A 258,539-nucleotide genomic window follows, 5' to 3' on the forward strand; every position below is an offset into this window, starting at 1 on the left:
AAATGTATAAAAGAAAAGCAGTAAACCTGAGACATACAGTAAATGGAATTTGATGAAGTGATGTAAGAGATGTGTAAATGCCAAAGCAGGTGGTGGCACAGTCACCAATGTATCACTTCAATAGAAAAGTCAACATATACAGTAAGTTGAGGAAGCATTGTTTCACCCAGTAGACAAATATGTTAGTATAGCATTTTATTTTGTTAACTACTGTGCTAAGTGAAATGACATATTTATCATAAATAAAAAAGTGTTCTAATTTTGACAAATAACATTTTTACTAGTTGGGGTCTGATAAAGAACACAACAGCAAAATGGATGCAATTCAAGAGCAGTTAGCTGTCTGACTTTACCCACTTTGAAGACAGAAAGATCATGGATGGACTTCCAATCTGCTAGGATTTCAGCTGTTTTGAATAAGTAGGCCAGTGTATCAGATACATGACTGAGCAGGACATTTTAGAAAAAATGGTTCAATACCATTGTGCCCACCAGACTTATTAAAGTTAGTTTTACAAATCTCATTTAGTACTTCAGATTCAGTAATGGACTGCATAGTAAGACTTAAGGGATTCTGGAGGAATAAGGAACTAACTCTAGGTGAATCAGCATTATTAGGTATCGACTTGTCAAACATGTCTGACATTACTGAAATATTCATTGAATGAATGAATTTTTTTTTTAATCTGTTACAACAGTATTTTCATAAATAATTGAAACCGTTAATTTAGAGGACAAATGATTTGTTGTCCATAAAAGTCAGATTTTTTAATAGGGTAAAGAATTGATGAGCTGTTAATGGTTTGTATGTATTTATCATTAATTTGTCCAAGCGAAAGCCAATAAGAAACAAATGTAGAGAATAATTACATATCCTCAATAACATAAAACAATCCATTGTTAGAACATAAACAACAGTTGCAACAGTACTTCAATATTACCATTAATAATGATATGACTGCTTGTACTATTACCAACAATAATTTCTTCAGCTCTTTTCAGCTTTTAATGTGGAATAAAACAGAAACTGCCTGTATCTAGTTAAATCACTCTAAATTCAAGAGTGTTTCCAAACAACTGATTTTGACATTCATTTTCAATATTCCCATTTTAGGCATCTTACTTAGCCTTCCATTAAGGCCAGTGAATCCATTATATAGTCTTTCTACATGAACTCTTAACATACTGTAGTGCTTAAATAGCTTTCAATAAATAATTGAAAGTTCCAATTTAAAACTTATATTTGACTTACTTTCTTGAAGAAAGGCAGAAAAGATGTATAAGATTTGAAATATTGCCATTTAATGGAATATTTTTTTAAAGAGGTACCATAATTAATATACAATGATAGTTTAGAGAATGAATACCATTAACTACAGTATCAATGACTTCTGCTTTATATGCAGGATGAGTAATGTGGAAAAAATGTTATAGAAATTAGTGCTCCATCAGAAGATGAGAACAATAAGAGATTCATAATCAATTAAGGATTTGGAATAAAAGGTTGAGTTCTGTTCAACTGAAAAAGAGGTTTGTGGCTGTGAAACTACTGTACGCTAGCTCACTGAAATACATGGTCCTCTGCAATTTTGAGCAAAGAATAATTTTTTCCTTCTTTTGTCCATAACTGCAGCATTTCTTAACCTTTTCAAACAAAATAATAAAAAAATCCGTCTTCTTCCATGACTAATGTTTTAATTTAAAGAAAATGTCCTCATTCCAATCAAAACAAATAAAAACTGGCAAATTATATAAATGCAGCTACTGTACAATGGAGTCCCATTCCATCTTTAAAGCTGAATCTCAGGAGGCTTCTGTAATTCCAGGCTGTGGAGGTAGGCTGCCATACTCCTCCACACCCAAAAAGAGCCTGGGCACTTAAGGGGTCATTTCTACACCCCACAAATCCAGTTCTACTTCATGGACAATCACGGCACCGAGACAAGACCAGTGTGACAGACAAGTGTGAGACAAGACAGGTTAGACAGGTTTAACTCAAAGTACTAGGGGGGGTTGTCTTCACCATTCTGAATCAAAGGTCCCTCTCATTTTCAGCATCTGTGGGTCCCTGCTCTTCCCTGAGGTGGTATAAGTTACTGCATTTTCCCTCCTGAAACTGAAAGATGTGTAAGATGTTGATTACAAAGAGTATGATTGAATGGGCTCAGATGCAGATTGATATGGGAGTGCACTATTTACATTACATTACTATTTATACTACATTTAAAACACCTAGATTTCGATTTATTTCTTCAAGGAAAAGAGTATGCGTCCTTATGTTTCCACCTCACAGTATACCAAAGAAAATAATTGACATTTCCATTTTCAAAAACTATTGGAAAATAGAGTATTGACGATACAGTACAAATAAGAAAAATGCCATTTACTGTAGTTCAAGGGCCTCTGTCTAGATCCCAGTTAATGATTTTAGGATTTTAGCTTAGAGTTCAGAAAAAAAATCAATGGTTGCAGTAAGGTTTTGTATCTTGCTTAATCTAATCACTTTTAGCCACAAGTTTCTCCTACCTGCTGTCCTGAATTTTTGTTTTCTGAACAGCTCACCATACAGTATGTCCTCCATCCTTGGGCACATGCAGGGCACATGCAGGACAGGATTTTTATGGACTGTAGTTATTATGGTTGACCCCCTTCAGGATTTAAAACTTTATTTTTGGAAAAAAACTTTTATTCTGACCCTCCGACAACCAAAGCTTCTCCTGTCATGCATTTTTTTTATACAGGCTCTTTTTAACTTTTTAGTCAGTAGTTAGCAGCAATGATGGATTTATGATATGGATTGGATCTGATATGGATGGATGGATTTCACTGTGTCATCTGCTGACAGTTGGTCTTTGAAAATTTGTGAAAAACTGAAAGGTACTTATGCCAGTGCGCTGGCTGATGGCATTTACAGAATGCAAAATGATCTGAAAAAAGTAAGGAATTTGTATAAGATAAGTCAGCATTTTGCATAATACAACAAAACTTTAGAAAACTGTCTTTTAAATATGTATTTAAAAAAATGCCTTTTAGCAGTTCAGTGCACTTTCTGTAATTGCTTTGTGATCAGTGATCGGTTTAAGTCAACTTACTTAAACTGATCACTGATGTGTCCTTAAGTATCAGCTTCTGTTGAGAACTTTAAGTAACCTTTAGGCTCATCTAGCTTATTTGGTTATTACTAGCTACCGTAATTGACCTCAGGATCTAATCTCTCCATCTCATTAAGGCAGCCAGGATAGCAGCTTCAACAACATTGCTGTGTACCTTGTTCTAGATTCCTACAGTATAAACCCCTAAATAAAAAGTGCCTCCTGTTCTGTAGTTTAAATGAGCATCCCCTTAGTTTCCATTTGTGTTCCGTGGCCCATGTTTCATTATTGATTCTGAAAAGGTTCACTGGTTTTAGCATTTTGTTTTAACAATTTTGACTACCCAAATCATAGTCTGACCTGTTAAAGATTCAGCTACTTTAACCTGCGATAGCAAGGCAATCCTTTTAGTCTGTGAATGTATCTGGTTCCTCTTATCTGGACTCATTCCAGAGCAGCAAAATATAATTTGTAATGTGATGACTTAAACTGTACACCATATTCTAAATGAGGTCTTATGAAAACATTGTACAATTTTCAAATAGCACCATTTAATTTACATTCTCATCTATTGCTTTTTCTTGAAGATGAAAATGAAGTGTCAAATCAACAACTAAGTGTCAGTGTTAATCGTTTTGTTTTTTTAGATACCCCATGTAGTACTTGTCTACATTAAATGTCATCTTTCAGGTATTTGCCTGGTATTTACCTGGTATTTGAGCAGTCTTGAATTTCGTGTGTGTCTCTTTGAATTTTTTCAGTTTCTAGAGTGTTTGCTAATCTTTATAGTGTGGTATCATCTGTGAACTTGACTAGTTTGCTAACTATATCAGAATCTAGATCATTGATATAAAATAAGCCAATCTGCTTAAAAAGTCTTAAAGCTACTCTTCTAAAAAATAGATATGGTTCTTTGAGTCTCAGTTTCCATTCTTGTACTCACATCCCATGGTGGCTTTGCACAACGTTATATTCTGAAGTAAAAGTTTACTCAGTCCATAAATATGCAAATGTATATCTGAAGAAGTTGCATTTCATTCATATACTGTACTTCCAGTTCTAGGTTAAGCGACCTAGATTACATATCACACAAGAGTAATATGATTCTGAATTAAAACTCTTTCATTTGATTTGCCATTCACAGAAAATGCATCTGGTTGATCATGTGGGGTATCTTTAATCAATCCCTTTGAAGGGATCCTAGGGCCTACTGTAACATCAATTCCTTTTCCCAGCTTGCAGGCCATGGGCTGCAGTCCTGCAAAATAAATATGTTGATTTCATCCACACCGCACGCATGCTGTGGAAAAAAAGAACAAAGATGAAACCTCAAAGTAATGGGATATGTTATATTTTTCCAGTGCTGTGTATGACTCCATGATCATATTGTAACTTAAAACATTTTCAGTTATTGATATGATGGCTAAATGATTGTGAAAGCCTATGTTAGAAGTTTGCAATCAAAGAAATACATTTTGCATTAGGCTTTCTTTGTAATTCAAAGAGGGAAGATACAAACATTCAACATCTAGTCCCAGACAGATTTCATTTTGTGACTATAGATAAGCAAACACTGGCCCCAAGAGAGCTCGTTTATCAGTCTTATAACATGAAAGAATTACAGCCTCTATTAAACTTATCATGACTCGACTTATCAGCAGTTTACTTCTTCACTTTCATTGACAAAAACTATTATTAGGTGTAATGTGCTGACTTTTCAAAACCTTTAGGCAATGTTTTATCTCAGTACACTGACATTCTGACGTCTTCAAGAAAATCTGGATATGTACTGTATGTTGTACATATACTGCATGCTTTTTAACATTCATTGTTGTGTCGGATAGCCAATGTCTCCATTATGAAATTTTACCTTGGAGAGTTTACTATAGGAATTGACATTAATGCCATTTTTGTTTAATTGAGATTTGACCACGGAGCTTCTGTGGGCATTATTAATCATTCCTTCATAATGCTTTACTACAATGGCAAGAATAGGAACACCATGAAGACATAACTTCCCTGTCCCATTGCAGTCAGGCCAAAAGACTTTTACCAGGGTGTTATAATCCTTTTTCTATCCCTACCACCTGTGCTGTGTACAGCACAGAGTTAATGTGAAAATAAAATACTAACTCAAATATATTTTTCAGTGTATTAGAAAAACTGTAACTGGTATTGTCTTTCACACAGAAATAATGTAAACCACCCCTTAGCCTCAAGTTATGTAAGCAATGGTTTAATTAAATTTTCAGAAAATACTGCTATAGCAATCCAAAGTAAAAACTGCAGTCATCAAATCTTTAATTCTATTACTAACACACACTGCACGTGTATCTTTTACTGATTGAAAAGTTGTTGTTTTTTGAATGTATGTAATGGCTATTGTAGAGCATCACAATCTTAATACTTTATTTCTGAAATTCTCATGTTTATGCTAAATTCATTAATGAAGTATGCATGTCATGTCTTAATACCCTGTTCCTTTTGTGTTTGTTGTACAGAAAGGCAGCTGTGAACAGAAGTATGGAGTGGAGGTTATAGCTTTGGACTGAAAACTGGCAACTCAAAGGCAACTCATAACAGGTTGTGAATTCAAATTTTTTGTAGGGTACTACTGCTATACCATTGAACAAAGTACTTCACTCGTTTTTACTCAGCCATATAACTGAGTACAGATGTAAGTTATGGTCAAGATGGCTCTTGGGTCTTGTGTTCAAGATTAATTAACCTCTGTTGTGATCATTCATTAAAAATGCCTTTTGTTTTATGAAGTAACCTTACATCATCTACCAGCAACATGTAGGTCTTCTATTTGTTCTCGAACAATAACTCAGAGAAATGGAAAAAAACACCACCTTTATACTGACGTTTATATACTACAGTAACTGGTCTTGTCAAAATGCTTGTGAGGTAATGAAATGGGGCTTTGAGAAAGCCACCTATTAAGGTAAAATGAGACACACATAGGAGGATTAAACCATTGACATCCAGGGGGAGTGAGATTACACATGAGGGAATGGGGCACATAGGATAGGCTACATGTGTAATTGACCACTCCCCTAGTTTAATTGAGAGGTGTAGAAGAATAGCCAGGAGGAAATCGCTTTCAGTCTGTGTCTTTGTTTCAGCCTGGGAGAAACTGAGAGCTTCATCAATAGCAATAGCAATGGGTTGAACTGGGTTGAACTTACAGGCCTGTGGGATGCAGTGATTGAGAGTACGTCTCAGTCTGCATAGGCATTTTTTTTGCTAAGCTCAGTGGGGTTGCAGTATGCAGCTGAGGAAAAGCGTTGAAGAAGGTTAGATGAAAGGGTTAGTCTGCTAAAGTAAGGCTGAATGGAGGCATTAGCACCTGGAGGACTAGAGAGTAGGGCATACCCTGGCAACATAACTGTATGTAGTCTCCCCACAGATGAGAGAGGAAGTCTGGGTAGCACAGTTAGCGTTCTGAGTACACTGTATGTTACCTACAGCAGACATGAACCGGTTTTAAAGAAAACAATGTCTGGTACTGTGTCAGGAGAGCTAATGTGGTTGGTTGTGCAGCATCCTGGCCAAACAGGATCAGCTGGCATAGTTAGGAATGGAAAAGGGTATTTGTAAAAGATCAACAGTATGCTTGGTTTGAAAAGTTAGAACTAAACATTTCTATGAGGAGTTAGGAGTTAGGTGTTGCAGAGCAAATACAACTGCTCCAAAGACTTGTAACTTATAAGAATAACGATAGAAAGAGCTGAAGGAGAAAGAACAAGAGTTAATAATTGGGTGACATGGGTAGAGTACTCCAGTACCTCATTATATTAGTGAATAGTGATTAGTGAAGTAAGAAGTACGACTGCTTGACATGAAGTGAATCTGGTTGGATATTCCTCGGCCTGGTTGTGTGTTAGTAACTAATGAGAATAAGCAAGATCAGTGCAGTGGAACATATCAGAAGAGCAACCTAAACCTGGGACAATCATGCACACTTCCCCAAGAGGGTACCATCTAGGATCTTGTATTCCAGAGGGGGTCAGGGAAGATCAATGACAGTCCACTTAAAATGGAAGAAAAAAATGTTACACGCTGGCAGGGTGGCAATTATGCTGGCATTGCTACTGTGCTAAAATAGAGGAAAACATAATTTTAAGATAGTTATGTGTCAGACCGAGATAAAGATTTGTGTGCAAAGAATAAGATGACAAGTTCTGTTTTGTTTTCCAAGAAAATTCTTTTTTTCTTCTTTAGGCATCATATTGATATATACTCTACCTGCAATGAACTTTTTGTTGTTTGTATTCTTTTAGTAAACAGACTGAAATTCATTTCAATGGTGAGAGAGCTCATACATGCAGTGGTTAAATACGGTATTACTAAAAGTAGAATCTCACAGCTGTGGTTGTCAAACTCACACGATCAGTAGGATAATCACTTATGGTGATTGACGATATGGATATGTATGCATTAAAAGAAAAACGTATCACTTAGAACTGGAATAAATCAGTAAAGTGATCAACTATTCTTGTAGCAGTTCAGGTGGGTAGCTCGTCAGCATGCATAGGCTGCAAAGGAACAAGTAATAGGTTTATTAAATGCTGAAAAGAGAAGAAAGAAAACACAATGTTTCGGCTGTGGAGCCTTCTTCAGGTGTGAGAAAGACAGGGCAGTAAGCAAAGTATCCTCTCTTCACCTATCCTGACTTCACACTTCCTGATTAGCCACTCTGTCTGTCCCCTGCTCCTGCCTCTGGCTCCTCCTTTCTCCCAGCTTTTGTTCTCCCGCTACATTACCTTTGCTTACTGCCCTGTCTTTCTCACACCCGAAGAAGACTCCATGGCTGAAATGTTGTGTTTTCTTTCTTCTCTTTTCAGCATGGAATAAACCTATTACTTGTTCCTTTGCAATTATTGTGTACACTAACATTTTATTGAACAGAGATAGAAATAGATAAATTCAATATGCTGATGAACATTTGTCATCAATAGGGTTGACAAACTGGGGGTCTACAGTGAAAGTTACAGGCTAATGGTATGTGATGCTAACATCTGTGATTCATGCTTTGCACCAAGATGCTGATGCTGTCTTATGGAAATCTTTCCCTTTCCTCTCTTAAACCCTGCCACTCTCTAATGAGGCCCTTGATGCCGCATGTCCTTCCAACTCATTGCACAAATATTCAACGGAGCTAATATTCCGGTGAGTTGGACATCTATGGCATAAATCTCAAACTCCTATCTTTTTACATAATCAGCATGAGAAACATTCCGAAAAGGGGAAAAGTGTATGTATGAGCATCATAAAACACAGTAGAAATCAAAAGGTTTACCTTTCCATGCCATTTGTCCTAAGACAAAAAAAGCTATGCATTGGCTATAAGGACTGAAAACTAAAGCCCTTTTCTTAGTAGAGATTGACTTTAATTTCAGTTTACCTGTCTTTTATCTTTTGATCATACACATCATATCTATATCTTATCTTGAAGCATAGCCTTTCTCCATATCTTGAAACAGAAAAATTATTTGATATATTATAAATTAATATTTTGGATCATTAAGTTTAATATTAACTATTTTCACCATCCCGTCATGGCACTCCAATTTTGTTACTTCAAATGGGATAAAACAAAAGAGTTTTTAATTATAGAGAAATCTGAGAGCAGATATCCTTGCTATTTGCTTCCCTTTTGGTCTATGGAATTTAGCATTGCTTTTGACCACAGACCTTTTGGCTTTTGGCCTATTGCTTGTTTGGACCTTGTATTTGGATTCCCCTGTTTTTCCAGCTGTTGAGTTCCCTGGATCTGCATACTGTAGAGTCCATCCATTGCTATCTTCATAACAAAAACCTTAATATAGACAATCCTCAAGGACCAGGATAGGAATCCACAGATCTAGAGGATCTAAGGACATTAACAGTGAAAAAGTTTGATTCATAAAAATAATTGACATTTCATCAATGTTATTATAACAATCAAAACAGGTTAACGTTAGTACCATGCAAATTGGGGGTAAACACAAGAATGCACACACCATAGAATAAACAGTTAAAACCCGTAACACCAAAGACTTCTCCAGCAGCAAACAGAAGAAGGTTCTAAGTGTACAGCATCATCTATAGACCATGGATCCAACAGCAGTAAGATGTGCCTTGTGTTGTGGTGTATGCGCAGGACTGCATAAAACTGCATAAATAACTTACCCTCTTAAGCTTCGTGGCCAAATTAGGAGGATTAGCAAAATACAAGACTGGTCAAAGTTCTAGAAGATGACTTTTAATGTGGACAAGAGTGGGGTTTTGCATGCAAGTATTAAAAAAGCAAACAGTAAATACAAAATCGCAAATGCTGAGCTACAGTAGAATAAGCTACTTAGAGTATGAAAAGACAGGTGTTTATGGTAACACTTTGATTAAATCTTCTAAACAATTTGGGGAAGCAATTAAAAAGGCAAATAAAATATTAGTGTAGTAAAAAGCATAGAATTTAAATCAAAGAATGTTATGTTAAATTGTATAACACACTAGTAAGGCCTCATTTAGAATATTGTTTACAATTTTGGTTAGCACATTGTAGAAAAGATATTGCTGGTCTGGAATCAGTCAATAGAAAAGCAAACAGATACATTCTAGGTTTAAGGGAATGTCATGTGCTGACAAACTGAAGGAACTGAACTTTTAAGTCTTTAACAGAGAATACTATTAGGAGACCTGATAAAAGTGTTCAGAATCTTCAGGCATTGATTAAAGTCAGCCCGGAATGATTTAGACACAATGAACAAGTGGAAACTATGACAGTGTATTTACAGTACAACTGATCATAAGAGGTACTTTTTATACAAATGATTGCAAGAGTCGGCAACAAGCTAGACAGCTGTGCTGTTGAAGTCGATACACTGGCCGTCATCAAGATACAGTATATAGGATGAGATTCTCAGATTAATTACCTACTAAGTACTTAACAGCCTAGACGGGGTGACAGGCCTCCTCTCGTTTATAAGTTTTCTTATATTCCTAAGCTACAGTTTGACAGCCACGGTATTTTATAAAATGCACATTCTTGAAATACAAATTACTGATAGAAGAAAGGTTTATCGAGACATCGCCAAACGGAATTACCAGCTTTCACCATAATAATTTCTTTTATTATAATAAATAATGAAACACTTATGTTTGTATTGCTATAGCAGTAACAGTTCCATTAGAAATTATCAGAAAGTCTATTTGAAATAGACGAATTGCGTTCTGGGTCTAAAGGTAATTTTGTAATTTGAAATCCTCTGTTTTCCAATCCCCTTTTAATTGTATGTGTTCCCTCACTACTGCTGGGTTTTGGGGGTGTTCTGCGCCTTTAAAAGTGCATCTGGTTGAGTATTCCAGCAGAATAGCTGCGCTGAACTGTGTAGGTTGACGTCATTAAACTTTTCGAGCAGCTGTGGAGAGATAAGGGGGAATGCTGGAGTGCTGGGAAGCGAGAGCTAACAGAAGTGAAGCGGTTTACAAGACTGAGCTAGGCAACTGTGTTTTTGTCTGGGTAAGTACGCCGTGGTTTCTTCCAGTCGTCTGTTTACAAAAGAATAGCGAAGTGTCCGTCTCAGGCATTTCACTTGTAGGAGTCTGTAGATTAGCGATATTTACAAACTAAAATCTTGCTACTGTACTGTTTTGGCATGAAAGAAACAGGGATACTGTAATAAAAGTATATTTTAATCATTAATCAAACTACTGGGAAGTAATTTTATTCTTAGTTTTACATCGATGTTAAATCCATGCCTTTTATGATACATTCGTTTCACATTCTCAAGTAAGCAAAATATCTGAGTCTTTTTTTTTTCCACTGTTGTTTGGATGCCTTCCGGTAATATTTACTTAAGTCACTAATGATTAAAAAGGGGAGAAAAGTTTTTTGTTGTAATGGAAGTATAAGCGAGATTTTGTTTTCATTAGCACCATTTACAAGCTCGGCAGCAAGTGTTTAGTGAAGTTATGCATCTTGTGCGGTCATTCCCGTTAATTAGAAATGTGCTTACTTTTAGTGATGCAGCATTTCATCAGTCAGAGACTGGATGTTTGGCTACAAACATATATACAGTATAATGCTTTTTTTTAACCTAATTCGTGGGTTTACTTCCCACGGAATACTGCACGGTTCCGAAGTGCAGTAAAATGTCTTTCTATGAGTGGATAATTAAGAGGTGCAATCATGCACTGATTTTATACTGCAGTTTTTATGCATTAAGTTAATCTTTTAATATGTATAATTATCAGGTAGGCAGATGTTGGGGGAGAGGTGTCCCTGATCAAACAAAATAACTAAATGTCGTCATTATTGGAAAATAAGAGAAGGAATGTTCACTGAGTTACATGATTGTTTTACGTAGTTAACCTTTTAAACTGATATTTAAACAGAGCTGCTAAAAGTAAGAGGGAAGTTGTCATTTGAAGACCTTTTCTTACAGGTGCATTAATTTGGACTTAATTATGTATTTAGCATAATTTATTGTCAGCCTGTCGTTTGATCGTAGGCGGACACAATTGTCCATGAATTTATTTTATGTGGAACAAAGAGTATTTGTTTTTTTATATGATTTTTAATGTTGAGTACTGCTTAAAACTAACAGCTGACACCTTTTCCAGCGAATGCCACATGATGGTGTTTGTTTGCATTTAAGTGTAATTTCTCACGCTGTCATATTTTCAAAGTTAAGCTTCTAGTGCTCTTTGTAACGTAAAACAGGCGTGCTTTCCCGTTTTCATATACGGTAACACTATTGTTTTGGATTCATTCACGTTTTATTTTTGAAGGGGAACGCAGTTATAGGGCAATTGAATCGATTTATGCTTTTCTTGTTTGTATAGGCATTTTAATTGATTCTCAAGGTTGGAGCTTTGGTTATGGAAATACTTTTAAAGGGAAGTACAACCCGGAAAAATAAATACATGTAAAACTAAAACGTGCAATTTACATCTCGCAAGTCATTTTCTCTACTTTTTTTCCCTTTAAATAAAATGGCTATGAGTGCTTCAGATACAGTTTCTAATACTGGTTTTTCACGTCCTTTTTGCTAATACAACAGTTTAAAATGCAGCAAGTGTGAGCATTTTTGCATGCTGTTTTCTCTTGCTGGTTTATTGCATCAATGAATACATACAAAGATTACTTCTGAAGGACTTGAATGTACATATTTCTTTGCTTTGAAAAAGGGAGTAACATGAGTTGCATCGGGGGGAGGGAGAGTAATAACTATTAAATCCTATGCAGGTGCTGTATGCTTGTGCAGTCTTACTGAAGAAACATTGATTGGGATGTAAAATATGTTTTGTAGTTTAATCTGATTTCATTACAAGGAATGTGTGGATTTTTCCAAAATACTGCATAGAACAGTGATCACCTTTTTAAGTATTAGCTGAAGTAATTCGATCGGTTTTATTACCTGGCAAATCTTGCTAAACATTTTAATTGAAAAATACTGTTTTACTTCATTGGAGTGTCACTTCTAGATATTGATGCTAACACAAAAATGCAGATAAGCATGTTTTCATGGTCTGTGTTGAACACTAATTTGCTGCTGTGCAGGCTGCGGTTATGGCTCCATATGTGAGGCATACATGAGTTACAAATAAATCATGAAATTGCAAAAAGCTTAAAGTATTCATCTTTATACTGTACTGTATATAGGTTAATATGATGAGTTAAAATACAGTTGATTTTTAATGTTTAGTTCAGTTCACCAGCAGTAAGGGCATATGGAATCTACTGTTTGTGAAGACTTACATAATTACATTGGAGCCTATGTATATTGTCAATCATTAATAACCACTGTCCTCCAGGTCTTCCTGTTTCCTCCCACAGTCCAAAGACATACTCAAAGGTTAATTGGGAAAATTAGCCCTGGTATAAGTGTGTATGTGTTTGTATCTGTGTGTGCCCAACAATGGACTGGTGTCTTGTCCTGGGTATATCCTGCCTTGTGCCCACTGCTTGTTGGATTATGCTTTGGCTCCCTTGCGACCCTGTATTGGATAAAACAGTAAGAAAACAGTATGATAGATAGAGGAAACTGGCCTCTTTCAGTTTGGTTTAAAGTTTGGTGCTCTTCTGTTTTATTCTAAACAACTTCTAATTGGTTATCAAATAATGATGTACAGAAAAGGGAGGGAATGACACTTCATAAAACTTTCTAACTCATGTTGCGATTTATTGGTTAAATTCTGAGTGGTCTTTTAAACTCTCCTAAGTGAGATATATTCTGAAACTCAGCATGTGGCATATGGTTCATGCTAATTTCCAAACTTACCCTTCTATTTAAGAACCAAACTTATTGAAAAATAGCTTGACTAAGTATTGAATATGCCAAATTAAAAAAGAGCTGTGTTGGAATGAAAACCATAAGATAAAAAGTACTCCAGAACAAGTGTAGGGAAACTCTGGTTTTGCTCATCATCTTTTACAATCTGGCACAAGCTTCATGCTTATTTCTAACCTTGCCCTTGTATTTAGGAACTGAAACTATTGGAAAAATAGCTCACTTAAGAATTGAATGATTTAAATTAAATCTGCTAAATTGAAATCCATAAGGCAAAAAAGAATATGGGGAAGCAGTACTAGAACTAGTATGGGGAAACTCAGGTTTTGCTCATCCTTCGCAAACTTGATAATGGGGAAAAAAAATGTCTGACCAACACACATTTGTCTCAGTGGGCATGGAGCTGTTTAAAAAACCTTTGCTGATCCTTCTTCTTTTTTCTCCACAGCAAAGGTTTCCAATCAGATACCGTACATACTGTACCTACTGAGACCATTTTGTGTTGTGCTGTATCTTATAACTTAAACATCTTGTAAGCTTTTTCTCACAATTTCTAGTTGATTGTCGCCTATCATGATAAGAGCTTACTCTGCAGAACTTTCCATTCTTTTTGGAAGATAGGTCTCATTTCCTTTTTTTCTCAACAGTATCCGTTTCATGAACCCACATCGCACTTGCAAGCAGTCCATGAAACAAGAAGTTGGATTGCAATCTGTACAGTAAATAGGAAAACAGTCCATTAGCTAAAGGTTTCTACTATACTCATGATGAGATTTACTTTGCAGGGGCCAAACTGTTTGACCTATATTTTAAACTACAGTATACAGTTTGATCTTTCCCTGTGCTTCCTTATACCTTGTGCATTTTATTAGCGATCAATCACATTGTTTTGTGTCAGTATAATATTGTATTAGGTAACACTTGACGCATAACTGTTAAGTACATACCCATTTATTCTTCTGTTATTTCCAGTTTTGTTTATAGCAGAAATATGACCAGTAAACTTAGTGACGACTGAGCTACTTTTTGTGATTTTACATCTCTACTATGATAAAATACTTAACATAGTGGCAATTAAGATTCAGCAGTATCCATCATAAACATTGTTGTTCACTAATTTATTCTTTTGCTCTTAGTTTTTTTTTTTTTTTAGATCAAAAATCCTTGTCTTATTGATCATGGAGTGATGACATTTCTAGGTGTTGAAAACAAAAGGTATGAATACTTATTGTAATGTCAAGATCAGGTCTCGCAGTTACAGTATGTATGTACTGTACAGTATCTCCCAATCCTGAAGAACTATTAAAGTAGGCAAATAATGTAACATTTTCCTGCATAACTGCAAGCCATCACAGAATACTCTCACGCACTTTGGCTCATGTGAGAACTTTCCACATAATAGGGTGACTGTGGTCTGTGATGTTGTTTTCACTCGTCTAACCGTGCAAGTGTGTTTCATGATTAGTGGCTCTCGTATGTGGAGCATGCATGCTCCATGGATTGTTTTTACCCAAGGACTCTGTGGTCTCTTACAGTTGTTGATGTAGTGGGTTTGTACATCTGCGACAATGTTAACCACTGATGGGTCCATTGAAATTAGGAGCAAACAGCATTTCTTTCCAATGGTTAGGGTTTATACTATGCATCTTTCCACTGTGGAGCATTGTAGTGGATTTTTTTAAAATTTATATTTCACAATTGTGCCAGTGTACAATTGAATGAATGTCCTATACATAATCATATCCAAAGATTTTTTTTCAATTTTTTTTCCACTCAAGCTACCAAAAACTAAGGATTTAGTGTCCATACATTTTGTTAGATAACACATAGGATTTGCATTAGTCTATATCATGAACAACACTTACTGCCTGTCATTGGGTGATATTACTAATCATTCTGCTAATGTAATTTTAACACTGTTTTGAAAGAGAATATTTAGAGTATTTAATGTGAGGTAACTATAATGCACAGCAATACTTTGTCTTCATATAGTTCTAGGTGCACCTAGAATAGCTTGGTCCAGCATATGAAAATACACATTGTGCATTCAGTTGTTGTGAGTAAAAATACATATCCAGACCAAAAGGGAATACTACAAGAATCAATTTCTCGTACTTTTAAGAAGTTAAACAATATTCCGTGTTCATGAAACAAATAAGTATTGCAATAAATACTGTGAAAATTTGAAAATGTAAGTGGGCCAAAAATCTTGCATATGTTTTGAACAAAGAACTATAATTGGTATAATTTCAATACTTTTATAACTGTTATACTCAGCATGTGATGCAGATGTATCTATCTGAACAACTTTTTCCTATTATATATTATTATAGGTTCCTATTTCATCCACCTCTGAAGTTGCTGGTCTGATCCGGGTGACACGTGGTAGCCATTATACACCAGCAGCCCTACTATACAGCAAATCAGCAGAAGGGTAGCCTGGGGTGACATATTTTTTAAGCCAAAAGTGGAATTTAACCAGGACACTGGGCTTAATACACCTTCTCTTAACAAATGGTGCCATGGGATCTTTAATGACCGAACAGTCATACAGTATGTCTATAAACTATAGTAAAAACATAAGTTTTTGAAGTACCAGTGTTCCTGAAAATTTAGTTTGGCCTTAGGAAGTTTTGAAACTGGGTCATACAGGGTACTTGGTCTATCAGTGTTATAAGTGGAAACATTGTGGGTGTATAGCCTGTGGCTCATAACTGGTTCCATGATCACTTCATATCATTGCTGTTTCTTCTTTTTCATGATTAGGTCTAATGTTAGGTGCACCTAGAACAGCTTGGTCCAGCATATGAAAATACACATTGTGCATTCAGTTGTTGTGAGAGTAAAAATACATATCCAGACCAAAAGGGAATACTACAAGAATCATTTTCTGGTACTTTTAAGAAGTTAAACAATATTCTGTGTTCATGAAACAAATTAAGTATTGCAATAAATACTGTGAAAATTTGAAAATGTAAGTGGGCCAAAAATCTTGCATATGTTTTGAACAAATAACTATAATTGGTATAATTTCAATACTTTTATAACTCTTATACTCGGCATGTGATGCAGATGTATCCATCTGAACAACTGTTAATTCTTTAGACACTTATTTGTATAAACCCTTAAGATGAATCATTTGTATTTTTCATACTCTGTATTTCCAAGTGAGGATAGGCTTTCATGTGTTGTAATTAAGAAATCTGTTAAATTGTGGTGGCAGTGCAAGGAAATATGCCTCTGACTGCTCAGTTTAAGTATGGGAAGTCAGGTGCTGATTAGACTGCATTCCAGCATTAATACAAATCTATCTTCTCTGCAGGTTAAAAGAACCTAAATATTGCCTTCTAATTCCATAAGTATGAATTGTAAATTATTCATGTGCTTGATTTGCCAATTTGTATTGTTAAATATTAATTTGTTGTGCATGGTATTTCTTTTTACCACTGACTTTAACATAATTTTTCTTTTGCATGTTATTTCCAGTTTCACCTTGCCCTTGCATTAAGCCTTTTAATTGGGTGTACATTTTGTAGTACACTATGAACATAAGATAAAGTTTTTGTTTCTCCATTTTATCTTTACCAGCCTACCAAATAACCTGGAGCAATCTGAATTGTAGCAGACGGTAACAGATCTCTGTACAGTACTTCTCTAAAACTCTGCAGATGAAACGGGAATCTTGAGTTATGATGGAAATTGTTACTCAGTATTGCTACTGCTTAGATATTGCACTTGTTTGATACTGTAAGTACACTAACCAAACTGTTCTGTTATACATTTTGATGTTGTGAATATTTTTTTAATGAATGCAGAATTCTGGAGTTCCGTAGTATGGTTTTATGAAACATTTCTCATTAATTAGTCTGGTATGTACTGACAAATGAGGTCTGTGATTATGAAAGGTATCCTGTTTTGCCATGAGAATATTTCAAAGTAGAAAACAAAGGAGATGGGGGGGGAAAAAAGTTATTCACTGCTGCATTCCAGAAAAGCGATCTGAATAAATTGAGTATGAAATTATATTTGAATGGCAATGAGGCAGCTGGTTATGTAACTGTGACCTCATTTAAACTAGTACAAAACAGGATTGTTTAAAAAATCAAAGGTGGGCAGTATGTTCTGGCCAACCAACCATTAAATATTTAAGCTATTACTTTACCTCTTAGTCCTTTACATGGTGAAACTGCATTTAAAACAATTAAGACAGTTTTTATTAGTTTATTTGATACTTCTGGTGTGAGTGGAGATGACTTAGTCATGAATTAAGTACCATCTGGGAAAAGATATCGCAGTGTACGGGCTAGCTCCACCAGACTCTGTAACGGCTTCTTCCCGCTGGCTGTCAGGCTCCTCAACACCTTGGAATCTACTTGTACCCACTCAAATTCCAGAAACGGGGTTTAAATCCCTGAGTGTGTTGTGTGTATTGTCTTGTAATTTGCACTATGTGTATTCTGTCTACAATATCTATGTCAGTGTCCTGTTTGTATTTGCACCGTGGACCAGGAGGAACGATATTTCGTTCCACTGTATACTTGCATATGGCTGGAATGACAAATAAACGTGAACTCGAAAATATAAATTAGCTGAAAGGTACTAGATTTCATCCATTGCAGTACACTACTGTAATAAACAGCAACCCCACCGTATGTCAGGTATAGACACATGGAATGAATAGTAATTTAATAACTGAATATATTGCACACTTTTTATTCAATATATTCACAATTTATTGAATCCACGTTTCTGCGTCAAATGTTACTTCATTAGGATCTAAAAATATCCAGCACAACAGGCTTTTTTCAGATTATCATTGAATGTATTTTAAAATGTTGAATTTATACTTTTTTTGAGTACATGCCTTTGATATGCATGTTTGAGAAAGACGTATTTTTATTAAATGTGTCATGACACTTTTTCCATAATAAACCTAGAGAGTAAGCAGAGTTCATTGGAGAATGTAGCCCAGATATGTGCCAAGAAAAACATTTGCAGTATCTGGGCATAGTGACTGAGACTGTATCAGAGACCAAGTCAGATATCAAAGAGGTACGACAAATGAAGTATACACAGTAGCTGCTAAAGTACAAAAATTCTGAATGCACAAAATACAATAAATGTCTTTTAAAGACCAAAAACAGTATTGGAATAACTTCATATGAATTATGTGTCATTTTGAATGAAGCAATGCAGAAAATATTAATAACTGAGATCTTAGTTCTGAATAAGGATTATCTGTCGTACAGAAACAATAATGAATTGATATTTCCCTGTGAAACTAGTCCTAATAAAATACCAGTACCTGTTTGTTGAATTACAAGAGATAAAATCTGCAAAGAACATTATCCTTGAGAAGGGTAATGAGTTGTATTAGGTAAAACAGGACAATCTGAACTCCAGCTTCTCAAAGTGATTGCCTAGCTCCCGCAAAGGCTCATCTCTGTTAGTATAATCCCAATTAAAATGCAGCACTGTTCCTTTAGATGAATGAATAGGACTTGGTTATCTGTTTTGTTTCTTAAAAGCAATAGTCTATCACTGTATTAGAGATATTTGAAAATCAATAGTTTGGGCTTATTGTGGCCTCCAGAAGAGTGGTCTCTATCTTTAAGACGCATAGGGACCGCTTGTTTTTCAAAATTCCAAGCGGGCTATTGTGGAATGTTTCCATTACAGGCCCACAATGCAGATAGTGTTGAATTGGCCATCTTCCTTATGACTGGAAATTATTTATATTATTTTTGTTTCCTTTTTTTTACCCTAGACTAATTGCTGACTAGCTGAGAACTGAACGTTAATGCTCACACCAGTTGCAGCAAACCATGAGTTCATCATGGATGCAATATCAGTTCTTAGAAGCTCTCATGTATTTCATTGATTGCTTCAGCAGTTTGGCCATTGTGGCTAGTTCAATTGGGCTTTTTCAGTTTTTTCTTGATTGGTGAAACAGCTGGTGAAGGATCAGCCTCTTTCATGCCTTTGCCATCTCTGATGCTTCACCAATCCAAATGTAAAAAAAGGACTAAGGGGATGAGAACAAGTGAACAAATAAGGTAACTGGTGGTAGGAGCTCTTGGTCTGGGTAACCATTCCTGCATAGTAGTCATGTGGTATGTGGTATCTTAAATTTGTCTTCTCTTTGATTCTAGGAATTAACGCAGATTTATTCAGTTTAATTTTTTTTTCTGATTACTGCATGCGTATGAAACGTGCTTTTTCAGTCCTAGCTGCTGGGTTTATTCTGTCCAATTTCAGTCTTTACCGTCAGTATTACAGAAGAAAAACACTTCTTGAAGGACCAGATATTCCCAATTCCTCTACATCCTGTATCTACATACAGGGGGCAGAGCGGTGGCACTGTGTGAAATTTGCTGGTTCAAATCCCGTGGCCGGCAGAGGAATTCTACTCCATTGGGCCTCTGAGCAAGGCCCTTAACCCCGTCTGTGTGTCTCATGGAGAGCAAGCTGGGGTATGCAAAAAGCCAAATTCCCAATGCAAGAAATTGTATATGGCTAATAAAGTGATCTTATCTTATCTCAATAAGTAGATAGGTTTAGACAACATCTGTAAACCTTCATATCCACGGCATAGTTTACATTTTTGTTTTCTTTGTTGATTACAGAAAAACATCAACAAAACCAAACTGTTTAAATTAGAGCAACGATTAACATTAGATGCTGAAGAGGACGTGTATTTAGTCAAAAAAGGCACAATCTCGCCATGCTTTCAAAATAACATTTGAGATTCACTTCATGTAGAAAAGACTTAATAATTCTCTTCCTTCACAGTGCTCTTCTCTGTTCAAATAAGACTGCTCTGAAGTACTGATGTTTTTCATAGATCAAGATTTTGTTGGCAAATTAAAGTTGTAATGTACTTCCATTCAGCTCACACTTCAGGGGTCACAGTACCTCATGCTTTCTCTGCAGTTTACTTCCCATAATTGATCCATCGTTTGTGATATAAAAAAATTGGAGAATGTAAGAATTTATTGACTAATTTGAAGGCCTAACATACCAACTATCACCTCAATTTAAGTTATAGGATTCATGTTAATTTGGGTGCTAGGAAAAGGTTTTCATCTCTTTTGGTAGTACTGAAGTAATAACATACTGTATGGAGAATAAAATATGACCGTCATGCACCTGATAGGTGGTCAGCATAAAACCTCTTGCCTGATGTCACTGTCGGCAGATTTATCTTGTTGCCCATTGTTTTAGTTCATTACCAAAGCACCCAGAAAGAAATTTGATGTAACGGCTTAAATCATTTTGGCACAGTATATGGTTTCTGACTTTTAAACACAAATTGAAGGACATAAGACATGCCTCATAGTAGAACATAAATCTCATTATATTAGTGGCCTTTAGGTGCAGCCATTATTTAGGGTAAATGTGAATTTATAACTCCTGGAGATCATCTGGTTCCTGGAGCCATTCCTTTCATCAGTTTTAATGGCCTATTGAAACCACATAAGGAGAGTGTGCTATCATTATATTTATGAATACCAAAATCGTTTTCTGAAAGTCTTTTTAGGAGTAAGCTTTGAGTTCTCCACATGCTTAAATAGTTGGTGTGACATTTGTCACAATACTCAATACTCAATGACAAAGTAAATGTAATTTTAATTTAATTTAACCTATCTGTTTTCTTCGCAATAAAAAGTAATCCAAATAAATTTATAATTGATTCAATAAGGTTTCAGATGAATTTGTAATAACCATACATTGTAGTACTTTATAAAAGATTGTGGTGTTTTGGAAAAACTAATTCTCATTATGTTAATCTATTACTATTGAAATGCTAAAACCAAAGGCCAAGCACCATTTGAAATTCTGAAATCTTGCACGAAAATAGATCTCAGCAGTATAGCTTTTGACTGTATTTACCAGACATTGACTCCAGACTTTGCCATCCTTATAGAATTCATACAGTAAATGGCAATATATGTATTGGGAATCCTAAACATTTCTAGGTTTTTATCAGAAACAAATTCTGGCCAAAACTGAAAATTGTCTCAAAAGGTCAACCCCCTTGTATTTGTTGGTCAACTAATTTGTTTCAAGGAAAAAATCTGGCTTGAGAGACAACAGAGCAGCTGTATATTGATGGTGGTTCTTTTTTATTATATTAAATAACCCATGTCTTGTTATGATCCAGTAGTATACAGACAACAGGTAACTGATCTGTTGAAAATTACTTCATTGTTCAGTGGTTGTTTTGGAATACTATCCTCATGTCATCTTCCTGATGGGATCCTGTCTTATTATTTGCCTAAAAACAAAGCTGAGTAAACAACAAATTGCTACTCCATTTTAATTGACAACTATACTGCAAAGTATGCAATATTTCTTTTATCTGTACTACTCCCCATCAAACCATGAACGATTTGTTATGTATTCTAGACACACTGCACTAAAAGTGAAGGTGTTAATACAAATTCATGGTCATGCCTTTGGAGAACCTCTTACCACTCACTGGCATTTCTGTATATCACTGCCTGCTGTCAAACCCATTGATCAGTTTCATGGGTTACAACTCATCACTTATGTATAACTTATCAGGGAGGTGCGGGGAGCAATTAAGGCTAAAGGAACCAAATGGTGAAATATGGTGTACTGATCAATAGGGTTCTTAAGCTTGCAAAACAGTGTCAGACAATTATGATCAATTCCTCTAACGTAAAGTCCATGGTGAATAAGAACATTGTTCTTAGTGTATAGATTAACATTAGTACTTGGTGTTACAATCTGATTATACAGTATTTCCAAAAAATATATTTTTTGGAATGGTTTTATGTTTTTAATTACTGACAGTGGAGAAAGTCTTCCACTTTAATGTGATGTTCTCAAACTATCATAGTGTAACATATTACAGTGTTATCTGTCATTTTTTTTAACCTAAATCCTTCATTATCTAATAGAACTCAATATTTGTGTATGGGGCACATTGAAACTTTGCTTTGTTAATATGAAGCTGGAGATTTAAAGAGACCTTAAAAGTAGCCCATTGAGGACTGGATTTGAGCACCTGTGTTGTATAAACTATTCAAATCAAGGAATAGTGATGTAATGAAAAATATTTTAATTTGTAGTACATAATTAATAATTTACTTTAAAAAACGTATCACTGCATACACAAAAGTATTCATACACTGAACATTCATTTTCTGCATTCTTTGATTCAAGTGCATTTGACTGTGTTCATATTTTTGAGCTACCTGGAAGCTGCAGCTCCTTCCAAAGAGAATCTTCTGTATTTTGTTAGTACGTCTCAAGATAGTAGTTCTCATTTGATTTAAATAGCATCCTTATGCTTTCAGCCTTCTTCTTCCAAGCATCATTTGTTATGTTTGTTTATTAAATTGGTAAAGCAATTTTTCATAATACTGTACATAGCAGATCAGGTAGAAAAATGGGGCTTCTATTGCAAAATGGTTATTGCTTGATATCTGGAAAGGATGCTGCACTGCCGTGGTAGATGAAGTGGGTCCCATCCTGTATGAAAAGTGCTATATAAAATGCAATTATTTTACTGCATTTATAGAAACCTTTTATTCAGTTTTACAAAAAGTTTATCATCGCTGAAGAGGCAAAGAAAACCCTATCCATAGTATAAATATCACCAGGCGTATATAGAAATATTGTAGATTTGTAATACCTGCTTTTTAAACCTTGTGTCCTTGAACTGATTCTCTGGAATGAATTAAGGGAAAATTTCTTGTGAATGAAATGTATTTGTATTAGTCCTTAGTTTATCCTTAGTTTCATGTTCTGTCAGATAGTGTTGATGCATTGCGTGACCTCTGTAAATAAGGGTTTTATCTGTAAGTGGTGAATTGTCTTTAAGATAATCCAAACTAACTGCTTTTTTTCTTACTTCTGCTGAGCACCTACTGTATGTAAATGTAGCTATAATTATGTATTGATTGTGAATATGTATTTGATTATGCTTAACCGTAATTCTGCAATCATTGAGATACTTTTCTCTGTTCAGGCTCTTGTATTTTGGGGGGGGGGGGGAGCTTTGTTTTGTGGTTTTTATTGGTTAAACAAATAAACATTTTTAATCAAATTGTAGTCTGACTGGAAATACTAATCTCTTCAGATTCATTTTTTCATCATAGGAACTAGCAGTGATTGATAGTCTCAAGGTGCTGTTTATTAGCTTGTGGATCTTTGTAATGAATCTTTGGTGTGGAATGATGCACCTACTACAACATTCACTACAGAAGCTAGAGTAAGATATGTGCCCTTGAGTGATCTTTTGATTTTCTATCTAACACATTTGGCATTACTTTTATAAGGAATGCCTGCCAGCAAAAGACAAAAATCAAGATAACTATTATATTAAGCTGTGTTGCTTTGCCACTATTTTGACAACCTTTTATGTCACTTTCTAGAACCTTAAAAAACCTTTTACAAGTTTTAAGTCCAAGTCCAAAAATGGAATTATATGCATTGTCCTAAAAACTTGATGTGGTGTGCATGATTAATCTTTTTTTTTCTGCTTCATTAAGTGTAAGTGTCCCAAATGCAGTAAGTTGTAGAATGTTCCTTAAGGCCTTATGTTACGTCTCTCTGTTACGTCTTATGTTATGTGTTCTCTGTGTTTTTTTTTTCTGTCCACACAGCTGACCCTTGATTGTTCTCCCTTCCCCATTGGCCCACCATTACACCACACTTTCCATATAATGTCATCATCAATTAGCTCTCAGCCATTCAGAACTCATTTCATATTCACTATGTAACACGGAGGCTTTCAGGAAGAAAAGGCCTTTCGTTTGACTTCGGTCCCGTTTGGTTTTGGTTATCGCTTCGCTTCTGGTTATTGCTTCGGCTTCATTTGTTGGTTTGTTTTGCTTTGTGTGTGTGTGTATTTTCGTATAGCTTTGTTGTTTTGTTGGTTTTTTGTTAGTTTCTTTGTACTTTCGTTTGTTTGTGTGTTCATCCTTGTTTTGCCATTACCTTGCCCCAGTGTTACATGCTCAACTTTTGTGTTCTTTTGTACCCTGCTCCTGTGGATTACTCTTGTGTTCCTGGTTCACTTGTGTTTTTGTGTGAACTTTTGTATATAAGGTTAGTTTAGCTTGTTGGGTACACTTTACACACTTAGTTGACTTTGTATTAGTACACTAGTTTAGTACAGGTGAGTGCCATTTGTCTTGTATGGTTTTGGGTAGTCAGTGCAGGTTAGCTAGGGTGTTGAAGACGCCGAAGACCGTGTGTTTCGGGTTTTCTTTTGTAGTCAGATTAGCTTTCCCTCACTGTCCTAGCCAGCTCCATTTTGTTTATTTTCTTTTCTTTGGCACCACTCTAGTTTCTTACCCTTATCACGCTTCCTAGTCCCTCACCAAAACCCATCTGCTTCCAAAAGAATTATCCTAAATGTTACACCCCTATACCCCTAGACACTTGGGGTCGTAACAACTTACGATAATAAAAATCAGTCAAAAAGCTACAATTTTCCATGTGAAAGTTGAATCATCATTGTTTGGTCTTGCTTTGCAGCATGTAGTCCCTGCACCTTTGCAAAAGGCAGTTCAACTGGGAAGTAGTTCCTTGCTCACTAGTGTATTAATATACAGTATGTGTCAGTCGAGACATTTCAGTTTTGGTATTTGCCAAGCTAAAATTCCAATACTATTCCCATTGCTGCTGCCAGTGTAGCAACCCTTCCTTGTCCACATGGCCAGGTTATCATCTTGTAAACCAAGATGATTAAAACTGCACCTATCAATAAATATTCTGTTTTTATCACCAAGCACAGTATTCCTACTGTTTGTACTTACTAAATCAGAAACTAATTGATTGAATAGGTACTTTTACTTTCAGTACTTTTTGTAGAGCTAAAAGAACTACATCATTCACACAGTTTAACTGTGTTTTGTGTGACAAGGAGTCAAATATTCAAAAATGGATCCAAAGCTATAGATTAACAGTATTGTTTTGGGGAGAAAAGTCATTTTTGAAAAATGTGTAATCTGATTGACTTAAAGAAACCCACACAATAAATTTGGTACATACATTTGTCCATCTTATAAAGGTATTGACTGAGTATTTTACTTGACAGTGTGTTCTGGCTGTAGAAGATGTACTAGAACAACTTTGATTCTGGTGAGATTTGCTTTCTGGATATAATCAGTCTTTACAGTGATTTATATGAAATGATAAATCTTTAAAACTCAGAACCGTTGAGCATTAAATATTTAATTGGGATATTGTGTGTTAGTACTTGTTCTAAAACGTTGGTAGTTTAATAAAGGAAAAGGATGCAGTTTTTCTGAAGGAGGCTCTATCAATTTCCACTATAATTCATTATATTAGTATACATTCTGAAAATAAGATACTTTAATAGGTTTTTATAGTATTCTTTTTATTAAAATATGAAGTTGTTTTCCTTGATGCATGTAAGAAAAAAAATCCTTGTATGTAAGAAAGAGATTTAAACCTTTACATTATTCCTCCTAAATCCCTAGGGATTTTTTTTCTCCAGATAAAATAACTGATAAAAATACACAATGTCTTAAAATTGTGTGATGAAGAGTGTGACTATAACTTAGCTTTCAGTCCAGGAAGCAATGAAGGCACCTAAATGGTATGCTTAGCCCACCTGCTTAGTGCCTTGAGTATATCTCAAGAGTTTTCCTTGTTGCTGAGCCCTAGATCAGGTTAAGAAAGTCGGAATATCCTATGCAGTGGTCTACCAGTAGGAAGTCTGTCAGTAAGGTTTACCTGGACAATGGAATGGCCAAACTGTCTTTGGGAAAAGTATGGAAAGTTGGTATCCGTTATATACTGTAAGCTAAACCTCTTTCTTTGGAGGGGGAGGTACAATTAGATGGATATTTCTGTAGAAGATGCACAAATAAGGTACCAGGAAGACCAGTTTATTCTTTAGAGCAGATTAGACTTAAACACTACTCTGGCCTTTTCATGCTCAAGACTCAAAGAAGCAAGACCCCGTGAGTGGGTTCCACCAAACTATAGCTATATTGTCTTAAATCTGGCTTATTTTGAGGGCTGAAACATAATGGGCATTCCTGAGAACTGAAGAGATCGTAAGCAAATGTATTTTAATAAAAACATGACTTCTCAAAGTGCTTTACAGATGACAAGAACAATAAAAAATACACAAGATATGAACACTGAAATTAAACAATGAGAGGAGATAGTAGATGGGGGGGGGGGGGGGTAAATACAGTAGGAGCAGAGGGTAAATAACAGTACTAGTTAGGCCCTTCTGAAGAAGAAGGTTTTGAGTTTAGATTTGAAGGAGTTTAGGGAGGGTGACTCTCTGATCACTTGCATTAGACCTGGTCAGGATTCTGGCAGCTGCATTTTGGACATACCAGAGTTTGTTCAATGAGGATTTAAAAACTCCTGCGAGTAGAGCATTACAGTAGTCAATTTTGGAGGACACATTTGTGTCAATCAGCTTTTCACCAACAATTAGGGATAACATAGGACATAGTATGGTGATATTTCTGAGGTGAGCGAATGATGTTTTGACAATATGTTGCACATGTGGGTTGAATGTCAAGCCTGAATCAAATATCACCCCCAAGTTTTTCAATTTAGACTGAAGTTCAAGTTGCAGCGTTGGCTTTACTACTGTGAGAATTACTGGTCAGCAGTCACTTAGCCCCCCTACAATGGTGCAGGAGAACCAGACCACTCTCATTTGATAGTGCTGCATTTGTGCCAGTTTCACAGTGCTGTGAAAAGCGAATGTTTTCACTAACATCTAATGCACCACATATGCCACCTATTAATCATCTTTGGCTAGTGAAGATGCTTTGGGAAGTGTAAAAAATCACTCTACAGCACTGTGAAGTCATTTTGTCACGTCCATGAGTTTCGTATCATCAGTATCTGGTGTAGCCAGCAGCCATATCGCTCTGCAACTCACAACTGGCAACCCACTGAAGCTAAGCAAGCGTAAGCCTGATCAGTATGTGGATGGGAGACCTCCTGAACCTCCTTCAGCTTGGAATAAACCTTTACTTGTTCTTATTTACTGTACTTATAAGATCACTTTATTAGCCATATACAATTTCTTGCATTAGGAATTCGTCTTTTGGCATACCCCAGCTTGCTCTCAATGAGACACACAGACGGGGAGAGAAGCTTGGGGTCAGAGCACAGGGTCAGCCATTGTACAGTGCTCCTGGAGCAGCTGGGGTTAAGGGCCTTGCTCAGGAGCCCAACGGAGTAGGATTCCTCTGCCGGTCGCAGGATTTGAACCAGCAACCTTCCAGAAATAGGCGCAGATCCTTAGCCACAGAGCCTCCGCTCCACCCCCCCCCCCTTTTTTAAAGATAAGAAGTATTGACAAGTGTATTACAGTTCTGTTGTGATGCTGCAGTGGGCAGATCATATGTGGGCACTTGAATTAAGTGGGTCCCAACCAACAGATACACCCCCTAACACAGACTGTACTCTCCTCTGAGAGTATTGTTGTTACATCTCCCCTCCTCGGAGAAGAATCTAGGACTTGGAAAACAGTCTAGGACTCGAGGTGATCAGTGTCCTACCAGGGAAGCCTCTGTATTTTCTCTTGCTCTTGCCAGTTTTTCTCAGGACATTGACACCTCAACTTTCTGCAATTTCTAGCATCTGGAAGAACTTTTAAAAAATTGCACAATCTGTGTTGCAGTTTGAAGTGTACGTGAACTTCAGAAGTACATCAGAACTTGGTCACATTTTAGGATTTCTAATGTTTTGAACCTGTGTTTTCTTTTCTGATTACATCAGACAGCTTTGTGACTAGTGACATGGATTTTTCAGTGTGTAAGTGGATGGGTACTGAGCCTTTGAAATGCAGCCAATTGAATTGCTGTGCTCGGATTTATGGAACTCAGTTGTGGGATCTGGTAAACAGGTATGACACAGGAAGTTTAGTTCTTTGTTCCTCCCATATCTAGTTAACAACTGAGCACTCTTTGTGAGGCTTAGTGTCTAGCTATGAGCCTGAGATTGGAGAACTCGGCAAGAGAATGCAAAGGCAAGGATCACACTAAATAGTAAGATGTGTTTATTACTTTAATAAAAGTTTAATCTTAAAATATAATAACATCTAAAATATATAATCAAAATGAGAAGGATTGTTATTGATACTTTTTTAATGTCAACAGAATGCAAATTCGTCAAAATAAGTGCACAAGTTTACTCTTGGCATGCAGCTTTTGAAGGTTACTGACCCCTGTTTTAAGCCATTGAACCTCTGGATGCTTTGACTAGTCTCATACTGCTCCAAACGTGCCTGTATTTTTCCGCATGTCTGTCAGTGAATTTCAAAATGTGCATAACGTATTCCCATAGCAATTTTCCATTGTGCTGTTTGGATATCCTCTTTTCTGTTTGTAGTACAGAAATAGAAAGGAGTTTTCTTGGGTTTTTTTCTAATCAAAGCAGTCCATCCCTTCTTTTTTCAAGTCATGCATGATGGGCTATCAATTGTTACCAAACAGTTTTTTTTTTCAGGTTGATTCTTTGACCAGTCAGTTGGAGAAAATGTCACATTTTCCTCCATTGGAAGGAATGCACCCGAATTATGAACTGATCTGTGTCTGAAGAAGTCTGGAATGTGCCTGTTGCCAGAATGAAATATTTCACATTTTCATGCTTATTTCTGCAATTCACAAATTAATAATTGTGATGTTCTAGTTGGCAGTTGTTGTTTCTACTTATCTGGCAGCAATAATAAGGCACTGTGCAGGAAGAGTTCTACTATTATTTTAACTGAATAAAAGGGGAGGGATTCTATGGATTGGATAGTTTACTTACCCTGGAAAAGGCTCAAGATGAAAACAAAAGCAACATGTAAGCACTCATCATACATAATGTAAGAAGGATAACAAGAGAAGGCTATTTGGCACATCTAATTTTTTTGCTAGTAGCTAATTGATATGAGGATTTCATCCAGTCATTTTTTGAAAGAAGTCAGAGTGTGAAATTTGACAACATGGCTGAGTAGTTTGTTCCAGACTGTCACTGATTTGATTAATTGCTCAATTAACTGTTTTGTACTTATTTTATTTTTCTCTTTGGAGCTAGTTTATACAATTTTCTGAAACATTCAATAAAGGTGGTTATGTTTTGAGTGGCTTACATGGAAAGAAAAATTAGTGTTTCTTCCTCAGCTCACAGAACACAGCATGTTCAATTAAATTGTATTGCCTCAGATCTGTATATATTCTGTTCTATGATCCTTTTTTAGGATATATTTGGATAACTAATTATTTTAGAAGGAGTTTTTAAGTTTGCAATTTGTTCAATAGTAATTAGTTAGATTAGTACAGTAGCATGGATACTTATTCCATGAACTCTGATATGGTTGATTATTAAGCATTATGCTCAGAAGGGCTTATGATCATTTAAATTACCTTGTACTCTCATGTTGACATGATTTTTTTAATGAAAAATAATAGCAACACTTGCGTAAACAGGATGCTCATTTAATTGATAACCCTGTCAGGACAGTTTTGCAGCATATTACAGTACTTATTTAATCTTTTTTTCTCTTTAGTTTAGTCTAATTAGGACTGTCATTTCACACTGAATGAGTTACTGTGCTCAAAAAGAAATCTAAACATCCAGAGTTGGACAGAAGCTTCTCATGTTGGGCATAATGATCTGGGATCTCAATGCATTAAGTCCTTGTATGATTCCTGTGAATTTGTGATACTGCTACTGCTGACAATAGAAGAAAACACAAAAGTATCATATATTGATATTCCAAAAGATATGCAAAGTTCCTGAGGTTCTTTGAGTGATAGGTAAGAATCCAGTTGAGAGATTTTCAGTTCCCTTATTGCAAAAATGTTCAAAGTTTCAGTGTAACTGAGGTAATGGAACAAACAAAAAAAGGTTAAGCAAAGATATCTTAAGTAGTGTGTGTTTTCAACTACTGTCAGTACTGCTCCCAGGATGATGATATGGACTAATAATGTGTAGCCTCTGTTTTTTGTCATTATTGGTGCACACAATAGTCCTGTGGAAAAAGGAAGCTTCCTAATGAAGACACTTTTGACAATGTTGTAAACCAGCCTTTCACAACTGGCTCATGACTGTGCAGCGGCAGGCCTTCAGATATTCATGAGAGTGCCATGGAAGTTGTAAAAAAATAAATAAAAGGTGAATAAAATAAATAGTTGATTAGTAATTTTGTGAAATAACCAAAGCTATCATCTTGCAACACGGGTATAGTCACATCAGACAGAAGACTGTTCATTAGGAAATTGTGTGTGCGTTGAGGAACGTAAACCAAGAAGAGAGAACACCTGAAAGTGGCTGTGCAACAGCTCCCTGTTTCACTCTTATCAATTTCTGCCTTTATAAATTGACTAATCACTTTGTGCTAAACTTGGATTTAAAACTAAAGTATTGAGTTTTAATGTGGGTGTGTGTGTGGGGAGGAGAGCGGTGTGCTTCAGTATATTCAATATTTTTGTTTATGTAGGCCTGTCTTGGGATGACATAGGTTGAGAAATACTGCTGTAGATGTTCAACAGTGTTTAGTGCAGCTCGTCTCAGTTGCTCTTTTCAAGGGACCCCTGAAGTCTCTTTGCATACTTCTTTTTGCAAAATGTTACATAGGATTTAGCCTTGAGCTAAATGCTGGTCAGCCTTCTGTTTGAGAAATGTTCTGTGCCAGAAATAGATGGATATACATTTCATTGTGTTCTTTGGCCTTGACAGGATTTAAAATAAGGTGACATAACAGGCAATAATGGTACATCTTTAAGTTGCGGCACAAGGTAAATCTTGATGTTGGGATACCTCTGCCTTGTCCAGTTTCTCCGTTTCTACAACATGGGCATCTTTAAACCACTTCCTTTATTGTCGCCATTCTATCACCTGACCTTTGGAAGGCAATGATGGTGCATTTTAATGTGTGCAAAATAGGGACAATGGCTGACATTGGAAGAGAACCTAATAACTATGTAAATGGAAGGGCAAGGTTACGAAAGCTGTTACATCACACATAGATGACCATGTCTGGAGTGCTAATCAATGGATTATTGTAAGAGGTGAATAAACTATAGAGTGATGAACCAGAAGCTTTGACTACCTGCCGGGGGTTAGTGTTTTTCTTTTGTACAGTTCTTTGAAAACAAATCTTGAAGAACAAACTAAACATGATGTGTATGCCTTGAAAGTTGGCTTTGCAATGATTTTGTAACAAAAATGTAGTATGTGCATAACATTAATCCACAATGTGTAATGGCGTGTAATCTGAAAAGGATATGTCTGAAATGTTTTTTTAATTTATTTTAGTTATGATTTATAGAGAAGTTGTTGATAACATGGCATTGAATACAACATACATGTAACTGATTATATGTTCTTTAAGTGGGTATACATTATACATTTAAATGTGATTATTTAAATATTTAGGATTTTGATAATGCTTATTTACTGGTGATTAAACACCTCAGTGTAATAAGATTTTTCTGATTAGTACATTAAAATATTTTCGCATATGATAAAAAAAGTTGTTGACTAGTTTTAACTGTGCGTTCCATTTGACCATGCCTCAGTAGTCCTAAGACTAAGTTTTAATACATTCTGTCAAGGCCTGTAGCCTCCATGCATCTTGTACACTGAAATAAGTTCTTTATGCTGGCTTTAATCTGCCCATGTCAGTTTACCTTTTAGCAAAAGTCAAAAAGTTAATTCCCACGAAAGCGCATTAAAATGATCTTTTCCTCATATGGTGCTGTCTCTACAAACTCACATTTCCTTGCCATGACCTCTTTATAAACCCTCATTCTGGATTGAGGGGATTGCTCTATATGTACACCATTAAAATCCTCAACCCTGGTTTATAAGACCATTAACATCATTCCAATTTTCTGTGTGCATGTGACAATACTGAATAATGTCTGTGGCAGGTCCATCTGACAGTACTTCATTTCTCTGATCTTCAATCAGAAAAAAATAACTTGTATAATATGAAATGCTGCATTGTTAATTCCCTCTTGAGTGACACAGAAAATGAAACAGAACATCTTCAAGATAAAGAACATCTAAAAATGGCTTAGATAATGCTTGTTTTAGGACCAATAGAGTGACCTGTGCAGTTATAAATATTATTTGATAAGGTTTCTTGATTGTTAAATAATTACCCCCTTTTTCTGATTGGCTGGGCAGAATGTAATTGTCTACTTGAACTTAAAAGATAAAGTAACTTTTTTTTCCCCTCTTAGAAAACATAAAAAATAATTAGAGTGATCATTAATTAACCTTTTTTATATGTCTGACATTAAGTTGCCATGGTCTGCTATTGTAAAGCATTTCTATTTATTATATTATTGAAAATGTTAAGGACTGGCATTCTGTCCGGGTTATATCCCGTGTTCCGACCATTGCTTACCGGGATAGGGTCCAGCTCCCATTTGGCCCTGGATTCGATGGATATAATGGAAATTACACCTTTAAACCATGGCATGAATCAGATTAATAAAAACTCCATATGCAGCCATTTAAAATGTGTAAGGTGTCTGCAAGAACTGTAGCATGATGAATGGCACAATGTCACAGCACTTTTAATTTTTTTGAATAAACTGATGCAGGAGTGCACTACTCTGTGGGGGGGAAAAGATCTCAAATAGCAATATTTTAAATATAAGCAGTTTGAAAGAAAAAAAAAAACAGGAACATTGATAAAGAGATGCCCACACACTCAGAAACTAATTTTATACCAAACTGTAAGTTGCATTGTGGCTAATACAAGTATGCACTATATTTACACCAGTATATTTAAATTGTTAATTTTTTAATGTGCCTTTGAGGTATTTTACAGTATTCTATGCTTGAAAAAATGAATGCAGAGTAATTTTAGTGATTGCTTGCCAAACAGTGGTATGTAATGGCACCTAGATAAAAGCTGTCTATAAGAACGATGCTAATCATTACTATATTGTAGTTAACATACTGTTTGGATATCTTATGGCTTATGACAATCATGACTTATGTTTCTTTAACTTGTGTGGCACATTGGGAAATGTAGTCTTTTTATTCAGATATTCTATCTGGTGAGGATATTTTGCATTTGAATACCAGTATTTTTTGTGCATTTGTGTGAATAGTAAAAATCAGTCTGTCTTCAATATCTTAATTAGAAAGTCTTATTTATCCCCAAGGAGCAGTTTGTTAAAAAGAGGACAACTTGCACATTATCTGAGAATCATACCCGGGACTCCCATGTGGCAGGCAAGTTTCTTACTTCTTGTTTACCATCATCACAACTCATCGTGAGATAATGGTTATTCCATTGAGAGGTTTAATTAAAAGTGCAAATACTGTAGGTTAAAAATTAGCAATTGATTACTAGTTTTTTTGTTCTTGTTTATGTACCCAATAAACGAGCAATACAGGTCTATGTCTTACTTTATCATATTTTTACTCTATACTGTACTTCTTTTATCTCTACAGTCATCTTCTGCTGCCTCATTGGGTACCATCTAACAAACCCCAAACTGACATAATTACAGGGACTCAGGGACTATGTAGTGTACATTTGCCATTAACTGCAAAATAAAAGTCTGCTAATAGAGCAGTTCACAGAGTAGGGGAAGTGAGAAGTGTTTCAAAAACTCATCTACAGTAAACACTGTTGTGTCTGCTGTAACTTAATGCAATGGGAAATACAATTACAACTCTACTGGTTATTGGCTAATATTGCAAGTCATACTGTACATGTGTTGTACCACTGATGTGGTTGGGTGTACAGTATTACAGGTTCAATATGCAGCAGTTGTAGGTTATGTTTCATTACTGTACATTTGTTTCACTGCAAACCCACACTGGAAGATATTTGTAATGCATTTGTTGACTCTTTTTTTTTTTAATTGGAAGTTCTTGATTTTTTTTATTCTATATCAGAGTCTTCCAACAACTGAGATTATTTCTTAAAACTCAAAGAATAAAATAGTTTGTCAATTTACTCAATAAAGATAACGTTTTGAGTGTGGGGGGTGATGGTGGTGGTGATAAAACCCATGAACGTTTAGTCTTTTATGCAAATTAGATTTATCCATGTAATGATTTCTTAAATATTTTTAACTTGCACTGTTAGACTACATAATATCCAACTGCGAAAGATCCCTCTTTGATGACAAGCTTTGGTTTAGGGTTTTCATAGACCCCCTGCAACACTATCTTTATTTTTGTAGCAGTGGTAATAAAGTCACGCAGTCGATATCATTTGGCCAGGTACACTCATCAACCACTTTCATTTTGTCAACATCCATACACAAAAAGCAACCAGGCTGCTACCAATGTTATCCTGTCGTTACCTTGTATGTAAGGTTATAAGTAACTCTCCCCAAACATTTTATCTTTCTCAGATTCTTAGTGCTCATTGTTCTTGATAACCAGCAGGTCTTGTGAGACAACATCCACCTGCTCAAGCACTGCTTTTATAAGGATTTGGTGATTCCAGGTATAACCAATTCATTGATTTCCTCGTGAAAATGTGATGAATGCAATGACAGCACCCCCTGGCAAGTCAATACTGTCTCTCTAGCCATATACTTTGCTACACCAATAAAGTATTTGGAGCACTATTAGATAGGATCATACCCAGTAGATCTAATTTTTTTGGAGTAAAATATGCTTATATATTGGGGGATTTTTGTTTCAGTAACAAGTTTGACAGTGATTTTAGGGACCGTTTTAAACATCTGATTTAAATGCTGAAAGTGTGTTAAACCAGTGGTTCTCAAACCTTTTCATGATGGAACCCTTTTCTGTCGAAGCTAATGTCACGGATGCCCAGCAACCTTTTTTCTAACTTTTCAGGATTAGTTGTGCCAAAACGTATTCTAAGACTACTAGGAGGCAATTTAGCCAATTATTAAGCAATAAACTATCCCTTTTCATGCTTTTGTTTTAATTGTAAGAATTGCATGCACCCATTGTGTAATTTATTAATCACATTATACTGTAACTTGTCTACAAATACCACCCCTAAGGTTCAGTAAAGCTTAATCACTGAAATACTCTTTGAAAATAAAATAACTGATGTTCTAACTGCAGGTTTGACCAAGTTAGGGTTTTCTTCTGGTTTGAAAACTTATTTTTTTACATTGCTAGCAAAGGGGAAAAAAACTCATAGATTTATAGAACCAGGCGACACTTTTCATGCTCTAACCGGGGGCAAATAAGAAAAGAATTGGTACCAAAATGAGTAAGTAAAATGCAGTGAGACAACAATACATGGGGTTTTTAAAAAAGAGTACTGATATTTTTTTATCTACATTGACTTCAAACTAGTAAAAACATTACAATTTCAGTGTGATGAGTGAGTTTGCCTCTTACTCCTAAATTTTTTTATATTTGGAGTTATGGATGTGAGTTGCAGTCTCATGTTCAACTCTGCATCCATTCTGTTGCAGTACTTTTTGTTTTGTTTGGAAACTTATGACCAAAATCTGGTTTCACACAGATCGGTGGTCACAAATGGGAGAAGAACAGAAAGCGCTTTCTCTGATAATACTGGATATTTGTTTTTGGTGCTGCACCAAAACTCTGCCAACTGCAGTTCATTAAAAGCTGTTTGTAAGGAAGAGTCTGTAATCAGGTCAATTAACGTCTCATATTCTTGTGAAATGAAGTCTCGACGTTTCCCTGAAACTTTGAATGGATTTTTAATTCAGGAGTAATTCTGCAGTTTTTCATCCTACTTGTTTGGGAAGTACTGCATGACAGACTCATGTAGGTCGTTTAAATGTTAGATGATTTTTTAAGTGAGTTCATCTAGCTCTTCACAAAAACATGTTGTGAAACAATCAAGCTCATGCCGTTGTACACTGCTGACCCAAAATTCTAGCTTATTCTTGAAGGCACAAATTTTGTCACTGGCTTTGAATACAGTCGTGTGCTTCCCTTGCAATGCCAGATTACCTTAATTAATTTTTGTTAATATGTTCACTAGGTAAACCAATCTGAGCAACCAATCCCTGTCATTCATTCACTCCTTCAAATCAAAGTTGGGGTCTATTAAGGAAAGCACACACTTTAGCCCCCAGTTCAAACAATCATACTAGTACCCTTCTGTGAAACAGCCATTGAACCTCTATGTGCAGTAGCAAGGATATGTGTATGCTTCCCATGTCATCACAGAGGATTTTGAACAGCCTCGTATTCAGTGGTTTGGATTTTATGAATGTTATAATTTTATGGCTTTTACGAGGACATTTTTAGGAGCAAGTGGCATTTTCTATGTAGTAAGTGCATGCCTATGAAGAATGCAATGGCTACTGCTGCAGTTTTTTGCAATGGTTTTGATTCTAGCTACGGCTTAGGTGAAGCTTAATGCTTATGTATAAATTTCATTCCAAAAAAGAACAAACTGTCTTCTTTTCTCAAGAAATATTATATATACACCATTAATTAAAATAATTGGTTGTAATTGCTTGTGAGGAAGAGAAACCAAACGAAAAATAAAAATGCTCAATGAAAACATATACAAAATTAGTGAGAAACACACTTAAAACAGCATATTATAAATGAAAAAAGTTTACGTTTTTAAGTACTTATACTGTACTTGAACAAACAAGTTATATACAGGTATTCTTGTTTTAACTTTCAACCTTGCAAATATTCATGGGCAATGAAGTTAAAACAAGCATGTCAAAACTTTTCCAAAATAACAACAGCAAGTAAGCAAGTTAAATAATCTGATTACAGAAAATATTAAGGAATAAGGTGCAATACTGTTTTGGTCCTTGTTTTTAATCTTATCTACCACTGCAAGCTGTATAAATATATATTTAATGTAAGATGACCAGGGGAAGGGTCATTCATAACTGGTATTTCCGGAACGAGACGCTTAATATACTTGATATAGACCATTGCGAAACAATGAGACACTGGTGAGCCACATCAGGAAACAAAATATAAATGACCCAGAAGCGGTGAGCCAGCGTGGAAGCCGATTTAAGGTGAATGCGTTTTGGAGGAAGAGGAGGAAGTAGGATTGCGTTTAAGGGATTAAGGCATAACGGACTAACAAAAGGACTACGGTTTATGGATTGTGGCTTGGATACGGTGTGGATTTGTGTGGATATACGGACTTTGGAATTTGGATTGTTTAAGGACAGAGAAAATTGATTACGGACTGGGATCGGAAAATAAACGGACAAAAGTAACGGAGAAGAACAGTGTGGTGTGAGTAACATCTCTTTTACACCACCTTTTTCCCCAGCGACACCACAATTGGTGGAGGATGCGGGCAACTGCTGCTCGGGACTGAGAATTGTGGAAATTTTTAGCATTTTTTTTTGTGGGTTTCAAAACGCAAAAAGCTATCTAAGAGTAGCGCATTATTTAATTGGAGAAGCCCAAAAGGCGTATTATGATTTAGAAGAATAGGATGCAGAGAAAAGTGGTAGAATGGGTGGTGTTGGATCACTTTGTGAGGAGTCTGCCTGTTCGCTTGAAAAGGAAAGTGAGTGATGGGGATCCCCAGACACTGGATCAGGCAATTGACTTAGTGGACAGACAGCATGCCACGGAGGTCTTGATTAGGGAAGAAAAAGGGGAATTTTGAAAAGAGGAGAGAAGAAATCCCAAGAATTTTGAAACTGAATGAAATTTCCGGTGTTAAAGTACAGTGATTATCAAGGTCCTCCACATTTTAAGAAATCCCTTCAAGAAAGGTGGATCAGAGGCCCCGACCATGGAAAGAAACCTGTCGATGCTATAATTGTCATGAAGAGGGGCATTTAGCCATCCATTGTCCCAGCCTGTCTGAACCCATGCAAGTGGACACCAGAGATGAAGCAAGGTACCTCACGGCAAGTGTCCCAACCTGTGAGGATCCCCACATTACTAAAATCAAGATAGGGGGAGAACCTGTCAAGGCCTTGTTGGACTCTGGAAGTATGGTGACCCTGATGACCCCTATAATACTACCCGAAGAAACGGAGATCAGAGGAATGAAGGGGATCCCTATTAGTTGCATTCACAGGGACACAAAGGTATATCCGTTGGCTGAAATTAACATTTCTACAAAAAGGGGAACATATTAATCAACGGTAGGAGTGGTTGAGCACTTGCCTTACCCTGTGGTGTTGGGATGAGACTGTCCCCACTTTCTCCATATTTAGAGTAATGTCCAGTCAGCTAGGCAAAGTCCACTCCCGTGTCCTGGAGACACGGTCAACAACACAGTAGATTCTCCTGGAGAGGTGGACCAACAGGAAGAAGGCCCTGAACTGGGCGATGAATTCCTAAATATGAATATACTGGACTGGGAGCCACAAGAACATTGAGGCAGGTTTAGGACAGCCCAGTTTCAAGATGGAAATTTGAGACATGCATGGGGACATGTGAGAAAAATCGAGGGAAAGTTGTGTAATAATAGTGGTGCCCTTAGTTACCCTTATTTCATGGTGAAAAACAAACTCCTCTATCAGGTGCAGATATTATTCCCTGAGCCTACCAGGCGAAACTCCTCAACTTGGCCCATAGCCACCTCCTGGGAGGACACCTGGGTGTGAAGAAAACAGCTGAGAGACTGCTCGCTGGGTTCTTTTGGCCAGAAATATATATGGCCATCGAGAAATACTGCCAGGAATGCCTGGAGTGTCAGAGAGCTGCCCCGCAACCTTATTAAAGGAATCCATTGATTCCCCTCCCAATTATTGAAACCCCTTTTGAATGAACTGGGATGGATTTGGTGGGATCCCTGATCAAAACCGCTGAAGGACATCAGTATATACTGGTAATAATGGACTACGCCAAGGGGTACCCGGAAGCCATTCCTTTGAGAGCGGTCACAGCCAAAAACATAGCTTGGGAGCTGGTAAAAATTGTATCTAGGGTGGGAATTCCTAAAGAGATCTTAACAGATCAAGGAACTCCTTTTATGTCCAAAGTCATGCGAGACTTAAGTAAACTATTGGGTATTCATCAATCGGAACCTTGGTATATCACCCGCAAACGGACGGACTAGTGGAGCGTTTTAATAAGACCTTGAAAGGCATGCTGAGGAAGGCCACGCAGAAAGATGGTAAAAATTGGCATCAACTGCTCCCTTATCTAATGTTTGCTATTCGAGAAGTACCGCAGGCCTTGACCGGGTTTTCTCCATTTCGGTTACTATACGCTCGGAGACCACAGGGCATATTAGATCTGGTTAAAGAATCTTGGAAGCATCAACCTTCACTTTTATAGACTGTCATTGAACATGTAGAACAAATGAGAACGAGAAAAAATAGTTATTCCAATTGTGAAAGAAAACCTAGAAAAAGATCAGGCCCAACAAAAGCAGATTTATAATAGGGGAGTTATTGCACGAGAAATTCAGCCTGGGGACAAAGTAATGGTATTAGTTCCGACCCCGGAATGTAAATTCCTGGCCTCCTGGCAGGGGCTTTATGAGGTGGTCGAAAAGGTGGGTCCGGTCAACTATAAAGTCAAGCAACATGACAAACGGCGTCGGCATCAGATCTTTCGTGTCATGGTGCAGAAGTTCTGCTCGCCCACTTCTCCCCTGACCCTATGGAAGAAGAAACTGGGGCTGTAGCCGTGGGGGACCTGGCTCCATCTCAAAAGCAGGAATTACAAGAATTCCTATCACAGAACAAAGATGTTTTTTTCCCGGATACCTGGTCGAACTCACCTCATCCAACATAAGATGATCACAGAACCAGGGAAAAGGGTAAGGCCGCCCCCCTGTCGAATACCTGAAGCCAAAAGGAAATTAAAGAAGAGGTAGAAAAAATGTTAGGAATGGGAATAATAGAGGAATCCCATAGCGAGTGGGCTAGTCCAATAGTATTAATACCAAAGCCAGACGGAACTATTAGGTTCTGTAATAATTTCAAAAGGTTAAATGAGATCTCGCTATTTGATGCATACCCTATGCCTTGTATAGATGAGCTAATCGAGCAATTAGGTAACGCCTGATAGTACGCTGGATCTCACAAAGGGATTTTGGCAAGTGCAGCTGACCGAAGAAGCTAAAACCAAGACCGCTTTTGCCACCGTTGAGGGGCTGTACCAGTATCGGGTCCTTCCATTTGGTTTACATGGGGCTTCAGCTACTTTTCAACGATTTAATGGACCAAATACTTAGACCATATCGTGATTTTGCGGCTGTCTACTAAGATGACGTCGTAATTCATAGTACGACATGGGAACAACACCTACAACACCTGGAAGCAGTAATGGGAGCCTTGCGAGAAGCAGGATTAACAGCCAATACAAATAAATGTTGTCTGGGGGCCCGGGAAGCCAGTTATCCCGGTTATATGATTGGGAGAGGAATGATCATGCCACAAGATCGAGAGGTGCAGTTAATTATAAACTGGCCTAAACCTTCTACGAAAGAGCAGATACGAATGTTTTTGGGACTTGCGAGTTATCGCCATTTTAAACCAGGATTTGCCTCCATTGCTGCCCCTCTGCATGATTTGACAAAAACTAGCTGTCCTGAAAAAATAAAATGGACAGAAAGGGCCATTCAGGAATTAAAAACATTATTTTCTCAACCGGTCTTACAGGTGCCTGACTTTAACAAAACATTCATGGTAAAAATGGATGCTTCTGACACTGGGATTGGAGCCATACTGTCACAAGAAATTCATGGACTGGAGCACCCTATTTTATATATTAGCCATAAGTTAAACCCTGCAGAGAAACATTCTCGAATAGAAAAAGAATGCCTCGCAATAAAATGGGCCCTTGACTATGTACAATATTATTTATTGGGAAGACAGTTTGTATTGTATACGGATCATGCTCCATGAATCTGGATGTTGAAAACTATGGACAAAAAACGATCAAATCGCTCAATGGGGCCTTAGTCTTCAAAGGTTTTAGTTCCGAACTGTTTATAGACCCAGAAAGAAACAAGGTAATGTAGATGCCCTCTCTCGAATGCATTGTTAATTTTTTTCTAGACCGCCCACAGACAGGACTGATCTCAGGGGGAGGGAATGTAAGATGACCAGGGGATGGGTCATTCATAACTGGTATTTCCAGAACGAGACGCTTAATATACTTGATATAGACCTGAGCAAGATGGCCGCCAAGGAGAACCAGCTGACCTACTTTTGGAAAAGGCCTATTCAGTGAAACAATGAGACACTGGTGAGCCACATCAGGAAACAAAATATAAATGACCCGGAAGCGGTGAGCCAGTGTGGAAGCCGATTAAGGTGAATGCATTTTGGAGGAAGTAGGATTGCGTTTAAGGGATTAAGGAATAACGAACTAACAAAAGGACTCCGGATTACGGTTTACGGATTGTGGCTTGGTTACGGCGTGGATTTTTGTGGATATACAAACTTTGGAATTTGGATTATTAAAGGACAGAGAAAACGGATTACAGCCTTGGATCAGAAAACAAATGGACAAAAGTAACGGAGAAGAACAGTGTGGTGTGAGTAACATCTCTTTTACACCACCTTTTTCCCCAGCGACACCACATTATATTTAGAAATTAATATTGTTAATAATTTGGAAATTGTTATTATGTTTAGTTATTTTTAAATGTTCAGCTAGGCTACTGAAATTTATCTTTAGTTACAGAAGTCCTTATTAATATTTTATATTATGTGGATTTAAAGAAATAGTAAAATACTGTAGATTTAAATGAAGCTGACATCTAATGCACCTCAAGTGCCACTTGTTGATCTTGCAAGCCGAAACATACTGTGGTAGTACATAGTGCTGGGGGATAATTCGATAACGATGATTATCGCAATATTATTTTCCTCTATATAATTTTAACAAAAGTTTGATAAATGTTCGATATATACGGTTATGCTTTGCGCATGATATGCGCATGCGCACAAAATACTGCGCGAGTGCGCGTGCGTGTTGCAGACCAGGCAGCTAACGTGGTGTTGTTTACCCACACGGTGGTGGCTGACAGTACCAATTAACTGTCTGGTTTCTTCAACTTTCACTCAGGAGAAAAAATCTGCCTTTAAACTTGAAAGAAATAACGATTTGACATGTATCGTGATAATTATCGATATCGACTGATGTGATAATGTTTTTGGCCATATCGCCCAGCCCTAGTAGTACACACCTTGTTTACAGCAGAGTTTTGACAGTATGTGTAGCTCTGAAATTCAGAACAGAAAAACTCATTTTAAGGTTAGGTAGCAAATGTGATCTCATCTCTTTAATCTATTTCACCTTTGTTGATGCATAAATATCTGTGAATCATCAGGGCAAGACCTTGTGTGAGTTCTCTTTAATGATTGAAAGTTATTTGGAAGTCTTATTCCTTGTTTAAGGCTTTGCTCCTATTTGCTAATGTTGCATATTAATTTAAGATTATAACGATTCCACTGGTTGGTGGGATTAGCAGTGGATCGGGAGTTGAATGGGAGAACCCACTTGCTGGGCAAGAGGTAGATGAAACTCTGGGCAGCGCACTCACTGAGACTGCAGTATGAAAGCTGCATGGAGGTAGAGGTCAGATAGTGATGTAGCAAGCAAGGTTTCCATTAAACGGTGAAGCTGTGGCCATGCCTCTGAGCTTGAGACAAAAAGCCGGGGGTGGTGTGGGGGGCAAACCAAGTAGGATGGTCAGGCAGGGTGAAGTTGCAGTGCTGGAGAGGTTCAGGAGTTGGGCAGTCCGGGTTTTACACTGGGACATGTAAACAAAAAGTCTGGCAGGATCCAAGAATTGTGGTAGAGAGATCAAAGCAAGGCACGGGAGACAAAACAAAGCCAAGAACTAGGGAGTACAAAGCTTACTCTGCAGGGCCACAGCAGGGGTGAGCCTGACAATGATATGAAAAGTTGTGAATGTGCACTTTCCCTTTCCCATGAAATAAAATACAGTGAGGCTTTTGCCATTCTTGAGCTTTTCTGATCAACATTTCTTCCTGTTCAGGTGTGGAAAGGGTTTTTTAAAAGAAATTTCACAGATTGATGGTTTGATGTCTCATCTCTTGCATTTATGCATACCTGATTTATAAAATATAAACTACTTAACACATAAGGTGAGGGAGAAAAAGTAACTGAATTAAGTTATTTCAATGAGTAATAAATCAGTTTTAGTATATGAATGGATACTATTCTTTTTGGTTATATCAGGTGGGATACTGTTGTTGTACCCATGAGCAAGGTAGTTTACTTAAATTGCTTCAGTAAATGCTTTGCTATATAAATAGGTCTCCAGGTCATCTCTGTAAATGAGAATTTTATCTTTAGGTTCACCAGTACAGTAAAGGCAAATCAAAAATCTGCACACAGAGAACAAATGTGTTTAAGAATTTTTATGAGGTTTGCAGCTCATTTACCACATCTCAGATAAGGGTTTGAACACCATTAGATGTCAAATGGAGACAAAACACTCAGCATGACAAACAGCAGTCTGGGAGATGAGATGCAGTGCTTCTAGAAGGTAAAAAGAATGTGGAGCTGGATTCCAGTTGTTGAAAATAAAAAATTTTGGTAATAGAGAACAGTGCACCACCTAAATAACTGACTGAATCTTTCACTCCACAGGTTGTATTGTTTTCATAGTTTTAATGAGAGATCACTACCTCGTTGTTGTTCTTCTTCTTCTGCTGCTGCTTCTATTATTATTAGTCCATAGGAATCCTAAAATTTCAGTATTTAGGTAAAATATTCTTTAAAATGTATTTACAAAATGTTGACAGTTGTTTTTAAACATTCATGTAGGAGTTTTCATCCTCTCAGAGGGTGATTCATTTGTACATTGTGCTTACGATGCAGTACAAAGGGATTCAAAGGGCATAAAAACTATTTTAGTTTGAAAGTACTCAGTTTCTGGATATGTATTGCACCTTTTCATGAGTGAATTTATCCCTATGAAAATAAACCATGTGAGCAATAAAGGACTGGTCTTCCATCAATTCACTAACTGCTATATCTAATTCAGGGTCGCAGTAGAGCTGGAGCCTGTCCCAACAAGCAGCTGTGCGAGTTGGGATACACCCAGGGCATTGTTAGTCCATTGTAGGGTGCACACTCACACTCACACCGGAGGAAGCCAGAGCACCAGGAAGAAACCTGTATCAACATACAGTAGGGTGAACATACAAACTCCACATAGTTAGCACCCCAGGTCAGGAATTGAACCCAGGGTCCCAGTACTTAGAGGCAGCAATGCTAACTTCTGTACTACCTTGCAGTCCAGGAGTGTTTGTTGGATATTATTCAAAGCTTTGTCATCACAACTCATGAAACTTTATTGGCTCAGATTTGCTTTTCTGAAGTACAGAATGAACTTAAACTTGAACTTTATTGCCATGTGTAACTGGTACATGTACAGGTACAATGGAATTCTTACTTACAGAAAGTCTCTTGATTGTTAAAAACTGTGAAAACACAAAGTGCAGACAGTGCATCAAGATGACATACAAACAAACAGTAGACAATGTACAAGTAAACAGTTTGTAAACAATGCAGACATGTAAACGACTGCAGATGTGCAATAAAATTACAGTCAGGTAGATGGTGTTGGTGTGGTCCGAGGGGCATGGCCAAATGTGTTCGCCAATCACACTGCTTGTGGGTAGAACCTATTGAAGAATCTAATGGTAAGTGTCCGTATGCTCTTGTATCTCTTGCCTGAGGGTAGTGAGGTGAAGAGCTCATGCCCAGGGTGGTGACTGTCCTCTGTGATGGCCAGAATTTTACCATGGCAGCGGTCTTCATAGAGCTGTTTAATCTCCATGAGACTACGGCCAATGATCTTCTGGGCCACATTCACCATTCTCTGAAGTGCTTTTCTCTCTCAAGAAGAGGTGTTGCCGTACCACATGGTGATCCCGTTAGTGAGGACGCTCTTGATGGTGCAGCAGTAGAAATTCACTAACATAGCTACTGGCATCCCCTATTATGTGCTGCACCTCAGGAAATAGATGCGCTGCTGAGCCTTCTTCAAGATAATGTCCGTGTTCACAGTGGACTGTGAGTGTGTGGCCTGTGTCTTTGAAAGTCAACTATAAGTTCTTTTGTTTTACTGTCGTTCAAGTCCAGGTTATTGCTATGACACAGCCTTGGCAGCTGTACGACTTGGCAGAAAGACATCACTTTCAATGTATGTCAAGCTCTTGCGGCCCTTTTTAGTTGAGAAGGATCTGTATTCATCTTAAAATAGAAAATATCATGAGGCAGTAGCGCAATCAATAAAAAAGACAATCAGGGATCCAATTTTAAACACAAGCTGCTGAGTGACTATTAGAAAATGAAATAGCTTGCTTTAAAGCCGCCGGCACTGTTTCTTAGAAGAGATATTGACTTAATGGATTTCTATGAGTAGTAGGCCATTGTCCAAGTTAAACAAAGCTCCAGTAAAACCTTCCTTATTTGTATCTCAGCTCTTAACTGCTGCTGTCACCTGTTACCACTGTGAGAGGAGTATGTCATTTCTTTTTGAACACTAGACTTTTTGACTGCTAAGCTCATTGCCTATGCTAAATCTGGTGCTGGAGAGTTGCCAGTTTTAGCCAGGGCTGAATTAAATCAAGCTACCTAGGCATAGGCAAACCTTGTGTAGGACTTTAATGATTAGTTGGGGCTTATTGATCTTTCAGTCTTTCATGTTTTTCTATATAATTATTACTGAAAATGTATGCATCTTATTTAAAATCATATTTGATTTGATTTTATGTATCTTTAGTATCATACTATTGTTTGTCTACCTATACAAACTTGCGCAATGACCTACTGCCGGTGAAGCATGCAAAGATGGATGTACAAGTCCGGACTCAAAAGTTGCTAGCTACAAAGAAAAAAAAATATTAGCTAAATTTGCTTGCTTTGGGCTACCCCAAACAGTGTCTCTTTTGGGAGCAGCAAAATGCAAGAAGAAAACTACATATTGTGAAGCATTGTTGTTATCCAAAGACCACCTTTGACTTATGAGTGGTTGGCCTGTACCAAAATCTATGACACATTAAGGCTGACCTACATTAGCTGTTTTTAATTTGATTTTTTCATGTCTGACATCTGCACTATTGACTACAAAAGCATGAAACAATGCTGCAAACAATGCAAATGCAGCGAATGCAGTAGAGCATAAGGCCCTGTGTCTTGCTGCATTTTTGGTTTCTCACTTCAAATCTGTTTTTATGTGCCCGTGGCCATAAAGTGGAGCATAAAAACACAAAATAATGCAGCGTAGATATAAATATTATGTCCAAATGACCCACTACCCCATAAATAAGGTGCTTGCAAGGGTGCTGATGAGCCCAATTCCTACTAGTTTTCCTGTGACTGAGGTTCATGATCAGATGATAAGGTCATTGTGATCTAAACAGTGCATTGTCAAACCACATTTCGGATTCCTTTTGCTTTCAGTTTCATTCAAGATATTAAAGACAGACAAGGTAAAATATACTGTTGAAGTGGAGAAGTGCAGAGAGGTCTTCAACCTCAGTGGTCTTTCATACAAGGACATCACACAAAAAGATATGATTTGGAATGTCATTTCTGCTGGCAGTGTGCAGTGCGAGTATTGTATCTAATAATCTGTATGACTGTAATGCAGCGGAATTAAATTATAGTGTTTAATTACAGTGTTATAAATTTGTTGAATATGTTGTTGAATATTGCCATTTCTTTCCTAGTTGAGACGCAACCAGTATAGATACCAGCTGTGTAAAAATGATATGTGAGTGGAAATTGAGTATGTCAGAAGCAGTGTACTGTATATTCAACTTTCAAACACAAAATATCAGAAGGAAATATGTATACTTTGCCCCTTCACAAAATCTCTAGCTGTATAACTTGATTTTGTTTTTCATGGTTTATTGAAGAGCTTGTCAGGAGAAAAGAATGGTGTTTTAATAGCACAAAACCCATATCTAATCCAGTTGTTTTGAAATTATTGTATTGAATGCATATCTGATGTATTTAATCACTATAACTATTGCAAATTCCATTTCACTAATGCTAGACTACAGTAATGCATGACTACAACAGGTCTTGAGCACAGGTCCAATTAAAGGGTGGTGTTGTAAGACATTTGTGCTACTGGACGTCAAATGAAATCAGTACATCATAACTTAGAACTGAGAATTAAACAATTTGCAAATTTGGTTGTATGTTAGCATCTATAGCTAATTACATCAACAGTTTGGTCCTGCCTAATTAATACTGTAAGTCATCCATAACAACAGTTTTAACAGAACATGTTTAAGATAAGTTGTTAATTTTAAACCAGTAATGTCGATCTTGGTTTTTTGAAAGCTACAGGGTGTTGGTGTTTTTGTTTCAAATGATTTCTAAATTGCAACTTGAACAAATCACCTGCTTCAGTGGTCAAAACTAAATTATTCAAATTTTATAAAGTATTTATAGGGTAACCTATAAAACTGTTCTTTGGCTCTCCAAGACCCAGACTGGCCAGCTCGGCTATCTCCACCGTTTAGCTGTAGTGAAGAAGAGAATTCCTTCAGTGTTTTTCTTGTCGCAGTTAGTTCTTCTTCTTTTTGAGATGTTCTAAAAAAAGTTTTACAATTTCCTGTGGTGCAAATGTATCCCCCAAAAGTAATATTGATTACAGTTTTCATTGGTTTAGGCCTGTAATGTTGTATTGTTACATTGGAAGTTTATTAAAACAGGTTTCGTTGGCATATTAAAATGGGGTAAGCAGATCACAAACCTTAATTTTAGCACTCACAAGTAGACATTACTCATATTACTGTTATGAATAATAATGACAGCGTGGCATGATGGTGCAGTGGATAGCATTGCTTTGCAGTGCTGGGGCCTTGGGTTCATTTCCTGACCAGGGGTGCTAATGGCATCTATATGTTCTCCTCATGTTTATGTGGGTTCCCTCTGGGAGCTCTGGTTTCCCCCCGCAGTCCAAAACCATACTGGTAGGCTAATTTTGCTTCTGGGAAAATTGGCCCCGGTGTGAGAATGTGCAAGTTTGTGTGCCCTTTAATTTGGGACTTATGTTCGTATTCTTTAGGATGTCTGACTTCAGCTTGTCATGTTGCCCATCTTCATCATTTAGCCTGAAGCAAACTAAGTATGTTCTGTCAATAAGCACCCCCTACTAACCCTTTGTTATTTAGGCAGTACTTACTGTAAATAGTCCCAGTTTCTTAGACCTGTTATTAAATCTCGGTAACCCAAAAAATTCAGTGACAATATAAAAACATTTTTTTACACATTTTCAAATTAAGCACAAAGTTGTAAATGTACTGTAAGTGGTCATGTTGTCGCAAATTTTAAGAATTTAAATGAGATGAGATGTAGCGCTTACTGCTCACTAGTCTCCATAATGACTAATGCAGTGTATGATCGAATAAATACACGTTGTGCAGCAAACATTTCACTGCAAAAATGGTCGAACATGATCTACATGCAGAGTTAACAAGGAAGTAGTATTTCTCTGCAAAACCATCTCAAAGTTGAGAGCAATATTTCAATAAGAGATGTACAGTATTCACAAGCCTGCTTGTTTACAATGTCGAAGGGCTGTGCACATCATCGGACGTTTTGTTGCCTCGTTCTGAATCTCAGAAGATGGTTCTGTGCATACCTGGATGTTTAGTCTATTTTTACAAGTTACTGTGTACATTTTACTTTTATTGCATTTTGCAATGCACATCAATGCTGATTCTTTCTAACCCTGAAATATGAAAATAGCCTTGTAGTTTGCCTTTAATTTGTTCCTAAGCTTGCTGGAGCCCAGTTCATTTACCTGTCAATTTGAGACTGTGCTTTGGGAACTTTGAAAAAAACTCTTGCATCTCATTGTCACATAAAAAATTGAATGTGCTTTAACAATTTAAAAATTAATTTCAAGGTCCTCAAACATTTCTGGAAAAAAAAACAAATATGTATTTGCTTATAGAACAAATCCAGAAAGAGGGAGGAGAGGCAAGAACACCTGTCTGCATTACAGACTTTGCTGGTGGATAGCCATATAAATCCCAATTTAATAGAAATAATTAATAAGATGGGAATTTGATACCTTAAAATTATTTTTGATGAGACTTATTTTTGTCAATGTGGTTACTCATGGGCTATATACTGTATGGACTGGTATAAAATCATCAGATTCTGAGACCACATGGACCTGGAGACAAGTACATTAGAGCTGAAATATTTAAGAAAAAACATACTATATGGTTATTGTATTTTAAATTAGTATTTAAAGTTTATTTTTGATTACCTTGTAAGCATGTAATCGACAATGGTAGCCTGAAAATACATTGTAAAATGTAATGAAAGTGCTTTATGTTGATATTAAACATTATAAACTTGTCACAGCTAATTGCTCTAGGACCTCCAGTGCCCCATGTACAGTGCATCCACTCTGCTGTTCAGATTGAGCTCCAGGCACCTAGTGATTTACAATTTAAGCATGGGTATTAGGTCAAGATAAGTCCAGACTGGTCTTTCAAATGTTGCCAGCTATAATTCAACACAGTCCTCTAACAGTCTAGCCAAATTAATATATTATGCTATTGTAAAGAGTTTTAGATACATCACTTAACTTGCTTCTTCCTGTAGTATCATGTTGCAACAGTTTCTAATGTTTTTTCCTCCTTACCTTTACTCTAGACATTCCACCGATATAAATTGCACAGTGCAGTGTTTCAAAGCTATCCGCCACTTTGATTTCTGTAGCTTGATCTTTCTCGGCTTTTGCAAAGCTGCCTGTATTTGCTGCTGTTAAATTGTGTTCTGCTGTACATTTACCAAGGTTTCTATTAAAGTAGTCATGTTGGGCTGTATCTTTTCTCAAACCTCAGCAGCTATTGCGCTGACCAGCTGGTATACAGTATTTCCTGTGTCATCTACCATGAATACTACTACTTAGTTTCGGTCATTGAAAACTTCCTACGTTGTGCTCTGTGTATGTTGGATGCTGCTCTTGCTCTGTTCTGGTTCAGTTTCTGATTTTTATTTGCTTAATTGTCCTAAACTGAAACCATCCACTGCTACCACTTGACAGTTTGCCTCTGTGAATGACCACATCATCAGATAATGCTTTATTAAGCTCTGACAAAGTAAGCAAATAGTTACTTTTTCCAGCAGAGATTTCACTCACAAATCCTCTGTGCAACAATGACATTTGAGATAATCTTTTCTCCATCACACAAGTCTGTTCCTTTAATACCAGCAGACAGACTGACAAATGACCATCAAGACAGCAGTCTTATTTACCCCACAGATATAATTTAACATGCATAAAGTTCAACTTGGAAACCCAGCTGTCCAGAATAAATTAATTTCATTCACTTTCATTCCCCTCTCAATCACCACTGTTTCTGATGGCTCTAGACCTTTGTCTCCAAAAGTAAGACCCATATTAGTATTTTACAAACATGTTTTTCATGTGACAGGGCTCAACAAGAGTTGCTGTCCTTAATGAGTTAGCTCTACCTGTCCATGAAGGCAACTTTAATTTTTGGCTGTCACCTCAGCTCATCAGGGAGGGAGCTGCAGTCATTATCTGTCAGCTTCTCTTCGATCTACACAACTCCTGAACTCGCTGCAGTGACAGAGAAATGTAATCTGGCTATTTTTTTAAAGTGCTTAATATTTTTGTCAACCAGCTAGTGACACTGGAGGCCTTTGGACCACCTAACATAAGGTTTAGCCCCCAGTGTATGCATCATCCTGTCAGATTTTTGGACATCAGAATTAAGTGGATAGCATTCTTCCAATTAACAGATCCACTGTTTTTGGTTTTTAGCAGTCATGTCTGAGAAGGCATCTATCTAAAAATCACCTAGCTAAGTGGATTGTGGTTGTCATACCCTTAGCCTAAAAGACCTCAGGTCTTTGTTTCCCTAGAGAATGGAAAGTTCACTTTAGGGGTGCCCTATTTATATTATAAGCCCTATTATACAACGCCTGAAGAACAACATGGAATTTCGCTGCTTATATTCACCTACATTTAAAGCTTGAACATCACACATGCACCATGACCCTTGATAAGACTTGATAAGAGTCTTTTAATCCACTTACTCCTTTCCGTCCCCTTCTACTGTTTGTGATTGTTCCAATGACTGCAATGCTAATTGAAAGGGAAAAGTTATTGGTACAGCCATGGCTCCCTGAAAGCGGAATGCAGGCATTACCTTTCTGAGCATTTCACTGCTGCAACAGTTGCTCATCTTGCTCAAAAACTGGCTATCAGTTTCCATATCAACCTAATCTTACAGGCAGGGCTGTGTAACAAGGCAGATTCTGATGGGACAGTCTTTAATGTGCTCTCAGCACTTGGTCGTTATGCTGCATTTCCTCATTTAACTACATTTCTTTTAGGGAACTAGCTGTGTAATATTCTCCCATTCCCTTTTCTCATTCATAAATGGAATTTGAACTTTTAGGTGGACCAGGCAGTTTATTAGTTATTTATAACATTAAAGTTAATTGTTTTTACTACACCTCATGATTTGGTTTGGGCCAGTGGGAGAATATTTGAAACTGCCCAGTAGAATTCCCCGTCTAGTTTTTAAATGTTTTCATTTATTTTTATTAACAAAGAACAGCAATTAGGGAAGAAACAACTCCTCCTACCCCCACTACTTTCCACTCTACTCCTAAATAGAAGAAGAAGAAGAAACATAATCAAAATCCCCACCTGTTTAGTTTTAAATATGAATAAAGCAAATATTGGAAAGAACTTTGCACAAATTAAACAAAAGAGCTGTCATTCCCTTCTTGTAATAGTAAACTTTGATAGAACTATTTTATGGGGGGATTTGCTTTTGTTTATACCATTGTATTATGAACTGCATTGTAGACATTTGTATTTGTTGCTTCTAAGAAACGTGTTAGACAATGTATTGTTTCTTTAGGATGGTAAGCTCAATGATACTGCCACACTGCCGCTGTGTTGTAATTAGTGGTGAAGGTCTAAGAATGAACTAATGTAATGTCTACAGGCTAAATAATACATGCTTCACAAGTGAATCATGACACTCATGTTCCTGAGTGGTAAATTATGATGGGCTATAATGCTGGATGGATCCATTGTGCATTGCTGGTCATTTGTTTAGTAGAGGTGACTAGGGAATTTAGAGAAACTACCTTCCCCTTTCCCGTGAAAGTGAATCAATATTTATTTGGCTGACTACCAGCCCAAGGCTATCAAAGGTAATTAGAATTAACATCACAGTATTCCAGATCTTGGGACAGCTAATTCTTTTGCACATTTAGTCTATAGGGAAATGGGTGTTTGTGGGGGGTCTTTGCTATTGAAAAGAAGTTTTTAGAATGATGATGTTGTTGTTGTTTGTGCTTGGTTTGAGTTGATGAAATACTTGATAGGGATATATTATTGGTTTTGAGAGAAGTGAATTTATAAAAAAAAAATGTAATTGTAGTTTCCAGGCCCAAATTAAAGCCCTGCAACTTCTTCTACACCTATGCTAGAAAGAAGCTATCATCTTTTGCTTTGAGATTAATTTTAATATGTTATAGTTGTTTTGAGTTTATTAAAATTTAGAGTTTGCTATATAATAGTTGTCACATTGTGTGTACATCTTCTACAGCACAAAAGTGATTTTATGGATGTTCAAAGCCAAATCTATAACCGTGTAAAAAAGTTTTATTAGCCCATACAATTTTTTTCAAAATTAAGGCTTTATCTATGAACTAAGTGCACCTTTTCACAATATTGTTTAGAAATCATCCAGTAATAATAATATTACTTTATTGACCCTTTACAATTTCTTGAATTAGGAATTATCTTTTCGCATACCCCAGCTTGCTCTCCATAAGACACACAGACAGGGAGAGAAGCTTGGGGTCAGAGCGCAGGGTCTGCCATTGTACAGCGCCCCTGGAGCAGTTGGGGTTAAGGGCCTTGCTCAGGGGCCCAATGGAGTAGGATTCCTCTGCCGGCTACAGGATTTGAACCGGCAACCTTCTTTCTACAAGCGCAGATCCTTAGCCACAGAGTCAGCGCTCCACCCCAAAGAAGATGACTTTGTTTGGCTGTGGTTACATTAAGATGAATACATGACATTAAAACCTTGGTATTCGTAAAGGTTAGGTACTGTACCTGAAGTCTGAAGTGAATGGCAATTTTGCAAACCAAGGCCTTAATACCTTATATGGGGAAAATAAGGTATTGTTCTGTGGCACACAAAAAAGCATTTATGCAGTAATGTCTTATTTTTTGTTGAAGTTTATTACAGCACAGTAATGACAGACAGGAAAGAAAATTCATTTCATTTAGATTAAAGTAGTTCAAGTGGGTAACTTCGTCAGCATGCGTAGGCTGCAAAGGAACAAGTAATAGGTTTATTCCATGCTGAAAAGAGAAGAAAGAAAACACAATGTTTTGGCCGTGAAGCCTCTTTCAGGTGTGAGGGTGTGAGGCTCACACCTGAAAAAGGCTCCACAGCCAAAACGTTGTTTTCTTTCTTCTCTTTTCAGCATGGAATAAACCTATTACTTGTTAATTTAGATTAATGTTGTTATAGCTTACCCTGTGTGGTACAATGGAGGGAGTGTCTGGTGGGAGCCCCAGATTAAGGAAGACACGTTGCTGTGGAAACCACATCTGACGTGATTAAGTGAATGAACGGCAGACGTAGAAGTGGTTTAAAGGGGGAAAGATTCAGTAGGAACTTGGCCTTGCTGTGGCTGCAGTGGTAAGAGAACAAATGCAGAGGCTCTGCTATGAAAGAGCCGGGCTTAAGCATGACAGTAGCAGGTGTGAGACGCTACTAGTCGGGGTGATGTTAGAAGGGTGTGCCGCCATGTACAGTATGAGTGAGCAAAGACTTGATTAACCACTGCAGTAACCCCGTGAGGGGGTGAAGAAGAATGACAATTCTGGAGGGGATTGTTAGAGGAATAGCTTGCAAGGAAAAGAGTGAACGTCAGTCTGTGAGGGGACTGACAAGAAACGGAGCTTTATAAGATCATCTAAAGATTTAAAGGGACAGCATCCTGGTGGGTTGTGGGAGCAGGACTGTTGGTGTCCACTGTATGAGTGAGTTGTGAGTTAGTGTGTGTGAACCAGAGTGGATTGTATGGTAGAGGGACCCACCCCCTGGCAATACAATGGTATCGGGGAAGTGAGTGGGGTCTATCTAGCTGCACCCTCTGGGAGATAGTGCATTGGTGGCTGGGCACAGTGAGGTGTACTGGCAGCTGTGTAGGTGTAACCCATTGGTGTCTGGGCACAATGTGAGTTCATAACCTAATGGCATGAGAGTGAGGCGCCAGAAAGGTTGTGAGTGTGTGTTAGAGTTGGACAGTGTATTGGGTCTCGGCACTGTGTGTAGTGCGGAAGAGACTCGGTGATGTAGGTAGTGTGTATTTGTGTAACCCAGGTTGGGTTACACAAATACACACTACCTACATCACCGAGTCTCTTCCGCACTACACACAGTGCCGAGACCCAATACACTGTTGGTGGCGTTAGGAAGAGGACATCAGGGCTGGAGGCGGACCTGGGAGTCCGAGGCACTGGTTGTTTATGAAACAGTGGGCTAATGGAGTAGGAGCAGGAGGCTGTGTTGGGGTCTGGGAGCAGGAGGTTCCTAGCAGTGAGGACAGCAGGATGAACTTGGTGAACTTGAGACCCCGAAGGTAAAGGGCAGAAGTAACGGAATGTGGAGTCGCGTATCCTGTTACCCCGATGAGGGGGTCAGTATGATCACCACTCTCAGAGAAGAGTGTGTGTAAGATAAATGAAAGGAACACAAAAGAGAGTTTAAAGGGGCATGACAGGGGAGATTGAGAGCCTGTCCACGCCCAATGCGGTGTCAGTTACCCCCAGGGCACCACACCTGTATTAGTGTTGGTCTTTTACACTTCCTAGTAAAGTGCATTTTCTTTACTTTTTACATCTTGTTTTTATTATTATTGTAAATAGAGCTTTGTTGTACTGTAAGAAAGCTTAGTACAGCACAATAATAACACACAAGAAAGTAAGTATTAAGTATATAGGATTGCACTTACCGTGGAAAGGTGGAGACGTCTTGCAAACAGTATGCTGGACATAAAGGAGGGTTTGTTGGCTGCTACCGAGTGGAGGTGGGCAGTGTGAGCAGCAGTAGCCTCTCTCACTTTCCACTCAACTAACTCACTCTCATACTCCTGTGGTTTGTCTGCTGAACATTTTCTTCTAATTTCCTTGTATGTCTTTTCTTTTCCCATTTTTTCTTGAATAATTTGTAGAGGGTTCAAGATCATACCTGGTTATTTCTGAGCTTGTACAAGGTTGTGGTTCTGATATCTCAGTAGGCATAGAGAAGCTTGTCAGCATTGTCTGCTTAGCTGCTCTCCTGATACCATTCTGATCCTGATGATGTTTTTAAATTTTGTACTTTTCCCATAATTGGATCACTGAATATAACCAGAATGTACTTTATGTAATAGGTGTACAAGTTTTAGCAGCAGTAAATGTGCTCCATTTTGGTTATTGATCACCACCATACCTCACTAACCAGCTGGTCTTACTTTTTATTTGTTGGTTCATTGTTTTTGCATTGATTTGTTCCCCCCCAATATCTTGATTTATGAAATCAAACCCTTCACCTCCAGTCTGTTTAGAAAGAAGAATTATGCGTTTCACAACCTCATCTGTCTTGGTAAAGCCTTCAAGTAATGCACTCCTGCATCTCACAGCTTTTCCAACAATTATTTATTGCATCTACCTCCTCATGTTGCATAAATAAAATGTATGACATCACAGGTACTGTAAACTGTATGACATTTTTCTGAAACTCCATCAGTGTCAGGCATGTATCAGCTCAAAGGGCTTCATTGGCAGCCTTATACTGTGTACATCTTAAGTCTAATAACTTTTTTAAAAGTTTTTATGATGTCTCAATTATCTAATGGCTGCATCCATGACATTATGTTGGTAGGCATAAACAGAACTTCAAACATCAAAGTTTATGAATGCTCTAATTGACCTTTGCAGTACAATGGAGCATTACCCAGGATCAAGAGTACCTTGACATCAAGGTTCTTTGTTTGCCGATAGTTCTCCATTTTGGGGAACAAAGCAATTCTTAAACCAATCCCAGAAAACGTGCGGTGACGTCCATACCAATAGCCAATGAACTGCTTTTGGATTCTTGTTTTTTCTTTTAAATGCATTAGGCTTTTTCTGCACAGTAACCCATAAGAGGCATAAACTTAAAATCACCCAAGGCACCCTTCTTAGTGCACAGAAGCAATGTTGCACAGGCCTTAAGCCCAGGTGCTTTTTTAAGATATACGTTTAGTCTGACACTAAACCGTTTTATAAAATAAGCTGGTTTTATCAATATTTAAATATTTACTCTGGATTGTACCCTTTCTTTGAAACTTTAAGGAACTCAAGAATAAATATATCGGCAGCTACCTTATCTGCTAAAGTAGCCTCTCCAGCTAACTTAATATTATGAAGTTCACTTAGACATCTTGAAGTCAAGAAAGGCTTGGGGGTTTTGACATCTTTCTTTATATGCTCATACAGTAGGTATGCAGAGCTTGCTGTGTCAGATCCATGCTGTCTACCAATTTTTCTATTACTCACCATGTCTTAAATCCATAAATTCAGTCTCTTTTCAATCTTCTCAATGTAGACATCAAGAACCCCACTTGTTACTTTTGCACTTTGAAGTGCAAAGGTTTCCATTCTTTAATACTAGTGCAAATTTCAGTTTCCTTCTTTCAGATGTACAGTAGCTAACAGTGGACATGTTGATACCATACTTACAGGCCTTAGCACTAGCCAACTAACCTGCAACAACTAACAACAACTGTTGCAGATTGTCCAGAAACTCTGTTTTGTCTGTGATCTTTGTAACTTTCTTTTGCTTATAATTTCATCAACTCTAAACTTGCACTTGAGAGCCATTGCAATTACTAATATGAGGGTTCTGAATGTAAAAACAAACCACTATCAATGACAGTGATTACAGACACAGATGTCAGTGCACATGCAAACAAAAAGGCCGATGCATTGTGGGTGAAGTAGATCCATCTGTGCAGACTGGTCCCTGCATTTATGCACTTACTGCACTGCCCACAAATAGGCAGTTTTGGTCAATGAATGTAGGTAAAGTGGTCAATAATAATTTTGGATGAAGAGTCAAAATGTAAATCTCACAAATTGTGTTTTTACTGTATTTTCATTATTGCACTGACTTAATTATAGTTTAGGTTTAATTGCAAAGATACTAACATCTGTCAGGACGTATCATTCATTTGAGAGCAAAATATCCAGCAATAGGTTCAGTATGTATGTTTTTTGTAAATGCTATGACACTGCGTGGGGCATTGTTGTGTTTAGTATCTTTTAAGGAGGTGGGTTTTGAAAACAGACTCTTTGAAGCAATGATGAGATGCAAATGTGTTTCATCTTACAGTAGAGAACAAGAAACAGAGAAGAGTCATGATCTAACCTCTAACTAGGTTTCCTCTAGTCCGTGTCTATATGTTGGGCAGTTAAGATGCCACAAGAAACCCAGCAACAGTCCAGATTGCAAAATAATTACATACTACATGAGAAAAGTTTGCTCCTCCACTGGTGTGCAGTTCTTGCTCTCCACCTCAGGCTCCCTCTTGTTCCACTGGTAAAAGCACACATCCTTTCAGGTTTTATGTAGTCACCTGACCAATCGCTGTTGCTCCAAGGGGCTCCTGGTAGATGTAGTGGGAGCAAGCTCTGCAGTATTGCTGCTTTTTTGCTGTGGTGCAGCACTGCTTAAAGTAAAATGCAGGATTATTATTGATAAAGGGTGGGTTTCTGAAAATTGATTTAAAACTTCCACAAATAATTTGGACAATTTTCAATAATTTGTGATCATTGTTGAGTAGTAACTACAGTATTCATCAAGCATAATATTCATTGGGAATTGTAGGACTGGCTTCTTGTAGATTGAATGTCTCCTGCTAATTTGTGTTTAAGTAGTCAAAGACTTCTGTGACCAGTGTTCAGGTACATGTTCATTAAGTGATCTTATGTACACATTGTTTTGTGTGGAATAAAATAATACAAAGAAATTAACTGTGATACAGTTGATATATTCACTATTCCCTATTTTTGTTAATTTTGAAAGGAAAAGGCTTTAGTGTTAAGTAATATTGCTATTACATGTAACAGAAACTATAATTAGAACTAAGCTAGAAAAATCAGGCCTAGCAGACAGACATCACAGACTAAACAAAGATATAAAACTTAATTACTTAAAAATTACTTTTACTAATTAGTAATTAATTAACAACACACTATATGGAGACTTGCCACTTCAGCTGTTGTTTTTTTGTTCTGTTTTGCTTGGATAAGCCAGTGATCTGTTTCAGTAAAGCCATTGCAGCAACCACTATAAAACATTGCGAGAGCAGTCACATTTTCCGCATACTTTACACCATGTGGTGTCTGACGTTGAATGATGCAACAACGTACAACCATAAATAATATATCTCACCATTTGTAGGCCTTAATGCCATCAGTATAAACTGCAATAAAATAACACATTTACTGTATTTTTTTTTACAAATCAACATTTCAGCCCCCCCCAAATTGAGAACTATGGAGTTCTAGGCAATATAGGCAATAAAAAGACAGTGTAAGCATACGATGTATAATTTAAACCAGAATTTTAATCTAGGGATATGATTTTAAAACTGTAAGATACATTAAAAAGACCTTATTTAGAATTAGTGTTCACATTTGTGAAATGCTGTTCTGTTAATTCTGTCTAGAGAACAGAAAAGACAATGAGGGGACCTGATTCAGGGATTCAGAATTCTCAAAAGCAGTGCTGGAGCCAACCCAATCGACAAAATCAACGGTGAAACACAAACTAGGGACCACAAACAACACTAAGAGGATGTGCTTTAAAAACTGACAACATGAGGACCTTCTTTACATGAAGGGTAGTCCACAAACAAGCCTGGAACAAGCTATAGTTGTGAGAAAAGGTTTGCGAACCAATTGGAATTATCTGTATTTCTGCATGAATGGCTCCTAAAATGTGATCTGATCTTCATCTAAGTCATCATAACAAATAGTCTCATATTAAGGAGGTTCCATTAGTTACTAAATATAAGGGTTCACATACTTTTCCCAGTATGTTTTTTTTGCTTAAACAACTTGTTCAATAAAGATATGGCAATGTGAAATGTTGTGTGTTGTTTGTTAAATAAGACTATTTATTATTATGAGTTAGATGAAGATCAGATCACATTTAAGGAGCCGTTCATGCAGAAATCCAGATAATTCCAAAGGGTTGACAAACTTATTCTCACAACTGTATGTAGGCATGCTATCCAAACCGATGCCATATCCTCTTTGAAGTGGCTGGATATAGAAACTATTGCACAGAATTACAACACTGGAACCTGGGCTGGTTCAGATAATAATTCTGTTGGGTGACAGCTCCTCTGGTCCTTTTTCATTATCATGGGTATATTTTATGCTCTAGGACAAACTGAAAACTGGATCTAAATTATATAGATGTTATTGTCCTACACCACAATGAATAGACTACTGAAGTGCTACTAATACCTGTATTGAATTTTTTATCACATTTCATGAAATATATTGTTGTTGATGTATAAACCCTAGATTTCTGTACCAAATCAATATAGTATTTACTTCTTTAATGCACTAGGTTACTAAATATACAGAATTTATTGGCTTCCTATTTCACAGTTCATTGGCTCAAAAATCTTGTTTTCTCCTTTATATGTTAATATTGTTATTGATGAGCTACATCACATTTGTAAAAAAAGGATTGCTTTTGCTCCCTTTTAACATTTGGTTAATTATGTCTAAATAAAAACATACAAATGCTAAAAAAATAATGATTCTACAAAGTAGCAGATAATTCACAGTAATTGACTAATTTGTGTAATTAACCAATTTAGTTACATAGTGCTTAATAGCAATAACAAGCAATTAAGTGGATCCTGAACTGCAGAAATTTATGCTATGTGTGTATGGCTAATAAAAATACTAATAGTTAATTTTTACTCCATGGTGCTGAACTCCATAATAAAGAACCTTCAAACCAATAGACTGTTCACGGACAACAGATAAGTGAAAGCAAATTAAAAAATATTATTGGGGAGTAAGGACAAGTGTGTTCAGTTAGCTAAATATTGAAGTACAGAAGATACCCAGAAAAGAGACCTTTTTTTCCCGAAGGTGGGTACACAAGATTTTCATCTGCTTCAGGTGTGTCATATTCAGTTCCTGAATATTTTTTTAGCTTTTGTTTCAAGCAATTAACTTGGTTTCATATATAGGATTTCTTGCAGTTGAATGCTAAGAACATTAACTTCATTAAAGTGTACCATTGGCTAAAAACATTAAAGTCTGGCTGGAAGTATTACAGTTGGGCTGTTAATTAAATCGTTGGATCAAAAATTATAGCTCAGATGGAACAATAAGCAGAATAATACTCTAGGCCCTTCAGGAAATGGGTTTGAGACCACTGATATAATATTTGTGGAGAAGGTTGTTTAAAAGACAGTCATGCTGTGCATTTGTAATATTGTGATGTTGCATAGCTGTGCATTGGTACATTTTGTGATGTTTTGGGTTATTGTTTTCATATAGAATACTTTCAAAGATATTAATATGCCACTATAAGTAATTTTATTTCTTATTTCCAAGTATTTCATGAGTTTTTGTTATATAAACCTCTGCCTCCTGCATTTACAATTTAGCTTAGAGAAAAGAATACTATATCCAAGTGGTCAAGCCAAAGTTCTTTTAATTCAAGTTAAGAAACAAACCCTGTAGCTCACTCTCACAGATGAAAGAAATTCATAGAATCCACTGTAATTCTTTTGTTTCTGTTTTGATGTTCTTAAGTAATTTCATGCCATCTTTTTTCTTGAAGTGAATGAGTATAATAGTCTGCTGTATTTACACAGCTATTACTGGTACATCTGCTCAGCAATCTGATCTTCATTTTTATCCCATAAGTTGATACATTTTTGCTTTTCCCCTAAGCCAATCTAAATTCAGCATTTAAAAAAATCAGATCCAAGTGCTTCTAATATTAACTAAATAGTGAAAGTAAATGAGACATACTGTAATTATACTTTACTGAATTAAAAACGACCTGTTTCTCTGCAATGTGTCTCGCCTTTCCTAACATGTATTCAAGGTTGCTATAGTAACGTTTACTTTACCTGACATGCTGTACAATCATCGACTTAAATAACATTTCAAAACTTGCACTGCCGAAACATCAGTGAAAAAATGGACTTTGGAAAGAGGTGAAGGATATGATTCTGAGCATATTATCTATTGTTCAAAACAGGACAAGCATTTTAAAATTAATCAGATAGTGAATTGAAACATTTCCTGATTTTATAAAGTATAATTTAATATTTAATAATAATATATAATAGTTCCTTTGAACTCTAACACTTGAATCATTTAAAGCTGCTTTAGCCTTTAATTAGTTATCCTTACAACTTATGTCAGGATATGTTATTTTATACAGTAGGTCATCATCATTATACAGTAGGTTATGCTCTGGCTTCCCTGTTTTCCTGTATGGAATAAATCGGCTAGAAAATGAATGGAAGTCCTTTTCAGATCATAGATTGGAACAAACACAATCAAAACCTTATAGACCTCCAAGAAGTGAGCTTTATACAGTTTGTTATATGATTTAGACAGGAAAAGGATATTTTTCAGAAAATGGAATTGAAAATGAAACATGAAAATGTCACATATATGGGTGTGGCAAAACTGGTAGTTAGAATATTGATATAATTAAATTATAGAATAGAACCATAGAATATTTATATAATTAAAATATAGAATATTTTACCTGAGTTTGTAATGAATAATGCTAAAACATGTTTAAATGTTACAGTTTGTTAGTATCTGTTTTTTTTTTTCCCAGTTGAGGAAGATGTTGAACAAATACTTGTTCCATTTGTAAACACCTCTTAAACAAGAAAACTAGCACATTTGTAAACTGGGGAATACTTGCTCAACATACAATATTGAATCTTTTTTTATGATTTTTAAAGAAATCAAAATTGCAAATACAAACAACGGACAGATGGTGTGGTTGGGAGCAATACTGTATATTTCAAGTACCCTCATCATTTCATACCACTGAAATAAGAACTAGAAACATAGAATGAGTCCAATAATCCAAAGACAAAAAAAATATTGAAAAATGTATATTGTAATTTCTTAGACCATTGTGCACCCATATTTGTCCTCTGCGGGTTACATTTATTTATACCTCTAAGTACTCTTTTAAATAAAGAGAATAACAAGCCTGCAATAAGACACTGCTCTTTGGAAGTGAAATGAAAGCTTCTGGCAATGTATAGGCTTACTAAGGTTGCCACTTTTCCTAGGGCATAAAAAGAGGTAACACATCAAGGATATTCATGATTTAAGACAGTTGGAAAAGCCCTCCAAAGACTGCTGGCAAATGGCATGGCTTTAAAAGAATCCAAAAAGCTGAATCTTCAACTTTCCGCTGAAGTATCCGCTATTTAAAGAAATTAAAGGCTACATATACTCAAATTTGTGAAACTACAACAATAACAATTGGATCCATGTCTCATGGACACTCAGCTATTGGGCCATACTCATCAGTGTTACTGTATGTTTAAAAGGTGAAGATTGTTGAGAAAACACTCATGCCTGGTGTGAAATATGGCAGGGGGTCTAGTGTGTTTTAGGATTGTTTTGCAACTTTGAATACTGCAGTCCCTTAGATGTCTGGGAGTCATTAAGTGCAACACTACCATGACGTTTTGTACAAACACCTGGTTTCCTTTTCCAAGAATGTCAAACTTGGCTGACTATGGACATTCCAGCATAATCCAAAGCACATAAACAAAGAAATGGTTAACTGGATGTAAAATAAATGTTCTGTACTGGCAATCTCAATTTACAGACCTCAATCCAATCAAGCATTTGTGGTTAGAACTCTAGAAGGCAGTTCACAAATGGAAAACAAAGGATCTGGAGAACCTAGGGCAGTTCAGCCTGGAGGAATTGTTAAAAATCTGTCCTCCAGAAGTGCCAAAAACGTACAGCACACTACAGGAGCCATCTTATTAATGTAATCCATGCCAGTAGAGAATTTGCAAAATACTAACTATAGAGTTGTGAATAGGTGTGATCCTCTTGTTGTGTGGAGTTAACATGTATATGACAAACGAGTTTGCTCTATGCAGTACATTATCATTAAGCATCATCCAATCCGCAAATTATTTTTGTTCCTATTTCGTTGGGTGTGGAATACATCTTGAGGGCAATGTATATCTTTCAAAGAAAGTAGGTTGCTATGAACCATGGGTATGAATATAAATGAGCTTTAATAAGCTCTTTGCCTATGTCTGAGCGTTAGATGGCGGAAGCGCCTTAAGGCTAATAATTCTGTTAATACTAATGCTAATTCCACAAGGTCTCCATCAAAACTATATATATAATCTGTTTTCTTTGCCTCCATCTTCCCCATAGCAAACACTCAGGCACATGTGAACTGAGCAATTCATGCAGCAGCAACAGCTTTTCCTGAATATTGCTACAGGATGCAGAAGACATAGCGCTATCCTCAACCTCCATTTCATGATTACTGACTGGACAGTAATCTTACTACCGAATTATGGTAATATAACGTCCATAAAGATTGTTAGTGGTTCATGACTAGCAAGCAGATTTCGCCTTACACTCTGCTGTGAATGGGTTAATGCAAACTGTTACAACAGATCATCTGTGCTGGGTGCTACGTTTTGTTGTGTTCAAAATCATTTTCTTGATATGAGCCACTCCATTGTGAGAAGTGAGATTCTTTGGGAACAATCATGTAAAAAATGTGGGGCTATTTAGATAATATTGCTGTTAATTGTTTTCTTTCTCATTTTGAAAATGCAAAAAATGTGAATGGAAACTGTACAACTATTTGAACTTATTTGAACACTATTGTTCTTAAATTTTATTACATTTATTAATACTGTAATCAATATTTGACAAGACATTTCAGAAGTCAGTTCTGTTTAAACATACTGGTTTTAATAACACTCTAGATGATTTTGAAGTCAATATGACTGTAATTAATTGTATATTAAGCACATTTGAGGGAGGTAATGTACCTTTTAATTGTTAGTGGCGTTATAGGCTGTGTCCCTCTGCCTTACTGATTTTGGGTTTTGAGCAAATGCTCAGAAATGTCTAGAATTAGAGAAGTCACACAGGACCTTATTCTAAATGTCTCTTTTTCATTGCAAGTCAAAAATGTCCTGGGGAAACTCAACTGAAAAGCTTTTCATAGGATTTTTGTTTTTAAGTTTATTTGTAAAATAATTGTATCAGTGATCTGATGTCCAGATGACACCTGACACCTCTGCTTATTTTCCTGTCCCTTGACCATAAAGTGTTTGATTTTGAATGGTCCTGGTCTTCCATTAAGACAGCTATTTACTGTATTTCTGAGGATCTCAGTATTTTTTCTAATAATTTCTATTCAGTTTTCTTTTATTCAATTATTATATGCTTTTTTCACAGAACTTTGATGCTCTTGCTGTAAATAACCTTTTGCTGAATTTAACTGGTAATTTACTCAGGTGATGTTAAGAGAAGACTTCTAAGGAAGGAGACATTCTGGATTTCTCCCTTTAATACACCTTAAGGACTGAACATTAAGAGTTCAAGATGTTTCTATAAACTGAAGTTGACTTACAAGTTTTACATTTTAATTTTTTTATATTCTTGAACAAGTTGATTTATATATGACTTTTTCATACATACATTGATATGCTAATTGATCATTTACATGATGGAAAGATGGATTTATTTTTTGTTTTAAAAACAAGGGATTCCTCTCAGAGTGAAATACCAACATCTAAGCAGTGTTTGTTTATTGAAAAACTGTCTATCCAAAGATACTGTATATGTCCTGCTGTGTCTATTGAACTCATGACAAGTTCTGATATATGTGCTTTTTGAACATTGTTATTTTCATAAACCGTGACGTTTTCCATCAGGGTGTACAAATTAAACAACAATTGGATTAATCTACTTAACCAGTATTGTAACTGTCTGCTGGGTAGATGTGAAAAGTTTGGAGGTTATCTATGTCAATAGCTGCACGCAAGCTTTTTTTGATAATCTGGATTGTTAGTTCTGTGAAAGGCACTTTCAGAGGTGAATAACAGTGGGGAAAAGTGAAGAACAGATTTAAGATTTGTATTGACTAGTAGTCAGAAGTACAAAATCACATCTGCAGCCTCAGAATTTTAAAAACCTTGGAGGTTAAAAATAAGTAAAATGCCCATCCTCTGCATTTCTAACTATATAAACTGAACAATTACAATAATTAAAAATACTTGCATATTGTTACATCATGAATTACATTAACATATAAACATTCTACTTTAAACATATTCATTAAAGCATTTCAGTCACTTGATCACATTTCTGACATATTTCAGATTCATACTGTACAATAAAATACCTTTCTTCTAATTCAATGGTTTATATTATAGACTTTGGGGGGGGGAAATAAAATACCTTTTCTGTATTGCGGCACTATGTATGACCATAATGAGTGTATTCAAAAGGATATTTAATAATTATTTTGTCCTGAAGGCATAGTTGTGAGTTGTCTAATACTTTTTTTTTCCAAAGTGCCCAGTACACCAGGAGTATAAAAGACCACAAGAATATAAATGTAGCTTGTTTGGTTGCTAGTAGTTAGTTGATCTGGGGATCTTGTCTATAAAGTTCAGGTTATTGCTTCAACAACATAAAGTAGCTGGATGGCTTGTTACAGAACCTTTTGTATAAAAAAAGTGCCTCTTGTCAGTTTTTAAAACACTTCACTGTAGTTTCCACTTATGTCCTCTAGTTTGTGTTCTTGACTTTGTCAGTGCCTTTGAGGATTCTGAATACTTGGATTGGTTTCCTTTGTAGTCTTATCTGTTCCAGACAAGGAAGTCTGGACTAAGAAATTTCAGTTCTTTTAGTCTGCCAATGTGTATTGTGTGGATGACTTAAAAACACATTTAAATACTTTTATGTTAAGATTGACTCAATAGCTGGCTGTTCAGGGAAAGGGAAGATACGTTTCAGAATTGTTTTCTGCTCGATTTCTTTAAAAATGTCAACAGGGAATCCCAGTTGGGTGCAATATGCAGTAGGACAGCTAGTATAGAAATTTAGACAGCACTTAGCCTAATTTTAAACCAAGAATGGGGTGGTTATAATGCTTTAGGAATAGGCATTATATGTGTTTATATATGTGAGAAAATAATAACATTTGAAATCAAGAAGTTTCAGAGTTATCCTCATTTGTAAAATTGTAGACTGTACTTTAGGTATGAATTGTTTTAAATAGACTTGTTTCGTTTCAACAACTGGATTTTTACTATGCAGAAGATACTGTAATGTAATACTGTGCTCTTAAACTAAAGGATTTGTGTTAATTTGCTTATTTGTCCTGTTTAAATAAATATACCATAAACAGTTTTTTAGATATGTACAGAAGAGGAACTGACATGTAATCTAAATCTCAGGAATAAGCAATACAAATATAAAATGTTTCAGGATAATGTTGAGTTCAGAGATATGAATCAATTAAGACATAAATCAATTAACGAAGTGGCAAATTAAGTTGGTTGCCAAAGAGAAAAGGCCCTGAAATACAGAAGATAATTAAATATTAACCAATAAATTACTTTGTGACTACAGAATTAACTAACTTAATTGATAACTCTTAAACCTGACTATTATAAGACCCACTGTAGTTACATATTCAGATTCTTATCTTAGATTGATGCTAAAGTGATACTGCTAAACTGTTCCAATATCTGCCTGTTTTCAAAATGCACAAACTTCGTTGTAGTCGCATCCTAGTTGGAGTAAGGTGTTCGATATTTAGTGAGAGACACTGACCATAATTTAACTAGTAGTCATTAAAGGTTAATGCTAATAATACTCCACATACAAAGAGACATGATATAATGGAACTTTTGAGTTTGTCTGAGTAACAAGAGGAACAGTCTGAGGTGATGCATCCTAAAGGGGAACTAAAAACCAAGCATGGATTATCCCAACCTTCGGAATATATTAGGACATTTTCTAATTACATCCCCTGTCACATCAAGATGAGGGCCCTATGGTGTCTTACTAATTATTCTCAAGGAAACAATATGGAATTCAGCAGCCATTGGCATAATTTATCCAAGAGTTGCTAAGGACAGGAGTAGTACTTAGGAACTGGAGAATTGCTAATGCAGTGTTTGTCCATAAAAAGAGTGAGAACACTGAACTAAGTAATTATAGACCACCGTGTCTGACTTCTGTTGTACTGTATGTAAGGTAATAGGAACAATTATAAGAACAAGAGGATCACCTACAGTATATAGAAATTATATCCTAGAAAACAGTCAACATGGATATACTGTAGAAGAGGTAGATATTATCTGACTTAACTTTTTTGTGAGTTCATTGAACAAGCCATAACAATTCTTTGAACACCTTCAGAGCATATAATAGTTTTAGTTATTCAGAAGAGTTTTGATAGTTATTTTTGAGTTATGGATTCTCAGATAACAGCCTGAATAAATCTACACTATTAAGGGTTAATAATTAATTGTTGTAATTAGTGGAGTACCACTGGGATGTGTAATGGCCCAGTGCTCTTCATCAGTAATCTACAGGGGTGGATGAAATAATGGAAACTCATATTATGAAATAACTAAAAAACAGTTAAAAATGATTCTGCATGTTTCATATTAATTTCAATTATTAATGTCAGAGGGGACTGGTTTGAAAATCATGATGGCATATGCTAAACAAGGCAAAACAGCTTTAGGAAGGACTAACAGTGGGCATAATTCAGAACTCACTGACACGGATAAGAAGTTTGGTGAAAGCCAAAGTTAGCCTCTAAGCCAGTGTCTGTTCTCGGCTGTTAATATGGTGGTGGATACGTTATGGGATGGTGAGTCATTGGGTTTGATTATTACTCAAACTTGAATTTACAAATTACTGTAGAATTACAGCTAAGGAATATAAAGCCATTTTAGGCAGCCAGATGCACCATATGGTATAAAATCATGTTCACATATTCCAAGACAGTGCCCCCATATGGACTGCTATACAGATTCAAAAGTGGTTTCATGAACACCAGGATGACACCTTCCATGGCTTCCCCAGTCACCAGATTTAAACATCCCTGAAATGTTATGGGATCTTCTGTAATGTAGACTGCAGAGTAGATTATCTCCTCCTTCATCTGTTAACGAACTGCAGGCTTTCCTCTTGAAGAATGGTCCAACACACTACTACAAACAGTTCAAAAGTTATATATCAGTATATAAAAAAGGAGTAAGGGTGAAGGTCAACCCAATTCGTTATTAGTGAATAAATATTGATAAATTGCTTGGTGTTTCCATTATTGTGTCCATTCCCTGTAGGTTGTATTGTAGATTGCAAACTAGTCACTTACTGTATGATACCCAAACAGGAGGAATATCAAACAATGTAGTGCATATGGAATTTAAAGAAGACTGATAAAATTCAATACTGAGCAAACACCTGACAGATGACATTTAAAATTGCTAATTGCAGTGTTTTGTATGCAGGCAATAAAAACGCAAGCCATAAACACATTATTAGGAAATGCTGAGATAGAAGAGGCTACTTACGAAAGATGTGGGTATATATGTTGATACATTGTTTACATATAGACAATGTGGGGAAGCAATAAAGAAGACAATGTAAGAATATATACTGTAATCAAAAGTGTAAAATTCAAATCAAGGGATTTTATGTTAATATTTTATACCACACTAATAAAACCTATTTTAGAATGTTGTGTACAATTTTGGTAACAACCAAATTCATTTCATTTAAGCCATTTTAGTGTTAAACACAGACTGACAGGACCTGGACCTAGTCTTTTTTTTAAGACCTATGCAGATTCTGCCATAGAAGATCCAAGGTTCCACAATTGCCATCACCTGTCTCTTTTGTGTACCACATACTGTATATTAAGTAATAGAAATGGTGAAATATCATACAGTATCTCCAGATATTAGGTCCATAACCCAGAACAGAGATGAGACAATGATGAACTACCCTACTACTGTATTTTTTTTTCTTGGCTCGAGATCACATTTGGTATGTCTCTGAGCCAATAACACCTCAACAAAGCTTTGTCTAAATCTAGTTTATGAATGCTTAATTCATTCAATTTTCAGAATAACTTTTATACATAGATTTAGATACACCTAATCTGTAAGTAAAAGAAGCCACAAAACATTTAATCGAAGTAAGATGTTAAATTTAAATACTGTATACAGATTAGTAATGCCCTCTTGTGGTTTATAGCTGCATACAATGTGTGGTTACAGTCTTCTCTCCTGGTGTTTACAAACAGATCTTAGTGTGTCCATGGACTCTGATTTTTCAAACAAAAGTTGGTACAAGTGCCTCTCTTGGTACAAATGGAATGCATTGCTCTTGGTTTAAGAGGCTGTACTATCAGCATATCATTATGTAGATATTTTAGAACATACAATTATTATAAAATCATTCAAGTGGGGAGCTGCATCCGTATGTAGACCACAAAAGGACCCTCAGAACTGAAGAAACCTCAGTTGCCAGATATTGTTTTTGTCTGCATGTTAGTGAGTATTTGACCTCTACTTGTTCATTATTATGTATTATGTTATATTAATTTTATTAAAATACTGGTATGTTCTGAGCTGCAATTGGGAATCATTTATTTTCTTCAGATGTTCTACCGAGAGTTTAATTTCTCAGTTCTGTATTTAAGCCAGAGATCCATTTTATTCTCTTTAATTATTGTTTTAATCTACCCCCCAGCAAATAGTTACTGGATTGCACAAAAGTCCTCTTACTCTGCAATCACTGCTGTCCTTAAAGACAAAATGATTCACCCGCCTGCATAAAACTACAAAATACTGTATTATACCCGTTATAGAGGTCTTACCATTGCATAAAATCCTAAACAACAAAGCAATGAAAACGATGCCTTTTCCACAGTATACAATTATATCATTTTTACGTCATGCATTTCAGAATATTTAATATTATTAAGTTTTAGCTTTAATTCTATGTTTTATATTTCATATAATTTTACATCTTAGTTTAAATAGGATAAATACTTTTGTCTTTGTCTGCTTCAGTGTCAAGGAAATGGTGTCATAAAGGCTAATCTGCAAATTAGTAGTTTCTTTGATTTTAAAACTCCCAGAATGTGGCCATTTTATTTTCCAATTTTTACTGGTTTAAAGGTTTAGAGGAAGAAGTGAGATTTTTCTTCACTAAAAAGGAGTTGTATAGGGAAACATTCCTAAAGTCATGAATATATTAAAAACATAATTCATTTTGGATGCATAATTTTTAACTTCTGCCATCAAAACAATAGACTTTTCATGTGTCATAATGCAGTACAACTATTGGGATACAGTGCCCTGAGAGCTGGGCTGAATCCACATGCTGGGCTCAATCAATCTATCAATCAAGGTTTATTTATCAATGCACAACAATACAGCATACAGTGGTGGTTGTCAGTAGTGAAATGCATTTTCCACAAGCTCACCAAGGAGAGATAGGACAGAATTTGATAGAAGGTTACAAGAAGAATACAATAAATTATACAGTAACAATTTACAAGATTATGTAATAATAAAAAAAATGCAGGCATAAAAGTAACGGAGGCGTACTTTTGGGTGCTTGCTGGTGGCTGCGGTGGCTGGCTGTTCAGCCGTCTTATTGCCACAGGGAAAAAGCTGTTTTGAAATCTGCTGGTCTTTGTCTGTAGGCTTCGTTATCGTTTTCCAGATATTAGTAGGGAAAACAGATTGTGGTTTGAGTTACTGGGGTCCTTGAGTATAAACCTGGCTTTCTTGAGGCATCTAACAGAGTAGATATTCTCGATGTCCTTCATCACGCAGCCAGTGATGAGCTGTGCTGATTTCACCACCCTCTGCCGTACTTTGTGATCCCGGGCGGAGCAGCTCCCATTCCAGGCAATGATGCAGCCAGTCAGGATACTCTCAGCAGTGCACCTGTAGAAGTTGGCTTGGATATGTGACGGCATGCCAGACTTCTTTAGCCTGCGGAGAAAGAATAGGCAGTGCCGTGCTTTGACCACGATGTTGGTGTGGCGAGACCAGGTTAAGTCTTCTGTGTTGTTAACACCTAGGAACTTAAAACTGCTGACCCTCTCCACTGCAGACCCACTGATGTAAATGGAAGCTTGGTCTGCTCTATGATGTTTTCCGAAGTCCATAATCAACTCCTTAGTCTTGCTGGTGTTCAGGTTGTTGTCCTGGCACCATGCTGTCAGGGTTTCAATGTCCTCCCTGTACGGAGTCTCATCACCATTCATGATCAGTGGCACCACAATCCAGGTGCAGTAAGGAAATTCCAGAAATCATAGTTTAGCTAGCAGGGTTTGAAGCTGGGAAAACACAAGAAGGCAAGCCAGGGGAAACCAACAAGCATGGTAATAGTCTAGCAAAGTGAGAGGAAATGCTAGCAGAACAGCAAGAGCATAGCTGAGACACCGGAAAGCCCAATGAAGGAGTCCTTAGCAAGGGTTTTGTCAGGACTTAAATATAGGAGCTGATGGTTAACAAATAAGTACCTTGTTAATGAGCAGCAGGAAGGGACTGATAATCGCCTGTAACAAGTGGATGGTTCAGAATGCATAGAGACGCTGCTGGTTGCTGTATTGATATTGGAGTGAGAGTAGGGATTTGCACAGGTATTGCAGGTAGTCCATTGATAATGTAAGTCGTTCTTGTGCATGTTAATGCAGAAGCTTCACTTTTTCAACCTGGTGCCTTCTGACTCGCAGTGTTGCCGCTGAGCTGATGGTATACATCGTAGTACAAGGTTTTCCATTATATCAAGTTGTTTTAGCAGCTGTAGTTGTTGCTGTGTGAAAAATAAATTCTCAGGCGAGTAATCCTAATTCCATAAAGATGACTGGATGGACCAAAAGTAATTCCTGCCAGTTGGCACTGCTGCTTGAGTCTAATGATGGTGGACAGGTGGTCCCTAAATACCATGATGACTTCATGTTATGACATTCTTGTCAGTGTCATCCCAGAGTGCACTCTGTCCTTTTCTTTTCTCTTGTCTTTTAAGAAAGACATTTTCTTCTGATTTTTATTTTTAAGAGGTTAAGCTGAATATTATACTTTCACATTTCACACTGCAGCATTCAGGGAATAGAATCAGTCGTGCTTTCTGTTTAGGAGCTCACACCAACACTTAACACTCTGAAGTCAACATTATGAAGGATACTGCTCTACATTTAATATTTTCATTATGTGTTCTTTTTTTTCCATTGAGGACCCTAGTTCATGTGGTAGGTTTTAATAGTATATTATTTTAACTTAATTCTGGACTTCTAGTTTGCTTTTTAGGTTGCTCCATGACTTTCTAGAATATTTTAGGTAATTGTGAATATGAAAAATACATTCCTTGAGTTTCACGCCAAAGTATCTAATTATTAAGTATCTCTATCAACACAAAATACATTTGGAAATTTGATTTGAAAAAGAAAGGACTCCTTTCTAAAATAATTCAAAAATAGTTTAAAAACAAAATTAAATATAAATCTGATAAATACTAGATAAATAATATCAAGATATCACATCCCCTGCTGTAGTAATCATGTCTGCCTATATAAACTATTTTTATTTTTAGGGCTACATGGAGTTTCAACTTGTTTTCATAAACTATGCAATTTAGAGTACTACAAACACAAAAATACTTTTTTTTGTGTTGAACAATAATCCTTACAGTACATGTTTACAGTGTGAAATACAGATGAGCCTGTGAAATATTTTTTTCTCTTCTGGAGTGGAATTGTTCGCTCCTCATTAGCCATACTGATGAGGCTATGCCAATAGTTTCAGGAATTTCAACTGAAAGGTACAAATAATTATAATTAATAATAATTGCTTAAACTTGTAGAGCACTTTCCTGAACACTCCACTCAAAGCGCTTTATAGCGCCACCACCAGCAATGTGCAGCATCCACATATCCGTATATCTTTCTGGATTTTACCAGTGTCCTTAGATGTCTCATTATAATATTTTGCCATTTAGTGGCTTATTTCTTATAAAGAAGCAGGCATCTAGAATTTGCGAGGTGTCCGTGGGAATGCTGCAGTAGGCACTGCAGTGTACAGAACTGATGTGCGGCACCTCGTTCTTATTTTTCCTTAATTGTCAAATGCAGGACTGCATTACTCTATAACACTGCCAGGTTAGGTGGTGCAGTGAAGACTCTCTGTACATTCTTTTGGGTCACTAAAAACAACTTATGGGTATATGTCATAAGTCCCTTAACCCATTTTCATTGTTTGCTCTTAACTAAAGAAGAGTTTAGGATTAAAGATCTATTAAATATGAAATAAAAAAAACAAACATTGTGGTATTACCCTTTTATTACAAAAGTTACATTTAAAGTAAAAATTAGATAATATTCCTCTTTTTTGTATAAGACAAAAAAAGATGCAACTAAACAAAATAGATGCAATTAAAATGTAGACAAATAAATGTATAACATAGCTGACATAAGAGTTAATTGTGACATGAGAGTAACAAAATTGGCAACAGTAATTATTTCAAATTAAGTTAATAGTTCTAAAATGTGCAAAAAACATGGGAAATGTCGTTAAGTGAGCATGGCAAAACTTTCCAAAAATTACCTCAGGGAGTGACAGAGCTTAATTTAAGTTTAAGAATTAAATTCAGAAAATGTTTGTGAAGAAGGTGGAATATTATTTTGTACCTTAGATTACCTATTTTACCACTATGAGCTTTATAAATATATTTATATGCATAAATAAATATTAATAACATTTGGAAACATTATTATAAGTTTTTTTTTTTCAGCTACCAAAATTTCCTTTTAGTTACATGATTCTATATTAAGTGTATTTAAAGAAGTACAGTAACAACAAGTACTGTACATACAGTAGTGGTCTAATGGAAAAGCTTTCAATCTAATGGCTCCAGTTTCCATTCATGGCTTGTAATTCCTTATCAGAAAAGAAAATGTACATCCACATTACATTTTAAGAAAAAATGTTAAATGAATCTACCATTTCAATAACATCTTAATGCAACACAAGTGCCACCTATTAGTCTTCTTTGAGCAGTGAGGGGCTGAATTCAGCATGTTGAGCAGAACGGTAGTATTCTGTAGAAATCCTTTTGCCAACACGATTTCTGATGCACATTCTATATGGCTGTATCTGTATGATACCCAGATGCATGTCTTGTATTTACAAAAACTGAGGGCATGCCCTTAAGATATACAGAAGCACTGACTAACTTATAGCTGTGGATGCTATTAACTGAGTACACATATTTGCATTGTTCCTCATACATGGACAGACGGGTGTTTTAAGAATTTCAAATGCTGCTGCTTAGAACTTTGCCACCTGTAGCATAATGTAAAGGTTTTTAAAATATCCGAGTAGCTCTGTTTTTTTTATTTACAAGATCTGTGTTGTCAGGAATCCTACTGAATGGCTGAGAAAACAAGATGCATAATTATGTAAACAGAATGATAGATATTTAATTTTTTTAATCAACATAAAGTCAAATTTAAATGATATGTTTTCTCTTTTGGTTTAATATTTTAATTTAAAAAAATGAATACCTGTGGTGATAACCAGTAGACCAGACATATTTTTAATTTGCAGCATGACTGGCTACAAGGGAATGATGTGTAAAAGTAAAATATTTTGTTTATTGGATGACTGAACAATAAATGAGATGTGCATGTTGAACCATACATATGTATTTGGTCCCAAACCCTTGTAAAATTGTTTTATGAAAGTACATTATGCACATCTTAATTATTAATGTTCCAGATTGTAGTCTATATTTTACTTCAGGCTGTAATTCTGTACCATGGAATAACATTGATCTGCACCGGCTTCTGTTAAAACTATTATATTGTGCAAGGGAATACAAGTATTAGATTTAACATGCTTGACTAATTAATAGGGTTATGTTTTTAACAAATCAAGGGAAAATACACTTTATGGATCCAAGTAATTTACTCAGTTGCAATAAGTCCTTAGTTTTTGACAACCTAATCAAGAAAATAAATGTTTGATGCTGTGGACCACTTTATTATTAAACTATTTTAAACCTTTTGTGATGCCTTACACGAGAGTTGTGCAGTATTTCTACAAGATGTTCTATGTTATTTTTAAATGCTGTAAATTTAATCCATTCATGTTTTTGTTCAGCTGGTAATTGCACAGAGCCTCATGAGGTTTATAGAACTTTCTGGAAATTACCTTTATTGCCTTGGTTACTAAATTAGGCAATGCAGTCAGTAGTATTCATTACCATGGGCAGAGTTGTCTGAAGACCTGAGCCGAAGTCATAGACTTCCACATTGGCTGTTCATAAAAAAAATCCATAAAATAATAATTCCAGTTTCAGCTGTGTTGTCCATCAGCATTCATTATTGTTCTTCAGCATTAGCCCCTGTTATGTTTAAGTTTATTCTGCATTCTCCTTTACAGGAGTCTTTTTCTAAACTGAGGTTTGGGGAGATTCTATAATTAACCAATAGCTTTTAGCTAGCTTTCTATCACAAAGCTCAAGTCTAGTTAAAAATAGAGTTTGTAGTCCATTTTGTAACAATCCACAGTATGCATCTTTAAGGCTATAACCTAGCAGTTCAGGGAGAATAAAAATCTGTGTTTTTAATAGGCTTCTAGCTAAAAATAAAGGTATGAGCTGAAGAAGGCAGATCATAAGTGGAAAACACTGGAGGAGCTTTAGAGGTTTTGAATGGAGAAGGTATCAAGCCAGTCCAACCTTATAAGTCAGCAAGTAGCACCTTTGAAAGGGTTATGAAAGAAGAAGAATAAGATAGTACCAATTGCTAGTGTGCTGCTGTACATTTTCTTTGCTTAATCATCTTTAAGTGATTTGATAAAGGTTGTGGATACATTTAGTTGTCTCTGTACAGAGAATACGTAAAAAGAAAAATGAAACCACAAAGTGACTCATTTTTAATTAGATTTTTCATTAGATTCACAATATATAGGTGTGTGTGGCAGATTCTAAAAAAGTATGTTTGAAACAGTTCTTGAGACCGCCATGACATTACCAGCACCATGCTTCAGAATAAGCCCGGAAGTGTGAGCCAAAAATATTTTTGAAGTTTTATAGACAAATGAGACCAAGGTAAACCTAAAAGAAAGTGATGGCAAGGTTAAAGTGATGGAAAACAAAGGAACTGTAGATGATTCAAAGAACACCACCTCATCTGTGATGCATGGTTTAGGCATACATGGTCACCTCTGGAGCTGGTTCTCTCATGTTCATTGATGATATAATCAATGATAGCAGGAGAAGAGCGAAATCTTACATTTACAGTAACAGTTTATGTAGGAGAATACTTGCATATGTGTTGGGTAGTGCTTAATCATGCATGCAGGCAATGAAACTAAGACATTCATCAGGAGAAAAAGATTCTAAGAGCTAATCTACAGATTAGTCAATTTTCAGATTTTAATCCAAAAGGTCATAACACCCCAAGAATAAGATAAAAAATTTTGTATACAGCAACTTAAATGGTTGCACAAATATTTTGGTGAGCTCAGTGGGTCACACATTTAAAGCAGTTATTGCCTAACATACAGTAGATATGGAACCAGATGCTGATTTTTACTCTTCAAAATGATATACTGTTTAGTTTAATAGGCAGGTGAACAATAGTTTTTTTTCCTTGGACTCAGAATGACACTTTAACTGTAACAACCACATACAGTAAATCAGCTTCTTTGAGTCTATAGTGAACTTTATCTGCTGTTCTAGGTGTCTCCTTCAGTCTAAAAATGATGGGTTTTCTTTTATCTCTGGATCTTGCAACCTTCAGATATTGGTCTTGAGAATCAGCGGTTTATCTTATTCTTTATCTCCAGTACATTTCTTTCAGCCTTTTGTAGCTCTATTGTTTGAAAGTGCTTAAGGGAGCTAGCTCCATATATTTTATTTTGTACCTTCACATTTTTGACATATTACAACCATTTTTCTGCTCCAGAGAGATAAAATTGTTTTTTGCTAACCGGTTGTTATTAAATTTTGAAAGTGTATAAAAATGGGCACATCCTTGCCCCATCCCTTGGTGTTTTCCCCTTTCAAATTTACACAGGTAAAATGTAGACCACTTGAACGCCACAGCTTTAGCACCCCAAGTGGTGAATTTAATATTCTAATGCTTCACTTTCCATATTGATTTGGAAACTCTAGTAGTATGTAATCTGTTCCAGTGCCAAGGGATTTGTAGACAGGAATATGTGATCAACTGTTCAGGTCTGAGTAAGCCTGTTGAAACTTTTAAGAAAGATCTTTAGTATTGTCAAATAGTGAAGTATATCTCTAGTGAAGTATTGTGTAAATACAAAAAATAATAATATAGCTGAAGTATTTAAACAGCAGCACAACAGCCATAATTATGCATAGCTAAATTTAAAAGTAATAAAGCTGACTTTATACCCTTATTGATTTCATACCCTGAATAGAGAATCAAAAATCATTAGCAGGTGTTGGAAGCTGTACCTACGTATAACAATATAAAATCAACAAAATGTGATTTGGAATGTTGTGTGTTCTTGATACAAATAGGGGCAGAAATTGTGGATTAATGGACAGCTTGAGGTAGGGCTTCAAAAAACAGGCAAACCACAGAAGCAAGAGATATCTCTGACAGTTGCCCTTAGAGACAAAAAAATGAAGTGAGCCATTTGTAACCTGTTGATATAAATTCTGAAGGGTTGGTATATTTCATATTAATGAAACCAGATTGAAACCCACATGATCAAGAATTATAAGTATATGTTACTGCATAAGCTAGCCAAAAACTTTCATGGCATCCAAAAATTGAAAAACACAGGTGATGGTCATGTATATAATAGAGGGAGTGGTGATGTATATATTGTAATATAGAGGGGTGTCCAGTCCAGTATGCTCTTTAATAAATCCTTTCTGATTGTGGAGTACCATTTACATGGATATACTGTATAGTAATGGTAATAATAGATATTATTTCAAGCAGACATAATTAGGGCCAACTAGTGAAATAGAGTCCAGAACAGATGCCATCGGTGCCAGGAGATTTTCCTTTCGTCATGTTATACAGTAAGTTACCTCCTTTAGCTCAGGCAGGGAGGTAAGTACTTCCAGAACTGTGCTTTTTAGGGGAATGTCAAGGCAAATGAAGATAAAAACCTCTCATACTTTTCCTGATCATATGGGATGTCTAAATATTATACCAGAAATTATCTCCAATCATATCTTTTCAGTGGTACTGTACAAATTGTTCCAGAATACATACCGTATTTCCTGTATACTTAGAATCTAAGCTAGAGAATAATATTCTGTACATGCAAAGAAAAGAACATTTGCAAAACAAGTAACATAATTTCTGCTTATTTACTGTTATAGACATTCTTGGTTAACCCTGTAAGTTTTGTGAACAGGAGGGAACATAAGCTGCAAAATAATTACCAGTAAACATCACAGAAACATGAATGCGATTTTTCCCTGTGTAATTTCTCTCAACTCAGCTGCGCTTTTCTTTTGAAGCGCAAACTCATTTGTGCACATCCTTTACTTCATCTGCCTGACTCTTTGCTCCCTTATTTTGACATGGATTTCCTTTTGGCACATCCTTGTGTTATGACTGCTTGTTTTCCGCTCTTGTTTTTTCTTAGTCTTGATGGCTTTAATCTTGAATCTGCAGATAAGATGAGGAAAAATTAACCTGGAGCTCTACTAGTGCCTAAAGTCTAATAAAACCACAAACATTAAGAGGAGTTGGATAAAGAAAGGAGCTGGCAACCACACAATCCACGCCACAATTTTAACTACAATCTTGAATGCAACATCAGTGCAGGGACATATTAACAACAGTTTAATGGATTAAACAAGAGTCACTTGTTTCTCTTAAACTACAGCAAATTAAGTAGACATACATTGCAGTCAATAGGAATATACCTTATTTGCATTGGTCATTCCACTGTTGATGTCACCTTATAAGAATTGCCTCCTGCTTTGAAAAAAGTGACCAATTTAGTTTTCCTTTGCTCTCTAGATATTATTCAGTTGTACCTGACTGACGTTGACACATGAAATCAATTAACTTGTAAGTAGGCCATGTAATATTACAACCTATATCCTAGACCTTTCCCTCCTCCTTTAAAAGCATCTGAACTATTCTGCGGTACTGTATGTCTAAGTCAAAACATTTGATATCACTCAGAAGGGCTAAATCGGTTATACTGCTCAGTTCAATAATTGTTTTATAATGTGACTTATAAGGTACAGTATGATGGTACACTTGTGAGAAAAAGTTTGTGAACCCTTAGGAATTATCTGGATTTCTGCATGATTGGCTCCTAAAATGTGATCTGATCTTAATTTAAGTCATAATAAATAAAGGCTATGTCTTATTTAACAAACAACACACACAACATTTTACATTGTCATATCTTTATTGAACAAATGGTTTAAACAATCCAGGTAATTGATGGAAAAATACGTGAACCTCTAGGGTAATTACATATTGAAAAGAGGGTAATTGGAATCAGGGATTCAATCAATGAGTCAGGTGTTCCAATCAATTCAGGTGTGGGTGTGACCTGCCTTGCTATATAAAAAAATCACACAATTTTGGTTACCTGTTCTTCTCAACAGAAGTCCAATATGGCCGTATCAAAAGAGAATTCAGAGGACCTCAAAAGAAGAGTTGTTGAAGCTCACAAGACTGGAAACTGTTAAAAAAGGATTTCTAAAGACGTGGGACTCCATCAGTCCACAGTTAGGTAGATAGTTTACATATGGAAGAAATTCAGCACCATTGCTACTCTCCCTAGGAGTGGGCGTCCTACAAAGATCAGTGCAAGGGCATGCTGTACAATCCTCAAAAAGGTGGCGAAGAACCCTCGGGTGACAGCTAAGGATCTGCAGGCATCTCTAGCACTTGATAACATCTGCTTTCATGAGTCTACCATAAGAAAAACACTGAACAAGAGTGGTGTTCATGGGAGGTTACCACAGTAGTACCACAGGTTACTACTACGGAAACCACTGCTCTCCAAAAAAAAACATTGTTGCCTGTCTCGAGTTTCCTAAAGACCACCTGGATGTTCCACAGTACAACTGGAACAATGTTCTGTGGGCAGATGAGACAAAAGTTGAACTTTTTGGTAAATGTACACAGCGTTAAGGTTTGGAAAAAACAAAACATTGCATACTGTACCATTACAAAAACCTCAAGCATAGTGGAGGAAGTATAATGGTATGGGGCTGATTTTGCTGCCTCAGGGCCGGAACAGTTTGCAATCATTGAGGGACCAATGAATTCCAAGTTGTATCAAGATATTCTACAGCAGAATGTCAGGGTGTCTGTCTGTGATCTAAAACTCAAAAGAAGTTGTGTCATGCATAAATCAACAACAGAGTGGGTCAAAAAGAAAAAAAAATCAGTATTTTAGAATGGCCAAGTCAGAGTCCTGACTTGGATCCCAATCCCATTGAAATGCTGTGGCATCTGAAGCAGGCCGTTGAAGCCAGACATCCCAAAAATATACATGAACTGAAATTTTAGGAGTCATTCATACAGAAATCCATATAATTCCTAAGGGTTCACAAACTTTTTTTTTTTAGCAGTAGATACAAACGAGTGCAGATCTTTTCGGGGATGCCATTTCCCTGAAGGTTGTGTGGAATGATCTACCACTCGCCATCACCAGACCATTCAGTCATAAGAGCTGCCTATATTTGGGCCATTAAGCTTATTGTTTTTTTTCAAGTACCTTATTGACTCAAGGGTCTGATCCATATGTTTCTTGAGGAAAGACAGGGAATAAGCTACAACAAAGTGACTGGTAAACAAAGTGCATTTGCACATAATGATGGCTTGTCTTCTGGTTTGTTTCATTGTTGAACATGAAGGAATCTATTGACTTTATTGATACTTTTAAGAATTTTGAATACTTTAATCCGGTCTCCTTGTAGTTTTTTTTTTTGTTTTTTTAGTTGTTAATTTTAATGATTAATGTTTATTTTATTTAATCATTTAATTGACATATTGTACTGTTCCAAGAGATATGGAACTGGATACTATAAAACCTGTTTGATATATACAGGCATGTTTTTTTCAAGACGTCTGTCTATCTTGGGAAAACTGAAATTTACATATCTACAGTATATTTGGCTGTTTACAAACTTTCTGTTGGCACTGTAAATACCTAAGTATGGTAGGGTTACTATTTGAGGACCAAGAACTGAAGGCTCCCAGAGCTCTATTTGTGCTCTCTGGAAATGCACCGCATCCGAATTAAAAGATGAAGCCAGAGCCTGTAAGATAATCTGCTGACTGGGAAAGGAAGGAGATCATCCTTTGAAGAAGTATCTTCCTGAACGAAGAGAATGGGACAGAGACAACATCCTGGGAGAAAAGATGCCAGCAGTAGTCACAACGTTCAGCTTTTTTAGGTGTACAGATGCATTTATGTTTAGAGTGAGAAAGGTTTTTTTTCTTTTGCATGGAACCTGAGGAACTAGTATTTTCAAACCTTGTTTGCCATCTTTGTGTCCTTGTCTCTCAAGGTGCCACCTACACAAAATAGGCACACTAACACAACACCATGGCAAATATCAGCTGTCACTCAGTGTTTGGACTATGTGTTAACCACACTCACTGGGTTACAAGCATGTTTTCACATACTGTACATACAGTACAGGTGCATATTTCAAATGGAAAAGTATAGTTGAATATATGCCCGTTTTCGTTTTATTCTAAAATTTAGTTTTTACTTAAATGTTATACATTTAAAAAATATTTACAAACTTTTTCTGAGTTGACTAGAAATGTTTTACAGAAAATTAACTGTGGGGAAAGCTGATGAACTAATTGAGCATACTTATAAGTAAGATTACAGAGCTTCTTTAAGGTTGAAAATGTCTTTGCTTTCTTTGGAACCTACTGCCCTCCTGAAATCAGCAAAACTGAATCTTGAGATTCTAAATTTACAAGATAAACGTGAAAAGCCTTAAGAGGTGATCCTCCAGGCAGTGTGACTCACTAGGTTAATTTGAGCTCCTTATCTGCCTAAGACAGCACTTCTGCACAATCACGGTACACAGCTTCTGGCTGGAGAAAAAAAGATCTTAGAAGCTTGAGTCAAGTCAGTAGTAACTACTGTATCTCTGTCCTTTTGAGTCTTACTGCCTTAATTTCCTTTGTGGGACAGTTATACCTATGACTTCCAGAAATAAACAACAGAAGCAAAAACCTTTGAGTGCATTTGTATTTGTGAATATTGTGATATGACTCATCATATTACACAGTTATGGAGGTATTACTCTAACATTAATGTTACTGCTATTTCTTTAACATTTTTAGGATATATTTGATCCCTAATCTAATTATGAGATCCTGATTTTTGAATAATGCACTACAGCTCTTAGTTTTGCTTAGTAGGTACAAGTTAACTCACAGCTTTTTGTAAGCAACATGGCCTTTTTCAATTTGGAGATTTTGTGTTGTCAGGGGAAAAGTGTGTGACTTTAAGCTGTTCCTTGTTAATCCTTTTAATTATACAAAGTTCAGAACGCATATTCAAATGCAGATTTTCTGTAGCCATTTGTAAGCATGTAAGCTTTAGGCCATACAGTATTCAGGTATGATACATTTTTTGTATTGCTGTAACTAGAATGTATTGCTTGTATATACTTGTATTGCTGTTGCTGTAGCTGTAACTGGAATGGATCAATCTGAATACAAGGAAAGTAATTGAATATTTAAATAGTTTAACAGTATAGTTTGCATGAAGATATTTTGAATTGATTAAGTTCAGCTATCCATACAATTTTGAATAGCTTTTTCCTGTTTAGGACTGCAGTGGAGCCAAAACCTCTCCCAGCAAGCAACAGGCACAAGGCAAGGCACACCCTGGATGGGACACCAGTCTATCACAGGGCAGATACACAGACATGCACACTCACACCTACTGTAGGGCCAGTTTTCCCTGAAGAAACAGGAAACCCATTAAAACATGGGAAGAACATACACACTATTGAATTGAACCCAGGGATGGAGTAATGCTAACCCCTGCGGCACCATGCTGCTTGATTTAAGTCCACATTTCAGAATTTATTAAATTGATTTATATAGATAAAGTATATTATTTCCTGCCTGGATGTGTGTGCAGGGGTGAGTCATATGCTTTGAGAATTGGGGTAAATGAGCTGTGTATGTTAAGGGACAATGGCTATGTGTGCATTTTTAGTGGTGTCTATAAAGGTTAAGAGTGACTTAATTGATATAGTGTACTATTCATTGTTACGTATTTGGAAGTCAGATAACAGGTGTTTCAGGGCTACATGAGTTTAACTGATTAATTGTGCAACATAAATGTATTTAATAATTAAAAAGTATAAAGAATGCCATGAAAAAAGAAAAGGATATAGGCTACACTTTGTTTGAATGTTACAGAATAGGATTGGTACATACTGTATGGGCTATTGATTAGTCCCAGATGTCTCATTCGGATTTCTTGGATTCAGAGTATCTAGGAATCTTGTCAATCGTGAAGTGTCTGCTGAATGTGCTAACTAAAGTCTTACAGGAGGATCATGAAGGAAACAACACTGGGTCTTTTCATTCATCTGTAAAGATGTCAATAGCCTTCACCTTTTTAACCCCAATGTTTAAAAAGACAACATTAGTCAATTAGTGAAGTAGAGCAGGTAACAGCTGTTTCTGCTTGATAAAAACATCTAGTATATATTAGTAGACTTTGAAATTTGAGTTTCCAGTTGTCTTTGGTACTAGAATGGCTTAAATGTGCATTATATTTTCTTTCTGCGGTAAATGTTAATGCGTCTTCACTTTACTGCCCTATTATCTGTTCTGTTCAGGAGCTTGTTATTGTATTTTAAATTGGATACATTGAAACAGATGTTGCCATTTATCTTTCATGGATTAGGATATTGTAATTTAAATTTGATGAGGCAGGTGATGGATGCTTATCTGAGGTTACATTATTTATTTAATGCACTATGCCAATAATAATGTGTATATGTCACAAGTTATTTGTTATTTGCCCATTTATTCTGGTCTATTGCTTTCCAAAATTTCTCAACTTTTTTTTTGCCGTTAATTCAATCCTTTGAGAATGAGTAGCTGTGGTAGGACTTGTAAGAATGTATACTACTTTGCACTAAGAATAATAATAACCTGTATTTGCATGCTGTCAGAGGAACTACTTCGAAGTGTATTTCTTATTTTTACAAAGGTAAAACCTGGATTATTCCTTAGTTTAAACACTGTATAATATGACATTGTTGAGTTTTATCATTCAATATGGAATCGGGCATAACTCTTAAAATTGTGTTTCCAGTTTCTCTTTCAAAATTAAACCATTTGTATAGCCATAAATTATAGTCGTTATTTTGTATTATATTTTATAGTTTTAGTACTTTAATACATATCAATTGGTAAATTTGACCCATGCGTCCCCCTTTTTCTGGCAGCTCGGCAACAGGAATCCGCTCCCCTAGGTCGAGTGAGCGACACCCAAAGAGCCGGTCGACGGGCTTAGCATCCAGGGTCCTATTCTTCAGGGCCCTTTACAAACTACCCTCCCCCTTCTCTGCTGAAACATCCTGCACTTCTTAAGCCCACTCTGTTTCTCTGCTTGCGCTGTAGCTTTAGTTCAGGTCTGCAGTTTGTCCTGCACTGCAGCTACAGTTCAAGTCCACACTCCACGCCATACTTGAGTGTGCTTGGTGGATCCTGAACTTCGCCCTGGATCACTGGACTTTATCCCACTGGCTTCCTCTTCCCCGATCATTCCAACCCAGGAGTCTGCCCAGGGCTCTCTTCCTGCAGTCAACCTTTGCTTAGCCTCTTAGCCTCATCCCTGTTCTGTAGAGAGTCCCGCACATTAGTCTTCTTTCCGACTGCACTCATTCCTGCCATCTTTCTAGCTTCTCTCTAGGCCAGCCATTTTTTGTTTAGACCTTTAGGACTCTTTTTTTCCTTTCTCTCACCTTCTGTTTCTCAGGCTCTCTGGGTTACTTTTTCCTTTTTCTATTTTTTCCTTTTCCTAGTCACCTACCAGTGCCCCAGCAGAGCCTTCTGTGTTCTTCCTTGGGAGCCTGGCAATACGTTTCCGCTCCGATGCTCCAATAGTCTTTGTTCTTGGGCTCTAACTGGGTCCGTTCCATGCAGCTGTGCTGACCTGAGGCTCTGAAAGATGAGAGGGAAATAAGGATGGGTTTTTTCGTCACCCGTCCCTAGCAGGTGTCTTCCTGGGTTGATCCAGAGGGTGCCTGGGTATTTGATTTTATTCACATCTGAATGCTTCTGTCAGAGTGGTGTACCTGAGAGACCAAGCTGTCAGTGCACACTTTGCCTGGTTTTGGAGGAAACACGCCATTTGAGTGTGCGCCTTGAATCACTGGCTCCTGTGCCAATCTTTGCTCCGCTGGACAGTCTGCTTGTCTGCCTGCCTGCACCAAGACGATTTCCACCAATTCAGTGTAGTCCCCTTTTTTCGGTGTGTTGGGCAGTTGGTTCTGTCCCAAAGCTGAGTCTCCCTGATTCTGATTGACAGGTTGAGGTGGGGTATGTCTCAGACAGCAGGAACTTTTCCATGTCAGCCTTTTTCTCCTGGGATGTGGACAGCTGGCTTCCTTTCAGACTGTCACATCTTTGCTTTTCTCTTTCTCATTACTGTCTGGTCTGGGCTGAATAAGCCCTTTGGGCAGAAATCTATCATTCTCCCTTACACGCACTGTACTTCTCCTCCATCCCAGATCACTCATATCCCGGCAAGTTGGTTCTCTCTGGGCAAGTCCACCGCTTACAGGTTTCTTGCACTTGGGTTCAGGCAATCATCACCTGTGATGCTGTACCCAGCCACTTTGTAACGCATGCTTTAGCTATGCTTCTGTGTCATACTATGGTAGAAAAGCAAAAAATATTGTTTTTCAAGGAGCTACAGTATTTTCAGATTTATTGGATAACATTTCTGTTTCTTTCTTACATATGGAACAGAATAATTTAATAGTAGAATTAAAAGAATAATTGTTTTTGAACTGATTGGAATTTTAAAGTGAAATTATTTTGTGTATATAAAAGGCAGGAAGTATCTTACCTACAGTAATATGTCTCTTACTGATCAAATTAACCTTTTGTGAAAGTGTACAACATTGAACACATATTTTTAGAGCATGCATTGCTGGTTTATAGTTTAAAGGGGGTGGGAGTGTTTTGTACTGTCTTTATAGTGGGATCGTTTAAAATTCATTATCCCCAACACCTAAGGATATACGAAAATGGATGACTCTGATTTTTAAAAATTCTAATGATTTAGATAATGATTTTCCTGAAGTAAAACTGCATCAGCACTTTGCGTGCCAAGAAAAACATTTGCTTTAAGTACCTTGTAACAAACTGCACAATCATGATTCAAAACCTTAATGCTCTTTAGTAATTTATGTAAAACAAGCAGACTAAATATGCATTATAGATATGATGAGACATACATGTTCAGCCACAAAACACAATAATAGTGCTGGATACACAGATGAAAATGATTGTGAAGCAAAGGTCTGTGGAGCCAAAGCTGTATTTCAATTTAAAAAAGAACTGCAAATTTAGTTGTCTTCAAAAGTCCTTTATCTTTATTTCTTGGGGCAAAATGAATGATTTATGAACTGAAGGTATTTCTTGTCTTGCAACATCCAAGGTTTATGCTATATTAGTTAAAACATAAAGTAGTCTTTTTGAGTTCATTTGAGAGAGCAGTTTGCTTTTTTATGCAACCATAAAATACAAAGAGAGCTTGTCTCTTTCCAAAAGTTTAAAGGTAAACCAGAGGAATCTCCCTCACATTGGAAAAACAATATGTAGAAGAGCTTTGTTTGGCAAGATCCATGAATTCTCGTTGTGTTTAAGCTATCCTTCAATTTCTAATCTCTTTATCCAGTACGAGGTCATGGGGGACACAGGAGCCTAACTCAGCAGGCAACAAACACAAGGCAGGATACACCCTGAACGGAATGCCAGGCCATTGCAGGGCAGAGACAATTTTTTCAAGAAGCCAATTAATTCTTTGGACTAGGGGAGGAAACTAGAGCAAACACGGGGAGAGTATACAAACTACAGGCAGATAGCACCCAAGTAATTGAACCCAGGACTCCGTGCTGTGAGGCAACAATGCCAAGCACTGTACTTCTGTGCTGCCTCATTGTATTTTACTGCTTCTTATACCCTAAAGGAGATGAAAATCTAGTACTATAATGTTTTATAACATTTTAACATATAAGTTTTGTATGTTATTTATATATTTTATATACTGTAAATTTATATATTTTAATATACATTTTCTAGTTTGAATAGTTTTTTAATAATTTTAATTGTTTAAATAGATTCTCGTTTTTCTATTTTTTAGGTTTAATAATAGTGTGGTATTTAGGTGTGTGGTTTAGAAACAGATCACATAAGCATTGTTTTGGAAGGTTTTTCTGTCTCAAGAAAAAGTATTAAATAATGTGTCCATTCTACAATGTAATAATGTTTTTTAATCTTATTACAATCAGGCTACTTTCTTAGCTTTTCCATCTAGGCATTGTTTTTCTTCATCATGCACACTTATTTGGCAATGTTGGCTGTAGGATTGTCTCCCAGGCATAATTCTCTTAGTCACAGGAGTTACAAGGATGATTTGAGGATCTCATGTGCTGCATAGTAATGCAGGGCAAGTAAATCAGTGTAGATCAGAAAAAGAATTTTTGAAGCTTAATTAAGTTGGAGAAAGGTCTTTAATTTTGGAACTCGAAGCCTGGTGAGTAACCACTGTAATCAAGCTTAGTGTTCTGTAGTATAATTATTCCTATGGTTACCAATTAGAATTCAGTTTGCTGCAACGGGAGTCCGGTAAACAGACTAACTCACATGAATTATTGTTATTAAGTTGTATGGAACTTGGCATACGGTATTTTTTTTTAACGTTCGTTGTTCTTTCCACCAATTAGACTAGAATGGTAATATTTTACCATATACTCAGGCCACAGATTTGTATATTTTCACACGTACTTGGGCATGAAGAGAACGATATTTATTTTGCTGAACCTTTCCCCAGCTGCTGTAACTCACTGTACCACATACCTCTTTTAAAGGGGAACTGAAATGATATTTTTATATTTCATGGTTAGAAGGAATCGCCATTAATGAGTGCATTTCAAACCACAATGAAAGTAAAATGTTCACAGTAATGTGTAAAACCTCCAATTTACATGACAAAATAGGCTAAATTTCTAGGTATCCAAAGCTCCTTATTCTGTGATTCAGAACGAGGTCTGTGATGTGAAGCCACCCTATTACTGTACATCACAATCAAGCAGGCTTGTGAATACATCTCTTTTAATCCAGTTGAAATATTGCTCTTGACTGCAAGACTGTTTTGCTGACAAATATTACTTTTTACCTCTGCATACAGTTCACCTTGGAACATTTCTGCAATGAGATGTCTACTGCACAACCTGTACTTATTTGTTCGTACATCACATTCCATTAGTCATTATGGTGACTATTGAGCAGGAAGGACTGCTTCACGTTGCAATTTCTGTGAACTAGCGGTTTTCAACATCATGCGGACTATCCGGTACTTTCACAAAGTTAATTATGTTGTTCTTAATTTGGATTTTGTAAAATTTTGCAATAACGTCAATTTTATTTTGTTACCCAGATTTAATAAACGGTCTGAGAAATTGGGATTGCAATTCCCCTTTAATTCCAGAGTTGCATTACTGTTGAGTACTATTTCATATTATTTTTGGTCAAAGACATTATTATTGTGTTGTGTTTTTTCATATAGTGCAATGGAAAAGTAAGCTACCTACCTGTGTCTTAGTCTTGGTTAACAATCACATTTGAACGCTTCCTACTATCGATTTGGGATTATTATACCACAGTTTATTAGAAGTGAATCTGTAAAACACAAAGGGCAGCAAAATCTGAGTGTCCTCCATAGTTATTCTCAAAGGTGTTTACACTGTATTGGTGAAATAAGTAAAATTACAGCCTTTTACTTTAATAACTGGCCAATCTCCCCAGTACCTCAAATTTGTAATCATTTTGTTTTTAACAAACATTTAATGGATGTAGCAGATGTCACACATTGCTAAATAGAGTGGAGTGTTCCTTTGTTTGATAAATATAAACAGCTTTCATGTAGTTTCTTTCTGTGTAACATCATTCCAAGACAAGGCCAATACTTTTAATGCATGTGCCGATTATTCTTTTTTGTAAAGAATAAAGAAAATAATCAATATGGAAAACAGCAACTGGAATGATGCCGCCAAGTTCCTTATCATACATTATACAGACATTTAATAGCTGTAATCATACTCCACAACTCCTAAATTATACCTTCACAAAGTTAAACTTTGTGCTTTTCCAATTGTCTGAGAAAATGGTGGCCTCTGTCTGTTTGATCCAACCTACAAAGAAAGTACAAGATTGCTTGGAAGATTTTTCAGTGATTTAATGTTTCCAATCAAGTAAGCCAGGAGAGCTACTTTTAAGGTCGCGCATGATCTGGGTCATCATGGTTACATATGTGCACTAAAAAAAAATTTAACTATCGGTATTATGTCTTACCTATTATAACTCTTCTCCCACATAAAGAAAAGTTTGAAATTGTGAAAGAAAGAAGAAAAAGTTGTTACACTGTTTTGACCACAAACATACATACAGTAGTCTTATTAAATCATGTTGTGATTATGAAGGGACTTGATCTCAAAGTTCAACTTTCATTTATCAAGGTTACCAAAATATGTATTTACATGTACTCATCTTGGCTGATATAGAAAGTGGTTACTTTAAACAAGACAGCAGTTAGATTAGATTTTTCACTAATGTTGTGTGTTTAAGACTCTGGTTGTATCGAATCTATCTCAACAACTTCTGATGCTTGTGCATTCATAATGATGATTGTTGATTTACTAAAGTCAGTGGATTATTATAATCAGTATATATTAAATAAGCTCAAAATAGTAGCAATAAACAGATGTACACCAAAAAGCTAACACCTCAAAATAGATCTCCAGTACCTTCCTCAGTACTTTTTCCAGTACTGGAATATGGACACAGATGCTTGTTGAAATTCTTTGAAAAGTAAGGCAGTGTGGTCAGTTCACTGCAAATCTTCTTGGAATAGCAAAGCACCTGAAGGTGCATCACTAGTATGTACAGATAATTTGAATGATTTACTAAAGTCAGATGCTCTAACACTGCATATGCTGTCATGGCTTTTACCCTGTCAAACATGTATACATTCACGTGTCCTAGCAAACGATACTGACTCAACTAGCAATTTCGTAAGGGTTGACAGCACAACAAATATTTTTTTACAATGCTCCTAATAATATTAAGCCATGCCCAAGAAACACATCAGTTTGTGGATTCAGAAAAGCTGATAATTGCTTCCTTGGTTTGCATCAGTGGGTTGTATGTCACCAGTTCGGACATGAGGTCCCAGAAAAAGCAGTATATACCTTCATTCAGCTTTGGTTACGTTAATAGTTTATATTATCCAACCTTTCAAAAAGATCTTAAAGGCGACACAAATGTGCATTGCAGGTATCACTTGAAATATCATATGACCAATATAGACCTTACAACCCTCAAGAATAGCTATAATATTATTCATGTGCTGCTGGAAGGTAGCAGGTGTGTTCTTTGTTCAAAGAGATTACTTGAAATTACATAATCTGTCAGGAATCATAAAAGGTGACATTTGTTTTTCCATTTCAGAGAGAAATCTGTCAGTATCCCTTAAAAACATAGGATTTAGACCTTTCCATCTCTTAATACAGACATCTTCTTATGGGATTGGGTACATGTCAGTTGTAGTCAAGGCATTGACTGTGCGAAGGTCTGTGCAAAATCTATAACTATTGGCAGGTTTTGATACAAGAATACTAGGCAAACCCAAATTGCTTCAACTGAGTTTAATTTACTTCTCCAGCATAAACAACATTGTTTTTAACAACTTGAGTGGACTTGCATGATAATGTTTTATAGGAGCTGCGTCCTGTTGACAGAACCTAGCAAGATGAAACCTGTTGTCAAGATCTTCCATCACAAAGGAATGTTTAGATTTTTAACTGTTGAGGCCATATCCCAAATTTGAAAATCCTCAATTTATGCCACATTACATAGTGGAAGGGTAGCCACAGTACAACTTTGAGTGTTGCTTCCGTTTCCTTATCATGGTTTTCTGAATGCATAGCACATGGCTGAGAAAATGTAATCAGCCTTACTGATTTTCCTGGCTTTGTCATATGATCAAAGATGCTGTGCCTGTATGAGATCACTCAAGATAAGCAAAAGTGCCAGTACTCTGTTACCTGGATTAATTTACTATAAGCCTTTTTAACACATCAAATTTTCATGTCGTCTTGGGAATCTTTTAAATTGTTAGAAGTCATCAGTCTCCCCTTGAAGGCTGTCACTTACAGGTAAATAAAAAGATTAAGCTTGCTTTCCTTGGCTAACTTGTTTTGTGAGCATGTTCAGGGGGATACTGACACTTTGTGTTCAAAAGACCAAGGGGAGTCTTGGACCATCTCATGCAGTATAGACCATAACAAAGAAATTTCCTCAGCCTCATCTCAAACTATGTTTTGATCATGGTCTTTAAAGTTTGAAGAGTAAGGTGGACCCTTTCTTGAGCTCTTTGAGATTGGGTTTGGTATGTCCTTCACCCCCAAATTTGTAAAGATTTTGCCAAGAATATACCTGAGCAGTTGGTATGAGCCTGAGCGCTCTGTTGAGTAATAAATCAGGCACGTTGGGTTAAACAAATGAACTTTAATAATAAGTATACACACTGAACAATACACAACATATACAGAAAACATACAGGTCACACCATTTACAAACAAGGCTTCCCAGAGGCCTATTAATTTCTTGACCAACCAGAAAACCCCAGCCTGCTAACCAGTATTAATCTCCTCTGTATAACACCTACATAGGCCAACAACGGAGATTAATATGCCTTCTAAACCAACAGACTATAACTTAAGTTAAATCTGTCTCTAAGCAAATCTAGATGGTACTAGTTGGGAAACCTAGAAATGCATTTACTAACCAGGAGAAGCCATTTTTAACTGACAGATTCTTTATACAGGAAATCAGTTTCCTAAAAACAACAGAATCTTAACAAGGCTTAAATACCTAAAATTGATTTAGGTGTTTATGGATGATTTGGACAAGGAGCTCTCGTCTGGCATTTTCTTCTTTTTCTGGATCCTCCCTTTCTCTTTCTCTACTTGTTCTCCTGTCTTCTGTCTCTTCCCTGGTTCTCTCTTGAACTATTCCTGCATGTATTTATGTTGTATTCTTAGACTGTGGATTAACACTTAATCATTTACTCTTAAATAACCAAGGTAAAACAAAAAATTCCTTTAATCAATGTGTCTCACACCCAAGAAAAATAAGGATACACCATAGTTACTTTCTTGCTTTGAAGCTTCTATGACTTCAAGTGCTTACCCTAGCCAGTTGTTAAGCATTCTATCTAGATTCTTCAAGACACTTCATTAGTACTCCAAACTCATCTGGGGTGTTAACTGTACTCCCTAGGGAATTAACAATAAACTTATTATTTACCTAAAAGGAGTGGCGTTTTGAAACCAAGTCAGAGGAGTCAATGGCCAATATACTACTGATTCCCTACTCTAGTTTTATGTGAGTAAAGAACAATCATCTACTGAAAAGCTGTTCAAAGTTAACAGCTGGTTTTAAGATTGATTTTGGAATTTTGTGGATGGTCTACTCACCATTTGACAAGTATGGGAGGTACAGTATATTAGTATTTTGCTACTTGGCTCTTTAGGAATGTTTTGTTTGTGGTTCTGCACTACAATTTGAGATATTTAACTTGGAGTACTTACTGTATATTCGAATATCGTAAGTATCACAGTCAAGCCAGAGAAGTAAAGTTAGTTAGTTACAAAAAAGGTTTTGTAATGAAGAGGACTTGTGGTTTGCTTAACTACTATGTATTTGGAACAAGTGGGAATTGTTTAAACAGAATGGATTCCACCTGTACCAGATACATTGGTCACATTTACTAAGGTTAGTGTAGTAATTAAAAAGGGAAGTACAGTAGGCTTCAGGGAGTTCTGTTCAGGATTGTTCACTAAATTGAACAGAGGAAATTATCATAAAAACTAATGATAAAATAAGTTCAAAGTTGGAGGAAACCACGATCAAAAACAAAATACTTTGCAGTCACATTAAAATGTTTTATCCTTAAATTATGGAAGTACCAAAAAATTACATTATTATTGGCTAAGAAAAATGTAGATGAGTATATCAGAGCATTAACATTGTAAAACATGTATCACTTTTCCTTAGGGAAATGTAGGGCTTTTTCATGAACCAGATTTTAATAGTTTTCAAAAGCAAAAAAATAAGAACCCAACAGTATAACACAGCAATATTCTTTTCCGCCCAGACTTTCCGTGGTACCCACTCCACATTTTCACCCAAAGGACCCATAAGCAAGTAATAGAATACTAAGATGGAGACACTGAGCGATAACGACTTGACTGTCAGCTGTAGCACTGTTAAGCAATCTAAAAGATGCAAAATAAGACAAAAACAGTTTGAGTACTTTTGAAAGATATGATTATAAAGGGGAAGATGCTTTTATAACATATAAGAAAGTTTTTTAGCCAACATAGAAGATTCAGTTGGAGAATAGTTGGAGAAGCATAATCTGGGCTAGCTAATGTATAAGACCCACATGAGAATGTAGGTCTTCTGGAAAGTTTTATTTGTAGAGGAGAAACTGGTATAGATTTAGATTTGATGACACTTGAAAGCTTATAGGTATTGCAGAGCAACCAGAAAAAGGACAATATAATTTTCTATACCAAGGCCTCCCATTCCTAAATATAATTATTTAACTTTTTTCAGGGCCTCATAAGTTATGAGGGCAATTTAAATTAACCTAATCTTTATGGTCGAAGTAGAAAATGGCTGACAGTGGATTATGTTGAAGTTTCCAAAATAGTAAGGGAAAAAATGTTGAATTACTTTTATTCTGGTATTTATTTTTTAATTAGATTCAGCAGATGCAAAATAAGGTTCATGACTTTAAACTGCTGGGACAAAAATAAGCTTAAATACATTAACTACTTAGGTGTTTAGGAGACCAATGAGCCCTGAAGGACTAAGTGGGTTGTCCTTTATTTTCTTTTTCCTCTTAGGATCACACAGCAGGTTTTTGTAAGTGCATCAAATAATAGTTGTTTTTTTACCATTTATCAGTAGTAAGATGTTTGAACATTCCTGCTAATATACAGTAAGAAGCCAATTAATATACAGTATCCAGAGTACAGTACATACTGTATTTTAATGAAGAAATAAGTTACAATCTGCAATCTCCTGTCAACAGAGCATCCTGCTTTGCTCCGGTTGCTTGCTTGAATTGGCTCTGGTTCTCCCACAATTCAAAATGGATGAATGAGCTACATCTGAAATTTGGTGTTTTTTTTAAAAGAAAAAAACAGATTTATGAGAAACATCATAAGGGTTATAAACTTTGTTGGGGGTGAACATAATGTCATGTTAAGTTTAATATAAAGTAGTGAAGGTATGGTAGTGAATGTATCCACACTTTATTTGTGTCACAATATAATGACTGCTTTTCACAGGTTCATACCTGTTCTACCTGTAGAAAGTTCAATCAGCATAAAATTGGTATGAACTGGAATTTTACTATATTTACTATGTATACATTTAAATATCTGCAGATAAATTTGAAATAGAATATTCATGTGTTTATTGGTATGAGTAAATGCTCACATGCACCTTTCTGTGGCACCTCATGAAATATTAAACATATATTCCATAAAAAGCAAGCTCACTTTACATCTAATACCAATTCAAAAAAGAAAACATACTAAATCAAAGGAGTAAGCTTTAAATAAGCTGACAGCTGCTACATTTATTTTTAATAGGAATACTGCCCAATATAATTTTCTTTTGAAAAAATGTGACCGTACAGTATATTTTTTGGCATATGTAAGTTTCTATTTAAAAAAATCAAAGCATAATTGGTTATTTTAACAAAATTCTTGGAAGCTTTGAATAAATGTACAGCCTTGTAAAGAAGCCAAATATGCTAAAATAAATGTTTGTTGAAATTGTATTCCTGGTCAGATACCCAATAGTGATGAGGATGTATAATCCTAAATTCTGGGATCAGCAGTGTAGAAGAGCAGAGAAAATTGCAACAGAATCTAGAACAACATGTCCATGAAGAAAGAACCTTTTCAGTATAGTTTGCTAGACAGATACAGTACAACTAATTCAGTATTTTCCCAGTGCTTCAGGAGCCCAGCATGTCCTCAGCAGATAGGCGGTAATGGAAACTGTGGTTCCATGGAACTGGACCTAATCCTATCTCTGTAGTATCGTGCGGTCTCCCACACTCTGCAGTGGTGACAGCTTGGCCGTAATGACCACAATGTTCCTGCATTGTTTAGGTCCTGAGCAAGCCCACTATTGTGTCCCTCACTATTCAGACCTTCCACCAGCTACCAGGCCATATAGCAGTAGTGTCACGGATGCTTTTGCATTGTCTCTTGCAAAGCTGCCTCTGCAATGGCAATGGTGGTCCACTTTTGGACTTCAGACATACACTTCAGACTTCTTCAGGTACCAGCATAAGGTGCCTTGTAATGTACCAGTGAGAACATCCTCTTCCTTGCTCAGGCTCTCCTAGGCATGATGTCTTCTTTTAATATCAAGTTCTCCTTCCTGTGGGCCGTTCTTCTTCTGAAGGTACCATGGTAACATGGTAACCCCACCTTTTCTGCCCAGAAATGGCCTTCATACTTGCAACAGTTGTGATAGACCTTGAGCAGCCTACCCTTAGTGTCCTAACTGGTGTGACTCTTCATGTCATTTTTTGAGGTGAGACACCTGGGTCATTAAGACTTAATGCCTATCACAATGGATCCATCTAGCATATTAAATTTGGGTCTTTTACCTCAAGGGCACTATTGGTGGTCTTCTGTTCAGCAACATCATGGGACCTGAATGTGCATTCTGCATTCTGCTATTCACCAAGTGCACACTCAGTGCAAACTTCCTATTGATTTACAGCATGCCTGTGACAAAGTGGGAGATGACTGGATTTCATCCTGAAAAAGGAAAGTTCATTTGTCTTTACAACTGCAGTTCCTAATGCACCTCCTAAATGCACATATCCCCCCTTTATGGTGTCTCACAGCAGATTTTCTGCTAAATGACATACAGTACAGTAGAGTAGCCTGTCATGAAGCCTTCAAAAGAAGAGGTCCAGCCCCAAGATTATGTACATGGGTCCCATAGGACTGATTTGGTATAGACTTTAGTACTGAGTCATTCATGAGGCATTCCTTTTCATGGAACCAGTGCTGTGAACAACACCAAGCCTTTCACTTAAACATTGGTGTGTAATGAGGGCTAGGCTGTACTTGGCGATAGAGCGTTTGGCACAGAAACGGTAATCATGCAAAAAGTTTGTTACCAGGGAACAATTTAATGCTAAGCCATTTTGTGCTGCCGCATTAATATATCATACAAGCTTATCTTGTAACTTTTCTTCTGAATATATAAATACTTAACTAGTGTTCGTACCCACTTAGGGTTTCAAGGAAATATATTTCTTGGGATCTCAAGTGTGCCAACATGCTATATTGTCCTGGTTCCTTGGATGTGGTTAAGGCTTCCATTAGAAATAAATGTTTTGCAATGTAGATGAGAAGAATATAACTACATTTTATATGTTCATATATAACTACATTTTATATGTTCATGGTAACACAGGTTGTGGTATGGAAAGTATAATCAGCCTGTATTTCACTCTGAAGAAAACCTTTAATAATAATTTATTTGGATTAATTGTCTAAATAGCATGTTGTCAATGTTAGGAACTGGATCGCTCCACTTTATTGCAGTGTTCTGGTGACTAAGTAATTAAAATGAGATATGAAACAAAGACATTTAAATGTCCCTCCTATACAGTGCTTAACAAATGCTATTATGTTGAAATTCTAATTACACTTTAATAATTTAAAGTGTTCAACTATGTGAAGCTGAACCATTAAAAACAGTCTTACAATGTAAAATTAAAAATCATGGACAAAAGTATCCTCAATTTTATTTTGATATTATCAACTATAAATCCTAAATTTAATTTAGGATTCAATTCAATTCAACTTTATTGTCATTAAACTTACACAGGTGCTTAGTATAATGAAAAGTGTTTCTCATTAGTCACTCAGGTGCATTATATAAATAGGACAGAAGATAAGACAATAGACAGTAACACAATAGCAATAACAGTAACATGTAATAACATAACATAAATAACATGTAATCAAGTAATCAAAACTGTGCATAATTCCGCAAACTGAGAAAATATAACAGGACAAAAACAGTGCAAGGTAATTCTTGGAACAGTGCAAAAATAGTATGGTTAAAAACAGTATGGTTAATTAATAAATATTAAATATTATTACGACCGGTAATAATAATAATAATAATAATAACCTAAATTTAATTTAGGTGTATATGCAAAACAACATTTATATAACAGAGTACTCACTGGAAAGGACCTTTGCAGTCAAAACAGTTTCAGTTCATTGAGTGACCCAAAATACAGTAATTTTCTTTCTTGAATTTTTGTTTTTGAAAATTCTTAAACCCAGAGGATTTAAGTGGAAAGTGCCACTAAAGCAAGAAAGTGCTTCCTTTTAAGTTTTAAAAAGACTTTTTTGACTGCCTGAAGCAAAATTATTAATTTTGCTGAAGCCGTAAAGGGTGTTTTATTGTGGTTAGGATAACCCAATGTTTTTTTTCTTCCATTTACTGGTTTTGTGCAGCATCTTATGATCTAAAGTTCTGATAAAAATCTAGAGGCAGTTTAATGAGTGAAGTATTGTATGGGGTTTTATTTGTTCATTAGATAACACTTAATTTTCTTGGTGTTTTACTTGATCCTGCATTATATGCAACTTTAATTTTAGCAGTGAAATAAGATTACAGATTACCTCTTATCTGATACAAAGCACAGGTGGCAATTATTTGTAGGATATATATATATATTCTATATAAAATGCAGGATTTGTTCTGTTGTAATACACCAATTATGAAAGCATCAGAGAGCTTAGTTCAAGAATACTCAATATCAAGAGTGCTTACATTTTCAGAAAAGATTTCTGTAGTCAATAAAATAATAGCTACTAACAGTAATACTAATAATAGCTTGACAAGGAACAGTGTTTCATTATACTATAGCTGTAATGATGCTGGAAGCTCTCACGAGAAATTGGGTTTATTATGTGTTGTATTTCTAACCTTATAGTTTAATTTTGCAATCACCAGATAGAATTCTGTGATATGGCTGGCTTTGTCAGTGTTAATTTGCTTATTTGCAATTTTGGATGATACAGTAAGTGTTGCAGAAAATATTACTTAAGTATATATTCCTCCAGTACATAATATATCCCTGGAGAAGCAGACAAATTATTTGCAGCATGCAATCCTGACAGTAAAGTAAGAAAGCAAATACGTTGACTTACAGTAGATGTCTATAACACTTTACTGCTGAATTCCTTATCACGTTGAAAACAGCCATGAAGATTAGAATAAAATTATTAAAACTGATTGAGGCTGTAACTAGATACTTGGAATCAGTCTAAAAGATTTATAAACCTGTTTCAGTATTCAAAAGCACTTCATCTTATTAAATACAAACACTGCTTTGAGAAAAAGAGGAGTGCTATCCATTTAGAGGGCAAAAATATTGTATAATTTTCTGGCCATATGGCCATTTGCATTGAAGAATTCAGCTATATAACCCTGTAGGCACATTGGAAGCAAATAAAATATCTTACCAGTTTTTGTTCAAAACCCAGGAATATAAGATCCCTGTGCCACTGTAATGAAGACTTTGGAGCTTAAATTTAGCTTATGAGTACAACAACATAATTTAACAAGCTTATGAATGGTAATGTATATTTTTACTAGCATTATGAATGCTTATTAGTGCATTGTACAAAGAACAACTCATACTCATATTAATATATACAGTACGTGCTTAACTTAGTTGGTCTTTTCAAACCAGTATGTTTTGAATATACAGTATGCATGGTGGAACAGTTATGTTGTGTACGTTTAGAAGCTTGGAGATGCGTTTCCATGGAAAATGACAGTATGCAACTGAATTGTGCAGGCAATTTTACACCACATCGAACTGTTCCCACTGGCATAACATTTATATTAGCATCCTCTGGGGTGTGCTGTTGTTTTCCCTGTGATCTTTACAGTGTCATTTATAGTTGTACAAGACTCCATTACTGTGCAGTTTTTAACAATCCAAGTGTATGAATAGTCCAGCTTACTTAAAAAGCATCATGGACAAGGTGTACAGTAGTGTTATAAGGTTCAGAAACTTGCCATTTAAAGTGACGGCAATTTAAAATGACTGCAATGAGAAGAAAATAAATTTGTTCTTTTAAATGTTACAAATATTCCCTTTTACCTTGCACAAACTACTAATAATAGTACATATAGAAAGAAAGTCTGTTCCCCTGAGTTATTAATTTACAAAAAATAATTAAATGACCTTACATATACTCCCTCATGTGGAATATGTATGTGATGGCTACTCAAAACCTGTCTTCACCTTAAGAAATCTATTTTCAGCCATTAAAAAAAAAATACATTTAGCAGATTACCCACAATGTAGATAGACAGTCTTCATTACTGAAATAAATACCTTGACCTTTTGGTAGCCCATCTGTTTCAAAGACTATTTCCTCCTGCATTCTGTTCAGCTTGTATCGGATGCTTAGGAAAGTCAAAGGTCTATATACACTGCATTTTTCAGTTTAACAGTTTTGTCAAATACTATACATTGCAACAGCCTCAGAAATATAGTTTATAATATAGATTTTTTTTCTCCCTAAATAAGCTTCTCTCGGGAGTTATCTGAGTCACTGCTTTTTATATGTTTAGGATAGCCTTCACAGGGGCCACTTCTGATGTCATGCCATGTACAAATTAAAAAGCAGTTTTCAAAGCGATATACATTAGAACAAAAAAAACATGTAATAGGTTTATTCCATGCTGAAAAAAAGAAGAAAACGCAACAATTTGGCCATGGAGCCTTCTTCAGGTGTGAGAAAGACAAGGCAGTAAGCAAAGGTAATGTAGCGGGAGAACAAAGGCTGGGAGAGAGGAGAAGCGAGAGGCGGAAGCAGGGGACAGAAAGAGAGGCCAATCAAGAGGTGTGAAGTCAGAATAGGTGTGAAATGAAACCTCCAATGAATGGAGAAAATTTAGAAGAAAAGTAGTCTGTCGTTAAGAGAATGTGGAAGGTGTGATCCTAGCTGCAGGATCATTTTGGTTTCTGTAGTCTTTCTGATGTATCAGTTCGGAAAACCATCTTTGAGAACACAGACGGAGAGATTAAAGTGGTCATGGCCGTCAGAGGTGAAATGGGAAACAATGGGCTTGGAGAGATCTTTAATCTCCACAGCCCTAACATGTTTGGGCTCTCCCACAACATTACCTTTGCTTACTGCCTTGTCTTTCTCACAGCTGAAGAAGGCTCCACGGCCGAAACGTTGTGTTTTCTTTCTTCTTTTGTTCAGCATGGAATAAACCTATTACTTGTTCATTTGCAGCCTACGCATGCTGATGCAGCTACCCACCTGAACTATCACAAAAAAGTGCTGCTTAAGAAACTTTTTATAGCCGATTCCTTAACATCTGTGCTGTATGTATTAAAGCAGACAGTACTGACATCAGCCACACTGATGAAATGCATACTGGATCTCCCCTGCAGAGTATCTTTTTGATGGCGTGACAAGCTGCCAGGAGTATGGAGGGCAAAAGATTACACCAACTCCTTGTGGAGATTGCCACATCATGAAGACTCTTTTGTGATAAATTCTCATTCTGGAAGTTAGTGTGATGCCTTTCATGGACATTAAAAAGCTCGAAACTAACATTAAGGAGATTGTGTCTTGAAATATAAATAGTACTGGTGCTAATACTTTGTGAAATAACCAAAACTCACTAAAATAAAAGCTGTCACTTCATGAATATAAATGTTAGAAACTGTAGTGAAGTTTAAAAATGAAGGTGTCTGTTAGGTCTGTTGAATAATAAGGTATTAGGAACACAAATGTACAGTAATATTTAAGTTTGAATCCTTGGGTGCTTTTCAGTACACTTATATGAAAATGTTTCCTGCTGAATCACATGAGCCTGAATATTTTAGCGATTTATTTAAATATGTTCAATTTTTCCTTCTGGATTAATCTGCCACTGTCTTAACTAAGCATATAATGAAATTTCATGCACTGTGAAGCAAAGCTAAGTGGCATTTTTTGTGTTGAGAATGCATTTGGAATTTAACCTTTTGTTTGGATAGCATGTGCAATGTCTACACAGCCTAAAAATAGAATAAACTAAATTCAAGAAAGGCATTTGCTACAGTAGCTGAAAACACATCACACAAGACTCCCTTGGCTCTCAGCCACTCCTCTTTAATGTCTGAAAAACAAAAAGAGAAAATAAAAGTAAGAGTGGGAAGTTCAGTCCAAAGGCACATATTTTACACTCTGAAAATGTCTAGAATGAAATTCTGGCAGTAGTTGCTCAGCACTGTGTATCTTCATACTTTCTTTAGAAGAAAGTTTTCCAAACCTATTTCATGGTGAGAAATCAGTGTGGCCCCCCTTTTATTCCTTAATTAATACCTGCTCACATTAAGTAACATAATATTTAGCTGTTGTTAATAAATAATCCACATCTCCAATGTTCACAGAACAGTGGAAGGCCAGGTGGTGAATAACAACACTGAGAACTAGTGTATGCATTAAATACTTATCTGAATATACTGTATTTAATATAATGTACTGTGTTTATTAAAGCTTGGAAAGTATCTTGAATGTAATTTTGGGTTATTTAGCAGCACAGGGTGTTTTTAACAAAGGTAAGTGGAAAAACTCAGCTTTTATAATAAATACACAAAACGGTTATGTTTAAGGTTATATTACTTTGTTGTCCCTAATGCGTTTTTCTAAATAGTAGGAGTCATTTTTATTATTGTTTGCAATACCATTTTTAGAAGTCATTAGACCATCGTTATTTTTTACTGAATTAACTTATTGTAAAAAAATATCATTTCGCAGTCATTTTAGAGGGTGCTATTTTACTATATCATACCAAATAATGGAGACGAAGTGCTACTGTGTAACAAACCACCTGGAGAAATTCAATTTCTTAATCGATTTCATGAAGCCTGTCAAGTTGGCTACTTTTAAATGTGCATAATCCCAAAAGACCTTTCCTGTTTTAGTTAACGTGGACAGATCTTTAAGTAAAGCATTATTAACTAAGCATAAAAAGCTCTGAGGTGCTACAGATGCAGCCATTCAAAATGGGTGAGGTATTTCGCGGCATACCCCGGTGGGCGTGTCACAGTATCACGCAGTATCACGCGGTATCACGTGTGTCACGTGTGTCACGTGACTAACTATCCGGCGTCGCCTTGTAAAACCGCCAGGGGGAGCTTAACCTCTCATGTACAGCATTTGAGCCTTTAATTTTGAACTGTGTATTACAGCATGTTAATCATCAGTCATTAAAATGTTGGTATATATTATGAAAGCAAGATTGCTCAGTTGGACAGAAGTACACAACCTACCTTTATCAGAAATATTTATGCATCAAAGCCTTTACTGAAGATATTACTAATAGTATTGATAATGGATGACTTTGGACAAGCTGTATACTCAAAGTATAATTTCTTTAGCACATTTGTACAAGCACTTGGAATCTGTCCAAGCCATACTTTGTCAGGCATTTTGTTTTACTTCAACGGGGCATAAAAACTTCCTTGCTTTTAACAGGGCGTTTCATAATTTCTAGCTACGAAAATGATTTAAAATGACACCTATCATTCAACTAGAGCTTAAAATATCACAAGGAAAAATACACACCGGTATTCCATTTCTCCCTAAACATTGCTTCGAAGTCTTTAACTAACGTGATACCGGAGTCAACAAGCATACTTTTAGAATTTGATTAAAAGGGAATATAATATGGAATCGCGTATCTAAAGAATTTAATAACGGTATGATTATATCCGTGTACTGCGGCAGGACTGTGTAAGGCTGTTTCGCCTACCTGATCATGCGAGCTGTCTTGTAGCCTACTGGTCTAGGTGCGTGACTAACAACGCACAGGTTGTGTGTTCGAATCCAGCTGGTGCTGGGCTTTTCTTTTAACAAACATTTCTTTGAAAAAATAGAATAGCGATATTATGGACAATCAATTGACTTTTATATTTCAAAATATCGCAACATGATCGATATTTGCGATATTTTGAATATATCTTCCCTTCTGACAGCGGTTCCTGCTTCTATTGTGTGTGTGTGTGCAACAGTAAATTTTTATAGAGAAATGGAGGCTGGACAGTATGCGTTACAATATAAACATTTATATTGATTTAAATCGTGTTCTGATTTAAATCGCAAACGCGTGTTTAATTATGTGTTTTTTAATCATGATCAGGCTAATGCATTTCTACATTTTCTGTATGAACCAGCTTAGAGGTTCATACAGAAAGACAGCTTGTGTTTAAATTGAGTGTAAGGTAATTTATGCTTCTAAAGTCATGGTCAGTATTGTTGTACTGTGCTGTACTGTGTCACATTATTTTATAGCGTTTTTATTGCGTTATTAAATCCGGTGGCGCTGTGTTAGTTTCCTGACTCACATTATTTAAACTGCGACACTGATCATTCATCTCTAAATAAACTTTATTTTATATAGCGTTTTAAGCAAATAGGTAATAAGATTGCTCATAAACCTAATCACTTTTTCTACATAAACACAGCGTGATTGCTCTCTGAAAATGCTTTTCCTTTATTTTTAAAGTAGGCTCAGATTTCAACTATAGATCGTATTATTATAAACTTTCTTGGAAAAATGTATTTTATGTAAACCATGTTTGCTATTAATTCATTTAGGGCTAAAATACGTTCATTGTCTTCTAATCGAGTCGAGTTGACATTGGAAGCCTGCCACACCCGGACCGTTAAACCAACGCATTAGCACGTCAAAGCCCATTGAGCCAGTATTGGCTTTAGTATCCCCCCCTTCTCCCCTCAATTCAATTCAGTTCAAGGTGTTTTATTTGCATGACAGATGGGTACAAGCAGTGTTGGGTACTGTATGTATATTGTAACGCTTACGGCAGACAGGCACTGTGTAGGAGCCGACGCACCAGAGCAGCGCCTGCAAATTTTATATTTATAACTTAGTTTTTAAAATTAGTCAAGCAATACGAAGCATCTCCTTTTACTTAGTGCCTGAGCATACTGCAACGGGTGTGAAGCCCATAAACGATATTAATTTTGGAACTTAAACATACAGTATATGGCTGGTCTCGGTACTTTAAAGAAAACATACACACCAGTATTCCATTTCTCCCTAAACATTTTAAGCATCGAAGTCTTTAACTAACGCGATACCGGAGTCAACAAGCATACTTTTAGAATTTGATTAAAAGGGAATATAATATGGAATCGCGTATCTAAAGAATTTAATAACGATATAATTATATTCATGTTGCAAAAGAACTGCAACGGACATAAAAACTCCCTTGCATGGTTTCATTACGACCAGAATCGGTCTTGAGATATTTTTAACTTGATTTACAGTATTTGAGAGGTATGTCTTAACACCGATACTACAGTGCTTAAGTACTGCTCACGTATATGTTTCTAGGTTTATATTATGCATTTCATACGGTCAAATTACTTTTGAGCAATAAGAAGCGAGAAACGGTATGCGTTTTACTTTCGTTTTGTGCTGGGACCCGTGGATTGATTAGAGATATCAAGTACATACAAGTCATTTTTTAAATGTTGTAGTTCGTCTTGAAAAAATGTTACGAGTACATCATCTATCAACAATTACACAGGTTCTGTTTCCATATTGCGGATTTTGGTTACGTAATATTATTTTCTAGATTTCACGTTGTGAATATGATGGGATGTCTGATGGGATGTTCCTAAAAATCCATCCTCTGTAAAACGTCTTCTCTAGTTGTCCTGCATATGTATTCGCTAATGAAGCTGTGTGTTCTGAGCCTAGCCAGCTTAGAGGGCTAAAGACAGCTTGTGTTTAAATTGAGTGTAAGGCAATTTATGGTTCTAAAGTCATGGTCAGCATTTATTATTGTACTGTGTTGTAAACTTGTTCTGTGCCAATCACAAACTCGTTTTCAATAAAATTATTTTATTAATTCAGCAGTTTGTGAGAGGGACATCCAGCAGGGAGACACACACACACCGGTTTTCATTGACAACATTGTTTTTTTTTCAATTCCTCTTGTCTAACAGGAATGTTTTGTTTGTGGACAGACTGTTAGACAAGAGGAAAAGACCGCCTCCTCCTACGAAGCATTTCGTTGATCCGATCACGAATTCTTTTCCAGTCGTACGCAGCAAGGGTTGAGAATCTCCGATTCACCATCGTACTAATGGTTTCCCGGAGATTGGGTTAAAAAAAAAACAAAAAACATACTAACAACTGTGCCATCCTACTCCTTAGTTAATACATTTTATTATTCATGAACAGTTAACATTGTTAGCAAAATATTTTGAATTATATATAACCCTATTTTTTCTTTAGTTTTGTATTTAACTTATATGATAGTCAGACTTAATGTATATTTGAACAATGAAAATATATTTTTACAAGATTTTACATTAAGCACTTAAAATTAATATGGTTAATAATAGTAAACTGTAACATGCTGTAACAAGATCGGTTACAAGAAGAAAATGCTTTCAGAGAAAATGTTTCAACCAAACCTGTTCCCACACACCCCGCCCCCACTACCATTAGAATATACACAAACATTTTAGCGTTTCATTCTGAGCAGAAGACCCTCACACCTGAAGAGTGCTGGCTGTGACGAATTAAACCGGTTTTACAGGTTTCAATCACAGACCATGTGACATGGGACTCAGTAAACTACGGTAACACCGTATTTGATAACGCTTTAAAAACGCTATAAAATAATGTGACTTGGCACAGAACAAGTTTACAACACAGTACAAAGATAAATGCTGACCATGACTTTAGAAGCATAAATTGCCTTACACTCAATTTAAACACAAGCTGTCTTTAGCCCTCTAAGCTGGCTAGGCTCAGAACACACAGCTTCATTAGCGAATACATATGCAGGACAACTAGAGAAGACGTTTAACAGAGGATGGATTTTTAGGAACATCCCATCAGACATCCCATCATATTCACAACGTGAAATCTAGAAAATAATATTATGTAACCAAAATCCGCAATATGGAAACAGAACCTGTGTAATTGTTGATAGATGATGTACTCGTAACATTTTTTCAAGACGAACTACAACATTTAAAAAATGACTTGTATGTACTTGATATCTCTAATCAATCCACGGGTCCCAGCACAAAACGAAAGTAAAACGCATACCGTTTCTCGCTTCTTATTGCTCAAAAGTAATTTGACCGTATGAAATGCATAATATAAACCTAGAAACATATACGTGAGCAGTACTTAAGCACTGTAGTATCGGTGTTAAGACATACCTCTCAAATACTGTAAATCAAGTTAAAAATATCTCAAGACCGATTCTGGTCGTAATGAAACCATGCAAGGGAGTTTTTATGTCCGTTGCAGTTCTTTTGCAACATGAATATAATTATATCGTTATTAAATTCTTTAGATACGCGATTCCATATTATATTCCCTTTTAATCAAATTCTAAAAGTATGCTTGTTGACTCCGGTATCACGTTAGTTAAAGACTTCGAAGCTTACAATGTTTAGGGAGAAATGGAATACCGGTGTGTATTTTTTTCTTTAAAGTACCGAGACCAGCCATATACTGTATGTTTATGTTAAGATTTCCCTTCAGTGGTAAAATTAGATATGAATATTCAATACTTAAACGGGCACAGTTAAGACATTAAATATACATATACATATTGTATACAGTACAGTTTGCATACGGTAATATGTTTATGTTACGCGATTAAAAAATAAATAAATAAAACTGGAAGGTCCAGCACCACCATTATGTTTATATGGTTGTTTTTGTTGGTTGGTTGTTATTATGGTTATTAATAATACGATCTATAGTTGAAATCTGAGCCTAAATAAAAAGAAAAAGCAAGTGATTAGATTTATGAGCAATCTAATTACTTATTCGTTTAAAACGCTATATAAAATAAAGTTTATTATTAATTTGCTGGACAGAGCGGTGAACATTATTATGCATAAGACAAAGATAACGATCCTGATCAGTTTAGAAATCTGTGTACGCTGTAAGGTTTTTACTTCTTAAACTTTTAAAATACACGTTTTGAATATAAAGAATTCCTCTTCCTGGTAGTGTGTATAGCACGCCAGCATGTCTTTTTTTCTCCAATCAGAGGGGTGTCAGATGGTGTCAGCCAATCACCATTCTGCGTTGGGTAGCAACGGGTGACTGTTCTCAGGCGGAAGATGTAAACAGCTTAATGTTCGTGTTAAATAATTTTTTTTAATTCAATTAAACGGGCACAGTTAAGACATCAAATATACATATACATACTGTATACAGTACAGTTTGCATACGCTAATATTTTTATGTTACGCGATTAAAAAATAAATAAATAAAAATGAAAAGCCCAGCACCAGCTGGATTCGAACACACAACCTGTGCGTTGTTAGTCACGCACCTAGACCAGTAGGCTACAAGACAGCTCGCATGATCAGGTAGGCGAAACAGCCTTACACAGTCCTGCCGCAGTACACGGATATAATCATACCGTTATTAAATTCTTTAGATACGCGATTCCATATTATATTCCCTTTTAATCAAATTCTAAAAGTATGCTTGTTGACTCCGGTATCACGTTAGTTAAAGACTTCGAAGCTTACAATGTTTAGGGAGAAATGGAATACTGGTGTGTATTTTTTTCTTTAAAGTACCAAGACCAGCCATATACTGTATGTTTACGTTCCAAAATTAATATCATTTATGGCCTTCACACGCGTTACAGTATGCTCCTATTCTTTTTATGCTCAGCTACTAAGATTTCCCTTCAGTGGTAAAATTCAATATCTACAACGGGCACAGTAAAGGCGTTTACAGTAAGTCTTTCTACGACAGACCAACGGACCACGAGTGCCCCTGTCGGTCAACCAATCACGCACCGCGGTATCGCGTGTCATCTTACCTGCGGTATCTGTACTGCGGTGTCTGTACCGCGCACTTTGAATGGCTGCATCTGTAAGTGACAAATTTCAAACATAATAAATTATACATAACTGTATTTGCAAAGGAAAGAAGGGACCTAGTTATCTTTTTGAATAGAGCATTTTCTCTCTGTGCATCTCAGTGCCAGATAGTTTTTTTTTTGCCCCCCTACTGAGTTTGCATAAAACAAATCTAATACTGCCTCTACTTTCTGTAACATTTATGGAAATGTGAAATAATAAAAATACCTAAAATGAAATTCTCTTGCTTTTATCATTCTTTTAAATCACACTTTAATACAGCATTTGCATGTAAACCAGGTACTGCGTGTCTAAAATCATCATCATCAGTCTGCATCAAGTGCTATTGTGGAGTGTGCGTTCTGGTGATTTATATAATAGATAATATTAAAACATTTATCCTGAAAGCTTCCAGAGTGCGTTACATGCAGTAAAGGTCCACTTCATGCACCTGTTAAGGGCAGGTCAGGCACAAAGTCATCCATTGAACTAAGGGGGAACTTGTAGGTAGTCCAGAGTGAAATTTAGTCAGGCTATCTAGGTTAATGTCCCTATTCTTATTTAGTTTAATTGAATTTTTAATGACCAGTTAGTCAGGACCTCAGGTTTATGTCATCTGTAGAAAGACCCCTCCTACAGCATTTTGCTACACTGGATCACTAATTTGGAATTGACCAAGTTTGAACTACAGGGCCATGAACACCACTTACATCTGTTTCATGGTTTTCCTTGGAAGCCAATCATCCTTGTTTAGCTTGTAAGATCAGACAAGATCGGGCTATAGGGTGAAAATCCTGTGACAACTGCTTACAATTTTCAGGCAACCTAAAAGATAAATAGTATGGTTACATAAAGTTAATATCAAATTCACACTATTTTGGACTTTTTTGAATCATTAAAGCCTTAATTGAAAAAAGGATGTGTAATGTACAGGAAAAATATGGAAATGACAGATATTTAGTTTTTCTGAGCAATATACAGTATATGTGTAGTATTAAATCATCAGATTTCATATTAATACAGTGTATTTGATTTTACAGGTATGAAAGAATAGACTTTGTAATTGGTTGTATTCCATACAGGGTCTTGGTATGACAGTAAGGGAAGCCTGATAAACAGCTGTATCATTTTGCTATTTTTATAGGGTAATTTAGTGCATCTGTCTTCTTTTATTAAATGTGATTAATTATCTTCTCTTAACTATTTATCTAAAGTCCTGGCTAAGAAGTTTAGATAGATTTTATATCCTTGCTTTCCAAAATCATCTGAATAGTTGACTCACCATTCTGTGAATATGCTGCTTTGTCAGCTGTTTTCTTCGGTACCCAGGGACATCAATGACTCCCTCATGTATGACACTTTTTGGAGGTTAAAAAGAACTAATCAGCTTCCAGAACTGTCAGCGTGTTAATGAGCTATCAATCTTTATAATGTTATTTTGCTCTTTGTTTTTACATGTTGTTGTTGTTGTTGAATGTTTTTTCTCACTTAAGATTCATGCCACAGCACAAGTTAAATATGCTGTAATCTATTTAAAAGGATAGTAACATGATCCTAAGTCATACAGTATGTAAATTAATTTCTGGAGTTATTATATTGGCATTTTCCATGAAACATTGCATTCATTTTTTATCACAACATCACTAATCTCACACCAGCCCCCATTTGTAACCACAGTGATCGCTGGTGGTTGCAGCAACACCAAAGTAAACTTAAATTATTTAATTTCCCAGAACACCAGGGTCACTTATTTTGCATCATTTCAGAATCAACATTATGCATTAGCCCACTGTGTCATTAAATCTTTAACAGAGCAAGTATCCTATGTGATGACTTGGGGAAGACATGTAAGTTTTCATTTCCCATTACAAATGTTTTCATTGTTCTGGAAGTTGCTTTTCAAATCAAGTAGAATAAAGTCCACCTACTCCACTTGCAAGCTTCCTACTATTTTATGTGACCGTGTTACATGTTTCTATTCAAACATTCTAACAGTAAATGTGTTGATAACTAATGTAATTACTACCTAACCTGAATGCACCATTTAAGTCATACTACACATGACTTTTAAACTTGTGAGAAACCTATTAAAGAGTGATGTAGTTATAGTTATTTTGACAAACCTAACCTGATCTCACTACATTTAATTTGAGATCTCCAGATTAACTTCTGAAATGTTTCAGTGTCAAAGGCAGGGATGTAGGGAACCTCATTGCTGAGTGGAGCATGAATGTACAGTATTTCACAAGCAAAAAGCATGAAATGTCAGTGGCCTTGATAAAAGATAAATCTTTACTCTCCTACTTCTTTGACCCTGGTTCTGTAAATGTTGATATGGAGTATGAAGAAAAACATCATTCTCTTTAAATAGTCGTTTTTTGGGTTTTAAATAATAGTTTTGATCACATTAGAGATTTTATTTTAATCTCAGGTTGTATTGGGTTATTATTTAATCTTTATTAAGACATATCCAATATATAAAACAAGCTGCTTATAAAATGTAAGAAGATATGCATGAGCCTCTGATTAATAATCAGCTACAGTATGTCTACCTTCTGTGTTAAAACATACCACAAGTCAATCTAATTTGTGAGGGTGTAACAAAAAGGGCATTTCAGTTTTTTTTAAGAAACAGCAGTTTCACTATAACATCAAATACAGAAATGTCTTGGATACAACTCACTTTATAGAGGTTGAAGGTCGAGCTTTGTCACCTGGGATATCTGTACTTGGTATTTCAAAGTCACCATTCACTTGAATCCCTGGTGCCACCTTGGTCGTTTTGTACTGTAACTTTATTGCTTAATAATTGCATTTTATTACATTTCTGAGTTGCATTACATCTTGTTTTGTCCAGTTTAATTTGATTCTGGCAGTTTGAAAATTTACAGGGAATTGCTACTTAAAAAATCTCTTTAAAGTAGCATCCCACACCCGCCCACACACCTCAGAAACCATCACAGCATCTATCAATGTCATTTGTGGTCTTAGTACATTACCTTTCCACCTTTGTCTTTGCCAAAGCTCCTATGATACCAGAAGTCTTGAGCATTTTTTTAACACCATCAAGCAACACAAGAAACACCAAGATAAACAGTAAGGTACATTGTTTTTTTTTCATATCACATTCACCTCCAGTGTTATTGGAATGGAGTTTTCACTCACCCAAAATGGCTGTAAGAGTCTCTGCACAAGGCTTTTGCATTTTGATTTTGCTCAGTGAAACGAAAAACAACAATTTCAGAATGCTTTCCATCTCTTTTCATTGGGTGGATATGGCTTAGAGAACCTAACCTGCAAACTGCTGTGGCAAACACTGAGAAATCTCATGCTGTTTTGCTTTTACAACTGGAGCAGCAGAAGTTGAAGCAGGCTTATCTGGCTTAGCAGGTTGCAGAAGCAAAAGGTCTTTATGAATATGGAGAGGTCTGCTGTTATTTGTTTATGCACTGCATGGTGTAAAGCAGAGGTAGCACACACATAATGAAATTATTAGTGTTTAGACAACCGCCATCCAGGGTATATTTTGAGATATGTATTGTGACATGCTACTTATGTGCCTGGCATCCATTGAGACCCTCTATTCTGAAAGTGTAGATCAAAGTCAGATTCATATTTATCTTGTTCAATTTTGTAAGATGTGAGACTCTATTGTTAGTTTTATCCTTAATTTGATTCAGGATGTTTTTTTCATCCATCCCTTTTCCAACTGCTTCATCCAATCGTATCTCAAATGGAAAATACTCAGAAAACTGGCAGAAGAATGATCATTATTATGAAAGAAAATAAATGCTTACAATCTCTGTCCATTTTACATCCAGATGTAATCCAATGCAGTTTAAGCATATTTGATTAAGTCGAATTTTACTTGTTTTTGTCCATTCATATCTAGAACTTAATTTTAATCTTGTGTGTGCTATTAAGCTTAAACTTGAATTCTTATTTGCTTAATGTGCCCATTCTGGTATGAACTTTAGACCTTGGTGGTGATGTCCCAGCTTCAAAATCACTTATTATCCAATGATTCTTCTGAGTCAAAGGCTGAGCAGTACTTCTCTGGTCAAGGTGCGGAATGGCTGCTGATTAATAATCCATTCCCTCTTCTTGATCTTCTAGATCTTAGAGTGGGATCAGTGTGGCAGTTTCAATTGCAGAAATCATCAATCTTTGTAAAAAATATATGAATGTTTAGATCTTATGAGACTGACAGATTATATAGTTTTCAAAATTAGGTTGCCATAAATGGGCTTAACCCATTCTGCTATCTTTCCAGATTCTAGGAACTCTTATTTGGTATATATGCTTTGTTTGTTTTAATGGTGACATCCAAACCACCATTAACCTGGTACTGAAGTTACAGTAGTTATTACTATAATTATTTTAGTGAAAACTATTTATGGACATAACAGAATTTATTACAGCTAAAATGTTACAAGAAAGAGCGTATATTATTACACGGGTCTCTGCATCAGCTGCTTAAAGATAAGATCTTTTGTTAATTGACGGGTGTCAGGACTAGTCCTTGGAAATAAATCTTGGTGTATAACTTTCATTCCGTTTTGACTTTTGGGATCCAAGTTGGCAAAGATACAGGAAGGAATGTCAGGGTTAAACTAAACACACCACTAATAAAACAATAAATTATAATACAGATTTTTTTATAATTTTAACGTAGCAAAACCAGGTCTCCTTAAGACATTTCAGACTGTTTACTGGGGGTTTTAATATATTCTGTATGTATGTGTCTTTCTGTATGAATGCAGCCTATCCCAATAGTCTGGCTGGTCTGAGAAATCAGAAATATAGAACTCAAAAAATAAGTTTGGAGCAAAATAATAAATTTGGAGACATAAGCTTGAAATAAAAAAAATTGAACTGAAGTCAGATTATGGCAGAGTTTACCTGTTTAAAAATGTTAGTAAAGTTGTTTGCTATGTTGGCTTTTAGAGAAAAGTATATCTCAATACCATCTCAATATGGATGGATGGAAGTATGCATTACAGTTATTACATTTTCAGTGGATAAAATCAGCCCATCTGATTGGCTGCATCAGTATTCAGACATCTATTTTTAAACTGCTTCATCTAATTCAGTGTACCGTGAGAACTGGAGTTTGTCCTTGCAAGCAACACGAGCAAGGCAGGATAACCCTGGATGGGGATGGCAGTCCATCGCAGGGAACAATCATTGATTGTGGTAAACTAATGTGTAATAGCCTGACATCTATATCAGAGAAATGCAATATTAGCATGCAGATAATGTGGGATTTTCATTAATAAGATTGTAACAACAATATATCCATCCATTTGAAAAGAGGTTATATTAGCTAAAGAGAACCTAATTGCAGCTAAACAGTCAGATTTAAAGATTGATTGTACATGCCAGAAATCTACAGTGTCGAGAGTTTTGTGAATCCCCAATATAATAATTGGAATTTCAGTTTCTTACCATGACACACTAGTTTAATCAAAACCAATCTTTTTAAATAACTAAAAGGGATTAGCTAACAATTCAATGACTCTGAGACATATTAGTGCAGTATATGAAAATGGAAAAAAAATAGTTTACTTAATCCAATTAAAGGTGTAAAGGACTGACTTTGGCCAGCCCTGGCCTATTTAATATTTGGAAACTTTGTGAGTTTCATTTTTACTATATAGGTTTGTGGAAACATGCCATGATCACAAAATATTTCAGAGGACCTCAGAAAAGGAGATGTTAATGCTCATCATTCTGGAGAGGTTTACAAAACCATTTCTAAAAATTTAGGGTAAGGGTTTCTGTGTATACCCTCTTCACTGCCTACTTACTGTAGTAGGTGCCTTGCAAAGTAATGAGTAATTGCCAGTTAGTCATAAATGTTATCATATCAGTAAGTCATGTTGTAAGTTGTACTGTATATAAGTTGCATCAAAAGGTATTTATCATGCTGACCACCTTATAATACTTGGAAAAAGAGTTCTTGCTTTAAAATTAACCCATTGTTTTTTTATAATTTGGATACTGTTATACAGAGATGTGTTTGATTGTTTATTTTTTCTAAGCCTTAATTAGCTGTTCAGTTCTTTTGTAGCCTGTCATGTTGGATGAATCATACGAACACAATATGCAGCCAAAGCCTAACTTACATTCACACAGAAGTAGTCAAAAATTTACTGTGTTAGTAATAAGAGAAGCTACTGTAATTCAGAGCATCTAAACTGTTTGTGTGTGCAGTCTCCAATTAGAGTCTGTAAACTCTTCTCTTTAGATGTCAAAAGCCTTATGTGACATTTATGCAAGATTTAACCCTATATTGATATTACCATTACAGTCATTAGATTCTCTTAAAGTGGATATGTGTATGTGAGATGTAAAACAAATGAATGAAAGACCGTTTTGTGTGTGAGAGAGGAAAAATGGAGAGTGTGAGAGCATTTAATGTGTATGTGAGAGGTGAATTATGGCCCAATGTAGGCAGTCCGTCTAAATGGCACAAATGTTTTAAGCCAATCACATTATCAACAAGCTTTCTCATTTCCTTCTGCTCTCCAAGATGGAGGAAAGAAATCAACCTCAAACGCAACAAGCACTAAGCCCAGCCGTAGCTTTAATTAATAAAATCTTAGCCACACCAGAAGCAATAGCTTCATTGTCATGGGTAGTTGCAACAGCTCTTTCAACTGAAATATCATCGCCCCCCTCAGAATTTCAGATGCTCCCTACAGATTTTTCCCCTGGCGCCGGCCCGGTGCATGCTGCGTTGACGGAAGAACACTCATTGCGGGTGTCGTAGACCCATGACAATGAAGCTAATACTTCTGGTGTGGCTAAGATTTTATTAATTAAAGCTACGGCTTGGCTTGGTGCTTGTTGCGATTGAGGTTTATTTCTTTTCTCTATCTTGGAGCGCAGCAGAAAATGAGAAAGCTTGTTGATATATTTTCTCAACCAATCACATTGTGCTCTTTAGACAGACTGCCTACACTGCCATAATTCACCTTTCACATACACATAAAATGCTCTCATACATTCGTTTTACCTCTCACATACACGTAAAATGCACTAACATTCATTAGTTATGCCAATCACATTCACATTATGAAGGAGTGTTTTATGTGTATGTGTGATGTAAAACTATTGAATGGGAGAGTGATTTGTGTGTATGTGCAAGGTAAAACTAGTAAATGTGAGAGCAATTTGTGTGTGTATGAGAGGGAAAGTTTGAATAATGGCCTAAATGGGACATCATATGTTTGTAATTGGTTTTTCCATTTTATTTTCTGTTACAGTATATAGGATGAGATCCTTGTATCTATTAGCTACTACCAAATGGGCAAGATGGGCTTAATGGCTCCTCTCATTAGTAACCTTTATTCTTGTATGAGTACAGTATAACAATATTCTTATTTATTAGAAGAAAAAGGATACATATAACCCAAAATGCTAATTAAAGTGCATTCCGTTCTCTTTTTTTTACACAACTACAGTAGGTTCCATTTCAAATACATTTTGCTATTGCACTTTTTTCAATATGAGAAATAATTTGCTGATGCTTCTAACATCATTTTCTTAATATATATTTCTCTATCACTTTTTATGTTTTTTTCTTCTTTTTTTCCCCAAAGTGTGATGTTGTTTATCCTCAAAGAAACAGTTGTCAAACATTACTGGGAGGAAGTCTGCAAGGAAATCAAATGAGTATTGTACCATGCTGAGAACTTGTATTGTAGAAGCTTTATGTGAAACACAGATATAATTCCCAGCAGACTTTCATTTCACTCAGCCATGAGAAGTGTTTTCAGAAGCTATTTTTATAGCAGTAGCTACTGTAGGTGATTTTAACTACTGCTTTGATGGTTTGAGAAAAAAATGCTAGAAAGATTTAGCTTCAGAACCAACATGTACAAAAAAAGTGGTAAGGAGAAATGTTTTTAAGACCACTCTATATACAGTACATAGTAGAAAATAGTCTCTTTAATCTTGTAAATAATGATTTTTGAGTTCAACATGTGACAATATTTAGAAAGGCAAATAAATACGTTTTACACTAACCTAATGGTGCAAAAAAGGTCCTGGGTCTTTAACTCTTCCATTAAAATAACAGAATCTTTTCCTGTGTTTATAATCTTTCAGGATATATTTATGAAATATGCCGGTAGACTTGAATTTCTGAAGGCACATAACATCCATTTGTCCTTTAAAAAAGAGATATTAAAGATTTGCAGTGGCACTTGCAATATTGGTTTAGTCTTCATTGACCTTGCTAGAAAAAATACAGTTACAGTAAAGCAGAATTAAGTGCTGTAACTTATTCCCTGTCATGTTTTATTGTTAGAGAATGAAGCAGGAGGCATCATGAGTGTTAACATTACAGTGAATGGAGATGGGTGTGTTTGACCTTAGTTTCATTGTAATTTGTGGATAGCATTGCAGAAATACTTACAAAACCAGGCAGTGTTTAAGATCTGACAGGTTTGTTTGACAACGTCTTGTTGTATCTAAGGGAATCCCAAAAGCTTCTATCCTAGACCCTACATTTTTCTTATCTCTATTAACTGTATTGTTCAGGCAGTAGTCAACTCTTTTGCCCACTACTGTGTTGACATCTTACACTCAACTGGATTCACTTTATAATCAAGTAGGACTTATTTACAGCTTAGTTTCTACACATAATCTGCAGGACCTTTCTCAGTTGCATATTTTGCTGCACTAAATGACTTTAAAAAAGACTAAATGGATGCTTTCTTAACTGCTTAGTTATCACAATAACTTTCACTCACGTAAGTTAAACTTGGAGCAGTTTATCCATATCTAGGCATCTGGTTAGTGATTTAACTTTTGAAAGCTCATTAATAAATTACAAATTAAAATAATGTCTGGACATGGTTTTCTTTATTGGAACAAATCCTGATTTATACATTCTGCTCGGAATATACTAATTCAGCTGTTAAAATCTCATCTTGGATAATGGCAATAATGTATACCGAAGGGCTTTAATAGATAGAGACAGATAAGACTTTATTGATCCCGAAGGGAAATTGATGTGTAAAAGCTATTTATGGGGAAACCTGAAGTCTTATATGATTCTGCCATTGGATTTATCACCGTGCCTCTGATCAAACTCAGCATTGTTATCTTTAGGAACAAGTAATAGGTTTATTCCATGCTGAAAAAAAGAAGAAAGAAAACAACGTTTCGGCCGTGGAGTCTTCTTCAGGTGCCTTCACACACCTGAAGAAGGCTCCACGGCCGAAACGTTATGTTTTCTTTCTTCTTTTTTTCAGCATGGAATAAACCTATTACTTGTTCCTTTGCAGCCTACGCATGCTGACGCAGCTACCCACTTGAATTGCTATCTTTAGTATTGGCCCAATTGACAATTTCTGCACACTAGATGAATTCTTCACTGATTTTAGTAAATTTGCACATTTTTAATTAGGAAAGCACCTCCCTTTCTTCTTAATGTCTTGCAGTTGTCTGTGCTGTCTTACTGATGTCAATTTCTGATGTAGCACAATTTATTGTATTCTACCTCCCAATATTAGCTACTGACTTGGACACAAATCATTCAATTTGCCTATCAATAACTGAAACTATCTGCAGAATAAGCTATATCTATCCACCTTTATATTTATGGGTGTTTTTCTTTAGCCTAGCACATGTTAAGCCCTGTCCTGTACAGTATATGGTTCCAGTGAGATAAGGTTTTGTTTCAGATGTATTTGGAACATGGAACCCAGATATGGAAATTTATTTCACACTGGCTACAAAGGTGTATCTGACCAAAACATCCCTGTTGATAAAAAAATCTATTTAATCTCCATCGATGACAACACTACTGTTGCAGTGATTAAATCTGACTACCAAGTAGCAGCTGACACAGAGTTATAAATAGTAGCTATTGTAGTTCAATGTGAAAAAACAGAAGGAGCCATCTTTGATTATTGTCATATTTCTACAAATAATATAAATCATATAATCATATAATACATCATACATAAACCAAAGAATGCTAAATGTGTGCAGAATGTCCCTGAAAAAATCGTATTACTCTATGGATAACAGAAATGTTATATCATAATGAATATGATCTTAATCTCGTTAATAATCATCTCTTGGAAGCATCAAGGAAGACATTTGAATCGTAATGTAAGGGTCTCCAAGGAGAAAAGCAAAGAAACAACAGAGAAAAAGTATATATCAGTTTTGTTTATTTTCTTTGTAAACTTTCTGTACGTTTGCACTGCATACTGAATTGATTACCCAAAAAAAAGTTTTAGCTGTTGAGATTTCTTTAGATATGTGAAAATGCAGCCCAAAAGATGTTTCTTCTTCCTACTTTTCAACATGGAATTAACCTTTTTTACTTGTTCCTTTAGACCCAAACATACTCTGCTGCAGCTTCACACTTGGAATTGTTTCTGATAGGTCCACCCTGCTGTTTGTTTCAGTTTCTCTCATCTTGTACATGTTTTAGATCTTGTCAAAGGAATTACCAGCCATTTTAGAAACATTTTATATGCTACAGCCATATGAACTTTGTTGCAGTAGAACTGTCATTCGTTTGATAATAACACAAATCTAAGTGTAATTTGTATGTCTAATGTAATGCTTAGGAGTATAATGCTGAATTAAATATTTGTCTGCAATATCACATCAAACATCTTCTCAGTGTGTCACTTGAAAAAGTATCTGTAAAATGGACTGGTAATTGTGTCAGAAAAAAAATGTTCACAGATTCTTACTTGAGGTATTGAATTTTAAATATTAATATGGAATCCCTTATAAGAGATGATATGAGTAATTTTATGATCAGCTACTGTATGACATATGTAATAAATCTAGGATATATTTATGCAGTAAAGCTTTTTGTAGCAGTAAGGTAGAAAACATTTTAAGAGACTGAGAGAAAACTGAGCATTTAAATAATTCTAGTAATCTGATAATCACTCAGTTTTTCAATTCTATTGCTGTAGTCTACTGTACCATGTGTAGAATTTTAAAAAGAGCCTTTTTTTCTACTGTTAGCTTGATTATTAACATGCTGTCTTTATGCTTGTTAGTATAACACGGAGAAGAAATTATATTTAATGTGTTTTCAGTAATTGGAAAGTCAAAGGCTGTGGGTCACCATAATGCACTTGAAATACTGAAATGTGAAATAAAGTGATGTTAATGTGCATCAGATATTAGGAAAGATTGTCATACAATCCTAAACAGACTTCAGTCCGATTACTAATGATTAAATAAGAATTAGATAAAGATGAATGATATCATTTGATATCAATTTGAGAAGACATGCTTAATGTAGTGATTTGTGAGTTTTGGTGTCTTAGGTGTGCAGTCTTGGCACACCTACAGTAACATAACATTAACATTACAGTAACAATTTGAATGGTTAAATGTGCAGGACTGTACATTATTTGAAAATCAATTTATCCAAACTTTTGCGTTCTTTGTCAAATTTAATTACAATTTACGATTACAATTGCACAATTAATTATGTAGCTACTCCATAATTATTACTACATAATTGTAGCCATAAACAGATAGGTACAGTATATCAAAGTTTTTCTGGTAATCATTTCAGGGGTAATCAATGTTATCTTAAGAACCAGTAATAGAGCTTTTAAGCTGCAAATTCTAAAACATATTTTGTTGTATGATTTAAAAATAGCCTTTAGATTGTAAATAAATTATGCATTTTTCAAAAGCAAGCAGGAAGTGATTATTTTTATATGTGGTATATTTACTGTAGTAAGAAGGTATCTTACTGTAGGTGTTCACATTGTATTACATTACATCACATTGTTCTCTTTTATTACCTCATGGGGATCATAGCAGGAAATACTTGGAGTCTTAGCAGGATATAGCTATATTGGTCACCACATCTGGAGAAGATCCTAGGATCACTTGGCTACTATCTTTCAAACGTGCTAAATGGGTTCAATGGCCTCTTCTCGTCCTTAACCTTTCTTATGTTTTTATGCATGGAAAGACTCTACAATCATATCAAAACCCTTATGAGCAGTTATCATCCTTTTCTGCTGGTGTCACATCTTTATCAGTAAGACTAGTATCTCAGTGGTATTGCTTTCAACTTTGATATCCTCTCAGCTGAAGCTGGTGGCTTCTTAATTCTTAAATGCATGAATAATAAATGAAACCCTCACCAACCCCTTTCATAAGTCCAAATAAATGCACTAGATAGCCTAAGTAATTAAAATACTTAATTAAAATCAGAGATATGGGAGTTGGGAATGATTAGAAGAGGGTTAAGTGATTAAAATACGTTTGGTTAAAGAGCATGTATCTACAAAAATGTGCATAGTGAGTGAGTTTATTTACAATAGACATTACGATGTAACAGCACTTTTTTGCATTTAAATAATATCTTTGGTACCTTAATTGATGGCGATTTCTTACAGAGGGAGATTCTGCCATTTCAGTGAATGATAATGTCACTGGATGAATGCACTGTTAGATTTTGAATTATACTGTAAATACAAATTTGAAGTGCTTTTGTTGAGAAATACATAATTAGAAGGCAATCCTCAAACACATTTGTTGAAGATTTTATTAATTGTAAGAAAGATCATTTTGAACTAATTTCTGTTCTCTGCTTTTCAAACCGTAACTGAAGTTGGTAGAGTACATCAATTTGAAGGTAAAATATAGAAATTGATTGGAAATTAAAGGAACACCAGCTTTAGTATTATGATTCTGAATTTTGTGGATATGTGCAGTACAATTTTGTGTATCCTTTATACAGTACGTTTAAAATGATATGCTTGAACAAAATGTTGTTATTGTGACAACGTAAGAAATATATAGTATAAATTCAGGTATGGATGTAAAACTTCAGTCACAAAATCTGGTAAAAAGCATAATGGAAACTGAGTATATTTTATAAGAGATTTTCCACCAAATTATTAGTACAGGATATACACTAAACTTTCACTGATAACTTTTTCAGTTTTACATTTCTTAGTTTTACACAGAAGACTGGGTATTAGATTGGTTATTTTGCAATTCTGTAAACAACTACAGCTTGTTTAGATCTGTATAAAAAACTATCACTTTGGTAGTAATTTGGAAAGATACTTAAGCTATTTTTATTTGATTCTTTAAAACACAGCTTTAGCTCTTAGAAGGTCAAAGAGTGGAGGGTTTAATACCTAACATTTGCTATTTATTCTCTGGAAGAATTTGTGTTACCTGATGTAAATGACTAGACAAAGAATGAGCACACTATTTTAATTGAGGTCTTACTAATGCATGCTTAAATGTAAGAATAATTTCACTTGATTATACCCAAGCATTCTGCTTGCTTCTTTTATTGCTTTTCCTCATTGTTTTGAGGAGGACATTATATTTTGTCTCCACTGCAATATTATTTTTGTCTCTCTTGGTGATTCTAATGTCTTTTGGCTAGGCCTGCTTAGTATTTGTTTTCTTTGTCTTTGAATCTCAGGCCTTTTATGCAGCATGTAGAATGCTGTATTCCTTCAGAATGTTGGTTAATCTCTCCATTAAACCATTTAGGCCATATTGTTTTAGACCATAACTTTGTTTGTTTTTGGGATAACTGTATAGAGCCATTAAGTTCATTAGTAAAACCTTTTCTCAGCTGTTTAGAAGTTATATGGAATGACTAATTAGCATCAACCCCAAACTAATTTCTAGGTTTCCTAATAATCCTCATTCAGGAGTATAGAATATACTTGATTATGAAGCTTTCTAAAGCAAAAGATGTTTTACATGAATGGTAAATTGAAATCCGCAAAATGGTATTTCAGAAAATGACGGAACCATAAAAGGAAAGCTTGTGTTCACATTAAAACTCTATCACATTTGTCCAAATAATTATACACTATAACATAATTCTGTATTCTAATTATGATATAAATTGTATTTAGGTGTATGATATGTTCAATAAATTCTAATCAGCAAATCAAATATTTTGTGTATCCATGTAGTTTTCTAGTAGTTCAAGTAGTTTACTTGTAATTAAATGCTATTCTGTAGTGTAGGATGTGCTGTATATACAGTACACATTCATCTTTTTAATCACAAAAAACACACCCTATACTGGAGGTTCAGTGCTAACTCCAGGAGAAGCACACCACTCTGCAATTTGTTAATATAACTTTAATGTTGCTACAGCCCTTTCTGCTCGATTCCAATATAATACTTTTAAATTTAAAATAGGAGGAACTGTAATGGTAAAAAGGGCTTTGAACAGACAAGATATATTCAGGGTAAAATGGAAAGCACAAACCTCACTTCAAACACAACAGGACTGTCCTAAAGGGATTGAAAGGGTAGCAGCATCACTTAAGCACATTATACGGCAGAAATAGATAGTAATGGAAGCCACTTTCCATTAGTATGCAAAATATTTTATTTTGGGTACAGTTAGGCATTATTGTTTGGTATTTCAAAGGAAGCCTACTGTTCATTACCATAGCCGAGTATGAAAATAATCATCATTTCAGTCATCAGTGCAATTAAAAAGGCAGAATAAAATGCCTTGCTTAGTTTTAGTTCTCATTGTCCAGTTATTATATTTAACATTTTTGTACAACATTTAGGTTAAATAATCCATCCATCCATGGATCGCATGGGTACAGGTTTGCAGAGGAGTCAGTGTATACTTTGGCAAGCAGTGGGCATAAGATATGATACACCCTAGATGGGATGCCACAAACACACACTCACACCCAGGCCAGTTTTACCAGAAGCCAATTATCCTATTAATAGAAAACACATGTGAACACGGAGACAACTTACAAACTTCATGCAGAGGGGACCCCTCAGTACATTAGCCTCTGCAAGGGGAAAAAAGATGACTGTTATCATATACATTTGATTGGACTACTTGAATGTAGGTTCAGAATTGGAAAGGGACATGTCCTATGAGTTTATATAAGGACACATTTTTTTTTATTCTGATGGAGAGTGTCTATATTGCGGTGTTGATTCTTAGTCAACTGATACACTTATCAAGTTTTGAAGCAGAGCTGATCATCGGTGTTTCACTGATGTAGTCTAGGTCCTACCCGGGAGGCACTTTGAGGTTTGCTTCATTTCTGATTACAGTAGCTATGCATCACATGCAGTATTAATTTAATAAACATTCCCCTTGCAGGGACACAAGAACAGCACAAGATACTGCTACTGTAGAGTACTGCTATTTTCTGTCTGTTTTATTTACATGGGTTTCTTGAAATAATGTAATCAAATACAAGCCTCTCACATTGCAGGAGATGGGTGAGATACCAGTTATTGTATAAATGTGAGAGGACAAAAATACTAAAAGCTTAAAAAAGAAAAAAAGTTCCTTGAGGACAGCTAATATCTCTAGTTGTGTTCCAAGTGGTAATATTGCAGTAGGATGGATGATTCCTGCTACAAGGAGGCGTGCAAAAGAGGTCAACTGGCAATGCTCTCAAATCAAATCAGTTGACTCCCTTGTTAAGTCAACTTTGGATCTCAAGAAAACTTGTGCCTCATGCAAATGTACAGTGAACATGGATATTTGTATTCAGCATTCTGAGAGTAGTCAGGTTTATTAGAAAGAGTTGCATACTGTACCTGTGTCTCACAAAGTTTTGTTCACATCAGTAAATGCTCTGATCAGCTGGATGTTGCAGCATTGGAATCTGTAAGAATGTAGTCACGACTTTCATCTGGATTGGGCAGTTTTCCTACTTCACTCAAAAAGAGCTGCAGTTCTGCATAGTAAAGTGGCTTGGCAATAAAATTCAGGTGGTATTACTTCTTCAGCAGACATAACAAAGACATAATTCCTGTGTATTCTTTCCACTTACAACCTTACAACCTCTACTATGAGAGGGAAAGAAACCATTTATGCACCAAGTTCTGCATAGTGCCACCTACTGTTTATTGTTACCGGCTTTTCCCTCTGGCAAACAAGCCAGACTGATGTTCCATGTGCTCTACTGTATCTTCAAAATGTGTCAATGTATTCTTCACTTTTTGCTACCCTATATAAATTCAGATAAAGAAGCTATTTTTTTTTTGACAAATAAGTATTTAGATATGTTTTCAGAATGTTGGTTATGGTCAAGTGCTCTTGCAAGCTGTTTTTGATATCTGAGTGTTGCTCACTGCAATGTAATGGGAGATGCCATTTCTTTATGAAGTTGCTCCAGTAATTGCGTCCACCATCTTTCCCAAATCCAGGAGTGCAGATTTGGGAACCATGCTCTTCTATGTATCAGACTCCCTGAACAAAGAGGCTTCAGCATTATAACAAAGGGCATGAAAGAATGTCAAATCTAGTAGGTGGTACTAACTTCAAACAACCAGCTTAGTCTGCAGGTCATATGGTCTCTCTCTTAGGTATTAAATTATCAGCACACCTTCCAGTTTAGTACTCTGTACTAAATTTTATAACACATTTTTTCTTATAATTAAGGTGTTTGAATAGGCCTACTAACTTGAAACTTTAAAAGTGAGTAGCATTTCAAAATGCTACAAATTACAGTAATTATCAATGGTTTGAAAGGTTATTTTCCAGATGTTTGTAAAAGTAATTGAGGGTAACCTGGGCAGACAGTTGATGAGTCTCCTGATTTAGATACATACATATAGTAATAATATAAATTACATAGGTTTTTCCCACAACAAAAGTGATTATAACCTTTATCACAAATCTATATAATACAATTTAAAGAAAAGTACATTAATTCTCCTGATTTTTGGTTATTTATTATTTACTACTATATAGATAATTTAATAGTCCAACACTCATGGAGCCTTTTCTTCTATTTACAGATATATTATTAAAATACATGATCTGTTCCTTTCAATTTTAGTGTCATAAACATGCTAAGCCTCTATCACAATATTTACCATTACATTGCTGCCTTAACACTTAAGCTCTTTATTTCCAGTGCCCTAATTAAAAAAAAAATGTTGTGATTGAATGCAGGAAGCGGTTTAGATATTTTTTTCTACACAAGTATAACGGTGCAGGGAAAAGTGTTTTCATGTAAACATCTGTTGAGCTGAACTTAATGAAATTCTTAAAATAAGAAGCAGGATTAGGTTTTCAACCTGTGGTTCTTGGAAATGAAATTGTGAACAAAGCAAATTCACTTTAGTCAGTTTAATGTATTGGAATTACTTTCTACAGGATTTAAACATACAGGATGTAGTATGGGTGACTGCAAAATGCCTTAGGCATACAGCCCTTTTCTCACCACACAGTATTTTGCTGTGGTACTTGAATTTTGTTTTTAGAAATAGTACGAAAAGGAGAGGAAGTTTAGTAATGATAAAAAAAAAACAAATGTAAATCAAACGGTAGTGTAATATTAATGATTTAAAGTTGCATAAGTATTTTTAAAGTTTACTTGTTCCTTAAATTTCTAAGTTAATATAAGTGTAACATTTTATAATATGTGAGAAGCAATAGAGGTGTGAAGGTAAGGAATTGCATATTTTTTCCTTATAGAAATCATAGTTATGCAAAATAATTTTATATGGAGTGAGAAAATATTACATTTGAGCAAAAACTCTTTTGACTTTGCTTTAATATTTTTTTGCCTGTATTGTGATCTCCGAAACAGGTTATGTTACAGATGCAACCATTAAGAATGCACTGAAAAAATTGCAGTATGACTCAGCATGCCAGATTTACCTTTTTACTGTCCAAATATTGATAGGTAGCACTTATTTCAAATGTTAATGAAATGGTTGTTTGATTTAATCTATTTTACTGCTTCTGTAAATTCCTTTAATTTGGAATATTAAAATGGAATCATGTAAATAAAGTGAAATTTTGGTAGCTGAAAATAAAAGTATAATGTTTTTTTGAATGTGTCTAAGATTATTAATGAATGAATAGAAATATACAGTATGGCTTTTATGGGTATCTGAAAATAAAAAAATAAGGTACACAATAGTTTCCCGGCCTTCTTCATAGACATATTCTGCATGAAATTCCTTAATTTAGTCACTTGCTGTAGTTATTTTGAAAATACTACTTTTGACGTACTCATTTAAATACATTTTACATGAACTCTTTGTCATTATTGTTGTAACAGAAAATGAAACACTTGTCGTTTTTAATTTATCTGACCCAAAAAGAGTAGAGCATTGGTGGTTCAGTGGTAGAATTTTTGGTTGCCACCCGGGAGGCCAAGGTTCGATTCCTGGAAATTCACAAATTATAATTGAACAAATTGACCCCTTGGAAATAATTAAGACTTTTCCTCTATATTTTTCCTCTATATTTCTATAAGAAAACATAATAAATAATATTATAATAACTTTTTAAATTAATTGTATATATCATAGTATGTTGAATATTAAAATAATGGTAATAACAAATGAAGTAATAACATGAATTTACTTCCGTAGTGTAGAATTAGCAAATGTGTGAATACATGGGGGGTGAAGAAAATTGGTTATAACCAGTCATCTGACCACCACAGCAACAAGAAAGTAAGTGAATTTTAAGATGCCCTTAAACAGAAATCACAATTGAGGTACAGTCAGATTTTAAATTCTTCAAGCACAATTAGCTAAGCCAAAATCAGCTACTTTGGAATCAGTACATGACTTCTCAAAAATTACGTACTTACCCTTTTCCCTGTGCAAACCCAACAAAGCTTTGATTGAGAGATGTTTTTTTTTTATTTGGAAGCCTTTGACAGTATGCCTCAGGAACTAGTTCATATTATAATCAAAACAAAACACAGACTGAGCGCACTGTGCTCACACTTTAAGGTGTGAAATACAATACAGTTAATAACTTCTGTTTTAACAGGTTTCAGAAAGGTTATAATATTTGTATATTTTGTAGATGTAAATACAATTATATTAACATCTACAAAGTATAATTTTTGATTATAATTGTGGTTCTACTGTTTATTGCCTAATATTGCAAGTTATACATATGTGTTGTACCAGTGATGTGGCTGTTGGGGTTACTCACAGGCTCAGTCTTAGCATTTTCACATTGAAAAACAATGCATGTGCTGTGTTGATGTTGGTAGTTTTACAATAAATTGAATACACATTTTTATTTATTGGTGGCATAATTTGTATGTGTGAAATAGTTGTATTATCAAAATCTTAAGCAAAATTGTTTCCTAATTACTTGATGCTGAAATTAGAATTAAGAAAAAATATAGATTTATTTTAATGAAGAACCTGAAAAAAACACATCCCGTTCACAACAAGCTATAATAATAAACAATTTTTACATATCTGGGTAACTTTGCATTCTGAAATGCCATACTTTAATTTTTTTATATTAATTTAACATACTGTTATATACAGCATAAAATAAATAAAAGTTGAAACAGTATACAAATTACGTTCTTTATTTGGGAAAAGATTGTTCCTAAGCACAAACATTGATCAGGATTCGAACCTGGGGATTTATAATAAGAATAATAATAATAGCCCAGAATACTTGAACACACTATGTTAACCTTTCACTGAGCCACTGGTGGATTTACAAAGTAGTGCAGTCTGGCATCAGATTATTTTTTTTAAAAAACGCATTGAAATGCATTATGTCTGGTGCATTATGCAGCATTATTTGTTGCACATTAAGAATGGCTGTGTATAGTATTTTATTATTAGAGAAAGAGTCTTTATTATCCCCAAAGGGGAAATGTGTTAAAGTACAACTTGCCCATGGGCTAGGAATCATACCCATCAAGAAATCAAGGAACATTCTACTGTATATAATATAGAAATAATTAAAATTGATGTTACATTTGCTTGCAGTGGAAGTGAAACCAGATGAACCTGAAGTGTTTAGAAATAAAATGATATGAATAAAAAACGCTGAAAAAAAAGTTGCACAAAATACTGAGAAATTACTGAGAAACACTAAAATCAGCATATTATACATAAAAAAATTGTCGGAAATTTTCGCAACATTGTTATGGCAAACTTTTTCATTAAATAAAAAAACATATAGTGTAGACTTGTCAGCTAAAATGCCACTTTAAAAGTCATTCAAACCACTGCCGCCATCTTTTTTTATGTTTCTGTGCTTTTAAATATGCTTTTTTTTTACAGCCACTATAAATAATTTTATTGTCAATTTTGATTGTTAAAAATATATACTTTTTCTAATTACTATTATATGCAACTATTAATAACTCTCTATACACTATGTAATAAAAAGCCATTACTGTTACTGTATAGAATGATTAGCACAGGAAAACCCCAATTATTTAATAAACAAGGGTATAATATATTTAATAATTATTTATTAAAATTAGATTTGTCTGACAGCTACTGTATATGCAGCTGTGGTACATTAAAAAATTACTATGCCACCTGGCAGTTTTAAAGAGTAGTGCAATCCTGCATCAGATTATTTGAAAAAATACTCAGTGCTGTTAATCATGCCACTACAGTTGTTGCAGTATGCTGCCTGAGACGTCGTGCATTTTACATGGCTGCATATGTATTAGGCAGAATATCCATTTCAAGGAATGAAAAAAAATTGATGTCTTGTCAACCTGTAACACTCTTCCCTTAAGATGTCTGTGTCATTTGTTTCGGGCTAAAGTTTTTTTATTCTTAAAAAATGAAAACAGCTGGTTTATTATTCACACCACAATTCTGTGGAAAGCCATTCTTCCAATGTTGTACTAGACTACATAGGTGGAATAGAACAAAGATGTACAAACGAAATTAATTGAAGAATAATGTTCCTTATTATGAGAAATGATATGGTAAACAGTGACTGATATACTGTATAGTAAGTCAAAAGCTTTACTGCACCACCTAGTCCCAGGTGGAACACAAATTAGCAAAGGCAGAAAAAAAAGCTTTGCACTTTATATTTTGTTCATAAGTAAATGTAAAATGTTTTCCTATTTTTTATATCAACAAATTCCAAGGAAAGCATAACTAAGCTATTAATCATATAATATTTTGCAGACTTGTATGTAAAGTGTCAAATTTCAGTTATATATATTTCCAAAGTTGCCAGATTGCACTCTTATAAAAGTAGTTGAGCAGATGAAGTAAAAAAGTGCAAGGAGAACTGGTTTCTGAGTTCATTCAATACACTTATTTAAGTTGGTTTTTCATTATTTTTCGAAAAGATCTATCGTGTTTCCTGAATACAAAACACCAAATACACCAAATACAAAACACCAAATGTCCACTATCCTTTTAGAACTTAATATCCTCTCCAAGTTGTACTTTGTTTGTTTTGACAGGGTTATGAAGAGAAGTATATATTTATTTATACAGGACCAGCACCAAACATTAAAATAGCTTGCTATTCTGTTATGCGAAAAAATAAAATGTAGGACTGCTAGTCAGCAGCATGTTACCAAACAAAGATCCTGTGGAGTTTGCAAGCCCATGATGCCTTTTACCACAATACAGTATATATGACCATCTGTCGCACAGCTGAAAACTATTAAGTCCTGCAACAACTTCCTCTTTCAAATTCCAGTTTGAAGGCAAGTAAGTAGCTGTATTCTGCTTGTTCGTCTTGTCTGTATTTCTCTTCTTGAAAAAGTTAGACTTTACTGCTTTTTGTTTTTTAAACATGGTACAATATAATATTCTTTTAAAGGCTGTTGCTTGTTTTTAGTTTCTTTTTACAAGGGAGAGAGACAGTAGGACGTGTGCCTCAGCGTAACTTAAACAGCTGATCTGACTGAGGAATGTACTGTAATGTGGAAAATTAATAAACATGTTGTTATTTTGTGTTGCCTACTAATGAAGTGTGCCTAACAAGTGAAATTCCAATGTTTTTGAAAACAGCTGAAGTTACAAAGGGTCATTGTTTTTAGGTGGCTTTCTGTCCAGGCTTTCTGTGTGTTTGCACTAATGCGTGGACTCCGGTTGTGTTTTAGCACATATGGTTTAAATTAGTGAATGCGAAAAGGCTTTCGAATGTGTTTTTTTTTTTTATTTTAATTCTATGGAAAGTTGAAATATTTTGATTTCTGATCGTATTGTTAAATTCTTAGATATTCCTCTTTCACTTTCTTTTATTTTCAACTTTGCTTTTAAGGATGCATACTGTTTCTTGTTCTTGGCATACACTGCATATTTCCAAGTGTTTTTGAAATAAGCTTTGAAATTCATTTAAAATATATTTGGATCATGTGAAGGAAAGCAATCACTACCAATCAAAATGAAGTTGGTTATTTTTTTTAAATGCACAATGCTTTGTAGTTTTAAAAAATAGACAAAACACTTACTTAAACTTAGTTTTGGTAGCATCTTTGTTTGTTTGATTAATAATTTGAGTAGTACTGTATAGAAGTAAAGGTCTATTCATATAGTAGTAAGTATAATTGTGGGGGTTGCTTTTTGCTAAGACATTCTTTTAAAATTATTTGAAAGACAAATACCTGCATTGTTACATTCTTTTGTACATCCTGAATTCCAGTTTTTGTTGACATTGTAGCATATTGTTTAAAATATTGTCTCATATAATCTGTTGATTTACTGTCAGTTTTCCTGAGGTAAGTCTGTGTCCTGTATACTTTCACATTTAACGCAGACAATATGTGGTTTGAAAAAAGGTTATGCTAACGGGGATTGTAGCTAATTACTGACAAGCAAATGAGTTTGGTTGTTTCATAGTTGTAGTGTTTTTTAGATTGATCTGTTTCATTTGTAGACTCATTGTCATCTGTCAATTGGACAATTTAGTGTATTGAGGTCATTAAAGTGTTCGTTTGGGAATACAATTAATGATTTTCCATGATTGAAACTAAATTAAAAGATTGCAAACTGAATTATCCTGACAAATATAACAGAAATTGCTAGGTGAAAGGGAAACAGTTTGGTGGATATTTGCCTCTTAGTATATTTATGCATTATATAAACTTAATTTTAAAAATACATTGATAATAACACAGCACACTGAATTTATCTTAATTTTGCAGTGTTGTAAAACTATTTATTTTTTACATCATTTAGGTTTTACACTATTTCTAATGAACACATATTGTGGTTCATTTTGTATGAAAATTGTGTAATTAATTTTACTCATGTGGACCCTAGATTAATTCAAACACAAAATTACTGTAAATCCTTATGCTCCTAATATGTACCCAAGAATTTTCAGTTAACCACTATAAAATCATTTATTACTTTAGCCTTTCAACTTTTGATGAAGAGCTGGACACAGTTAAATAGGAAAACCATAAATTAGGATTGTTCATGATAGAAAAAGAACTGTAGAACAAAACAATATATAACAAATCTGTGACTGAACTCCAGTAGGCAGGAGTTATTTGCTTTTGGTGTTTGTGAATAAATCTGATTATGTAATTGGACATCAAAACACAAATAACTGCAGTTCATTGCAGTTTTTCAAAAGTTACCTAAGAACTTTGTCTCATTTTGTAAGTGTGACAGCAGGACCAGCATCCAACTGTACAACACCCCTGGAGATTAAATTAAGCCTAGAGAATTATTCAGTTGTACTTAATTACTGGTTGAAGTAATGTGGTTATGTTCAGGTCAAGCTAAGTTGTTTCACCTTTATCTTTAGTTTGGAACATTGTTCTGGTTGCACTTTATTAGCATGTTTAACATTTGAGAATCCTATATTCCAATAAAGAGGGTTTTTTTTAATTATTAGAGGACATATTAGAGAAAAGAAAGTCTGATGATGTTTTGAACAACCTGTCTTTTATGACATGTCTGTGATTAAACCCAGAACCCCACAGTTGTGAGGCAGCAGCATGGGCCACCTTGCCAGCCTCTGTGCCACATAAGACTGATACAAAAGAAATGAGTTTCAGCCATTTTAAAAAGGAATCAAACATTTGAGCTTTCTATTTGTAAATCTGAGTTTCTATTTTTTAGCATTCTTCAGAATAGATTGTCTAGAAAATGAAAGAGCACCTGTATCTCAGAGATTGCTTTTTCTTTTGTAAATGCCATATTGCGTTCATCTTGAACTTATAGTATATTGCAGAATAGATAGATTCTCTCCTGAAAATTCAAATAAAAAAGCTTAAGGTGACTTCCAAATCTAGCTACTGTCACTGCCAATTTTGAGTACATATTGCTCTTTGAGACGGCACCATTCGCTATAAACAAGAGGAAGAATGAACAGCAACCTTGCAATTTTTTGCCACTCTATTTGGTAACAAAAGAGTGTTTTGCTAGGACAGTTCTATAAATGACGCATCTGTATGGGAGCTTTTTTTCAAGAAGTTAAAAGAGGAGTTTACTCCCTTGTTTTTTTGTGTTCTTCATTTCTTCTGGCATTTCATGCTATTATAGGGAACAGAAGGTGGGTGTAGTATGGATGGGAATGAGTCCAAATCAACACGGTCCAATTACACTCAAATGAAAATGGATAATACAATATCCAGATTTTGTGAAGACGTGAAGACAGATTCTGAGTCACCAACTAAGTATTTCCAAAATAGCGGGTCTAGTGCTGTCCTCTGTCTGGGAGATCAGACTGCACCATTCTTTATACCCTTGTTAAGCTTGCCCTTTATGTATGCCTTCACTTATTTGTGCTTATTTTTTGTTTGCTGTAGTAGTAAACTAACAATACAGTATGTGGAAAACCCATTGTGGTTAACCTTTAGGCTGTTGTAATTAGAGCCAGGAGTCAGATGAATTTGTTTTTGTGAAGGACCTGTCTAGTCTCAATATCCAAATAAATGATTTTTTTAAATTACAATAACAAATTAAACCAATACAGTTCACAAAGGGAAGTGAAAATCCAATATATGCAGAGGGGTCAGAACAATAATAATGTACAATTATAGGGAAAAAGCAAAATTCCTTCCACAAGGTAAAAAATATTTTATTATCAGAGAAATGTTTTTTTTATAATTTGCAGTACAATTTGCATAATTGTATAGCATAATTATTATAATTTATTTATTTAGTTGATGTCTTTATTCATGGTGACTTGTAAATATCACAACAAAACAAGTAGGCTTCATTTTTCTTTTTAACATTAAGTTTAAATATGAAATATTCTAACAAACACAATTGAATGCATCTAATTTTTGGATTAACAGTTTCCATGGTACTTTTTCTTTCATGCCACAAGCAACCTGTGACACGGAGGTTTTTGTCCAAAATAAAACAGACACAAACAATTGCACCTGTTAGGTACAAAATAGTGCTCTAATTTTAAAGTTCACAAAAATAAAAAGTCCTGAAAAAATAAGCTGTTCTTTGAACTTCTAAAAACTTCTTCAGTACCTCTCTGTGTATAGCCGGGCTTCTTAGCTGCTTAACAGTTTCCAAAATATTTCAGAGTCAAATTCTCGTCAAATATGTCTCATCAAATTCATTTTCTCTCCAAAACGACAAAACCAAAACATCAGGATTCTCTCTAAGATTCTTCTAACACTTGCAACTCCAATGTGTCTCAGAAATGCACGTCCATGGGGTCCATCCACTGGGCATTCTCTTCACTTCTTCTTCCACTGTTGCCATAATCTGCAGACATTTTTTTTTGTCACCTAAATTCTTCCAACTTTTTTTTTTTTACAGGGACGATATATTGGAGATAATATTAGGAACCTTTTAGAGGTAATATATTATTATAACAATTCAAATATTCCAGGATTGATCTTTATAGCAGGCATTTGATAAAGTACAGTATGTCTTGATTATATATTTAAATGTCTAGAGTACTTTAATTTTGGGAAATCCTTCAGAAAATGGATAAAGGTAATGTACAATAAACTAACATGTAGAATCTTAAATAAATGGGTATATCTCTAAGAAAATTCCGTTACTAAGTGAGGTCAAACAAGGATGCCCTCTCTCCTTATCTGTTTATAATTGCAATAGAAATATTGTGAATAAAAAGTAGACTTAATGAGCAAATAGAAGGTCTTGGAATAAACAATTTTAACTTAAAAGTAACTATGCATGCTGACGATACAAATTTTCTAATTAAACCTAAGTTGTCTTCACTATTAGCTTTAACTGTAAACCTAAATAGATTTTCAGATTTATAAGGTCTTAAACCAATTATGAGAAATGTACTGTTTTGCGAATTGGTCCCTTAGCAAAATAATCATTCTCACTACAGTGCAATCTGCCAATAAAATGGTCAAATGGACCAGTGGACATGTTGGGTATTTCTATTCCTGAAAATATACAAGAATTTACCAAAGTTAATTTTGATTGTAAATTAAATAAAATTGACATTATTAAAACCATGGAAAAATATAAAATTAACACTTGATGGTAAAATAACCTTAATTCACTAATAATTTCCCAGTTTACACATCTTTTAATTCATCTCCCATCTCCACCTGAGGCTTTTTTTTTTAACTCGTATGAGCAAAAGATATTTAATTTTATCTGGAACAATAAGCCAGACGATAAAATGAACTCGGTTATACAATGAGTACAATCAACAGGGACTAAAATTAATTAACATAAGAGCCTTGAACTATGTACTTAAAGCTACCTTGATTCCAAAACTGTATTTGAATAAATTATGGTTTTCTAGTAAGTTATTGAGATCTTATCTTATTGAAACCCTTTTGAAAAAGGGTTATTTGCCTTGTTGCAGTTACAGCCAGTTAATTTAAAAAAGATAAGAAAATAACTGTTACTAAGTATGTCAGGATTTCTAGAAGAGGTGATGCAAAGCTGGTTGGAATTTCAGTTTAAACCCCCAGAAATACCGACTAATGTACAGCAACAAATCCTTTGGTTTATGTCAGATTCAAATAACTGGGAGACCCATTACATGGAATTTAATGATGCAAAACGGTATTATTTTTAATACCTTATTGACAGTAATGGTAATTTTATGTCTTACACAACTTTTAAAGAAATGTATAGAAGGATCTGTTCTGGGCATCAGTTTAATCAAATTGTCAGCAATTCCTAAAGAATGGAAAATGATCCTGAAGAATGGAAATACCAAAAATATAGGTCCCTATATTGGCCCCTGTTAAGTCCTAGTGTGTGGTCCATGTGTGTTTGTTGCTATGTTCCACACTTCCTTACTTTGATTGTTCTCCCTCCCCCATTGGTCCGTCATTACACCATTGTTTCCGTATTACATCATCATCAATCAGCTTCTCGGCCAATCAGAGCTCAGCTTAATCAACATATTTCAGAAGAAAGGGACCTTTCGTTTGACTTCGGTTCCGTTCGGTTTCGTTTCGCTTTGCTTCATTCGTGTTTTTTTTGTATAGCTTCAGCTTTTGTTGGCTTTTGTTTGTCTCCTCGTACTTTCCTTTGTTTGTGTTATCCTTTATTTAGCCGTTACCTTGCCCAGATGTGTTGTATCAACCTCTGTGTTCTTTTGTACCATGTTACTTGTCTACTCTCGTTTTCCCTTATTGGTATTCGTATTTCACTTATGTATTTGTGTGAACCTTTGTGTATAGGGTTAGTTTAGGTTATTGGTTACATTCTGCACACGTAGTTGATCTCTGTATGAGTAACACTAGTTTAGTACAGGTGAGTGCCGTTTGTCTTGTATGGATTTGGGTAGTCAGTGAAGGTTAGCTAGGGCATTTTGAAGATACCGAAGAAAGAGTGTTCCGGGTTTTCTTTTGTAGTTAGGTCAGCCCTCCCTCACTTTTTTAGCCAGCTCCATTTTGTTTGTTGTTTTCTTTTCTTTGGCACCGCTCTAGTTCCTTTTCCCTGTGTGTTATTGTGTCCTGTTACATACCAGTCACTTTATTCACCAGAAACCCACCTGCATCCAAAACCATCCTAAATGTTACACCCATTTACCCCTAGACACTTGGGGTCGTGTAGACACTTGTGTAGGCTTTGCCATATGGAGGAGGAAGATATAAGTCACCTATTTTGGTTTTGTCCAAAAGCTGCATTGTTTTGGACTCACACCGAGCAATGGATTTTAGGTCTTGTAAATGTACTTTTGGGAGACTTAAGAAATAATTCAGATGCTATTGGACACTTAATTATAATGTTAGGGAAAGCCTTTGTCTTTAATGCAAAATCCATAAGAACCTTAAACAGGTTAAAGATGTTTGTAAAACACCACTGGCACCTTGAAACTAATTTCAAAGGATCAAAAGTATATTAATTACCTTCAATATAAATGAGGGAAAGAAATTGAGGGGGAAGCTTGGGATCCACCTTGACAGAATAAAGGTTTCAGCCTTATATACAGTTGAGAGGAATGCAGGTTGGGTCGGGTGGCAGGATGAGCAAGAAGGATAATAGTGAGCTCAAGTTGTCTTATATCTGTTTCCAGTTAAAATGCACAGATTAGTGATCTAAAAATAGGGAAAGGATATCACTTTCACTTATGAGTAGTTATTGTAATTTATTGTTCTTGTATATTTTATATACATCATACGTCATTTTCCACAGCCTTATGGGAAATGTAGTTCAGAGAAAATGCCATGATGTCTGAATCTGCCGTCCTGCAACAAGCTTCACAATTTTAAACTTTCTTCTTGAGTATCGTACGTACATCACATACGTCACAAGGCACTACGGGGGTGGTGGTGGTGGGTGGGATTAGACTAAAGCTTACAAGTCTTAATACCTCAAAAGTTAGCTACATTTCATTAAGTAAAGAGTATAAATGTTATATACAGCCAGAGGTGGCGCTTTTCCACTAGGTATCTATATTGTTTTTTCCTAATATATTCATAATGTATTGTACATAACAGAAGAAATTGCATTAACATTAAAAATAAACTACATAATGTAAGAACTGAGAACTGAAGCATTTTAGTATGAGAGCAGAAATGTGTAATGTCAATGTTTTTAAAGATACTGTCTTTTTTTTTTCATTGCTTGATACGTAATGCCACGCCTATTTTCAAATTCCTTGTTGAACCCAAGCATCTTTTAACATTCCTGGGCATTTAAGCTGATTATTCAAGCACAAATTATTTCTGGTGAAAGAAAAGCTTGAATATATTTCAAACTCAGATAATGTTAGTTCTCCCATAGTTAATGATGCAAAGGATGCCTGAGTCTGAAATCCTACATGAGATCCCAATGTCCTATGAAAGAAACAGGATCTCTGACAATTAAACAGAATTGGCTCATTATCACTGGTCTAAATTTCACAAATATTTAGGGATATACATTATGTTGTATACCTCATTTGTGTTGAGATGAATATTGCCGTCCTTCGGATGAGACTTAAAACCGAGGTCCTGACTCTCTGTGGTCATTAAAAATCCCAGGGATTTCTCGAAAAGAGTAGGGGTGTAACCCTGGCGTCCTGGCCAAATTTCCCTCCTAATGGCCTCCTAATAATCCCCCTCTATGAATTGGCTACGTTACTCTGCTCTCCTTCCCACTGATAGCTGATGTGTGGTGAGCGTTCTGGTGCAGTATGGCTGCCGTTGCATCATCCAGGTGGATGCTGCACATTGGTGGTGGTGGAGGGGTTCCCATTACCTGTAAAGCGCTTTGAGTGGAGTGTCCAGAAAAGCGCTATAGAAGTGTAAGCTATTATTATTATTATTATTATTACTATTATTATTATTGGTACTTCCTGATTCATTACTATAAAGTAACCTACAGTAAGTGCTGATTAACAAATCACCATTTCAGCACTTCAGTTAGACCAGGTGAACAGCTTAACTTCTGGTTAAATATAACTTCTGGTTCTAAAATCTGGTTTTATGGCAGTGCACCAGATTTATCTAAAAAATCTAGACTATGTTTATGTAATTTATATGGAATCATGCCTATGTAATTCAGCTTGGCTAGAATGATCTCCATGACCCCACTAAAAATAGTCAGAGGAATAATCAGCCAGTTTATCAGTCAATAAGTCAATCATTTTATTTTCTGTAGTGCTCTTTGCAATAGTTTACCATGTAGTGTGCTCTCTGAAGGCACCAGTTCTGTAGGGTTTGGGCATTTACTGGGACAATTATTAATTGTAGCAGTAAATCACAAAGTTGATTCTTTTGATGGCTTTAGAATCCAACCATGCGATATAACTCAAACAACGCGCACACACACAGGTACTAATACACGAGGATACATTTATTAATACATAGAATATGCATATAAACCTAACAGATCTTATCGAGAGGGTTATCAGAATACAAAAGGTATATATTCAGTCAGTTACGAAGAGTTACATATATCAAGAGGACATACGTTCAGTATATCATTCATTTAGACCGTTTCGTAAATGAACTTGGTTATAACTTCTACATTAGATACTCAAAACAAGTACATAACTCTTAGGAATTAAATTGATATCAACTGGTTGGGATAACAATTGAATTCTCGAGCAGTAATGCACTGAAGTTGAATACTCATCCAATCTCTGGGGATTCAGATCTCCTGCGGGCACAAAGAAACAGTTGCAGGCTGTTGCTGTCCAATCCGTGCTCTCTGGCTCCGTGCCAGGCTGTGCTGTGTGGCTTGCGACGGTGCGCTGCTGATGCTCACTGACCGGCTAGTTAGTGTTGGCTTTAACTAGCAAAGTTTGTGCACAGGAGAAAAGATGACTGTGGGTCCCAGCAAGTCAGGAAGAGGACCGGTTCGTTCCTGATGAAGAGCTAGTTCTGAATAGTGATTCAGCTGTCCACAGTTCTAACCTGTTCATGAGGCCTGCTGCTGGTGCTAACCTCAGGTGGATCCTCTGGTTACTCTCTGGCAACCTCCGCTCTAGACTCTTAGAACAAAGGAAAGTTCTGGCACTTGGTCACACTGGCCGTTCCGTGGTTGTCCGGGCTGAGTCTCAGGATGGTCAGGAGGCGCGCTGCGAGAATGTCCTGCCCTTGGGAGCCTTCTGCTCCTGGGCCGTCCTGCCCTGGAATTCCCTTTAGAATTGTCCACAGAATTCTACTACAGGCTCTCTGTGTTGCCTGTTTTTACTGGAGGAACTTCAGCTCATTGATTGGCTGAAAGTTCCATGGGCATCAGAGTCCCACGTGGGTTACTCGGCCCTACCAGTCCCTGATTGGTTGATCAAGGTGAGATATGAGTCACTTACTCCTGACACTTAGGAATGCAGTCCAGATGTCCATCTGGCACTCCCTAGACAGATAGGCGCCAATGGATAACCATTGATCATGATAGCCAGGCTTAGCTAAGTGCATCCCCATTTGGGAGCTGTCCCTTATCAGAAGAAAACATCTTTAAATCAGCCTGCATGAATAGCTTCTCTGTGGCTGCACCACAGAGATGAACAGAGAGATGAGGCCTCATTTGGGAAAGCACAGCAACACTTAATTCTGTCTTATTAACAAGCATTGCCGCTACAACCACAAAACACTTCACATATTTTTATAGCAATTAACAATATAATAACAGTTTACCATTGGCAATGGAGCTGAGATAAAACAAAAATCTCCCTCTGGGAGAAAATAAACCTTTGGGGATCCCCAGGCTCAAAAGTTTATTGCATGATGATATTTTATCACAGATATTGCAAGAATCCAATTGCAATTGTGTAGACAGTGAAGAAAAAAAATCCAACATTAATTCATTCTATAAGTACAGAATAGTTCATACTTCTGTTTTGGATAGTTTATTTAAACCCTAGCTTTATCTTGTTCCTATCAAAATGGTATTAGTACATAATGCTTAAAATATTTTATGTTTACAACCTGTTTGGCTTGTAGCTCCTGTGTGACTTTCCAGATTAATTTGATAGCTGCACATTGTGTAGAGCTGTTCCAGAAAGGTCAGTCTGGCCTATTTACAAAGCTTCCAAGTGGTTGTGAATATGAGATGTGCTGTCGCTAAGAGGCACATTAGATATTTATAGTGCATTCAGCTTTTCTCATGCCAGAGTGTTTTTTTTTTTTGTAGTGAACTTGGAGAAAGTAATCCTTCTCTGAATCTGCATATTTAAAAAAAAATCTTCTGTGTGCTTAAGAAAAGTAAACTATACTGGTAGATGTAAATATTTTTAACACAGCATTGTTAAATACAGGGAGAGAGCATTTGCAGACATCACAAATCACTTTCAAGCTTAATTCACTGTATGTGCAGCTACAGTGCATGACACATATCAGATATGAAGGCAAGAATACACTTTGACTTTAATACTTAATTATATTTATTGGGATTCCTCAGTTGTTGGAACTGAGTTGTTGGAACTAGTAGATTGTCTTCTGGTCTTGTAAGTAGAAAGGTTTGTGATCATATCTTGGTTGGTGATACGTTTGTATCTTTGAACAAGGTACAAAAATACTTCAGTTAAATGCCTAGCTGTAAATGTGGGTGAAAATGTGAATTGCTCTGGATAAAAGTCTCTGACAGATATATTAATAATAAATCTTAGGACACCTGCAAGCAGTCTTCTCAGTTTTACATGTTGTAAGGTTTTTTGTGTAGGGCAGAGTTTTGATCTTAGAAAACTTTGGCCATATGATTCTCCATGGCATAAAAAAGCTTACCCAGTGCTATGTTATTAGAATGAAGCATCTTTGCAGTTGCTTCCAAAATGTTAAGTAAACCACAGGAACAATCCCTTGTCATCATAAGATTTAGCGCCAGAATTGTTCTGAGGCATAAACAAGAAGTCTGTTCAACAATCATGTGTTACTCTCTGACATAAGCTTCAATTGGCCAGTCAACACATCTGCTGGAACCAGATTTAGTGGGAAAATGTGCTTTTATGAGATGACTCTAAATTTAAGTTCCCTAAGTATTTTTGAGAAAATTAATTAGTAATTGTTATTTCATTGTTTTTGTGCTCTTCTAATGCAGGGTTTCTTTTAGGAAAAAGTTTAAGCTAGATGGTGACCTCCACCCCCCTCCCCTCACCTAGATTATAAACTGGTTGCAATCTAACTAGTATAGTACCTATCCTATTATTGTAACTAAATAATATTATCCTGAACAAGATGTTATTTGACCACAACTAGTTTGATCATATAGGATTAATCAAAGAAGATGGCTACCCATGACGCTGCCTAAGGAAGAGCTTTGTGCTTGATACATGTTACTACTGTATTTGCTTTTTTCTGTCTGCATCATGCTGTCATTGTGTTCTTTTGGCTACTGTGGTGCTGTTTATTTTGCACTCATTACATCTGAAAATTAAGTGGCAAACAACAAACTTTAATTCACAGCTAAGACAGAATTTATCTGTGACCTGGTGATTCACCTGTGAGGAAACGATGCTTTTATTCCCACATCTTACTAACATACTGTACCTCTGAAGGACCTTAAACTCTAATTCTTGAAATTCTACATTGAAAATTGCAATTGTATATTATTTATATTGATGGTTTTTTTTATTCACATAGAAAACCACTGGTTAATTGAATTGCGAGTATCTACAACAATTTCAAAATTTTATGTTCATTACTTTTTTAAATCAAGTATGTAAGAGTTTACATACTATTGTGGCTGTTGAACTGGCAAATACAAAAGAGTAGTTCATTTTGAATTTTTGTGTCCATTTTGTCAGCTTTTACGTATTTGGTTGGCCAGGTGGTTCCAATTTGTAGCCTTCCTGACCTGTGTACAACTACAGGAAAGCTTGTTCTGTAACTGTATACCTTAGCACTTTAGTCACCTTTCCTAGTCCCAAAGAGCCTATCGTATTTTATAGGTGAGTAAATCACCAATGTTACATTAATTAAGAGATCATTTGGTCCCCAAATCTCTAGTCTGAACGCCTCACAGACTAGAGTTCTCTTTAACTGAATCGCTTATTGCACAGATTAGAATACTTGCTTTATTTAACATTAACTTATTTAGTGGTTCTCAATCTTCTGAAACAAGTGACAAGGGCTCTCCAAGACCAGTATTGGAGACACCTGCCTAGCAGGACTTCAGGGGTTCTCATCAATGAATTAAATGCAGTTTCCCAAGGTAAGATTTGGACTTTGTTTAAATAAGATAATGACACAATGGTATCATTGTTTAAAGAGGTGGACATACTATTCTTGAAATTACTCTTCCTTTGCTTGATATCTAGGGGATGTAGTGAAAAATAATTATGACACTTTATATGAGAAAAATGTAAATGTAATTGCTTGGAAATGAAAGTAGAGCAAAATTATTGTATTATAGATTACAACGGGAAAGTCAAATTGTAGAACGCATCCATGTTCTGTGTAATATTAATGTTAGAACTGGAAATAAGGAAAATTTATCAAATTCACAAATAATTTGCTAGCTCAGTTAGTAAGTACTTTGATTATTGGTCTTTTAATTTTCTGTGTCCTTATATAAAATAATTGGATCTTCTTCTATAACCATTAAGTTAGAAAATGATCTTTTCAATTAATCTGAGTATCAGTTTGGTAGCCTTTCTGTTTTCTTTCAGTTAAAGATCTAAGGTAAAAATAAGTGAGAAATGGCAACAGTAGAATTTATCAAGGTGGATGGCCACATGTCTTTATTCCAATTTTCAACTCTACTGGCCTGTTTTGGCTCTTATTTGCCCTCTATTTGTTTAATGTTTTTGTTTAATGTTTATCTCAACTTATATTAAATTTTCATTTCATTCTGGCTATATCTGTGCTTATCCTCTGGGCCAAGACTTCATAATTGTAGTCCCTTTGGAAAATAGATCATTCTAACGGTGTCACTGAACAATTTTCTTTTTTGATTGCGTAGAAGAAACACTTTCACATACTGTACAGTGTACATTTCCAAATATCAGGATGAGATACATCAAGGTGCATTTCCATTCACTTCAGTAATAAGACCATTTTGGATTTTCAATTTTCCACTCTTATAGCACAGGTTAGTGCCATACAGTATGAATAGAAAATGCAATTTACTGTGGCAGAGATAATTCACAATTTAAATCAAATAACAGTATGCAAACCTGAAAGAAATTGAAGAGTGAATTCATTCTGTTAATAGAACTGTTTTGAAGAACCCTTTAAAGAAATATGAAATCTGAACAACTTAAGGAAGAACTTTTTGAGTGATTCGGTAATTGATTTAAGCAGGTACTTTTATCTTCATTATAATAATGCTTAAATCTCTTTCAATAACTGTGATTAAGAGCCTATTAAAGGGCCCACTGCATGGATACAATTTCCTGGTCTACTGCCACATTTCTGTTAAGGCAAAGCAGAGAGACGTGTCTTTAATTATGTCTGATGTGTATTTATTTGTTTGGTGCAAGTTGCTTAATTCTTGGTGTAGCTGTTCATTGGTTTAGTTCAATGTTTAGGAGTAAACCAAATTATATCTATATCATCTAAGCGGTTCTCACATGAGCAAAAGAAGCCCACACAGGAGATTGAAGAATTTGCTACATGTGCTTTATTTTCTCTGCTTGAAATTCAGGGTAATAAATATGTCACTGCTGTTTTGAATCTGTGAACATATTTCAAAATTGTGCCACCCATGTCACATTTGTGCTAAGGCATTATTATTATTATTATTAAAATAATAGTTACTTTGAGAAAGACAGTTTTTATTTAGTATATTTTGTAAGAATAAAACTACGGTTCTTAGGTGTGCGAAAAATAAGTTATATATGTAGTGTAGTGGGAGGAGTCAGGGTGAATACCGGTAAAAGTCGACACCCCGTCTGCTTACAAAAGCAAAAAGAAAAATTTGCCACTTTGCACAACAGCGTCCAGGCTGGACTGTCCCTATTTAGAGAGGTCCAGTCTGGGAAAAAAGGAATTGCTTGACACTGCGGTATCCAGACTAGACTTATCCTATTTAACGGGGTCCAGTCTAGAGGAAAAGGAATGCAAGCACAAGACAGTTGGTGGAAGGTTGTTTGTTCATTCCCCTCGATGAACCTCAGTTGGATGAAGTGGTTTGAAAATTAATTGATGGATAATATTCTATTTGTTATGAGGTATTATTGGACATTTGGCATTCCATGTATGTTTGAAAGTTAGAAGAGATTATGTAAATAAGAATACGTCTGTTTATCTTCCATTTTGTAAATGTCAGAATCATAGAATCATAATGCCACAGCACTAACAAACAAACATCTTTAAAAACAAAAGTTTAAAATTCTATTCTACAGTTTAAACAATTGTTACATTCTTCTGTCTTCAGGGTAGTGTTTAGTGAAGATATTTACTTGTGGGTGGAAGCATTAGTATTGAGTCTACAACCTCCTCCGATCTGAGAGTACTCTGAATGTGTCTTGGCTGTGGCTTTTCCTGGTATATTTTTGCTGTTAAATTATTTTTTTTAAATATAAATATACTGTACACTTACTGTATCTCTTTTTATTTAATCTTTTGTTTCATTTACCTCTTTGGATTCTGGCTGCTTTCTGTTCAATTCTAACTTTCTGCAAGATGCCAAAGATTTTCCTTGTTGCCATGTTCTAGCGCTACTATGGATTCTTCCTCCTAACCTGCTTCAGCAACTTTGAAATAATGCTTGCACATTTACCATGGCTGTATTAAAGTACTCCTTCTCTGAGCTCTTGCAATTTGACCACACCTACAGCTTTCCTTCATCTCTCCATTCATTTAAGGATCTGGGCTGTGTTGTAAGTCCATGGTACCTGCACAGAGGTGTCTGGAGGGGAGAGCAATATATACAGTCTGTGGCTCCTGGCTGTATTGCAAGCATCTGGTTAGATTGGCATAACCACAGAAATAGAAAGCTGTTCCTACATCATGAAATAAATGCCAGTGTGTTGCTACCCATACCTGTGGCTGCTGCATTGTCAGAGGAATCCTTTTTTTTTTCTGGTAAATCAATTTGCACTCATTGACACCTGCTATCTAAATCAGAAGGCTGAATCTTTACCGCACATGATTTCATCATTGATAGATGTTGACATTCTGTGCATAACTGAGACCTGGCAGCAGTAAAATTAGTTTATTTTATTAAATCAAATTGTCCCTCCAGGTTTTACTTATGTAGGGAAACTACTCTCTATTGGTCAAGGCAGCGGTTTGTTTATAGGCTGGATATAGTTATCAAGGAGTCTGTTTACTCTGTCACCTCCTTTGAATACCTTGCACTTAAACTCTGTGGCCCCACTCCATTGTTGATTCTACTTGTTTACCCTTCTCCTAAATTCTACCCTGTCTTTTTATCTTAACTATCTCAACTATTACTATGAATAATTATTCCTTTCACTTACAGTATATAGCACTTTTTTGGACACTCCCTTCAAAGCTCTTTACAGGTAATGAGGACTCCCCTCCACCACCCATCACCACAGCTATCAGTGGGGAGGAGAACAGACTGATGAAGCCCTCCACCACAGTTGGTGGTGAGGTTCTTAAAAGCAGTGTTTGGTTTTTAACAAACATGACTAAGAGTTCTATCTTTGAGCATTGTTCCAGAAGCCATCTACATACTCTTTGGCGAACCTCAGGCAGTGTTCTTTTTGGACAGCAGGGGTTTGCTCCTTGCTATCTTTCCATGAATGCCATTCTTGTTCAGTATTTTTCTTGTAGCCAAGTCATTAGCCAAGGTGAGGGTGTTCTGCAGTTCCTTTAAAGTTACTCTAGGTTTATTTGTAACTTCCTTGATGATTTTTCCTGTTTGTTCTTGGTAGGTTAGTGAATCAGTGTTCTTGGTCTACTCCTGGATAGAATAATTGTGGTCTTGAACTTTCTTCATTTGTACAGACTATCTGTCTGTCAGTGGATTGAACTCCAAATCCTTAGAAATGGCTTTGTAACTCTTTCCAGACTGATGAGCATTAATAACTGATTTTTTTAGATGCACAGAGATTTCCTTAGATGTGGCGTGACTTGTTTCCACTCAACTGTATGGTAAAGACGAAAATGACAACATTTCTGATTTTTATATAGGTTGGGACATTTCAATCCCCAGGACCAATCTTATTATTTAAATAACTGATTCTAATTATTCCCTTAATTGACAAAATATAAAACTAGGGGTTCACTACTTTTTCACATCCTCCATACCCTAATTGTTTGTTTAATACTGTATATCATTTTGTTTCAAGAGACATGGAATTGGTTACTGTAAAGTCTGTTTGATATTTACATAAATACTGGTTTTGATTTACCAAGGTGATCATAATAAAACTATGGAAATTACATTTTTAAATTTGGGGTTCACAAACTTTTTTCTTGGCACTGTATGTATGGCAAACATCATTAGATTGCTGGATTAACTTGATCTGAGGCTTTGACTCCATGACACCGTTTAGGTTTTTTTTTCTTCTGTTATTTTAGAAAATAATGAAAGGTCCCAGCTGCTAATAGTTCTAAAGGTTAGTATTCATTAGAAAAGTTTTCTTATTATGGGCTTGACTTTGAAAGAAAGGGTATAAAAATAAATATTTTTTAGAAAAATAAAGCACTAACTTGCTTCTGGTAACTACTTGTGAGACTCAAAACCTTTTGGAAAATGTTACCAAATACTGCTTTCTGAGGCCATTTTCACACCAGAGTGTGCAGACATTCTTTCATGGCTGGTTCTCGCCTACCACATGTTTTCACTTCTCTTTTTCAACTGTTTTTATTTCAAAAATATTTCCCTGTGCCTTACTTTGCACCACACCCAGCTGGAAAATGCTTTCCAAATGATTTTTTCACATTTCTTAGTATTTAAATGAAAAGCAAGAATATTTTTTCTCAAAATACATCAGCTGTGGGCCTCTTTGTGCATGGAGAAGTTAACAACACCTTCTTCCCCCTTTCCCATTTTTTTAATAATATGAGCTAATAATACACTATGTTTCCAGGAAATCTTATTTTAAGTGAAGTGTGATCATAACATATGGATTTACTTGAAATCAGGTTAACTTGGTCATCCTTGAACTCCTTTTTGTACTTTAGAATTGGTACAATAATGCATGCTGTACTTTATAAAAGATATAGGAGATGGTAAAATTCATTTTTGTGAGATGTACACGCATTCCTTAACTGAGCTAAGGTCATTCTAAGGGAACCTTTGCAAGGGAATTCCGTATGCATTGTGATTCTTAATTAATTAGTTTAGCTATATCTAACCCCAGTGGGCTGTAGACCTACTGTAACTTCAAAGAACCGTTTAAAGTCTTGAAATAATTAACAAACTGATATGGAAATATAAAAAAATAATGAAAGGATAGGTATTTCTGGGAAATAACGTTATTTTATTAATGTTGTACATAGAATGCTACTAAGGCCCTTGTTTAAAATACCTTTTAAATGTTTTATTGAAGTTAATGATTGTACTGCAATATGCTGTTACAGAAATGGAAATGTGTTTAGTAAAGATGAAGTAAACATTAGTCAAGAGGACAGCTTCCAATTTAAAAAAGGCAAATATTAATTCTAAAAATACCTTTTTCAGTAATGTGAGCTATTGTACGTACAAAAAAAATAGATGGTAGATATTTTTGCAGTTATTGAATAGATTAGTAGCAGGTTCTGACCTTAGCTAGTGCAGCCCAGAAATTGTACTACATCAAATGAATATAATACTCTCTATTCTAAATCCTAAAGTGAACAGACCGATATCAGACTTTAAAACATTTGATACTCGCAAATCCTGCCTTGTACACTGTCATATGCTTTTTTGCATATACTGTACACTGCTATGTCGTTCTTAATCTCCTCAAGATGCTGGTGTTTTACCTTTGGTGGCTCCTCTTTTGTCTTCTGTATTTTTTTTATCTGGTGATATCTTTTTGTGGTCCTGTAGACCACATTTACAGAGTACATATATATATACTACCACATTTATTGTGAATACGGACAGCGTCTTAATGCTTGCATTGCATTTTAGACCGTGATTAGTTAAAACATGGTTTTGTTTAGGTCCTGCCCACTGACACGGCTCCAGTTTAGGCTCAGACAACATTGTTTTCTTGTTTCCATTTTAATTAAAAGTGATGCTATACATGATACATATTTTATAAGCCCCTGTAGCATCCAGTGACTCTCGGCCAACTGCAATATTATTCCAATATGAAATTTACAGCTGTTAACACTTGGGTTTACTGCCACAACCTAAGGAAAAAGAAAAGACCTGTAAATCATTCATAATTTAACACAGTGCAGGTTTCACAGTTCCTTACTGAAGTGTTAGAACCGAAAGATGGAGTAATTTATCTCAGACTGTACTAAAGACTTACGAGCACCTGACAGGTTCCAAGGATTGTAGTCACTTGGTAAGATAAAGATACCCTGACCAACTCACAACATGCATGTCTTGCTTTCCTCAATTATTATTATTTTGACTCCTTTTATAAATGATGGTATTGTCCAAAGCCACTAACAATTATATCCATTTATACAGCTGGGCATTTAACTGGAGAAATCTGAATGCAGCACTTTGGTCGAGAGTATAACTGTAGTCATAACCATTTCTCCACACCGTTCAAATCCAGTATCAGCTAAATACAACTAATTAAGAAACATCAGTGGATAAATTGGTACAAAAATTCTAACTTTTGTGATAGGTTTTGTCAAAACTATTATGCATATTACATAAGTTACTGTTACAAATGGGGGGTTTACAAAAATGATGAAAACAAGGAATTGACCGTGTGGTATAGTCAATAAATAAAATAATCATAACCCCCCAACCTCTAAGTGATTTCTCTAGAATACATCCGAGCAATTGGTATAATTAAAGGCACGTGAATTCTTTGTTCTCGGGCACAGCTTTAGTATGAACAGTAATAAGAGTAACTCTAGGGGGTTGAATACTTATTAATTTAATTATTTTCTTTTTTTTATTTTTAATTTAGCAAAATGTCAAGATTTTGTTTTCACTTTGACATTATAGACTACTTTGTGCTGATGAGTGGCAAAAATTCTCAGTTAAATTATGGTTCCATGCTGTAACACAATAAAATGTAAAAAAGTCCAAGGCGGTGTAGATTTTCTATAGGCACTGTATCTTTTGCCCAGGAAACTCAAGTTCCCTAAAAACATTATAGCAGGCTCTCTCGATCTAGGTTCAAATACTTAATTCCAATCAGGTTTTATTTGGATGATCGTGACCAAGGGGCTCCCACCTGGCGCAAGCTTCAAGTTCCCACTCCTCTCATGTGGTCTGACCTCCTTTTCTTTCCAGTCTGTCTTTTGTTTCCCTGCTTATTCTTGTTCTTTCTATGTCCTCTTAATGTGATCTTATATGATTTGTTTCTGTACTGCTCATTGACAATCAATAACTCCAAACTTAATTACCTTGGTATACCAAGGTAAGCTTTACAATTGTTTTTGACCAGGGAACCCCTCACATCTCAACAAACATCCTCTCTGCTTTGAAGCTTGAAGTGTTTACTCTGCCTGGTGTCACAAACTTTAAACTCTGAGAGACACTTCCTATTCACCTAAAGCTGTAATTATTATTGTGTAATGATATTACGTTTTTTAATCTTGTCATACTTTGAGAGGATTGTGTGCAGTGCAGCACCATTTAGCAGTTCTGCCTCATAGATCTGTACGTTTTAAACATTAAGGCAGAGTGAATGGGTCAGAGGCATGTAATACCATAGTGTCTGCCACTAGAGGCCATACAAATCAAGTCCTGACTGGTACTGTATAAATATGAAAAAAGTTTCAGCTGGTGTGGAGTGTTTCAATACTTTCGGTATGCAGAATTCAAAGTGGAGTTTGTTGTATATGGCAGGGTTTTATTTTTTATACTTGGGATCATTAGACCAGAAAGCTTGAGGGGTCAGGTAAACCACAGGGATGGAAGTTAGCAACCTTGGATTAGAAAGATTTGAATATGGTAAACATGTTTCAGTGTCCCAGAGCATTAGACAGGAGGTTGAATGTTTAGGGAGGGCTCAAGTGAGCAAGTTTTTTTTTATTTTGTTTGTTTAACAAAGCAAAAAAAAAAACCTGAATCTTTTATAGTAAGAGTGTGGAGTGAGTTATACTGTACTGTATGTGAAGGTTTGTGGAACCATGGTACCGCACAGTCAGGATTTGTACACAACATAACTTTGTACACATTTGTACACAGCAATTGTACACCTACAATTGCAAAATATGTTTATATTGTGTAATTTGCATGCTATGCTAACATGTATGGAATAATTAGAAACAATTAAAGACTATCATACTTAGAACATGCATCAAAACAATTGAAATAAATTACTTTTGAAAGTACACTTCATGTAACCTGTTGGACCGTGGGACAGAATGCTATTTAAATATTTTCCTTTTAAACATGTTTTCTGTAACCTTTATACTAGTGATGCCCTAATGGAGTTGTGCCTTATTGCCCAATGGCAGAACCGCATAATTCAAAAAATGTCCAAACATCACATTTTTTAAGTCATGCTGTCAGTTTTGTCTTTCACACCAACAGTACCACAATGCTTTCGAGTTGTTGTTTTTTTCGAGTTGCTTTTTTAAAATAATGTTCTTTTATTTATGTCACCAACTTCTCACTGAAATATTGTTTGTCCCTTTCCCATTATGCTAGTGACGGTAAATGCTCTAAATGTATTGTTATAATTCGATTTTCTAAGAATTTCTCTAGGCTGGATTGATAAGAATGCTAAACTACAATACAGTATATCTGATAATGTTTCATTTGTGCTTCTGTAACCTTTCTCAATGAACTGGTCTGCTAGGATAATGAACATGTTTTCTTTCCAAGAAAGACAGCTTGTTAAAATTAAACAATATAATAAATTCTTCAGAAAATGTCTAAATAACTGGAAGATATTTTCTCTTTGTATTTTTCCAGTTATATGTCTATACTGTAAGATAAAAGTGAGTCTCTGGAGAACTTCACATGTGGTGTTTATTGGTACTTGAAGTGGTGATGCCCATTACCGAGCAGAGCGCTCTTGGCTCTTACCGTCACAAAGACTTCTGTAAACTTCTGGGAGCTTGCAGTGTGGGGCCCAACTCTCCACAAATCAGTACCTAACCTCCAGTATGGGGCTGTGTTGCCTATGGTGTTTTACAAGCAAGTGTCTCAAAGTTGGGCTGGTCTGAGGAGTCTGCCTACAGTTCTCCCCTCTGTGTGGTCACAGGCATTGTAGCTGAACGCTGAGACATGAAACACACACATTTGGCTATTCCAATTTGGTAATTCCAAATTGAGAAAAACAATATTAAGTGTGCTTTGGGGAGTAAAAGTTGCCAGTTTAAAATGAATCATCAAGTATATCCTCTCTACCTTTCAAATGGAATACATATTGAATATTCTGGAACAGCTACCTAAGGGAGAAATCTGGTATAAAACAAAAATCAAACTTTGATAAAAATGTTCACTAAACCACACCTCTAAATGAATTCTCACCATATAAACTTCATGTTGCAAAACATCTTGGTGGATGATTGATTTAGAAAAAGTTAAATATAAGAATGCTTAGGAACAGAAAAGATTTTGAAGAATATTTAATGTTTAATTTAGCTCAAGAGTGTGGTCCTTGAACCCTTGCTTTAGCTGGTTAACAAAACCTATTATGTAATATACTGTAGATGTTCCTCACTTAGGATAAATCTGTCAGGTTGCCAAATAGACAAGCACAACACGTATTATAGAAGATTGGATTCCTGCTCTTGAGGTACAGGAGCACACACTTTACAGGGTGTCAAAATCTTGGGTTGAGCAGAGGAAATGTAATTCCCTATTTTGAAATAAGCAACTAATTTCTAACATTATATGAGCAAATAGATAGCAAACAAGTGTATGCTAAATTGTTTTATGTGATAAGTATAAGAAGCAATGGTCTGTGAAACCTATACTGCACATGTTCTGGAATTTGGGTTACCCTCCTGTTAACTATTTGGGGAAGTGCTGAGAGGGGTATTCCATTTTAAGCTGTTTTCTCAGAGAGCTGATTTACTTGGTATTATGTTTGCTCCTGAAAAGCCCTGTCATATCACCAACTATAACCCATTTCAGCCAGCATCAAGAAGATTGTGCATTTGAGAACTGCAGCACAGACCACTCTGATAACTTACTGGATAAGAAAAACAAGCAGACATGTTTTCTAAGAAACGTGTATTTCTTTATAAATACTGAAGTTAAATGCTCTGTTATCTTTGCAAGCCTTTTTAAGGGATAATATTATGACAAAATCACTTTAATATCACTTAAATGTTAAAAGTAATCTTTACACTTTTGTCATTCACATTTAAAAATTTTAAAATGTTTTTTGTCCCGTCTCTTAACTGAACTTGAACATCTCTTGTATCTAGGTGCGTATTGCACCACAGCCATTTGTGGTGTAGCGGCGAGGCTTATTAATAAGAAAGAATTAAGAGTTCTGAGCTTTCCCAAATGAGGCCCCATCTCTGTTCATCTCTGTGGTGCAGCCACAGAGAAACTATTCATGCAGGCTGATTTAAGGTTTCCTTTGATAAGGGACAGCTCCCAAAGGGGGATGCACTTAGCTAAGCCTGGCTATCATGATCAATGGTCATCCATTGGCACCTATCTGTCTAGGGAGTGCCAGATGGACATCTGGACTGCATTCCTAAGTGTCAGGAGTAAGTGACTCATATCACACCTTGATCAACCAATCAGGGACTGGTAGGGCCGAGTAACCCACGCGGGACTCTGATGCCCATGGAACTTTCAGCCAATCAACGAGCTGAAGTTCCTCCAGGTAAAAACAGGCAACACAGAGAGCCTGAGAAGATTCAGGGGAGGATTCTGTGGACTTTTCTAAAGGGAATTCAAAGGAGAATTCCAGGGCAGGATGGCCCAGGAGCAGAAGGCTCCCAAGGGCAGGACATTCTTGCAGCGCGCCTCCTGACCATCCTGAGACTCAGCCCGGACAACCACGGAACGGCCAGTGTGTCCGAGTGCCAGAACTTTCCTTTGTTCTAAGAGTCTAGAGCGGAGGTTGCCAGAGAGTAACCAGAGGATCCACCCGAGGTTAGCACCAGCAGCAGGCCTTGTGAACAGGTCGGAACTGTGGACAGCTGAATCACTATTCAGAACTAGCGCTTCATCTCACAGACCGGTCTTCTTCCTGACCTGCTGGGACCCACAGTCATCTTTTCTCCTGGGCACAAACTTTGCTAGTTAAAGCCAACACTAACTAGCCCGTCAGTGAGCATCAGCAGCGCACCGTCGCAAGCCGCACAGCACAGCCTGGCACCGAGCCAGAGAGCACGGATTGGACAGCAACAGCCTGCAACTGTTTCTTTGTGCCCGCAGGAGATCTGAATCCCCAGAGATTGGATGAGTATTCAACTTCACTGCATTACTGCTCGAGAATTCAATTGTTATCCCAACCAGTTGATATCAATTTAATTCCTAAGAGTTATGTACTTATTTGAGTATCTAATGTAGAAGTTATAACCAAGTTCATTTACGAAACGGTCTAAATGAATGATATACTGAACGTATGTCCTATTGATATATGTAACTATTTGTAACTGACTGAATATATACCTTTTGTATTCTGATAACCCTCTCGATAAGATCTGTTAGGTTTATATGCATATTCTATGTATTAATAAATGTATCCTCGTGTATTAGTACCTGTGTGTGTGCGTTGTTTGAGATATATCGCATGGTTGGATTCTAAAGCCATCAAAGGAATCAATTTTGTGATTTACTGCTACAATTAATAATTGTCCCAGTAAATGCCCAAACCCTACAGAACTGGTGCCTTCAGAGAGCACACTACAGTGGTAAAGTTACATTTTAAAAAAAGATGGCCATAGTTAATAGATAAATATTAAAATTAAATGGATGGTAAAGGACAACATCTGTGTAACTTATTTTTGGTTATTTGATAATCACTTTTGAATGCTTTTATAATTCCTAAAGCAGCTGTTGAATTAATACGACTGTGATTATTTAGCTTAATTTTTAAAATGGCTTTTGAAATTAAGTTTGTTTTGTCTGTGTATGGAGGTTTTTGTACTATAGATTTGAGTAACTATTAATAATTGGGTCATTTCCATTTTCAGAATATTGTTATATTAGAAAGTTTTTTGTTGAATGACAAGTACTTATGGTAACAGTTTTTGCATCTATAGAAGGAACAGGTAGTATTTTTATGAACACTCAAAACCTGTGAGAATAGACATTGATTTTGTTTTCCAAGCATTATGACAGGATAAAGATAATTTAATAAAAGTTATTTTGTTGGATAATTATGGATTTGGAAATTATGCAAGGTAAAATGAAAACTTTACAGGTCTCAAAACAGCTTTGTTCTTTTAATATTATAAAGTATTAAATAAAGACCTTTATGTTAATCAAAAAAGTGTTAACATTATTATAGGGAAAATCAGTGAAGTCTGCTAGTTTTGAAATTAATTTTATTTGATTGTATTTTACATTGCACATTTTTATTAATTCATGAAAATATCAGTAATTACTACATTTTAACCTCTTATCAAGATTATGCAGTTTAAAGTCTTTTTTTATAAGTCAAATTAATTCATACTAATTAAAATTGTAAAGGAACTCATAAAGCTCTTCAATAGTTCATTTAAATTAAGTTTCGATGACAAGTCACCATTACAGGACCACACTGCTTAGTGTACCCAAAGTACACTCATTCCATACTTGCAATGTAATGATTTTATTCTTCTACATTGGTTAAAATTTTGCCTTATACTCTATTTTATAGTCTCATTGATGAAACAGAATCACAAGATACACCTACAGGTAGATACTGCTCTCAAACATTTTAATAAAGATTTTCATAAAAATATACAGTAACAGGGTGTCAGGTACTAACTCAGGCTAGTTACTCAGGTAATTAGATACAGTAGGAAGGTGTATAATCAATATGCAACTTATCAGTACTACTACTATGTTAATTTTCTAAAAGAAAAAAATCTTCTTTGTACAGCACTGTAACATTGTCAGTTTTTAAGTCTGTGATTTACTTTTTTCTGTAGGTGACTAAAGAAGTTCAAAGAGACTTGAAGCTTAGGCATAACGGTGTTCAACATGAACCGTGCTTTTAGCAGAAAAAAAGGTAGGTATTTATCTGCTCATTTTCCATTTTCTGACAGCACTTTAATAGAATTTTTTCCTTTTCCACTACTTTGATAAGGTAGTGCTTAAAGCAATCAATACAAACTTACACCTGCTGATGGGCATTTACTCATCTGTCAATAATGAATTCTGATCTAATGCCTGATATTCAGTTTTTCCTGTTTTCCCAACAGCTTGACACATTTTTACCATCTGTCTCCCTTTTCCTTACAAAATTAATTAATAAATTGTTGATGTGATAAGCAGATAATTCTTTGGGGAGAATTTGAAGCTCCTGGTAGAAAGCACTGGTGATAATTACTTGCTAACATACCCATTTTCCTGTCAGACATCCATTCAGAAGATAAAGATGGTAATTGCTTGAGACAGATTACTTCTCTTGGCATAGTTTAAATTTAGTTTAGTTAGAGATAATGAATTGCCATTCTTCTTGTATGAAAGCAGAGGGGGGTTGTCTTTATTTCAAGGATTTGTCTGTAGAGGCGTGGTTATGAAACCTCATTTTGCCTTATTTTCTCCATATGTGACAAGTTTTGGAATTGGAACATATTGTACATGTAATAGTGTTTTAACGTACATATTTTAGGTGCATAAAGACCAATGTAAAATATTGTTGTGAATTGGTTTGGTCTTATTCAGAATAATGAACACTTCATGTAAATTTGAATCTGGAAAATCTTGGTTTAGAGTGTGATGAGGCCTCTTTTATATAAAAGTTGCCACATTCCTGACATTTACTTTCAGTTTTGTTTACCTCAAACAGCCAACCTGAACTTGAAGATATCCTTCTTGTTGCACATTAATCACACTTTCTCAGCATTATTTTTTTTCTTTAATGTGTGCTGGTAGCTGTTTATAAGACTTATATATATATATCAAAATATAATATAATTTAAATTGTAAATTGCTTTCATCTAAAATATATATTTTACTTACTGCTTTATATTTCACTTACTAACAGAATACTTTTAGGGCAAAACATGTTCACATGAAGGAAAATTACAGGATAATGAAAAGTTCGTTTATCTAGAAACATTTACAATCACTGCAGAAGAGCAGTGTTTAGGTTTGAAGCAAAACTGATCTATTATGAGTGACATAATTGAATTACTATTTGCAACTGGTATTCTTAAGTTATTCTTATTTGCAAATGTTTGCATAGGAAGGTGTAACATACAAAAAGTAGTTTTTTTTTATTATTTAATTTACAGAATCACTGATTCTCTCTTCAGAATAAAAGTAACTAAAAGCCTAACTCTTTCCAATCTCTGACTAAATTTCAGAACACCCTTCCTAAATAAATCTGGATTAGCTCATTTTTTTTGCCATTAAACAAAAAGCTTTTGTCTTTTTATCACTTTTTCACTTTCCTGCTGTTGGCTATTTGCTTGATTTCTCTCTCTAGCCCTCAGTTGCTAGAGTTTTCCTCACTCCTCAGAATATTTCCCTTTCGTTTCTCTTTCAGTTCATTTTATTGTTATTCATTGTCAGCATCCTGATGGCTGACCAGGACCTCTAGTACTCCTGTCCACCAGACTTACATTTCCCAGATCCTGGCTAACTGGGCCTTCCTGTGATTCCAGCCCAATCTTTTCTCTCCCTCTCACTTTTTCCTTTCCTTTCTTGCTTTGGCCACCTTGCAGGCAGTTTCCAACGTCCTCAATCCCTTTCAGCCTGCTTCTGTACTAACAGGCCTTGGCTGTCTTTGGCTATCTCTGACCATGAAAGAAAAGTAATTTCATACAACCTGTGCTGTATTTCTTTTCCTGTTTAAGTTCTTGGTGGCCACCTTTCCTTCTCATAATCAGGTCAGCTGACTATGATGTCTTCGGGAACTACATTTCCCTGTTTCTTCACTTTGTTTACAGAGAATCACTAATGATGACCTCCTGGCTCTTCACAGCTCCACACTAAGTTATACCATTAATGTATGTTTATTAACATTATTTAATATAGTTATGTAGTATCCAACATTTCCCAAAGTATTAACATTGTCTAAATGTGTCATTTGGATTTAGGAACAATTTTGGAAAAAACAGGTATAGAAATTAATTTCTATTTCAATCCCCGTAGCTTGAACTAGCCCCACAATCAGGCATAGGTCTGGCTATAATTAACTGTCCATTTGAAATTATCTGCCAAAATCATAAAAGAGAAGAAAAATGCCAAATATTAATTTTTGAAACTGTTGCACTCAGGAAATTATCGTATTTCTAACACTTAATTAATTCAGCATATTTAAATGTAGCTTACAGTAAAATCTATAGCAGACCGCAGTAACTTATTCTATGGATAAGATGCCTGTCTAACACAGGATTACCCCCACATAAGCTGACTCTCACTTATACAGCTTGGTGGACTGGAGCATTCTGTGCAAAATACGTTGTTCAAGAGTACAACAACAGTACTGTATGTGCTACAGGGACTTCAGTGTCTTATTTGTGTGTACAAATGCTTATCCACTACTCTATGCTATCTCAAATTTCTACAAAGATCAAGATATAAAAGTAAATGCATTGAAGATGCATTGAAGAATAATAGGTTTATTCCATGCTGAAAAGAGAAGAAAACACAATGTTTTGGCTGTGGAGCCTTCTTCAGGTGTAAACAAAGCTAAACACGTGTTTTCTTTCTTCTCTTCAGCATGGAATAAACCTACTACTTGTTCATTTTTAAACTACAGTATGTGGTGTAACAAAAACATATCCACATCTCTTATTTTTAAGGAAATATATGTTGTTCCTTTCCATAGGCTGTGTGTTCACTAAAGTTTATCACAGGCAATTTAGTAACCCTGCTATAAACCATGGCCTTGTATCTTAGATAGTTGTAGTGATATAACATGCAGCTTATTACCCAGGATAGTTCAGAATTATAGAATGCAATGTATTTAAATAATGGACAACATTGCTTTTTAATTAAAACCTCTTTCTTAGATTTGCAGGTTATTTTCATGAATATCTAGTTTTTATGATATCTGTGATCTAATATGTACCAATTGTTCAACAAACTATAACAACATTGTATAAAGGCTTTGTAAAAACTCACAATGGAAAGTTAAACATAAAGACTTTCAAGTTTACAGTATGTCATGTGTATTATGCATATACAATAAAGAAAATGCTTAAAGGTCATTATTATTGGGTCTAAGCTTCTGTGATATTCATTCCATAAATGTATCCCCAAATCACCCTATCAATATAACAACTTTATAAATGCTGTATCTACTAAATGTTTCTGCCTTGAATAAACATTTTTTTAAATTCTGTCACATTCCACTTTAAATAACATCAGTATAACATTAATTCAGCTAATATCCAAATTAATATCGATATTAAATCTTTAGTTATTTTTAACTTTAGTGACCTGTTTGCGCCCCCTTAAAATTTAATTATTTTTTAGTAGATGGTGGAGCACTTATTTTTGTGTGATTGAATACAGTATTGGGAGTTTCTTATATGAGAAAAAGAAATGCCAAAATTGCAACATCTTGTTCTCATTGCTAAACATTTAAAACTACAAAACCATGACAGAAATTTAAAAATCTAATGAGATTATGTGAGATGGTTCCATAATGATGGATGGCTGTGCTAAAATGATTGAAAGCAGTTTCTTCAGGCTGTTCTTTGTGTTAGGATCCAAGTTTCATTTGCTATGTATTCTGAAATAGTTTTATTAGTTTGTTAGGAATTCTTTAGTTACAAAAAGCATATGTTTGCAATGCTTTTTATTAAATTGCTACTCAGTAATGCAGTACACAATCTCAAAATAAAGGTTTGGATGGTTAGTAATGTTACTATTATCTTTGAGAAAAAGTTCCAAAAACCTATTCTCTTAAGAATGTAATATAACATTAAAAAATGTAAATTGGATTGGTGGTTTGGTGCCAGCTCTGCAACTTTGCAATAATAAGTAGCATCTTAAGGGCAATTGAAGTTTATTACAATGAACCCACCATTTACAAAGATTAGTTCTCTGCAGAATCTAACTTAAAATCTGTTTTGTTTTGTGAATTGTTTGTTCAGAGGTGGGTAAATTAGCTGCTAGGCTAGTTAGGGACTTTGAGAAGAAGTTTAGTCAGTAACTCAAGAAGAGCTTAGGTTTTTGTTTTGCTGTGGTGTATTAGTTTGATTTTCGCTTCACTGCAAATAAGGGCACACTGGTGCTTTTTTACACAACACAACTGTGCCTCTGGTGTGTTTTGTTGGCCTGGACCTGCCTATTTTAAAGAACCCTTTATGACAACAGGATGTCACAATACTTATACTGTAAGCATGAGTATTTTTTAGGGAGTATTAACAAAATCTTATGACTAATGAGACTAATGATTTACTTCAAAACCCTTGTTTTGAAGACCTGAGATGTCTTAATTGTCTTCATATATTTTTACATTTTATTATTTCACATTTAATAAGTGTACTTTAAACATGTTTCATGAAGCGTAAAGTGTCCACTAACCCTCCTTGTTATACCCGGTCCAAATTGTGAGGTTTGTGCTGTATTCCTTGGGTCAGCAGCCCAATGAGTTGTGCCAATCCAGAATAATTAGTGTGTGTAATGGCTTACCTTCAAACCTAACATAAATATTTTTAAATAACAATAGCCTGTTGAAAACAAAAAGAGAGGTGTCAGTATAGATTATTTTCTGCAAAAATGTAGATTATAGTAACACCTACAAATTACTGAATAAGAGCTGTACAGTCAAATATTAAATTAGCATGTAGAGAATTGTGTAGTTTGGTTATAGATTTCTGTGTTTGTTGTGTCGTTTTCTATAAAGTTTGAGTTTGCATCTAAAATGTTTTATTATAATTTTTTTTAAATTATGAAGTGCAGTAATTGCATAGTTGCCATTTGTGTTTTGCTATAAACACCACAGAAATAAATCCACTCTCTACAATAAGAGAACAATGAAAAAATGCTTCCCCCACTCTTTGACACACAAATATCTTAAAATTCGACTTTCTGACTTTTTTTGTCTTGCATCACAGATAGCAATGCCAGTGCCTGTGGTAGTCAACTGGAATTAAATATTATACAGTACATTATATACGAAGGTATAGGGTGGCATGGTGGTGCAGTGGTTAACATTGCTGACTCTCAGTGCTTAGGCCCTGGGTTAAGTTCCAGACCTAGGGTGCTGCAGTATTTAAGTACAGTTTTTTATGTTCTCCCTGTGTTCATGTGAATTTGTTCTGGATGCTCTGGTTTAAAACGGTCTAAAAACAGTCTGCTTGATTAATTGGCTTCTGGAAAATTTGGACTTGGTGTGAGTGTGTGCATGTCTGTGTTTATGGCTGTTAGTCCTGCAATAAACTTGCTCCCATCCGAGATGTTCCTGCCTTGTGCCTGTTGCTTGCTGGGATGGGCTTCAGCTCCTCTACATTCCTGAATTGTAAGAAGCAGTTATAAAATGGATGGATAGAGAGAGTAAATGACAAAATCAAGGGAGACAACATTTGCAAGAAATTAAACAGGGCTTTAATGTTTATCCTATAGAAGCACCTCTGGATCTAGCAGAAGGCCTAAAGCCTTGCACCTGCTGTAGACAAATGTGTGTAGTGTTAGAACAGTCTGCCCCTGAATGCCATTTAATCTTAAGCTTTGTTTCTCTTTTGGAAAGCATTACATTTGGCAGTAAAGCTGTTTACCTCTTCTGGCCAGTCATGGGCAATATAGTTGTGCCTGTATTCAAATTACTTTGAGGACTACTCATTTTGGAGCTTATCATTACTTCCAGCTTGTCTTTTCTAGTACATTTGGATTACTTTACTGCTTATTTTTCTTTGGATGTTTTTTTTATCATGTCAAAGGACCTAAGGAGCCTCTTATCTAGAGAAATAAAAAAGAGTAATTTCAAATTTCTTTCTCTTTGTTGAAAAAGAAGTAATTATGATGTTCATGGGGTATGAAACATTCAGCACTTTCCAGATATTTTTTTTCAATTGTCTGATACACATTCCTTAATGCAGCACACCTTGCCTCTTGACATAATAGCAGATTAACAGCAATTTAAATGAAGGAGGAAAGGATCCCAGAGTGATACATTTCATAAAGGAAAGCCATTGGCATCATAAGCATGCTAAGTTGGTGGCATTCTTGAACTTGTTTCACATGTATGTATCTGCAATTATTGTGTTAAACTGGAAAAAGAAATAATGCACATAAAAATAAGAAATTAGGTTATATAGGAAACTATTTTATGTCAACCATGAATTTTATGAATTTATCATACACACCATGCATGACTACTTTTAAGGATTTATAAATTCATTTAAATTTCAAACTGCTAGCTGTACAAAAGACTTTACAGTCCACAAATATACATCACAGTTAAATTGTAACTCCAAATGAACTTTTGAATACTCATAAATAAGTGGCATAGGGATACTATAATGGAATTCATTACTTTATAATGTATTGTGCATTTGGCAACATTTAGTTCCCATTTGTTTTTGTTTCTTTTTACAATATATACAGTATGTTATTTTAGAATCTGATAATAACAAACTCATGCCGTTAGGCCGAATGGCTGTACAGTGGATGAATGAATGCTTCATTTTGGAACAGTTGTTTATTAATAATAACATTTACTTTATATAGTACTTTCATCATGGGTCCTACATTTTGACAAATGTGGACTATACTATATGTAAATCAATACTGTTTTAATATTTTTATTTTCCTAAATACAACTGCACATTCTCAATTAAATAGAAACAAAATTATAGCAGAGTTATGAATTGAATAATTTCTCATTAAAACTTCTTTATACTGTAATCTTCATAATTACATTAAATATTTAATCACACATTAATATTTATTCACAGTTTTTTCATTGTATATAGTATATGTATATGTACTGTAAAAGTATATAGTGAAATGTTCCTCTGGCAGGGATAACAGTACCAGTGATCCTCCTCCTCAGAGGAGAAATGTATAAGCACTCTTACATGTAGAATTTCTCTAAATTTTGCAGACCAATTTGTTTCTGTTAGTGAACTGCAATCGTTAGCATTGCATATGTTCAGTTGGACTAAGTTTTTTAAATTTAAAGAAGTGCTTTATAATTTTAAAAAACTAAATTCTTCTTCCTCGCTGGCTGGATCTGAAAGACAATTATCATTCCACCTTAAAAATACTTCTATTAGGCTATGTGCTGTGAGAGTTCTTTCTAATTAGAAGGTAAAGATGTACAGTATATGGTGAAATGTTTTTTTTTTCTATTATTTTGCATATATTTGATTTTCTTTTGTATTTTTAAAAATATATTTTACTGTATGGAAGTTGTTTCTAACAAGATCTGCCCAGAATTGTCTGTCACTCTTGTGTCTTTCTTTGGTTACTTTTTTCTGAGAGTTTTCAGTCAAACTAAAATAATGATCACTGAGTATATATTAGTTGAAATGGATCCCTAGAAGCAGTAACAACACAACATGTCTGCTCACATATTTATTAAAATTGTGTCTACACTATCTGTGCTAGTCTTTCACTGATATCTTTTTTTTTTAGATTAGCAGTACAGGTTTCATTCGCCAACTGCAAAACTTGCTCATACAGTACATGGTTTTCATGTTGAGTGCCAGTCTACCCTACAGCAGTAAACCCTTCCTCATACATGGTTCTGCCTGTGGAATCTTCTAAAAAGCAAATGGCATCTCCACCAACTCATGACTCCCTCATGTATCTCCCTTGAGCTCCACGCATCTTTTCATCCAGCTAGGTGATTAATTGTATACTTTATTTTTCATATTGGCATAAGCATGTGATTTCATTGCACTCTTAAGTATTTTCAGTTATTTTACAATTTTTATGTCTCAGGATTAAAGTTCAATCACATTCCACTTTTCCATTATTATATTGTATTACTTTTATTTGTTTAATTAAGTCACATTATTGTATTTATAATTTTTGAATGTGAAATTAGCAAATTAACTATTGATGAGTGCAACCCTCTCTTTCCCATCTACTCAAATATTTACCAATCATAGTTATGCCAGCCTTAAGAGTTTTCAGGAAAATGACCCCAGTTCTTAGTGGGGTAATACAGATGCCGCCCTTCCCTGTGATAGCAGGACTACAGCTACTGGGCTGTAGAGAGATCTCTCTTTAGCTCACGGGGCTAGGTCACTGCAGGGAGACGCGGGAGTCCCGGGTTCGAGCCCCCGACGGTGGGGGGCCGACCTAATGCGGCAAGGGCGCCCGCCAGAGCCCCCGTTGCGTTACAATATTTTGATATTTACACCCGGCGCGGCACCGAGGGAGCGTCTGCATTTATAACTTAGTTTTTAAAATTAGTCAAGCAATATGCAGCATCTCCTTTTACTTTTAAGTCCCTTAAATACATTGAGCACAGCTTTCTCACCACTCAAGATTGCTTTTGATACCATCCTTACACAAAGCAGAAGGGAAATCTTAGTGCCTGAGCATAAAAAGAATAGGAGCATACTGCAACGCGTGTGAAGTCCATAAACGATATAAATTTTGGAACTTAAACATACAGTATATGGCTGGTCTCGGTACTTTAAAGAAAACATACACACCAGTATTCCATTTCTCCCTAAACATTTTAAGCATCAAAGTCTTTAACTAACGTGATACCGGAGTCAACAAGCATACTTTTAGAATTTGATTAAAAGGGAATATAATATGGAATCGCGTATCTCAAGAAATTAATAACGATATAATTATATTCATGTTGCAAAAGAACTGCAACATTAATAAGATATAATTATATTAGTGTAATTCGTATAATTATATAATGCCAGCGAACTCTTGTTTTTATGTCCACTATAACTGCGCTGGGCAAACGCCCAGTTCATCTGGCATTTTCTTTTACGCTGCGGGCATTCTCCTGGTCTGTGTCTTCTAGGATATAATGCCAGCGAACTCTTGTTTTTATGTCCACTATAACAGACAATCTCCTTTGCTTTTAACCGAGCGTTTAATAATTTCCTAAAATGAAAATGATTTACTTTATTTCCCTCACGGGATCAATAAAAGTATCTATCATCTGTCTAAACTATGGGACAGAATTCTGGGGTCTCCCCATACCAGAGATTATGGTAGGGCTTCAGAATGGTGATTGGCTGACACCATCTGACACCCCTCTGATTGGAGAAAAAAGACGTGCTGGTTTGCTATACATACAGTACTGTACCAGGAAGAGAATTTCTTTCTGTTCGAAACGTGTATTTTAAAAGTTTAAGAAGTAAAAACCTTACAGCGTACACAGATTTCGTTATCTTTGTCTTATGCATAATAATGTTCACCGCTCTGTCTAGCAAATTAATAATAAACTTTATTTTATATAGCGTTTTAAACGAATAAGTAATTAGATTGCTCATAAACCTATTCACTTGCTTTTTCTTTTTATTTAGGCTCAGATTTCAACTATAGATCGTATTATTAATAACCATAATAACAACCAACCAACAAAAACAACCATATAAACATAATACCAACCAAAAACAGATAACGACCACAATAGAAAATCAAATATATCAAACCATTATACTCTCGCAAATTCCTCAAATTAACATAATCCCGCCCCATATGCAAAACAAAACCCTCCTCCCATCCCAGTTTATCCTCTTTATCATCCTCAAAATCTACCTCGATTTTCAACTTAAAGCATTACTGCTTACTGAGTTTTTGAGGGGGGGGGGAGGTGTCTTTCGCTGGAAATCTCACCTGCTTCCACTTTACTCAACCCCCTCTCTGCCGGAGTGCTGGCTGTGACGAATTAAACCGGTTTCACAGGTATTTTCAAAGTAGGAAGTACAGTGTTGTGGTAGCTGGGCTCCTCCCTCAATAGAATCGCTTTAACATGCTAATGCATTGATTTAACAGTCCGGGAGTGGCAAGCTTCCAATGTCAACTCGACTCGATTGGAAGACAATGAACGTATTTTAGCCCTAAATGAATAAATAGCAAACATGGTTTACATAAAATAAATTTTTCCAAGAAAGTTTATAATAATAAGATCTATAGTTGAAATCTGAGCCTAAATATAAAGGAAAAGCATTTTCAGAGAGCAATCACGCTGTGTTTATGTAGAAAAAGCGATTAGGTTTATGAGCAATCTAATTACCTATTCGCTTAAAACGCTATATAAAATAAAGTTTATTTAGAGATGAATGATCAGTGTCGCAGTTTAAATAATTTTCGGAGGAGGGCTTGGACAGATTCCAAGTGCACTTTTGCAATTTACGTTGCAATTTCTGGCAAGAGGAGACACCCAAATTATAATGTAACATAACAACATAAAAACAATAACAACAATAGTGGCTGGGCAAACGATTTTTTTTATCGAAATACAAAATGAGATACTGTATAATGATGTGCATGAACAAAGGTATACTGCAATTTTCCTTAGATAAGCGATTAATGCTTCGTAGGAAGAGGGGCTCTTTTTCTCAATTCTAACAGTCTGTCCACAAACAAAACATTCCTGTTAGACAAGAGGAATTGAAAAAAACAATTTTGTCAATGAAAACCAGTGTGTGTGTCTCTCTCTGCTGGATGTCCCTCTCACTCTCTGCTGAATGAATAAAATAATTTTATTGAAAACGCATTTGCGATTGTCTGGTATTTAATTTGGTCCCTTTTAACTGTTTTTCGATCTACTGTATTGCTTTGAGATGCCACTTTTAAAGGCGATATGTAAAATAAAGTTTTTTATTATTGTTATAGAGAAACATGATCAGATTTTCCCTGGTTCAGAAAAAAGATCTAAAGTGCTACACATAACTTTCTTAATTCTATGTATTTAAAGCAGTGAACTACTGTAGGTGTCGCATAACATTCAGAAATACAATCACGTATTTGACAAATAAAAACGATTACAATCTAATCCTTCCACGTTTGATCCCAAAATCCCAAGAAATATAAATCTTGACGGGTAGAAAGCTATGCTGAAAGTTTATTAAGATACTTAGAAGACAAAGATACTGTATCAATTTATGTTGCATTAGCCTGATTATGATTAAAAAACACATATAATTAAACACGCGATTTAAATCAATATAAATGTTTATATTGTAACGCATACTGTCCAGCCTCCATTTCTCTATAAAAATTTACTCTGTTGCGCACACACACACACAATAGAAGCAGGAAGCAGAAGCAGGGACCGTTGTCAGAAGGGAAGAAGGTGACTATTCATTGTTATCAAAAATGACTTAGAATCGATCATGTTGCGATATTTTGAAATATAAAAGTCAATTGATTGTCCATAATATCGCTATTCTATTTTTTCGAAGAAATGTTTGTTAAAAGAAAAGTCCAGCACCAGCTGGATTCGAACACACAACCTGCCAGTTGTTAGTCAGGCACGTAGACAGGTAAGCTACAAGACAGCTCGCATGAACAGGGAGGCGAAACAGCCCTACACAGCCCTGTCGCAGTACACGAATATAATCATACCGTTATTAAATTCTTTAGATACGCGATTCCATATTATATTCCCTATTGATCAAATTCTAAAAGTATGCTTGTTGACTCCGGTATCATGTTAGTTAAAGACTTCGATGCTTAAAATGTTTAGGGAGAAATGGAATACTGGTGTGTATTTTTTTCTTTAAAGTACCAAGACCAGCTATATACTGTATGTTTATGTTCCAAAATTAATATCGTTTATGGCCTTCACACGCGTTACAATATGCTCCTATTCTTTTTATGCTCAGCTACTAAGATTTCCCTTCAGTGGTAAAATTCAATATCTACAACGGGCACAGTAAAGACGTTTACAGTAAGTCTTTCTACGACAGACCAACGGACCACGAGTGCCCCTGTCGGTCAACCAATCACGTACCGCGGTACCCAACGTCATCTTGCGTCATGATACGCGACACTGCAGCCAATTACCTGCGGTACGTGTCTGTACCGCGCACTTTGAATGGCTGCATCTGTAGGTATTGCTAAAAATCAATAAATGCATTAAATCAAACAATGACTACAACAAAATACTACACTGTCCTTGATCAAAGCTCTACTTCAATAAAACATTTTTTACAAAGTACCAAATCTTTTCATTCAAAACAATATCTTGCAATTGGCTCCCATCATATTTCTTACAAAAATATTCATAGTGAGCTGTAAGCATTTCGTTATAATTTGTCTGGAAATCCCCAAGTAATTAAACTGTATCCAACAATAACCCCTTCTTGACATATATAGCAGTAGTTGTTGCAAAATAACAGCTCTCTTGTGTTGGAAAATTGCAGAACATTAAGAAATTCTTAAGTCTTTTTTGCAGCGCATAAATTAATGAATGCACATCTCAGTTTAACTACTGCTGACCCTTGGGAATCCTAGATCCACTTTTAAAGCAGTAAACCAGTTTATTTTATTATTTAAGCAAAGATGAATTGATTAAATTTTGTTCATTCTAAAATCAAAATATCTTTATTTATATATTGATATATACTGTATGCCTGATATGTTTGCAAGGATATTTAATTCCTCAAACTAATTCTGAATGTTGACATTTTTCCAAAATAAAAACTAAACTAAAGCAGAACAAACAAGCTGGCATTTGCACATACTGAAAATGTTCTGAAAATAGAAAGACTTTCATTCCATGTTTACCAGACTTTATTACTCAGTTTGCTGCAAATATGTCTTCATTCATTGCATTTTATAATCAACCCTATTACAGTACCTTCCCATTCTAATGTTAAAGTCTACCTGACAAATCTTGTAAAAACTGCAAAAGTAAGCTGTTGAGGAGTTACTGTGGGATACTCTTTGTTACATATAAGCTGTATTGGTTCTTCATTTGAGTGAACAAAGTTCATGAAACAAAATAACCTTTGTTCTTGTTTAAACAACCCAGTAAGCTCTTTGCCACTAACACTCTTTCCTTAATGCTACTACTGAACATTTCTTCAGGCTTCAGTAATCTAATAAATCACTGTGAAGTATATGGAATCTTTCTTTTGATGTCCGTTATTTTTTGTCATGATATCAATGCATGAGCATCTGAGCTTAAAATTAAAAATGGAGGCAAGGAAACCTTTAATTTCTTATAATCACATCAGCTGTCTATCACAAGGCATATTCTAAGCATTTGAGACCTTTTTCGCTTGGTGGTTTGTAAGAAAAGCAATTTCAAACCAAACTAGCTTGTAATACACAGGCTGCATCTTTTTAAATCTACTTCATCAGTCACTGCTTTTCTGGTGCATGTTTAAGCTTAGCATTTGGACATTTCTGACAGCAGCAATGAAATGTTAAAATGTAAGCCCTTGAGCAATGAAGGAGAGATACAAGGGGATTGTGATAAACATTTTTCATACAATGAAATGTGTGTGCTTTGATGATGTTTAGATTATGAAAATGGTTTATGTTATTTAAATTTTATTTTACTGCACATGTACTGTATGTGGAAATGGAAAAACACTATAAAATGCTGGTAAGCAGCTTAGCTGCTTGATTGTCTGTGAAGGAATGTCTTTTGGTAGTTTAGTAAGAGCTCAACAACAAGCTAGGCTTTATTTTAGCTTTTCTTAGTGCTAATCGACTCCTCTTTTTTTCATCATAAATAAAAGAGCACTACTAGAAATCTTACAAACTGCCATGGGGTATGTCTGTCAGGACCCGCCTATTTTTGAGTGCCCTTGTTGTGACCTGCCGCATGTGGCATCACTGTATATTGTATTAAAATATTTTGATACGGTATGTCAGGTGAAATAACTTGTGACCTAATGAAGCAGCTCTGAATGGTTGTATCGTCTCTTCTCATTCTTTATCTTTGTGAATTTAGCCCAATATGTCTCTAACTCTTTTTACAGGACAATAAGTATTTCTCATTTTCCATTTAATACTATACGTAAGTGCTTTGGCTTTTTTGAACACAGTCTCAAATTCAGTTGCTCTCACTTCATTATGGAGTGACTACCTTGGCTGTTTAATCCCCTGTCAATAATGGAGGTGTAACCGTTTACACAAAGAAGCACTGCCTACAGCAGTAGGCCTAATGCCTACACACCTCATTCAGGAATAATTACTTTTCAGAAGCTCCATACTTTGGTAAAAAATAACTGACAGTCTTACTGCAGCAGACACATTGGATGAAGAATTACTTCAGTTATGTCACCTAGGTGACCATAGCACCTGTATTGCTTGAAACGTAGGGGAGGTTGTCAACCAAATGTACAACAGCATCATAAACAGTGAAAAGATCTAGATGAACGTAAGAAACAGTTGACAGTTGTCATTGGAAACCTCTGTATTAGGTTTTGCTTTTGAGCAGAGCTTTGAAAATTGAACTTGAACTATTATTACAGTGTAGTAGTGGGCTAGTATTTAGGCATTAAACCTGCCAAGAACACATTAAAAGTTCAAAACATTTTGAATTTTTCCTAACAGAATAAAAAAAAATTAAACAATGTAAAAAGAATGCATACAGTATCTTATTAACAGGAAAGAGGGGAAAATACTTTTTCAGATTTCAAATATTTTAAATGTGTCCCTGGGATAAATTTAAAACCCATATACAGTAGTTTAGTCTAACCTGATTTAGATTTTGATGTTTGACAGCTGTACTGTACTTCAGTTAGCAGATACAGTACAGTATACCTGACAAGCGCAGTGTGTATTGTAAGACATAATTGCTTTATGCTCTATGTTGTATTGATCCATCTTCAAATAGAGATTTCTAAATTGAATTTAAATTTGGAAATAAACGTGTGATCAAGAACAATGTAAATATACTGTTTTCATGTTTGCCAGAAATATATTGGAACAAAAGTGCAGAATCTGTTCCTTTTTGTATTAACAATGAAATTACTGTGTACTGGTATAGGGCTTTTAATAATAATACTTAAGTAGAAGTTAATTTTGAAAGGTCTGGGACTTTTGAATCATTTAAATTAGGTTTTATTACACTTGTAAGTTGCAGTATTTCCTCTACCTACTGTAGTTATTTGTGTCATTTAAAATTGTAATATAAAACTAATTAAGATTTACATTTTTATTGCTCAAGTGATTAAAAAACTAAATGCAAAGCATTTCTCAAAACGCTAGTCATCTTACAATTGTACAATCTATGTATTAAAATGGCTTTTCAGTGGGGAAAACTCCTACAACTCCTATAACCTTTACTACTCATACAGAACAGCTCTAGCCTTCAAAGGAGCTGACAAAGGCTGAAGATGAATTACCAAATGTGAAATGTAATACATTTCAGACTTTGATGAATTGATGTGCTTAAAGCAAAATGCTACAGAGTGGGAGTCAGTGTCCAGACTAATTTTATAGTTCATGGTGCAATCAGATTTCATCCACTGATATGACAAGGACAGTGAATGGAAATTGCCGTTTCTGATCATTTTCAAGAAATATATACACACAGAGTTTACTAACCAATCTTAATGAAACAATAAAACACCTGACTGTAGCAAATGGTACCAAAACTTTCTTTAAATCCACTCCTTGAGGTCTAAAGGGTCTGCTTTTTCGTTCACGTCTACATTACTTTGAATAATTAATCAGCTTATTTGATGATATGGACAGTGGTCAGTGATGTTTTGCAGTCCAGTAATAATATGGTCCCCCTCAGACAGTTTTCTGTATTATACATGTATTATGGTATTGATGGTTTAAGAAGGACATAAAAGCACTTAAGTGTTGTCTTGGAAAATAGTGAAAATATATTGTCCTTCTATCAAATGCTGTGCTAAGATTGAGTAATGAGAGATTTTTGTGTTCCTTTTTGAACAACTGCAGTATTTTTTCTGTAATTTATGCAGAGAAGTGGTTATATTCAGGTGCATTCCATTTGAGACAACGCATTAAAGAGTGATTATAAAGATTTATTATCTGTTTAATATTCAAGGCACAGCCAAAGCAAAGTTTCCGAACAGCTTGATCATTATGAAAACAAATGATAATTTATACTACATTCACAAATTTTTCTAAAACCAATTTTGAAAATAAGTTTCTCAGAAACACTTTTCATGTGTACTCATGTCTGTCCTTTGTATTTATCACCCTCAAGGAACCACAACAGGAATATTTGATTATTGAATGATTTAAGTAGTAAATAGTATAGAATTAGCAGGTTGACATGACGACTTGACTAGAGTTGTGCAGAACTCTTGGTGAGTCATTATGTTGATTAAGGTGCTGTCATGGCCATTCCAGAACCAGAAGAATTTGATTTAATGCTTGCTTTAAGCATCAAGGAGACATTAGTGCTGGAAAAACTGTACAATGGTGAACATGTAAATTACTTGTGAAGCAAACTAGTTTCTTGGCTCATTATTCAATTTTTGAATTTTTACAGTCATAGCAATGTCTCATGGACAGTACGGTCCATTAATGTGGATCCTTTAGCTAAGCATTTCTTAATACTTAATGTAGCACATATAGTATTTGTCACTAAATTATCATCCTTCTCTTCTAAAATCCCTCATGCATTAGTTCTTTAACTGTATGCTTAAAGTTAAGTATTAACCTCATAAGCATCTTTTGAGTATTTTTTCTGACCGATATGCTTATTCAAATACAGTATATTTGTCTGTATTTGAAAAGGGGTGAATGTTGCATTTATAAGTTAATTATTCAAAATAAAAAATAGTCAAGTGTTTTATAACTGGCATTTCAGACATTTATTAATAGTTGTGTAGTTTGGAATGTTGACATTTTGTATACTTTCTTGGAGTAAACATGCTATCCAGCATATACCAAATTTGTGGGGACCTTCATAAAATGCAAGCAACCACAAATACTACAGTATATATAAGTTGTTTTTTATATCTAAACCAACATATTTAGAATTAAAATATATGTTCTTTTGAATTAAAGTGAACTGAAGAAATATTACTATTCATTCTGAAATGTAACTCCTGTTATTTGCAGATAAAACATGGATGCATACTCCAGAAGCATTGGCAAAACACTATATAGCATACAATGCTAAGGTATGTATTGCAAATTAAAACTTTCTTTCTCTTCATCGGTTCAGTTTGATGGAATAATGGTGCAGAATATGGTCTATGCCATTCACAGTCAAATGAGTTGACCTGTCAGTGGCATTTTATTTCAAATAAAACACTGGTAGTGCTACATAAAATCCTTAAGGAAATTATACTTTGTTTTAATTTGATGTAAGTGCCAATACAGAATTTGTGCTGTGTGACTTGTATTCAATTGAACAATTAGAGTGCTCAACAGTGAAAGTCATGGGGACAGTTCAAGCACCATGTACAGTATAACATCAGGAAATAATTTCAAACGTATTGCTGCACTTGGCTTCATATGAAGTATTCAGAATCAAGACTGCATTTGATATCCAATGGAAACAAAGCCACAGTATCTGAATACCGTAGTTCCTGTTAAGTTATGGCATTTCTGAACAATTCACATTGTGAGTTTAACAGATGACAGTGACACTACAGACATAATTTATGTTAAAAGTTAAAAGTGGGCATTCTGACAGGATAGCCATTTCATTAAGAGTTTCATTACCATGGATTTTAATACTTTCTAATTCTTTTGTCTTCATGTTATATTTAATTTTCAAATGAACTAAAGAAAATTCAATTTGACAACATAATAAATTGTGCATAACAGTGATATATAGGCATTATATACAGTACAGTGTCCTGTCCAAAAAGTTTTATTTTATTTTGTAAGTAAAAAATATTTCTTAGGTAATGGCTTTTATTCTTAATAGAAGATGTTGGGAAAACTGCAGGAAAAAAAACTCTTTTTACACATTGGAATCCAGACAGTCAAGTCATAATCACAAATGAATGCTCTTCACTTCTTACAGACATCAAGTAATTAATTTAAAACAAAAAAACCCCAAATATTTGGAATTCCAAATAGGCCTACTGAAAAGATATAATACTGCAGTACAAATATTTTACATTCATCCATCTGAATACAGAAAATTGAGGATTTTGTAAAAGAACCTGATAACATTAATACCATGATAATTTACAGAATGGTTTTATTTTTGTTGGTGTGCTTTAAATAAAAAATGAATAAATGCAGTACATATATGAGATTTGTTTAAAAAAGAGTATAAAGCCATTCACAACTTTTTCAGACTTTAAAATGTTATTTTTAGGTTTTGTAATTGTTTGTTTTGAAGCTAACTGAATAACCAGGTCCAGGGGTGTGTGAGCAGTTAAGTGATTTTCTATTAATCATATTGCATCCTGCAGCTCAAGGCTAACATAGGACTGACTCACTGTCATCTTACAATAAAATACTGTTAGGAATTGCTGTGTGATAGTTGCTGTATTGTTTGAACAATAAATCTCTCGTAGCAACGAGGTGGTCAGTAGATTGGTCGCAGATATTTAAGCCCTTCTTTTACCACACAGCTATTCTTGCCTTCACTTATCTTATTTATCCTGTGTTGAATGTCCATTGTCCTGATTCTTTGCTGTCTTTGATTTGTGCTATTTCAAAAATATCAGTTCTGCAGAAGTGATTGCATTTTACATTTTTTTAAAGTATCTTTTGAATGCATACTCATCTGTAGTGAAAACACAAGTGGTATGGTCATGAGTGGGGCAATAATTGCATTCTATTTGTAAAACAATTTTCGTCTCAAGGTATTATCAGCTACAGTGACAAAGAAAGTCTTATCCCTGCAGGTTGAGTGGGTTGCTTCTCCTTTACCTGCCTAGAGTGGTTTTTAAAGACAGTCATGCACCAATGAAAATGGATATTGAACTTCAAAACAGTCACAGACTCAGCCTACTGAAAACATTTGCTCTGACAATATAATGTGCCAGTTTATTAAGTGTTTTAAATAGTGTTTTCTAATCTCTTCATATTTGACAACGGTATCTAACTTTACTTATACTTGCACTTATTTTGTGAAAGACATCTACATTCAAGCATTTCTGTTAAAGGAAGCCAAAACGATTAATGTGTGATACATTCTGGAGAAGATCTCTTTTAGTTAGCTTTGACTCAAAACCTTGGCTGTATCAGAAGACCATTTGTCACGCTCCACATATTAAATCACATATAAATCAGTTTTTACAAGTGTACAATAAATGTTTCACTTGACATTCATGAATATGTATTGATTCAGATTGTATATTTAAATAGTTATCTTCCAATGTACCCCACAATGGATATAGACAGCAGGATGGGGAAAAAAGCTTATTTGTCCTTATCTATGGGAGTCAGCTTAAGAATAAGCCATACTGTATATAATAAATGCCCATTTGCTTGTTAGTGCTGTAGGTACATGCGCTCTGGAAAATTATTCTATCAATTTTCATATATTATTAAATTATAAAAATAATGGAATTCATCAGAGTGTTCAGTGCATTTGTTAAGTCATCAAAGGGTCTTATCCAGCTGTATCATGTTCAGCAACATGGCTGGGTAGTTTATTCCATACTCCCACACTTTTAAACGGTTTTCAGTGTACTTCCACATACAGTAGTTTCCACTTCTGTCCTTAGTGTGCGTTCCATTGTTAATGTTTTCAGAATTCAACTGAGTTGACTATGACTATGTTGATCTTTAAGAATTCTGAATACTTGAAACAATACCCCTTATAATCGTCTTTGACTAACTCTTAAAAGCTTAATTTTTTTTAGCTCGTCAGAGTAGGACATTTCCTTAAGCTTGGAAATGTGTCCGGTTGCTCTTCTCTAGACTTATTTTGTAGGAGCAATCTCTTTTTTGTTTCATTGTGACCATACTTTTACACAGTATTCTAAATGTAGACTAACTAGTGCTTTGTATAATTTTAAAATGACATCCCTTGAATTAAACGTTGTGCTTTTAATTATGTATTCAAACATTTTTGGATTCTTATTTGATCCCCGCATTGTATAGAAGATATTATTGTGTCAACAACAGTACCTAAGTCCTTTTCATATATAGTATCTTCATCTCTTTAAGATCTGTTTACTATTTTTATAGTATCTGTCATTTATGTTTTTATTATCTTAATGTGCTCATTTGATATCTGCCCTCAATATCATGTGCCAGGTATCTTGAATTTGCTGCTTCTACAGCATTTCTTAATCTTCTTATTTTGATGGTTTCTGCAACCTTGAATAGATTGTACCAGAAGCTAAGTCATTGATAAATTAGGAAGATCAGTGGTACAAGTACAGATCCTTGTGGTACTAACAAGTCCTCCATCCAAATAAATGTATTATGTTTTATGTATACTGACTACAGTCTGGAAAATTAATCTTATATTTGGACCTTTAGCAAAAGCCTTCAGAAAACCTATACTGTACCATAGGTTCTGTGTGTCCATTACTGTTGTTGCTTGTTCAAAAAGCTGTTACGTGTTACTTATTTACTTATTACTTAATTACTTAACCTAACCTACCTTTTTTTAATCCATGTTAATTTTTCCCAGGGATTTTTTTCCATGTATGAGGTCCCCTTTTCTAGTTCTAATTAGCATTTCCATATTGTTGTATGAAACAGAATGTAGAATTACTAGTCTATTCTGTAGCTACTTTGTTCAGTTGTGACACCTACTTATGGATAGGCACTACATAAGCAGTTTTCAAGTCCATGGGCGCTGCACTTATCGACTGTTGAATGTTATTTTTTTCACAAGTAGTACCTGAGCTTTATCATTTTGACAATAAGCATCTATTATTTAGGGATAAGATTTGTATTCAATGCTTTAGGATCTAAGGAAGACCCATGGCTTCCTTAGAAATAAGGATAGATATTGCAGACTTTGTGCCTAACATATGGAACAACAAGAAGGTTAATGATGCCATCTGTTGGACATTGACCATAATGTAGATTCTGAAGAAAGTGATGACTAAAGAAACTTGCAAGTTGAGTATAACTTAATGTTTTGTGTTCATGGGAAGCTTAAAGTAAAATTATCCCTTTCCGTAATGGTTTCAAAATTGTATTGTGCATTTACACCTTCTGATGTTCATTTATCATAAGTTAAAATTGGTCTGAAAATGATGGTCAGGAAATCAGTTTTAATGCACATTTAAATGTAGTGCAAAAAAAGGTGGATTAAATGTGTTAGTTATATTCCGTGCAAACTGATATGTTGATGTAGAAGAACATGATTCATATTTATTGACGTGAATCAGCAAGCATTGTATGCCAGTTCAATATGTAGATATGTCTGTAGGTTAAGTACTTTGTGAATTTCCTCTGAAATCTGAAATTGCCTTATGTTTATCTTAGTGTTCCAGTGTTTCAATTTGCCTTATAAACATACAGTTTCTATGTATACAAATTAAATTTTTAAACTGTAGTTAAAATGGTCAGTGCCATGAATAACACTGCAAATAAGTTGATGCTGCTACATTTTAGAAAGTAATAACTGTTGTATATAAGACTACAGATGATAGATAACAACTATTAAGATATTGGAATTAGTATTTTTTTTTCTGTTTTGATCCTTCAAAGTTAAACATAAATAAGAGAGAATGTACATTTCAGAACAAATGGTGCAGATTATTTGTAATATTTTACATACTAGTTCTGATATTTAGACAAAGATGAAATACCTCAATATTTTTTCAGAAATGTCATATACATAACATACAAACTAAAAATGAACCATCACATTTTTTCCTTTTAATTTAAAATTACTAAACCATTAACAGTTTAGATACCACACTGGTTTGAATTGCTGCCTTGCTGCACTGGAGCCCTGGTAGACCTACTGGTAGGTTAATTTGGTTCTGGGAAAACTGCCCCAGGTGTGAGTTTGTACGTACTGGTGTTCCCTGTGATGGTCTGAGGTCCCGCCCAGGCTATATCCTGCCTTGTGCCCATTGCTTTCTGGGACAGGTTCTAGCTCCCCTGTGAACCTGCATTGGATAAAGCAGTTAGAAAATCGATGGATGGATTAACAATTCCTTAATAATTCTAGTACTTCAAAAACGAAGATTGTGCAAGTCTGGAACCAACTCCAAAGTCAATGCAATCTTTTAGGAAAGTTGTATAAGTAGAATTCTTAGAACATTAAAATAATAGCAACCACATGAGAAATACAGACACAACCTCCTCCATTCAATTAGATATACTGTATGATGTAAGACATATCATGTTTAAGATGTCTGGTACTGTAGCATCCTGTAATAAGGGAATGTTTTTTTATTTTGTTAGTTCCTTGGAAATACGGAAGTGGACCAGCCTAAAGGCACGGAAGTCGTAAGGGATGCTGTCCGAAAACTTAAGGTATGTTAAAATAAACTTGAAGAGAAAAAAGAGTGCCTGAATAAGATTGTAAAGACTGTGCCATGAATGTCAAAACTTGTTAAAAGGAAATAGCTGACGTCAGTGACAAAACCATAAGAACAGGCCTTTTTCCCCTGGAAACCACAGATGCCAGAAACAACATTGTTATTTTTTTGTTCACTGGAAAAATGTACTGGAGTTGTGCTACACATCTGGAAAAAAGAATCATCTGCATGTAAAATGTCTCTTTTTTCTGATAGTTTTTTTTAAATAGAGGGTATTATATAACCTTTATTTTCATTGTGATGGATTATTATAAACTGTAAAACTACTCTGAAAATGTATTGAGGAAATTAATTGATCATCAGTTACCTTCAAAGCACCTGGCTTATTTTGTTCTATCACACATTTGTCCAATATCAGCTTTGAGAATTTGAGAATCTCATTCTTTGACAAATAATCTGATAAACACCCACACATAGACCATTACACTAAATAAGGCATGCAACACAGTTATGAAAGTAACATCCCAAAGAAAATTTATAAGAACTACACAACTCTAATGTCATTTCAAGATTAGTCAATAGATGGTGGTAGATGCCTGCTTTCTCTAGAGATATTATTGTTCGTGTATGATACAATGAAAAGGAAGAAAATACAGCCAAAATGTCAAATCACAATATACATTTTATTGGATTTAATATATTTTTAACTTTACATATTTAATCAATTGTGACTATTAACAACAATTATTAAAACTTTTAAATTACAAATATTTAAAATACTTTGTAAAATGAACATTTAAAATGTTCACATACAATGTGGGACTTATTATTTTATTTTAAAATTAATTTTCTGTACTTTTATTTGTGTAGTCTTCAGGGAAAATATTTAGTTCTTTATTTTTTTTTAGGATTCAAAGGTATGATCTTCATTTCTGCAAATACATAGGCCAATCAATCTTTTAGTTCAGGAATCCTTTGTTAACTACTACGATTTATATGAGATTCTGAGAATGCATTGAACAGTTTTTTGGATAAAATATATACAGTGAACATTGTTGTGGTGATTAGCTTATTGATGTCAGCAAGGAGTACAGTATAATGTTTTATTAAAACCCCCCACACACCATTATATGGGGAAAAATAATTACAGATATAATTCTGCTATACCAATATATAATTCTGCTATATAAAAAGTAATTAATTTAGGAGAAACTGTAGAATTTTGTATTCTCTTTGAGGTTATAGAGTGTTCTGTGTTGATCAATGGCAAAAAATGTCAATTTAAATACATTATGATTCTATATTGTAAAAAAATAAACTTAATATGAAAAAGTCCAAAGGCATATATGGTTTTTTAACTTTTGGGGTCGTCAGTGCAGGATTGGTGCCAAAGCTGCACGCTACAGCTTGTTGTCACAGCATCTATAATTTTGTTTCTTTTGTCATCTTGCCACCATGTGCTCCTGGTGTCCATAATAACCATCATCACAAAAATGTTACAGATGTGAAGATTGCATAATTACTGCCAGAATTAAAAATATATATATAATAGAAATATGGAAATCTTGTTGGAGACACCTTAGCTGTGTGACTTAACATAGTCCTTTCACTAAGATTTAAATATTTAAGAGAACACTGTACATGTATATTTGAGAATTAATGTTTTCATTCCAAATACAACTTCAAGTGCTTGTTCCCATTGGGAATGTATGCAATTGTTATATTTCATTACAATATTTGTAGTTTGATATTTCATTTAACACATTATAAGCTTTAGGGTATTGATTTAGAGGAACACATTTTCAGGTATTTTACTGTTGATTCAAGGGGTTGTATTTAAAATATTAAAGTATCCCTCTTTCCAGTTTTAGAACAGGAAGTGTTGACTACTTTTCCAGTCAATTACATATTTGTATGGAAAGGTTAATCAGTATTTAATAGCATAAATTGCTCCTTAACATTTTAGCAGTACATTTCTTTTATTTTTACAATGAATATATTTGCTGGTTTGAGCAAAACCTTTAAGTCTGATTCATTTTCTCCTCCTTCATTTGAAATGGCTGAGGCCAGAGCTCCTTAAAATAACCATGTATGGTTACTGCACCAATGTTAGTCTTGGAAAACTTTAGTGTTTTTTTTAATTTAAATTACGTAATGTCTGCTGGTTTTCTGCTTTTTCAGTGTCCAGTATATACTGTTCTCTGTCCTGTTTATATAGTTCTTCTTGATAAAATGACTCATTTTTTTCAGTAGTTACAGTATAATACATTATGTATCCTTTAAAATACAGCAGTAATTTACACTTTAGTATTTGATCTTTGCCTGTTGTCAAGGCTGAGTGGTTGAAATTTATTTATTATCTGTATAGTGTGGTTTCTGACAATCCATTGTAAATGGTATTCACTGAAGGTATACAATTTTGCCAAACAATTTCCGTTTTTGACTTCTGCATTATCAACAGACCTCAGTAAACCCACTCACTAATGCCACTAGGGAAGTGGTCATTAGCAGAGCCTCTGTAAAATGTTATTACATAATATTTTAGAATCCTTTGTAAACGCTGCTAACCAAGGACCTGCTTCTTGAGGTGTGTCTTTAAGGAGAGAGGTGATAGGTCTGCTAATCTGACTTTCAAGTTTACAAATAAAATCTGAAGACTTGTCTTCAACTTCCTCCAGACTTGTCTTTTTCTGTCTTAGTCCAAATTATCCTTTTAAATCATACTGCAGCTAATATCATCGCAATACTGTTCAATAAGACTTCTGCTACAGCAGCATACTCTGGTTATTGAACACGTTCCAGTGGTTTGACTTAAGTAAAAAAGAGACTGTGTTGAATTAAATGTAAGACACATAAGGTGAATGAAAGCAAACCATTCAAACCATCTTAATACAGTCAAATACTACATCAAAGCGATTTAGACATCATCTTTAACAGCAGTCTATGCAGTCCTGCAATGTCAGTTTAAAATGTAGGAAAGTATGTAGTGACATTAACTTATTGCTACTAACCACTTGGGCTAGTGATGGTACTAAAGGAGGATTATGTCTGAGAAAGATTAAACTAGCTGTATCCCTGTCATCAGTGTATAAATTAAAACCTTGTTTTAATAAATTTGAATAACAATCCCTGTGATTGATGCATGGCCACTTTTCAGCATGTCTGGCAGGCACTTCCCACTTTAACACTTTTCTTTCTTTGTGTGTGTGTTTTTTCCACCCTTTTTTTCTGGTCCTTACCACAATGGCTGTGGATTTCAAGTGTGGAGTTCAGCTGTAATCCAGGTAAGAATAGGCAGGTTGACTAGAATTCAAGTTCTTCTAAGGTAAGTTGAACTCCACACTTGACAACCCTATGTTTTATTTCTGTTGCTCCGACACGAGGTACAGTAACTTTCAACTCTTAATGTCACAAAGAGGTGGTACAATAAATACTGTATAATAACCAGTTTGGCTTTCTTATTTGTGCGACTTTTGTGTGTAGTTCATATGAGTTTGTGAGTGTGGAGTTCTTTCTCACCAACTTTCTTAGGTAATTTGCAATACTTTCCACATAATCTGGGGATTTTGAATTTAAATGCATTTATTTTTCTTTCCTCCATAGTTTCAAAGGCATATTAAGAAATCTGAAGGCCAGAAAACACCTAAAGTGGAATTACAAATTTCTATTTATGGTGTGAAAATACTGGATCCTAAGACAAAAGTAAGTATGTTTGTCTGAATTTTGGATTTGCATTACCCGAAATACCAAATTTGGTTTAGTCATGTTTCATGCCCAGATGTGTTCTGGCTTGAGATGAAATAGGGATGATCTCAGTATAACTGTCAGAATGAGAACCTTTTGTATGCAGAGGCAGAATAATTCACTTGACAGTTTGTCAAGACAAACTGAAATATTACAACATCAAAGGGCTTCTCTGCTCTATAAAACATTCATCACCTTTAATTTCCTGTACATACAGTATTACATTTTTACATTTACAGGTTGGATAATATTTTGTACTTAATTTCTAAAAATGTTTACTATAATATTAATAGCATTGAAAAGTCATACAGTATTTATCATACTGTATGTAATTAAAGTCTAGGTTACATGTATTCATGGACCTGTACTTGGCCATCTTCTCACAAGGATTACACTGTCTAGATGCCTCCTATACAGTATGTGCTATGATCAGAGGGGAAATACATGAACATTCTTCCATGGACAGTATCATTTCATGTAGAAAGTGTTTCAGACTTTGGTTTCTGTTGGTGAACTGCTGTGTTGAGTTAGAATCAGAAGCGTTTGATTGGATTATGGTATGGAGATTGAGATGGCCAATCAAGAACAGGTATGTGCAGCTCATCATTCTTTTGTTAATCTGGATGTATGGTTTAGATCACTGTCATACTAAAATGTCTGTTTTCAGCCAAGCTTGAGCTTCTTGGCAAAAAGAACTAGGTGTCAGCCCAAAATGTCATAGTAACACATTGGAGTTCAAGATTTCTTCTATCTTGACAAGTGTTCCAGGACCTGTACAATTCTGTACAGTATATGCAAATTAACTCCACTATATATACACATTAATATATATTTAGACTCTCTGTCATATTTGACAGTTAGCATGAGCATTTTCTTTCCATGAGTTTGACCCTTTTTATGTCAAGCACATTGCTGATGATCATGCCCAGAAGGCTTAATTTTCATTTAATCTGCCCATAAGACATTGTTCCAAATGTCATTCAAACAGTGTTTGGCTAGTTTGAGTTGCCTCTTTTGCATATGGCCTCAAATGGTAGTTTTTGACACTTGGTATACTAGAGATGCCACTGTGTATTGGAATTCTTCAGCTGTTGCCTTTGGATTTACAGTTGACTCCCAAACTGTACCTCTTGATACACCTTGATAAAAAAGACTCACTTATGCCATCCTCCAACTTGTGGTTCATGCTATGAATGAATGTTTTCTGTTTATTACCTCCTTTATACCCTAAAGAAGCAGGAAACCTTTCAAGGCCTCTTCTCAATTGAGAGACTTACACTTCCAAAGAGCAGAATGTTACTGTTATTTTTGTTTTATTTAAAGGAACACTTAAAGATGTGAACAAATGTGACTCTCCAGTTTCCTGTAATTCAGTTATTTATTATGAAAAATATAAATATGACTTTGGTCTGTGTAATGCTATTATGATTGCAATATATTATTATTTTTATTGCTATAGTAGGTGATGTTTTTAGTTTTTATTTTATTGTTGGTATAAATAAATCTGGAGGTCACTGTACTGTATGTATAATTTTGTATGCTTGTTTGACTCTTCTGTTTGAACAGAGTAGTTTAATAATTTGTAAATCAAGAGTAGGAGGAAATTAGGTGCAAGAGATGGGGGCTTGATGAGAATGATGTCATTCAATGATTTTAACATTCTTAAAAATTCTTGATTGCACAAGGCATATCCAGAAAGAATCTATACTCATTAACTCTCTGACAACACTATATCTATCTATAATGATGGTAATGGGTTTGATTAACATTCACTTTGATTGCAGAAAGATGTAGTGGATCAAAACAGTCTAGCTCACTGACTTCCAGCTACACTGATCAAAAGCTATTTCATTTATCCATCCATGTGTTATAAGAAACTGTTTGTTTTAATATTTTGCTTTTTATGATATAATGCTCTGCAACCTTTTGAAAGTGTTATATCTGTACACTGAAATGTACATTTTACATTCCATGATAGCAGCATACTCTTTATTTTATAAAAGATAACAGGTTACAAATAAGTGAGCGTAATTGAAAATACTTCCCTTAGGGTATTCATATTTAATATTAATTAAAAGATAATAATAAAGAAATTGGTGAGTGTTTCTGACTTCTCTATGAATGGACAACTCACCAGCTGGAACAAAATGTCTCTTAATGGATCCTGAAAATCACGTGTAAGGTAAATAATCTGAGAATAATTAGATGAAACGTATATTATCATCATGTGGGTATATACTATTGTTTCTCAGAAAAAACGCTACCTGGTAACAAAAACACTTTTGCAATTAAGCCTTTTGCCAGGCTTAACGTAGTAGTCTTTGCTTCCATAAGACTATTTGACTGACTAAAACAAAGGTAACTACTGACTTTGATACTTGGAAAGTTTATTTTTAATTGATTTACTGAATTACAGCTAATATGAAGAGGTTTTTTTTTCTATTCATAGTATACATTATCAACAACCAGTATCAATTAAACTTAACTATGGGGAGCAGGGTGCCATCCTTTGAACATGGATTGATTGTTTTGGCATATGAGGAGCTCGTGCATTTTGAGTTTCATATTTCATAAAAGGGTTATACTAAGTTCCCATATGAATTTTCAACAGTTCTGATATATACTTTGTAAATACTTTGTTCATAAAAAAGATTTACAAAGATCAGAACAATGTTAACAGAACCAGTTAGACATTGGTGGCTTGCATAGAGCTGCCTCCAGGTGCTTCATTTTCATGACAGTCGACTACACTATTCAGAGTTCCAATAAAGTAATAATCTTAAAATGTAAACAAGAAACATTTGTAATTATCAATGATTACAAGAACATCCCTGATTTATTATCTTTAATGCTCCATCATATATTTAAATGTGCATTTATTAGATTAAAAAAAGATTTGGTTCCTTTTTTCAGTGAAGTTAATCCATGTTTTCATGGCATTTCAAGACATATATTTTTAGCTATTAAGAGCCCTTTTAAGGTTTCTGCTACACCTTGTTATTGCCTCACATTTGAGCATGAGGATGACATATACTGTAATACTTGGAGGACAAGGGTTTGGTTATGTAAACAGTTTAAAATATTTTGATTAACTGGACCTTCACTTAGTTGTTTAAAAGCTGAACTTGAAAACAGCTGTGCCTGCTGTTACAAATCCAGATGACAGATTTAGACAGCTATTATTCGCCATTGTTGAATTACAGTAGGCATCTTAAAATATTTTCAAAAGCAGTTACATTTTACAGATTTCTTTTTGTTGAGAACAGCTAAACACAAACATTCAGGTCACTCTTAAGCTTTCTTTGAGATTTTTCTGTAAACTGTAGACCCCACTGTTCAATTTAGAAGTATTGCTGTTGGCTGCTTTACTTTTTAGGTGATTAGTTATAGATTTAATGCTGATCTTATTACCCATCAGCTGTTTTTTTTCATTTTCTTTTATAAGTTCACCATGTTTTGAATTGCTAAAACTACAGGGACATGATGATTCCCATGACCTTCAGTCAGAGAGCAAGTATCAGATGTCAATTTAGGCCTCAACAAACAAAATAGACCATGATTGTTGTAGAAATTGTGATAAAAACCTTTCCCACTGATTTTATTTTTTACAACATTGTGCTTACGATGTTTAACTTGGACACCAGAACATACAAAACTCCTATAAATCTCCAATTATGGCATTGCATTTTCTTTTTGAGAAGTAAAAATGATAAGTATTAAAATTCACAGCTGTAATACTGAAAATGTCCTTGGAGGCTGTTATTTAGAATTAAGAACATTCATTAGAAAAATAAAAGATTGATGTTGGCAGCACTTTACACTGTTGTTCCAAAACCCATTACATTGCAAAACAAGTTATATTGTCTCCCATTCTCACATTATAATGGTTTAGTATTGTTTTCAGCTGCCCATTAGTGCAATAGTAGAGAGAGTTGGGTGTCCTAAAAAAGTGAACACATAGCATAACCATGAGTAAATAAACGATCTTCACTAGGCAAAAAAAATACTAAGATCCATTAACTTGAGTTTCATTTAAATTGGTTCCCAGTGTTTTAAAAGGTAATTCTGTAAAAGGTGTTTCTATTCCTGCCATGCATTGCTTATTATTAATTTTTTCACAGCAACATTTAAAAAGTATTTTTTATGTACTGTCTGTACATATGTATAAGTACAGTACCTGTGGAAAACCCATATTGTTTAGTTATTCCAACTTACTTATATAAATATCAAATGCAGTACCTGCTTTTAGGCAGGGTAAAAATGTAAATATTTTCAAAATAAAAAAAATAAAAGTCAGAAATGCTGTGCTATACATCATCTTTTGATACAATATATCAATTTATGATTTCATTAGTACAACTACAATACAGATTCATTTTTGCTTTATTCTTTTTCACTATACTTTAATCTCTTTATTAGCTGATTAGCAGTTACTATAATTTCTGTCAGAAAAGCGCTTGTTTGAGACCTGGGTTGATGATGCACGTTTACATTGGAGGGTGGAAATGACCAGAAATAAGAAGCGAGGCTAAACACAAGCTCTGGGATCAAATAGAGTATTTATGGGAAAGGTTTTATGTTGAATGTTAACTTGATTGGGTGTCAGGGTGGCATGGTGGTTAGTGCTATTACTTCACTGCTCCTGGGACTAGGACTGGGGCATCTTCTTTGCATGTCCACATGTGTGATGAGCGGGTGCACGACTGTTTGAAAAAATATGAGTGCTTGGTAGTCTTTCAGCACTATTGCATTTCACTCAGTGCTGTTGGTTTTGTATTTGTAGCATCTGTGGTCTTGACCTTGCAGTGTGATCCAGCATGCCTTGCTGGGAAGCCTTTTCTGTTATTTTTAAAAATTTTGTTTTAGATTCTGCTTTTTACTGAGGCTACTGCCCAAACCATTGCGTAAAGCAGGAGAATTGTATATGACTCAGTTAAGAGTTCTCAATATTCATTAACCGCATGTGCGTTTGGCATAAAATGATTTATTATATATGCAACTGGTTTTGTCACTATTCCTCATAACTGTCTGGAGTTTGTGCTGTAATGTTATTATGTTATGTCTGGTAATTGTGTTGCAGTAAAAGAACTTGCTAACCTAACTTTGTCGCAATCCTGTATTGGATAAAGTAGGTAGAAAATGGACGTTTGGAAAATTGTGTCTTTGAATCCCTGTAAAGGACATAAACATGGCCATGTATGGAGCAGGTAACAGTTTGAAATTTGGCACTGGAGAGACTATATTAATCTGTTGTAAATTGCTAAATATACTCTGCTGTAAATGCGATAAGAGATTACTGGAATGGCACTATCACCACTAGGCGATGCCAAAGTGAATATGTACTATACATATGTACTGCTAGAAAGTTGCTGCATTATCATTACACACTTAAAATATTGCATTAAGGGTGTACATTTAAAAAATCTTAAGTAACTATAGCTTAACTTCTTTTGGTTATGTACTGTTTTGTACAATACTGGATCTCCAGGTGTTCCACCAAGAGAACATTTTAAAAATATCCTACTTAAGTGGTACTTCTGTATTTTCCCTTGATACGTTTTGAATATCACTTCCCAGCCATGAGGAATATTCAGCTGAGGCTGACACATGTTTTTAAGTATATTTTCATATGCAGTTTTGCCTTTGAGAACCAGATGGGCTTCATCCAGATCACCTCTAAAACCCAGGGATTCATTAAGTCATACAGAGGAGTACTGTTTAATAAAGGATAATTGCATTCCATTATTTCCACCAGAAATAACTAACCCTGGGGATAGCTCCACCCTGTGTTCAGAGAATCTCAAAGGACAAAAACGGCATGATGAAGCGCAGTTTTTGGTCTGACACTTGTGTTGCTTAGAAAGCGCAATGTAAGTGAAATATCACAGTGGGAATAAGTACTGGTAAAACAACTGCTTGAATTACTGTAAATTACATCCAATCTGGAAAAAAAAAAACTTGTTTGCTGTTTACAGGGGTTTGTGTAATTTCCAATGTAGCAGTAAACCCAAGTGATTCAGCCCGTGCATCAGCTGGGTGAGGTCTTTGGATCTTTGGAATGATTCTCTTATTCACCCAAGGGATTGCATAGGATTAGCAAGGCCTGAGAAAACATGATGTGCAACAGAATATGAACTGCATAGGAAGTAAAATAACTTAAAGAAAATAAAAAATATATAGATTTGAAATGGTAGAGGATATACAGAGTAGTAAGTATTATCTATCTATCTATAAATACAGTATTGTGCTATATGCAGCATGATGTATACAGTATCTGGTGTTTTGGATTGTGGAAGAAAGAAAAGAAAATCCCAAATTTAGTTCTTCAAAAATATTCATTGTAGCATAATGTTTTAATGTCCGTACAAGTTTAATAATCTGGCAACGAACCCTGCAATTCACTAGAAAACTGTTAACAGATGAATTCATGAGAACAATGACTACATTAAGATAAGATGCCAATATTGTCCCAGGCAGTAAGCATAATGTGCGGGATGATTTGTCAGGGGATGGCTGATGCTATATAAATAAAAAGAAATACTTCTTTCTTAGTGTTCAATGTTGTGAAATGTTGTAAATCGTGTCAATTTATCTCGTACAATTTCTGATCACGTGACAGCGTATGATCAGTGATACATCAATTTCCCTATGGGATTAATAAAGTATTATCTATCTACCCAAACTCGCAGCAAGGTGAGGGAACAAAAATTGAATTTTAGTTATTTGGTGCTGGTGTGAATAACAATTAATTGTTATCAAGCTGTTGGCTGCTCTTTTTAGCATGTTAGAACTATATCTTTATACTGTAATACATTTTATTAACTTCCCTGTGTTTATCAACATATAAACGAGAGCTTTTGTACAAGTTTCGTGCCCCAAAACCATTTATTTAGAGGAACGCTGCTTCAGAATGCAGAATACTATCAAAGTTTTGTTTAATTGTTCATTAATATTTTCATTTTTTAATGTCTGGGCAATAGAAACGAAAAACATTATAACTTTTTGCCTGCCCAATTTTTAAAAATTTCTTCGTTTAATATTATTAACATGAAAAGCTGACTTAGTCATGTCTGTTGCAACATCAAAATACATAATGTATCATTTCTGCAATTCAGTATTTGATGACATTATATGACTACTCTTGGGGAAAAGGCTTATATTTTTACTGGCTACAGTATTCTTCTTTCTCACATACAGATGCAGCCATTCAAAGTGCGCGGTACAAACACCGCAGTACAGATACCGCAGGTATGATGACACGCGATACCGCGGTGCGTGATTGGTTGACCGACAGGGGCACTCGTGGTCCGTTGGTCTGTCGTAGAAAGACTTACTGTAAACGTCTTTACTGTGCCCGTTGTAGATATTGAATTTTACCACTGAAGGGAAATCTTAGTAGCTGAGCATAAAAAGAATAGGAGCATACTGTAACGCGTGTGAAGGCCATAAACGATATTAATTTTGGAACGTAAACATACAGTATATGGCTGGTCTTGGTACTTTAAAGAAAAAAATACACACCAGTATTCCATTTCTCCCTAAACATTGTAAGCTTCGAAGTCTTTAACTAACGTGATACCGGAGTCAACAAGCATACTTTTAGAATTTGATTAAAAGGGAATATAATATGGAATCGCGTATCTAAAGAATTTAATAACGGTATGATTATATCCGTGTACTGCGGCAGGACTGTGTAAGGCTGTTTCGCCTACCTGATCATGCGAGCTGTCTAGTAGCCTACTGGTCTAGGTGCGTGACTACCAACTGGCAGGTTGTGTGTTCGAATCCAGCTGGTGCTGGACTTTTCATTTTTATTTATTTATTTTTTAATCGCGTAACATAAACATATTACCGTATGCAAACTGTACTGTATACAGTATGTATATGTATATTTAATGTCTTAACTGTGCCCGTTTAATTGAATTAAAAAAAAATTATTTAACACGAACATTAAGCTGTTTACATCTTCCGCCTGAGAACAGTCACCCGTTGCTACCCAACGCAGAATGGTGATTGGCTGACACTATCTGACACCCCTCTGATTGGAGAAAAAAGAAGTGCTGGTGTGCTATACACACTACCAGGAAGAGGATTTCTTTCTATTCAAAACGTATATTTTAAAAGTTTAAGAAGTAAAAACCTTACAGCGTACACAGATTTCTAAACTGATCAGGATCGTTATCTTTGTCTTATGCATAATAATGTTCACCGCTCTGTCCAGCAAATTAATAATAAACTTTATTTTATATAGCGTTTTAAACGAATAAGTAATTAGATTGCTCATAAACCTAATCACTTGCTTTTTCTTTTTATTTAGGCTCAGATTTCAACTATAGATCGTATTATTAATAACCATAATAACAACCAACCAACAAAAACAACCATATAAACATAATGGTGGTGCTGGACCTTCCAGTTTTATTTATTTATTTTTTAATCGCGTAACATAAACATATTACCGTATGCAAACTGTACTGTATACAATATGTATATGTATATTTAATGTCTTAGCTGTGCCCGTTTAAGTATTGAATATTCATATCTAATTTTACCACTGAAGGGAAATCTTAACATAAACATACAGTATATGGCTGGTCTCGGTACTTTAAAGAAAAAAATACACACCGGTATTCCATTTCTCCCTAAACATTGTAAGCTTCGAAGTCTTTAACTAACGTGATACCGGAGTCAACAAGCATACTTTTAGAATTTGATTAAAAGGGAATATAATATGGAATCGCGTATCTCAAGAAATTAATAACGATATAATTATATTCATGTTGCAAAAGAACTGCAACGGACATAAAAACTCCCTTGCATGGTTTCATTACGACCAGAATCGGTCTTGAGATATTTTTAACTTGATTTACAGTATTTGAGAGGTATGTCTTAACACCGATACTACAGTGCTTAAGTACTGCTCACGTATATGTTTCTAGGTTTATATTATGCATTTCATACAGTCAAATTACTTTTGAGCAATAAGAAGCGCGAAACGGTATGCGTTTTACTTTCGTTTTGTGCTGGGACCCGTGGATTGATTAGAGATATCAAGTACATACAAGTCATTTTTTAAATGTTGTAGTTCGTCTTGAAAAAATGTTACGAGTACATCATCTATCAACAATTACACAGGTTCTGTTTCCATATTGCGGATTTTGGTTACGTAATATTATTTTCTAGATTTCACGTTGTGAATATGATGGGATGTCTGATGGGATGTTTCTAAAAATCCATCCTCTGTAAAACGTCTTCTCTAGTTGTCCTGCATATGTATTCGCTAATGAAGCTGTGTGTTCTGAGCCTAGATCTCTACATTTCTGTATGAACCAGCTTAGAGGGCTAAAGACAGCTTGTGTTTAAATTGAGTGTAAGGCAATTTATGCTTCTAAAGTCATGGTCAGCATTTATCTTTGTACTGTGCTGTAAACTTGTTCTGTGCCAAGTCACATTATTTTATAGCGTTTTTAAAGCGTTATCAAATAAGGTGTTACTGTAGTTTACTGAGTCCCATGTCACATGGTCTGTGATTGAAACCTGTAAAACCGGTTTAATTCGTCACAGCCAGCACTCTTCAGGTGTGAGGGTCTTCTGCTCAGAATGAAACGCTAAAATGTTTGTGTATATTCTAATGGTAGTGGGGGCGGGGTGTGTGGGAACAGGTTTGGTTGAAACATTTTCTCTGAAAGCATTTTCTTCGCAGTTTAACCGATCTTGTTACAGCATGTTACAGTTTACTATTATTAACCATATTAATTTTAAGTGCTTAATGTAAAATCTTGTAAAAATATATTTTCATTGTTCAAATATACATTAAGTCTGACTATCATATAATAAGTTAAATACAAAACTAAAGAAAAAATAGGGTTAAATATAATTCAAAATATTTTGCTAACAATGTTAACTGTTTATGAATAATAAAATGTATTAACTAAGGAGTAGGATGGCACAGTTGTTAGTATGTTTTTTGTTTTTTTTAACCCAATCTCCGGGAAACCATTAGTACGATGGTGAATCGGAGATTCTCAACCCTTGCTGCGTACGACTGGAAAAGAATTCATGATTCGGATCAACGAAATGCTTCGTAGGAGGAGGCGGTCTTTTCCTCTTGTCTAACAGTCTGTCCACAAACAAAACATTCCTGTTAGACAAGAGGAATTGAAAAAAAAACAATGTTGTCAATGAAAACCGGTGTGCGTGTCTCTCCCTGCTGGATGTCCCTCTCACAAACTGCTGAATGAATAAAATAATTTTATTGAAAACGAGTTTGCGATTGTCTGGTCTTTAAATTCTGGAGATACGCGATTCCATATTATATTCCCTTTTAATCAAATTCTAAAAGTATGCTTGTTGACTCCGGTATCGCGTTAGTTAAAGACTTCGATGCTTAAAATGTTTAGGGAGAAATGGAATACTGGTGTGTATGTTTTCTTTAAAGTACCGAGACCAGCCATATACTGTATGTTTAAGTTCCAAAATTAATATCGTTTATGGGCTTCACACGCGTTGCAGTATGCTCAGGCACTAAGTAAAAGGAGATGCTTCGTATTGCTTGACTAATTTTAAAAACTAAGTTATAAATATAAAAATTGCAGGCGCTGCTCTGGTGCGTCGGCTCCTACACAGTGCCTGTCTGCCGTAAGCGTTACAATATACATACAGTACCCAACACTGCTTGTACCCATCTGTCATGCAAATAAAACACCTTGAATTGAATTGAATTGAGGGGAGAAGGGGGGATACTAAAGCCAATACTGGCTCAATGGGCTTTGACGTGCTAATGCTTTGGTTTAACGGTCCGGGTGTGGCAGGCTTCCAATGTCAACTCGACTCGATTAGAAGACAATGAACGTATTTTAGCCCTAAATGAATTAATAGCAAACATGGTTTACATAAAATAAATTTTTCCAAGAAAGTTTATAATAATACGATCTATAGTTGAAATCTGAGCCTACTTTAAAAATAAAGGAAAAGCATTTTCAGAGAGCAATCACGCTGTGTTTATGTAGAAAAAGTGATTAGGTTTATGAGCAATCTAATTACCTATTCGCTTAAAACGCTATATAAAATAAAGTTTATTTAGAGATGAATGATCAGTGTCGAAGTTTAAATAATGTGAGTCAGGAAACTAACACAGCGCCACCGGATTTAATAACGCAATAAAAACGCTATAAAATAATGTGACACAGTACAGCACAGTACAACAATACTGACCATGACTTTAGAAGCATAAATTACCTTACACTCAATTTAAACACAAGCTGTCTTTCTGTATGAACCTCTAAGCTGGTTCATACAGAAAATGTAGAAATGCATTAGCCTGATCATGATTAAAAAACACATAATTAAACACGCGCTTGCGATTTAAATCAGAACACGATTTAAATCAATATAAATGTTTATATTGTAACGCATACTGTCCAGCCTCCATTTCTCTATAAAAATTTACTGTTGCACACACACACACAATAGAAGCAGGAACCGCTGTCAGAAGGGAAGATATGTTCAAAATATCGCAAATATCGATCATGTTGCGATATTTTGAAATATAAAAGTCAATTGATTGTCCATAATATCGCTTACCTATTTTTTCGAAGAAATGTTTGTTAAAATAAAAGTCCAGCACCAGCTGGATTCGAACACACAACCTGCCAGTTGGTAGTCACGCACCTAGACCAGTAGGCTACAAGAGAGCTCGCATGATCAGGCAGGCGAAACAGCCCTACATAGCTCTGCCGCAGTACACGGATATAATCATACCGTTATTAAATTCTTTAGATACGCGATTCCATATTATATTCCCTTTTAATCAAATTCTAAAAGTATGCTTGTTGACTCCGGTATCATGTTAGTTAAAGACTTCGATGCTTAAAATGTTTAGGGAGAAATGGAATACCGGTGTGTATTTTTCCTTGTGATATTTTAAGCTCTAGTTGAATGATAGGTCTCGCATTTTAAATCATTCTCGTAGCTAGAAATTATGAAACGCCCTGTTAAAAGCAAGGAAGTTTTTATGCCCCGTTGAAGTAAAACAAAATGCCTGACAAAGTATGGCTTGGACAGATTCCAAGTGCTTGTACAAATGTGCTAAAGAAATTATACTTTGAGTATACAGCTTGTCCAAAGTCATCCATTATTAATACTATTAGTAATATCTTCAGTAAAGGCTTTGATGCATAAATATTTCTGATAAAGGTAGGTTGTGTACTTTTGTCCAACTGAGCAATCTTGCTTTCATAAAATATACCAACATTTTAATGACTGATGATTAACATGCTGTAATACACAGTTCAAAATTAAAGGCTCAAATGCTGTACATGAGAGGTTAAGCTCCCCCTGGCGGTTTTACAAGGCGACGCCGGATAGTTAGTCACGTGACACACGTGAAACGCGTGATACTGTGACACGCCCACCGGGGTATGCCGCGAAATACCACACCCATTTTGAATGGCTGCATCTGTAACTTGCCAAAAGCAACAGATAACACTGGATAGAAATGTTCTTTGTTTACAAATGTTTATACTGTGTATTCTAATGTTTATTAGCCTTTTTACATAAAATGTACGTATATGACATTATTTAAACCTTATATGCAGAAAAATAATACTTTTTAATTGGTGTTTTTCAAATTGTGGGTGGATGATTCAGTTAAACAAATGCTAGAAAACATACAGAATTAGTGTTTAATTACAGTGTTTAAATAGTACTTAATTTTTTTAAACGACCTTTGAACTTGTGCCTTCTCATTAGGAGCAAGTGAAAAGAGTAATTCTTCTGGATGACTTACTGTTTTCTCATTCCAGCTCATGACGCGTCTTTTCATGATTCTTTTCACTTCTAAATGAGGAGTATAAAGATTTTGATATAGCTCTTTCTTTCTCTAGAAAAAAAATATTAAGAAAAGCTCTTTGCACAAACAGGCAATTTGTATGTATTCAGTGGTGCGTTGAGAGCTATTTTTCATTTGTCAAAATTCTAATTCAAAATTTGTAATGTCTTATGTCTGGTCAGTTTTTCTGAAGGTAATCATCTGGATTCTTGAAATTTTACTTGCAGCATACAAACTTTTAAGTATGTTTCTACATGTTACATTCTTGTCAAGAACAGCATGGTGGTGTGATAGTTAACACTGCTGTACAAGTTTTGAGTCCTAGGTCCAGTTCCAGCATGGGGCATCTTCTGTGTAGAGTTTTTGCATTCTTCATGTGTATGCATGGGTTTTGTCTGTGTGCTTTTGTTTAAATGCAATTTAAATTGGTGTCTAAATTACCCATGTATCTGTGAGCATCCAGGATGTAGAAATCCACCTTGTGTTCTGCAGTTTTCCCCATCCCTTGTCAAGTATATGTGGCTTTAAAATAGAATGGATGGGCATTCCTCTTCAGTTGATGGGACTTCCATTAATCAGTGTTTATTAAATAAAAATAAAAAGACTCAATAAAGAGAATTGGATCTGGTCAGTTCAGCCATACTAATTTAGTATTGTCCACTGTGTTTTTTATAGCACTTATAGTACATTTGCACTTTTGAAGAAAGTCAAAGAGGTTGTTGGGACAGTTTAATTTAACCCCAAAGTCAGCTTTTTTCAGGATTTCTCAGTACATAAACAATATATTAAATATTCTAGGTATACGATTCCTGGACGTTTTGTACCATTGCTTGGCAGAAGAGTTAATATAATTAATATACAGTATGTTACTGCTATGGCATTTATTCAAACATCATGGTAGGTAAACATAACTTATGCTTCTCTTAGACATCTTAATTTTGAACATCAGGTTTTGAATAAAATATAATTTTCTAACCTGAGGAATTCTTCACAACTGAAGAAGGCTCTACAACCGAAATGGAACCTTGTTCCTAATTATTTAACCTGTAAGAAAAAAAACATTAAAAGGGAGTTTGCTATTGCATAGTGGCAAGAAAACCAGAGCCCTACTAATGTATCACACATTTTCTTACTTTCAAGATATTACTTTATCTCCGATGTAACTACAAAAGAAGGCATCTTATCTAAAAGGAACCAAGTTCTCTTGATTATTGCAATGTGAGCACAAGCAAACTGAGTCCTAAAAACAAGAAATTGAACAAGAAAATGAAAACTAAACAACTTCCAATCAAAATCAGACTGAGGTACAGTATGTTAATTGTGATCAGCTCAACAAGCCAAATTGAGTTCAGTTGAAACGAACCCAGTGTGAATACACCTTTGATACTAGGTTTTATGATTGCAGGGACTGTAACTATAATTACAACTAACATTAATCTATATTTTGAATAGGATTGTTCCAACCCAACTTATGTTATTTGAATTTACTTGTAATTATTGCAGGGTCTGTGAAATCAGTTGTAAAACTGATTTATTTTGACACTTTTTGAGCATTTATGACCTAATTGCAATTGTTCTTTCAGGATGTGCAGCACAATTGCCAGTTGCATAGAATATCATTCTGTGCAGATGACAAGACGGATAAGAGGATATTCACATTCATTTGCAAAGATTCAGAATCAAATAAACATTTGTGCTATGTATTTGACAGTGAAAAATGTGTAAGTATTAAGTAAATGTGTGTATTATAGGTTTATAATGTATGTTATTCCTAATATAAAAATTTCATTCTTAGAAAACCCTCAGACTTGACTGATTTGCTTTGTGGTGAACACCAGTTGTTTATATTTTATGTTAAGTATGAAAATTATCATAGAATCATTTTAAATTATTATGCAGAAGTCACAATTAAGACATTTAGTTTATGTAGTCTTTAATGGTACAATGTACAAAAACATTATAGTTTTATGTTCAATATAATATTGTATTTCCTGCGGAATCCATCTGTAAACTTTAGATGTTGTGGTTATTAGTATTTTAAGTTTTTTTTCCAATTCTTTTTCAGGCTGAAGAGATAACATTAACTATTGGACAGGCCTTTGATTTGGCATATAAGAAATTTCTGGAGTCTGGAGGAAAAGATGTGGAGACAAGAAAACAAATAGGAAGTCTTCAGAAAAGAGTAAGTTGCACATTATTAAACACAGTTTACAGTAAGACCCCCTAAGGAAAACCACGATGCTGCTGGTACTAGAGACTACAGACCAGCAGGTGACTGTTCCTTTTTGAACAGAATTTTCAAATATTTTCCCCACTAAGGAAATTATTGACTGAGGACACTATGGTCTAGGAGATCCTGTCCTTCTGTAAACTCAGTTCCTGACCACTGGGTTCTTAAAGATCTCCTGATACTGTTTTGTCCATGGTGTCATGGACAATATTCCACTCCGGATACGTAAAATCTAGTCTACATAAAATTCCCCTTTTTATTCAACTGGTGGAGCAATTAATTTTCTTCCTGCATACTCATTCAAAGCACTTTGGGATGAAAAGTACTATATACTGTAAATGCACAGAATTATTACATCTGTAAAAAAAGAGACCATCAAAACCAAATCCAAACAAAGTGTGTAGTCTAAAAAAAGGAACATTTTAATGAGCAATTTACTAAGAAATTATTATTTTCATCTGTTAATGAATTAATGTTACCTTATTGACAATTTCTTCTATTTTTAATTTATCATTGACTGTCCACATTATGCTGTTAACTTTGACATTATGCCTACTGTTTTACTGATCCTTAACATGATTTTTCATAGATTCAAGAACTTGAAACTGAAAACAGAGAGCTGAAAAAGAAAGTGCAAGATCTAGAAGAGCAGTTGATGATTTCTCAAGTATCACCGGTAAGTAGCAGCATTAGTATACTGGTATACTACTGCATAGGAATTTTATGGATTATTTTTTATTACTTCTTGTAATTTTTAAAACAGGAATTTGTATATCATAATTATTTGATGACTTTGTACTTCATGCTCTTAAAATAAAGCCAAGTATACTCATTTGCATTATAATAAATTGGGCTATTACTAATATATATGTTTAAAGTACTGTAAAAGATACACATTATAATTTAGCAGTTATTTGAGTAGCTTCCATGATTGTCCATTTAGCTTTCAGAATATTTGGTGTCTGTTTTTTGTTTTGTTGAAGGCTAAAGTAATATAAATAATTCTGTTCTGTTTCACCATGTGGTACTAATATATTATATCTTTTGTACATGGTACTCGTCCTTCTTTGGTTTTAATTATTTACATTTTAAGCTTATACACACTTTTTGTCTTAACTCAAACCTCATAGTGTTGTGTGGTGTTTGGGGGGCATTCTGCTTTTACATGTCTAGATGAGAGAATAATAGCTTGGCCAGGAGGGTAATATTATTGTAAACCCCCCCCTCTTGAGGTCCTAGAAGCTTACTAACCATATCTGTATATAGTTAGGTGTGTTTGTCTTCTTTCTCTAAATGACTGTTTTCCTCCAGTAAGTATTCAGTATGTCAAAATGGAACAGGAATCAGAAACTGTTTCTTTCTATGAGTGCTAAAAATAAATATAATATAATAATAATAATAATCTTATTTTATATTTTTCAACCATCAGAAATATTTCTTAAGTTACATTACTGTGTTAGGAATGTCTGTCAGTCATCAATGTTGTCTCATAGCCAGCAAGCAGTGCTTGGCTTTGGCTCAGTTGGAATACAAACCTCCATCAGTCCACCTTTTGCAGATTTGGGATATATTGTTTGAAGGCTGCTTTCTGTTTGCCAGGGGCTGCTTGCTCTTACCAATTGGAAAGCTGCCATGGAATTCTAAGTTTGAAAATTCGAATTGGCAGTTGTAAAGGTTGCTCAATGCTCATGTGTGCCTAGGTAGTTTTAGTTGTTACAAAAACAATGTTTCATAAATGTTAGATTAGAAAATGGACTGTATGGACATATGTTGTGCATTTGTAATCCAAACCTTTACTTCATTATTGAATGTAAAGTATACAGCCTGTGTGAAAATGAACTACACTGAGCTTTTAAACAGATTTTACAAAGACCTAGACATTATTCAGATTTATTGACAAAGTGTAAATACATTTCAAGTGTGATAATGAGATGTACTATAAAATAACTTGTGACACGGTTTTGGTTCCTAATCCCAAAAGACCTGTTCAAAACACGTGACACAAGGCTTTGTGGTGCAGTCTTTACCAGATATGCTTTGTTTGTTAGATTTTGTATTTACATATTTTATGTATTGTCCTAACAAAAATTAGAGAATTTTCTATATTTTACATCCTGTCTGAAGTAATGGAAAAGACCCAATATGTTGTAAAATGGTAGTAGGCTAGACCTCCTCCTTAGATTGATATACTGTACTGTAAGTGACCTGAAAAGAGACATGATTGTTGATACAAAACCCTAATGTACATCACAAACAGCAACAACAGAAGTGTCTAATGAGACTTTCAGACAGAATCAGGGGCTTACAGGTAGTGGCTGGCAGAAAACGAAAAACAATCAGAAGTGCAGTTCAGATAACCAGAAGCTACTCAACCACAGGGATAGACTTTACTTTTCTTGAGAAGAAAGAGGTAGTCAGATCTGGAAAGGCATACAGCAGACTTCATAAATGGCAATCGTGTGCCAGGAGCTGCAGGAAATTGGACTTAGAACTTGACTGGAAATCCTCAAATGTCTGAAAAACTGACAAAGTAAACAACACATAATAGTAATGAAGGGAAATACTCTAATGTAACAATCCTATCCAGCAAAAAGCTTTTTGTTAATGAGTCTGACAGTTTAATACAAAGTCATTCACTAATAATGTATAATTTGACAGTTGTATTAACACACAGTCATGTCAACCCTCCTTGCTTATCCTATGAGACTTTTTTGTTTTATAATCCATTATTTTATTCATGGTTTGTTTCCCTTAATGCAAGTGGACTCTATTGAGTTTTTTCTTAAGCTTTAGCATTACTGAACCATATACTGTAGGTGGCTTCAAAAATAATTTCAGCAGAGAAAAATGTAATAGAAACAGTTTTCTCTATCCTTTAAGTGAATAATTTTTGCTTTGTTTGTTTGTCACTGATTTACTTTTAGATAAGAGAATTGTTAGTTTCTATGTAGACAATGTTAGTAATCTGAAATACCAGTAATAAAAGGATAGAATGTTGTGCTTTTCATAACAGAAAAACAATCAATGAGTTACTGTAATACTCTGTTTTACAAGGCAAGTGGGAGTTAAATTAAATATAGTGGAAGCAAAACTGATTAATGTGTGATTGGGAATTAAATGCTATGTTATTCTGAAATTATTAGAAGTGCAAGCTCTTGTGGATATACAGTACACAAAATATCAGAAAGCAAACATTATCACCACAACACACATTGTTAATACTTAAGCATTATGATTAATCATCCACCACTCATGGATGCCTCCTACTGTTGCTTTTGGCAAATTGGTCCCACAAATATTTCCGTTTTCTCATATCATGTCATTATAATTTTATACAAGTCATTTGAGTAATTCTAATACTGGCACCCTGGACTTATATTGTCCTCCGTGACAGCACTTGCAGATTGGCAAATCTGATGGAAAATCTGATGGGTGAAGGACTGAGCAGTAACATTACTCTCAATCTGCACTAAAGGCATTCTTGTGTTAAAAAGAATTCCTTCCCACATTCCTACCACCCGACCAGATACAGTAGCTTGAACAACACATGTTCACACATCAGGTCTGTCAGAAATGGTCAAAAGTTGAATAAAACAATCCACAACCTCAGATGTCTTCTGGTCCACAAAAAGGGAGTGATTTTCTGCTGTTTTATATGTTAACCTTACCTGTCCTCTGACCATGAAAATAACTACAGTATGTAATGGATATAATGTAGATGTTATGATCCTTGGATGACGGTGATACTTTTTTTCCTGCTCTATCTGGACTAATCCTCTTATTGGCAAAGCAGAACATCTGATTTTCTGGATGACTTCTGAGGAGCCCTATACTATAAAATAGCCTGTGACACGATTTTGATTCCTTGTATCTGAGGAGATACAGTAGATAAAATAGTCATAGGGTTAAAGTAAGCTGAATATTACAAATTAATGAAAAAAATAATAAGTTTAATAATTAAAGAAAAAAGGAATACCGTGACCAAGGCATGGGTGTCCAAACATTAGTAAGAAAAACTGCAAAATTACAAAGCATGTGCCTTATTCTCTTATTTTCCTGTTTAACTGTATATAAGCCAAATAAATATTGTATAAAACTCACAGCCATCTTTCTTTGGTAGTTTCAAGGCATTGTACAACTTACAACTTACTTAATCATAATAGGAGGTACTTTGCTAGGTAGTTTCTCCAAGTGAAATGTGGTGAGTGAAAGCTAGTTAAGCTACTCCTGCAACAGCTGCAGTAAATAAAGTTAAAGATTTTCAATATTCTAATGTCCTGAGATTTCTGTTTGTCACTTTTCTAACAGACAGGCCTCTTTCAAGCAGGCAGAGAGCAATCTTCCTTATAAAATTAGAGCATGATTGTATCAAGACAGTTCCTTTTGAATGACTATTATTTGTAATCAGCTATTTTTGGCACTTTTAATCTAAATCAAATATAAAATGCTGAGCACCTGTCATTTTTATGAAATTGTGTGGCAACAGTTCAATATTTTAACTTACGGATCCATATTTCTCAAACAAGCAGAAAACTTAACTGTTAACTATTTAACATATATATTTAACAGTATAATTTAAACAGTTTTAGTATGGTCATATCTTAAAAGTATCTTAAGTAAATTGCTCCTGGAGAATACTTGTGAAGATGTTTTGGAAGGATATAAGAAAGTAGGCTTTAGGTAAAGAGAGGAGGCCATTCAACCCATTTGGTTGGTTTATAGTTAAATGTAATTAAATTTAATTAATTATACTATGCATAAGTTTTAAGTGTATGTACTTTTTGGCAATATATTTTTGTTAATTTTACAAAATGGTGAGCTGTGAGGTGACTAGATTAAAAGAAAATAGAAATCAGTGAGATAGATTGTACATATTATGATAGGTTTTTACTTCTGTTATACAGTATGTCTTTAGCTTTACAATTCCAAGTCTTTGAGAAACTATTTAAAGAACATTGAAGTGTGCTATTGACCATGTTCAGTCTAATAATTCAGTTTGTTGGAGCTGAACCTCAAAACCCACAGCATTTCCTGTTGTTCATTTTTATGTTCTGTCAATTTTAGAATTGAAAAAAATGTGTAATCACTTAGCTGCACCTTGTTTACATTTTTAAAATCAGGAACTGGAAAATCTGCAGAGTGTTGATTCACTAGACCTAAAAGACTTTCAGAATGCTGAGATACTAGTTATTGAACATTCAAATTCTGAAACCGTTCAAGGGGGATAACTCTGAATTCATTGTTTCATAATGTAATTACAGATACTGGCGTTAGTTATAGCATGAATACAGTAGCTTTAAGGACAAACACACGACTGCAAACATAGTCCTGCTGTACAAATTGAACATCACTTTAATGTAATAATTACCAAGAACTATATACTGTATACACCTGTACACTTTAGATTTTAAATCTAATTGCTTTGCAAGAACAATGGTGAAAAATTGCATATGTTTTAAATATTGCAAATTTTGCTTGTAACTTTCCGATTCATCACCAAGCGCATTATGTTGTGTTCAAAATTATGTTGTAGTTTCATTTGATATATTATACATTTTTGGACTGAGATTGGCATAGTATAAGTGAGAAAAAAATGTCATTTAAATTAGCAGCTTTCACAGACATTCTAATTGCAAATTAGCAACATAATTCTGTGGATTTCTTCCATAGATCAGTAAATATTTCAAACACAGAATCAGACATTGCTCAGCTGTTTAAATTGTCTGTCTTTTTTCCTGTATTGGTTTAGTTTGTTTTCTCTCTCTTTGTAATTCTTTCTTTGTGATTTTTTCACAGCTGCTGCATTTAAACTCTACTAATCAAACACATAATCTCCAAAGACCTTCATCTCTCTTCTGGTGTCATAATTTGACATCATTTTCTTGCTTAGAAATCTCTTCCATTACACTCACTCCAATGAGCTCTCCTGACTCCAACTTGTCCACTGGGCTACTAACTCCACCTCCTGCTAAAAGCATTCTACCAAAGCCTGCCAACGGATACAGTATTCCAAGGCCTCGTGTAAATCTGTCTTCTTGTCGTTTTTGACTTGTATTTGTCATGAGCAGAATTATTATCCTGCTGTGTATCATGTTTCGGATTGTATCCAAAGTAAATGTTGTATTAAGGATTACCTTGAGAAAAGCTACATAGTTCTATTCCACTGCATTGCATTACCCTGTTTAGGTTGTTCTTTATTCTATGATTTAGTAAGAAACTAAGGGATTGTTTTAGAAAAACCTGTTTGCATTATAATAGCCCCATTTACACCTGGTTCAATCCTAACCGTATACAGTACTTTCCAGGATCCAGTCTGAAATGGACAGTGTTTTTTAACTTGTCACAAATTTAAGAACACATTGAGATATTGTAAATAATAAGTGAATCCACAATTGACTACAAATCTTTGTAACAGCGTAAGATTACATTCAAACTTCAGAATGGTGAGAAATATTCTTTGTAGTTGTAATATGCAGTATATTATCTGACATAATTACAACAATAATCAGTTTCATGTGTAGCTATTAGTGTGTCTGTTCTTAATAGATCAAAAAATAGCTGGAAGAAAAAGTGAGAGAATTGCAAATCTGTTTTTTAAAGAAGGACATTAATTCAATTAAGAGAAATTATTAACCTTTTAAAGAGACTAGTCACACATGCTCAGTATTTACTAAGGACTTTTTAAATATTTTTACAAAACATGATTCACAGTAAAAATGTTAAAATATTATACAAAGAAAGGCAGAGATTTAGTGAAGTTATAATACACAGAAGGTAAGGATTCTTATACTGTCTGTTGTAATTGTTTTTTTTTATATATATATAGTTTATTCTATGATGTGATATGAAAGAGATTTATAATGCATGGTCACTTAATTTTTTCCATTTTACATTGAATATACCTGTATGTAAATGTATTATTTTAAAAATGTAATGTCCTGATTCTTGTAATTGCATGACAAATATTTTGTAATTTAAAGTAACTTGAATAATCATAAATGAATGAGAATTGTTAGCTGTTTCATATGCATGATTTTGATTTAAGATGTTCTTAATAGATATGGGCCCAAAATTAAATCCTAACTTTGACAATTCCTTTTCCATGACACTTGGTGTACCCAGCCACATACAAGTACCTACTGATTGGCTGGTTGGGTATTTTTTAATACAGAGACATCCTTAGTTTAAGGACCAAAGTATTTATTTTGTTTTTTCATGTCATTTTACAGGTGGGCAGTATCTCAGTTAAATCTCCATCAACTGACATTTTTGACATGGTTCCATTTTCCCCGGCATCTCCATTGACACCAATACCAGCCAGCAATGGTGCACACCTGCCTCCACTTCCAGGCAGATCTCCGGAGCCCTGTAAGTTAACCTCATAGTTCTGATAAGTACAGCAGCATCACCTCCATAATAAAATACTTAATTCTGGTTCATTTTGCCCGAAATTTATGTGGTTCTCTTTCATGTGGTTATTTCCTCCCCTCCCATTAACAATTTCACAAAAGTGAAGAGTTTCTGAAAGCCAGCTTTAGTCTTTTTAAGAAATTAGGGGCAAAAAAAACTGTACTTTAAGAAATAGAGAAACACATAGATTAAAATATATTTCTGGCACCAAATCTACAACAGGTCGAATAGATTCATGCATGTTTGTAGTCATGAAGCTGCAGCATTCATAAACATTGATATTTATAATATTTTATAAAATTCGAGTATTATAAATTGTCTCTTTTCTTGAGTGTCTCTACACGTGATATTGTAAAGATTATACATTAACTTCATTTCATTATCTGCAAATCTAAATGCTATTAATTGCATGGACAATATCATTTGTTTGCTTAAGGTTTTTGCATGCTGCTTATGATGATTTTGTTTTAGCTAATACAAGTTACATTAAACATACAGTGTATGTCAAAGCCACTTCCTTTAGAAAAAAGATGTTCTGTTCTCCATCAGTCATTAATACATTCTTTAGATCCATGTATAAAAGAACATAATAGACAATTCATTATACTTAAGTTGTTTTCTTCTGACACTTCGGTGGCCAGTTTGTGAATTTCACAAGCTGGTTTATTTCAATACAAAACAGTGATACTTGTGTCCATGGAGTTAAAAAGTGAAAAATGTATTTGTTTTATCTAAAGGTTAATAAATCTCTGTATTTTACAATTGCCCAGCTCTAGGGAAGGATCTTTTTGGCGCTGAACCTTTTGATCCATTCATCTGTGCTGCAGCAGACTTTCCTCCTGACATTCAGTCCAAGCTAGACGAGATGCAGGTGACTATTTGTTTGTGAATAATATAAATTGTTTTTATCGTTAAATAAATGTATGTCTTGGAAGCAGACTCAGTCCCATTTGTTTGAAAAGGAACACATGGTTATACATTTTTCTTATTTACACACATAAACTGTATACAATATACATATATTGTCTATTCTTTTCATGTAAATCCCTAGATGTGATAATATCTTTGCATGAAAAAAGGTTTTCTAATAAGTATAACTTGCTCATTCCTTTACTACCAAAAAACTTATACTGTATACGTATGAAGGTGTGTGTATATTGCTTTACAATCAGCTTATGGTATTTGCAAATGAAGCAGGCTGGCTTCTCTGAACACGGGTACATTTTTACATAAAAAAGAATTCTTCTTCACTCTAATCAATGCATTACTAATATATTGAAAAGCTGAATGTATCCTCTTCAAAAATATATTACACACATTGATAATAAAAATCCGATTAGTGACAAGCACATGTGCTCCCCATCTTGTACAGTATTTATGTTGCACAGCTTTTTGGGGAAAAAGAAGGACATATTTTTCATCATAAATTTAAAATTAAAGTCTGTAGTATATTAAAGTCTGTTGTATATTGTAATAGAGGAGACAGTTTTCAATTCAGTGAAGCCAAGATATAAGTGAATATGGGCAGAAAAGTGAAAAAGCAACAGAGAATTAACTCCTGAAGATATTACCTGAACGGTTTTTCCAAACTTCTGAATAATCTGTATATATTATATTAGGGCTGTCAAACAAAGAAATAATTTTGACATATATTTTCATTTGAAAAATAGTTAACTGCATTTTAATTGCTTCTTCAAAATGCAAAAGTACGTTTGCCATTTTTAATTGTTGATGTTTATGTTAACATCCACAACTAAATGTTTCATTGAGACATCAAAAAAATTAAATCAAAACACAAATGATATTAAAGAGCTAGAAATGGCTGGAGCATGAAGCCATAATAAGAACATAAATGGTTACAGATAAGGAGAGGCCATTTGGCCCACCTATTCTGTTTCAAAGATCAGGATCTCATACAGCTGTTTCTTGAGAGAAGACAGGGTTTTGGTCTCAACAAATAGGCTGGGTACTCTGTTCCAGACTCCCACAACCCATTCCACTTCTGAAACGTTTCCTCCCCCATTAATTCTCTTCTGCTCTTTGCTTTTTTGTTTACCCCTTGCTTTGAACATTTAACTCTTAAAAGCTCTTAAATGGTTCAACTCTGACCTTCCTGATTGCCAACACTTTATCTCTCTTGGTGGTTTCATTTGTAAATTGGGTTTGTTAAGTCTGGCGTTCCTCAGGGCTTGATACTGGGCACCCTACTGTTCCACATTTATATTTTCCCACTTGGTCAGCTATTAAAATTTCATAGATTTATCAAAATCTATTGTAAAGCTCTTGTAGTAACTGTATCTCTAGATGGCACTGTACTTGAATTTCAACCTAAATTACAAAACTGTGCAGTGACATTTAATCCAGGCACATTTGACTCACGTGTAAAATATTCTTAGAACACCATTCTTCCATCTCAGAACATTGGCCAGATTATGTCCTATGTTTTCTCTGGCAGTATCTTAAAAGATGGACAACGTATTTGTTTTCTCTAGAATTGATTACTGCAATGCCAATTTGCTAAAATGTCTAAATCCACACTAAACAAACTTCAGTATGTCCACAGTTTAGCAACCAAAATCCTGACCATGTCAAGTATATTATTCCTGTCGTGGAATCCTTGGACTGGCTTCCTATCAGATTTTGAGTTTAATTCAAAATCTTCATGCTCTTCTGTAAGGATCTACATAGCTTGACACTTCAGTACCTGGCTGTATTAGCTTCCTACTGTATTATTCACTTTGCAGCCTTTGTTTATTTGGCTTTTGTCTACTGTTTGTCCCCAAAGCTTGTCTACACTCTATCGATGACAGTGCCTTTTCTTGCTTTATGCAAAGCTCTGTAATTCTATGCCCAATGAAATTAGAGAGCCACCTACCCTGAGCTCTTTCAAATCCAGACTCAAAATCTTCTTCAAAAAGGCTTTTATTTAATTGAGGTCTGCCTGCCCCTTTGCATCTTCTGCTGCATTCTAAACCCTTGTTATAGTATTTTTTCCATACTATAAAGTGCTTTAAGAAACAATTGTAAAGGCACTATATAAAATCATTTTTATTATCAAAACTCTGCAAACCAACAGAGGATCATCTCTTTCCTCAGTCATAATGTTATTGCTTACTAGGGTTTGACACTCAAGATACTGTACAACTGCAATTTGATTAAACTCGACTGAACTCTGTAGCGATTTCACAATTTTTCATAGTGTAGAGTATAACACTGCTTCTTGTTAATTTGGATGGTTTTGTTAATTTGGTTTCAGTAAGAATACAGACTAACAGTACAGCAGGTATGCGATCTGCTTTTTACCTTTTTGATAAACATTCTTTTCGATTTGCACTCTTGCCTTTGTTTATACATTGCTTGCATCAATTGGGTTTGTGTCCAAGAAAAAATGTGTTGTTATTATATTGTCTACAGTAGAAGAACTGAGAAGTTTATTTTGAGAAGTGATGCAGATACTAAATACTTAAAAATGTAGTTCTGTAATACTGGAGCTCAGTCTGTCAATAGATACAGTTAAATGTATTTTTATCTTTCAGGAATTGCCATTTATAAATCCTTCATATTCTATGCCTTTGGTCCATAAACATTTCTTTTTTTTCCCTTTAGGTAGCTTCTACTCAGTCCGTTAAACATGCAGTAAAACAACAGGAATGTTTGGTATGCTAGTAGGAGAGTTTAAACAAAGTTAAAATTGATGTTCTTGAACATTGATTACATAGGTTAATGTATCTATTCATCTTTACATTTAGCATTTCATATTTCATGCAGTATTTTTACTTCATTGTGCAGAAACACAGTTCTATGGTGTTTCACAAATTTAAGCATTTGTGTTTGAAGGTAATAGCTTCAAGGTAATAGACAGATCTGTATTCCACAGACTGAAAAGAAGAATTCTAGCTTTGTGTAGATGAGTAGTGTGAATTACAATATACGCTGTATTAATGATGAATATCTGACAGTTAGCTCAATTTAATTATATATTTGTGGAATACCTGCAACATCACTTTACATTGGTTGCTAATGTATATTTTATCTTGGGTTGATGTCATCAGTTTTTTAAATATTTTGATCAATGGGAATTTAAAATTGCTAAATGACAATAGTGGTTTCTTTTCATCTAAACTACGAAGAAATAATAGCAGTCAAATTTGTTGTAATACTAGAAAGAAAACAGTGAAGGTTTTTGAGTAAATTGTTGATGCTCATAATATGTATTGTAACATATACAGTAAATTGTAACTATATTATATTCTATCTAGAATATCTAAGACTTTTCAGCAGTGGTGTAAGTACTGTACAGATGCAGCCATTCAAAATGGGTGAGGTATTTCGCGGCATACCCCGGTGGGCGTGTCACAGTATCACGCGGTATCACGCATTTCACGTGTGTCACGTGACTAACTATCCGGCGTCGCCTTGTAAAACCGCCAGGGGGAGCTTAACCTCTCATGTACAGCATTTGAGCCTTTAATTTTGAACTGTGTATTACAGCATGTTAATCATCAGTCATTAAAATGTTGGTATATATTATGAAAGCAAGATTGCTCAGTTGGACAGAAGTACACAACCTACCTTTATCAGAAATATTTATGCATCAAAGCCTTTACTGAAGATATTACTAATAGTATTAATAATGGATGACTTTGGACAAGCTGTATACTCAAAGTATAATTTCTTTAGCACATTTGTACAAGCACTTGGAATCTGTCCAAGCCATACTTTGTCAGGCATTTTGTTTTACTTCAACGGGGCATAAAAACTTCCTTGCTTTTAACAGGGCGTTTCATAATTTCTAGCTACGAAAATGATTTAAAATGCGACACCTATCATTCAACTAGAGCTTAAAATATCACAAGGAAAAATACACACCGGTATTCCATTTCTCCCTAAACATTGTAAGCTTCGAAGTCTTTAACTAACGTGATACCGGAGTCAACAAGCATACTTTTAGAATTTGATTAAAAGGGAATATAATATGGAATCGCGTATCTAAAGAATTTAATAACGGTATGATTATATCCGTGTACTGCGGCAGGACTGTGTAAGGCTGTTTCGCCTACCTGAACATGCGAGCTGTCTTGTAGCCTACTGGTCTAGGTGCGTGACTTCCAACTGGTAGGTTGTGTGTTCGAATCCAGCTGGTGCTGGACTTTTATTTTAACAAACATTTCTTCGAAAAAATAGGTAAGCGATATTATGGACAATCAATTGACTTTTATATTTCAAAATATCGCAACATGATCGATATTTGCGATATTTTGAATATATCTTCCCTTCTGACAGTGGTTCCTGCTTCTATTGTGTGTGTGTGTGCAACAGTAAATTTTTATAGAGAAATGGAGGCGGGACAGTATGCGTTACAATATAAACATTTATATTGATTTAAATCGTGTTCTGATTTAAATCGCAAACGCGTGTTTAATTATGTGTTTTTTAATCATGATCAGGCTAATGCATTTCTACATTTTCTGTATGAACCAGCTTAGAGGTTCATACAGAAAGACAGCTTGTGTTTAAATTGAGTGTAAGGTAATTTATGCTTCTAAAGTCATGGTCAGTATTGTTGTACTGTGCTGTACTGTGTCACATTATTTTATAGCGTTTTTATTGCGTTATTAAATCCGGTGGCGCTGTGTTAGTTTCCTGACTCACATTATTTAAACTGCGACACTGATCATTCATCTCTAAATAAACTTTATTTTATATAGCATTTTAAGCGAATAGGTAATTAGATTGCTCATAAACCTAATCACTTTTTCTTCATAAACACAGCGTGATTGCTCTCTGAAAATGCTTTTCCTTTATTTTTAAAGTAGGCTCAGATTTCAACTATAGATCGTATTATTATAAACTTTCTTGGAAAAATGTATTTTATGTAAACCATGTTTGCTATTAATTCATTTAGGGCTAAAATACGTTCATTGTCTTCTAATCGAGTCGAGTTGACATTGGAAGCCTGCCACACCCGGACCGTTAACGCATTAGCACGTCAAAGCCCATTGAGCCAGTATTGGCTTTAGTATCCCCCCCTTCTCCCCTCAATTCAATTCAATTCAAGGTGTTTTATTTACATGACAGATGGGTACAAGCAGTGTTGGGTACTGTATGTATATTGTAACGCTTACGGCAGACAGGCACTGTGTAGGAGCCGACGCACCAGAGCAGCGCCTGCAATTTTTATATTTATAACTTAGTTTTTAAAATTAGTCAAGCAATACGAAGCATCTCCTTTTACTTAGTGCCTGAGCATACTGCAACGCGTGTGAAGCCCATAAACGATATTAATTTTGGAACTTAAACATACAGTATATGGCTGGTCTCGGTACTTTAAAGAAAACATACACACCAGTATTCCATTTCTCCCTAAACATTTTAAGCATCGAAGTCTTTAACTAACGCGATACCGGAGTCAACAAGCATACTTTTAGAATTTGATTAAAAGGGAATATAATATGGAATCGCGTATCTACAGAATTTAAAGACCAGACAATCGCAAACTCGTTTTCAATAAAATTATTTTATTCATTCAGCAGTTTGTGAGAGGGACATCCAGCAGGGAGAGACACACACACCGGTTTTCATTGACAACATTGTTTTTTTTTCAATTCCTCTTGTCTAACAGGAATGTTTTGTTTGTGGACAGACTGTTAGACAAGAGGAAAAGACTGCCTCCTCCTACGAAGCATTTCGTTGATCCGATCACGAATTCTTTTCCAGTCGTACGCAGCAAGGGTTGAGAATCTCCGATTCACCATCGTACTAATGGTTTCCCGGAGATTGGGTTAAAAAAAAACAAAAAACATACTAACAACTGTGCCATCCTACTCCTTAGTTAATACATTTTATTATTCATAAACAGTTAACATTGTTAGCAAAATATTTTGAATTATATTTAACCCTATTTTTTCTTTAGTTTTGTATTTAACTTATTATATGATAGTCAGACTTAATGTATATTTGAACAATGAAAATATATTTTTACAAGATTTTACATTAAGCACTTAAAATTAATATGGTTAATAATAGTAAACTGTAACATGCTGTAACAAGATCGGTTACAAGAAGAAAATGCTTTCAGAGAAAATGTTTCAACCAAACTTATTCCCACACACCCCGCCCCCACTACCATTAGAATATACACAAACATTTTAGCGTTTCATTCTGAGCAGAAGACCCTCACACCTGAAGAGTGCTGGCTGTGACGAATTAAACCGGTTTTACAGGTTTCAATCACAGACCATGTGACATGGGACTCAGTAAACTACAGTAACACCGTATTTGATAACGCTTTAAAAACGCTATAAAATAATGTGACTTGGCACAGAACAAGTTTACAACACAGTACAAAGATAAATGCTGACCATGACTTTAGAAGCATAAATTGCCTTACACTCAATTTAAACACAAGCTGTCTTTAGCCCTCTAAGCTGGTTCATACAGAAATGTAGAGATCTAGGCTCAGAACACACAGCTTCATTAGCGAATACATATGCAGGACAACTAGAGAAGACGTTTTACAGAGGGTGGATTTTTAGAAACATCCCATCAGACATCCCATCATATTCACAACGTGAAATCTAGAAAATAATATTACGTAACCAAAATCCGCAATATGGAAACAGAACCTGTGTAATTGTTGATAGATGATGTACTCGTAACATTTTTTCAAGACGAACTACAACATTTAAAAAATGACTTGTATGTACTTGATATCTCTAATCAATCCACGGGTCCCAGCACAAAACGAAAGTAAAACGCATACCGTTTCTCGCTTCTTATTGCTCAAAAGTAATTTGACCGTATGAAATGCATAATATAAACCTAGAAACATATACGTGAGCAGTACTTAAGCACTGTAGTATCGGTGTTAAGACATACCTCTCAAATACAAGTTAAAAATATCTCAAGACCGATTCTGGTCGTAATGAAACCATGCAAGGGAGTTTTTATGTCCGTTGCAGTTCTTTTGCAACATGAATATAATTATATCGTTATTAATTTCTTGAGATACGCGATTCCATATTATATTCCCTTTTAATCAAATTCTAAAAGTATGCTTGTTGACTCCGGTATCACGTTAGTTAAAGACTTCGAAGCTTACAATGTTTAGGGAGAAATGGAATACCGGTGTGTATTTTTTTCTTTAAAGTACCGAGACCAGCCATATACTGTATGTTTATGTTAAGATTTCCCTTCAGTGGTAAAATTAGATATGAATATTCAATACTTAAACGGGCACAGTTAAGACATTAAATATACATGTACATATTGTATACAGTACAGTTTGCATACGGTAATATGTTTATGTTACGCGATTAAAAAATAAATAAATAAAACTGGAAGGTCCAGCACCACCATTATGTTTATATGGTTGTTTTTGTTGGTTGGTTGTTATTATGGTTATTAATAATTCGATCTATAGTTGTAATCTGAGCCTAAATAAAAAGAAAAAGCAAGTGATTAGGTTTATGAGCAATCTAATTACTTATTCGTTTAAAACGCTATATAAAATAAAGTTTATTATTAATTTGCTGGACAGAGCGGTGAACATTATTATGCATAAGACAAAGATAACGATCCTGATCAGTTTAGAAATCTGTGTACGCTGTAAGGTTTTTACTTCTTAAACTTTTAAAATACACGTTTAGAATTGAAAGAAATTCTCTTCCTGGTATAGCAAACCAGCACGTCTTTTTTCTCCAATCAGAGGGGTGTCAGATGGTGTCAACCAATCACCATTCTGCGTTGGGTAGCAACGGGTGACTGTTCTCAGGCGGAAGATGTAAACAGCTTAATGTTCGTGTTAAATATTTTTTTTTAATTAAAATTCATTCTATACAGCAATCGCATATTTGGGTACCGTTTCATAAAACTTTCATGCTTAAAATGTTTAGGGAGAAATGGAAGACTGGTGTGTATTTTTTCTTTAAACTACCAAGACCAGCCATACACAGTACAGTTTACATACATACAGTAATGTTTTAAATTAATATCGTTTATGACCTTCAGATGCGTTATGCTCCTCTTCTTTTTATGCTCAGCTACTAAAATTTCCCTTTAGTGGTAAAATCCATATAAATATTCAAAACTAAGCGGATTAAAATGTGCACAGTAAAGACATTAAATGATTCAATCTTTGCACTACCAACCAATGCACCACGAGTGCCCCTGTCGGTCATTTTGGCCAGCCAATCACTTGCCCTGCGGTATGCTCCGGTAGCCCGCGGTGGCTTGTGGGTAGGTTACCGTACCGCGGGTTTTTACCGTGCATTTTGAATGGCTGCATCTGTATGTGTTATGACTTGAAGCATGCTTAGGCAAAATGATATTGTGGTACACTTAGGGGCAGAGTGCTGTAATACAGATCTTGTAATAGGTGAGTCTTGGGAAAACATACAAATAAATACAGCCATAAAATTCCTTGCTTCCTTCTCCCTCTAGTGCAGTGCATAACAGGAGCCCTTCTGGCACCCTAGCCAGCAGAGGTTGGAGGCCAACTAGAAACCCCTGCTTTCTGATGCTGCTTTTTTTACCCGGCTAATTATCTGCCTCCAACTGGTCAGGTGACTCAGGATGGCAGGTCATTCCCCTTTGCTCTCTTGGGAATGCAGTTCAGACAAGAACCTCCATCTTGTTCCACCTTCTTCCTTTTACAATATGTGATCATGTAGTACCTTATTAATTGAGTAAGATTTTAAGAGTTGTAAAGGTGTGATTTGTTTTACTTGCTTCAGTGTTTTTTTGTGCAGTTCACATATAGCATTACTGAAATATTTTCTGTATTATCTAATGCAGGGGTTTCCATTTGTGATCCTGTAGTCCCACAAACCTGGTTATTGTTCTAGTCAAGCTCTCAGACAATTTGTACCATTAATTCTATGATTACTTTTACCTTTTTGATAGCTTTAAGTTCTTAAACTTTTAACCTTCTTAAAACTTGCAAATGTATTAGTTCAGTTACAGCTCTACTTATGTAAGTAAGCTTACATTACATTTACATTTGGATTGCAAACCACATAGGACCAGAATAGGACCAGAATAGGTAACTCTTGCTCTTATGTTACGTTATTTTAATGTTACTTTTATAGTTACTATAGTAATGAACAGTAACTATAGCAACCACTTTGCTTTAAGCATTAATCCACCCATTTGGAGCTACACAGAGTGTTAAGACACTCTAACAAGTGCTGTTTAAAGCCCCTTTTGCATTGACAGCCATTACAACATCTTACTTCAAAGAAGAATGGTCCTTCTATTTGGTTTTGTGAAACTAACAAACTTGGGTAAGCCCAAATACCTCCGAATTTTTCACAGCAGTAATAGAAGTGATAGCAATTATGTAAGTACTAACTGGTGTTCTTTAACTTTATAGATTTAAACCTTCAGGGATAGTGGTTTTCTTGTGTTATGTTTCTGTTTAGTTACTATACTCAATTTGACAAATTATTTTATGCAAAGTTTATATGTTCTAGCAACCAAGGTAGTCATTGTTTAAGTGTCAGGAGTTTTCAGGATTTTTGTTGAACACATACAGTATCTCCATTTGTAGTAAGCTATGGCATACCTTTAATTTGTAAAGGAGTTAAAATCAAAGATGATGCATAATATTCACTGCTTATTCTACAGCAGCACAATGTACGTTGTATCTTCAGTGAAATGCAAACTTTATTTTTTTATAAAAATACAATGTATATATACTGTATATACCGTATTGATTCCTAACACCTATTATAATAGTGTTGGGAGAAAAGCAAAAGATTAAACTTGTCAACTTTTTTTCAAGCACCTTTGTATTTGCCTCTCCTACTTTAGCCCCATTTCAATCTTGATTGTGGCCTGGGGTAAAAACTGTGACAGGGATTTGTACCAAAAGACAGTATTTATCACCCTTGTTCCATTAACATAACCATTATATTTCGCTTCAATTCATACCTTGAATGAGATAAAAAAAATTATGGATGAAAAATTAAAATTTGTAATAATTTGCCTACAGTATGAATAGTTTGAACTTGAAGGTCCTCATCCTTTTCCATCCAGATGAGGCATGTCCTTAAGTTACATTCAGACCAAACATGACCGTTTCAGCATGCATTCTCTCCACAGCTGTACAGTCACAATGAGAAGGGTGGTGCCAGTACTGTCTGACTTACAGGCTCATAGTTTAACATCTGCATCTCATTTCCCATCTGTTAAGTTGGAGTAGTATTGAAATAGCTTTATATGATGGTGATATGTCTTTATAAAGATAATCAAGAATATCACTGTCCAAGTAAAATCAAATTGGAACAGCACTGTTATTTTTTTTAAAACTACAGTCAACTCTGTAGTAGTAGCCTCACTTAAACAATACTTGAACAATGTAAAATGACAGAAAAATAAGCTGCTTAATTTTTATTGTTGATCCTTGCATCGTTTCTGCTATTATTGCAGAGGAGATAAAGTACTTATAAGGTCATATGATTTTGACTCTTAATCTTGACTAGTTGAAAATACATCTTCTGATGCACCTGGACAAATCATCAGTGATCTAACCTGGGGTCACTGGGTGTTTTGGATCTGTCAAATCCATGACACCCTAGCCCAGCCAATACAGCCATGCTTGTTGAAGCTCCAGGTTGCGTCCAGGTGGCCTTGTTCACCCCTGTTATGCCCAAAAGACTATCGGTCCTACAGAGGGACTGGCCTGAAAGTCCTCTGCAGCCCACCATGACAGGGTCAGACTTTGCTCTCTATCCCTTCCCATGGCACTGGTTAACCAGGTCTTCACACTTGGGTCTCTTCCTTTCATTGGTCTCCTCTGTCTGGTCTTCTCAGGGAATCGTTAGCTTTAGCACGACTGCAGTCCAATGTCTGGCCTGAATGAGGTCATTCCAATGGTGTCAGGGAACTTAAGGTGCCCTCAACCTTCTGTTGGTAGTTCTTCGCCATCACGAGGAGACTCGCTGATACTCTGGGTTGTGGTTATGGATGCTACCCAGCCATGGCGAATGCAATAGCCCAGTTTGCTGGGTGCTGATGTTTACTGCTGTTACAGGTTTTTTTTTCTATTGCTTGAGCATATTTGTCCAAACAGAATTCACTTCTTCAAAAACATTAACATGCACCCCAAACTGTAATAAGTTGGACAAAATGCAACATTCCATTACCAAAACACATTAAGACACAAAATATTGAATACATGACAGAAAATCAATGACCTCCATCAAAACATGTATCTAAAGAAGTTTCAATTAGTTGTTACACAGTGGCCTAGTAAACACTAACTACAACCATCAATATTCCCCAATATGGATTACCTTCTTTTATTGTATATTTCTGTGCCATTTCTTGATATGTAATTATAGCATGCACCATAAAAGGTAAGCAAACATATTTTCACAGCATAGGCTGTATTCTTTTTTCGTGAAGTTATTTTTACCAAAGATGACCAATGCAGAAAGACTTTGACCATGAATATCCAGAAATAAAAAGCTTTATTTTACCTTTTTTCCATTTTGTCCTTTATGAATTCAATTATGTTGTATATACAAAGAATAAAAATGAAATACACCAAGTTAACAAATTACTATAATATAATGCTAATATTAAAATGTCAAATAGGCTACACAAATACAGTATAAACCATTTTTGGTCCATTCATGCTTGTCGATCAGGCCACACATTCTTATCAGGATTACACTGAATGCTTTCGCTTGCAATGCAGCAAGGAAAATATCTCTTTGCATTGTTCATCCAAGCCTGGTAGTTCTCTTCTGTTATTGCCAGACAAGATGCATGCATTGTGTCTAAGAGGGATGACATCTGGTCATGTGGATGGTAATCATAGACCTTCCACCTCCATGCAGAGAATAATTCTTCATTGGACTAAGGAGATGAGAGTACAGAGGGAGAAATTGCCTCATCATTTGTGGGTTGGGTGGAAACCATTCAGTAACCAGATGGGAGTGGTGGAAAGCAAAGATGAATCAGGACATGTTAAGCATCACAATTCCTCTCTTTTCTGATGGTATCACTCTCTGGTGCAATACAACAACAAATATGAGGAGACATTCTGTATTGTATGGATCAATTGCAGGGATGTGGTAAGAGAGGTGGAGAAGGGATCATCTGTCAAGATCTGTAACAATCTTATTGAATTATTGTCCCTGCCACCTGTGCTTGGTTTCATTTGAATCCTTTAAATACAGTAAATAATTCACATTTTTATGGTCACATAAAGGGCATTGATAGAACAACTGTTTCACACATATATTTACTGTGTAGAGTACAGCAATACTGAAATACATTTTGGTATATCCCTGTGACTTACCTGTTTTCATTCTTGAGTTATCTTACTATTGATGACAAAGTTGATCTACTGAGCTTGGGCTGGACGCTTTGCCCACCCTGTCTCATGATGGCCATGATTGACAACATGGACAATAATTATCGCATGGATTTTATCTGAAACATTAGCTCTTCGTATTCCCTTTTGACTTACTCCACCACACATCGGTACCTTTCTTCCTCTATGGGTTCCTCTTCCTCTCCTTTGTCCTTGCCCTCATCCTCAGCCTCTGATTTGGTCCATTCTTGCACATCAGATGCAACCTCTTTTATACACAAGAACTGATTGCAGATTGGACAATTGTGTAAATATGTTTTGCATGTGTGTGTAAGAGGTTCACAATCATGGGAGTAATTTCTATCAGCTGTGACCAAATGTTTCAATTTGGTTTAAGATGATTTACTTGAATACTGTTGTACTCATAAGGTTAATATGGAGATCAGGTGGATCCAGTTTCATCAAAAATTGTCTAAGCAATCAAGAAATAGTGTCCCCTAAGGTCTTCAGCACCTGGTTGTGGCTCCATTAATAGCAGTCTTTCTTCAACATGGTGATGTGCTCCAGCGTCACTCATCCTGGGCATAATGGGCATGCTGGAGAATTGACTTTTCCCCATCTTAAGAGGTTAGATGGGCTAGGTAGAAAACTGCCTGGAATTTATTACAATGGCAAACAGCCAGCCAAATCTCGGACCATGAGATTTCACGGTCTTCCAACTTGGTCTTGCTGATGCATCCCCACCATCCTGCTGGTGTGCATCTCCTACACCCGTGCTCTCACTTCCTCTTGGACCAGCTTTCACCTGTCTGTGCCTTGGGCCTTAATGTAGTATGTTCTTGGAAAACTGCCCAGGCCATCTCATCCAGAAGACACAGCCCCTACCAGTGCATTGTGTCTGTCGTGCTTCAGCCCACTTGACTGCATCCTGTGCTCTCAACTTCCACAAACTCCTCACTTTAATTCCAGCCAGGGAGTCTTTAGGGTCACTGGATTCTCTGTACTGCAGCACCTCTCTTGTCCAGGACACCATGACCTCTTCATTCAGTCTGCTGATGAGGACCCTCAGATTGTACTTCTGCCGATACAGAGCAGTACTGCAGAGGATTTGTGCCAAGTCCCACCACCTGTAAAGGTACTGGCAGATCTTCCTCTCCAAGTTCTCCACCATCATCATTGGGACTTTGTAGACTTAAGAGTGTCCAGAGGATCTCATGTAGGGCACTATTCTGGTAAATCCAGACCTTAAATTTGCCGGGCAATCCTGACCTATCTACCATCCACCCCTTCAGCTCCTGGCTGGTTGCCTGGGTGGCTGCGGTGTACTCAGCCCGCAGTCAATTAACTTGACCAGCCTCTTGAGTGGCTTCTCTGTAATGTCAACAACCTTGCCCCTCTTCTCAACTAGTGACCTTGATTTTCCAGGCTTAAAATCATTTTTACTCAAGTGAACAGCTTCTCCAGGCCTAGCAAGATCCACCTGCTCCCTGGCACTGATGTTGTGACAGTCGGGACATCCATAAAAGCTCTAACTGGGGGCTGTCACATGCCACAGTTGGTTAATATGCCTCTGCACTCCACTTACGCTGACTTGACCAGCATATTCATGGCTAGAGCAAAATTAATCCCTGAAATGGTACAGCAAGTGATGATTCGCTTCTCCATCTGGAGCAAATCTGATATTATAGAGGTAACTCTTAGGCTGAAATTGTTTTAGTCCAAGATAAGGTTCCTGATGGACTTTCCATGGCACGTAATGCTGCACTTACGGTATTTCCACCAGCTTGTAGGGTATCAACCCATATCCATTGGTATGGTTTAACCACAGCACAACCTCAAAGTCTCCCTTGCCTTCTCATGCCTCCTTGATCGGCTGTGTGACCACACCTGTGTTCTCCAAGCAATCTGGCACCTTAGGGATCCCACCCTACCACACTGATGTATTGTTTTCACAATGCTGAGAAATATATTCCCCTTAGTGCTACACAGTGAAATAATCCTGAACTGTTCAATATTCTTTGAGTTCTCCTCTTTAGGAATACAGACACCCTCGGCTGATCTCCACTGTTGTACCACTCTGCCCCTTTTGCAAGACTATCCTCCATCTTTCAAAGCTGATGGAGAAGTTTTGGGCATCGTTTGTATACCTTATAAGGTACTCTACTCAGGCCAGGTGCTGAGCTTGCTCTAGCAGCTTTGATAACCTTCTGAATCTCCTTCCAGTTGGGTTCCTTTTCATCAAGGTCAGTGCAAGGTCTTTATGGATTCACCAAGGCTTTGCAGTTCCCTAAATCTTGTCTCCTATCGCAGTAGTTATTCCTGAGATAACAATTCATGTCCTCTTTAGAACCGATGTGCTGGCCACTGTGCTTCTGCTCACGCAGCTTTTTGGTAAATCCAAACAGATTTGCAATGAAGGCAGCTTACCTTTGGGCCCTCTCTTTCCCCCATCCCCCATGACATTCTGCATACACAAGGACATAATCTGAGGATATTGTGCACCTCAGCCAGTAGCGTTTTCTCTTCCTCACTTTCCTCTTTTTGAAATCCTCAGCTCCTGCCCTAGTTGTTGTATTTTAGCAGTTCTTTTTACATTGTTAAAGAGGTATTGGGGTTCTTTTCCTCCACTGTACCAAACCTCTCAGCAGCAATGTTGACTATCTTGGGGTGGGCAACTACAGTATATATAACTTACAGATATAAACTATTATGTCTATAAATCTATTAATAAAGTGTTCATAACAGCCCTAGGAAGTTGAAAATGAGAGAAATGGTCTGAAAGGGACTGATTTTCATTAGAAGTTGTCCTATGCCTGTTATGGCTCTTTCTCCAAATTTCATTAAGATGTGTAATTTTTAGTGCATGTAAAAACCTAACATTTAAAGTGCTTAATATGTCGGGTAATTTCTATTCTAGAAAGCTTTGACAGTACAGTATAAAATTGTTGGAAATGGGTTTACATGGCATGTTGTGGTTAAAACATTTTTATGGGGGTTTGTGCCTAAAATGCTTCTTCCTAACCTTATCTTTCAATCTTGTTTTTCCTCCTTGCCCAGCAGCGTCAAAGATGGTTTGTATACTTTTATTGCCTATCAGTTTATTTATGAATATCTAAAATATTTTCTGATTTATGTGCAAATATTGTTCTGGTTTGATTTTTTCTTATCTGTGGATTAGTTTCTCGCACTTTTTGCATGCAACCTGTACATTCAAGTAATAGATTTCTATGTGTGTGACATCTCCATCTAGTTTTCATTTTCGCTGGATTTATATAGACATGCTTTGAGTGATGTTGATAATTTACAGTAATCCTCCCTCTAACAGGCTTTTGCTTTCAGAGTGAAATCTTTAGCCTGCCTGGAGAAAGTCCAATTGCAAAAACGGAGACAGCAGAGAATGTTAACTTTAAGCCTCTTGCACAACACATTTTTTTCCCCTTAGTATTTTCCAGATGTGTTACATCAGTTGCGAAAGGCTTCCCAAGCTGATCTTTGTCTAAAATACATATAGCCTTAAATCGTGTTGATGAGAGGCACAGAACTTTAAGCTGATTTATTTTGTGCTGTGGTTACATATCATATAATGTTGTATTTCTTTAAGTTTCAGTGGTTACAACAGCTTGTGTTTTGAACTTAAAAATATTTTACAGTCAACAGTAAAAAATATTTTTATCAGGTAAATACAAGTTTAGAGCTGTATTGCAACAGTAAACTTCTCAGACTATTATGAATAAAGTCATAATGTTTTATGTTTAGTTTTTCTTATTAAAATTGGAATATGCTATATTTACATTTAACATCAACTTTAGAGGCTCATTTCCTGCTAACAGTTGCTTTGTCATTGATGATACACAACAGAAATGCCTATTCACATGTCATAAAATCTATTTTAAAATTCAACTAAGCTTGTCTATAATTTTTACAATTGCTTTATTTACATATTTTGCTCAAAATTAAAGGTGATCACCCAGTGACCCATAATTTAAAAAGTTCAGGTGGGTAGCTGCGTCAGCATGTGTAGTCTGCAAAGGAACAAGTATTAGGTTTATTCCATGCTGAAAAGAGAAGAGAGAAAACACAACTGTGAAGCCTTCTTCAGGTGTGAGGAATAAAGTCACACCTGAAGAAGGCTTCACAGGCGAAACGTTGTGTTTTCTGCATATAATAGAAGAAATATAATTACTTTATTTTTCTAAAATATGCAATGGTTAACTTACTATTTGTTATAATTTTAGTTAAGTGTACTAATACTCAGAAGTTTGGGCCCCCAGTGCAACTACACCTGCCTATAACTCTTCCACCAGGTAATTTCAGTGAAAAGAAGAAAGGAAAAACACAATGGTTCAGCTGTTAAACTTTCTACAACTGTGAGAGAGGCAGAGAGAGAAGTTGCAGGAATGTAAAGCAAAAGTGAAAAAATATATACCTGTAGCATTTGAGAATGTGCACAGCGGGTGCAAAAGAGTTTCTCAATTGGTGTGTTTTTATTGTCTTGGTATGAAATGAAAAAACAGGCAAGGGACTGAGACATTTTTATATGTCAGAATCATTCAACTTTTGTCTCCAAAATGTACAAGTAATAAAAACAATATCTGAGTAAGCACAGAAACTAAGATTTTAGTAGTTGTTGCTTATTAGTTTTGAAGTTCAGGTGGGTACAGTAGCTGCGTCAGGATGCGTAGGCTGCATAGGCCCTCACACCTGAAGAAGGTTCCACGGCCGAAACATTGTGTTTTCTTTCTTCTTTTTTTCAGCATGGAATAAACCTATTACTTGTTCCTTAGTAGTTTTGTAGTCTGGTGAGCACTGTTTTGCATTTTCACTCTTGAACTTTACAGCTACTGTAATTAGACATTGGACATAAGAAGCAAGAAACAGTCCACACAAAAATAGTTACTACAAAGCTTAAATTCCATATGTGCCTATTGCTTTTGAGTTAATGCCAAAAAAAATGTTGTAGTTCATTTCCATGTACTTCTTTTATTTTTATCCTAAAATTCAAATTAACAGGATTGAAGACACAAATACATAAAATGTGGAAAGCTTCCGCTTGTTTTTTTATCCTTGCTACAGAAGCCAACCAAAAAGTTATTTACTATAGTGAGAATTTATGTTATAGAGATACTTGTGAAATAAAAATGTAGTAGTTCATCTCATTTTTAACTTGTTCCTCTACTGTAACTAAGATTAATTTGTTCCTTTCAACATTTCACTTTAGAAAGGGTCTCCTTTCTGCAAGTTGATAACTTGAAAGAATGATGAGATTGCAGTCAGCTTTGTTCATTTGCACTGGCATAATCTGTGACCATTATGAGATTTATGGAAGTCATATGGAACATAAATCTCTGAAGAATTAAACATACCTACTGTTCCTATTGACCATTGTCTCCATTTTTGTGATTGGTTGAGTTAAAACAGCTGTGTTGGTGTTCTGTTTGTAAAGGAAAACGTGAAAACCTAAATGTGTTTTTAAACCAAAACCTTTTGTGGTTTTATTTGATTATTTCATAGAGTAGCATGAAATGGTTTTCATTATGGAATAATGGACACAAGTAATTTTTTGACTGAGGGAAATGGTAGACGTGTTTCAGTGTGTTTTAGAAGCATGGGACATTTCGCATTGAATACGTGTAAATTCAGGCAAGAATCTTCCCCTTTCAAATGAAAAGGTATTGGCAGAATATATTACTAAATCAATTTGAAACAATTAATTATCATGTGATCTATATACATTTCAGAATTTTTTTTTCTCAGAAAATGTTTTTCAGAATAGACACAATTAAAATGACTGTTACAGCTTTTGCCAAACCTTAAGGATATAATTTCTTATGGCCATGGAATACATAGGGAGCAGTAATGGTACTTGATAAAAGAGGCAAACACTATAACAGTGTTTTAAAATTACTTTATTTTTTTATTTACTACTTTATATTCATAATGATAAAATTATGTAATATTTAAAATTAATTTAATGTTTTATCAGTTTGATTATTGTGTACTGTGTAGTGAGTTTAGAATTTATTGTATAGAGTCTAAATTATAATCATAATTAGATTAATAAGTGAACCTTCAATACAGTTTTAATACTGTTTTAGTTCCATGTTCTTTTGAACAAACACATTATGCATCCCACACTTTATTTTGCTTCAGGTAAAGTAATAATGTAGTTTTAAGTGCAGACTAGTTTCTTCACCTTAAGAAAGCAATTTGTTCTTTCACCCAGTAGATCAAAACTTCATGGCTCTTTCCCCCGTCATCATCCTTAAACCATCTGGCTGGTTTTGCATGAGAAACAAACCAAACCAGATGGTTTTGATTAAACTCACACATTTCTTACTTTTTTTTTTAGGAGGGGTTCAAAATGGGACTAACACTAGAAGGCACCGTGTTTTCCCTTGACCCCCTGGACAGCCGCTGCTGATGCCAAGAACACAGTTTTTCAGCTGTAAAACATTCATATTTAAAGTGCCAAATTGAATCTTCAATCAAGATGAAAGGGTTCACACCTTGAGGTTTCTACTTTTTTAAACTGTGCTTTCAATGGTGAACATTTAAAATGTTTTCTTTTTATATATAATAACAATTCACAGTTTTGAAAAAGTTGCACATTTAGCTCACAAAGCCAAGTTCAAGTTCATAATGACTCATAGTTTGTGGGGTCTTATTTAGACTTTGCAGTGTATTGTTTTTGTTTGTTGACTTGTTTTAACTGTTTTCCCAACACAAATGGGATTGCTACTCCCCACTCAGATCATTCTTTAAATTAATTTAGCAATGCTGAAGTTACAAGCAAACAAAAAGGTCAGCATTTTTACATGTTCTAATATTCAAGAAAAAACAACCATTTGCTCAGTTTGCTCATAATTCAGAATGCTTTTTAATATTTAATGTTAGATTTCTGTAATTAATGATGTCAACTTTGGATGTTTTTAAATTACATGTAGCACAATCATGGTTTTTGATGTGTAACTGTAATTCAAGTTTCCTGTTTTATATATATAGTACAGTACATTAGTATTCTCTTGCACCAGAAAGCACTTTTAAAATCTTTTGGCCATGTAACAAACTGTTCCTTTTATTTAAATAATATATTTAACATTGGTGTTATACTCTGTTATACTGAAAAAAACAAATATTACAACAACTCTCAGCAGCAGTTGTTTATTTTATGGCATTTAATTTAACATTATTAAAGACATGTCGGAAGTGTTTAATATGCTGTACTGTATACTGATGTATTGGAATGTCATAATGGGAGATTTTTAAAAGAAAAGTAGATTTTTCATGAACATCCTATGTTTATTTTTGCGATAGGATTGGAATAATCTTTTTAATGGTATGTAGTGTAGCTTTATTTTTTAAACAAATACATGTGCATTTGCAACATACATTTTTAGTTATCTGTGGTTATATAAATCCAAAGCAGGGGTCCCAAATCTCAGTCCCATAGAACCCCAATCCCAGTTTTCTTTAAGATTAGTAACACTTGTACCTTATTGATTAGTTGTTCCATTTGGGAGTACTCGGGATCTTGAGAGCTGAAATGATTTCAGATGTTATTGTTCTGTAATTTGCTTAGTGTAACTAATCACTACTTTAGATTTAAATTGTTCTAGGTTTTTTAGGAATTTTAAGCTATCTATAAAACCTGCTGTGCAAGGGGATTCCAGGATCAGGGTTGTAAACTCCTGATTTGAATGATGATTTGTCTTCAAATTAAAATAAAAACAACATGCTTCTGTTGTTCCCTGGGAGGAATTTTTAAAACAGTTTGTTGACATTGTTTCTTCCTTATTATTTAATATGTTGTCCTTTAAAAATAGTATGTGTCATGCTCATAATTCAGTTCATAAGGCTCATTTTTGTTTCCTTATTTGGTTTACTGAAAATGTAAAAGAAGCTCTATGATTAATCTACATCTCACTAAAGCATATTATTGTCAATAAGTTCTAAATTGTTCTCAGAATCTGTCACGTGCCTGGGTAATCCATAGATTACCCAGAGAAACCTCATTGACTAGCTGTAATCTGATGAACCATGCTCTGATGAAAACTAGCCGTAAGTTGTCATGATGTATACAGCAGTCTGTTGTTAGTACTGAAATGTCTGTGACTAGTTTTATGGACATTTTTGATAAAATAAGGTATTACTGTATTATTGATCACATTAATAATGTAGTATTAAACGTATTTAAACGTTTATGATACTGATTGAATCACCCCAAAACAACAACAAAGAACATGCAAAGAAAACAAACTTTTTATATACATACATATGGTATATGAGTTATATAGATTTTTAAAATAACTTTTTAATTATTTTTAAAATAATTTTTCAAGATGTAGTTGGTGGCACTGAGTGTAGCATAACTTTGGGTAACATTGAACATATTTAATAAACACTGAGATGTCAACTTTATTCCTGTCTTAAGTAGGTGTTATAAGCTTATAAGCCAGCTTAGAAGATGTCTATGATAATTTAGAATTTTGAAGGCAAAGAACTGACATTAAGACTACACAAAAGTGGGTGTGGACTTTGATCGATATTAAGTAAGATTTCAAGGTCAAATTAAGTTATACAGGGGATTAAGAGAGCAGTGAGGCAAGGGGAAGGCTAGCATGCGGATTCCGTTATTGCTGTGATTGAATAATTTATACACATAATGGTGCTCATGATCCTTGTTCTTAATAGCAGAATGAATGCCTACCACAAAAAATGATCCTGCCTTATTTAGGTACAGACAGGCACTGAGTTAGATTGTATGGGACTGAACATAGCAATACCAAAAAAAATTAAAAATTCTGAGTCATGTATAATCTTTTATGCAGCATACAGCACATAACTCAGAATCACTTACTGTTGAGGAGTGTAGCTGTATGGCAGAACACTCTCAGCCTGTACTGTGCTTGATAGTTCTTGGTAGCAAGTTTTTATTTTTCTCATTGTGAATTAATTCTAACCATGGCCAACAAATGTAAATCTGATGTGAAAAGTGATACTAGTGAAGTGAAGAAGCTGCATAAAACAATTACAGTAGAAATAAATTGACATATTAAATGGACATGAAAAAGGTGATTTTATTATCAGAGGTTGCACGTGAACTCGGACTGATCTTATCCATGGAGAATACCATTGTAAAAGAAAATGAATGAATAGTGGAGCACACTAAAACATAATTCCCCATGAAATCAACTTTTATAACTAAGCAGAGAAGGAAATGTTGTAGATAGAAGAACAAACAAAAAGACACATACCCCTAAACATTGCCTCTCCGCAATTTAGATACTGTATGTGCTATTGTATATTAGGCAATTCCTTCTATGATGATTAATACTTTTTCTTTTTAAGAGTTTTTAATAAATAATTAATGATACACAGTATATAGTATATACTGTATAGTAGATAATGAAGAATGAACAGTATATACAAAAATTGCAATTTTACAAAAGCATTATACTGAGTGTAATGCCTAGCTTTGTCATACATTAGGTGTTAGAGTCATTACATGCAAAGTATCAATGACTCAATCATCCCATTAAAATGCAAAAATTAATTATATGATTGCACTTATGTGACTTTTTATCTAATACATAATATTGAATAAATACATTGAATCATGTCTCTAATGCATTATTTTACCATAGGTGTTACTGTAGGCTCAATACGTGTTAAAACGAAAATGAACATATTTCTCCAAAACACTGTAACTGCACAGTTTTTTTTTTTAAATCAAAGAGTTGTATGTGCTATCCCTAACAGAAACCTGTAAATAAACCCCGTTCTAAAATGTAAAAAAATGTCGAAGAATCTACAAAATAACATATGTCCAATGTTACCCAGTGTTACAGAATATTTTTCTTTTTTAATATAAAGTTATAATTACTATTTTGTGTTATACCCACCTAATTTCATAATAGCAATTTGTGTGCTTTTCAGTTGTTGTCTCATCCTGACACAGGAGACTCTTCCTACAGTGCCTGCAAACCTTCAAATAACTTATATTTTAACACATCACAGGCAACACAGCTGAACACACCCCATACTGAAGGTTCAGCATCCTTTTAGGCTGCAGGTGTTGCTGTGCTTCCAAAGAATCTTTTCCCGCCCTGGAATCCTGGAATATGGAATCCTTGTCATAGTCAGCTAGTGATATGACCCAGACTTGAACCCAAGATGCCTGGAACATAGAACACAATTTGCACTTGGCTGTGTGCTTTTACTTAATGAGCCACTCCAGAGACCTCAAGATATTTTTCTTCAACCTAAAAATGAATCATTGACAGTATTAACCGCAGACTAAGTGCAGATCCACATATCAAGTGGCAAAAAATGAATGAAACAGTTGTACAAAGAAACACTTTTCAAGAACCTTTAAGATATAGTGTATGTATTAATGTCTAAAATCTGTAATTATCATAGAAAGTATTGCCATTAAATGATATATATCACAATAAAGTAAATTGGTCAGTGCCATCATCTGAAAACTTTGCAACTTATTAAGCTAATTGAGATAATGTTCTTATTTCAACACAATGAATGGCTATTTTATAATAGAAACAAAAACTTAAAGATCCTATAGATCTTTTAGATCTTATTGATACAATATAATGTGTACTATGAGTTAAACTATTTCCTTATGTTTTAAAACTGTATTATGTTCCTATTCTAAAGGAAAGTGTAGGTAAAACTGAGAATAGTAGGCATGTCTTTAACAAAGGGTTAAGGAATTCTAGAACAAGCTACCCAGACATGTTGTTCAAACCACTGTTTCTTTCAAGAAGCAACTGGAGGAGGTGCTCAGATCACTTAGCTCTTAGCAACCAACAGATGAATGGCCTGTTGCTTGGAAACTTAATCATAAACACAAATAGAATATGCAGACCTTCTTCGGTTCATGAAGATATTAAAAATACCTAAAAAGTATTTCGAAAAAAAAGTGCTAATTTCTCCAGAAGAAGTTTAAACTTTTTAATATAATATGTTCCCAAAGAAAATCTGAAATTTTAACTATTGTTCTTATGTTTTATATACTGTACATACAGAATGTTGTGTATGTCTGAAAGGGTCTATGGATATATAAATGTTACTTGCGTGCTTGTTCAGTTTTTAATCTTACAAAAGACAGAAGTGTCTTCCATTATATTTTACAAAATATATTCATACTAGTTAAAAGTAAAAATATAAGTAGAACTAGTTTTCCTTTTATGTTAGTATCTTTCGTATGTTATGGCTGTTTTATAGTTCATTAGATTTTTTTAAGGAATTTGTATTTTTATTGTACTTTGCAAAACCATTTGAATTTGAGGTAATTGATGATTTTTGCTGAAATGTGCTGAAAATGCAATTAATTGCATATGATTTATAAATATTCATATTTGACAGTTATTTTTATACTATGCCCTCCAGTTTTATTCATAATCCTGATGAAACAAGAACAATTAACATCAAACAACAGAAGAATTTACTTCTTCAAAGGCTTCAGGACCTGAAGATGAGAAACTACCCCAAAATGTAATATAACCCCTATAACATTTCAGAGTGTTTTTTTCTGAAAAAGATAAAGCTCATGTTGAGATAGATGGATACGGAATTGATAAAGTATCTATCTATCTCATGAGCTTGATCTTTTTTAGGCCAAACTAATGCTGATAAATGTGTCCAAACTTTGTAATTTGAAAATTACAGAGAAAATTAGAGTGCACCATCTGTAACCTTTGGTTTTACAGTTGTTTGAAACAGAGTCGTGCAGACTGTAGTGATAAGATACACTTGTGTCATAGGCCTGGCAGGGTGGCCACTAAACCAGTAACCCTATATTTTAGTCTTGAAAGTAGATTCACCTTTTTGTAGATCCTTCTGTAGCCATCCCACAATTTATGACAGTCAATTACTATTTGACTGCAGTCTGTGAAGATCTCTGGATTTAACCAAGATGATGCATGCCACTACTGAATATTTTCAGTATCACCTCCTTTTATACACCAGGGAAACAGGAAACCTTCCTAGGCCTCTGTATAGTTCCAGCAGTGTCTAAAGAGCACAATGGCACTGATCTGCTTTTGTTGAATTTTTATAAACCAATAGTTAGAGATGTGCAGAAATATGGCCTTCTTGTTGTCTGGTATTTTGTTATTTAATGTTTCTTTATTAGCCCTATACAATTTCTTGCATTAGGAAATTCGCCTTTTTCGCATACCCCAGCTTTTCTCCATGGAGACACAGACAGGGAGAGAAGCTTGGGGTCAGAGCACAGGGTCTGCCATTGTACGGCGCCCCTGGAGCAGTTGGGGTTAAGGGCCTTGCTCAGGGGCCCACCGGAGTAGGATTCCTCTGCCGGCCGCGGGATTTGAACCGGCAACCTTCCAGTCACAGGCGCAGATCCTTAGCCACAGAGCCACCGCTCATGACAATCTCATAATGAATACAGTATAACGTCATTATATACTGTATACAGTATATATTTTTTTAAGTAAAATGCCATATCCAAACCATATCTCATTCTGCTGTATGATGTCTTTTTCCTGGTTTATCATTGGTATATATCTGGAGGGTGAATGCATTTGTGTGTTAGAGATGTTTTTTTTTCCATTGTGGAGAAACAGTGACATTTAAAAGATGTCAATGCATTTAAGCTTCAAAGCAGTACATACAAGTCTATACATTTATTCCTTTGTAATGATATACTGTGTATGTATATAACTGCCTATAATAAATATGTCATGAAACAATTGAGTTAAAAATGCTGGATTTTCATTAATACAACCATGTAATGTTATAGCATTATGAATATTTTTTTATAGTTATGTTCATTTGTATCTGGAAAATCTGTTTTTAACATAAAAATTTGTCCTATTCTTTCCCTCTATTTCTCCTATAGTTCTGCCTCTACAGTATAAAAACAGTAGTTTTAGGTCATAGCAAAAAATGTAAAGTTGGATTCTTTAACTTTGACTATAGCTGTTTTACTGAAATGATCAGCACTGACATAAGTAAGATAATAACTGTAGGAAAACAAAAAGCAGGAAAAAGCAGACACAAAAACACCTCTATTATATATTTATACATAAAAACATCAATATATTTGAACTGTGGATAAGAATGGGTTACACCTACTTTAGACCTAATGTCTTGTCTCATTTAACTTGGATATTTTTGCCACTAGCTAAATGATCTAAGGAAATTATCCAGACATTTCCTGAAAGAAGGCAGGATATCAGATTCAATAACAGAGTTTTCTGTACAGAGGTGACAGATTACATCTCAATGTGATGAAAAGGATTTATTAAAATAAAAACTAAACTTTGATGGACAGGAGAATCCAAAGAGGATCAGAACAAATACACAAGGAACGGAGAATCAGGAGAATGCAATGGAAAAACAAAACTTACCAGTGTGATGTGATTATGATATTATTGGAATCACCGAAATGTAGGTTATAGATTGACGGTTGAGAATACAACATTAATGAATTGTGACAGATCCCACTTGTTTGGTAATGCAACCTGGAGGAATTGCATCCATTAAACCCCTTTGTTACATTGGAATTTGGTGGAGGGAAGACCATCCTTGTTACTTTTAACCTTTTTTAACTCAAAATTGGTCTGTTATCTGCTAATTTTCTTATAACCAGAAGTCTCACAATACTGTATTTACCTGGAGTCTCAACACAAGACCAATAATGTCTTACTAGTATCAACAACCTGCTTCTACTCTCTGAACCCTTATGCAGGGAAAACTGGTTTCCAACAGGTGACTCCAATGCCCTAATAACTTTGTGCACATTAAGCTAATACATTTTCTTCTTGTTTCTGAAGTGTTTTAACATTTCCCCTGGTGATCTAACCCAGTTTTGACACTCGTGACACAGCTGCTCTGTTACATGGATACAGCATTCTGAGAAGACGAGTAAGATAGAAAAGTGGAGGTGTAGCACAACAAAAACAGCCATCAGGCACAGGAATCAAGTGTCTCATAATCTATAGGAGTGGAACTCTTATAGTCATGATGAGTCTCAATAATAGTAATGATAAGATTATTCACTCCAAACTCGGCAACACTCATATTGCAATAATTTTAAAGTTATTTTAAAATATTGGAAATACAGTAGCGGAACTTTCTCAATGTCTCAAGTTTTGCAACACTTGCCTTCCACATTTTGAAAAGACCCATAATGGTTTGGTTTGAACCCTGCTGATAGAGGTTGAGTTTATCCATATGTTAGGTTTTGTTGGCTAGAAACAGTTTTACAGCCTGTTTTTTATTGTGCCGTACAGGGGCGTTTTTAACACAATCTTTGTTAAACAGATACATACTGTATTCATCTCTCCAAAAGGGCTGAAGTAAGCGAGCATTTAGCTTTGTTTTCTGCATAACCACCATTTTGTCCAAAATGTCTAACTCTACAATTAAGTGTGAAAAATGATCAGCGGCACAATTGTAAGCCTTGCTGTGAAAAAATGGGTTTTAAAATAATGCAGTAAATGAGCCAAACAAATAATTTTTACACCAAAAAGCTTTCATTAGGTAACATTGTAGAGAATTACATAACAGTCAAATGTATTGTTTATTTTTTAACTTAATTTCTTTGTGGCTTAGATTTTAATTGCATGTGAAATGTTAAAAAATGCTTTGCATGCCAATAATGGCACACATGCCAGTGTTTGCAGACAAGATAGAGTGAGTGAAACACATCAGATGCTCATTTTGGAACTATTGTATAATCTTAAAATGAGATCTTGTGAGGTATATTTTAAATCTCTACAAGTTTAAACTAAAATAAAAATTTACACACACAAGCAAACCAAAAAAGAATGGGAAAGTGCTTAAGACAAGTAGAAATAGGAGAGAAATGAAACCTGAAGAGGAGGAATTACAACATTTGAGGCACAGAAACCCTTCATTGCAAGATTAAATAAATCAAAGATTAGGAAATCATCGCCAAAATGGCGTAGTAAATTGTGTTAAAATCTGTAAACACTTTGTAACATGATTAAGAAAATTTGGATACAGTTAAAGTATACTATAAAATGCAAGTAAGCTTATAGAAAAAAATGTTATTCATAGGCACTCAACAAAACTTTTACAGTCATTCAAGACTTACATCATAACCAATAACTGAAACATTTCTAGTGTAATGTCCATCCTTTAAATTGGTAATAAAATGAAATGAAATAGTTTCAGTCAGGTGACGAGAGAACTGTATAAAAAAATCAAGGTATGACCTAAAGAAAGCTATTAAACTGGCAAATCAGGAATACAAGGACAGATTAAAAAAAAACCAGCTTGGGGGCGACTCAAGGTGCATGTAGCAAGATTTGCAGGCTATCACAAACTATAAAGGCAATACCAGTGATATTTCCTCTATTGATGCACATCTACCAGATGAGTTGAACACCTTTCACTCCTGATTTGAGGCTCACAGTGAACCAGGGATTTCATGTCACAGTTCTCTAAACACAAGGTGTGTAGAGTCTTTAAGAGAGTGAAAACCTGTAAAGCAGCCGGCCCAGATGGTACCTCCCCTTGTGTCCTTAAAACCTGTCAGCTATCTCCTGTATATACAGACATTTTTAACCTCTCTCTGTCCCTGTCAGTTGTACCAGAGTGCTTCAAGAAAACAATTATGCCAGTACCCAAGAAGAACAAGGTAACGTGTTTGAACAATCACTGGCCAGTGGCACTCACTTCAGTGGTAATGAAGTGCCTGGAAATCCTGGTATTGTCACGTATAAATTGCACTATCCCAGACTCCCTTGACCCAATTCAGTCTGCTTACCTCCTGAATAGGTCAGTTGACAATGCCATATCTCTAGCACTGCACGCTGCCCTAGAACATTTTGATAGGCAGGGCACCTATGGACACTGTTTATAGATTACAGCTTGGCCTTTAACAAATTGTTCCTGCCAAGCTGAACCCAAAACTCTTGGCTTATGCAACTCTATAAACCAAGTCTGCAACTGGATACTGATTTCCTGATGGGCAGACCACAGGTGGTGAAAATTGGCAACTATCTCATCTACAGTGATCCTAAACACTGGTGCTTCCCAATACTGCTGTCTCAGTCCTAGGATGTACTCCTTGTCCATCTACAACTGTACAGCCATTTACAGCAGCAACCACCATATTAAGTTTGCAGATGGCACCACTATTATTGGGCTGATCAACAACAACAATGTCTCTGCATACAAGAGTCAAGTGAAGGATCTTACAAGATGGTGCCCTGACAACAATCTGGCCCTGAATGCGAACAAGACAAAAGTACTCATTGTGGACTTCAGGGAGTCACTACCCGTTCACTGCTTGTGGAAACTGTCATCTGCTTCAGGTTACTCGGCCTGCAGAAATCCACCGACCACAGTGTGGTCTCACAACACTGTAGCCAATCTGAAAAAGACACAACAGCAACAGCACTAAAGAAATGCATTATGGCGAAGCAGTTCCTGTTCAACTTTTTCTGCAGCATCATAGAATGTGTTCTCATTAGTGGTATCACTGTGTGGTACAGCAATACTATAATGCAGGATAGAGATGCATTACAAAGGGTTGTGGCAACAGCACAGAGTATAATAGGATGTGATTTACCATCAATCAGTGAGATTCACACCATCTGTTGTTGCAATACAGCTCAATCCTTCATTCAGGATCCCAATGATCCTGGCCACAAACTGTTCTGCCCCCTGCCTTCTGGCAAGCAGTACCACACTATTAAAGCACAGACCATTAGACTTAAGAACAGCTTCTACCCTTTTCCTCACTGCTACTGTACATATTAATTGTCTTACAAAATATTTATGGTTCCTGTTATTATTACTTACAGTACAGTATGTTTGTAATGTACATTGTGTGGTGTTGTCTGTTGTACTGTGTGTGTTCTGAGAGATCAGCGCGAATAAGAATTCTAATGTAAAGTACTTGTACATGTGGCAATAAAATCTTCTACTCTTCTACTCTACTAGTTACAATATAAGTCTAACAGTTACATCAATTATTTGGCAACAACCAATCTACAGTAGGTGTTTATGCAGTGTCTTTTCTGCTTTTTATAAAAATTGTGAAAATGTCATGCAATTTAACCAGGACAGCTAAATGATAGGTGTTATGTTGCACACAGCGTCCATTTGGCTTTACAATGCTGTTGCGCTCTTGGTTTGGGGGTTACCGCTTTATGGCACTTGGGTGCTTTGGCCAGTTTTTGCTGTTCTGTGTCAGTTAGGAGTTATGCACAATAAAGAGCAGACATCTGTAAAACCTGGTTTTCCACGGTGTGACAATATGTTGTTGTCCTTTCCATTCCACTCTTTCCTGATAGGAAATTCCTGTCAGGAATTCCTTTTAGTGTCTTTTGATGTATTCAAAAGACCTTACATGTGGTCTTTTATATTAATTTATTGGCACAAAGGGGAGTGAGATTATATTTTTTGTTAATGAAAAAGGAACTTTGCATGGGGCAGTATTGTATATTGTAATATATTAATATATTGGGGCAATATTATTTACACAATAAGTATTGTGTTTTAACGCAATGTTCTCATTTAAATACAATACTGTTTATTTCTATCCCTGATGCGAGAGGAAAAAGACAAACATTACTTTTGGATTTATTAATTTTATAAATCTATTTTTTTTTTGTTTTAAAGGAAAAACAGAACAGGAAGTATTTCCCTAACCAAGTAAAGCTTGTACTGTATTCGTTAATTAAGTGCATAAGCCAAATACATGGACAAAAAACTACATTTCCCAGTGTCTCACACACTTAAATTAAAGAATTCCATGAATATCAGAATTAGCATAATTCTGTTACGATTGTGTCCTGCACGGCATCACATGCCTAGTGGTTGCCCTGAGAAACTGTCTAATTTCCAGGACTAACTGGCAATTCAGATTTACTTCAGGTGATCTGCATTTTTTCCCGTAATTAACTGCTCTCTATTTAAAGCCAGGGGCTCCATCATTGTCTTTTCACCCCCCTTTCTGTGTACCCATCTGCACTTATTTTTCCCTTGTCCCGCTTTTATTTTCTCCCGTTCCTGTCTGATTCCCCAGTATTAGCCTCAGCAGGGTGGTCGTGTCACCCTGGAAGCCCGTCTGCATTCCTGCCTGTGGTTCTCGACGCCAGGATACTGCTGCAAAGTCGAATGTCCTGTTCTGCCTTGGAAGCCTGGTTTGGGATTCCGCTCCGTAGCCGAGGCTGTTCAAATCTGTGATGGGCTGTCTTGCCAAGGTAGAGATCCCTGGGATAGATGATGACCATCTACTTCTTGTTGCTGAGGCAGTCTGATCATAGTCTTCTCAGATTTCTGCAGTCTGATCTCACCCTGCTCCAGAATATACCAGTCTGATCATAGTCTTCTGAGATTACTGCAGTCTGATTTGACCCTGCTCCAGAATACAGTATACCAGTCTGATTGCAGTCTGCTCAGATTACTGCAGTCTGCTCTCACCCTGCACCAGAAAATACCAGTCTTCTCGCATCCTGCCCCGAATCACGGCAGCCTGTTCACACTTACTCCAGATGTCTGCTTCCTGTTCTTACTTGCTCCAGACGTCTTCTACCTACTCGGACCCTATCTCCAGTTACCCCTGACCTGCCTGGGCCTTGTCCCTGATCACCGCAACCTTGCGAACCTGACTGTACAGAGGTTCTGTCTGTGCAGTTCCCTTACCTCCTTGCCCACAGCCCAGTTCTGTTCTTGTATGCTCTGTCCCTCTTCACCTTTTCTTTTCCCTGTCTTTTTCTGGCCACCCTTTAGGCTCCTCTTTGGGGCAGCTTTCTTCATTGGTTTAGGGCGACTGCTCTTAAAATTTCTGATTTTAGTCTCTTTCAAGAGACCTTGCGAACAGTATTTCACCACCCCTCCCCATCTCAGGCTGTACCTTCCAGACTGACGGCTTTGAGGCAGGGCAAGAGGTCAGTGGCTGACTATGCACTGGAATTCTGGGTCATTGCGGCGGAGCTGTCCTGGGATGATGAGGTCTTGGTTCCCCTTTTTAAGCAAGGGCTCTCAGAAGACGTTAAAAACTGTTTCTTTTGCCTCTGAGAGGAAAGTCCTTCAAGGAAGTAATTTCCTTAGTGATTGAATTGGATGATGGAGACTAATGGAGCCTTTCTGCATGGACTCAACTTCCCACCCTTGCTCCCCCAGGTTTAACCCTTGCCCCCCCCCGGAACCATTGGAGATCACTCACACCCGCGTCACTCCACAGGAGAGACAGAAGCCCATACAGGAAAATAGCTGCTTTTAGTGTGGTCCTCTAGGACATTACTGTTTGGACTGTCGCTCCTGCCCTCCACAGCCCGCCCTGTCTAAACCCAGTCACAGGTGGAACGCAGTAAACATTCCCCTACCTCGTCTAATGCTCTGTCTATTCCCGCTTCACTTTCGTGGGGCTCATCGAAACTTGACCTTCTTGCTTTTATCAATTCAGGGGCCGCCGGAAATTTCCTAGACTTCTCCTTGGCTTCTTCTTGGAATATTCCCTTAATCCCTGTTCGACCCCCTCTTCAAGTGCAGACCCTCGAGGGATCCCCTGTTTCCCCAGGTGTCATTAGTTGGCAGACCTCACCATTATCTTTTCAGGTCGGTGCCCTTCATCAGGACCATATACAATTTCACCTCCTGGAAACACCACACCAGCCTCTGGTCCTGGGGTTCCCATGGTTACAAAGACATGATCCTCAGATTCCCTGTACTAGGGATGAGTTGCTAGCTTGGGGTCCTCAGTGTTTAACTTTGTGTTGTCACCGTCTTGTTAAACTCTCTCCAGGTAGCTCTCCTGACATTCCTGCTTGTTACTCTGATCTGAGGCCTTCAGCAAACAAAGGGCACTGTCCCTGCCCTCCCACAGGGCTTGTGATTGTGCCATCGATCTCCTACCAGGTGTTTTGCCCCCAAAGGGGAGAAGTTTTCCTCTTTCACATGGGGAATCGGAGGCCTAGAAAGAATACATCCAGGAGGCTCTTAAGGGAGGTTTCATATGCCCCTCTTCCTCTCCGGCTTGTGCAGGATTTTTTTTGTAGAGAAGAAGGATGGTGGCCTCCATCCCTGCATTGATTATCGAAGCCTTAATGCCATCACAGTCAAGAACCGCTATCCCCTCCCACTAATTTCTTCAGCCTTAGAATCTGTTTGGGGTGCTACAATTTTTACCAAGCTGGATCTCCGGGGGGCATACAATCTAATTAGAATACGAGAGGGGAACGAGTGGAAGACTGTTTTTCTGACAACTCATGGACATTATGAGTATCTCGTCATGCCTTTTGGCCTTGTTAATGCACCTGCTGTCTTTCAGTCTTTTATGAACAACATTTTTTCGAGATCTCATTCAGAAATGCCTCCTTGTATATCTTGATGATATCTTGATTTTCTCTACTAACCTGCAGGAACATATCTCTCATGTAAGGGGGTTCCTGTCATCACAAGCTCTATGTTAAGAAGGAAAAATGCATTTTTCATGTGTCCAAGATCCAATTCCTGGGCTATATCCTGTCACCACAAGGGGTCACGATGGACCAAAGCAAGATTGCTGCAATTACGGATTGGCCAACCCCAAAGACCCTACGACAGGTACAACGTTTCCTGGGTTTCGCAAAGTTTTAGAGAAGATTTATTCGCAATTTTAGTTCTGTAGTGGCTCCTATTACAGCCCTCACCCAGAAGGCACGCAACAGGGCAAATAGACCCCCCAAGCCGATGACGCCTTCTGACGTTTAAAGGACCTTTTTACCTCTGTCCCTCTTCTGAAATACCTGGATCCCACCCTCCCTTTTCTTGTTGAAGTTGACGCCTCGGACCACAGTGTCGGGGCCGTTCTCTCTCAGTGCCACGGGGACAATGGCATCCTGCACCCTTGTGCCTTTTTTTCCAAGAAGTTGACTGCGGCTGAAATGAACTACGATGTCGGAGATCGTGAACTCTTAGCCATCAAGTTGGCACTGGAACAATGGAGACACTGGTTGGAGGGGGCATAACACGCTTTTCTTATTCTCACTGACCATAAGAACCTGTCTTATCTTCAGTCAGCTAAACGTCTTTGTCCCAGGCAAGTGAGGTGGTCTTTCTCAAGGTTCAATTTCATCATCTCCTACACCCCAGGTACCAAGAACCTCAAGCCGGATGCCCTCTTGCGCCCCTATGAACCGCCTAATGTGCAACAACCCCTGGAGCACATCATCCCGCCCTGGACAGACTTTATGTGGTCAACTCGGTCAGGTCCGCAGTCCTTCAATGGGCACACGACTTCCAGTTTGCGGGACACCCCGGCATCAAATGCACTCTTGAGCTGGTTACTAGAGACTTCTGGTGGCCTACCATTAAGAAGGACGTTGGTGACTACGTCCGTGCATGCACTATCTGTGCCCAAATCAAGACTCCTTGAACTAAGACTCCTGGATTGCTTCAGCCTCTACCCAGTCCTGAGCGCCCCTGGAGCCACCTCTTGGTGGACTTCATTACTGACCTCCCCATCAGCAAAGGTTGCACCACCATCCTCCTCCTCATCGACCGGCTCTCAAAATCTGCTCATTTTGTTCCCCTGCCTCTCTGCCCACCACCCAGGAACTGGCCAGCCTTTTTATTCAGCATGTTTTCAGACTCTGTGGAATCCCCAAAGACATACTGTAGTCCTCAGTTTTTTTCCAAGTTCTGGCATGCCTTCTATACAGCTCTTGGAGCCTCCATTTCCTTGACCTCTGCATACCACCCACAAGCTAATGGGAAAACAGAATGTGCCAATCAAGAACTTCAGACTTTTCTAAGAGCTTACATCTCTACCATGCAGGACAACTGGGTTTCCCTAATCCTCTGGGCCGGAATATGCTCACAATTCCCTCTCCACCTCTGCTACTGTATTGTACAGTATGTCTCCATTTCTGTGTTCCCTTGGCTATCAGCCCTCTCTCTTCTTGGATACCCTTCCAGATATCCAGGTGCCATCTGTACAAGATTTTATCTGCAACCTCCAGAAAGTTTTAAAAATGGCTAAAACGGCTCTCCTTCGCACCAGTACCCGCCAAAGGACATCCGTGAATAAACATCGCATTTTTGCACCCCGGCTCAGGCATGGGCAACTGGTTTGGCTCTCTACCCGCAACCTTCTCCTTCGTTGCTCATCCCACAAACTTGCTTCCTGCTTTATAGGTCCCTTCCGTATTCTGGCACAAATCACCACAGTAACATATCGCTTAAACCTCCCTCGGACTTTGAATTCACCCCACTTTTCATATTTTCCTTCTCAAACCTTTCCGCATATGAACTAAAATAATAATAATATTGAGCTTTTTGATAATGCTTAACAGTATTATGTTTGAATAAATTTAGAGGGCATAACAGTTCTTTTGTTTCTAGCACAGTTAAATGGCTGAGAAATAAACAAGAGATAAAACCTTTAAAAAGGTGTCTGGAAGGTACAGTATTCTCCCAGTTTGGCATGTTGGAATATGAATATTTAACTGGCCAGCTTAAGGGCTTTTTTTTTTTAAATGTGAGTGTATTAAACTTGTCTTACACAAAAGACAAATATTCAAGACCTAAACATTTTTTCATATTATCCCCATAAAATAAAATAAAAAAGCTACAGTAGGTAGCATTACCTATATGTATTCCAATTTAAAATACTTTAAATTGTTTCCTGGTGTTTTACATTCATACCATGTTAGAATAAAGGTTTTAAGAAATTTGTGTTTCTAAATCAAAACCACAGTACTGGACACAAAATTTCAGAAAGCTTTCAGTATAAATAAATGTGCAAACTTACATATAAAGACAATTTTGACTTTTTTTGTAACCATCTGTTCATCAGTTTAAAAATGAAATTATTTTTATTGAATCCTTCATGTGCTTGTAGCTCTAGTACACGTTAAAAGAAAAAAAGAATATATATTTTTTTCAGAATATGCTTTCCACCCGTGAAGAACATTCCTAAGCTGTTACAGTGAACTATCATCTTCCCTGTACCAACATATGTCAAATTCTGGAACTATTTATATGTGTTATCAATATTTATTTTCTGGATTACTGAGGATATATACAGAATCTTAAAGAAAATGACTTGTTTATTTTTTTGCATTAAAAGATGAACACATTTTATCAGTTTAGAATTGTAAACTTTGACTGGGATAAGATCCAATTCAAATTTATTAATGTAAGACTTCAATGAAATATGTAGCAAAGACAAAAAAATCAAATTCATCCTTGACAATGTCGAGTCCATTTATATGGAGAAGCAGCTGTAGCTCTAACATTTTAATTAATGTCAGAATCCTAGAAACTGTTAAAGATGATTTCACCTTTATTTGAAACGAGTGAAAAAGGGAATAACTTAGAATCTCCAGTAAATCTTTAGCTGTTTTCTTTTTCTCTTTCTGAGGTGTGTCCAAGTGTCCAGGTCACCACTTTAAATGGTATGTAGCTTGGATCCAAATTGCCTCTGCAGTCTCCATAAATGCCTCTAAAGTGTCCATCGCTGTCATGTTCCCAACTTTCTTATTTCTGTCCTTGTTTTTCTGAACATTTTAATCTGCCATTTATGGTAGGCAAATTCCAATCTTCTCATGTTAGTCTATGTCATACACCATGCCTCACTGCCATATAACAGTGTCACCTGCAAACCACTAAAAGTCCTGTCTCACCATATTTTATTAAGTCTGTTAAAAACTGAGTTTGCTTTGCTTAGTTGCATTATAATGTCTTCACTGCCTGCACTAGGGCGGTGCAGTGCGGTGGCTCTGTGGCTAAAGATCTTTGTCTGTGGCTAAAAGGTTGCTGGTTTGTATCCCGCATCCAGCAGAGGAATCCTACTCCATTGCGCCCCTGAGCAAGGCCCTTAACCCCAACTGCTCCAGGGGCGCCATATAAATGGCTGACCCTGCGCTTTGACCCCAAGCTTCTCTTTCCCTGTCTGTGTGTTTCATGGAGAGCAAGTTGGGGTATGCAAAAAGACAAATTCCTAATACAAGAAATTGTATATGGCCAATAAAGTGATCTTTTTTTTCTTTTCTATCATGGTACAGGATACAGCTTAAATAGCAGAAGTTATACACATTCTCTTCTACCACTCTCTCTGTTATTACAGTATATGAGTGCCAGGTTCTTGTTTCCTTGCGCTTATCATTCTTTCATGCTCACATTTATCTTTAGTCCAACAAGTACAGCTTAATTGGCCACTTTGTGTGATCTTGCAGGTTCTTCACTAACATATTCAGTAGCACTACATTATCTGCACTGTTGAGGTCCTAAAGCCTGGTGGTGACAATCCCTTGTATTCCACAATCATCTTCATTACTTGTTGCTCTCATCGTCTCTAGGTCAATGACGATGAGGAAGACTAGAGGAGAGAAGATTCAACTCTGCTTGCTTATAAAATAAAAGACAACAACCTCACCCTCAATGTCAGCAAACCAAGGAGCTGATCGTTGATTTCAGGGAACTGCAAAACAGACACGCCCCTATCCACATCAACGGGACTGAAGTGGAAAGGGTCAGTAACTTTAAATTCCTTGGCGTCCATATCACCGAGGACCTCACATGGTCTCTCAATGCCACCTGTCTGATCCAGAAAGCGCAACAGCGCCTGTACTTCTCAGACGGTTGAAAAAGGCTAAGATATGTCCCCAGATCCTCACTACCTTTTACAGATGCACTACAGAAAGCACACTGACAGGTTGCATCACAGTGTGGTATGGCAACTGCAGTATTGTTGACAGCAAAGCCCTACAGCGTCTGTCTTTCTTTTATTATACAATTGTATTGTTGTTGTTTTTTTGTACTACGTATCGTCTGAGAGCTAGCTAAATAGCATTTCGTTATAACATATACCTGTATATGAGTATAATGACAATAAACTTGAACTTGTACTTGAAAGACAATTTTGACTTTTTTTGTAACCATCTGTTCATCAGTTTAAAAATGAAATTATTTTTATTGAATCCTTCATGTGCTTGTAGCTCTAGTACACGTTAAAAGAAACTTGAAATATCCTAATGATGTTGACTTTTTTTTCTGGATATGCTTTTCGAAGCGAATAAAATTTATCATCAGTACCTGACTTATCAGAATCATACCTTTCTATGATATGACGTAATGCATCCAGTATATTTGGTTACAGCATAATTTTCCTTTTCTAAATCCAGCTTGTTTCTGTCCTAGTTACAAATCAACCATTTTATTCTGCGTAATAATGCACTTGGCATTATGTTTCTTAGTCCAGAGAGGAGTTTTTTTAACCAGGCCAGCTGTTACAATTATGAGGTCACTCTTCTTTGGCAATGTGATAATAATTCCATTTCTCCAATTATGAAGCACTGTTTGTTTCTTCCATAACATGAGGCACAGATTGGTAATTGTCTAAATAACACCATCTTCCCTCTCTTTTAGTAACTCGGCTTGAATTTGGTCGTCTTCCCCAGCTTTACCATTTTGTAGTCATTAAAGTGCACCAGGTAGATTCAATTCTCAGTCCACATTAAACTTTGTTACCATTACTTTCTATCTGTCCTTAATTTTACATTTTTCTGTAATCTTTGTGATGCAACATCTTTACCACTTGTCAATTGATGTTTCATTTGTCTTTAGGCATTTGTAGTGTTATGCCACATCTGCTCCATGGTCCATTGGTTTTCTGCCTCTGACATTCATCACATTTTAAGGAAATTCTGTGCGCTTTCTTTTTCTTTAGTACATTGTCACTCTTCCTTAACCATCACCTACAGTACATTTTTAGCCTGTCTACTGCAATTTTCTTTGCCCCGTTCTTTTATGTCAGATCTGTGAGATTTTAATTTGGTTAGATCCTAATGAATGTGATAGACGGACTCTACTGTATATGTAGTTTTTGGTCAACAAAATGTGGCTATTCTGTATACTTGTTCTTTTTGTTTTTTACCATTATACTTAATCAGCTAGTTCCATTTAGTTCTAGCCTTTCTGATGTCATTGGCTCTAATGATGTTTGCTGTATTATTTCTGTTGTAGTACTTGTTTCACCAGGTTGAGCTGTAGACCCAACACTGAACCTTCCTCCCTTATCCAGGTTTAGGAAGGCATGACCCTAATAGACCCAAGGCAGAGTGTGTAAAAGCTACATGCTATTTTTACTACTCAATCATACTACTTAATCATACTGCTGCATTGGTGCTTAATACTCATGACACATGTAATACACGAGACATGGCAAAAACAGCTTGTTTACAATGAAGTTAGAAAAACTGTTTAGGAAATTTAGGGCACTTGTATATATAATGCAGAAACGGATTACTCCGAATATTTGTAAAAGCAGCCAGTGCAAATGGGAGAAAGGAAGGGCTAAGTTAATTTATCATGATCTTGGTGTACTCTTACTATGATTTCAGCACCAGCTGAACCAGCAACACATATTTCTCAAGCTTCTGGACGTCTCCTGTCAGTTGCAAATAATTTCTTCTTTCCATGCAACCAGCTGTCTGGCTGGCTTAAAGTCCAAGCACAAAACATTTCTCCAAGTAAGGAATTACTGCAAATTGTGGGAAACAGGACACACCACATTGAGTTGCTATACAGTCCTTTGGGAGGGAGAAGAGATTTCTTCCTTTAAAACAGGTGTGTAATAAAAAAAAAACTTTTCCCATGATGGAGAGATTAAGATTCCTATCTGTAGTTCAATACTGTTATTTATGTTAACATGTCAGAATTTTGTAACTCACATTTTATTTCTTTTAACTGCATGAACCATAAAAACAACATGTAACAACATTTCTCATAATTTTAGTTTTCTTTGCTAGATGTTTTTTTACAAATTACAAATTCAGAAATATAAACTATTACAACATCGCTATTACAAGTTTGAAATATTCCAAATTAAGTTTTGTTTACTTTTGAGAAGGAGGTAACCAGTCAGAGAAAGGTTAGAGGCTGTCCCTGTTATATGTATTCCCCTGTTTCTTTTTTACGACTGTAACAGTGTGAGAGTGGGCGGAGCCGCGGTGAGCACTAGTAAAAAGTAAACGCCCCTAACTGTGGGCTGGAAGCACTGGTGTGAGGTTAGCAGGAACTGAAAATAACACAAAAAGGGTGAAACATGAAACAAAAAGGCGTAATGCCACAGACAATTGATAATGATTTATATCCATCTATTCATAATCACTGTTTTGTCCAGTCACAGTGTGCTGGAGCCTAACTCAGCTGGGTTCAAGGCAGGTTACACCCCAGGTGAGTGCCAGTTGCTCACAAGACGCACACAAACTGGAATAAATTTCACCAATTAACCTAAACAGAATGTCTTTGGGCTATTCCAAAGAGGAAACTGGAAAGAGAGTCAAAAACCCAGGTGGCCATGGCTGGAACATACAAACTGTACACAGAAGTCACCCCTAGCTGGAGTTGACCAGATAGATCCAGCTATTGATACAGCCCTTGACCAGGTGCAACGTTTCACACCTTGTTGCCAAAGAAAACTATTTTTTTTAAATGCAAGATGAAACTATTGTTTTTGTTCTAGTCTAACCAGTTGTCCACAAAAATCAAATACAAAGTAACAATGTAATCAACCATAGAACTAACTGACTGTGGATACATTTTACATAGCAAAACCACAATCACCAACATTTAAAACAGTGGTGTGTAACTTTGATTGTGAATATCCTCAATACTGTATCTTTTATAGGTAGCTTTGAACAGTCAATGAACTAATATCTGAAAAACATATTATAATAGTTAAACATCAGTTGGTCCACTAAATCATTGCTGCAACAAATAAACATTAGATCATGCAGCTGTTAAGAGCAAAGAAAAGGGTTTATCTGGCCAACAGTGAGATATCCTTAATTTGCAGAAATGTTTAATCAGCATGTATTTACAAATGCCCAAAGAAGCAAAATCTCAATTGTCATTTTTCTGGATAGGAATAGATGATGATAACCAGACATTGTTACAATGAAAACTTCTGAAAAGAATGTCATGGGAATAGTATTACAACCACAGCAACTTAGTGTTTAGTTTAGATAAAACATGACTAGGAAAGAAGTGAAGCCAAGAAAATAGTGATAAGTGAGATTCATGCCAGAACCTAACACTATGGGCATACCACAGTGGTTTTTAAAACATGTACATGTACAGTATATGAACAATAGCCTTATATTAAGGTTTTTGACAACTTTTCTCAAATATGTATATAGTTTTACATTACGATCAACCCTTTCATCCCTCTTTCTGCGCCCTCAACCCAACATACATATGCATAATTTGATATAAACTCACAATTCACAGATATTGCCCTCATGAGTTAATGCTGTTGCGCAACACGCAAGGGGTAGCCTTAAAACTCAAGCACGTAAAACCCCAGTGGCTTGTGGCCAATCAGATAGTGCCACATGGAAATTGCCTGTCAAAGAAAGTTGATTACATAATTCAGAATCAACAATGGCCACAACATAGGGCTTTTACAATTTGAGTCCTTTTGGAAAACTGCTTTCAAAAGTGTCTTTTTCAAAACAGAGCAACAGCAAGACAAAAATAAAATACGTGAAGATGGGAGTACAAGGAAGATGGATCTCACAAAGCAGCTCTCCATCCTTCAGACATACTGTACAGTACAGTATGTCTAAATTCTACCTGGTAGCCCAGACACATGCGAATGTAAAGGCTAAATGATAATGTGGAATTTTTCAGTTTCTCTGCAGTTTAAATGTGTTTTCTTTTTTCTTTTTTTTCAGCATGGAATAAACCTATTACTTGTTTCTTTGCAGCCTACGCATGCTGACGCAGCTACCCACCTGATTTATTTCAATATTGTTCATCTTAAGTACTTTTTCCTTTTCAACAAATATTGTTCTTAATGTGTTTTATAGGATCTTCATAGTGTCTAGATTTACATATGTTTCTATTTTGAGTTTTATTATTTGTAAAGCATGCAAAGGACATGCTAGAATTGCTTTTAATGCAGATATGTTTTTACCACAGACAACTGAAAAAAAAATATTTTCAATATCTAGGAACTTTTGTTAAGTATTGGCAAGGAAAGCAAAAAATAAAATAAAACAGTTGTTCTAAATTTTGTCACAAATAAAGACCAAAACTCCAAAGATCTTGCACATAAATGCATTTTGACAACAGCAAGATAAATGATTTGTACAACTTTAACATTTAAAAATACTAATATAATAAAACATGACAATTTATTAACACATTTCCACTTTTCCACGCAGATCTTCTTAAAAAGACCACCCACTGTGTGCATAGTCTTTTTATTCCCATTTCTGTTTAGTTTCAATAAAAAAACAATACTTCCAGCATTACTGGAATGCTGTCTTATACTCCACTGGATGGACGGTTATGTGGATTTTTTGGTAAACCTATAAAAGTCCTTGTGAAAAAGTAGAACGGACATGCTCAAAAATAGAAATCCAGTAACATAGTAATTGGATTTAATCTTTTATTAGTGACTTTAGTGAAATCAACCCGAACCCAAAGCTTTACAAAAACGATACACTCACAGATGCAACCATTCAAAATGCACACCAAAACTCGTATCCATGGTAAGCTAGTTAAGTTGTATTATTTAGCATGCTGAATTTAGCTTTTCACTGCCCAGAAAATACAGTTAGGAAGTATTTGTGTGCATTAGATGGTAGTGAAATGGTAGCTTCATTTATTCTGTTGTACTACTTCTTTAAAAACACTTAAAGGGGAACTGCAGTCCCAATTTCTCAGACCTATAATTACATCTTGGTAACAAAATTAATTTAATAAATTGGCAGTATTTTACAAATTCACAAAGCACAAAATAAGCACAAAATCCTTAACTTTGTGAAAGTACTGTTATGTTGTCACAAAACACTGGTCCCGCAATAAGCAAGAACGAGTTTTTGTGAGAACTGAGACATAAATCAGCCCTTCCTGCTCACTAGTCACTGTAATGACTAATGTAATGCGATGTATGTGTGAATAAGTAAAGGCTGTGTAGCATTTTGCACGCAGAAATCTTCCAATGTCATCTGCATGCAGAGTTGACAAGTAAGTCGTATTTGTCAGCAAAAATGAAAAATACTACTTAAAAAGTAGTCAAAATAAAATAGCCAAATTAAAAAGTTGAAAGCAATATTTTTCTTGGATTAAAATAGTTGTATTCACAAGCCTACTTGTTTACAATGTAATAGGCCTGCTTCATGTCACTGGAAGTTTTATTGCTTTATGACAGATAATGATGGCAAAATGACACAGTGCATACCTGGAAGATTGGTCTGTTTTGTGATGTAAACTGTGTACATTTTACTTTCATTGTGGTTTGAAATGCACTCATCAATGCCATTTTCCTCTCACCCCAAAATATAAAAAATAGCTTTGCACTTTCACTTTTATACAGTGCCTTCATATTCACTGTTAAAAAAAAACATTTTTAGCACATTGTAGGAAATGAAAATGTAATCATTCAATTAGGAAAATGTAAAGGTAGATATTCAGTGCTAAGTGAAATGCTAGGTGTTCAAGTATCCTTGAATAGAGAGGATTTTGTACAATTAAAAGAAAATCCATACTAAAGAACCCACTAAAGAACTAAAGAGATGGGACTGTGGTGTGCAAATTTGATATGAAATAATATTAGTTTATATTAGACTTGATATTGGACTTGATATTACCAGATTTTTAGAAGGTATGAGAGCTGAGCTCTGTGTGAAAACTGTAAATATTAAGAGTAATAAAAAATTAATGTTAATGTTAAGCACTAAAACAAGTTTATGGTAGCCTTACAGCACTAGGGCCCTGGGTTCAATTCCAGACTTGGGGTGCTATCTGCATTGTGTTTGTATGTTTTCCTTGTGTACCAAAGACATACTGGTAGGTTAATTGGCTTCTGGGATTAGTGGCCCTGGTGTGAGTTGGTGTGCATATTTGTATTTGTATCTGTCTATCTGGAGATTGACTGGCGTCCCTCCTAGTGGGAGCTCCTTGGGCGGAGCGGTGGCTCTGTGGCTAAGGATCTGCACCTGTGACTGGAAGGTTGCTGGTTCAAATCCCGTGGCTGGCAGAGGAATCCTACTCCGTTGGGCCCCTGAGCAAGGCCCTTAACCCTAACTGCTCCAGGGGCGCTATAATGGCAGACCCTGTGCTCTGACCCCAAGCTTCTCCCTGTCTGTGTGTCTGTGTCTCCATGGAGAAAAGCTGGGGTATGTGAAAAGATGAATTCCTAATGCAAGAAATTATATAGGGCTAATAAAGAAACATTATCATTAATACTACATTATTATAGTGTGTATGTCCCATCTAGCCCTGTTTGCATTGCTTGACAGGATAGGCTCCAGCTCTTCCACAGCCCTGAAATGGAAGAAGATTTTAGAAAATGGAAAGATGCACAATTATCATATCTTCAGGTACAAAAGTAATACATTTACAAAAATATTTTTGGAAAGCTGTCTATGCTTGTTTTTCTGAAGAACTTGCACTGTTTAATCTTTGCCTATTTAACAATATCTGATTTTTATATACTGTACCTTGCTTAATATTAACCCTGGGAATTCATAACCCTTGTGGTTTGTGAAACTGTAATTTACAGGAGACTAAAAATTTTAATGCAATCAAGTGACTGATTTAATGCAATCAAGTGACTAAACCCTGGTATTACACTATTTAAACATTTAACTTTTTTATTTGCTAAAAATATGCATTCTAGAATCTACCTAGAAAAAACACAAACTGCAGACCTCGGTGTATAGTCATGATTTATTTTTGTTAATCTCATGTAGGAAGTAGATACTATATGCATTTTAATCTTTTTGATTTTAAGCATCCAGACTACATCACTGTTTTTAAATTAATATTACTGTTACACACATTCAATGAGAGAAATAATCAAAATACAAGAAGAACATGAATAACATAAGTAATCAAAAACATAATTTAAAATGCCAAAATATTCCTGTGAAGAGACAAAAAATATTTTTACAGACAGGGAGTCCTTCTTTAATAATAGTTATTGTTACACTCTGGGGTATATAGTCAGATTAAATAAATGAGGCATATATTGCAATTATTAAAGCAGGTCATGACACCACATTGTCTTGCAAGTAAATTGTAATAATTAGTTATTACCCACTCCCTATTTCCAGAAAAGACAAAAATGTAATGTAACACTTGCACAGTGAGGTAGCAGAATAATGAATAATGAACCTGGCAGCAAACCTTAAAATATTCATTTATATTTACTTACGATCATTAATGGAAAAATACAAGTTTTGGTTCTATAATTTAAAGTTATATAAATTATATAAATTAAATGTATAGAACCGAGAAATAAGAAGAAATACATATTCTAAAAGCTATAAGACCTTTCCTAAATTCTCATCAATTCTAGAAAATGAGTGGAGTTCACTCATAGTTCAGTTTCTAAGTCAGCTGGAGGATAAGACAACTCCACCAACAGGTGGAAAGAGTTCTCTGAGAGAGTGTGTGGGGTCTCATTTATATTGTGTCATGATCACACCTTTTTACTGTACCATTCCCCAAATGTGGCTTTTTGGTTACTAAATATGTCTGGCTATCTGGCCCCTGGCCATTGTATCTGCATTAATTGACAAGAAAACATAAGAGTCATTAGGTCTCCAGTCAGTCTGACTCCAAAACATTGTTTTGCCTTAAAGATAAGAAAATAATGACAGCTGTAATTAATATCTTGATACCCTGTTTCACAGAACAGTACTTTATAAACTAAAAAATAAAAAGTTGATTTACTGGTTTTAAAAAACAGTTACCAAAGAACATGCAACATATAAAACAAATATTCTGTATTTATTTAAGTGACATGTATCTCATCATCATCATTTTCTAACCACTTACTCCTGGTGAGGGTTACAGTGGTAACAGGCCGAGCAAAGTAGACTATGTAAATAGCAGTATTTCATGTAAGAATAAAAAATGTAAACAAAGTATAGACTTTGTTTTCCTTTAACAAACAGTCTCCAGCTCCTCCTGAAGGACTCCCCGGTTATCCCAGGCCAACTGACAGATAAACTACCTCCAATGTGTCCAGGGTCCATCCCAGGTTCTCTTTCCAGTGGGACCAGCAGAGGCACAAGCCGATTCAACTGTCTTCTCTCGATATAGAGGAGCAGTGACTTCTGCAAAGTATTCCCGGCCTGCCGCACTCCTCACCCTGTCATGGTGAGTAAACCCAGCAATCTTACAGAGAAACTTGGGGTAGCTGTTCCCCTTTCATCTGGAGAAAACAATTCACTCTTTTCCAGGAGAGAACCATCACTTCAGACCTGAAGGTGTTGACCCTTATCCCAACCTCTTCACACTCAACTGGAAACCTTTCTAGTGCACACCCGAGATCACATCCAGAAGAGGCAAAGAGGAAAACATAATCTTCAAACAACAGAGGTGCAACCCTCAGATTCCCATACTAGATACAGTCCACATCTCAGCTGTGTCTTGATATCTGTCGAAGAAGATTATGAACAGCAGAGAGGGCAAGACACTCCCTTGCATGTTCCCCACTTTGAATGGGCTCAACTTAACATGAGGATTAAGAAATGAATCTATTATGATTAAATCAGAGCTTCAATTTAAGTTTGATAAGAGTATGGCAGTTAAGGAGGAGGTAGCAATGTGGCATAAAAGTGAACATTTCTGCCCTGCAGTGCTGGGGCCCTGGGTTCAATTCCGGACCCCGGTTGCTATCTGCATACATGTTCTCCCCGTGTTTATGTGGGTTTCCTCTGGATACTCCAGTTCCCAAAGATTGTGTGTATTAGTAAATTAAATGGCCTCTGGGTAAACAGATCCTGGTGAAAGAGGGTGTGTGTTTGTGTGACGGACTGGTGTCTAGTCCAGGGTCTGCCGACTCTCTGGTGACCCAGAATTGGATGAAACGGTTAGGAAATGAATGGATGGTAGTTAAGGATGCTGAGTATGTTTTGGTGCTGGGACAAACTGCAGATGTTATTGTAAATTTGTTGAATGTGTATAATCCACCAGAAAGAGAAAAGTAAAGATATGACATTTTTGAGAAATTAAACTAAGGGTATAACTATTTTAGATTGTCATTTAAATTTAACAATGAATTGAACTCTGAGGATCACATCAGAATTAGGATTCTTAAATATTTGGGGCATTCCAAACTAATATTAAAAATTTTACATTTTATGAAATACCACAGAAAATATTCTGTGCTGGTATTGTGGTGCAAAGACTATCGGGACCACAGAAATCTTGAAATGTATTCAATCTTCAGTCCAACATTTATAGTAGCTAATATTTTTTCGAAATAAAAAAAATACAATGTTTAAATAAAGTATTAGTGGTTAACTGAACAATTCCTTATTTCAAGATAAAGATTTTATTTGAATATTTAAAAGATTCTAAGGGGGCAACATAGGAAACAGTCAGAGCACTTACAGTATAAGACGGAAAATTATGAATGTGTGGTATTTTAAAAAAGGGAAAAAGAGATTAATGTTTAGAGAGATGAAGGATCTTTTGACAGAGCATAAGAACATGGGAAAGGAAATGACAATGTCTGATTTGAGGGGAGTAAAGGCAGTATTAGTAAGTAAAATATTGAGAAAGCCCTGTTACTTGTCAAATAGAAATATTATGAAGGTGGTTCAAAGGCCTCCAAGCTTTAACTTTCAGACTTGAAAAACAAATACAAAAAAGTCCTGCTCTTCAAAAGTACAGTTTACAAGACTACATAAATTGTGATGGGAAGTAGTAGCTTACAATAGCATCATATTTCATCAAGAGTCAATACAACGTACTGTACATGAAAGAAAGAGAGTACAACTGAATACATTTAAAAAAATAAATTAATCTAAAGAGACAGCAGATCAAAATAAATGATCAAAATAAATCAAAATAAATGACCCCCGCTGTGGGGTCCAATTTGCCTGCATAGTTGGCCACAATGCCTGTGAATTATCACTATTGTGAGATAAGTATCACTATTTTTTTCTCTCTTTATTTGTTGCTGCTTTTCTATTAGAAAATAAATATTTTGTTACTGTTGTATGTCAACATTATCTTTATAAAGCCTAAAGATAAGTTTTCTGTATGATGCATGCCATCAGAATAAAAACATTAATATTGGCTAACACTATAACACTAATATTGAAAATTAAAACAATCTTAGTAATGTTGGTACATAAACCTGTTCAGCTTCTGGATAGGCTGCTTTGAAATGTTCCTTTACTTTTCCTGTGCAGCTGTAGCCAGCTGGCAAAAGTCATTACAGTATTGTCTCCTGTTGGTCAAAATGTCACATTGGTCCCACAGATGTCCAGTTGGACTCAGGTCAAGAGAAAAAGATGGCTATATAAGACCTCAAAAAAGTCATTGCCATTTCAATGCTAGTACTGTGTGGTCTTGCATCAACACTTTTAGGCGTAAGACTAGAAATCCTTGGCCGAAGTACTTAATCATTAAGGGTGGCTCCGATATGCAAGGCCTATTAAAGTAGATTCTTCTCCACATTGTTCTGCATCTACTGTCCTATCACTAGGCTTGAACAGTGCAATATTCAGAATAACAATAACCACATTACCTCCTGTCAGGACTGTCAAGAACAATTTGGCGTTCTTCAGTGAAACAACACATAGCAACTCTCTTTGCTTCCATCTGAAATATTCCATGGTCCACAGAAGATTTAATTTTTAGATGAACTTGCAAATTGTAACTGAAGTCATGTTACTACGTTCCTCACTTCACTTGCAAACATGTTTAAGCAGCTTGTCCAAATCTGTTTGATGCTGAAACATGAACCTTTTGTGATAAACTGAAAATCCTGGAGATAATTTTATATAACTGGGTTTAAAATTTAATATATCCAGTCTAATTTTTTAAGCCACATTTCCAACATGTAAGCAAGATGCTGTACTGTGCATAGATTCCAAGACATTAGTCTTGACTTTTGAGGTCAGGAAGGGAATCTTTTCTCTTCTGATAAATTTCACCCTTAGTTGTTTCTTGACCCCTAAACAAGAGAAACAGGGTTTTTTTTATACAGTTTTAGTAATTAAACTGTAAAATATTCTTCCCTTTAGGATAAGGAATTCTAAGACTCTTTAAGCTGATATTCCTAGTGATGTTATACCATATATTGTTTATGATTATGATTTAGAACAGCTGGGATGAAAGTGGCCTGGTTACCATCATCCCTCCTGAACTTCAGTAAAAAAATTCCATTAAATGCATTTCTACTACTATGTATTTACCGCATTAACATATTTTTTTATGAAAGCAACTGTACAGTTATTCTTGAAGTAACTGAATATTTGGATTTCAACAAATGTCATAAATTGTTTTTAAAGATTCATATGAACTGAGTGATTACTGCAAGTAACATGTAAATTTAAAAATACAATGTCGTAGGGCTGCACACATCATCAGACGTTTTGTTCCCTCATTCTGAATTGCAGAACAAGGTGCTGCACATACAGTACCTAGAAAATTCATATATTTTGTGGTGTAAATTTGAGGTTTTACAAGTTACTTTGTACATTTTACTTTTATTATGGTTTGAAATGCTGATTCTTTCTAACCCCAGAAATATTAAAATAGCTTTGCAGTTCCCCTAAAATATCAAAAACATTTGATTTTAGATAGTCATTTTGATTTTTTTAGGTTTACACACTAATTGCACTTCATTATTTAATATAAGGATGACAGTAAAGTAAAATATTTTCAATATTTACTTACTGTAATGTGCTTTTGAATGTTTCTATGAAACTGCACATGATTAGTCATTAAAATATGAGACTGAAAATGAACATCTTTCAATGTTCATCTTTCAACCTTTGTAAAAAATACAATTCTGAAGTATACTTTTTTCTGTGCCAAAGGTTAAATTACTTTTTGCAACAGTTGTTCCTTTGTTCAAGATTTTGCAAATAAACTTTTCCTGCTTCTAACATTAGAATGTTAAAAAACTTTCCCCTTGCAATATGTACCTGAATACATCTCTTACAGCATTGCTGTACTTTCCTTTTGTGCTAATTATTGTGCTATTATGGCAGTCAAAATCTTCCCTTTCAGTTTTCCTTAAATAGGATTTCTTATCAATGACGCTCTGTAAATATAAATTGATCACACATTGAAAGTATTATTTTTGTTTTTTATTTGAGATCTAGATCACAAAAATCAAGACAACAAAATACATTTTTCCAATTTGTATTTTTTGGCTCCAGAAAAGTAGTAGATCTAAACCATTGCTCTGTTTGTCAAGATTTAAATTTGTGTTGATTTTTGGCATCATTCACTTTTAAACTGTACATCCTCAACTCCTTGCAGTAACTACAGATGTTTAGCTTCTCCTTACCTCTAGGGCACACAAGCATTTTCTTGCAGGAATTTTATTTTTCTGTTTTTTTTTGTCTGTCTCTTATAGACACGGTTCTGACATTCTGAATAGTTAAAGATAGTGATGGTCAGATACCCAGGAAGGAAGGGGACAGTATCATTTTACCAGTTCCATAACTAAAAAGCCAAACACGATTGACAGAGAACTTTGACCATTTTCAATGTACTTAATAGACCAAAATACAATGTACTAAATTACTGAATGCTAGGATAAAAAGTTTGCAGTCTGCCTGGGGGGTTGGGGTGGGATGGGTGTTTTGCAGCTGAATAACAACAAAAATGCATTTGTTTGAATAGGTAAATTAAATAGGTAAAAATTAAAAGAAGTAATAACAAAATATATTATATTACACATTTAAAAGTAGCATCTCAAAGTGCTTTACAGAAGGCATAAAAAATAGTTTCTAATTTCATGTTTTTAAAATAAATATACAATTCAAAAGGTATTTAAAGATTCTCTTTCGAGTTATATATTTAAAAAGGTTAGAATTTGCAATTTTCTGCATTAAAACACCAGAGTTGTACATAAACAACTCAAACATAAATAGGTGACAAGAAGTTGTAATGTATATGTTCTGTTTTTAATCAGTTTATATAATGTTAGTTACCGGCTACAAGCTGTTGAATCTCTTTTTTCAGTACTGTGAATCACTACTTAAAACTGGCATCTTTTTTTTTTGTTTTGAAGCGGAAGGACCCTATGCGTAGCAGTAGGAACGGAGCAAACACGGAGGTTCGGTCTGGGCTCAAGGTATCAGGTGGAGTCAGAACGAGACATAAACCCTCAGGGAGCAGACGTGGGGTGACCTGGTGAGGCGAGTCTCTCGACAACCGATCCCAATGCCAAGCGAGGAGGAAGGAGAGACCTGGAAATATAAAGCCCCAGACAACAAGACACACCGGAAGAACAAGTAAAGCACAGGAAACTAGGAACAGGACAGAGCAGGAGCGCCCTCTGAATGTGGTGGTTGTGACAATAACTTTCTATCTGTTGTTTCCAATCTAGTACAAGCTCCCTGTTTTCCTTTCAAACTGTGAACCTCTTCTTATTTCTTTCTTATCTCTTATTGAATTAAGCTGCTCTCCTCTACTTTTTTTTTACTTACTTGCAAAGCCCAGACCTTGATGACCAACAGTTGGCCATCCAATAATTTTTTGGTACTTTAGTTGGCTTTCTGCAGATTCCACTGCACTTGTTGCATTCCATTTCCTGCCTGACCTAGTCTATATTCTTACTTTTTTAATCCTTTCATCTTTCGAGTCACATAAAGGTACCACAAGTCTGACTTTTGTGACCTTGAACTCCTCCACCAAGCATGAAACAGGAAGCTGTGACCACAGAAGCCATTGCAATAATCCATGTTGATAAAGCCAAACTTTAAACTTGCCTGGTAGACCAGTTCTGTCAATCAATCTCAATCCCTCTAGTGTCTATTTCTCCACTTCTCTTGTATTAATTATATCTTTTAGGGTTGCATGGAACAATTTCCCAAGGCAAGTTGTCTGTTCATCAGCATCAAAGGAAATGAAAAGTCCAGATCCACATGAACAAGATAGCTGTTTTACACGCTAAGAATCACATAGCATTAGGTAGGAGTAAAAACTAAAACATTGACATGTCTACTACTTTAATGTCCTTGACTTTTTGCATATCATTACGCTTAGTGTTTTCTTCTGGATTTATAATTATTTTTTGCAATTTTATGTGTGCTTTTTTGCATCCTGACTGGATGTGATTATTAGTCACTTTAGAAAAAGCAGCTGCCAATTTGAGAATTTGCCAGAAAATGAGAATGTTTCTCACATATTCTGCAGTCCCTCTCTGGAGGCCCATTTTGAAAACTCTTTTCATAAAGACTTGTTTAATATTGAAAATAAATTCTCAAGCTCATATCATAGGGGACCTCTGGGAAACACAAACAATTTCTTCCGGCAAAGACGTTTAAAAGACTATTCAGAAAAAAAGCAAATGCCTGAACTTTTTTAAATGTTAAAAATAAGTTAAACCACAAATTCAAGCATCTGTTTGTGTTTTGTCTCCTTTAAAGTATTTCTACAGTGGTTATTAATAGGTGATCAAGTTATCAAGCACGTAACACTTGTAGCAGAAATAGATCATTCAAAACAGATATTAAAAATGAAACAACAGTGAGAAAACAGAATCAAAATGTGGTTTAATAACCAAGTTTCCTAAAAACAAAATCACATAACTTTTTGTGTTATTGCAGTGAAGCTTGGCAGTACCTCTTCTGTTGACTTCTTTTGACAGTGATTAGACTTCTCAATAAAAAATTAATGGGAGATGTTTTTAAGCCAATGTAGTCTCATGCTGTTTGGCATCTTCACAGTAGTTATATCTGAAAGTGCATAAATCACCTATACCCAAAAGTGCTCTATTACAGGACATACCCACAATCACTCTCTGAATGCTTACTGTATGTGACAGAAAGAACTGACAAAAACTCTTCATCTGGATCCTTTGATATGTTACTGAATATAATTCTAGATGGATTTACTTGGGTGGTAGATTTTCAGAAGAAAAAATAACTCAGACTTTAACTCAATCAGCACCAACATGCAATTCTAGTTCTCTGTCCCACATAAAAGTGACTGGGAGGAATTCTGGGTTATAGCATTAAAATAACATTCATTTTCTTTTCAAACAGTAGCCACTGACCATTTAAATAGTATATGAACACATTTGCACGGTAGGCCCTACAGGGACATTCTATAAGTGTTATAAGTGTGAGTGACACTGTGTCCAAGATTATAGAACCTCAATAAAAGATGTGTAGAGTAGCCCAGTGGTTAGAGAGTCACCGTGAAATATGGGTCCACAATATGGCTATGTCTTTCATGAAGTGCACCTTCACCCCTTCTCCTGTACACATTCTCATAGGCCTTGGATATCATATTGGGAATCCAGTTGGTTAGGTGCTGCTTTGACAGGACTTGATCCCACACCCTAGAATCATAATAGATGGTCAGTGCAGTGTATCACCTGAGTCCTTTATACATAAAACCTGTTGAAAGTCAATGTCAATTACAGCCTGAAGTTATAACACAGGCCAAAAGAGAGTGGAGAGCTCCTCACAAAGCCCCAGCTTTTATTTCTCTCCAGGGATTCCACATCTGAAGTAATGTAAAAGGGCAGTTCAGAGAGAATACTGCAGTGTATTTGTAGATACAAATACAGAAAATTTAGCTGACTGCAGTGTTAGTGTACTGTCTGACTACAGTTATTATTTTCTACTTTCTGTTTTATTCATGTTAGTTTCCCCTTACACTATTTTTTTAGGAAATATTATAGCTGCTTATTGAATCCTTGCTCTGGAATACCAATCATGGAAACTATTACTGCTTTGAAGCCATTCAGAAAAACAAGGGATTAACTACATAAATTATACAGTATCATAACTTTAAATCAGGATTCAGCCTAACTGGCTTAGAAAGCTAAAGAGATTTAGCTTACATTACAGCTGGGTGAATTACATGATTGGAGCAATTTATGGTTTAATTAGTAAAAACGAATCTAATTCACATATTCACGACTCATTGGACAGTTAAAGCTTTCTATAGAAATGGGACTTTCCAAGACATGGATTGCAGGCCACTAATTAACCACTTCTACATGCCATTGATAGGTCATGTCTCCTTAGTTGGGACTGTACTGTATGTCTCTACTGCTTTTCTGATTTGACAACACTAGCATCTGTTTGTCCATTAATTTTCCAACCATTTCATCCAATTCAGGGTCACAAAGAACATACACACTCCACACAGATAGCACCCAAGCTCCAGAATTAAACCCACATCCTTAGCACTGCAAAGCAGCAGTGCTAACTACTGTGCCACCATACCAGCATGTATCAGTGATTAGCATTATTATTGACCAACGGGTCATAACAATAATTCCATAACAGACATGTAAATATATGCCAACACTACCAACAATATGTAATAAACATAAATTTATGATTAACTGTCAGATCGTACGTCCAGTCCTTCA

The 258,539-nt window shown here is 35.5% G+C and overlaps 1 protein-coding gene across 6 annotated transcripts; it reads left to right on the plus strand.

Moving 5' to 3' along the window:
* The first annotated feature begins 10,471 nt into the window (after positions 1–10,471).
* gulp1a (GULP PTB domain containing engulfment adaptor 1a) lies at positions 10,472–225,409 on the plus strand. Of its 6 annotated transcripts, XM_088605075.1 has the most exons (13): positions 10,472–10,599; positions 155,402–155,481; positions 172,368–172,429; positions 177,597–177,668; positions 181,277–181,375; positions 195,830–195,967; positions 196,312–196,428; positions 197,066–197,152; positions 202,273–202,497; positions 203,706–203,844; positions 204,657–204,757; positions 220,268–220,281; positions 223,560–225,409. In XM_088605075.1, exons 2-13 carry the CDS (start codon positions 155,454–155,456, stop codon positions 223,579–223,581), a joined length of 1,104 nt encoding a protein of 367 aa, XP_088461201.1. In that variant the 5' UTR covers positions 10,472–10,599; positions 155,402–155,453; the 3' UTR covers positions 223,582–225,409. The 6 variants fall into 6 exon arrangements, with proteins under 6 accessions (XP_088461201.1, XP_088461197.1, XP_088461202.1 ...); XM_088605071.1 differs by lacking the exon at positions 220,268–220,281; XM_088605076.1 differs by lacking the exons at positions 220,268–220,281; positions 223,560–225,409 and adding an exon at positions 213,328–213,684.
* Positions 225,410–258,539: the final 33,130 nt, after the last annotated feature.

This window comes from Lepisosteus platostomus, chromosome 14, assembly GCF_059453375.1.
Source record: "Lepisosteus platostomus isolate fLepPlt1 chromosome 14, fLepPlt1.hap1, whole genome shotgun sequence".
NCBI classification, from domain to species: domain Eukaryota; kingdom Metazoa; phylum Chordata; class Actinopteri; order Semionotiformes; family Lepisosteidae; genus Lepisosteus; species Lepisosteus platostomus.

Excerpts from the sequence above, each read along its gene's own strand:
- gulp1a (XM_088605071.1), top strand. The coding sequence starts at position 155,454 with ATGAACCGTGCTTTTAGCAGAAAAAAAG. Across the intron at positions 196,429-197,065 it reads TAGGAAGTCTTCAGAAAAGA|ATTCAAGAACTTGAAACTGA; the intron begins GTAAGTTGCACA and ends GATTTTTCATAG. Across the intron at positions 204,758-223,559 it reads CCAAGCTAGACGAGATGCAG|GAGGGGTTCAAAATGGGACT; the intron begins GTGACTATTTGT and ends TTTTTTTTTTAG.